The following is a 288,358-nucleotide window of genomic DNA, read 5'->3' on the forward strand; positions in this document are numbered from 1 at the left end:
TCTTCTGATTACAGGTGAGTAAATCGGAATTCGTAGTTCGTCTGATTTTAGACAAATATTTGTACGTTTCAAAAATAGACAGAAAATTTTCTGGCGAAAACCACACAATGGATTCCTATGGAAGGAAATACAAGTTACTGGCAAGTACACTTAGAATTACTTTTCAGGGTCAGTGCTGAGATAAAAGATGCGTTACAACAAACAAATGATGGACGGAATGCTGACAATGCAGACATTCTCCCCCAGTCAAGAGATCTGGGTTAAATCCATCGTTCTTTTGCCCACTACGCCACCCCAGTTCAGACATGGCCATATGCAAATCAGTCTTGACCCTGTGCCTCATGGGAACAGTCCAGCCCGAACTGCCAAGCCATGTCTTCCCTGGACCGGAATCAAGCATCCTAGGACCGGTTTCTGGCTATCAGCCGTCATCAGCCAGGATAGCTTGACTCCAGTGGCGTAGTGAGCATGGGACCCAAGTCTGGGCATACCCATCCCACTTAGGGCAAAAAGCGTTACAACAAACAAATGATGGACGGAATGCTGACAATGCAGACATTCTCCCCCAGTGCTGGGCTAAAAGATGCAGCACTGGGTTCTCTCCTGATTACAGGTGAGTACATCGGAATTCGTAGTTCGGCTGATTTTAGAAGAATATTTGTACGTTTCAAAAAATGGACACTTAAAAACTTTTCTGGTGAAAACCACACAATGGATTCCGATGGAAGGAAATACAAGTTACTGGTAAGTACACTTAGAATTACTTTTCAGAGTCGGTGCTAGGCTAAAAGATGCAGCAGTGGGTTCTCTCCTGATTACAGGTGAGTAAATCGGAATTCGTATTTCAGCTGATCTTAGAGGAATATATGTACGTTTCAAAATTGGACACTTGGAAACTTTTCTGGTGAAAATCACACAATGGATTCCTATGGAAGGAAATACAAGTTACTGGTAAGTTTGCTTAGAATTACTTTTCAGGGTCAGTGCTGGGCTACAAGATGCAGCACTGGGTTCTCTCCTGATAACAGGTGAGTAAATTGGAATTCGTAGATTGGCTGATTTTAGAGGAATATTTGTACATTTCAAAAATGGACACTTAGAAACTTTTCTGGTGAAAACCACACAATGGATTGCTATTAAAGGAAATACAAGTTACTGGTAAGTACACTTAGAATTACCTTTCAGGGTCAGTGCTGGGCTAAAAGATGCAGCACTGTGTTCTCTCCTGATTACAGGTGAGTAAATCGGAATTCATAGTTCGGCTGATTTTAGTGGAATATTTCTACGTTTCAAAAATGGACACTTAGAAACTTTTCTGGTGAAAATAAACCACACAATGGATTCCTATGGAAGGAAATACAAGTTACTGGTAAGTACACTTAGAATTACTTTTCAGGGTCAGTGCTTGGCTAAAAGATGCAGAACTGGGTTCTTTCCTGATTACAGGTGAGTAAATCGGAGTTCGTAGTTCGGCTGATTTTAGAGGAATATTTGTATGTTTCAAAATTGGACACTTAGAAACTTTTTGGGTGAAAACCACACAATGGATTCCTATGGAAGGAAATACAAGATACTGGTAAGTACACTTAGAATTACTTTTCAGGGTCAGTTCTGGGCTAAAAGATGCAGCACTGGGTTCTTTCCTGATTACAGGTGAGTACATCCGAATTCGTAGTTCGGCTGATTTTAGAAGAATATTTGTACGTTTCAAAAATGGACACATAGAAACTTTTCTGGTGAAAAGCACACAATGGATTCCTATGGAAGGAAATACAAGTTACTGGTAAGTACACTTAGAATTACCTTTCAGGGTCAGTGCTGGTCTAAAAGATGCAGCACTGGGTTCTCTTCTGATTACAGGTGAGTAAATCGGAATTCGTAGATCGGCTGATTTTAGATGAATATTTGTACGTTTCAAAAATGGACACTTAGAAACTTTTCTGGTGAAAACCACACAATGGTTTCCTATGGAAGGAAATACAAGTTACTGGTAAGTACGCTTAGAATTACTTTTCAGTGTTAGTGCTGGGCTAAAAGATGCAGCACTGGGTTCTCTCCTGATAACAGGTGAGTAAATCAGAATTCATGTTCGGCTGATTTTAGAGGAATATTTATACGTTTCAAAATTGGACACTTAGAAACTTTTCTGTTGAAAACCAAACAATGGATTCCTATGGAAGGAAATACAAATTACTGGTAAGTACGCTTAGAATTACTTTTCAGAGTCAGTGCTGGGCTAAAAGATGCAGCACTGGGTTCTCTCCTGATTACAGGTGAGTAAATCGGAATTTGTAGTTCGGCTGAATTTAGATGAATATTTGTACGTTTCAAAAATGGACACTTAGAATCTTTTCTGATGAAAACCACACAATGGATTCCTTTGGAAGGAAATACAAGTTACTGGTAAGTACACTTAGAATTACATTTCAGGGTCAGAGCTGGGCTAAAAGATGCAGCACTGGGTTATTTCCTGATTACAGGTGAGTAAATCGGAATTCGTAGTTCGGCTGATTTTAGATGAATATTTGTACGTTTCAAAAATGGACACTTAGAAACTTTTCTGGTGAAAAGAAACCACACAATGGATTCCTATGGAAGGAAATACAAGTTACTGGTAAGTACACTTAGAATTACTTTTCAAGGTCTGTGCTGGGCTAAGAGATGCAGAACTGTGTTCTTTCCTGATCACAGGTGAGTAAATCGGGATTCGTAGATCGGCTGATTTTAGATGAATATTTGTACGTTTCAAAAATGGACACTTAGAAACTTTTCTGGTGAAAACCACACAATAGATTCCTATGGAAGGAAATACAAGTTACTGGTAAGTACGCTTAGAATTACATTTCAGTGTCAGTGCTGGGCTAAAAGATGCAGCACTGGGTTCTCTCCTGATAACAGGTGAGTAAATCAGAATTCGTGTTCGGCTGATTTTAGAGGAATATTTATACGTTTCAAAATTGGACACTTAGAAACTTTTCTGTTGAAAACCAAACAATGGATTCCTATGGAAGGAAATACAAGTTACTGGTAAGTACGCTTAGAATTACTTTTCAGAGTCAGTGCTGGGCTAAAAGATGCAGCCCTGGGTTCTCTCCTGATTACAGGTGAGTAAATCGGAATTCGTAGTTTGGCTGATTTTAGAAGAATATTTGTACGTTTCAAAAATGGACACAGAAAATTTTCTGGTGAAAATCACACAATGGATTCCTATGGAAGGAAATACAAGTTACTGGTAAGTACGTTTCAGGGTCAGTGCTGGGCTAAAAGATGCAGCAGTGGGTTCTCTCCTGATTACAGGTGAGTAAATCGGAATTCGTAGTTCGTCTGATTTTAGACAAATATTTGTACGTTTCAAAAATAGACACAGAAAATTTTCTGGTGAAAACCACACCATGGATTACTATGGAAGAAAATACAAGTTACTGGTAAGTACACTTAGAATTACTTTTCAGAGTCATTGCTGGGCTAAAAGATGCAGCCCTGGGTTTTCTCCTGATAACAGGTGAGTAAATCGGAATTCGTAGTTCGGCTGATCTTAGAGGAATATTTGTACTTTTCAAAATTGGACACTTGGAAACTTTTCTGGTGAAAATCACACAATGGATTCCTATGGAAGGAAATACAAGTTACTGGTAAGTACGTTTAGAATTACTTTTCAGTGTCAGTGCTGGGCTAAAAGATGCAGCACTGGGTTCTCTCCTGATAACAGGTGAGTAAATCGGAGTTCGTAGTTCGGCTGATCTTAGAGGAATATTTGTATGTTTCAAAATTGAACACTTGGAAACTTTTCTGGTGAAAATCACACAATGGATTCCTATGGAAGGAAATACAAGTTACTGGTAAGTACGCTTAGAATTACTTTTCAGGGTCAGTGCTTGGCTAAAAGATGCAGCACTGGGTTCTTTCCTGATTACAGGTGAGTAAATCTGAATTCGTAGTTCGGCTGATTTTAGAAGAATATTTGTACGTTTCAAAAATGGACACTTAGAAACTTTTCTGGTGAAAACCACACAATGGATTCCTATGGAAGGAAATACAAGTTACTGGTAAGTACACTTAGAATTACCTTTCAGGGTCAGTGCTGGGCTAAAAGATGCAGCAGTGGGTTCTCTTCTGATTACAGGTGAGTAAATCGGAATTCGTAGTTCGTCTGATTTTAGACAAATATTTGTACGTTTCAAAAATAGACAGAAAATTTTCTGGTGAAAACCACACAATGGATTCCTATGGAAGGAAATACAAGTTACTGGCAAGTACACTTAGAATTACTTTTCAGGGTCAGTGCTGAGATAAAAGATGCGTTACAACAAACAAATGATGGACGGAATGCTGACAATGCAGACATTCTCCCCCAGTCAAGAGATCTGGGTTAAATCCATCGTTCTTTTGCCCACTACGCCACCCCAGTTCAGACATGGCCATATGCAAATCAGTCTTGACCCTGTGCCTCATGGGAACAGTCCAGCCCGAACTGCCAAGCCATGTCTTCCCTGGACCGGAATCAAGCATCCTAGGACCGTTTTCTGGCTATCAGCCGTCATCAGCCAGGATAGCTTGACTCCAGTGGCGTAGTGAGCACGGGACCCAAGTCTGGGCATACCCATCCCACTTAGGGCAAAAAGCGTTACAACAAACAAATGATGGACGGAATGCTGACAATGCAGACATTCTCCCCCAGTGCTGGGCTAAAAGATGCAGCACTGGGTTCTCTCCTGATTACAGGTGAGTACATCAGAATTCGTAGTTCGGCTGATTTTAGAAGAATATTTGTACGTTTCAAAAATGGACACTTGGAAACTTTTCTGGTGAAAACCACACAATGGATTCCGATGGAAGGAAATACAAGTTACTGGTAAGTACACTTAGAATTACTTTTCAGAGTCGGTGCTAGGCTAAAAGATGCAGCAGTGGGTTCTCTCCTGATTACAGGTGAGTAAATCGGAATTCGTATTTCAGCTGATCTTAGAGGAATATTTGTATGTTTCAAAATTGGACACTTGGAAACTTTTCTGGTGAAAATCACACAATGGATTCCTATGGAAGGAAATACAAGTTACTGGTAAGTTTGCTTAGAATTACTTTTCAGGGTCAGTGCTGGGCTAAAAGATGCAGCACTGGGTTCTCTCCTGATAACAGGTGAGTAAATTGGAATTCGTAGATTGGCTGATTTTAGAGGAATATTTGTACATTTCAAAAATGGACACTTAGAAACTTTTCTGGTGAAAACCACACAATGGATTGCTATTAAAGGAAATACAAGTTACTGGTAAGTACACTTAGAATTACCTTTCAGGTTCAGTGCTGGGCTAAAAGATGCAGCACTGTGTTCTCTCCTGATTACAGGTGAGTAAATCGGAATTCATAGTTCGGCTGATTTTAGTGGAATATTTCTACGTTTCAAAAATGGACACTTAGAAACTTTTCTGGTGAAAACTACACAATGGATTCCTATGGAAGGAAATACAAGTTACTGGTAAGTACACTTAGAATTACCTTTCAGGGTCAGTGCTGGGCTAAAAGATACAGCACTGGGTTCTCTTCTGATTACAGGTGAGTAAATCGGAAGCCGTAGTTCGGCTGATCTTAGAGGAATATTTGTACGTTTCAAAATTGAACACTTGGAAACTTTTCTGGTGAAAATCACACAATGGATTCCTATGGAAGGAAATACAAGTTACTGGTAAGTACGCTTAGAATTACTTTTCAGTGTCAGTGCTGGGCTAAAAGATGCAGCACTGGGTTATCTCCTGATAAAAGGTGAGTAAATCAGAATTCGTGTTCGGCTGATTTTAGTGGAATATTTATACGTTTCAAAATTGGACACTTAGAAACATTTCTGTTGAAAACCAAACAATGGATTCCTATGGAAGGAAATACAAGTTACTGGTAAGTACGCTTAGAATTACTTTTCAGGGTCCGTGCTGGGCTAAAAGATGCAGCACTGTGTTCTCTCCTGATTACAGGTGAGTAAATCGGAATTCGTAGTTCGGCTGATTTTAGTGGAATATTTGTACGTTTCAAAAGTGGACACTTAGAAACTTTTTTGATGAAAACCACACAATGGATTCCTATAAAAGAAAATACAAGTTACTGGTAAGTACACTTAGAATTACTTTTCAGGGGTCAGTGCTGGGCTAAAAGATGCAGCACTGGGTTCTTTCCTGATTACAGGTGAGTAAATCGGAATTCGTAGTTCCGCTGATTTTAGATGAATATTTGTACGTTTCAAAAATGGACACTTAGAAAAGTTTCTGGTGAAAACCACACAATGGATTCCTATGGAAGGAAATACCAGTTACTGGTAAGTACACTTAGAATTACTTTTCAGGGTCAGTGCTAGGCTAAAAGATGCAGCCCTGGGTTTTCTCCTGAAAACACGTGAGTACATCGGAATTCGTAGTTCGGCTGATCTTAGAGGACTATTTGTACGTTTCAAAATTGGACACTTGGAAACTTTTCTGGTGAAAATCACACAATGGATTCCTATGGAAAAAAATACAAGTTACTGGTAAGTACGCTTAGAATTACTTTTCAGTGTCAGTGCTGGGCTAAAAGATGCAGCACTGGGTTCTCTCCTGATAACAGGTGAGTAAATCGGAGTTCGTAGTTCGGCTGATCTTAGAGGAATATTTGTATGTTTCAAAATTGAACACTTGGAAACTTTTCTGGTGAAAATCACACAATGGATTCCTATGGAAGGAAATACAAGTTACTGGTAAGTATGCTTAGAATTACTTCTCAGGGTCAGTGCTGGGCTAAAAGATGCAGCACTGGGTTCTTTCCTGATTACAGGTGAGTAAATCGGAATTCGTAGTTCGGCTGATTTTAGAAGAATATTTGTACGTTTCAAAAATGGACCCTTAGAAACTTTTCTGGTGAAAACCACACAATGGATTCCTATGGAAGGAAATACAAGTTACTGGTAAGTACACTTAGCATTACCTTTCAGGGTCAGTGCTGGGCTAAAAGATGCAGCAGTGGGTTCTCTCCTGATTACAGGTGAGTAAATCGGAATTCGTAGTTCTTCTGATTTTAGACAAATATTTGTACGTTTCAAAAATAGACAGAAAATTTTCTGGTGAAAACCACACAATGGATTCCTATGGAAGGAAATACAAGTTACTGGCAAGTACACTTAGAATTACTTTTCAGGGTCAGTGCTGGGCTAAAAGATGCAGCACTGGGTTCTCTCCTGATTACAGGTGAGTACATCGGAATTCGTAGTTCGGCTGATTTTAGAAGACTATTTGTACGTTTCAAAAATGGACACTTAGAAACTTTTCTGGTGAAAACCACACAATGGATTCCCATGGAAGGAAATACAAGTTACTGGTAAGTACACTTAGAATTACATTTCAGGGTCAGTACTGGGCTACAAGATGCAGCACTGGGTTCTTTCCTGATTATAGGTGAGTACATCGGAATTCGAAGTTCGGCTGATTTTAGATGAATATTTGTACGTTTCAAAAATGGACACTTAGAAACTTTTCTGGTGAAAAGAAACCACACAATGGATTCCTATGGAAGGAAATACAAGTTACTGGTAAGTACACTTAGAATTACTTTTCAGGGTCAGTGCTTGGCTAAAAGATGCAGAACTGGGTTCTTTCCTGATTACAGGTGAGTAAATCAGAATTCGTAGTCCGGCTGATTTTAGATGAATATTTGTACGTTTCAAAAATGGACACTTAGAAACTTTTCTGGTGAAAAGAAACCACACAATGGTTTCCTATGGAAGAAAATACAAGTTACTGGTAAGTACGCTTAGAATTAATTTTCAGTGTCAGTGCTGGGCTAAAAGATGCAGCACTGGGTTCTCTCCTGATAAAAGGTGAGTAAATCAGAATTCGTGTTCGGCTGATTTTAGAGGAATATTTATACGTTTCAAAATTGGACACTTAGAAACTTTTCTGTTGAAAACCAAACAATGGATTCCTATGAAAGGAAATACAAGTTACTGGTAAGTACGCTTAGAATTTCTTTTCAGGGTCCGTGCTGGGCTAAAAGATGCAGCACTGTGTTCTCTCCTGATTACAGGTGAGTAAATCGGAAGTTGTAGTTCGGCTGATTTTAGTGGAATATTTGTACGTTTCAAAAATGGACACTTAGAAACTTTTTTGGTGAAAACCACACAATGGATTCCTATAAAAGGAAATACAAGTTACTGGTAAGTACACTTAGAATTACTTTTCAGGGTCAGTGCTGGGCTAAAAGATGCAGCACTGGGTTCTTTCCTGATTACAGGTGAGTAAATCGGAATTCGTAGTTCGGCTGATTTTAGATGAATATTTGTACGTTTCAAAAATGGACACTTAGAAACTTTTCTGGTGAAAACCACACAATGGATTCCTATGGAAGGAAATACAATTTACTGGTAAGTACACTTAGAATTACCTTTCAGGGTCAGTGCAGGGATAAAAGATGCAGCACTGGGTTCTCTCCTGATTACAGGTGATTATATCGGAATTCGTAGTTCGTCTGATTTTAGACAAATATTTGTACGTTTCAAAAAAAGACACAGAAAAGTTTCTGGTGAAAACCACACAATGGATTCCTATGGAAGGAAATACCAGTTACTGGTAAGTACACTTAGAATTACTTTTCAGGGTCAGTGCTAGGCTAAAAGATGCAGCCCTGGGTTTTCTCCTGATAACAGGTGAGTAAATCGGAATTCGTAGTTCGGCTGATCTTAGAGGACTATTTGTATGTTTCAAAATTGGACACTTGGAAATTTTTCTGGTGAAAATCACACAATGGATTCCTATGGAAGGAAATACAAGTTACTGGTAAGTACGCTTAGAATTACTTTTCAGTGTCAGTGCTGGGCTAAAAGATGCAGCACTGGGTTGTCTCCTGATAACAGGTGAGTAAATCGGAGTTCGTAGTTCGGCTGATCTTAGAGGAATATTTGTATGTTTCAAAACTGAACACTTGGAAACTTTTCTGGTGAAAATCACACAATGGATTCCTATGGAAGGAAATACAAGTTACTGGTAAGTACGCTTAGAATTACTTCTCAGGGTCAGTGCTGGGCTAAAAGATGCAGCACTGGGTTCTTTCCTGATTACTGGTGAGTTAATCGGAATTCGTAGTTCGGCTGATTTTAGAAGAATATTTGTACGTTTCAAAAATGGACCCTTAGAAACTTTTCTGGTGAAAACCACACAATGGATTCCTATGGAAGGAAATACAAGTTACTGGTAAGTACACTTAGAATTACCTTTCAGGGTCAGCGCTGGGCTAAAAGATGCAGCAGTGGGTTCTCTCCTGATTACAGGTGAGTAAATCGGAATTCGTAGTTCGTCTGATTTTAGAAAAATATTTGTACGTTTCAAAAACTAGACACAGAAAATTTTCTGGTGAAAATCACACAATGGATTCCTATGGAAGGAAATACAAGTTACTGGTAAGTTTGCTTTGAATTACTTTTCAGGGTCAGTGCTGGGCTAAAAGATCCAGCACTGGGTTCTCTCCTGATAACAGGTGAGTAAATCAGAATTCGTAGTTCGGCTGATTTTAGAGGAATATTTGTATGTTTCAAAATTGGACACTTAGAAACTTTTGGGGTGAAAACCACACAATGGATTCCTATGGAAGGAAATACAAGATACTGGTAAGTACACTTAGAATTACCTTTCAGGGTCAGTGCTGGGCTAAAAGATGCAGCAGTGGGTTCTTTCCTGATTACAGGTGAGTACAACGGAATTCGTAGTTCGGCTGATTTTAGAAGAATATTTGTACGTTTCAAAAATGGACTCTTAGAAACTTTTCTGGTGAAAACCACACAATGGATTCCTATGGAAGGAAATACAACTTACTGGTAAGTACACTTAGAATTACCTTTCAGGGTCAGTGCTGGGCTAAAAGATGCAGCAGTGGGTTCTCTCCTGATTACAGGTGAGTAAATCGGAATTCGTAGTTCTTCTGATTTTAGACAAATATTTGTACGTTTCAAAAATAGACACTTAAAAGCTTTTCTGGTGAAAACCACACAATGGATTCCGATGGAAGGAAATACAAGTTACTGGTAAGTACACTTAGAATTACTTTTCAGAGTCGGTGCTAGGCTAAAACATGCAGCACTGGGTTCTCTCCTGATTACAGGTGAGTAAATCGGAGTTCGTAGTTCGGCTGATCTTAGAGGAATATTTGTACGTTTCAAAATTGGACACTTGGAAACTTTTGTGGTGAAAATCACACAATGTATTCCTATGGAAGGAAATACAAGTTACTGGTAAGTTCGCTTTGAATTACTTTTCAGGGTCAGTGCTGGGCTAAAAGATGCAGCACTGGGTTCTCTCCTGATAACAGGTGAGTAAATCAGAATTCGTGTTCGGCTGATTTTAGAGGAATATTTATACGTTTCAAAATTGGACACTTAGAAACTTTTCTGTTGAAAACCAAACAATGGATTCCTATGGAAGGAAATACAAATTACTGGTACGTACGCTTAGAATTACTTTTCAGAGTCAGTGCTGGGCTAAAAGATGCAGCACTGGGTTCTCTCCTGATTACAGGTGAATTAATCGGAATTCGTAGTTTGGCTGATTTGAGAGGAATATTTGTACATTTCGAAAATCGACACTTAGAAACTTTTCTGGCGAAAACCACACAATTGTTTCCTATGAAAGGAAATACAAGTTACTGGTAAGTACACTTAGAATTACTTTTCAGGGTCAGTGCTGGGCTAAAAGATGCAGCACTGTGTTCTCTCCTGATTACAGGTGAGTAAATCGGAATTCGTAGTTCGGCTGAATTTAGATGAATATTTGTACATTTCAAAAATGGACACTTATAATCTTTTCTGGTGAAAACCACACAATGGATTCCTTTGGAAGGAAATACAAGTTACTGGTAAGTACACTTAGAATTACATTTCAGGGTCAGTGCTGGGCTAAAAGATGCAGCACTGGGTTATTTCCTGATTACAGGTGAGTAAATCGGAATTCGTAGTTCGGCTGATTTTAGATGAATATTTGTACGTTTCAAAAATGGACAGTTAGAAACTTTTCTGGTGAAAAGAAACCACACAATGGATTCCTATGGAAGGAAATACAAGTTACTGGTAAGTACACTTAGAATTACTTTTCAGGGTCAGTGCTGGGCTAAGAGATGCAGAACTGTGTTCTTTCCTGATCACAGGTGAGTAAATCAGAATTCGTAGATCGGCTGATTTTAGATGAATATTTGTACGTTTCAAAAATGGACACTTAGAAACTTTTCGGTTGAAAACCAAACAATGGATTCCTATGGAAGGAAATACAAGTTACTGGTAAGTACGCTTAGAATTACTTTTCAGAGTCAGTGCTGTGCTAAAAGATGCAGCCCTGGGTTCTCTCCTGATTACAGGTGAGTAAATGGGAATTCGTAGTTTGGCTGATTTTAGAAGAATATTTGTACGTTTAAAAAATGGACACAGAAAATTTTCTGGTGAAAATCACACAATGGATTCCTATGGAAGGAAATATAAGTTACTGGTAAGTACGTTTCAGGGTCAGTGCTGGGCTAAAAGATGCAGCAGTGGGTTCTCTCCTGATTACAGGTGAGTAAATCGGAATTCGTAGTTCGTCTGATTTTAGACAAATATTTGTACGCTTCAAAAATAGACACAGAAAATTTTCTGGTGAAAACCACACAATGGATTACTATGGAAGGAAATACAAGTTACTGGTAAGTACACTTAGAATTACTTTTCAGAGTCATTGCTGGGCTAAAAGATGCAGCCCTGGGTTTTCTCCTGATAACAGGTGAGTAAATCGGAATTCGTAGTTCGGCTGATCTTAGAGGAATATTTGTACGTTTCAAAATTGGACACTTGGAAACTTTTCTGGTGAAAATCACACAATGGAGTCCTATGGAAGGAAATACAAGTTACTGGTAAGTACGCTTAGAATTACTTTTCAGGGTCAGTGCTGGGCTAAAAGATGCAGCACTGGGTTCTTTCCTGATTACAGGTGAGTAAATCGGAATTCGTAGTTCGGCTGATTTTAGAAGAATATTTGTACGTTTCAAAAATGGACACTTAGAAACTTTTCTGGTGAAAACCACACAATGGATTCCTATGGAAGGAAATACAAATTACTGGTAAGTACACTTAGAATTACCTTTCAGGGTCAGTGCTGGGCTAAAAGATGCAGCAGTGGGTTCTCTCCTGATTACAGGTGAGTAAATCGGAATTCGTAGTTCGTCTGATTTTAGACAAATATTTGTACGTTTCAAAAATAGACACAGAAAATTTTCTGGTGAAAACCACACAATGGATTCCTATGGAAGGAAATACAAGTTACTGGCAAGTACACTTAGAATTACTTTTCAGGGTCAGTGCTGGGATAAAAGATGCGTTACAACAAACAAATGATGGACGGAATGCTGACAATGCAGACATTCTCCCCCAGTCAAGAGATCTGGGTTAAATCCATCGTTCTTTTGCCCACTACGCCACCCCAGTTCAGACATGGCCATATGCAAATCAGTCTTGACCCTGTGCATCATGGGAACAGTCCAGCCCGAACTGCCAAGCCATGTCTTCCCTGGACCGGAATCAAGCATCCTAGGACCGGTTTCTGGCTATCAGCCGTCATCAGTCAGGATAGCTTGACTCCAGTGGCGTAGTGAGCACGGGACCCACGTCTGGGCATACCCATCCCACTTAGGGCAAAAACCGTTACAACAAACAAATGATGGACGGAATGCTGACAATACAGACATTCTCCCCCAGTGCTGGGCTAAAAGATGCAGCACTGGGTTCTCTCCTGATTACAGGTGAGTACATCGGAATTCGTAGTTCGGCTGATTTTAGAAGAATATTTGTACGTTTCAAAAAATGGACACTTAAAAACTTTTCTGGTGAAAACCACACAATGGATTCCGATGGAAGGAAATACAAGTCACTGGTAAGTACACTTAGAATTACTTTTCAGACTCGGTGCTAGGCTAAAAGATGCAGCAGTGGTTTCTCTCCTGATTACAGGTGAGTAAATCGGAATTCGTAGTTCAGCTGATCTTAGAGGAATATTTGTACGTCTCAAAATTGGACACTTGGAAACTTTTCTGGTGAAAATCACACAATGGATTCCCATGGAAGGAAATACAAGTTACTGGTAAGTTTGCTTAGAATTACTTTTCAGGGTCAGTGCTGGGCTAAAAGATGCAGCACTGGGTTCTGTCCTGATAACAGGTGAGTAAATTGGAATTCGTAGATCGGCTGATTTTAGAGGAATATTTGTACATTTCAAAAATGGACACTTAGAAACTTTTCTGGTGAAAACCACTCAATGGATTGCTATTAAAGGAAATACAAGTTACTGGTAAGTACACTTAGAATTACCTTTCAGGGTCAGTGCTGGGCTAAAAGATGCAGCACTGTGTTCTCTCCTGATTACAGGTGAGTAAATCGGAAGTCATAGTTCGGCTGATTTTAGTGGAATATTTGTACGTTTCAAAAATGGACACTTAGAAACTTTTCTGGTGAAAAGAAACCACACAATGGATTCCTATGGAAGGAAATACAAGTTACTGGTAAGTACACTTAGAATTACTTTTCAGGGTCAGTGCTTGGCTAAAAGATGCAGAACTGGGTTCTTTCCTGATTACAGGTGAGTAAATCGGAATTCGTAGTCCGGCTGATTTTAGATGAATATTTGTACGTTTCAAAAATGGACACTTAGAAACTTTTCTGGTGAAAACTACACAATGGATTCCTATGGAAGGAAATACAAGTTACTGGTAAGTACACTTAGAATTACCTTTCAGGGTCAGTGCTGGGCCAAAAGATGCAGCACTGGGTTCTCTTCTGATTACAGGTGAGCAAATCAGAATTTGTAGATCGGCTGATTTTAGATGAATATTTGTACGTTTCAAAAATGGACACTTAGAAACTTTTCTGGTGACAACCACACAATGGTTTCCTATGGAAGGAAATACAAGTTACTGGTAAATACGCTTAGAATTACTTTTCAGGGTCCGTGCTGGGCTAAAAGATGCAGCACTGTGTTCTCTCCTGATTACAGGTGAGTAAATCGGAATTCGTAGTTCGGCTGATTTTAGTGGAATATTTGTACGTTTCAAAAGTGGACACTTAGAAACTTTTTTGGTGAAAACCACACAATGGATTCCTATAAAAGGAAATACAAGTTACTGGTAAATACACTTAGAATTACTTTTCAGGGGTCAGTGCTGGGCTAAAAGATGCAGCACTGGGTTCTTTCCTGATTACAGGTGAGTAAATCGGAATTCGTAGTTCCGCTTATTTTAGATGAATATTTGTACGTTTCAAAAATGGACACTTAGAAACTTTTCTGGTGAAAACCACACAATGGATTCCTATGGAAGGAAATACAAGTTACTGGTAAGTACACTTAGAATTACCTTTCAGGGTCAGTGCAGGGCTAAAAGATGCAGCACTGGGTTCTCTCCTGATTACAGGTGATTAAATCGGAATTCGTAGTTCGTCTGATTTTAGACAAATATTTGTACGTTTCAAAAATAGACACAGAAAAGTTTCTGGTGAAAACCACACAATGGATTCCTATGGAAGGAAATACCAGTTACTGGTAAGTACAGTTAGAATTACTTTTTAGGGTCAGTGCTAGGCTAAAAGATGCAGCCCTGGGTTTTCTCCTGATAACAGGTGAGTACATCGGAATTCGTAGTTCGGCTGATCTTAGAGGACTATTTGTACGTTTCAAAATTGGACACTTGGAAACTTTTCTGGTGAAAATCACACAATGGATTCCTATGGAAAAAAATACAAGTTACTGGTAATTACGCTTAGAATTACTTTTCAGTGTCAGTGCTGGGCTAAAAGATGCAGCACTGGGTTCTCTCCTGATAATAGGTGAGTAAATCGGAGTTCGTAGTTCGGCTGATCTTAGAGGAATATTTGTATGTTTCAAAATTGAACACTTGGAAACTTTTCTGGTGAAAATCACACAATGGATTCCTATGGAAGGAAATACAAGTTACTGGTAAGTACGCTTAGAATTACTTCTCAGGGTCAGTGCTGGGCTAAAAGATGCAGCACTGGGTTCTTTCCTGATTACAGGTGAGTAAATCGGAATTCGTAGTTCGGCTGATTTTAGAAGAATATTTGTACGTTTCAAAAATGGACCCTTAGAAACTTTTCTGGTGAAAACCACACAATGGATTACTATGGAAGGAAATACAAGTTACTGGTAAGTACACTTAGAATTACCTTTCAGGGTCAGTGCTGGGCTAAAAGATGCAGCAGTGGGTTCTCTCCTGGTTACAGGTGAGTAAATCGGAATTCGTAGTTCTTCTGATTTTAGACAAATATTTGTACGTTTCAAAAATAGACACAGAAAATTTTCTGGTGAAAACCACACAATGGATTCCCATGGAAGGAAATACAAGTTACTGGCAAGTACACTTAGAATTACTTTTCAGGGTCAGTGCTGGGCTAAAAGATGCAGCAGTGGGTTCTTTCCTGATTACAGGTGAGTACATCGGAATTCGTAATTCGGCTGATTTTAGACAAATATTTGTACGTTTCAAAAATGGACACTTAGAAAATTTTCTGGTGAAAAGAAACCACACAATGGATTCCTATGGAAGGAAATACAAGTTACTGGTAAGTACACTTAGAATTACTTTTCAGGGTCAGTGCTTGGCTAAAAGATGCAGAACTAGGTTCTTTCCTGATTACAGGTGAGTAAATCAGAATTCGTAGTCCGGCTGATTTTAGATGAATATTTGTACGTTTCAAAAATGGACACTTAGAAACTTTTCTGGTGAAAAGAAACCACACAATGGTTTCCTATGGAAGAAAATACAAGTTACTGGTAAGTACGCTTAGAATTACTTTTCAGTGTCAGTGCTGGGCTAAAAGATGCAGCACTGGGTTCTCTCCTGATAAAAGGTGAGTAAATCAGAATTCGTGTTCGGCTGATTTTAGAGGAATATTTATACGTTTCAAAATTGGACACTTAGAAACTTTTCTGTTGAAAACCAAACAATGGATTCCTATGGAAGGAAATACAAGTTACTGGTAAGTACGCTTAGAATTTCTTTTCAGGGTCCGTGCTGGGCTAAAAGATGCAGCACTGTGTTCTCTCCTGATTACAGGTGAGTAAATCGGAATTCGTAGTTCGGCTGATTTTAGTGGAATATTTGTACGTTTCAAAAATGGACACTTAGAAACTTTTTTGGTGAAAACCACACAATGGATTCCTATAAAAGGAAATACAAGTTACTGGTAAGTACACTTAGAATTACCTTTCAGGGTCAGTGCAGGGCTAAAAGATGCAGCACTGGGTTCTCTCCTGATTACAGGTGATTATATCGGAATTCGTAGTTCGTCTGATTTTAGACAAATATTTGTACGTTTCAAAAATAGACACAGAAAAGTTTCTGGTGAAAACCACACAATGGATTCCTATGGAAGGAAATACCAGTTACTGGTAAGTACACTTAGAATTACTTTTCAGGGTCAGTGCTAGGCTAAAAGATGCAGCCCTGGGTTTTCTCCTGATAACAGGTGAGTAAATCGGAATTCGTAGTTCTTCTGATCTTAGAGGACTATTTGTATGTTTCAAAATTGGACACTTGGAAACTTTTCTGGTGAAAATCACACAATGGATTCCTATGGAAGGAAATACAAGTTACTGGTAAGTACGCTTAGAATTACTTTTCAGTGTCAGTGCTGGGCTAAAAGATGCAGCACTGGGTTCTCTCCTGATAACAGGTGAGTAAATCGGAGTTCGTAGTTCGGCTGATCTTAGAGGAATATTTGTATGTTTCAAAATTGAACACTTGGAAACTTTTCTGGTGAAAATCACACAATGGATTCCTATGGAAGGAAATACAAGTTACTGGTAAGTACGCTTAGAATTACTTCTCAGGGTCAGTGCTGGGCTAAAAGATGCAGCACTGGGTTCTTTCCTGATTACAGGTGAGTTAATCGGAATTCGTAGTTCGGCTGATTTTAGAAGAATATTTGTACGTTTCAAAAATGGACCCTTAGAAACTTTTCTGGTGAAAACCACACAATGGATTCCTATGGAAGGAAATACAAGTTACTGGTAAGTACACTTAGAATTACCTTTCAGGGTCAGCGCTGGGCTAAAAGATGCAGCAGTGGGTTCTCTCCTGATTACAGGTGAGTAAATCGGAATTCGTAGTTCGTCTGATTTTAGAAAAATATTTGTACGTTTCAAAAACTAGACAGAAAATTTTCTGGTGAAAATCACACAATGGATTCCTATGGAAGGAAATACAAGTTACTGGTAAGTTTGCTTTGAATTACTTTTCAGGGTCAGTGCTGGGCTAAAAGATGCAGCACTGGGTTCTCTCCTGATAACAGGTGAGTAAATCGGAATTCGTAGTTCGGCTGATTTTAGAGGAATATTTGTATGTTTCAAAATTGGACACTTAGAAACTTTTGGGGTGAAAACCACACAATGGATTCCTATGGAAGGAAATACAAGATACTGGTAAGCACACTTAGAATTACCTTTCAGGGTCAGTGCTGGGCTAAAAGATGCAGCAGTGGGTTCTTTCCTGATTACAGGTGAGTACATCGGAATTCGTATTTCGGCTGATTTTAGAAGAATATTTGTACGTTTCAAAAATGGACTCTTAGAAACTTTTCTGGTGAAAACCACACAATGGATTCCTATGGAAGGAAATACAACTTACTGGTAAGCACACTTAGAATTACCTTTCAGGGTCAGTGCTGGGCTAAAAGATGCAGCAGTGGGTTCTCTCCTGATTACAGGTGAGTAAATCGGAATTCGTAGTTCTTCTGATTTTAGACAAATATTTGTACGTTTCAAAAATAGACACAGAAAATTTTCTGGTGAAAACCACACAATGGATTCCTATGGAAGGAAATACAAGTTACTGGCAAGTACACATAGAATTACTTTTCAGGGTCAGTGCTGGGCTAAAAGATGCAGCACTGGGTTCTCTCCTGATTACAGGTGAGTACATCGGAATTCATAGTTCGGCTGATTTTAGAAGAATATTTGTACGTTTCAAAAATGGACACTTAGAAACTTTTCTGGTGAAAACCACACAATGGATTCCTATGGAAGGAAATACAAGTTACTGGTAAGTACACTTAGAATTACATTTCAGGGTCAGTGCTGGGCTACAAGATGCAGCACTGGGTTCTTTCCTGATTACAGGTGAGTACATCGGAATTCGTAGTTCGGCTGATTTTAGATGAATATTTGTACGTTTCAAAAATGGACACTTAGAAACTTTTCTGGTGAAAACCACACAATGGATTCCTATGGAAGGAAATACAAGTTACTGGTAAGTACACTTAGAATTACCTTTCAGGGTCAGTGCTGGGCTAAAAGATGCAGCAGTGAGTTCTCTCCTGATTACAGGTGAGTAAATCAGAATTCGTAGTTCGGCTGATTTTAGACAAATATTTGTACGTTTCAAAAATGGACACTTAGAAAATTTTCTGGTGAAAAGAAACCACACAATGGATTCCTATGGAAGGAAATACAAGTTACTGGTAAGTACACTTAGAATTACTTTTCAGGGTCAGTGCTTGGCTAAAAGATGCAGAACTGGGTTCTTTCCTGATTACAGGTGAGTAAATCAGAATTCGTAGTCCGGCTGATTTTAGATGAATATTTGTACGTTTCAAAAATGGACACTTAGAAACTTTTCTGGTGAAAAGAAACCACACAATTGTTTCCTATGGAAGAAAATACAAGTTACTGGTAAGTACGCTTAGAATTACTTTTCAGTGTCAGTGCTGGGCTAAAAGATGCAGCACTGGGTTCTCTCCTGATAAAAGGTGAGTAAATCAGAATTCGTGTTCGGCTGATTTTAGAGGAATACTTATACGTTTCAAAATTGGACACTTAGAAACTTTTCTGTTGAAAACCAAACAATGGATTCCTATAGAAGGAAATACAAGTTACTGGTAAGTACGCTTAGAATTTCTTTTCAGGGTCCGTGCTGGGCTAAAAGATGCAGCACTGTGTTCTCTCCTGATTACAGGTGAGTAAATCGGAATTCGTAGTTCGGCTGATTTTAGTGGAATATTTGTACGTTTCAAAAATGGACACTTAGAAACTTTTTGGGTGAAAACCACACAATGGATTCCTATAAAAGGAAATACAAGTTACTGGTAAGTACACTTAGAATTACCTTTCAGGGTCAGTGCAGGGCTAAAAGATGCAGCACTGGGTTCTCTCCTGATTACAGGTGATTATATCGGAATTCGTAGTTCGTCTGATTTTAGACAAATATTTGTACATTTCAAAAATAGACACAGAAAAGTTTCTGGTGAAAACCACACAATGGATTCCTATGGAAGGAAATACCAGTTACTGGTAAGTACACTTAGAATTACTTTTCAGGGTCAGTGCTAGGCTAAAAGATGCAGCCCTGGGTTTTCTCCTGATAACAGGTGAGTAAATCGGAATTCGTAGTTCTTCTGATCTTAGAGGACTATTTGTATGTTTCAAAATTGGACACTTGGAAACTTTTCTGGTGAAAATCACACAATGGATTCCTATGGAAGGAAATACAAGTTACTGGTAAGTACGCTTAGAATTACTTTTCAGTGTCAGTGCTGGGCTAAAAGATGCAGCACTGGGTTCTCTCCTGATAACAGGTGAGTAAATCGGAGTTCGTAGTTCGGCTGATCTTAGAGGAATATTTGTATGTTTCAAAATTGAACACTTGGAAACTTTTCTGGTGAAAATCACACAATGGATTCCTATGGAAGGAAATACAAGTTACTGGTAAGTACGCTTAGAATTACTTCTCAGGGTCAGTGCTGGGCTAAAAGATGCAGCACTGGGTTCTTTCCTGATTACAGGTGAGTTAATCGGAATTCGTAGTTCGGCTGATTTTAGAAGAATATTTGTACGTTTCAAAAATGGACCCTTAGAAACTTTTCTGGTGAAAACCACACAATGGATTCCTATGGAAGGAAATACAAGTTACTGGTAAGTACACTTAGAATTACCTTTCAGGGTCAGCGCTGGGCTAAAAGATGCAGCAGTGGGTTCTCTCCTGATTACAGGTGAGTAAATCGGAATTCGTAGTTCGTCTGATTTTAGAAAAATATTTGTACGTTTCAAAAACTAGACAGAAAATTTTCTGGTGAAAATCACACAATGGATTCCTATGGAAGGAAATACAAGTTACTGGTAAGTTTGCTTTGAATTACTTTTCAGGGTCAGTGCTGGGCTAAAAGATGCAGCACTGGGTTCTCTCCTGATAACAGGTGAGTAAATCGGAATTCGTAGTTCGGCTGATTTTAGAGGAATATTTGTATGTTTCAAAATTGGACACTTAGAAACTTTTGGGGTGAAAAACCACACAGTGGATTCCTATGGAAGGAAATACAAGATACTGGTAAGCACACTTAGAATTACCTTTCAGGGTCAGTGCTGGGCTAAAAGATGCAGCAGTGGGTTCTTTCCTGATTACAGGTGAGTACATCGGAATTCGTAGTTCGGCTGATTTTAGAAGAATATTTGTACGTTTCAAAAATGGACTCTTAGAAACTTTTCTGGTGAAAACCACACAATGGATTCCTATGGAAGGAAATACAACTTACTGGTAAGCACACTTAGAATTACCTTTCAGGGTCAGTGCTGGGCTAAAAGATGCAGCAGTGGGTTCTCTCCTGATTACAGGTGAGTAAATCGGAATTCATAGTTCTTCTGATTTTAGACAAATATTTGTACGTTTCAAAAATAGACACAGAAAATTTTCTGGTGAAAACCACACAATGGATTCCTATGGAAGGAAATACAAGTTACTGGCAAGTACACTTAGAATTACTTTTCAGGGTCAGTGCTGGGCTAAAAGATGCAGCACTGGGTTCTCTCCTGATTACAGGTGAGTACATCGGAATTCATAGTTCGGCTGATTTTAGAAGAATATTTGTACGTTTCAAAAATGGACACTTAGAAACTTTTCTGGTGAAAACCACACAATGGATTCCTATGGAAGGAAATACAAGTTACTGGTAAGTACACTTAGAATTACATTTCAGGGTCAGTGCTGGGCTACAAGATGCAGCACTGGGTTCTTTCCTGATTACAGGTGAGTACATCGGAATTCGTAGTTCGGCTGATTTTAGATGAATATTTGTACGTTTCCAAAATAGACACTTAGAAACTTTTCTAGTGAAAACCACACAATGGATTCCTATGGAAGGAAATACAAGTTACTGGTAAGTACACTTAGAATTACCTTTCAGGGTCAGTGCTGGGCTAAAAGATGCAGCAGTGAGTTCTCTCCTGATTACAGGTGAGTAAATCGGAATTCGTAGTTCGGCTGATTTTAGACAAATATTTGTACGTTTCAAAAATGGACACTTAGAAAATTTTCTGGTGAAAAGAAACCACACAATGGATTCCTATGGAAGGAAATACAAGTTACTGGTAAGTACACTTAGAATTACTTTTCAGGGTCAGTGCTTGGCTAAAAGATGCAGAACTGGGTTCTTTCCTGATTACAGGTGAGTAAATCAGAATTCGTAGTCCGGCTGATTTTAGATGAATATTTGTACGTTTCAAAAATGGACACTTAGAAACTTTTCTGGTGAAAAGAAACCACACAATGGTTTCCTATGGAAGAAAATACAAGTTACTGGTAAGTACGCTTAGAATTACTTTTCAGTGTCAGTGCTGGGCTAAAAGATGCAGCACTGGGTTCTCTCCTGATAAAAGGTGAGTAAATCAGAATTCGTGTTCGGCTGATTTTAGAGGAATATTTATATGTTTCAAAATTGGACACTTAGAAACTTTTCTGTTGAAAACCAAACAATGGATTCCTATGGAAGGAAATACAAGTTACTGGTAAGTACGCTTAGAATTTCTTTTCAGGGTCCGTGCTGGGCTAAAAGATGCAGCACTGTGTTCTCTCCTGATTACAGGTGAGTAAATCGGAATTCGTAGTTCGGCTGATTTTAGTGGAATATTTGTACGTTTCAAAAATGGACACTTAGAAACTTTTTTGGTGAAAACCACACAATGGATTCCTATAAAAGGAAATACAAGTTACTGGTAAGTACACTTAGAATTACCTTTCAGGGTCAGTGCAGGGCTAAAAGATGCAGCACTGGGTTCTCTCCTGATTACAGGTGATTATATCGGAATTCGTAGTTCGTCTGATTTTAGACAAATATTTGTACGTTTCAAAAATAGACACAGAAAAGTTTCTGGTGAAAACCACACAATGGATTCCTATGGAAGGAAATACCAGTTACTGGTAAGTACACTTAGAATTACTTTTCAGGGTCAGTGCTAGGCTAAAAGATGCAGCCCTGGGTTTTCTCCTGATAACAGGTGAGTAAATCGGAATTCGTAGTTCTTCTGATCTTAGAGGACTATTTGTATGTTTCAAAATTGGACACTTGGAAACTTTTCTGGTGAAAATCACACAATGGATTCCTATGGAAGGAAATACAAGTTACTGGTAAGTACGCTTAGAATTACTTTTCAGTGTCAGTGCTGGGCTAAAAGATGCAGCACTGGGTTCTCTCCTGATAACAGGTGAGTAAATCGGAGTTCGTAGTTCGGCTGATCTTAGAGGAATATTTGTATGTTTCAAAATTGAACACTTGGAAACTTTTCTGGTGAAAATCACACAATGGATTCCTATGGAAGGAAATACAAGTTACTGGTAAGTACGCTTAGAATTACTTCTCAGGGTCAGTGCTGGGCTAAAAGATGCAGCACTGGGTTCTTTCCTGATTACAGGTGAGTTAATCGGAATTCGTAGTTCGGCTGATTTTAGAAGAATATTTGTACGTTTCAAAAATGGACCCTTAGAAACTTTTCTGGTGAAAACCACACAATGGATTCCTATGGAAGGAAATACAAGTTACTGGTAAGTACACTTAGAATTACCTTTCAGGGTCAGCGCTGGGCTAAAAGATGCAGCAGTGGGTTCTCTCCTGATTACAGGTGAGTAAATCGGAATTCGTAGTTCGTCTGATTTTAGAAAAATATTTGTACGTTTCAAAAACTAGACAGAAAATTTTCTGGTGAAAATCACACAATGGATTCCTATGGAAGGAAATACAAGTTACTGGTAAGTTTGCTTTGAATTACTTTTCAGGGTCAGTGCTGGGCTAAAAGATGCAGCACTGGGTTCTCTCCTGATAACAGGTGAGTAAATCGGAATTCGTAGTTCGGCTGTTTTTAGAGGAATATTTGTACGTTTCAAAAATGGACACTTAGAAACTTTTCTGGTGAAAACCACACAATGGATTCCTATGGAAGGAAATACAAGTTACTGGTAAGTACACTTAGAATTACATTTCAGGGTCAGTGCTGGGCTACAAGATGCAGCACTGGGTTCTTTCCTGATTACAGGTGAGTACATCGGAATTCGTAGTTCGGCTGATTTTAGATGAATATTTGTACGTTTCAAAAATGGACCCTTAGAAACTTTTCTGGTGAAAACCACACAATGGATTCCTATGGAAGGAAATACAAGTTACTGGTAAGTACACTTAGAATTACCTTTCAGGGTCAGCGCTGGGCTAAAAGATGCAGCAGTGGGTTCTCTCCTGATTACAGGTGAGTAAATCGGAATTCGTAGTTCGTCTGATTTTAGAAAAATATTTGTACGTTTCAAAAACTAGACAGAAAATTTTCTGGTGAAAATCACACAATGGATTCCTATGGAAGGAAATACAAGTTACTGGTAAGTTTGCTTTGAATTACTTTTCAGGGTCAGTGCTGGGCTAAAAGATGCAGCACTGGGTTCTCTCCTGATAACAGGTGAGTAAATCGGAATTCGTAGTTCGGCTGATTTTAGAGGAATATTTGTATGTTTCAAAATTGGACACTTAGAAACTTTTGGGGTGAAAACCACACAATGGATTCCTATGGAAGGAAATACAAGATACTGGTAAGCACACTTAGAATTACCTTTCAGGGTCAGTGCTGGGCTAAAAGATGCAGCAGTGGGTTCTTTCCTGATTACAGGTGAGTACATCGGAATTCGTAGTTCGGCTGATTTTAGAAGAATATTTGTACGTTTCAAAAATATACTCTTAGAAACTTTTCTGGTGAAAACCACACAATGGATTCCTATGGAAGGAAATACAAGTTACTGGCAAGTACACTTAGAATTACTTTTCAGGGTCAGTGCTGGGCTAAAAGATGCAGCACTGGGTTCTCTCCTGATTACAGGTGATTACATCGGAATTCATAGTTCGGCTGATTTTAGAAGAATATTTGTACGTTTCAAAAATGGACACTTAGAAACTTTTCTGGTGAAAACCACACAATGGATTCCTATGGAAGGAAATACAAGTTACTGGTAAGTACACTTAGAATTACATTTCAGGGTCAGTGCTGGGCTACAAGATGCAGCACTGGGTTCTTTCCTGATTACAGGTGAGTACATCGGAATTCGTAGTTCGGCTGATTTTAGATGAATATTTGTACGTTTCAAAAATGGACACTTAGAAACTTTTCTGGTGAAAACCACACAATGGATTCCTATGGAAGGAAATACAAGTTACTGGTAAGTACACTTAGAATTACCTTTCAGGGTCAGTGCTGGGCTAAAAGATGCAGCAGTGAGTTCTCTCCTGATTACAGGTGAGTAAATCGGAATTCGTAGTTCGGCTGATTTTAGACAAATATTTGTACGTTTCAAAAATGGACACTTAGAAAATTTTCTGGTGAAAAGAAACCACACAATGGATTCCTATGGAAGGAAATACAAGTTACTGGTAAGTACACTTAGAATTACTTTTCAGGGTCAGTGCTTGGCTAAAAGATGCAGAACTGGGTTCTTTCCTGATTACAGGTGAGTAAATCAGAATTCGTAGTCCGGCTGATTTTAGATGAATATTTGTACGTTTCAAAAATGGACACTTAGAAACTTTTCTGGTGAAAAGAAACCACACAATGGTTTCCTATGGAAGAAAATACAAGTTACTGGTAAGTACGCTTAGAATTACTTTTCAGTGTCAGTGCTGGGCTAAAAGATGCAGCACTGGGTTCTCTCCTGATAAAAGGTGAGTAAATCAGAATTCGTGTTCGGCTGATTTTAGAGGAATATTTATACGTTTCAAAATTGGACACTTAGAAACTTTTCTGTTGAAAACCAAACAATGGATTCCTATGGAAGGAAATACAAGTTACTGGTAAGTACGCTTAGAATTTCTTTTCAGGGTCCGTGCTGGGCTAAAAGATGCAGCACTGTGTTCTCTCCTGATTACAGGTGAGTAAATCGGAATTCGTAGTTCGGCTGATTTTAGTGGAATATTTGTACGTTTCAAAAATGGACACTTAGAAACTTTTTTGGTGAAAACCACACAATGGATTCCTATAAAAGGAAATACAAGTTACTGGTAAGTACACTTAGAATTACCTTTCAGGGTCAGTGCAGGGCTAAAAGATGCAGCACTGGGTTCTCTCCTGATTACAGGTGATTATATCGGAATTCGTAGTTCGTCTGATTTTAGACAAATATTTGTACGTTTCAAAAATAGACACAGAAAAGTTTCTGGTGAAAACCACACAATGGATTCCTATGGAAGGAAATACCAGTTACTGGTAAGTACACTTAGAATTACTTTTCAGGGTCAGTGCTAGGCTAAAAGATGCAGCCCTGGGTTTTCTCCTGATAACAGGTGAGTAAATCGGAATTCGTAGTTCTTCTGATCTTAGAGGACTATTTGTATGTTTCAAAATTGGACACTTGGAAACTTTTCTGGTGAAAATCACACAATGGATTCCTATGGAAGGAAATACAAGTTACTGGTAAGTACGCTTAGAATTACTTTTCAGTGTCAGTGCTGGGCTAAAAGATGCAGCACTGGGTTCTCTCCTGATAACAGGTGAGTAAATCGGAGTTCGTAGTTCGGCTGATCTTAGAGGAATATTTGTATGTTTCAAAATTGAACACTTGGAAACTTTTCTGGTGAAAATCACACAATGGATTCCTATGGAAGGAAATACAAGTTACTGGTAAGTACGCTTAGAATTACTTCTCAGGGTCAGTGCTGGGCTAAAAGATGCAGCACTGGGTTCTTTCCTGATTACAGGTGAGTTAATCGGAATTCGTAGTTCGGCTGATTTTAGAAGAATATTTGTACGTTTCAAAAATGGACCCTTAGAAACTTTTCTGGTGAAAACCACACAATGGATTCCTATGGAAGGAAATACAAGTTACTGGTAAGTACACTTAGAATTACCTTTCAGGGTCAGCGCTGGGCTAAAAGATGCAGCAGTGGGTTCTCTCCTGATTACAGGTGAGTAAATCGGAATTCGTAGTTCGTCTGATTTTAGAAAAATATTTGTACGTTTCAAAAACTAGACAGAAAATTTTCTGGTGAAAATCACACAATGGATTCCTATGGAAGGAAATACAAGTTACTGGTAAGTTTGCTTTGAATTACTTTTCAGGGTCAGTGCTGGGCTAAAAGATGCAGCACTGGGTTCTCTCCTGATAACAGGTGAGTAAATCGGAATTCGTAGTTCGGCTGTTTTTAGAGGAATATTTGTACGTTTCAAAAATGGACACTTAGAAACTTTTCTGGTGAAAACCACACAATGGATTCCTATGGAAGGAAATACAAGTTACTGGTAAGTACACTTAGAATTACATTTCAGGGTCAGTGCTGGGCTACAAGATGCAGCACTGGGTTCTTTCCTGATTACAGGTGAGTACATCGGAATTCGTAGTTCGGCTGATTTTAGATGAATATTTGTACGTTTCAAAAATGGACCCTTAGAAACTTTTCTGGTGAAAACCACACAATGGATTCCTATGGAAGGAAATACAAGTTACTGGTAAGTACACTTAGAATTACCTTTCAGGGTCAGCGCTGGGCTAAAAGATGCAGCAGTGGGTTCTCTCCTGATTACAGGTGAGTAAATCGGAATTCGTAGTTCGTCTGATTTTAGAAAAATATTTGTACGTTTCAAAAACTAGACAGAAAATTTTCTGGTGAAAATCACACAATGGATTCCTATGGAAGGAAATACAAGTTACTGGTAAGTTTGCTTTGAATTACTTTTCAGGGTCAGTGCTGGGCTAAAAGATGCAGCACTGGGTTCTCTCCTGATAACAGGTGAGTAAATCGGAATTCGTAGTTCGGCTGATTTTAGAGGAATATTTGTATGTTTCAAAATTGGACACTTAGAAACTTTTGGGGTGAAAACCACACAATGGATTCCTATGGAAGGAAATACAAGATACTGGTAAGCACACTTAGAATTACCTTTCAGGGTCAGTGCTGGGCTAAAAGATGCAGCAGTGGGTTCTTTCCTGATTACAGGTGAGTACATCGGAATTCGTAGTTCGGCTGATTTTAGAAGAATATTTGTACGTTTCAAAAATATACTCTTAGAAACTTTTCTGGTGAAAACCACACAATGGATTCCTATGGAAGGAAATACAACTTACTGGTAAGCACACTTAGAATTACCTTTCAGGGTCAGTGCTGGGCTAAAAGATGCAGCAGTGGGTTCTCTCCTGATTACAGGTGAGTAAATCGGAATTCGTAGTTCTTCTGATTTTAGACAAATATTTGTACGTTTCAAAAATAGACACAGAAAATTTTCTGGTGAAAACCACACAATGGATTCTATGGAAGGAAATACAAGTTACTGGCAAGTACACTTAGAATTACTTTTCAGGGTCAGTGCTGGGCTAAAAGATGCAGCACTGGGTTCTCTCCTGATTACAGGTGATTACATCGGAATTCATAGTTCGGCTGATTTTAGAAGAATATTTGTACGTTTCAAAAATGGACACTTAGAAACTTTTCTGGTGAAAACCACACAATGGATTCCTATGGAAGGAAATACAAGTTACTGGTAAGTACACTTAGAATTACATTTCAGGGTCAGTGCTGGGCTACAAGATGCAGCACTGGGTTCTTTCCTGATTACAGGTGAGTACATCGGAATTCGTAGTTCGGCTGATTTTAGATGAATATTTGTACGTTTCAAAAATGGACACTTAGAAACTTTTCTGGTGAAAACCACACAATGGATTCCTATGGAAGGAAATACAAGTTACTGGTAAGTACACTTAGAATTACCTTTCAGGGTCAGTGCTGGGCTAAAAGATGCAGCAGTGAGTTCTCTCCTGATTACAGGTGAGTAAATCGGAATTCGTAGTTCGGCTGATTTTAGACAAATATTTGTACGTTTCAAAAATGGACACTTAGAAAATTTTCTGGTGAAAAGAAACCACACAATGGATTCCTATGGAAGGAAATACAAGTTACTGGTAAGTACACTTAGAATTACTTTTCAGGGTCAGTGCTTGGCTAAAAGATGCAGAACTGGGTTCTTTCCTGGTTACAGGTGAGTAAATCAGAATTCGTAGTCCGGCTGATTTTAGATGAATATTTGTACGTTTCAAAAATGGACACTTAGAAACTTTTCTGGTGAAAAGAAACCACACAATGGTTTCCTATGGAAGAAAATACAAGTTACTGGTAAGTACGCTTAGAATTACTTTTCAGTGTCAGTGCTGGGCTAAAAGATGCAGCACTAGGTTCTCTCCTGATAAAAGGTGAGTAAATCAGAATTCGTGTTCGGCTGATTTTAGTGGAATATTTGTACGTTTCAAAAATGGACACTTAGAAACTTTTCTGTTGAAAACCAAACAATGGATTCCTATGGAAGGAAATACAAGTTACTGGTAAGTACGCTTAGAATTTCTTTTCAGGGTCCGTGCTGGGCTAAAAGATGCAGCATTGTGTTCTCTCCTGATTACAGGTGAGTAAATCGGAATTCGTAGTTCGGCTGATTTTAGTGGAATGTTTGTACGTTTCAAAAATGGACACTTAGAAACTTTTTTGGTGAAAACCACTCAATGGATTCCTATAAAAGGAAATACAAGTTACTGGTAAGTACACTTAGAATTACCTTTCAGGGTCAGTGCAGGGCTAAAAGATGCAGCACTGGGTTCTCTCCTGATTACAGGTGATTATATCGGAATTCGTAGTTCGTCTGATTTTAGACAAATATTTGTACGTTTCAAAAATAGACACAGAAAAGTTTCTGGTGAAAACCACACAATGGATTCCTATGGAAGGAAATACCAGTTACTGGTAAGTACACTTAGAATTACTTTTCAGGGTCAGTGCTAGGCTAAAAGATGCAGCCCTGGGTTTTCTCCTGATAACAGGTGAGTACATCGGAATTCGTAGTTCTTCTGATCTTAGAGGACTATTTGTATGTTTCAAAATTGGACACTTGGAAACTTTTCTGGTGAAAATCACACAATGGATTCCTATGGAAGGAAATACAAGTTACTGGTAAGTACGCTTAGAATTACTTTTCAGTGTCAGTGCTGGGCTAAAAGATGCAGCACTGGGTTCTCTCCTGATAACAAGTGAGTAAATCGGAGTTCGTAGTTCGGCTGATCTTAGAGGAATATTTGTATGTTTCAAAATTGAACACTTGGAAACTTTTCTGGTGAAAATCACACAATGGATTCCTATGGAAGGAAATACAAGTTACTGGTAAGTACGCTTAGAATTACTTCTCAGGGTCAGTGCTGGGCTAAAAGATGCAGCACTGGGTTCTTTCCTGATTACAGGTGAGTTAATCGGAATTCGTAGTTCGGCTGATTTTAGAAGAATATTTGTACGTTTCAAAAATGGACCCTTAGAAACTTTTCTGGTGAAAACCACACAATGGATTCCTATGGAAGGAAATACAACTTACTGGTAAGCACACTTAGAATTACCTTTCAGGGTCAGCGCTGGGCTAAAAGATGCAGCAGTGGGTTCTCTCCTGATTACAGGTGAGTAAATCGGAATTCGTAGTTCGTCTGATTTTAGAAAAATATTTGTACCTTTCAAAAACTAGACAGAAAATTTTCTGGTGAAAATCACACAATGGATTCCTATGGAAGGAAATACAAGTTACTGGTAAGTTTGCTTTGAATTACTTTTCAGGGTCAGTGCTGGGCTAAAAGATGCAGCACTGGGTTCTCTCCTGATAACAGGTGAGTAAATCGGAATTCGTAGTTCGGCTGATTTTAGAGGAATATTTGTATGTTTCAAAATTGGACACTTAGAAACTTTTGGGGTGAAAACCACACAATGGATTCCTATGGAAGGAAATACAAGATACTGGTAAGCACACTTAGAATTACCTTTCAGGGTCAGTGCTGGGCTAAAAGATGCAGCAGTGGGTTCTTTCCTGATTACAGGTGAGTACATCGGAATTCGTAGTTCGGCTGATTTTAGAAGAATATTTGTACGTTTCAAAAATGGACTCTTAGAAACTTTTCTGGTGAAAACCACACAATGGATTCCTATGGAAGGAAATACAACTTACTGGTAAGCACACTTAGAATTACCTTTCAGGGTCAGTGCTGGGCTAAAAGATGCAGCAGTGGGTTCTCTCCTGATTACAGGTGAGTAAATCGGAATTCGTAGTTCTTCTGATTTTAGACAAATATTTGTACGTTTCAAAAATAGACACAGAAAATTTTCTGGTGAAAACCACACAATGGATTCCTATGGAAGGAAATACAAGTTACTGGCAAGTACACTTAGAATTACTTTTCAGGGTCAGTGCTGGGCTAAAAGATGCAGCACTGGGTTCTCTCCTGATTACAGGTGAGTACATCAGAATTCGTAGTTCGGCTGATTTTAGAAGAATATTTGTACGTTTCAAAAATGGACACTTAGAAACTTTTCTGGTGAAAACCACACAATGGATTCCTATGGAAGGAAATACAAGTTACTGGTAAGTATACTTAGAATTACATTTCAGGGTCAGTGCTGGGCTACAAGATGCAGCACTGGGTTCTTTCCTGATTACAGGTGAGTACATCGGAATTCGTAGTTCGGCTGATTTTAGATGAATATTTGTACGTTTCAAAAATGGACACTTAGAAACTTTTCTGGTGAAAACCACACAATGGATTCCTATGGAAGGAAATACAAGTTACTGGTAAGTACACTTAGAATTACCTTTCAGGGTCAGTGCTGGGCTAAAAGATGCAGCAGTGAGTTCTCTCCTGATTACAGGTGAGTAAATCGGAATTCGTAGTTCTTCTGATTTTAGACAAATATTTGTACGTTTCAAAAATAGACAGAAAATTTTCTGGTGAAAACCACACAATGGATTCCTATGGAAGGAAATACAAGTTACTGGCAAGTACACGTAGAATTACTTTTCAGGGTCAGTGCTGGGCTAAAAGATGCAGCACTGGGTTCTTTCCTGATTACAGGTGAGTTAATCGGAATTCGTAGTTCGGCTGATTTTAGAAGAATATTTGTACGTTTCAAAAATGGACCCTTAGAAACTTTTCTGGTGAAAACCACACAATGGATTCCTATGGAAGGAAATACAAGTTACTGGTAAGTACACTTAGAATTACCTTTCAGGGTCAGCGCTGGGCTAAAAGATGCAGCAGTGGGTTCTCTCCTGATTACAGGTGAGTAAATCGGAATTCGTAGTTCGTCTGATTTTAGAAAAATATTTGTACCTTTCAAAAACTAGACAGAAAATTTTCTGGTGAAAATCACACAATGGATTCCTATGGAAGGAAATACAAGTTACTGGTAAGTTTGCTTTGAATTACTTTTCAGGGTCAGTGCTGGGCTAAAAGATGCAGCACTGGGTTCTCTCCTGATAACAGGTGAGTAAATCGGAATTCGTAGTTCGGCTGATTTTAGAGGAATATTTGTATGTTTCAAAATTGGACACTTAGAAACTTTTGGGGTGAAAACCACACAATGGATTCCTATGGAAGGAAATACAAGATACTGGTAAGCACACTTAGAATTACCTTTCAGGGTCAGTGCTGGGCTAAAAGATGCAGCAGTGGGTTCTTTCCTGATTACAGGTGAGTACATCGGAATTCGTAGTTCGGCTGATTTTAGAAGAATATTTGTACGTTTCAAAAATGGACTCTTAGAAACTTTTCTGGTGAAAACCACACAATGGATTCCTATGGAAGGAAATACAACTTACTGGTAAGCACACTTAGAATTACCTTTCAGGGTCAGTGCTGGGCTAAAAGATGCAGCAGTGGGTTCTCTCCTGATTACAGGTGAGTAAATCGGAATTCGTAGTTCTTCTGATTTTAGACAAATATTTGTACATTTCAAAAATAGACACAGAAAATTTTCTGGTGAAAACCACACAATGGATTCCTATGGAAGGAAATACAAGTTACTGGCAAGTACACTTAGAATTACTTTTCAGGGTCAGTGCTGGGCTAAAAGATGCAGCACTGGGTTCTCTCCTGATTACAGGTGAGTACATCGGAATTCGTAGTTCGGCTGATTTTAGAAGAATATTTGTACGTTTTAAAAATGGACACTTAGAAACTTTTCTGGTGAAAACCACACAATGGATTCCTATGGAAGGAAATACAAGTTACTGGTAAGTATACTTAGAATTACATTTCAGGGTCAGTGCTGGGCTACAAGATGCAGCACTGGGTTCTTTCCTGATTACAGGTGAGTACATCGGAATTCGTAGTTCGGCTGATTTTAGATGAATATTTGTACGTTTCAAAAATGGACACTTAGAAACTTTTCTGGTGAAAACCACACAATGGATTCCTATGGAAGGAAATACAAGTTACTGGTAAGTACACTTAGAATTACCTTTCAGGGTCAGTGCTGGGCTAAAAGATGCAGCAGTGAGTTCTCTCCTGATTACAGGTGAGTAAATCGGAATTCGTAGTTCTTCTGATTTTAGACAAATATTTGTACGTTTCAAAAATAGACAGAAAATTTTCTGGTGAAAACCACACAATGGATTCCTATGGAAGGAAATACAAGTTACTGGCAAGTACACGTAGAATTACTTTTCAGGGTCAGTGCTGGGCTAAAAGATGCAGCACTGGGTTCTCTCCTGATTACAGGTGAGTACATCGGAATTCGTAGTTCGGCTGATTTTAGAAGAATATTTGTACGTTTCAAAAATGGACACTTAGAACTTTTTCTGGTGAAAACCACACAATGGATTCCTATGGAAGGAAATACAAGTTACTGGTAAGTACACTTAGAATTACATTTCAGGGTCAGTGCTGGGCTACAAGATGCAGCACTGGGTTCTTTCCTGATTACAGGTGAGTACATCGGAATTCGTAGTTTGGCTGATTTTAGATGAATATTTGTACGTTTCAAAAATGGACACTTAGAAACTTTTCTGGTGAAAAGAAACCACACAATGGATTCCTATGGAAGGAAATACAACTTACTGGTAAGTACACTTAGAATTACTTTTCAGGGTCAGTGCTTGGCTAAAAGATGCAGAACTGGGTTCTTTCCTGATTACAGGTGAGTAAATCGGAATTCGTTGTCCGGCTGATTTTAGATGAATATTTGTAAGTTTCAAAAATGGACACTTAGAAACTTTTCTAGTGAAAACCACACAATGGATTCCTATGGAAGGAAATACAAGTTACTGGTAAGTACACTTAGAATTACCTTTCAGGGTCAGTGCTGGGCTAAAAGATGCAGCACTGGGTTCTCTTCTGATTACAGGTGAGCAAATCAGAATTTGTAGATCGGCTGATTTTAGATGAATATTTGTACGTTTCAAAAATGGACACTTAGAAACTTTTCTTGTGAAAACCACACAATGGTTTCCTATGGAAGGAAATACAAGTTACTGGTAAGTACGCTTAGAATTACTTTTCAGTGTCAGTGCTGGGCTAAAAGATGCAGCACTGGGTTCTCTCCTGATAAAAGGTGAGTAAATCAGAATTCGTGTTCGGCTGATTTTAGAGGAATATTTATACGTTTCAAAATTGGACACTTAGAAACTTTTCTGTTGAAAACCAAACAATGGATTCCTATGGAAGGAAATACAAGTTACTGGTAAGTACGCTTAGAATTTCTTTTCAGGGTCCGTGCTGGGCTAAAAGATGCAGCACTGTGTTCTCTCCTGATTACAGGTGAGTAAATCGGAATTCGTAGTTCGGCTGATTTTAGTGGAATATTTGTACGTTTCAAAAATGGACACTTAGAAACTTTTTTGGTGAAAACCACACAATGGATTCCTATAAAAGGAAATACAAGGTACTGGTAAGTACACTTAGAATTACCTTTCAGGGTCAGTGCAGGGCTAAAAGATGCAGCACTGGGTTCTCTCCTGATTACAGGTGATTATATCGGAAATCGTAGTTCGTCTGATTTTAGACAAATATTTGTACGTTTCAAAAATAGACACAGAAAAGTTTCTGGTGAAAACCACACAATGGATTCCTATGGAAGGAAATACCAGTTACTGGTAAGTACACTTAGAATTACTTTTCAGGGTCAGTGCTAGGCTAAAAGATGCAGCCCTGGGTTTTCTCCTGATAACAGGTGAGTAAATCGGAATTCGTAGTTCTTCTGATCTTAGAGGACTATTTGTATGTTTCAAAATTGGACACTTGGAAACTTTTCTGGTGAAAATCACACAATGGATTCCGATGGAAGGAAATACAAGTTACTGGTAAGTACGCTTAGAATTACTTTTCAGTGTCAGTGCTGGGCTAAAAGATGCAGCACTGGGTTCTCTCCTGATAACAGGTGAGTAAATCGGAGTTCGGCTGATCTTAGAGGAATATTTGTATGTTTCAAAATTGAACACTTGGAAACTTTTCTGGTGAAAATCACACAATGGATTCCTATGGAAGGAAATACAAGTTACTGGTAAGTACGCTTAGAATTACTTCTCAGGGTCAGTGCTGGGCTAAAAGATGCAGCACTGGGTTCTTTCCTGATTACAGGTGAGTTAATCGGAATTCGTAGTTCGGCTGATTTTAGAAGAATATTTGTACGTTTCAAAAATGGACCCTTAGAAACTTTTCTGGTGAAAACCACACAATGGATTCCTATGGAAGGAAATACAAGTTACTGGTAAGTACACTTAGAATTACCTTTCAGGGTCAGCGCTGGGCTAAAAGATGCAGCATTGGGTTCTCTCCTGATTACAGGTGATTATATCGGAATTCGTAGTTCGTCTGATTTTAGACAAATATTTGTACGTTTCAAAAATAGACACAGAAAAGTTTCTGGTGAAAACCACACAATGGATTCCTATGGAAGGAAATACCAGTTACTGGTAAGTACACTTAGAATTACTTTTCAGGGTCAGTGCTAGGCTAAAAGATGCAGCCCTGGGTTTTCTCCTGATAACAGGTGAGTAAATCGGAATTCGTAGTTCTTCTGATCTTAGAGGACTATTTGTATGTTTCAAAATTGGACACTTGGAAACTTTTCTGGTGAAAATCACACAATGGATTCGTATGGAAGGAAATACAAGTTACTGGTAAGTACGCTTAGAATTACTTTTCAGTGTCAGTGCTGGGCTAAAAGATGCAGCACTGGGTTCTCTCCTGATAACAGGTGAGTAAATCGGAGTTCGTAGTTCGGCTGATCTTAGAGGAATATTTGTATGTTTCAAAATTGAACACTTGGAAACTTTTCTGGTGAAAATCACACAATGGATTCCTATGGAAGGAAATACAAGTTACTGGTAAGTACGCTTAGAATTACTTCTCAGGGTCAGTGCTGGGCTAAAAGATGCAGCACTGGGTTCTTTCCTGATTACAGGTGAGTTAATCGGAATTCGTAGTTCGGCTGATTTTAGAAGAATATTTGTACGTTTCAAAAATGGACCCTTAGAAACTTTTCTGGTGAAAACCACACAATGGATTCCTATGGAAGGAAATACAAGTTACTGGTAAGTACACTTAGAATTACCTTTCAGGGTCAGCGCTGGGCTAAAAGATGCAGCAGTGGGTTCTCTCCTGATTACAGGTGAGTAAATCGGAATTCGTAGTTCGTCTGATTTTAGAAAAATATTTGTACGTTTCAAAAACTAGACAGAAAATTTTCTGGTGAAAATCACACAATGGATTCCTATGGAAGGAAATACAAGTTACTGGTAAGTTTGCTTTGAATTACTTTTCAGGGTCAGTGCTGGGCTAAAAGATGCAGCACTGGGTTCTCTCCTGATAACAGGTGAGTAAATCGGAATTCGTAGTTCGGCTGATTTTAGAGGAATATTTGTATGTTTCAAAATTGGACACTTAGAAACTTTTGGGGTGAAAACCACACAATGGATTCCTATGGAAGGAAATACAAGATACTGGTAAGCACACTTAGAATTACCTTTCAGGGTCAGTGCTGGGCTAAAAGATGCAGCAGTGGGTTCTTTCCTGATTACAGGTGAGTACATCGGAATTCGTAGTTCGGCTGATTTTAGAAGAATATTTGTACGTTTCAAAAATGGACTCTTAGAAACTTTTCTGGTGAAAACCACACAATGGATTCCTATGGAAGGAAATACAACTTACTGGTAAGCACACTTAGAATTACCTTTCAGGGTCAGTGCTGGGCTAAAAGATGCAGCAGTGGGTTCTCTCCTGATTACAGGTGAGTAAATCGGAATTCGTAGTTCTTCTGATTTTAGACAAATATTTGTACGTTTCAAAAATAGACACAGAAAATTTTCTGGTGAAAACCACACAATGGATTCCTATGGAAGGAAATACAAGTTACTGGCAAGTACACTTAGAATTACTTTTCAGGGTCAGTGCTGGGCTAAAAGATGCAGCACTGGGTTCTCTCCTGATTACAGGTGAGTACATCGGAATTCATAGTTCGGCTGATTTTAGAAGAATATTTGTACGTTTCAAAAATGGACACTTAGAAACTTTTCTGGTGAAAACCACACAATGGATTCCTATGGAAGGAAATACAAGTTACTGGTAAGTACACTTAGAATTACATTTCAGGGTCAGTGCTGGGCTACAAGATGCAGCACTGGGTTCTTTCCTGATTACAGGTGAGTACATCGGAATTCGTAGTTCGGCTGATTTTAGATGAATATTTGTACGTTTCAAAAATGGACACTTAGAAACTTTTCTGGTGAAAACCACACAATGGATTCCTATGGAAGGAAATACAAGTTACTGGTAAGTACACTTAGAATTACCTTTCAGGGTCAGTGCTGGGCTAAAAGATGCAGCAGTGAGTTCTCTCCTGATTACAGGTGAGTAAATCGGAATTCGTAGTTCTTCTGATTTTAGACAAATATTTGTACGTTTCAAAAATAGACAGAAAATTTTCTGGTGAAAACCACACAATGGATTCCTATGGAAGGAAATACAAGTTACTGGCAAGTACACTTAGAATTACTTTTCAGGGTCAGTGCTGGGCTAAAAGATGCAGCACTGGGTTCTCTCCTGATTACAGGTGAGTACATCGGAATTCATAGTTCGGCTGATTTTAGAAGAATATTTGTACGTTTCAAAAATGGACACTTAGAAACTTTTCTGGTGAAAACCACACAATGGATTCCTATGGAAGGAAATACAAGTTATTGGTAAGTACACTTAGAATTACATTTCAGGGTCAGTGCTGGGCTACAAGATGCAGCACTGGGTTCTTTCCTGATTACAGGTGAGTACATCGGAATTCGTAGTTCGGCTGATTTTAGATGAATATTTGTACGTTTCAAAAATAGACACTTAGAAACTTTTCTGGTGAAAACCACACAATGGATTCCTATGGAAGGAAATACAAGTTACTGGTAAGTACACTTAGAATTACCTTTCAGGGTCAGTGCTGGGCTAAAAGATGCAGCAGTGAGTTCTCTCCTGATTACAGGTGAGTAAATCGGAATTCGTAGTTCGGCTGATTTTAGACAAATATTTGTACGTTTCAAAAATGGACACTTAGAAAATTTTCTGGTGAAAAGAAACCACACAATGGATTCCTATGGAAGGAAATACAAGTTACTGGTAAGTACGCTTAGAATTACTTTTCAGTGTCAGTGCTGGGCTAAAAGATGCAGCACTGGGTTCTCTCCTGATAAAAGGTGAGTAAATCAGAATTCGTGTTCGGCTGATTTTAGAGGAATATTTATACGTTTCAAAATTGGACACTTAGAAACTTTTCTGTTGAAAACCAAACAATGGATTCCTATGGAAGGAAATACAAGTTACTGGTAAGTACGCTTAGAATTTCTTTTCAGGGTCCGTGCTGGGCTAAAAGATGCAGCACTGTGTTCTCTCCTGATTACAGGTGAGTAAATCGGAATTCGTAGTTCGGCTGATTTTAGTGGAATATTTGTACGTTTCAAAAATGGACACTTAGAAACTTTTTTGGTGAAAACCACACAATGGATTCCTATAAAAGGAAATACAAGTTACTGGTAAGTACACTTAGAATTACCTTTCAGGGTCAGTGCAGGGCTAAAAGATGCAGCACTGGGTTCTCTCCTGATTACAGGTGATTATATCGGAATTCGTAGTTCGTCTGATTTTAGACAAATATTTGTACGTTTGAAAAATAGACACAGAAAAGTTTCTGGTGAAAACCACACAATGGATTCCTATGGAAGGAAATACCAGTTACTGGTAAGTACACTTAGAATTACTTTTCAGGGTCAGTGCTAGGCTAAAAGATGCAGCCCTGGGTTTTCTCCTGATAACGGGTGAGTAAATCGGAATTCGTAGTTCTTCTGATCTTAGAGGACTATTTGTATGTTTCAAAATTGGACACTTGGAAACTTTTCTGGTGAAAATCACACAATGGATTCCTATGGAAGGAAATACAAGTTACTGGTAAGTACGCTTAGAATTACTTTTCAGTGTCAGTGCTGGGCTAAAAGATGCAGCACTGGGTTCTCTCCTGATAACAGGTGAGTAAATCGGAGTTCGTAGTTCGGCTGATCTTAGAGGAATATTTGTATGTTTCAAAATTGAACACTTGGAAACTTTTCTGGTGAAAATCACACAATGGATTCCTATGGAAGGAAATACAAGTTACTGGTAAGTACACTTAGAATTACCTTTCAGGGTCAGCGCTGGGCTAAAAGATGCAGCAGTGGGTTCTCTCCTGATTACAGGTGAGTAAATCGGAATTCGTAGTTCGTCTGATTTTAGAAAAATATTTGTACGTTTCAAAAACTAGACAGAAAATTTTCTGGTGAAAATCACACAATGGATTCCTATGGAAGGAAATACAAGTTACTGGTAAGTTTGCTTTGAATTACTTTTCAGGGTCAGTGCTGGGCTAAAAGATGCAGCACTGGGTTCTCTCCTGATAACAGGTGAGTAAATCGGAATTCGTAGTTCGGCTGATTTTAGAGGAATATTTGTACGTTTCAAAAATGGACACTTAGAAACTTTTCTGGTGAAAACCACACAATGGATTCCTATGGAAGGAAATACAAGTTACTGGTAAGTACACTTAGAATTACATTTCAGGGTCAGTGCTGGGCTACAAGATGCAGCACTGGGTTCTTTCCTGATTACAGGTGAGTACATCGGAATTCGTAATTCGGCTGATTTTAGATGAATATTTGTACGTTTCAAAAATGGACCCTTAGAAACTTTTCTGGTGAAAACCACACAATGGATTCCTATGGAAGGAAATACAAGTTACTGGTAAGTACACTTAGAATTACCTTTCAGGGTCAGCGCTGGGCTAAAAGATGCAGCAGTGGGTTCTCTCCTGATTACAGGTGAGTAAATCGGAATTCGTAGTTCGTCTGATTTTAGAAAAATATTTGTACGTTTCAAAAACTAGACAGAAAATTTTCTGGTGAAAATCACACAATGGATTCCTATGGAAGGAAATACAAGTTACTGGTAAGTTTGCTTTGAATTACTTTTCAGGGTCAGTGCTGGGCTAAAAGATGCAGCACTGGGTTCTCTCCTGATAACAGGTGAGTAAATCGGAATTCGTAGTTCGGCTGATTTTAGAGGAATATTTGTATGTTTCAAAATTGGACACTTAGAAACTTTTGGGGTGAAAACCACACAATGGATTCCTATGGAAGGAAATACAAGATACTGGTAAGCACACTTAGAATTACCTTTCAGGGTCAGTGCTGGGCTAAAAGATGCAGCAGTGGGTTCTTTCCTGATTACAGGTGAGTACATCGGAATTCGTAGTTCGGCTGATTTTAGAAGAATATTTGTACGTTTCAAAAATGGACTCTTAGAAACTTTTCTGGTGAAAACCACACAATGGATTCCTATGGAAGGAAATACAACTTACTGGTAAGCACACTTAGAATTACCTTTCAGGGTCAGTGCTGGGCTAAAAGATGCAGCAGTGGGTTCTCTCCTGATTACAGGTGAGTAAATCGGAATTCGTAGTTCTTCTGATTTTAGACAAATATTTGTACGTTTCAAAAATAGACACAGAAAATTTTCTGGTGAAAACCACACAATGGATTCCTATGGAAGGAAATACAAGTTACTGGCAAGTACACTTAGAATTACTTTTCAGGGTCAGTGCTGGGCTAAAAGATGCAGCACTGGGTTCTCTCCTGATTACAGGTGAGTACATCGGAATTCATAGTTCGGCTGATTTTAGAAGAATATTTGTACGTTTCAAAAATGGACACTTAGAAACTTTTCTGGTGAAAACCACACAATGGATTCCTATGGAAGGAAATACAAGTTACTGGTAAGTACACTTAGAATTACATTTCAGGGTCAGTGCTGGGCTACAAGATGCAGCACTGGGTTCTTTCCTGATTACAGGTGAGTACATCGGAATTCGTAGTTCGGCTGATTTTAGATGAATATTTGTACGTTTCAAAAATGGACACTTAGAAACTTTTCAGGTGAAAACCACACAATGGATTCCTATGGAAGGAAATACAAGTTACTGGTAAGTACACTTAGAATTACCTTTCAGGGTCAGTGCTGGGCTAAAAGATGCAGCAGTGAGTTCTCTCCTGATTACAGGTGAGTAAATCGGAATTCGTAGTTCGGCTGATTTTAGACAAATATTTGTACGTTTCAAAAATGGACACTTAGAAAATTTTCTGGTGAAAAGAAACCACACAATGGATTCCTATGGAAGGAAATACAAGTTACTGGTAAGTACACTTAGAATTACTTTTCAGGGTCAGTGCTTGGCTAAAAGATGCAGAACTGGGTTCTTTCCTGATTACAGGTGAGTAAATCAGAATTCGTAGTCCGGCTGATTTTAGATGAATATTTGTACGTTTCAAAAATGGACACTTAGAAACTTTTCTGGTGAAAAGAAACCACACAATGGTTTCCTATGGAAGAAAATACAAGTTACTGGTAAGTACGCTTAGAATTACTTTTCAGTGTCAGTGCTGGGCTAAAAGATGCAGCACTGGGTTCTCTCCTGATAAAAGGTGAGTAAATCAGAATTCGTGTTCGGCTGATTTTAGTGGAATATTTGTAAGTTTCAAAAATGGACACTTAGAAACTTTTCTAGTGAAAACCACACAATGGATTCCTATGGAAGGAAATACAAGTTACTGGTAAGTACACTTAGAATTACCTTTCAGGGTCAGTGCTGGGCTAAAAGATGCAGCACTGGGTTCTCTTCTGATTACAGGTGAGCAAATCAGAATTTGTAGATCGGCTGATTTTAGATGAATATTTGTACGTTTCAAAAATGGACACTTAGAAACTTTTCTTGTGAAAACCACACAATGGTTTCCTATGGAAGGAAATACAAGTTACTGGTAAGTACGCTTAGAATTACTTTTCAGTGTCAGTGCTGGGCTAAAAGATGCAGCACTGGGTTCTCTCCTGATAAAAGGTGAGTAAATCAGAATTCGTGTTCGGCTGATTTTAGAGGAATATTTATACGTTTCAAAATTGGACACTTAGAAACTTTTCTGTTGAAAACCAAACAATGGATTCCTATGGAAGGAAATACAAGTTACTGGTAAGTACGCTTAGAATTTCTTTTCAGGGTCCGTGCTGGGCTAAAAGATGCAGCACTGTGTTCTCTCCTGGTTACAGGTGAGTAAATCGGAATTCGTAGTTCGGCTGATTTTAGTGGAATATTTGTACGTTTCAAAAATGGACACTTAGAAACTTTTTTGGTGAAAACCACACAATGGATTCCTATAAAAGGAAATACAAGGTACTGGTAAGTACACTTAGAATTACCTTTCAGGGTCAGTGCAGGGCTAAAAGATGCAGCACTGGGTTCTCTCCTGATTACAGGTGATTATATCGGAATTCGTAGTTCGTCTGATTTTAGACAAATATTTGTACGTTTCAAAAATAGACACAGAAAAGTTTCTGGTGAAAACCACACAATGGATTCCTATGGAAGGAAATACCAGTTACTGGTAAGTACACTTAGAATTACTTTTCAGGGTCAGTGCTAGGCTAAAAGATGCAGCCCTGGGTTTTCTCCTGATAACAGGTGAGTAAATCGGAATTCGTAGTTCTTCTGATCTTAGAGGACTATTTGTATGTTTCAAAATTGGACACTTGGAAACTTTTCTGGTGAAAATCACACAATGGATTCCTATGGAAGGAAATACAAGTTACTGGTAAGTACGCTTAGAATTACTTTTCAGTGTCAGTGCTGGGCTAAAAGATGCAGCACTGGGTTCTCTCCTGATAACAGGTGAGTAAATCGGAGTTCGTAGTTCGGCTGATCTTAGAGGAATATTTGTATGTTTCAAAATTGAACACTTGGAAACTTTTCTGGTGAAAATCACACAATGGATTCCTATGGAAGGAAATACAAGTTACTGGTAAGTACGCTTAGAATTTTTTCTCAGGGTCAGTGCTGGGCTAAAAGATGCAGCACTGGGTTCTTTCCTGATTACAGGTGAGTTAATCGGAATTCGTAGTTCAGCTGATTTTAGAAGAATATTTGTACGTTTCAAAAATGGACCCTTAGAAACTTTTCTGGTGAAAACCACACAATGGATTCCTATGGAAGGAAATACAAGTTACTGGTAAGTACACTTAGAATTACCTTTCAGGGTCAGCGCTGGGCTAAAAGATGCAGCAGTGGGTTCTCTCCTGCTTACAGGTGAGTAAATCGGAATTCGTAGTTCGTCTGATTTTAGAAAAATATTTGTACGTTTCAAAAACTAGACAGAAAATTTTCTGGTGAAAATCACACAATGGATTCCTATGGAAGGAAATACAAGTTACTGGTAAGTTTGCTTTGAATTACTTTTCAGGGTCAGTGCTGGGCTAAAAGATGCAGCACTGGGTTCTCTCCTGATAACAGGTGAGTAAATCGGAATTCGTAGTTCGGCTGATTTTAGAGGAATATTTGTATGTTTCAAAATTGGACACTTAGAAACTTTTGGGGTGAAAACCACACAATGGATTCCTATGGAAGGAAATACAAGATACTGGTAAGCACACTTAGAATTACCTTTCAGGGTCAGTGCTGGGCTAAAAGATGCAGCAGTGGGTTCTTTCCTGATTACAGGTGAGTACATCGGAATTCGTAGTTCGGCTGATTTTAGAAGAATATTTGTACGTTTCAAAAATGGACTCTTAGAAACTTTTCTGGTGAAAACCACACAATGGATTCCTATGGAAGGAAATACAACTTACTGGTAAGCACACTTAGAATTACCTTTCAGGGTCAGTGCTGGGCTAAAAGATGCAGCAGTGGGTTCTCTCCTGATTACAGGTGAGTAAATCGGAATTCGTAGTTCTTCTGATTTTAGACAAATATTTGTACGTTTCAAAAATAGACACAGAAAATTTTCTGGTGAAAACCACACAATGGATTCCTATGGAAAAAAATACAAGTTACTGGCAAGTACACTTAGAATTACTTTTCAGGGTCAGTGCTGGGCTAAAAGATGCAGCACTGGGTTCTCTCCTGATTACAGGTGAGTACATCGGAATTCATAGTTCGGCTGATTTTAGAAGAATATTTGTACGTTTCAAAAATGGACACTTAGAAACTTTTCTGGTGAAAACCACACAATGGATTCCTATGGAAGGAAATACAAGTTACTGGTAAGTACACTTAGAATTACATTTCAGGGTCAGTGCTGGGCTACAAGATGCAGCACTGGGTTCTTTCCTGATTACAGGTGAGTACATCGGAATTCGTAGTTCGGCTGATTTTAGATGAATATTTGTACGTTTCAAAAATGGACACTTAGAAACTTTTCAGGTGAAAACCACACAATGGATTCCTATGGAAGGAAATACAAGTTACTGGTAAGTACACTTAGAATTACCTTTCAGGGTCAGTGCTGGGCTAAAAGATGCAGCAGTGAGTTCTCTCCTGATTACAGGTGAGTAAATCGGAATTCGTAGTTCGGCTGATTTTAGACAAATATTTGTACGTTTCAAAAATGGACACTTAGAAAATTTTCTGGTGAAAAGAAACCACACAATGGATTCCTATGGAAGGAAATACAAGTTACTGGTAAGTACACTTAGAATTACTTTTCAGGGTCAGTGCTTGGCTAAAAGATGCAGAACTGGGTTCTTTCCTGATTACAGGTGAGTAAATCAGAATTCGTAGTCCGGCTGATTTTAGATGAATATTTGTACGTTTCAAAAATGGACACTTAGAAACTTTTCTGGTGAAAAGAAACCACACAATGGTTTCCTATGGAAGAAAATACAAGTTACTGGTAAGTACGCTTAGAATTACTTTTCAGTGTCAGTGCTGGGCTAAAAGATGCAGCACTGGGTTCTCTCCTGATAAAAGGTGAGTAAATCAGAATTCGTGTTCGGCTGATTTTAGTGGAATATTTGTAAGTTTCAAAAATGGACACTTAGAAACTTTTCTAGTGAAAACCACACAATGGATTCCTATGGAAGGAAATACAAGTTACTGGTAAGTACACTTAGAATTACCTTTCAGGGTCAGTGCTGGGCTAAAAGATGCAGCACTGGGTTCTCTTCTGATTACAGGTGAGCAAATCAGAATTTGTAGATCGGCTGATTTTAGATGAATATTTGTACGTTTCAAAAATGGACACTTAGAAACTTTTCTTGTGAAAACCACACAATGGTTTCCTATGGAAGGAAATACAAGTTACTGGTAAGTACGCTTAGAATTACTTTTCAGTGTCAGTGCTGGGCTAAAAGATGCAGCACTGGGTTCTCTCCTGATAAAAGGTGAGTAAATCAGAATTCGTGTTCGGCTGATTTTAGAGGAATATTTATACGTTTCAAAATTGGACACTTAGAAACTTTTCTGTTGAAAACCAAACAATGGATTCCTATGGAAGGAAATACAAGTTACTGGTAAGTACGCTTAGAATTTCTTTTCAGGGTCCGTGCTGGGCTAAAAGATGCAGCACTGTGTTCTCTCCTGGTTACAGGTGAGTAAATCGGAATTCGTAGTTCGGCTGATTTTAGTGGAATATTTGTACGTTTCAAAAATGGACACTTAGAAACTTTTTTGGTGAAAACCACACAATGGATTCCTATAAAAGGAAATACAAGGTACTGGTAAGTACACTTAGAATTACCTTTCAGGGTCAGTGCAGGGCTAAAAGATGCAGCACTGGGTTCTCTCCTGATTACAGGTGATTATATCGGAATTCGTAGTTCGTCTGATTTTAGACAAATATTTGTACGTTTCAAAAATAGACACAGAAAAGTTTCTGGTGAAAACCACACAATGGATTCCTATGGAAGGAAATACCAGTTACTGGTAAGTACACTTAGAATTACTTTTCAGGGTCAGTGCTAGGCTAAAAGATGCAGCCCTGGGTTTTCTCCTGATAACAGGTGAGTAAATCGGAATTCGTAGTTCTTCTGATCTTAGAGGACTATTTGTATGTTTCAAAATTGGACACTTGGAAACTTTTCTGGTGAAAATCACACAATGGATTCCTATGGAAGGAAATACAAGTTACTGGTAAGTACGCTTAGAATTACTTTTCAGTGTCAGTGCTGGGCTAAAAGATGCAGCACTGGGTTCTCTCCTGATAACAGGTGAGTAAATCGGAGTTCGTAGTTCGGCTGATCTTAGAGGAATATTTGTATGTTTCAAAATTGAACACTTGGAAACTTTTCTGGTGAAAATCACACAATGGATTCCTATGGAAGGAAATACAAGTTACTGGTAAGTACGCTTAGAATTTTTTCTCAGGGTCAGTGCTGGGCTAAAAGATGCAGCACTGGGTTCTTTCCTGATTACAGGTGAGTTAATCGGAATTCGTAGTTCAGCTGATTTTAGAAGAATATTTGTACGTTTCAAAAATGGACCCTTAGAAACTTTTCTGGTGAAAACCACACAATGGATTCCTATGGAAGGAAATACAAGTTACTGGTAAGTACACTTAGAATTACCTTTCAGGGTCAGCGCTGGGCTAAAAGATGCAGCAGTGGGTTCTCTCCTGCTTACAGGTGAGTAAATCGGAATTCGTAGTTCGTCTGATTTTAGAAAAATATTTGTACGTTTCAAAAACTAGACAGAAAATTTTCTGGTGAAAATCACACAATGGATTCCTATGGAAGGAAATACAAGTTACTGGTAAGTTTGCTTTGAATTACTTTTCAGGGTCAGTGCTGGGCTAAAAGATGCAGCACTGGGTTCTCTCCTGATAACAGGTGAGTAAATCGGAATTCGTAGTTCGGCTGATTTTAGAGGAATATTTGTATGTTTCAAAATTGGACACTTAGAAACTTTTGGGGTGAAAACCACACAATGGATTCCTATGGAAGGAAATACAAGATACTGGTAAGCACACTTAGAATTACCTTTCAGGGTCAGTGCTGGGCTAAAAGATGCAGCAGTGGGTTCTTTCCTGATTACAGGTGAGTACATCGGAATTCGTAGTTCGGCTGATTTTAGAAGAATATTTGTACGTTTCAAAAATGGACTCTTAGAAACTTTTCTGGTGAAAACCACACAATGGATTCCTATGGAAGGAAATACAACTTACTGGTAAGCACACTTAGAATTACCTTTCAGGGTCAGTGCTGGGCTAAAAGATGCAGCAGTGGGTTCTCTCCTGATTACAGGTGAGTAAATCGGAATTCGTAGTTCTTCTGATTTTAGACAAATATTTGTACGTTTCAAAAATAGACACAGAAAATTTTCTGGTGAAAACCACACAATGGATTCCTATGGAAGGAAATACAAGTTACTGGCAAGTACACTTAGAATTACTTTTCAGGGTCAGTGCTGGGCTAAAAGATGCAGCACTGGGTTCTCTCCTGATTACAGGTGAGTACATCGGAATTCATAGTTCGGCTGATTTTAGAAGAATATTTGTACGTTTCAAAAATGGACACTTAGAAACTTTTCTGGTGAAAACCACACAATGGATTCCTATGGAAGGAAATACAAGTTACTGGTAAGTACACTTAGAATTACATTTCAGGGTCAGTGCTGGGCTACAAGATGCAGCACTGGGTTCTTTCCAGATTACAGGTGAGTACATCGGAATTCGTAGTTCGGCTGATTTTAGATGAATATTTGTACGTTTCAAAAATGGACACTTAGAAACTTTTCTGGTGAAAACCACACAATGGATTCCTATGGAAGGAAATACAAGTTACTGGTAAGTACACTTAGAATTACCTTTCAGGGTCAGTGCTGGGCTAAAAGATGCAGCAGTGAGTTCTCTCCTGATTACAGGTGAGTAAATCGGAATTCGTAGTTCGGCTGATTTTAGACAAATATTTGTACGTTTCAAAAATGGACACTTAGAAAATTTTCTGGTGAAAAGAAACCACACAATGGATTCCTATGGAAGGAAATACAAGTTACTGGTAAGTACACTTAGAATTACTTTTCAGGGTCAGTGCTTGGCTAAAAGATGCAGAACTGGGTTCTTTCCTGATTACAGGTGAGTAAATCAGAATTCATAGTCCGGCTGATTTTAGATGAATATTTGTACGTTTCAAAAATGGACACTTAGAAACTTTTCTGGTGAAAAGAAACCACACAATGGTTTCCTATGGAAGAAAATACAAGTTACTGGTAAGTACGCTTAGAATTACTTTTCAGTGTCAGTGCTGGGCTAAAAGATGCAGCACTGGGTTCTCTCCTGATAAAAGGTGAGTAAATCAGAATTCGTGTTCGGCTGATTTTAGTGGAATATTTGTAAGTTTCAAAAATGGACACTTAGAAACTTTTCTAGTGAAAACCACACAATGGATTCCTATGGAAGGAAATACAAGTTACTGGTAAGTACACTTAGAATTACCTTTCAGGGTCAGTGCTGGGCTAAAAGATGCAGCACTGGGTTCTCTTCTGATTACAGGTGAGCAAATCAGAATTTGTAGATCGGCTGATTTTAGATGAATATTTGTACGTTTCAAAAATGGACACTTAGAAACTTTTCTTGTGAAAACCACACAATGGTTTCCAATGGAAGGAAATACAAGTTACTGGTAAGTACGCTTAGAATTACTTTTCAGTGTCAGTGCTGGGCTAAAAGATGCAGCACTGGGTTCTCTCCTGATAAAAGGTGAGTAAATCAGAATTCGTGTTCGGCTGATTTTAGAGGAATATTTATACGTTTCAAAATTGGACACTTAGAAACTTTTCTGTTGAAAACCAAACAATGGATTCCTATGGAAGGAAATACAAGTTACTGGTAAGTACGCTTAGAATTTCTTTTCAGGGTCCGTGCTGGGCTAAAAGATGCAGCACTGTGTTCTCTCCTGATTACAGGTGAGTAAATCGGAATTCGTAGTTCGGCTGATTTTAGTGGAATATTTGTACGTTTCAAAAATGGACACTTAGAAACTTTTTTGGTGAAAACCACACAATGGATTCCTATAAAAGGAAATACAAGGTACTGGTAAGTACACTTAGAATTACCTTTCAGGGTCAGTGCAGGGCTAAAAGATGCAGCACTGGGTTCTCTCCTGATTACAGGTGATTATATCGGAATTCGTAGTTCGTCTGATTTTAGACAAATATTTGTACGTTTCAAAAATAGACACAGAAAAGTTTCTGGTGAAAACCACACAATGGATTCCTATGGAAGGAAATACCAGTTACTGGTAAGTACACTTAGAATTACTTTTCAGGGTCAGTGCTAGGCTAAAAGATGCAGCCCTGGGTTTTCTCCTGATAACAGGTGAGTAAATCGGAATTCGTAGTTCTTCTGATCTTAGAGGACTATTTGTATGTTTCAAAATTGGACACTTGGAAACTTTTCTGGTGAAAATCACACAATGGATTCCTATGGAAGGAAATACAAGTTACTGGTAAGTACGCTTAGAATTACTTTTCAGTGTCAGTGCTGGGCTAAAAGATGCAGCACTGGGTTCTCTCCTGATAACAGGTGAGTAAATCGGAGTTCGTAGTTCGGCTGATCTTAGAGGAATATTTGTATGTTTCAAAATTGAACACTTGGAAACTTTTCTGGTGAAAATCACACAATGGATTCCTATGGAAGGAAATACAAGTTACTGGTAAGTACGCTTAGAATTACTTCTCAGGGTCAGTGCTGGGCTAAAAGATGCAGCACTGGGTTCTTTCCTGATTACAGGTGAGTTAATCGGAATTCGTAGTTCGGCTGATTTTAGAAGAATATTTGTACGTTTCAAAAATGGACCCTTAGAAACTTTTCTGGTGAAAACCACACAATGGATTCCTATGGAAGGAAATACAAGTTACTGGTAAGTACACTTAGAATTACCTTTCAGGGTCAGCGCTGGGCTAAAAGATGCAGCAGTGGGTTCTCTCCTGATTACAGGTGAGTAAATCGGAATTCGTAGTTCGTCTGATTTTAGAAAAATATTTGTACGTTTCAAAAACTAGACAGAAAATTTTCTGGTGAAAATCACACAATGGATTCCTATGGAAGGAAATACAAGTTACTGGTAAGTTTGCTTTGAATTACTTTTCAGGGTCAGTGCTGGGCTAGAAGATGCAGCACTGGGTTCTCTCCTGATAACAGGTGAGTAAATCGGAATTCGTAGTTCGGCTGATTTTAGAGGAATATTTGTATGTTTCAAAATTGGACACTTAGAAACTTTTGGGGTGAAAACCACACAATGGATTCCTATGGAAGGAAATACAAGATACTGGTAAGCACACTTAGAATTACCTTTCAGGGTCAGTGCTGGGCTAAAAGATGCAGCAGTGGGTTCTTTCCTGATTACAGGTGAGTACATCGGAATTCGTAGTTCGGCTGATTTTAGAAGAATATTTGTACGTTTCAAAAATGGACTCTTAGAAACTTTTCTGGTGAAAACCACACAATGGATTCCTATGGAAGGAAATACAACTTACTGGTAAGCACACTTAGAATTACCTTTCAGGGTCAGTGCTGGGCTAAAAGATGCAGCAGTGGGTTCTCTCCTGATTACAGGTGAGTAAATCGGAATTCGTAGTTCTTCTGATTTTAGACAAATATTTGTACGTTTCAAAAATAGACACAGAAAATTTTCTGGTGAAAACCACACAATGGATTCCTATGGAAGGAAATACAAGTTACTAGCAAGTACACTTAGAATTACTTTTCAGGGTCAGTGCTGGGCTAAAAGATGCAGCACTGGGTTCTCTCCTGATTACAGGTGAGTACATCGGAATTCATAGTTCGGCTGATTTTAGAAGAATATTTGTACGTTTCAAAAATGGACACTTAGAAACTTTTCTGGTGAAAACCACACAATGGATTCCTATGGAAGGAAATACAAGTTACTGGTAAGTACACTTAGAATTACATTTCAGGGTCAGTGCTGGGCTACAAGATGCAGCACTGGGTTCTTTCCTGATTACAGGTGAGTACATCGGAATTCGTAGTTCGGCTGATTTTAGATGAATATTTGTACGTTTCAAAAATGGACACTTAGAAACTTTTCTGGTGAAAACCACACAATGGATTCCTATGGAAGGAAATACAAGTTACTGGTAAGTACACTTAGAATTACCTTTCAGGGTCAGTGCTGGGCTAAAAGATGCAGCAGTGAGTTCTCTCCTGATTACAGGTGAGTAAATCGGAATTCGTAGTTCTTCTGATTTTAGACAAATATTTGTACGTTTCAAAAATAGACAGAAAATTTTCTGGTGAAAACCACACAATGGATTCCTATGGAAGGAAATAAAAGTTACTGGCAAGTACACTTAGAATTACTTTTCAGGGTCAGTGCTGGGCTAAAAGATGCAGCACTGGGTTCTCTCCTGATTACAGGTGAGTACATCGGAATTCATAGTTCGGCTGATTTTAGAAGAATATTTGTACGTTTCAAAAATGGACACTTAGAAACTTTTCTGGTGAAAACCACACAATGGATTCCTATGGAAGGAAATACAAGTTACTGGTAAGTACACTTAGAATTACATTTCAGGGTCAGTGCTGGGCTACAAGATGCAGCACTGGGTTCTTTCCTGATTACAGGTGAGTACATCGGAATTCGTAGTTCGGCTGATTTTAGATGAATATTTGTACGTTTCAAAAATAGACACTTAGAAACTTTTCTGGTGAAAACCACACAATGGATTCCTATGGAAGGAAATACAAGTTACTGGTAAGTACACTTAGAATTACCTTTCAGGGTCAGTGCTGGGCTAAAAGATGCAGCAGTGAGTTCTCTCCTGATTACAGGTGAGTAAATCGGAATTCGTAGTTCGGCTGATTTTAGACAAATATTTGTACGTTTCAAAAATGGACACTTAGAAAATTTTCTGGTGAAAAGAAACCACACAATGGATTCCTATGGAAGGAAATACAAGTTACTGGTAAGTACACTTAGAATTACTTTTCAGGGTCAGTGCTTGGCTAAAAGATGCAGAACTGGGTTCTTTCCTGATTACAGGTGAGTAAATCAGAATTCGTAGTCCGGCTGATTTTAGATGAATATTTGTACGTTTCAAAAATGGACACTTAGAAACTTTTCTGGTGAAAAGAAACCACACAATGGTTTCCTATGGAAGAAAATACAAGTTACTGGTAAGTACGCTTAGAATTACTTTTCAGTGTCAGTGCTGGGCTAAAAGATGCAGCACTGGGTTCTCTCCTGATAAAAGGTGAGTAAATCAGAATTCGTGTTCGGCTGATTTTAGAGGAATATTTATACGTTTCAAAATTGGACACTTAGAAACTTTTCTGTTGAAAACCAAACAATGGATTCCTATGGAAGGAAATACAAGTTACTGGTAAGTACGCTTAGAATTTCTTTTCAGGGTCCGTGCTGGGCTAAAAGATGCAGCACTGTGTTCTCTCCTGATTACAGGTGAGTAAATCGGAATTCGTAGTTCGGCTGATTTTAGTGGAATATTTGTACGTTTCAAAAATGGACACTTAGAAACTTTTTTGGTGAAAACCACACAATGGATTCCTATAAAAGGAAATACAAGTTACTGGTAAGTACACTTAGAATTACCTTTCAGGGTCAGTGCAGGGCTAAAAGATGCAGCACTGGGTTCTCTCCTGATTACAGGTGATTATATCGGAATTCGTAGTTCGTCTGATTTTAGACAAATATTTGTACGTTTCAAAAATAGACACAGAAAAGTTTCTGGTGAAAACCACACAATGGATTCCTATGGAAGGAAATACCAGTTACTGGTAAGTACACTTAGAATTACTTTTCAGGGTCAGTGCTAGGCTAAAAGATGCAGCCCTGGGTTTTCTCCTGATAACAGGTGAGTAAATCGGAATTCGTAGTTCTTCTGATCTTAGAGGACTATTTGTATGTTTCAAAATTGGACACTTGGAAACTTTTCTGGTGAAAATCACACAATGGATTCCTATGGAAGGAAATACAAGTTACTGGTAAGTACGCTTAGAATTACTTTTCAGTGTCAGTGCTGGGCTAAAAGATGCAGCACTGGGTTCTCTCCTGATAACAGGTGAGTAAATCGGAGTTCGTAGTTCGGCTGATCTTAGAGGAATATTTGTATGTTTCAAAATTGAACACTTGGAAACTTTTCTGGTGAAAATCACACAATGGATTCCTATGGAAGGAAATACAAGTTACTGGTAAGTACGCTTAGAATTACTTCTCAGGGTCAGTGCTGGGCTAAAAGATGCAGCACTGGGTTCTTTCCTGATTACAGGTGAGTTAATCGGAATTCGTAGTTCGGCTGATTTTAGAAGAATATTTGTACGTTTCAAAAATGGACCCTTAGAAACTTTTCTGGTGAAAACCACACAATGGATTCCTATGGAAGGAAATACAAGTTACTGGTAAGTACACTTAGAATTACCTTTCAGGGTCAGCGCTGGGCTAAAAGATGCAGCATTGGGTTCTCTCCTGATTACAGGTGATTATATCGGAATTCGTAGTTCGTCTGATTTTAGACAAATATTTGTACGTTTCAAAAATAGACACAGAAAAGTTTCTGGTGAAAACCACACAATGGATTCCTATGGAAGGAAATACCAGTTACTGGTAAGTACACTTAGAATTACTTTTCAGGGTCAGTGCTAGGCTAAAAGATGCAGCCCTGGGTTTTCTCCTGATAACAGGTGAGTAAATCGGAATTCGTAGTTCTTCTGATCTTAGAGGACTATTTGTATGTTTCAAAATTGGACACTTGGAAACTTTTCTGGTGAAAATCACACAATGGATTCCTATGGAAGGAAATACAAGTTACTGGTAAGTACGCTTAGAATTACTTTTCAGTGTCAGTGCTGGGCTAAAAGATGCAGCACTGGGTTCTCTCCTGATAACAGGTGAGTAAATCGGAGTTCGTAGTTCGGCTGATCTTAGAGGAATATTTGTATGTTTCAAAATTGAACACTTGGAAACTTTTCTGGTGAAAATCACACAATGGATTCCTATGGAAGGAAATACAAGTTACTGGTAAGTACGCTTAGAATTACTTCTCAGGGTCAGTGCTGGGCTAAAAGATGCAGCACTGGGTTCTTTCCTGATTACAGGTGAGTTAATCGGAATTCGTAGTTCGGCTGATTTTAGAAGAATATTTGTACGTTTCAAAAATGGACCCTTAGAAACTTTTCTGGTGAAAACCACACAATGGATTCCTATGGAAGGAAATACAAGTTACTGGTAAGTACACTTAGAATTACCTTTCAGGGTCAGCGCTGGGCTAAAAGATGCAGCAGTGGGTTCTCTCCTGATTACAGGTGAGTAAATCGGAATTCGTAGTTCGTCTGATTTTAGAAAAATATTTGTACGTTTCAAAAACTAGACAGAAAATTTTCTGGTGAAAATCACACAATGGATTCCTATGGAAGGAAATACAAGTTACTGGTAAGTTTGCTTTGAATTACTTTTCAGGGTCAGTGCTGGGCTAAAAGATGCAGCACTGGGTTCTCTCCTGATAACAGGTGAGTAAATCGGAATTCGTAGTTCGGCTGATTTTAGAGGAATATTTGTATGTTTCAAAATTGGACACTTAGAAACTTTTGGGGTGAAAACCACACAATGGATTCCTATGGAAGGAAATACAAGATACTGGTAAGCACACTTAGAATTACCTTTCAGGGTCAGTGCTGGGCTAAAAGATGCAGCAGTGGGTTCTTTCCTGATTACAGGTGAGTACATCGGAATTCGTAGTTCGGCTGATTTTAGAAGAATATTTGTACGTTTCAAAAATGGACTCTTAGAAACTTTTCTGGTGAAAACCACACAATGGATTCCTATGGAAGGAAATACAACTTACTGGTAAGCACACTTAGAATTACCTTTCAGGGTCAGTGCTGGGCTAAAAGATGCAGCAGTGGGTTCTCTCCTGATTACAGGTGAGTAAATCGGAATTCGTAGTTCTTCTGATTTTAGACAAATATTTGTACGTTTCAAAAATAGACACAGAAAATTTTCTGGTGAAAACCACACAATGGATTCCTATGGAAGGAAATACAAGTTACTGGCAAGTACACTTAGAATTACTTTTCAGGGTCAGTGCTGGGCTAAAAGATGCAGCACTGGGTTCTCTCCTGATTACAGGTGAGTACATCGGAATTCATAGTTCGGCTGATTTTAGAAGAATATTTGTACGTTTCAAAAATGGACACTTAGAAACTTTTCTGGTGAAAACCACACAATGGATTCCTATGGAAGGAAATACAAGTTACTGGTAAGTACACTTAGAATTACATTTCAGGGTCAGTGCTGGGCTACAAGATGCAGCACTGGGTTCTTTCCTGATTACAGGTGAGTACATCGGAATTCGTAGTTCGGCTGATTTTAGATGAATATTTGTACGTTTCAAAAATGGACACTTAGAAACTTTTCTGGTGAAAACCACACAATGGATTCCTATGGAAGGAAATACAAGTTACTGGTAAGTACACTTAGAATTACCTTTCAGGGTCAATGCTGGGCTAAAAGATGCAGCAGTGAGTTCTCTCCTGATTACAGGTGAGTAAATCGGAATTCGTAGTTCTTCTGATTTTAGACAAATATTTGTACGTTTCAAAAATAGACAGAAAATTTTCTGGTGAAAACCACACAATGGATTCCTATGGAAGGAAATACAAGTTACTGGCAAGTACACTTAGAATTACTTTTCAGGGTCAGTGCTGGGCTAAAAGATGCAGCACTGGGTTCTCTCCTGATTACAGGTGAGTACATCGGAATTCATAGTTCGGCTGATTTTAGAAGAATATTTGTACGTTTCAAAAATGGACACTTAGAAACTTTTCTGGTGAAAACCACACAATGGATTCCTATGGAAGGAAATACAAGTTATTGGTAAGTACACTTAGAATTACATTTCAGGGTCAGTGCTGGGCTACAAGATGCAGCACTGGGTTCTTTCCTGATTACAGGTGAGTACATCGGAATTCGTAGTTCGGCTGATTTTAGATGAATATTTGTACGTTTCAAAAATAGACACTTAGAAACTTTTCTGGTGAAAACCACACAATGGATTCCTATGGAAGGAAATACAAGTTACTGGTAAGTACACTTAGAATTACCTTTCAGGGTCAGTGCTGGGCTAAAAGATGCAGCAGTGAGTTCTCTCCTGATTACAGGTGAGTAAATCGGAATTCGTAGTTCGGCTGATTTTAGACAAATATTTGTACGTTTCAAAAATGGACACTTAGAAAATTTTCTGGTGAAAAGAAACCACACAATGGATTCCTATGGAAGGAAATACAAGTTACTGGTAAGTACGCTTAGAATTACTTTTCAGTGTCAGTGCTGGGCTAAAAGATGCAGCACTGGGTTCTCTCCTGATAAAAGGTGAGTAAATCAGAATTCGTGTTCGGCTGATTTTAGAGGAATATTTATACGTTTCAAAATTGGACACTTAGAAACTTTTCTGTTGAAAACCAAACAATGGATTCCTATGGAAGGAAATACAAGTTACTGGTAAGTACGCTTAGAATTTCTTTTCAGGGTCCGTGCTGGGCTAAAAGATGCAGCACTGTGTTCTCTCCTGATTACAGGTGAGTAAATCGGAATTCGTAGTTCGGCTGATTTTAGTGGAATATTTGTACGTTTCAAAAATGGACACTTAGAAACTTTTTTGGTGAAAACCACACAATGGATTCCTATAAAAGGAAATACAAGTTACTGGTAAGTACACTTAGAATTACCTTTCAGGGTCAGTGCAGGGCTAAAAGATGCAGCACTGGGTTCTCTCCTGATTACAGGTGATTATATCGGAATTCGTAGTTCGTCTGATTTTAGACAAATATTTGTACGTTTGAAAAATAGACACAGAAAAGTTTCTGGTGAAAACCACACAATGGATTCCTATGGAAGGAAATACCAGTTACTGGTAAGTACACTTAGAATTACTTTTCAGGGTCAGTGCTAGGCTAAAAGATGCAGCCCTGGGTTTTCTCCTGATAACGGGTGAGTAAATCGGAATTCGTAGTTCTTCTGATCTTAGAGGACTATTTGTATGTTTCAAAATTGGACACTTGGAAACTTTTCTGGTGAAAATCACACAATGGATTCCTATGGAAGGAAATACAAGTTACTGGTAAGTACGCTTAGAATTACTTTTCAGTGTCAGTGCTGGGCTAAAAGATGCAGCACTGGGTTCTCTCCTGATAACAGGTGAGTAAATCGGAGTTCGTAGTTCGGCTGATCTTAGAGGAATATTTGTATGTTTCAAAATTGAACACTTGGAAACTTTTCTGGTGAAAATCACACAATGGATTCCTATGGAAGGAAATACAAGTTACTGGTAAGTACACTTAGAATTACCTTTCAGGGTCAGCGCTGGGCTAAAAGATGCAGCAGTGGGTTCTCTCCTGATTACAGGTGAGTAAATCGGAATTCGTAGTTCGTCTGATTTTAGAAAAATATTTGTACGTTTCAAAAACTAGACAGAAAATTTTCTGGTGAAAATCACACAATGGATTCCTATGGAAGGAAATACAAGTTACTGGTAAGTTTGCTTTGAATTACTTTTCAGGGTCAGTGCTGGGCTAAAAGATGCAGCACTGGGTTCTCTCCTGATAACAGGTGAGTAAATCGGAATTCGTAGTTCGGCTGATTTTAGAGGAATATTTGTACGTTTCAAAAATGGACACTTAGAAACTTTTCTGGTGAAAACCACACAATGGATTCCTATGGAAGGAAATACAAGTTACTGGTAAGTACACTTAGAATTACATTTCAGGGTCAGTGCTGGGCTACAAGATGCAGCACTGGGTTCTTTCCTGATTACAGGTGAGTACATCGGAATTCGTAATTCGGCTGATTTTAGATGAATATTTGTACGTTTCAAAAATGGACCCTTAGAAACTTTTCTGGTGAAAACCACACAATGGATTCCTATGGAAGGAAATACAAGTTACTGGTAAGTACACTTAGAATTACCTTTCAGGGTCAGCGCTGGGCTAAAAGATGCAGCAGTGGGTTCTCTCCTGATTACAGGTGAGTAAATCGGAATTCGTAGTTCGTCTGATTTTAGAAAAATATTTGTACGTTTCAAAAACTAGACAGAAAATTTTCTGGTGAAAATCACACAATGGATTCCTATGGAAGGAAATACAAGTTACTGGTAAGTTTGCTTTGAATTACTTTTCAGGGTCAGTGCTGGGCTAAAAGATGCAGCACTGGGTTCTCTCCTGATAACAGGTGAGTAAATCGGAATTCGTAGTTCGGCTGATTTTAGAGGAATATTTGTATGTTTCAAAATTGGACACTTAGAAACTTTTGGGGTGAAAACCACACAATGGATTCCTATGGAAGGAAATACAAGATACTGGTAAGCACACTTAGAATTACCTTTCAGGGTCAGTGCTGGGCTAAAAGATGCAGCAGTGGGTTCTTTCCTGATTACAGGTGAGTACATCGGAATTCGTAGTTCGGCTGATTTTAGAAGAATATTTGTACGTTTCAAAAATGGACTCTTAGAAACTTTTCTGGTGAAAACCACACAATGGATTCCTATGGAAGGAAATACAACTTACTGGTAAGCACACTTAGAATTACCTTTCAGGGTCAGTGCTGGGCTAAAAGATGCAGCAGTGGGTTCTCTCCTGATTACAGGTGAGTAAATAGGAATTCGTAGTTCTTCTGATTTTAGACAAATATTTGTACGTTTCAAAAATAGACACAGAAAATTTTCTGGTGAAAACCACACAATGGATTCCTATGGAAGGAAATACAAGTTACTGGCAAGTACACTTAGAATTACTTTTCAGGGTCAGTGCTGGGCTAAAAGATGCAGCACTGGGTTCTCTCCTGATTACAGGTGAGTACATCGGAATTCATAGTTCGGCTGATTTTAGAAGAATATTTGTACGTTTCAAAAATGGACACTTAGAAACTTTTCTGGTGAAAACCACACAATGGATTCCTATGGAAGGAAATACAAGTTACTGGTAAGTACACTTAGAATTACATTTCAGGGTCAGTGCTGGGCTACAAGATGCAGCACTGGGTTCTTTCCTGATTACAGGTGAGTACATCGGAATTCGTAGTTCGGCTGATTTTAGATGAATATTTGTACGTTTCAAAAATGGACACTTAGAAACTTTTCTGGTGAAAACCACACAATGGATTCCTATGGAAGGAAATACAAGTTACTGGTAAGTACACTTAGAATTACCTTTCAGGGTCAGTGCTGGGCTAAAAGATGCAGCAGTGAGTTCTCTCCTGATTACAGGTGAGTAAATCGGAATTCGTAGTTCGGCTGATTTTAGACAAATATTTGTACGTTTCAAAAATGGACACTTAGAAAATTTTCTGGTGAAAAGAAACCACACAATGGATTCCTATGGAAGGAAATACAAGTTACTGGTAAGTACACTTAGAATTACTTTTCAGGGTCAGTGCTTGGCTAAAAGATGCAGAACTGGGTTCTTTCCTGATTACAGGTGAGTAAATCAGAATTCGTAGTCCGGCTGATTTTAGATGAATATTTGTACATTTCAAAAATGGACACTTAGAAACTTTTCTGGTGAAAAGAAACCACACAATGGTTTCCTATGGAAGAAAATACAAGTTACTGGTAAGTACGCTTAGAATTACTTTTCAGTGTCAGTGCTGGGCTAAAAGATGCAGCACTGGGTTCTCTCCTGATAAAAGGTGAGTAAATCAGAATTCGTGTTCGGCTGATTTTAGTGGAATATTTGTAAGTTTCAAAAATGGACACTTAGAAACTTTTCTAGTGAAAACCACACAATGGATTCCTATGGAAGGAAATACAAGTTACTGATAAGTACACTTAGAATTACCTTTCAGGGTCAGTGCTGGGCTAAAAGATGCAGCACTGGGTTCTCTTCTGATTACAGGTGAGCAAATCAGAATTTGTAGATCGGCTGATTTTAGATGAATATTTGTACGTTTCAAAAATGGACACTTAGAAACTTTTCTTGTGAAAACCACACAATGGTTTCCTATGGAAGGAAATACAAGTTACTGGTAAGTACGCTTAGAATTACTTTTCAGTGTCAGTGCTGGGCTAAAAGATGCAGCACTGGGTTCTCTCCTGATAAAAGGTGAGTAAATCAGAATTCGTGTTCGGCTGATTTTAGAGGAATATTTATACGTTTCAAAATTGGACACTTAGAAACTTTTCTGTTGAAAACCAAACAATGGATTCCTATGGAAGGAAATACAAGTTACTGGTAAGTACGCTTAGAATTTCTTTTCAGGGTCCGTGCTGGGCTAAAAGATGCAGCACTGTGTTCTCTCCTGGTTACAGGTGAGTAAATCGGAATTCGTAGTTCGGCTGATTTTAGTGGAATATTTGTACGTTTCAAAAATGGACACTTAGAAACTTTTTTGGTGAAAACCACACAATGGATTCCTATAAAAGGAAATACAAGGTACTGGTAAGTACACTTAGAATTACCTTTCAGGGTCAGTGCAGGGCTAAAAGATGCAGCACTGGGTTCTCTCCTGATTACAGGTGATTATATCGGAATTCGTAGTTCGTCTGATTTTAGACATATATTTGTACGTTTCAAAAATAGACACAGAAAAGTTTCTGGTGAAAACCACACAATGGATTCCTATGGAAGGAAATACCAGTTACTGGTAAGTACACTTAGAATTACTTTTCAGGGTCAGTGCTAGGCTAAAAGATGCAGCCCTGGGTTTTCTCCTGATAACAGGTGAGTAAATCGGAATTCGTAGTTCTTCTGATCTTAGAGGACTATTTGTATGTTTCAAAATTGGACACTTGGAAACTTTTCTGGTGAAAATCACACAATGGATTCCTATGGAAGGAAATACAAGTTACTGGTAAGTACGCTTAGAATTACTTTTCAGTGTCAGTGCTGGGCTAAAAGATGCAGCACTGGGTTCTCTCCTGATAACAGGTGAGTAAATCGGAGTTCGTAGTTCGGCTGATCTTAGAGGAATATTTGTATGTTTCAAAATTGAACACTTGGAAACTTTTCTGGTGAAAATCACACAATGGATTCCTATGGAAGGAAATACAAGTTACTGGTAAGTACGCTTAGAATTACTTCTCAGGGTCAGTGCTGGGCTAAAAGATGCAGCACTGGGTTCTTTCCTGATTACAGGTGAGTTAATCGGAATTCGTAGTTCAGCTGATTTTAGAAGAATATTTGTACGTTTCAAAAATGGACCCTTAGAAACTTTTCTGGTGAAAACCACACAATGGATTCCTATGGAAGGAAATACAAGTTACTGGTAAGTACACTTAGAATTACCTTTCAGGGTCAGCGCTGGGCTAAAAGATGCAGCAGTGGGTTCTCTCCTGATTACAGGTGAGTAAATCGGAATTCGTAGTTCGTCTGATTTTAGAAAAATATTTGTACGTTTCAAAAACTAGACAGAAAATTTTCTGGTGAAAATCACACAATGGATTCCTATGGAAGGAAATACAAGTTACTGGTAAGTTTGCTTTGAATTACTTTTCAGGGTCAGTGCTGGGCTAAAAGATGCAGCACTGGGTTCTCTCCTGATAACAGGTGAGTAAATCGGAATTCGTAGTTCGGCTGATTTTAGAGGAATATTTGTATGTTTCAAAATTGGACACTTAGAAACTTTTGGGGTGAAAACCACACAATGGATTCCTATGGAAGGAAATACAAGATACTGGTAAGCACACTTAGAATTACCTTTCAGGGTCAGTGCTGGGCTAAAAGATGCAGCAGTGGGTTCTTTCCTGATTACAGGTGAGTACATCGGAATTCGTAGTTCGGCTGATTTTAGAAGAATATTTGTACGTTTCAAAAATGGACTCTTAGAAACTTTTCTGGTGAAAACCACACAATGGATTCCTATGGAAGGAAATACAACTTACTGGTAAGCACACTTAGAATTACCTTTCAGGGTCAGTGCTGGGCTAAAAGATGCAGCAGTGGGTTCTCTCCTGATTACAGGTGAGTAAATCGGAATTCGTAGTTCTTCTGATTTTAGACAAATATTTGTACGTTTCAAAAATAGACACAGAAAATTTTCTGGTGAAAACCACACAATGGATTCCTATGGAAGGAAATACAAGTTACTGGCAAGTACACTTAGAATTACTTTTCAGGGTCAGTGCTGGGCTAAAAGATGCAGCACTGGGTTCTCTCCTGATTACAGGTGAGTACATCGGAATTCATAGTTCGGCTGATTTTAGAAGAATATTTGTACGTTTCAAAAATGGACACTTAGAAACTTTTCTGGTGAAAACCACACAATGGATTCCTATGGAAGGAAATACAAGTTACTGGTAAGTACACTTAGAATTACATTTCAGGGTCAGTGCTGGGCTACAAGATGCAGCACTGGGTTCTTTCCTGATTACAGGTGAGTACATCGGAATTCGTAGTTCGGCTGATTTTAGATGAATATTTGTACGTTTCAAAAATGGACACTTAGAAACTTCTCTGGTGAAAACCACACAAAGGATTCCTATGGAAGGAAATACAAGTTACTGGTAAGTACACTTAGAATTACCTTTCAGGGTCAGTGCTGGGCTAAAAGATGCAGCAGTGAGTTCTCTCCTGATTACAGGTGAGTAAATCGGAATTCGTAGTTCGGCTGATTTTAGACAAATATTTGTACGTTTCAAAAATGGACACTTAGAAAATTTTCTGGTGAAAAGAAACCACACAATGGATTCCTATGGAAGGAAATACAAGTTACTGGTAAGTACACTTAGAATTACTTTTCAGGGTCAGTGCTTGGCTAAAAGATGCAGAACTGGGTTCTTTCCTGATTACAGGTGAGTAAATCAGAATTCGTAGTCCGGCTGATTTTAGATGAATATTTGTACGTTTCAAAAATGGACACTTAGAAACTTTTCTGGTGAAAAGAAACCACACAATGGTTTCCTATGGAAGAAAATACAAGTTACTGGTAAGTACGCTTAGAATTACTTTTCAGTGTCAGTGCTGGGCTAAAAGATGCAGCACTGGGTTCTCTCCTGATAAAAGGTGAGTAAATCAGAATTCGTGTTCGGCTGATTTTAGTGGAATATTTGTAAGTTTCAAAAATGGACACTTAGAAACTTTTCTAGTGAAAACCACACAATGGATTCCTATGGAAGGAAATACAAGTTACTGGTAAGTACACTTAGAATTACCTTTCAGGGTCAGTGCTGGGCTAAAAGATGCAGCACTGGGTTCTCTTCTGATTACAGGTGAGCAAATCAGAATTTGTAGATCGGCTGATTTTAGATGAATATTTGTACGTTTCAAAAATGGACACTTAGAAACTTTTCTTGTGAAAACCACACAATGGTTTCCAATGGAAGGAAATACAAGTTACTGGTAAGTACGCTTAGAATTACTTTTCAGTGTCAGTGCTGGGCTAAAAGATGCAGCACTGGGTTCTCTCCTGATAAAAGGTGAGTAAATCAGAATTCGTGTTCGGCTGATTTTAGAGGAATATTTATACGTTTCAAAATTGGACACTTAGAAACTTTTCTGTTGAAAACCAAACAATGGATTCCTATGGAAGGAAATACAAGTTACTGGTAAGTACGCTTAGAATTTCTTTTCAGGGTCCGTGCTGGGCTAAAAGATGCAGCACTGTGTTCTCTCCTGATTACAGGTGAGTAAATCGGAATTCGTAGTTCGGCTGATTTTAGTGGAATATTTGTACGTTTCAAAAATGGACACTTAGAAACTTTTTTGGTGAAAACCACACAATGGATTCCTATAAAAGGAAATACAAGGTACTGGTAAGTACACTTAGAATTACCTTTCAGGGTCAGTGCAGGGCTAAAAGATGCAGCACTGGGTTCTCTCCTGATTACAGGTGATTATATCGGAATTCGTAGTTCGTCTGATTTTAGACAAATATTTGTACGTTTCAAAAATAGACACAGAAAAGTTTCTGGTGAAAACCACACAATGGATTCCTATGGAAGGAAATACCAGTTACTGGTAAGTACACTTAGAATTACTTTTCAGGGTCAGTGCTAGGCTAAAAGATGCAGCCCTGGGTTTTCTCCTGATAACAGGTGAGTAAATCGGAATTCGTAGTTCTTCTGATCTTAGAGGACTATTTGTATGTTTCAAAATTGGACACTTGGAAACTTTTCTGGTGAAAATCACACAATGGATTCCTATGGAAGGAAATACAAGTTACTGGTAAGTACGCTTAGAATTACTTTTCAGTGTCAGTGCTGGGCTAAAAGATGCAGCACTGGGTTCTCTCCTGATAACAGGTGAGTAAATCGGAGTTCGTAGTTCGGCTGATCTTAGAGGAATATTTGTATGTTTCAAAATTGAACACTTGGAAACTTTTCTGGTGAAAATCACACAATGGATTCCTATGGAAGGAAATACAAGTTACTGGTAAGTACGCTTAGAATTACTTCTCAGGGTCAGTGCTGGGCTAAAAGATGCAGCACTGGGTTCTTTCCTGATTACAGGTGAGTTAATCGGAATTCGTAGTTCGGCTGATTTTAGAAGAATATTTGTACGTTTCAAAAATGGACCCTTAGAAACTTTTCTGGTGAAAACCACACAATGGATTCCTATGGAAGGAAATACAAGTTACTGGTAAGTACACTTAGAATTACCTTTCAGGGTCAGCGCTGGGCTAAAAGATGCAGCAGTGGGTTCTCTCCTGATTACAGGTGAGTAAATCGGAATTCGTAGTTCGTCTGATTTTAGAAAAATATTTGTACGTTTCAAAAACTAGACAGAAAATTTTCTGGTGAAAATCACACAATGGATTCCTATGGAAGGAAATACAAGTTACTGGTAAGTTTGCTTTGAATTACTTTTCAGGGTCAGTGCTGGGCTAAAAGATGCAGCACTGGGTTCTCTCCTGATAACAGGTGAGTAAATCGGAATTCGTAGTTCGGCTGATTTTAGAGGAATATTTGTATGTTTCAAAATTGGACACTTAGAAACTTTTGGGGTGAAAACCACACAATGGATTCCTATGGAAGGAAATACAAGATACTGGTAAGCACACTTAGAATTACCTTTCAGGGTCAGTGCTGGGCTAAAAGATGCAGCAGTGGGTTCTTTCCTGATTACAGGTGAGTACATCGGAATTCGTAGTTCGGCTGATTTTAGAAGAATATTTGTACGTTTCAAAAATGGACTCTTAGAAACTTTTCTGGTGAAAACCACACAATGGATTCCTATGGAAGGAAATACAACTTACTGGTAAGCACACTTAGAATTACCTTTCAGGGTCAGTGCTGGGCTAAAAGATGCAGCAGTGGGTTCTCTCCTGATTACAGGTGAGTAAATCGGAATTCGTAGTTCTTCTGATTTTAGACAAATATTTGTACGTTTCAAAAATAGACACAGAAAATTTTCTGGTGAAAACCACACAATGGATTCCTATGGAAGGAAATACAAGTTACTGGCAAGTACACTTAGAATTACTTTTCAGGGTCAGTGCTGGGCTAAAAGATGCAGCACTGGGTTCTCTCCTGATTACAGGTGAGTACATCGGAATTCATAGTTCGGCTGATTTTAGAAGAATATTTGTACGTTTCAAAAATGGACACTTAGAAACTTTTCTGGTGAAAACCACACAATGGATTCCTATGGAAGGAAATACAAGTTACTGGTAAGTACACTTAGAATTACATTTCAGGGTCAGTGCTGGGCTACAAGATGCAGCACTGGGTTCTTTCCTGATTACAGGTGAGTACATCGGAATTCGTAGTTCGGCTGATTTTAGATGAATATTTGTACGTTTCAAAAATGGACACTTAGAAACTTTTCTGGTGAAAACCACACAATGGATTCCTATGGAAGGAAATACAAGTTACTGGTAAGTACACTTAGAATTACCTTTCAGGGTCAGTGCTGGGCTAAAAGATGCAGCAGTGAGTTCTCTCCTGATTACAGGTGAGTAAATCGGAATTCGTAGTTCGGCTGATTTTAGACAAATATTTGTACGTTTCAAAAATGGACACTTAGAAAATTTTCTGGTGAAAAGAAACCACACAATGGATTCCTATGGAAGGAAATACAAGTTACTGGTAAGTACACTTAGAATTACTTTTCAGGGTCAGTGCTTGGCTAAAAGATGCAGAACTGGGTTCTTTCCTGATTACAGGTGAGTAAATCAGAATTCGTAGTCCGGCTGATTTTAGATGAATATTTGTACGTTTCAAAAATGGACACTTAGAAACTTTTCTGGTGAAAAGAAACCACACAATGGTTTCCTATGGAAGAAAATACAAGTTACTGGTAAGTACGCTTAGAATTACTTTTCAGTGTCAGTGCTGGGCTAAAAGATGCAGCACTGGGTTCTCTCCTGATAAAAGGTGAGTAAATCAGAATTCGTGTTCGGCTGATTTTAGTGGAATATTTGTACGTTTCAAAAATGGACACTTAGAAACTTTTCTGTTGAAAACCAAACAATGGATTCCTATGGAAGGAAATACAAGTTAATGGTAAGTACGCTTAGAATTTCTTTTCAGGGTCCGTGCTGGGCTAAAAGATGCAGCACTGTGTTCTCTCCTGATTACAGGTGAGTAAATCGGAATTCGTAGTTCGGCTGATTTTAGTGGAATATTTGTACGTTTCAAAAATGGACACTTAGAAACTTTTTTGGTGAAAACCACACAATGGATTCCTATAAAAGGAAATACAAGTTACTGGTAAGTACACTTAGAATTACCTTTCAGGGTCAGTGCAGGGCTAAAAGATGCAGCACTGGGTTCTCTCCTGATTACAGGTGATTATATCGGAATTCGTAGTTCGTCTGATTTTAGACAAATATTTGTACGTTTCAAAAATAGACACAGAAAAGTTTCTGGTGAAAACCACACAATGGATTCCTATGGAAGGAAATACCAGTTACTGGTAAGTACACTTAGAATTACTTTTCAGGGTCAGTGCTAGGCTAAAAGATGCAGCCCTGGGTTTTCTCCTGATAACAGGTGAGTAAATCGGAATTCGTAGTTCTTCTGATCTTAGAGGACTATTTGTATGTTTCAAAATTGGACACTTGGAAACTTTTCTGGTGAAAATCACACAATGGATTCCTATGGAAGGAAATACAAGTTACTGGTAAGTACGCTTAGAATTACTTTTCAGTGTCAGTGCTGGGCTAAAAGATGCAGCACTGGGTTCTCTCCTGATAACAGGTGAGTAAATCGGAGTTCGTAGTTCGGCTGATCTTAGAGGAATATTTGTATGTTTCAAAATTGAACACTTGGAAACTTTTCTGGTGAAAATCACACAATGGATTCCTATGGAAGGAAATACAAGTTACTGGTAAGTACGCTTAGAATTACTTCTCAGGGTCAGTGCTGGGCTAAAAGATGCAGCACTGGGTTCTTTCCTGATTACAGGTGAGTTAATCGGAATTCGTAGTTCGGCTGATTTTAGAAGAATATTTGTACGTTTCAAAAATGGACCCTTAGAAACTTTTCTGGTGAAAACCACACAATGGATTCCTATGGAAGGAAATACAAGTTACTGGTAAGTACACTTAGAATTACCTTTCAGGGTCAGCGCTGGGCTAAAAGATGCAGCAGTGGGTTCTTTCCTGATTACAGGTGAGTACATCGGAATTCGTAGTTTGGCTGATTTTAGATGAATATTTGTACGTTTCAAAAATGGACACTTAGAAACTTTTCTGGTGAAAAGAAACCACACAATGGATTCCTATGGAAGGAAATACAAGTTACTGGTAAGTACACTTAGAATTACTTTTCAGGGTAAGTGCTTGGCTAAAAGATGCAGAACTGGGTTCTTTCCTGATTATAGGTGAGTAAATCGGAATTCGTAGTCCGGCTGATTTTAGATGAATATTTGTAAGTTTCAAAAATGGACACTTAGAAACTTTTCTGGTGAAAACCACACAATGGATTCCTATGGAAGGAAATACAAGTTACTGGTAAGTACACTTAGAATTACCTTTCAGGGTCAGTGCTGGGCTAAAAGATGCAGCACTGGGTTCTCTTCTGATTACAGGTGAGCAAATCAGAATTTGTAGATCGGCTGATTTTAGATGAATATTTGTACGTTTCAAAAATGGACACTTGGAAACTTTTCTTGTGAAAACCACACAATGGTTTCCTATGGAAGGAAATACAAGTTACTGGTAAGTACGCTTAGAATTACTTTTCAGTGTCAGTGCTGGGCTAAAATATGCAGCACTGGGTTCTCTCCTGATTACAGGTGAGTAAATCGGAATTCGTAGTTCGGCTGATTTTAGTGGAATATTTGTACGTTTCAAAAATGGACACTTAGAAACTTTTCTGGTGAAAACCACACAATGGATTCCTATGGAAGGAAATACAAGTTACTGGTAAGTACACTTAGAATTACATTTCAGGGTCAGTGCTGGGCTACAAGATGCTGCACTGGGTTCTTTTCTGATTACAGGTGAGTAAATCGGAATTCGTAGTTCGGCTGATTTTAGATGAATATTTGTACGTTTCAAAAATGGACACTTAGAAACTTTTCTGGTGAAAAGAAACCACACAATGGATTCCTATGGAAGGAAATACAAGTTAATGGTAAGTACACTTCGAATTACTTTTCAGGGTCAGTGCTTGGCTAAAAGATGCAGAACTGGGTTCTTTCCTGATTACAGGTGAGTAAATCGGAATTCGTAGTCCGGCTGATTTTAGATGACTATTTGTACGTTTCAAAAATGGACACTAAGAAACTTTTCTGGTGAAAACCACACAATGGATTCCTAAGGAAGGAAATACAAGTTACTGGTAAGTACACTTAGAATTACCTTTCAGGGTCAGTGCTGGGCTAAAAGATGCAGCACTGGGTTCTCTTCTGATTACAGGTGAGCAAATCAGAATTTGTAGATTGGCTGATTTTGGATGAATATTTGTACGTTTCAAAAATGGACACTTAGAAACTTTTCTGGTGAAAACCACACACTGGTTTCCTATGGAAGGAAATACAAGTTACTGGTAAGTACGCTTAGAATTACTTTTCAGTGTCAGTGCTGGGCTAAAAGATGCAGCACTGGGTTCTCTCCTGATAAAAGGTGAGTAAATCAGAATTCGTGTTCAGCTGATTTTAGAGGAATATTTATACGTTTCAAAATTGGACACTTAGAAATTTTTCTGTTGAAAACCAAACAATGGATTCCTATGGAAGGAAATACAAATTACTGGTAAGTATGCTTAGAATTACTTTTTAGGATCTGTGCTGGGCTAAAAGATGCAGCACTGTGTTCTCTCCTGATTACAGGTGAGTAAATCGGAATTCGTAGTTCGGCTGATTTTAGTGGAATATTTGTACGTTTCAAAAATGGACACTTAGAAACTTTTTTGGTGAAAACCACACAATGGATTCCTATGGAAGGAAATACAAGTTACTGGTAAGTACACTTAGAATTACCTTTCAGGGTCAGTGCTGGGCTAAAAGATGCAGCACTGGGTTCTCTTCTGATTACAGGTGAGCAAATCAGAATTTGTAGATCGGCTGATTTTAGATGAATATTTGTACGTTTCAAAAATGGACACTTAGAAACTTTTCTTGTGAAAACCACACAATGGTTTCCTATGGAAGCAAATACAAGTTACTGGTAAGTACGCTTAGAATTACTTTTCAGTGTCAGTGCTGGGCTAAAATATGCAGCACTGGGTTCTCTCCTGATTACAGGTGAGTAAATCGGAATTCGTAGTTCGGCTGATTTTAGTGGAATATTTGTACGTTTCAAAAATGGACACTTAGAAACTTTTCTGGTGAAAAGAAACCACACAATGGATTCCTATGGAAGGAAATACAAGTTAATGGTAAGTACACTTCGAATTACTTTTCAGGGTCAGTGCTTGGCTAAAAGATGCAGAACTGGGTTCTTTCCTGATTACAGGTGAGTAAATCGGAATTCGTAGTCCGGCTGATTTTAGATGACTATTTGTACGTTTCAAAAATGGACACTAAGAAACTTTTCTGGTGAAAACCACACAATGGATTCCTAAGGAAGGAAATACAAGTTACTGGTAAGTACACTTAGAATTACCTTTCAGGGTCAGTGCTTGGCTAAAAGATGCAGCACTGGGTTCTCTTCTGATTACAGGTGAGCAAATCAGAATTTGTAGATCGGCTGATTTTGGATGAATATTTGTACGTTTCAAAAATGGACACTTAGAAACTTTTCTGGTGAAAACCACACAATGGTTTCCTATGGAAGGAAATACAAGTTACTGGTAAGTACGCTTAGAATTACTTTTCAGTGTCAGTGCTGGGCTAAAAGATGCAGCACTGGGTTCTCTCCTGATAAAAGGTGAGTAAATCAGAATTCGTGTTCGGCTGATTTTAGAGGAATATTTATACGTTTCAAAATTGGACACTTAGAGATTTTTCTGTTGAAAACCAAACTATGGATTCCTATGGAAGGAAATACAAATTACTGATAAGTACGCTTAGAATTACTTTTTAGGATCTGTGCTGGGCTAAAAGATGCAGCACTGTGTTCTCTCCTGATCACAGGTGAGTAAATCGGAATTCGTAGTTCGGCTGATTTTAGTGGAATATTTGTACGTTTCAAAAATGGACACTTAGAAACTTTTTTGGTGAAAACCACACAATGGATTCCTATAAAAGGAAATACAAGTTACTGGTAAGTACACTTAGAATTACTTTTCAGGGTCAGTGCTGGGCTAAAAGATGCAGCACTGGGTTCTTTCCTGAGTACAGGTGAGTAAATCGGAATTCGTAGTTCGGCTGATTTTAGATGAATATTTGTACGTTTCAAAAATGGACACTTAGAAACTTTTCTGGTGAAAACCACACAATGGATTCCTATGGAAGGAAATATAAGTACCTGGTAAGTACACTTAGAATTACCTTTCAGGGTCAGTGCAGGGCTAAAAGATGCAGCACTGGGTTCTCTCCTGATTACAGGTGATTAAATCGGAAGTCGTAGTTCATCTGATTTTAGACAAATATTTGTACGTTTCAAAAATAGACACAGAAAAGTTTCTGGTGAAAACCACACAATGGATTCCTATGGAAGGAAATACCAGTTACTGGTAAGTACACTTAGAATTACTTTTCAGGGTCAGTGCAAGGCTAAAAGATGCAGCCCTGGGTTTTCTCCTGATAACAGGTGAGTAAATCGGAATTCGTAGTTCAGCTGATCTTAGAGGAATACTTGTACGTTTCAAAATTGGACACTTGGAAACTTTTCTGGTGAAAATCACACAATGGATTCCTATGGAAGGAAATACAAGTTACTGGTAAGTACGCTTAGAATTACTTTTCAGTGTCAGTGCTGGGCTAAAAGATGCAGCACTGGGTTCTCTCCTGATAACAGGTGAGTAAATCGGAAGCCGTAGTTCGGCTGATCATAGAGGAATATTTGTACGTTTCAAAATTGAACACTTGGAAACTTTTCTGGTGAAAACCACACAATGGATTCCTATGGAAGGAAATACAAGTTACTGGTAAGTACACTTAGAATTACCTTTCAGGGTCAGTGCTGGGCTAAAAGATGCAGCAGTGGGTTCTCTCCTGATTACAGGTGAGTAAATCGGAATTCGTAGTTCGGCTGATTTTAGACAAATATTTGTACGTTTCAAAAATAGACACAGAAAATTTTCTGGTGAAAACCACACAATGGATTCCTATGGAAGGAAATACAAGTTACTGGCAAGTACACTTAAAATTACTTTTCAGGGTCAGTGCTAGGCTAAAACATGCAGCACTGGGTTCTCTCCTGATTACAGGTGAGTAAATCGGAGTTCGTAGTTCGGCTGATCTTAGAGGAATATTTGTACGTTTCAAAATAGGACAGTTGGAAACTTTTGTGGTGAAAATCACTCAATGGATTCCTATGGAAGGAAATACAAGTTACTGGTAAGTTCGCTTTGAATTACTTTTCAGGGTCAGTGCTGGGCTAAAAGATGCAGCACTGGGTTCTCTCCTGATAACAGGTGAGTAAATCGGAGTTCGTAGTTCGGCTGATTTTAGAGGAATATTTGTATGTTTCAAAATTGGACACTTAGAAACTTTTTGGGTGAAAACCACACAATGGATTCCTATGGAAGGAAATACAAGATACTGGTAAGTACACTTAGAATTACTTTTCAGGGTCAGTTCTGGGCTAAAAGATGCAGCACTGGGTTCTTTCCTGATTACAGGTGAGTACATCGGAATTCGTAGTTCGGCTGATTTTAGAAGAATAGTTGTACGTTTCAAAAATGGACACTTAGAAACTTTTCTGGTGAAAACCACACAATGGATTCCTACGGAAGAAAATACAAGTTACTGGTAAGTACACTTAGAATTACCTTTCAGGGTCAGTGCTGGTCTAAAAGATGCAGCACTGGGTTCTCTTCTTATTACAGGTGAGTAAATCGGAATTCGTAGATCGGCTGATTTTAGATGAATATTTGTACGTTTCAAAAATGGACACTTAGAAACTTTTCTGTTGAAAACCAAACAATGGATTCCTATGGAAGGAAATACAAATTACTGGTAAGTACGCTTAGAATTAATTTTCAGAGTCAGTGCTGGGCTAAATGATGCAGCACTGGGTTCTCTCCTGATTACAGGTGAGTACATCGGAATTCGTAGTTCGGCTGATTTTAGAAGAATATTTGTAAGTTTCAAAAAAGGACACTTAGAAACTTTTCTGGTGAAAACCACACAATAGATTCCTATGGAAGGAAATACAAGTTACTGGTAAGTACACTTAGAATTACCTTTCAGGGTCAGTGCTGGGCTAGAAGATGCAGCAGTGGGTTCTCTCCTGATTACAGGTGAGTAAATCGGAATTCGTAGTTCTTCTGATTTTAGAGAAATATTTGTACGTTTCAAAAATAGACACAGAAAATTTTCTGGTGAAAACCACACAATGGATTCCTATGGAAGGAAATACAAGTTACTGGCAAGTACACTTAGAATTACCTTTCAGGGTCAGTGCTGGGCTAAAAGATGCAGCACTGGGTTCTCTTCTGATTACAGGTGAGCAAATCAGAATTTGTAGATCGGCTGATTTTAGATGAATATTTGTACGTTTCAAAAATGGACACTTAGAAACTTTTCTTGTGAAAACCACACAATGGTTTCCTATGGAAGCAAATACAAGTTACTGGTAAGTACGCTTAGAATTACTTTTCAGTGTCAGTGCTGGGCTAAAATATGCAGCACTGGGTTCTCTCCTGATTACAGGTGAGTAAATCGGAATTCGTAGTTCGGCTGATTTTAGTGGAATATTTGTACGTTTCAAAAATGGACACTTAGAAACTTTTCTGGTGAAAAGAAACCACACAATGGATTCCTATGGAAGGAAATACAAGTTAATGGTAAGTACACTTCGAATTACTTTTCAGGGTCAGTGCTTGGCTAAAAGATGCAGAACTGGGTTCTTTCCTGATTACAGGTGAGTAAATCGGAATTCGTAGTCCGGCTGATTTTAGATGACTATTTGTACGTTTCAAAAATGGACACTAAGAAACTTTTCTGGTGAAAACCACACAATGGATTCCTAAGGAAGGAAATACAAGTTACTGGTAAGTACACTTAGAATTACCTTTCAGGGTCAGTGCTTGGCTAAAAGATGCAGCACTGGGTTCTCTTCTGATTACAGGTGAGCAAATCAGAATTTGTAGATCGGCTGATTTTGGATGAATATTTGTACGTTTCAAAAATGGACACTTAGAAACTTTTCTGGTGAAAACCACACAATGGTTTCCTATGGAAGGAAATACAAGTTACTGGTAAGTACGCTTAGAATTACTTTTCAGTGTCAGTGCTGGGCTAAAAGATGCAGCACTGGGTTCTCTCCTGATAAAAGGTGAGTAAATCAGAATTCGTGTTCGGCTGATTTTAGAGGAATATTTATACGTTTCAAAATTGGACACTTAGAGATTTTTCTGTTGAAAACCAAACTATGGATTCCTATGGAAGGAAATACAAATTACTGATAAGTACGCTTAGAATTACTTTTTAGGATCTGTGCTGGGCTAAAAGATGCAGCACTGTGTTCTCTCCTGATCACAGGTGAGTAAATCGGAATTCGTAGTTCGGCTGATTTTAGTGGAATATTTGTACGTTTCAAAAATGGACACGTAGAAACTTTTTTGGTGAAAACCACACAATGGATTCCTATAAAAGGAAATACAAGTTACTGGTAAGTACACTTAGAATTACTTTTCAGGGTCAGTGCTGGGCTAAAAGATGCAGCACTGGGTTCTTTCCTGGTACAGGTGAGTAAATCGGAATTCGTAGTTCGGCTGATTTTAGATGAATATTTGTACGTTTCAAAAATGACACTTAGAAACTTTTCTGGTGAAAACCACACAATGGATTCCTATGGAAGGAAATATAAGTACCTGGTAAGTACACTTAGAATTACCTTTCAGGGTCAGTGCAGGGCTAAAAGATGCAGCACTGGGTTCTCTCCTGATTACAGGTGATTAAATCGGAAGTCGTAGTTCATCTGATTTTAGACAAATATTTGAACGTTTCAAAAATAGACACAGAAAAGTTTCTGGTGAAAACCACACAATGGATTCCTATGGAAGGAAATACCAGTTACTGGTAAGTACACTTAGAATAACTTTTCAGGGTCAGTGCAAGGCTAAAAGATGCAGCCCTGGGTTTTCTCCTGATAACAGGTGAGTAAATCGGAATTTGTAGTTCAGCTGATCTTAGAGGAATACTTGTACGTTTCAAAATTGGACACTTGGAAACTTTTCTGGTGAAAATCACACAATGGATTCCTATGGAAGGAAATACAAGTTACTGGTAAGTACGCTTAGAATTACTTTTCAGTGTCAGTGCTGGGCTAAAAGATGCAGCACTGGGTTCTCTCCTGATAACAGGTGAGTAAATCGGAAGCCGTAGTTCGGCTGATCTTAGAGGAATATTTGTACGTTTCAAAATTGAACACTTGGAAACTTTTCTGGTGAAAACCACACAATGGATTCCTATGGAAGGAAATACAAGTTACTGGTAAGTACACTTAGAATTACCTTTCAGGGTCAGTGCTGGGCTAAAAGATGCAGCAGTGGGTTCTCTCCTGATTACAGGTGAGTAAATCGGAATTCGTAGTTCGGCTGATTTTAGACAAATATTTGTACGTTTCAAAAATAGACACAGAAAATTTTCTGGTGAAAACCACACAATGGATTCCTATGGAAGGAAATACAAGTTACTGGCAAGTACACTTAAAATTACTTTTCAGGGTCAGTGCTAGGCTAAAACATGCAGCACTGGGTTCTCTCCTGATTACAGGTGAGTAAATCGGAGTTCGTAGTTCGGCTGATCTTAGAGGAATATTTGTACGTTTCAAAATAGGACAGTTGGAAACTTTTGTGGTGAAAATCACTCAATGGATTCCTATGGAAGGAAATACAAGTTACTGGTAAGTTCGCTTTGAATTACTTTTCAGGGTCAGTGCTGGGCTAAAAGATGCAGCACTGGGTTCTCTCCTGATAACAGGTGAGTAAATCGGAGTTCGTAGTTCGGCTGATTTTAGAGGAATATTTGTATGTTTCAAAATTGGACACTTAGAAACTTTTTGGGTGAAAACCACACAATGGATTCCTATGGAAGGAAATACAAGATACTGGTAAGTACACTTAGAATTACTTTTCAGGGTCAGTTCTGGGCTAAAAGATGCAGCACTGGGTTCTTTCCTGATTACAGGTGAGTACATCGGAATTCGTAGTTCGGCTGATTTTAGAAGAATAGTTGTACGTTTCAAAAATGGACACTTAGAAACTTTTCTGGTGAAAACCACACAATGGATTCCTACGGAAGAAAATACAAGTTACTGGTAAGTACACTTAGAATTACCTTTCAGGGTCAGTGCTGGTCTAAAAGATGCAGCACTGGGTTCTCTTCTTATTACAGGTGAGTAAATCGGAATTCGTAGATCGGCTGATTTTAGATGAATATTTGTACGTTTCAAAAATGGACACTTAGAAACTTTTCTGTTGAAAACCAAACAATGGATTCCTATGGAAGGAAATACAAATTACTGGTAAGTACGCTTAGAATTAATTTTCAGAGTCAGTGCTGGGCTAAATGATGCAGCACTGGGTTCTCTCCTGATTACAGGTGAGTACATCGGAATTCGTAGTTCGGCTGATTTTAGAAGAATATTTGTAAGTTTCAAAAAAGGACACTTAGAAACTTTTCTGGTGAAAACCACACAATAGATTCCTATGGAAGGAAATACAAGTTACTGGTAAGTACACTTAGAATTACCTTTCAGGGTCAGTGCTGGGCTAGAAGATGCAGCAGTGGGTTCTCTCCTGATTACAGGTGAGTAAATCGGAATTCGTAGTTCTTCTGATTTTAGAGAAATATTTGTACGTTTCAAAAATAGACACAGAAAATTTTCTGGTGAAAACCACACAATGGATTCCTATGGAAGGAAATACAAGTTACTGGCAAGTACACTTAGAATTACCTTTCAGGGTCAGTGCTGGGCTAAAAGATGCAGCACTGGGTTCTCTTCTGATTGCAGGTGAGCAAATCAGAATTTGTAGATCGGCTGATTTTAGATGAATATTTGTACGTTTCAAAAATGGACACTTAGAAACTTTTCTTGTGAAAACCACACAATGGTTTCCTATGGAAGGAAATACAAGTTACTGGTAAGTACGCTTAGAATTACTTTTCAGTGTCAGTGCTGGGCTAAAATATGCAGCACTGGGTTCTCTCCTGATTACAGGTGAGTAAATCGGAATTCGTAGTTCGGCTGATTTTAGTGGAATATTTGTACGTTTCAAAAATGGACACTTAGAAACTTTTCTGGTGAAAACCACACAATGGATTTCTATGGAAGGAAATACAAGTTACTGGTAAGTACACTTAGAATTACATTTCAGGGTCAGTGCTGGGCTACAAGATGCTGCACTGGGTTCTTTCCTGATTACAGGTGAGTAAATCGGAATTCGTAGTTCGGCTGATTTTAGATGAATATTTGTACGTTTCAAAAATGGACACTTAGAAACTTTTCTGGTGAAAAGAAACCACACAATGGATTCCTATGGAAGGAAATACAAGTTAATGGTAAGTACACTTCGAATTACTTTTCAGGGTCAGTGCTTGGCTAAAAGATGCAGAACTGGGTTCTTTCCTGATTACAGGTGAGTAAATCGGAATTCGTAGTCCGGCTGATTTTAGATGACTATTTGTACGTTTCAAAAATGGACACTAAGAAACTTTTCTGGTGAAAACCACACAATGGATTCCTAAGGAAGGAAATACAAGTTACTGGTAAGTACACTTAGAATTACCTTTCAGGGTCAGTGCTGGGCTAAAAGATGCAGCACTGGGTTCTCTTCTGATTACAGGTGAGCAAATCAGAATTTGTAGATTTGCTGATTTTGGATGAATATTTGTACGTTTCAAAAATGGACACTTAGAAATTTTCTGGTGAAAACCACACAATGGTTTCCTATGGAAGGAAATACAAGTTACTGGTAAGTACGCTTAGAATTACTTTTCAGTGTCAGTGCTGGGCTAAAAGATGCAGCACTGGGTTCTCTCCTGATAAAAGGTGAGTAAATCAGAATTCGTGTTCAGCTGATTTTAGAGGAATATTTATACGTTTCAAAATTGGACACTTAGAAATTTTTCTGTTGAAAACCAAACAATGGATTCCTATGGAAGGAAATACAAATTACTGGTAAGTATGCTTAGAATTACTTTTTAGGATCTGTGCTGGGCTAAAAGATGCAGCACTGTGTTCTCTCCTGATTACAGGTGAGTAAATCGGAATTCGTAGTTCGGCTGATTTTAGTGGAATATTTGTACGTTTCAAAAATGGACACTTAGAAACTTTTTGGGTGAAAACCACACAATGGATTCCTATGGAAGGAAATACAAGTTACTGGTAAGTACACTTAGAATTACCTTTCAGGGTCAGTGCTGGGCTAAAAGATGCAGCACTGGGTTCTCTTCTGATTACAGGTGAGCAAATCAGAATTTGTAGATCGGCTGATTTTAGATGAATATTTGTACGTTTCAAAAATGGACACTTAGAAACTTTTCTTGTGAAAACCACACAATGGTTTCCTATGGAAGCAAATACAAGTTACTGGTAAGTACGCTTAGAATTACTTTTCAGTGTCAGTGCTGGGCTAAAATATGCAGCACTGGGTTCTCTCCTGATTACAGGTGAGTAAATCGGAATTCGTAGTTCGGCTGATTTTAGTGGAATATTTGTACGTTTCAAAAATGGACACTTAGAAACTTTTCTGGTGAAAAGAAACCACACAATGGATTCCTATGGAAGGAAATACAAGTTAATGGTAAGTACACTTCGAATTACTTTTCAGGGTCAGTGCTTGGCTAAAAGATGCAGAACTGGGTTCTTTCCTGATTACAGGTGAGTAAATCGGAATTCGTAGTCCGGCTGATTTTAGATGACTATTTGTACGTTTCAAAAATGGACACTAAGAAACTTTTCTGGTGAAAACCACACAATGGATTCCTAAGGAAGGAAATACAAGTTACTGGTAAGTACACTTAGAATTACCTTTCAGGGTCAGTGCTTGGCTAAAAGATGCAGCACTGGGTTCTCTTCTGATTACAGGTGAGCAAATCAGAATTCGTAGATCGGCTGATTTTGGATGAATATTTGTACGTTTCAAAAATGGACACTTAGAAACTTTTCTGGTGAAAACCACACAATGGTTTCCTATGGAAGGAAATACAAGTTACTGGTAAGTACGCTTAGAATTACTTTTCAGTGTCAGTGCTGGGCTAAAAGATGCAGCACTGGGTTCTCTCCTGATAAAAGGTGAGTAAATCAGAATTCGTGTTCGGCTGATTTTAGAGGAATATTTATACGTTTCAAAATTGGACACCTAGAAATTTTTCTGTTGAAAACCAAACAATGGATTCCTATGGAAGGAAATACAAATTACTGGTAAGTACGCTTAGAATTACTTTTTAGGATCTGTGCTGGGCTAAAAGATGCAGCACTGTGTTCTCTCCTGATTACAGGTGAGTAAATCGGAATTCGTAGTTCGGTTATTTGTAGTGGAATATTTGTACGTTTCAAAAATGGACACTTAGAAACTTTTTTGGTGAAAACCACACAATGGATTCCTATAAAAGGAAATACAAGTTACTGGTAAGTACACTTAGAATTACTTTTCAGGGTCAGTGCTGGGCTAAAAGATGCAGCACTGGGTTCTTTCCTGAGTACAGGTGAGTAAATCGGAATTCGTAGTTCGGCTGATTTTAGATGAATATTTGTACGTTTCAAAAATGGACACTTAGAAACTTTTCTGGTGAAAACCACACAATGGATTCCTATGGAAGGAAATATAAGTACCTGGTAAGTACACTTAGAATTACCTTTCAGGGTCAGTGCAGGGCTAAAAGATGCAGCACTGGGTTCTCTCCTGATTACAGGTGATTAAATCGGAAGTCGTAGTTCGTCTGATTTTAGACAAATATTTGTACGTTTCAAAAATAGACACAGAAAAGTTTCTGGTGAAAACCACACAATGGATTCCTATGGAAGGAAATACCAGTTACTGGTAAGTACACTTAGAATTACTTTTCAGGGTCAGTGCAAGGCTAAAAGATGCAGCCCTGGGTTTTCTCCTGATAACAGGTGAGTAAATCGGAATTCGTAGTTCAGCTGATCTTAGAGGAATACTTGTACGTTTCAAAATTGGACACTTGGAAACTTTTCTGGTGAAAATCACACAATGGATTCCTATGGAAGGAAATACAAGTTACTGGTAAGTACGCTTAGAATTACTTTTCAGTGTCAGTGCTGGGCTAAAAGATGCAGCACTGGGTTCTCTCCTGATAACACGTGAGTAAATCGGAAGCCGTAGTTCGGCTGATCTTAGAGGAATATTTGTACGTTTCAAAATTGAACACTTGGAAACTTTTCTGGTGAAAACCACACAATGGATTCCTATGGAAGGAAATACAAGTTACTGGTAAGTACACTTAGAATTACCTTTCAGGGTCAGTGCTGGGCTAAAAGATGCAGCAGTGGGTTCTCTCCTGATTACAGGTGAGTAAATCGGAATTCATAGTTCGGCTGATTTTAGACAAATATTTGTACGTTTCAAAAATAGACACAGAAAATTTTCTGGTGAAAACCACACAATGGATTCCTATGGAAGGAAATACAAGTTACTGGCAAGTACACTTAAAATTACTTTTCAGGGTCAGTGCTAGGTTAAAACATGCAGCACTGGGTTCTCTCCTGATTACAGGTGAGTAAATCGGAGTTCGTAGTTCGGCTGATCTTAGAGGAATATTTGTACGTTTCAAAATTGGACAGTTGGAAACTTTTGTGGTGAAAATCACACAATGGATTCCTATGGAAGGAAATACAAGTTACTGGTAAGTTCGCTTTGAATTACTTTTCAGGGTCAGTGCTGGGCTAAAAGATGCAGCACTGGGTTCTCTCCTGATAACAGGTGAGTAAATCGGAGTTCGTAGTTCGGCTGATTTTAGAGGAATATTTGTATGTTTCAAAATTGGACACTTAGAAACTTTTTGGGTGAAAACCACACAATGGATTCCTATGGAAGGAAATACAAGATACTGGTAAGTACACTTAGAATTACTTTTCAGGGTCAGTTCTGGGCTAAAAGATGCAGCACTGGGTTCTTTCCTGATTACAGGTGAGTACATCGGAATTCGTAGATCGGCTGATTTTAGAAGAATAGTTGTACGTTTCAAAAATGGACACTTAGAAACTTTTCTGGTGAAAACCACACAATGGATTCCTACGGAAGGAAATACAAGTTACTGGTAAGTACACTTAGAATTACCTTTCAGGGTCAGTGCTGGTCTAAAAGATGCAGCACTGGGTTCTCTTCTTATTACAGGTGAGTAAATCGGAATTCGTAGATCGGCTGATTTTAGATGAATATTTGTACGTTTCAAAAATGGACACTTAGAAACTTTTCTGTTGAAAACCAAACAATGGATTCCTATGGAAGGAAATACAAATTACTGGTAAGTACGCTTAGAATTACTTTTCAGAGTCAGTGCTGGGCTAAATGATGCAGCACTGGGTTCTCTCCTGATTACAGGTGAGTACATCGGAATTCGTAGTTCGGCTGATTTTAGAAGAATATTTGTATGTTTCAAAAAAGGACACTTAGAAACTTTTCTGGTGAAAACCACACAATAGATTCCTATGGAAGGAAATACAAGTTACTGGTAAGTACACTTAGAATTACCTTTCAGGGTCAGTGCTGGGCTAGAAGATGCAGCAGTGGGTTCTCTCCTGATTACAGGTGAGTAAATCGGAATTCGTAGTTCTTCTGATTTTAGAGAAATATTTGTACGTTTCAAAAATAGACAGAAAATTTTCTGGTGAAAACCACACAATGGATTCCTATGGAAGGAAATACAAGTTACTGGCAAGTACACTTAGAATTACTTTTCAGGGTCAGTGCTGGGCTAAAAGATGCAGCACTGGGTTCTCTCCTGATTACAGGTGAGTACATCGGAATTCGTAGTTCGGCTGATTTTAGAAGAATATTTGTACGTTTCAAAAATGGACACTTAGAAACTTTTCTGGTGAAAACCACTTAATGGATTCCTATGGAAGGAAATACAAGTTACTGGTAAGTACACTTAGAATTACATTTCAGGGTCAGTGCTGGGCTACAAGATGCAGCACTGGGTTCTTTCCTGATTACAGGTGAGTACATCGGAATTCGTAGTTCGGCTGATTTTAGATGAATATTTGTACGTTTCAAAAATGGACAATTAGAAACTTTTCTGGTGAAAAGATACCACACAATGGATTCCTATGGAAGGAAATATAAGTTACTGGTAAGTACACTTAGAATTACCTTTCAGGGTCAGTGCTGGGCTAGAAGATGCAGCAGTGGGTTCTCTCCTGATTACAGGTGAGTAAATCGGAATTCGTAGTTCTTCTGATTTTAGAGAAATATTTGTACGTTTCAAAAATAGACACAGAAAATTTTCTGGTGAAAACAACACAATGGATTCCTATGGAAGGAAATACAAGTTACTGGCAAGTACACTTAGAATTACTTTTCAGGGTCAGTGCTGGGCTAAAAGATGCAGCACTGGGTTCTCTCCTGATTACAGGTGAGTACATCGGAATTCGTAGTTCGGCTGATTTTAGAAGAATATTTGTACGTTTCAAAAATGGACAATTAGAAACTTTTCTGGTGAAAAGAAACCACACAATGGATTCCTATGGATGGAAATACAAGTTACTGGTAAGTACACTTAGAATTACTTTTCAGGGTCAGTGCTTGGCTAAAAGATGCAGAACTGGGTTCTTTCCTGATTACAGGTGAGTAAATCGGAATTCGTAGTCTGGCTGATTTTAGATGAATATTTGTAAGTTTCAAAAATGGACACTTAGAAACTTTTCTGGTGAAAACCACACAATGGTTTCCTATGGAAGAAAATACAAGTTACTGGTAAGTACGCTTAGAATTACTTTTCAGTGTCAGTGCTGGGCTAAAAGATGCAGCACTGGGTTCTCTCCTGATAAAAGGTGAGTAAATCAGAATTCGTGTTCGGCTGATTTTAGAGGAATATTTATACGTTTCAAAATTGGACACTTAGAAACTTTTCTGTTGAAAACCAAACAATGGATTCCTATGGAAGGAAATACAAGTTACTGGTAAGTACGCTTAGAATTTCTTTTCAGGGTCCGTGCTGGGCTAAAAGATGCAGCACTGTGTTCTCTCCTGATTACAGGTGAGTAAATCGGAATTCGTAGTTCGGCTGATCTGAGAGGAATATTTGTACGTTTCAAAATTGAACACTTGGAAACTTTTCTGGTGAAAACCACACAATGGATTCCTATGGAAGGAAATACAAGTTACTGGTAAGTACACTTAGAATTACCTTTCAGGGTCAGTGCTGGGCTAAAAGATGCAGCAGTGGGTTCTCTCCTGATTACAGGTGAGTAAATCGGAATTCGTAGTTCGGCTGATTTTAGACAAATATTTGTACGTTTCAAAAATAGACACAGAAAATTTTCTGGTGAAAACCACACAATGGATTCCTATGGAAGGAAATGCAAGTTACTGGCAAGTACACTTAAAATTACTTTTCAGGGTCAGTGCTAGGCTAAAACATGCAGCACTGGGTTCTCTCCTGATTACAGGTGAGTAAATCGGAGTTCGTAGTTCGGCTGATCTTAGAGGAATATTTGTACGTTTCAAAATTGGACACTTGGAAACTTTTGTGGTGAAAATCACACTATGGATTCCTATGGAAGGAAATACAAGTTACTGGTAAGTTCGCTTTGAATTACTTTTCAGGGTCAGTGCTGGGCTAAAAGATGCAGCAGTGGGTTCTCTCCTGATAACAGGTGAGTAAATCGGAGTTCGTAGTTCGGCTGATTTTAGAGGAATATTTGTATGTTTCAAAATTGGACACTTAAAATTTTCTGGTGAAAACCACACAATGGATTCCTATGGAAGGAAATACAAGTTACTGGCAAGTACACTTAGAACTACTTTTCAGGGTCAGTGCTGGGCTAAAAGATGCAGCACTGGGTTCTCTTCTGATTACAGGTGAGTACATCGGAATTCGTAGTTCGGCTTATTTTAGAAGAATATTTGTACGTTTCAAAAATGGACACTTAGAAACTTTTCTGGTGAAAACCACTTAATGGATTCCTATGGAAGGAAATACAAGTTACTGGTAAGTACACTTAGAATTACATTTCAGGGTCAGTGCTGGGCTACAAGATGCAGCACTGGGTTCTTTCCTGATTACAGGTGAGTACATCGGAATTCGTAGTTCGGCTGATTTTAGATGAATATTTGTACGTTTCAAAAATGGACAATTAGAAACTTTTCTGGTGAAAATAAACCACACAATGGATTCCTATGGAAGGAAATACAAGTTACTGGTAAGTACACTTAGAATTACTTTTCAGGGTCAGTGCTTGGCTAAAAGATGCAGAACTGGGTTCTTTCCTGATTACAGGTGAGTAAATCGGAATTCGTAGTCCGGCTGATTTTAGATGAATATTTGTAAGTTTCAAAAATGGACACTTAGAAACTTTTCTGGTGAAAACCACACAATGGTTTCCTATGGAAGAAAATACAAGTTACTGGTAAGTACGCTTAGAATTACTTTTCAGTGTCAGTGCTGGGCTAAAAGATGCAGCACTGGGTTCTCTCCTGATAAAAGGTGAGTAAATCAGAATTCGTGTTCGGCTGATTTTAGAGTAATATTTATACGTTTCAAAATTGGACACTTAGAAACTTTTCTGTTGAAAACCAAACAATGGATTCCTATGGAAGGAAATACAAGTTACTGGTAAGTACGCTTAGAATTTCTTTTCAGGGTCCGTGCTGGGCTAAAAGATGCAGCACTGTGTTCTCTCCTGATTACAGGTGAGTAAATCGGAATTCGTAGTTCGGCTGATCTTAGAGGAATATTTGTACGTTTCAAAATTGAACACTTGGAAACTTTTCTGGTGAAAACCACACAATGGATTCCTATGGAAGGAAATACAAGTTACTGGTAAGTACACTTAGAATTACCTTTCAGGGTCAGTGCTGGGCTAAAAGATGCAGCAGTGGGTTCTCTCCTGATTACAGGTGAGTAAATCGGAATTCGTAGTTCGGCTGATTTTAGACAAATATTTGTACGTTTCAAAAATAGACACAGAAAATTTTCTGGTGAAAACCACACAATGGATTCCTATGGAAGGAAATACAAGTTACTGGCAAGTACACTTAAAATTACTTTTCAGGGTCAGTGCTAGGCTAAAACATGCAGCGCTGGGTTCTCTCCTGATTACAGGTGAGTAAATCGGAGTTCGTAGTTCGGCTGATCTTAGAGGAATATTTGTACGTTTCAAAATTGGACACTTGGAAACTTTTGTGGTGAAAATCACACAATGGATTCCTATGGAAGGAAATACAAGTTACTGGTAAGTTCGCTTTGAATTACTTTTCAGGGTCAGTGCTGGGCTAAAAGATGCAGCACTGGGTTCTCTTCTGATTACAGGTGAGTAAATCGGAATTCGTAGATCGGCTGATTTTAGATGAATATTTGTACGTTTCAAAAATGGACACTTAGAAACTTTTCTGTTGAAAACCAAACAATGGATTCCTATGGAAGGAAATACAAATTACTGGTAAGTACGCTTAGAATTACTTTTCAGAGTCAGTGCTGGGCTAAATGATGCAGCACTGGGTTCTCTCCTGATTACAGGTGAGTACATCGGAATTCGTAGTTCGGCTGATTTTAGAAGAATATTTGTAAGTTTCAAAAAAGGACACTTAGAAACTTTTCTGGTGAAAACCACACAATAGATTCCTATGGAAGGAAATACAAGTTACTGGTAAGTACACTTAGAATTACCTTTCAGGGTCAGTGCTGGGCTAGAAGATGCAGCAGTGGGTTCTCTCCTGATTACAGGTGAGTAAATCGGAATTCGTAGTTCTTCTGATTTTAGAGAAATATTTGTACGTTTCAAAAATAGACACAGAAAATGTTCTGGTGAAAACCACACAATGGATTCCTATGGAAGGAAATACAAGTTACTGGCAAGTACACTTAGAATTACTTTTCAGGGTCAGTGCTGGGCTAAAAGATACAGCACTGGGTTCTCTCCTGATTACAGGTGAGTACATCGGAATTCGTAGTCCGGCTGATTTTAGATGAATATTTGTACGTTTCAAAAATGGACACTTAGAAACTTTTCTGGTGAAAACCACACAATGGTTTCCTATGGAAGAAAATACAAGTTACTGGTAAGTACGCTTAGAATTACTTTTCAGTGTCAGTGCTGGGCTAAAAGATGCAGCACTGGGTTCTCTCCTGATAAAAGGTGAGTAAATCAGAATTCGTGTTCGGCTGATTTTAGAGGAATATTTATACGTTTCAAAATTGGACACTTAGAAACTTTTCTGTTGAAAACCAAACAATGGATTCCTATGGAAGGAAATACAAGTTACTGGTAAGTACGCTTAGAATTTCTTTTCAGGGTCCGTGCTGGGCTAAAAGATGCAGCACTGTGTTCTCTCCTGATTACAGGTGAGTAAATCGGAATTCGTAGTTTGGCTGATCTTAGAGGAATATTTGTACGTTTCAAAATTGAACACTTGGAAACTTTTCTGGTGAAAACCACACAATGGATTCCTATGGAAGGAAATACAAGTTACTGGTAAGTACACTTAGAATTACCTTTCAGGGTCAGTGCTGGGCTAAAAGATGCAGCAGTGGGTTCTCTCCTGATTACAGGTGAGTAAATCGGAATTCGTAGTTCGGCTGATTTTAGACAAATATTTGTACGTTTCAAAAATAGACACAGAAAATTTTCTGGTGAAAACCACACAATGGATTCCTATGGAAGGAAATACAAGTTACTGGCAAGTACACTTAAAATTACTTTTCAGGGTCAGTGCTAGGCTAAAACATGCAGCGCTGGGTTCTCTCCTGATTACAGGTGAGTAAATCGGAGTTCGTAGTTCGGCTGATCTTAGAGTGATATTTGTACGTTTCAAAATTGGACACTTGGAAACTTTTGTGGTGAAAATCACACAATGGATTCCTATGGAAGGAAATACAAGTTACTGGTAAGTTCGCTTTGAATTACTTTTCAGGGTCAGTGCTGGGCTAAAAGATGCAGCACTGGTTTCTCTCCTGATAACAGGTGAGTAAATCGGAGGTCGTAGTTCGGCTGATTTTAGAGGAATATTTGTATGTTTCAAAAATGGACACTTAGAAACTTTTCTGGTGAAAACCACACAATGGATTCCTACGGAAGGAAATACAAGTTACTGGTAAGTACACTTAGAATTACCTTTCAGGGTCAGTGCTGGTCTAAAAGATGCAGCACTGGGTTCTCTTCTGATTACAGGTGAGTAAATCGGAATTCGTAGATCGGCTGATTTTAGATGAATATTTGTACGTTTCAAAAATGGACACTTAGAAACTTTTCTGTTGAAAACCAAACAATGGATTCCTATGGAAGGAAATACAAATTACTGGTAAGTACGCTTAGAATTACTTTTCAGAGTCAGTGCTGGGCTAAATGATGCAGCACTGGGTTCTCTCCTGATTACAGGTGAGTACATCGGAATTCGTAGTTCGGCTGATTTTAGAAGAATATTTGTAAGTTTCAAAAAAGGACACTTAGAAACTTTTCTGGTGAAAACCACACAATAGATTCCTATGGAAGGAAATACAAGTTACTGGTAAGTACACTTAGAATTACCTTTCAGGGTCAGTGCTGGGCTAGAAGATGCAGCAGTGGGTTCTCTCCTGATTACAGGTGAGTAAATCGGAATTCGTAGTTCTTCTGATTTTAGAGAAATATTTGTACGTTTCAAAAATAGACACAGAAAATTTTCTGGTGAAAACCACACAATGGATTCCTATGGAAGGAAATACAAGTTACTGGCAAGTACACTTAGAATTACTTTTCAGGGTCAGTGCTGGGCTAAAAGATGCAGCACTGGGTTCTCTCCTGATTACAGGTGAGTACATCGGAATTCGTAGTTCGGCTGATTTTAGAAGAATATTTGTACGTTTCAAAAATGGACACTTAGAAACTTTTCTGGTGAAAACCACTTAATGGATTCCTATGGAAGGAAATACAAGTTACTGGTAAGTAAACTTAGAATTACATTTCAGGGTCAGTGCTGGGCTACAAGATGCAGCACTGGGTTCTTTCCTGATTACAGGTGAGTACATCGGAATTCGTAGTTCGGTTGATTTTAGATGAATATTTGTACGTTTCAAAAATGGACAATTAGAAACTTTTCTGGTGAAAAGAAACCACACAATGGATTCCTATGGAAGGAAATACAAGTTACTGGTAAGTACACTTAGAATTACTTTTCAGGGTCAGTGCTTGGCTAAAAAAAGCAGAACTGGGTTCTTTCCTGATTACAGGTGAGTAAATCGGAATCCGTAGTCCGGCTGATTTTAGATGAATATTTGTAAGTTTCAAAAATGGACACTTAGAAACTTTTCTGGTGAAAACCACACAATGGTTTCCTATGGAAGAAAATACAAGTTACTGGTAAGTACGCTTAGAATTACTTTTCAGTGTCAGTGCCGGGCTAAAAGATAAAGCACTGGGTTCTCTCCTGATAAAAGGTGAGTAAATCAGAATCCGTAGTCCGGCTGATTTTAGAGGAATATTTATACGTTTCAAAATTGGACACTTAGAAACTTTTCTGTTGAAAACCAAACAATGGATTCCTATGGAAGGAAATACAAGTTACTGGTAAGTACGCTTAGAATTTCTTTTCAGGGTCCGTGCTGGGCTAAAAGATGCAGCACTGTGTTCTCTCCTGATTACAGGTGAGTAAATCGGAATTCGTAGTTCGGCTGATTTTAGTGGAATATTTGTACGTTTCAAAAATGGACACTTAGAAACTTTTTGGGTGAAAACCACACAATGGATTCCTATAAAAGGAAATACAAGTTACTGGTAAGTACACTTAGAATTACTTTTCAGGGTCAGTGCTGGGCTAAAAGATGCAGCACTGGGTTCTTTCCTGATTACAGGTGAGTAAATCGGAATTCGTAGTTCGGCTGATTTTAGATGAATATTTGTACGTTTCAAAAATGGACACTTAGAAACTTTTCTGGTGAAAACCACACAATGGATTCCTATGGAAGGAAATACAAGTTACTGGTAAGTACACTTAGAATTACCTTTCAGGGTCAGTGCAGGGCTTAAATATGCAGCACTGGGTTCTCTCCTGATTACAGGTGAATATATCGGAATTCGTAGTTTGTCTGGTTTTAGACAAATATTTGTACGTTTCAAAAATAGACACAGAAAAGTTTCTGGTGAAAACCACACAATGGATTCCTATGGAAGGAAATACCAGTTACTGGTAAGTACGCTTAGAATTACTTTTCAGTGTCAGTGCTGGGCTAAAAGATGCAGCACTGGGTTCTCTCCTGATAACAGGTGAGTAAATCGGAGTTCGTAGTTCGGCTGATCTTAGAGGAATATTTGTATGTTTCAAAATTGAACACTTGGAAACTTTTCTGGTGAAAATCACACAATGGATTCCTATGGAAGGAAATACAAGTTACTGGTAAGTACGCTTAGAATTACTTCTCAGGGTCAGTGCTGGGCTAAAAGATGCAGCACTGGGTTCTTTCCTGATTACAGGTGAGTTAATCAGAATTCGTAGTTCGGCTGATTTTAGAAGAATATTTGTACGTTTCAAAAATGGACCCTTAGAAACTTTTCTGGTGAAAACCACACAATGGATTCCTATGGAAGGAAATACAAGTTACTGGTAAGTACACTTAGAATGACCTTTCAGGGTCAGTGCTGGGCTAAAAGATGCAGCAGTGGGTTCTCTCCTGATTACAGGTGAGTAAATCGGAATTTGTAGTTCGTCTGATTTTAGAAAAATATTTGTACGTTTCAAAAACTAGACACAGAAAATTTTCTGGTGAAAATCACACAATGGATTCCTATGGAAGGAAATACAAGTTACTGGTAAGTTCGCTTTGAATTACTTTTCAGGGTCAGTGCTGGGCTAGAAGATGCAGCAGTGGGTTCTCTCCTGATTACAGGTGAGTAAATCGGAATTCGTAGTTCTTCTGATTTTAGACAAATATTTGTACGTTTCAAAAATAGACACAGAAAATTTTCTGGTGAAAACCACACAATGGATTCCTATGGAAGGAAATACAAGTTACTGGCACGTACACTTAGAATTACTTTTCAGGGTCAGTGCTAGGCTAAAAGTTGCAGCACTGGGTTCTCTCCTGATTACAGGTGAGTTAATCGGAATTCATAGTTCGGCTGATTTTAGATGAATATTTGTACGTTTCAAAAATGGACACTTAGAAACTTTTCTGGTGAAAACCACAAAATGGATTCCTATGTAAGGAAATACAAGTTACTGGTAAGTACACTTAGAATTACCTTTCAGGGTCAGTGCTGGGCTAAAAGATGCAGCAGTGGGTTCTCTCCTGATTACAGGTGAGTAAATCGGAATTTGTAGTTCGTCTGATTTTAGAAAAATATTTGTACGTTTCAAAAACTAGACAGAAAATTTTCTGGTGAAAATCACACAATGGATTCCTATGGAAGGAAATACAAGTTACTGGTAAGTTCGCTTTGAATTACTTTTCAGGGTCAGTGCTGGGCTAGAAGATGCAGCAGTGGGTTCTCTCCTGATTACAGGTGAGTAAATCGGAATTCGTAGTTCTTCTGATTTTAGACAAATATTTGTACGTTTCAAAAATAGACACAGAAAATTTTCTGGTGAAAACCACACAATGGATTCCTATGGAAGGAAATACAAGTTACTGGCACGTACACTTAGAATTACTTTTCAGGGTCAGTGCTGGGCTAAAAGATGCAGCACTGGGTTCTCTCCTGATTACAGGTGAGTACATCGGAATTCGTAGTTCGGCTGATTTTAGAAGAATATTTGTACGTTTCAAAAATGGACACTTAGAAACTTTTTTGGTGAAAACCACACCATGGATTCCTATAAAAGGAAATACAAGTTACTGGTAAGTACACTTAGAATTACTTTTCAGGGTCAGTGCTGGGCTAAAAGATGTAGCACTGGGTTCTTTCCTGATTACAGGTGAGTACATCGAAATTCGTAGTTCGGCTGATTTTAGATGAATATTTGTACGTTTCAAAAATGGACACTTAAAAACTTTTCTGGTGAAAAGAAACCACACAATGGATTCCTATGGAAGGAAATACAAGTTACTGGTAAGTACACTTAGAATTACTTTTCAGGGTCAGTGCTTGGCTAAAAGATGCAGAACTGGGTTCTTTCCTGATTACAGGTGAGTAAATCGGAATTCGTAGTCCGGCTGATTTTAGATGAATATTTGTAAGTTTCAAAAATGGACACTTAGAAACTTTTCTGGTGAAAACCACACAATGGTTTCCTATGGAAGAAAATACAAGTTACTGGTAAGTACCTTTAGAATTACTTTTCAGTGTCAGTGCTGGGATAAAAGATGCAGCACTGGGTTCTCTCCTGATAAAAGGTGAGTAAATCAGAATTCGTGTTCGGCTGATTTTAGAGGAATATTTATACGTTTCAAAATTGGACACTTAGAAACTTTTCTGTTGAAAACCAAACAATGGATTCCTATGGAAGGAAATACAAGTTACTGGTAAGTACTCTTAGAATTTTTTTTCAGGGTCCGTGCTGGGCTAAAAGATGCAGCACTGTGTTCTCTCCTGATTACAGGTGAGTAAATCGGAATTCGTAGTTCGGCTTATTTTAGTGGAATATTTGTACGTTTCAAAAATGGACACTTAGAAACTTTTTTGGTGAAAACCACACAATGGATTCCTATAAAAGGAAATACAAGTTACTGGTAAGTACACTTAGAATTACTTTTCAAGGTCAGTGCTGGGCTAAAAGATGCAGCACTGGGTTCTTTCCTGATTACAGGTGAGTACATCGGAATTCGTAGTTCGGCTGATTTTAGATGAATATTTGTACGTTTCAAAAATGGACACTTAGAAACTTTTCTGGTGAAAACCACACAATGGATTCCTATGGAAGGAAATAAAAGTTACTGGTAAGTACACTTAGAATTACCTTTCAGGGTCAGTGCAGGGCTAAAAGATGCAGCACTGGGTTCTCTCCTGATTACAGGTAATTTTTCCGAATTCGTAGTTCGTCTGATTTTAGACAAATATTTGTACGTTTCAAAAATAGACACAGAAAAGTTTCTGGTGAAAACCACACAATGGATTCCTATGGAAGGAAATACCAGTTACTGGTAAGTACACTTAGAATTACTTTTCAGGGTCAGTGCTAGGCTAAAAGATGCAGCCCTGGGTTTTCTCCTGATAACAGGTGAGTAAATCGGAATTCGTAGTTCGGCTGATCTTAGAGGACTATTTGTACGTTTCAAAATTGGACACTTGGATACTTTTGTGGTGAAAATCACACAATGGATTCCTATGGAAGGAAATACAAGTTACTGGTAAGTTCGCTTTGAATTACTTTTCAGGGTCAGTGCTGGGCTAAAAGATGCAGCAGTGGGTTCTCTCCTGATAACAGGTGAGTAAATCGGAGTTCGTAGTTCGGCTGATTTTAGAGGAATATTTGTATGTTTCAAAATTGGACACTTAAAATTTTCTGGTGAAAACCACACAATGGATTCCTATGGAAGGAAATACAAGTTACTGGCAAGTACACTTAGAACTACTTTTCAGGGTCAGTGCTGGGCTAAAAGATGCAGCACTGGGTTCTCTTCTGATTACAGGTGAGTACATCGGAATTCGTAGTTCGGCTAATTTTAGAAGAATATTTGTACGTTTCAAAAATGGACACTTAGAAACTTTTCTGGTGAAAACCACTTAATGGATTCCTATGGAAGGAAATACAAATTACTGGTAAGTACACTTAGAATTACATTTCAGGGTCAGTGCTGGGCTACAAGATGCAGCACTGGGTTCTTTCCTGATTACAGGTGAGTACATCGGAATTCGTAGTTCGGCTGATTTTAGATGAATATTTGTACGTTTCAAAAATGGACAATTAGAAACTTTTCTGGTGAAAAGAAACCACACAATGGATTCCTATGGAAGGAAATACAAGTTACTGGTAAGTACACTTAGAATTACTTTTCAGGGTCAGTGCTTGGCTAAAAGATGCAGAACTGGGTTCTTTCCTGATTACAGGTGAGTAAATCGGAATTCGTAGTCCGGCTGATTTTAGATGAATATTTGTAAGTTTCAAAAATGGACACTTAGAAACTTTTCTGGTGAAAACCACACAATGGTTTCCTATGGAAGAAAATACAAGTTACTGGTAAGTACGCTTAGAATTACTTTTCAGTGTCAGTGCTGGGCTAAAAGATGCAGCACTGGGTTCTCTCCTGATAAAAGGTGAGTAAATCAGAATTCGTGTTCGGCTGATTTTAGAGGAATATTTATACGTTTCAAAATTGGACACTTAGAAACTTTTCTGTTGAAAACCAAACAATGGATTCCTATGGAAGGTAATACAAGTTACTGGTAAGTACGCTTAGAATTTCTTTTCAGGGTCCGTGCTGGGCTAAAAGATGCAGCACTGTGTTCTCTCCTGATTACAGGTGAGTAAATCGGAATTCGTAGTTCGGCTGATTTTAGTGGAATATTTGTACGTTTCAAAAATGGACACTTAGAAACTTTTTGGGTGAAAACCACACAATGGATTCCTATAAAAGGAAATACAAGTTACTGGTAAGTACACTTAGAATTACTTTTCAGGGTCAGTGCTGGGCTAAAAGATGCAGCACTGGGTTCTTTCCTGATTACAGGTGAGTAAATCGGAATTCGTAGTTCGGCTGATTTTAGATGAATATTTGTACGTTTCAAAAATGGACACTTAGAAACTTTTCTGGTGAAAACCACACAATGGATTCCTATGGAAGGAAATACAAGTTACTGGTAAGTACACTTAGAATTACCTTTCAGGGTCAGTGCAGGGCTTAAATATGCAGCACTGGGTTCTCTCCTGATTGCAGGTGAATATATCGGAATTCGCAGTTTGTCTGGTTTTAGACAAATATTTGTAAGTTTCAAAAATAGACACAGAAAAGTTTCTGGTGAAAACCACACAATGGATTCCTATGGAAGGAAATACCAGTTACTGGTAAGTACGCTTAGAATTACTTTTCAGTGTCAGTGCTGGGCTAAAAGATGCAGCACTGGGTTCTCTCCTGATAACAGGTGAGTAAATCGGAGTTCGTAGTTCGGCTGATCTTAGAGGAATATTTGTATGTTTCAAAATTGAACACTTGGAAACTTTTCTGGTGAAAATCACACAATGGATTCCTATGGAAGGAAATACAAGTTACTGGTAAGTACGCTTAGAATTACTTCACAGGGTCAGTGCTGGGCTAAAAGATGCAGCACTGGGTTCTTTCCTGATTACAGGTGAGTTAATCGGAATTCGTAGTTCGGCTGATTTTAGAAGAATATTTGTACGTTTCAAAAATGGACCCTTAGAAACTTTTCTGGTGAAAACCACACAATGGATTCCTATGGAAGGAAATACAAGTTACTGATAAGTACACTTAGAATGACCTTTCAGGGTCAGTGCTGGGCTAAAAGATGCAGCAGTGGGTTCTCTCCTGATTACGGGTGAGTAAATCTGAATTTGTAGTTCGTCTGATTTTAGAAAAATATTTGTACGTTTCAAAAACTAGACACAGAAAATTTTCTGGTGAAAATCACACAATGGATTCCTATGGAAGGAAATACAAGTTACTGGTAAGTTCGCTTTGAATTACTTTTCAGGGTCAGTGCTGGGCTAGAAGATGCAGCAGTGGGTTCTCTCCTGATTACAGGTGAGTAAATCGGAATTCGTAGTTCTTCTGATTTTAGACAAATATTTGTACGTTTCAAAAATAGACACAGAAACTTTTCTGGTGAAAACCACACAATGGATTCCTATGGAAGGAAATACAAGTTACTGGCACGTACACTTAGAATTACTTTTCAGGGTCAGTGCTATTCTAAAAGATGCAGCACTGGGTTCTCTCCTGATTACAGGTGAGTTAATCGGAATTCGTAGTTCAGCTGATTTTAGATGAATATTTGTACGTTTCAAAAATGGACACTTAGAAACTTTTCTGGTGAAAACCACACAATGGATTCCTATGTAAGGAAATACAAGTTACTGGTAAGTACACTTAGAATTACCTTTCAGGGTCAGTGCTGGGCTAAAAGATGCAGCAGTGGGTTCTCTCCTGATTACAGGTGAGTAAATCGGAATTTGTAGTTCGTCTGATTTTAGAAAAATATTTGTACGTTTCAAAAACTAGACAGAAAATTTTCTGGTGAAAATCACACAATGGATTCCTATGGAAGGAAATACAAGTTACTGGTAAGTTCGCTTTGAATTACTTTTCAGGGTCAGTGCTGGGCTACAAGATGCAGCAGTGGGTTCTCTCCTGATTACAGGTGAGTAAATCGGAATTCGTAGTTCTTCTGATTTTAGACAAATATTTGTACGTTTCAAAAATAGACACAGAAAATTTTCTGGTGAAAACCACACAATGGATTCCTATGGAAGGAAATACAAGTTACTGGCACGTACACTTAGAATTACTTTTCAGGGTCAGTGCTGGGCTAAAAGATGCAGCACTGGGTTCTCTCCTGATTACAGGTGAGTACATCGGAATTCGTAGTTCGGCTGATTTTAGAAGAATATTTGTACGTTTCAAAAATGGACACTTAGAAACTTTTTTGGTGAAAACCACACCATGGATTCCTATAAAAGGAAATACAAGTTACTGGTAAGTACACTTAGAATTACTTTTCAGGGTCAGTGCTGGGCTAAAAGATGTAGCACTGGGTTCTTTCCTGATTACAGGTGAGTAAATCGGAATTCGTAGTTCGGCTGATTTTAGATGAATATTTGTACGTTTCAAAAATGGACACTTAGAAACTTTTCTGGTGAAAACCACACAATGGATTCCTATGGAAGGAAATACAAGTTACTGGTAAGTACACTTAGAATTACCTTTCAGGGTCAGTGCAGGGCTAAAAGATGCAGCACTGGGTTCTCTCCTGATTACAGGTAATTTTTCCGAATTCGTAGTTCGTCTGATTTTAGACAAATATTTGTACGTTTCAAAAATAGACACAGAAAAGTTTCTGGTGAAAACCACACAATGGATTCCTATGGAAGGAAATACCAGTTACTGGTAAGTACACTTAGAATTACTTTTCAGGGTCAGTGCTAGGCTAAAAGATGCAGCCCTGGGTTTTCTCCTGATAACAGGTGAGTAAATCGGAATTCGTAGTTCGGCTGATCTTAGAGGACTATTTGTACGTTTCAAAATTGGACACTTGGAAACTTTTCTGGTGAAAATCACACAATGGATTCCTATGGAAGGAAATACAAGTTACTGGTAAGTACGCTTAGAATTACTTCTCAGGGTCAGTGCTGGGCTAAAAGATGCAGCACTGGGTTCTTTCCTGATTACAGGTGAGTTAATCGGAATTCGTAGTTCGGTTGATTTTAGAAGAATATTTGTACGTTTCAAAAATGGACCCTTAGAAAATTTTCTGGTGAAAACCACACAATGGTTTCGTATTGAAGAAAATACAAGTTACTGGTAAGTACGCTTAGAATTACTTTTCAGTGTCAGTGCTGGGCTAAAAGATGCAGCACTGGGTTCTCTCCTGATAAAAGGTGAGTAAATCAGAATTCGTGTTCGGCTGATTTTAGAGGAATATTTATACGTTTCAAAATTGGACACTTAGAAACTTTTCTGTTGAAAACCAAACAATGGATTCCTATGGAAGGAAATACAAGTTACTGGCACGTACACTTAGAATTACTTTTCAGGGTCAGTGTTGGGCTAAAAGATGCAGCACTGGGTTCTCTCCTGATTACAGGTGAGTACATCGGAATTCGTAGTTCGGCTGATTTTAGAAGAATATTTGTACGTTTCAAAAATGGACACTTAGAAACTTTTTTGGTGAAAACCACACCATGGATTCCTATAAAAGGAAATACAAGTTACTGGTAAGTACACTTAGAATTACTTTTCAGGGTCAGTGCTGGGCTAAAAGATGTAGCACTGGGTTCTTTCCTGATTACAGGTGAGTAAATCGGAATTCGTAGTTCGGCTGATTTTAGATGAATATTTGTACGTTTCAAAAATGGACACTTAGAAACTTTTCTGGTGAAAACCACACAATGGATTCCTATGGAAGGAAATACAAGTTACTGGTAAGTACACTTTGAATTACCTTTCAGGGTCAGTGCAGGGCTAAAAGATGCAGCACTGGGTTCTCTCCTGATTACAGGTAATTTTTCCGAATTCGTAGTTCGTCTGATTTTAGACAAATATTTGTACGTTTCAAAAATAGACACAGAAAAGTTTCTGGTGAAAACCACACAATGGATTCCTATGGAAGGAAATACCAGTTACTGGTAAGTACACTTAGAATTACTTTTCAGGGTCAGTGCTAGGCTAAAAGATGCAGCCCTGGGTTTTCTCCTGATAACAGGTGAGTAAATCGGAATTCGTAGTTCGGCTGATCTTAGAGGACTATTTGTACGTTTCAAAATTGGACACTTGGAAACTTTTCTGGTGAAAATCACACAATGGATTCCTATGGAAGGAAATACAAGTTACTGGTAAGTACGCTTAGAATTACTTCTCAGGGTCAGTGCTGGGCTAAAAGATGCAGCACTGGGTTCTTTCCTGATTACAGGTGAGTTAATCGGAATTCGTAGTTCGGCTGATTTTAGAAGAATATTTGTACGTTTCAAAAATGGACCCTTAGAAAATTTTCTGGTGAAAACCACACAATGGTTTCGTATTGAAGAAAATACAAGTTACTGGTAAGTACGCTTAGAATTACTTTTCAGTGTCAGTGCTGGGCTAAAAGATGCAGCACTGGGTTCTCTCCTGATAAAAGGTGAGTAAATCAGAATTCGTGTTCGGCTGATTTTAGAGGAATATTTATACGTTTCAAAATTGGACACTTAGAAACTTTTCTGTTGAAAACCAAACAATGGATTCCTATGGAAGGAAATACAAGTTACTGGTAAGTACGCTTAGAATTTCTTTTCAGGGTCCGTGCTGGGCTAAAAGATGCAGCACTGTGTTCTCTCCTGATTACAGGTGAGTAAATCAGAATTCGTAGTTCGGCTGATCTTAGAGGAATATTTGTACGTTTCAAAATTGAACACTTGGAAACTTTTCTGGTGAAAACCACACAATGGATTCCTATGGAAGGAAATACAAGTTACTGGTAAGTACACTTAGAATTACCTTTCAGGGTCAGTGCTGGGCTAAAAGATGCAGCAGTGGGTTCTCTCCTGATTACAGGTGAGTAAATCGGAATTCGTAGTTCGGCTGATTTTAGACAAATATTTGTACGTTTCAAAAATAGACACAGAAAATTTTCTGGTGAAAACCACACAATGGATTCCTATGGAAGGAAATACAAGTTACTGGCAAGTACACTTAAAATTACTTTTCAGGGTCAGTGCTAGGCTAAAACATGCAGCACTGGGTTCTCTCCTGATTACAGGTGAGTAAATCGTAGTTCGTAGTTCGGCTGATCTTAGAGGAATATTTGTACGTTTCAAAATTGGACACTTGGAAACTTTTGTGGTGAAAATCACACAATGGATTCCTATGGAAGGAAATACAAGTTACTGGTAAGTTCGCTTTGAATTACTTTTCAGGGTCAGTGCTGGGCTAAAAGATGCAGCACTGGGTTCTCTCCTGATAACAGGTGAGTAAATCGGAGGTCGTAGTTCGGCTGATTTTAGAGGAATATTTGTATGTTTCAAAAATGGACACTTAGAAACTTTTCTGGTGAAAACCACACAATGGATTCCTACGGAAGGAAATACAAGTTACTGGTAAGTACACTTAGAATTACCTTTCAGGGTCAGTGCTGGTCTAAAAGATGCAGCACTGGGTTCTCTTCTGATTACAGGTGAGTAAATCGGAATTCGTAGATCGGCTGATTTTAGATGAATATTTGTACGTTTCAAAAATGGACACTTAGAAACTTTTCTGTTGAAAACCAAACAATGGATTCCTATGGAAGGAAATACAAATTACTGGTAAGTACGCTTAGAATTACTTTTCAGAGTCAGTGCTGGGCTAAATGATGCAGCACTGGGTTCTCTCCTGATTACAGGTGAGTACATCGGAATTCGTAGTTCGGCTGATTTTAGAAGAATATTTGTAAGTTTCAAAAAAGGACACTTAGAAACTTTTCTGGTGAAAACCACACAATAGATTCCTATGGAAGGAAATACAAGTTACTGGTAAGTACACTTAGAATTACCTTTCAGGGTCAGTGCTGGGCTAGAAGATGCAGCAGTGGGTTCTCTCCTGATTACAGGTGAGTAAATCAGAATTCGTAGTTCTTCTGATTTTAGAGAAATATTTGTACGTTTCAAAAATAGACAGAAAATTTTCTGGTGAAAACCACACAATGGATTCCTATGGAAGGAAATACAAGTTACTGGCAAGTACACTTAGAATTACTTTTTAGGGTCAGTGCTGGGCTAAAAGATGCAGCACTGGGTTCTCTCCTGATTACAGGTGAGTACATCGGAATTCGTAGTTCGGCTGATTTTAGAAGAATATTTGTACGTTTCAAAAATGGACACTTAGAAACTTTTCTGGTGAAAACCACTTAATGGATTCCTATGGAAGGAAATACAAGTTACTGGTAAGTACACTTAGAATTACATTTCAGGGTCAGTGCTGGGCTACAAGATGCAGCACTGGGTTCTTTCCTGATTACAGGTGAGTACATCGGAATTCGTAGTTCGGCTGATTTTAGATGAATATTTGTACGTTTCAAAAATGGACAATTAGAAACTTTTCTGGTGAAAAGAAACCACACAATGGATTCCTATGGAAGGAAATACAAGTTACTGGTAAGTACACTTAGAATTACTTTTCAGGGTCAGTGCTTGGCTAAAAAAAGCAGAACTGGGTTCTTTCCTGATTACAGGTCAGTAAATCGGAATTCGTAGTCCGGCTGATTTTAGATGAATATTTGTAAGTTTCAAAAATGGACACTTAGAAACTTTTCTGGTGAAAACCACACAATGGTTTCCTATGGAAGAAAATACAAGTTACTGGTAAGTACGCTTAGAATTACTTTTCAGTGTCAGTGCTGGGCTAAAAGATGCAGCACTGGGTTCTTTCCTGATAAAAGGTGAGTAAATCAGAATTCGTGTTCGGCTGATTTTAGAGGAATATTTATACGTTTCAAAATTGGACACTTAGAAACTTTTCTGTTGAAAACCAAACAATGGATTCCTATGGAAGGAAATACAAGTTACTGGTAAGTACGCTTAGAATTTCTTTTCAGGGTCCGTGCTGGGCTAAAAGATACAGCACTGTGTTCTCTCCTGATTACAGGTGAGTAAATCGGAATTCGTAGTTCGGCTGATTTTAGTGGAATATTTGTACGTTTCAAAAATGGACACTTAGAAAATTTTTTGGTGAAAACCACACAATGGATTCCTATAAAAGGAAATACAAGTTACTGGTAAGTACACTTAGAATTACTTTTCAGGGTCAGTGCTGGGCTAAAAGATGCAGCACTGGGTTCTTTCCTGATTACAGGTGAGTAAATCGGAATTCGTAGTTCGGCTGATTTTAGATGAATATTTGTACGTTTCAAAAATGGACACTTAGAAACTTTTCTGGTGAAAACCACACAATGGATTCCTATGGAAGGAAATACAAGTTACTGGTAAGTACGCTTAGAATTACTTTTCAGTGTCAGTGCTGGGCTAAAAGATGCAGCACTGGGTTCTCTCCTGATAAAAGGTGAGTTAATCAGAATTCGTGTTCGGCTGATTTTAGAGGAATATTTATACGTTTCAAAATTGGACACTTAGAAACTTTTCTGTTGAAAACCAAACAATGGATTCCTATGGAAGGAAATACAAGTTACTGGTAAGTACGCTTAGAATTTCTTTTCAGGGTCCGTGCTTGGCTAAAAGATGCAGCACTGTGTTCTCTCCTGATTACAGGTGAGTAAATCGGAATTCGTAGTTCAGCTGATTTTAGTGGAATATTTGTACGTTTCAAAAATGGACACTTAGAAACTTTTTTGGTGAAAACCACACAATGGATTCCTATAAAAGGAAATACAAGTTACTGGTAAGTACACTTAGAATTACTTTTCAGGGTCAGTGCTGGGCTAAAAGATGCAGCACTGGGTTCTTTCCTGATTACAGGTGAGTAAATCGGAATTCGTAGTTCGGCTGATTTTAGATGAATATTTGTACGTTTCAAAAATGGACACTTAGAAACTTTTCTGGTGAAAACCACACAATGGATTCCTATGGAAGGAAATACAAGTTACTGGTAAGTACACTTAGAATTACCTTTCAGGGTCAGTGCAGGGCTTAAATATGCAGCACTGGGTTCTCTCCTGATTACAGGTGAATATATCGGAATTCGTAGTTTGTCTGGTTTTAGACAAATATTTGTACGTTTCAAAAATAGACACAGAAAAGTTTCTGGTGAAAACCACACAATGGATTCCTATGGAAGGAAATACCAGTTACTGGTAAGTACGCTTAGAATTACTTTTCAGTGTCAGTGCTGGGCTAAAAGATGCAGCACTGGGTTCTCTCCTGATAACAGGTGAGTAAATCGGAGTTCGTAGTTCGGCTGATCTTAGAGGAATATTTGTATGTTTCAAAATTGAACACTTGGAAACTTTTCTGGTGAAAATCACACAATGGATTCCTATGGAAGGAAATACAAGTTACTGGTAAGTACGCTTAGAATTACTTTTCAGGGTCAGTGCTGGGCTAAAAGATGCAGCACTGGGTTCTTTCCTGATTACAGGTGAGTAAATCGGAATTCGTAGTTCGGCTGATTTTAGATGAATATTTGTACGTTTCAAAAATGGACACTTAGAAACTTTTCTGGTGAAAACCACACAATGGATTCCTATGGAAGGAAATACAAGTTACTGGTAAGTACGCTTAGAATTACTTTTCAGTGTCAGTGCTGGGCTAAAAGATGCAGCACTGGGTTCTCTCCTGATAAAAGGTGAGTTAATCAGAATTCGTGTTCGGCTGATTTTAGAGGAATATTTATATGTTTCAAAATTGGACACTTAGAAACTTTTCTGTTGAAAACCAAACAATGGATTCCTATGGAAGGAAATACAAGTTACTGGTAAGTACGCTTAGAATTTCTTTTCAGGGTCCGTGCTTGGCTAAAAGATGCAGCACTGTGTTCTCTCCTGATTACAGGTGAGTAAATCGGAATTCGTAGTTCAGCTGATTTTAGTGGAATATTTGTACGTTTCAAAAATGGACACTTAGAAACTTTTTTGGTGAAAACCACACAATGGATTCCTATAAAAGGAAATACAAGTTACTGGTAAGTACACTTAGAATTACTTTTCAGGGTCAGTGCTGGGCTAAAAGATGCAGCACTGGGTTCTTTCCTGATTACAGGTGAGTAAATCGGAATTCGTAGTTCGGCTGATTTTAGATGAATATTTGTACGTTTCAAAAATGGACACTTAGAAACTTTTCTGGTGAAAACCACACAATGGATTCCTATGGAAGGAAATACAAGTTACTGGTAAGTACACTTAGAATTACCTTTCAGGGTCAGTGCAGGGCTTAAATATGCAGCACTGGGTTCTCTCCTGATTACAGGTGAATATATCGGAATTCGTAGTTTGTCTGGTTTTAGACAAATATTTGTACGTTTCAAAAATAGACACAGAAAAGTTTCTGGTGAAAACCACACAATGGATTCCTATGGAAGGAAATACCAGTTACTGGTAAGTACGCTTAGAATTACTTTTCAGTGTCAGTGCTGGGCTAAAAGATGCAGCACTGGGTTCTCTCCTGATAACAGGTGAGTAAATCGGAGTTCGTAGTTCGGCTGATCTTAGAGGAATATTTGTATGTTTCAAAATTGAACACTTGGAAACTTTTCTGGTGAAAATCACACAATGGATTCCTATGGAAGGAAATACAAGTTACTGGTAAGTACGCTTAGAATTACTTCTCAGGGTCAGTGCTGGGCTAAAAGATGCAGCACTGGGTTCTTTCCTGATTACAGGTGAGTTAATCGGAATTCGTAGTTCGGCTGATTTTAGAAGAATATTTGTACGTTTCAAAAATGGACCCTTAGAAACTTTTCTGGTGAAAACCACACAATGGATTCCTATGGAAGGAAATACAAGTTACTGGTAAGTACACTTAGAATGACCTTTCAGGGTCAGTGCTGGGCTAAAAGATGCAGCAGTGGGTTCTCTCCTGATTACAGGTGAGTAAATCGGAATTTGTAGTTCGTCTGATTTTAGAAAAATATTTGTACGTTTCAAAAACTAGACACAGAAAATTTTCTGGTGAAAATCACACAATGGATTCCTATGGAAGGAAATACAAGTTACTGGTAAGTTCGCTTTGAATTACTTTTCAGGGTCAGTGCTGGGCTAGAAGATGCAGCAGTGGGTTCTCTCCTGATTACAGGTGAGTAAATCGGAATTCGTAGTTCTTCTGATTTTAGACAAATATTTGTACGTTTCAAAAATAGACACAGAAACTTTTCTGGTGAAAACCACACAATGGATTCCTATGGAAGGAAATACAAGTTACTGGCACGTACACTTAGAATTACTTTTCAGGGTCAGTGCTAGGCTAAAAGATGCAGCACTGGGTTCTCTCCTGATTACAGGTGAGTTAATCGGAATTCGTAGTTCGGCTGATTTTAGATGAATATTTGTACGTTTCAAAAATGGACACTTAGAAACTTTTCTGGTGAAAACCACACAATGGATTCCTATGTAAGGAAATACAAGTTACTGGTAAGTACACTTAGAATTACCTTTCAGGGTCAGTGCTGGGCTAAAAGATGCAGCAGTGGGTTCTCTCCTGATTACAGGTGAGTAAATCGGAATTTGTAGTTCGTCTGATTTTAGAAAAATATTTGTACGTTTCAAAAACTAGACACAGAAAATTTTCTGGTGAAAATCACACAATGGATTCCTATGGAAGGAAATACAAGTTACTGGTAAGTTCGCTTTGAATTACTTTTCAGGGTCAGTGCTGGGCTAGAAGATGCAGCAGTGGGTTCTCTCCTGATTACAGGTGAGTAAATCGGAATTCGTAGTTCTTCTGATTTTAGACAAATATTTGTACGTTTCAAAAATAGACACAGAAAATTTTCTGGTGAAAACCACACAATGGATTCCTATGGAAGGAAATACAAGTTACTGGCACGTACACTTAGAATTACTTTTCAGGGTCAGTGCTGGGCTAAAAGATGCAGCACTGGGTTCTCTCCTGATTACAGGTGAGTACATCGGAATTCGTAGTTCGGCTGATTTTAGAAGAATATTTGTACGTTTCAAAAATGGACACTTAGAAACTTTTTTGGTGAAAACCACACCATGGATTCCTATAAAAGGAAATACAAGTTACTGGTAAGTACACTTAGAATTACTTTTCAGGGTCAGTGCTGGGCTAAAAGATGTAGCACTGGGTTCTTTCCTGATTACAGGTGAGTACATCGAAATTCGTAGTTCGGCTGATTTTAGATGAATATTTGTACGTTTCAAAAATGGACACTTAAAAACTTTTCTGGTGAAAAGAAACCACACAATGGATTCCTATGGAAGGAAATACAAGTTACTGGTAAGTACACTTAGAATTACTTTTCAGGGTCAGTGCTTGGCTAAAAGATGCAGAACTGGGTTCTTTCCTGATTACAGGTGAGTAAATCGGAATTCGTAGTCCGGCTGATTTTAGATGAATATTTGTAAGTTTCAAAAATGGACACTTAGAAACTTTTCTGGTGAAAACCACACAATGGTTTCCTATGGAAGAAAATACAAGTTACTGGTAAGTACCTTTAGAATTACTTTTCAGTGTCAGTGCTGGGCTAAAAGATGCAGCACTGGGTTCTCTCCTGATAAAAGGTGAGTAAATCAGAATTCGTGTTCGGCTGATTTTAGAGGAATATTTATACGTTTCAAAATTGGACACTTAGAAACTTTTCTGTTGAAAACCAAACAATGGATTCCTATGGAAGGAAATACAAGTTACTGGTAAGTACTCTTAGAATTTTTTTTCAGGGTCCGTGCTGGGCTAAAAGATGCAGCACTGTGTTCTCTCCTGATTACAGGTGAGTAAATCGGAATTCGTAGTTCGGCTTATTTTAGTGGAATATTTGTACGTTTCAAAAATGGACACTTAGAAACTTTTTTGGTGAAAACCACACAATGGATTCCTATAAAAGGAAATACAAGTTACTGGTAAGTACACTTAGAATTACTTTTCAAGGTCAGTGCTGGGCTAAAAGATGCAGCACTGGGTTCTTTCCTGATTACAGGTGAGTAAATCGGAATTCGTAGTTCGGCTGATTTTAGATGAATATTTGTACGTTTCAAAAATGGACACTTAGAAACTTTTCTGGTGAAAACCACACAATGGATTCCTATGGAAGGAAATACAAGTTACTGGTAAGTACACTTAGAATTACCTTTCAGGGTCAGTGCAGGGCTAAAAGATGCAGCACTGGGTTCTCTCCTGATTACAGGTAATTTTTCCAAATTCGTAGTTCGTCTGATTTTAGACAAATATTTGTACGTTTCAAAAATAGACACAGAAAAGTTTCTGGTGAAAACCACACAATGGATTCCTATGGAAGGAAATACCAGTTACTGGTAAGTACACTTAGAATTACTTTTCAGGGTCAGTGCTAGGCTAAAAGATGCAGCCCTGGGTTTTCTCCTGATAACAGGTGAGTAAATCGGAATTCGTAGTTCGGCTGATCTTAGAGGACTATTTGTACGTTTCAAAATTGGACACTTGGAAACTTTTCTGGTGAAAATCACACAATGGATTCCTATGGAAGGAAATACAAGTTACTGGTAAGTACGCTTAGAATTACTTCTCAGGGTCAGTGCTGGGCTAAAAGATGCAGCACTGGGTTCTTTCCTGATTACAGGTGAGTTAATCGGAATTCGTAGTTCGGCTGATTTTAGAAGAATATTTGTACGTTTCAAAAATGGACCCTTAGAAAATTTTCTGGTGAAAACCACACAATGGTTTCGTATTGAAGAAAATACAAGTTACTGGTAAGTACGCTTAGAATTACTTTTCAGTGTCAGTGCTGGGCTAAAAGATGCAGCACTGGGTTCTCTCCTGATAAAAGGTGAGTAAATCAGAATTCGTGTTCGGCTGATTTTAGAGGAATATTTATACGTTTCAAAATTGGACACTTAGAAACTTTTCTGTTGAAAACCAAACAATGGATTCCTATGGAAGGAAATACAAGTTACTGGTAAGTACGCTTAGAATTTCTTTTCAGGGTCCGTGCTGGGCTAAAAGTTGCAGCACTGTGTTCTCTCCTGATTACAGGTGAGTAAATCGGAATTCGTAGTTCGGCTGATTTTAGTGGAATATTTGTACGTTTCAAAATTGAACACTTGGAAACTTTTCTGGTGAAAACCACACAATGGATTCCTATAAAAGGAAATACAAGTTACTGGTAAGTACACTTAGAATTACTTTTCAGGGTCAGTGCTGGGCTAAAAGATGCAGCAGTGGGTTCTCTCCTGATTACAGGTGAGTAAATCGGAATTCGTAGTTCGGCTGATTTTAGACAAATATTTGTACGTTTCAAAAATGGACACTTAGAAACTTTTCTGGTGAAAACCACACAATGGATTCCTATGGAAGGAAATACAAGTTACTGGTAAGTACACTTAGAATTACCTTTCAGGGTCAGTGCAGGGCTTAAATATGCAGCACTGGGTTCTCTCCTGATTACAGGTGAATATATGGGAATTCGTAGTTTGTCTGGTTTTAGACAAATATTTGTACGTTTCAAAAATAGACACAGAAAAGTTTCTGGTGAAAACCACACAATGGATTCCTATGGAAGGAAATACCAGTTACTGGTAAGTACGCTTAGAATTACTTTTCAGTGTCAGTGCTGGGCTAAAAGATGCAGCACTGGGTTCTCTCCTGATAACAGGTGAGTAAATCGGAGTTCGTAGTTCGGCTGATCTTAGAGGAATATTTGTATGTTTCAAAATTGAACACTTGGAAACTTTTCTGGTGAAAATCACACAATGGATTCCTATGGAAGGAAATACAAGTTACTGGTAAGTACGCTTAGAATTACTTCTCAGGGTCAGTGCTGGGCTAAAAGATGCAGCACTGGGTTCTTTCCTGATTACAGGTGAGTTAATCGGAATTCGTAGTTCGGCTGATTTTAGAAGAATATTTGTACGTTTCAAAAATGGACCCTTAGAAACTTTTCTGGTGAAAACCACACAATGGATTCCTATGGAAGGAAATACAAGTTACTGGTAAGTACACTTAGAATGACCTTTCAGGGTCAGTGCTGGGCTAAAAGATGCAGCAGTGGGTTCTCTCCTGATTACAGGTGAGTAAATCGGAATTTGTAGTTCGTCTGATTTTAGAAAAATATTTGTACGTTTCAAAAACTAGACACAGAAAATTTTCTGGTGAAAATCACACAATGGATTCCTATGGAAGGAAATACAAGTTACTGGTAAGTTCGCTTTGAATTACTTTTCAGGGTCAGTGCTGGGCTAGAAGATGCAGCAGTGGGTTCTCTCCTGATTACAGGTGAGTAAATCGGAATTCGTAGTTCTTCTGATTTTAGACAAATATTTGTACGTTTCAAAAATAGACACAGAAAATTTTCTGGTGAAAACCACACAATGGATTCCTATGGAAGGAAATACAAGTTACTGGCACGTACACTTAGAATTACTTTTCAGGGTCAGTGCTAGGCTAAAAGATGCAGCACTGGGTTCTCTCCTGATTACAGGTGAGTTAATCGGAATTCGTAGTTCGGCTGATTTTAGATGAATATTTGTACGTTTCAAAAATGGACACTTAGAAACTTTTCTGGTGAAAACCACACAATGGATTCCTATGTAAGGAAATACAAGTTACTGGTAAGTACACTTAGAATTACCTTTCAGGGTCAGTGCTGGGCTAAAAGATGCAGCAGTGGGTTCTCTCCTGATTACAGGTGAGTAAATCGGAATTTGTAGTTCGTCTGATTTTAGAAAAATATTTGTACGTTTCAAAAACTAGACACAGAAAATTTTCTGGTGAAAATCACACAATGGATTCCTATGGAAGGAAATACAAGTTACTGGTAAGTTCGCTTTGAATTACTTTTCAGGGTCAGTGCTGGGCTAGAAGATGCAGCAGTGGGTTCTCTCCTGATTACAGGTGAGTAAATCGGAATTCGTAGTTCTTCTGATTTTAGACAAATATTTGTACGTTTCAAAAATAGACACAGAAAATTTTCTGGTGAAAACCACACAATGGATTCCTATGGAAGGAAATACAAGTTACTGGCACGTACACTTAGAATTACTTTTCAGGGTCAGTGCTGGGCTAAAAGATGCAGCACTGGGTTCTCTCCTGATTACAGGTGAGTACATCGGAATTCGTAGTTCGGCTGATTTTAGAAGAATATTTGTACGTTTCAAAAATGGACACTTAGAAACTTTTTTGGTGAAAACCACACCATGGATTCCTATAAAAGGAAATACAAGTTACTGGTAAGTACACTTAGAATTACTTTTCAGGGTCAGTGCTGGGCTAAAAGATGTAGCACTGGGTTCTTTCCTGATTACAGGTGAGTACATCGAAATTCGTAGTTCGGCTGATTTTAGATGAATATTTGTACGTTTCAAAAATGGACACTTAAAAACTTTTCTGGTGAAAAGAAACCACACAATGGATTCCTATGGAAGGAAATACAAGTTACTGGTAAGTACACTTAGAATTACTTTTCAGGGTCAGTGCTTGGCTAAAAGATGCAGAACTGGGTTCTTTCCTGATTACAGGTGAGTAAATCGGAATTCGTAGTCCGGCTGATTTTAGATGAATATTTGTAAGTTTCAAAAATGGACACTTAGAAACTTTTCTGGTGAAAACCACACAATGGTTTCCTATGGAAGAAAATACAAGTTACTGGTAAGTACCTTTAGAATTACTTTTCAGTGTCAGTGCTGGGCTAAAAGATGCAGCACTGGGTTCTCTCCTGATAAAAGGTGAGTAAATCAGAATTCGTGTTCGGCTGATTTTAGAGGAATATTTATACGTTTCAAAATTGGACACTTAGAAACTTTTCTGTTGAAAACCAAACAATGGATTCCTATGGAAGGAAATACAAGTTACTGGTAAGTACACTTAGAATTACCTTTCAAGGTCAGTGCTGGGCTAAAAGATGCAGCACTGGGTTCTTTCCTGATTACAGGTGAGTAAATCGGAATTCGTAGTTCGGCTGATTTTAGATGAATATTTGTACGTTTCAAAAATGGACACTTAGAAACTTTTCTGGTGAAAACCACACAATGGATTCCTATGGAAGGAAATACAAGTTACTGGTAAGTACACTTAGAATTACCTTTCAGGGTCAGTGCAGGGCTAAAAGATGCAGCACTGGGTTCTCTCCTGATTACAGGTAATTTTTCCGAATTCGTAGTTCGTCTGATTTTAGACAAATATTTGTACGTTGCAAAAATAGACACAGAAAAGTTTCTGGTGAAAACCACACAATGGATTCCTATGGAAGGAAATACCAGTTATTGGTAAGTACACTTAGAATTACTTTTCAGGGTCAGTGCTAGGCTAAAAGATGCAGCCCTGGGTTTTCTCCTGATAACAGGTGAGTAAATCGGAATTCGTAGTTCGGCTGATCTTAGAGGACTATTTGTACGTTTCAAAATTGGACACTTGGAAACTTTTCTGGTGAAAATCACACAATGGATTCCTATGGAAGGAAATACAAGTTACTGGTAAGTACGCTTAGAATTACTTCTCAGGGTCAGTGCTGGGCTAAAAGATGCAGCACTGTGTTCTCTCCTGATTACAGGTGAGTAAATCGGAATTCGTAGTTCGGCTGATTTTAGTGGAAGATTTGTACGTTTCAAAAATGGACACTTAGAAACTTTTCTGGTGAAAACCACACAATGGATTCCTTTGGAAGGAAATACAAGTTACTGGTAAGTACACTTAGAATTACCTTTCAGGGTCAGTGCAGGGCTAAAAGATGCAACCCTGGGTTTTCTCCTGATAACAGGTGAGTAAATCGGAATTCGTAGTTCGGCTGATCTTAGACGACTATTTGTACGTTTCAAAACTGGACACTTGGAAACTTTTCTGGTGAAAACCACACAATGGATTCCTATGGAAGGAAATACAAGTTACTGGTAAGTACACTTAGAATTACCTTTCAGGGTCAGTGCTGGGCTAAAAGATGCAGCAGTGGGTTCTCTCCTGATTACAGGTGAGTAAATCGGAATTCGTAGTTCGGCTGATTTTAGACAAATATTTGTACGTTTCAAAAATAGACACAGAAACTTTTCTGGTGAAAACCACACAATGGATTCCTATGGAAGGAAATACAAGTTACTGGCAAGTACACTTAAAATTACTTTTCAGGGTCAGTGCTAGGCTAAAACATGCAGCACTGGGTTCTCTCCTGATTACAGGTGAGTAAATCGGAGTTCGTAGTTCGGCTGATCTTAGAGGAATATTTGTACGTTTCAAAATTGGACACTTGGAAACTTTTGTGGTGAAAATCACACAATGGATTCCTATGGAAGGAAATACAAGTTACTGGTAAGTTTGCTTTGAATTACTTTTCAGGGTCAGTGCTGGGCTAAAAGATGCAGCACTGGGTTCTCTCCTGATAACAGGTGAGTAAATCGGAGGTCGTAGTTCGGCTGATTTTAGAGGAATATTTGTATGTTTCAAAAATGGACACTTAGAAACTTTTCTGGTGAAAACCACACAATGGATTCCTACGGAAGGAAATACAAGTTACTGGTAAGTACACTTAGAATTACCTTTCAGGGTCAGTGCTGGTCTAAAAGATGCAGCACTGGGTTCTCTTCTGATTACAGGTGAGTAAATCGGAATTCGTAGATCGGCTGATTTTAGATGAATATTTGTACGTTTCAAAAATGGACACTTAGAAACTTTTCTGTTGAAAACCAAACAATGGATTCCTATGGAAGGAAATACAAATTACTGGTAAGTACGCTTAGAATTACTTTTCAGAGTCAGTGCTGGGCTAAATGATGCAGCACTGGGTTCTCTCCTGATTACAGGTGAGTACATCGGAATTCGTAGTTCGGCTGATTTTAGAAGAATATTTGTAAGTTTCAAAAAAGGACACTTAGAAACTTTTCTGGTGAAAACCACACAATAGATTCCTATGGAAGGAAATACAAGTTACTGGTAAGTACACTTAGAATTACCTTTCAGGGTCAGTGCTGGGCTAGAAGATGCAGCAGTGGGTTCTCTCCTGATTACAGGTGAGTAAATCGGAATTCGTAGTTCTTCTGATTTTAGAGAAATATTTGTACGTTTCAAAAATAGACAGAAAATTTTCTGGTGAAAACCACACAATGGATTCCTATGGAAGGAAATACAAGTTACTGGCAAGTACACTTAGAATTACTTTTCAGGGTCAGTGCTGGGCTAAAAGATGTAGCACTGGGTTCTCTCCTGATTACAGGTGAGTACATCGGAATTCGTAGTTCGGCTGATTTTAGAAGAATATTTGTACGTTTCAAAAATGGACACTTAGAAACTTTTCTGGTGAAAACCACTTAATGGATTCCTATGGAAGGAAATACAAGTTACTGGTAAGTACACTTAGAATTATATTTCAGGGTCAGTGCTGGGCTACAAGATGCAGCACTGGGTTCTTTCCTGATTACAGGTGAGTACATCGGAATTCGTAGTTCGGCTGATTTTAGATGAATATTTGTACGTTTCAAAAATGGACAATTAGAAACTTTTCTGGTGAAAAGAAACCACACAATGGTTTCCTATGGAAGGAAATACAAGTTACTGGTAAGTACACTTAGAATTACTTTTCAGGGTCAGTGCTTGGCTAAAAAAAGCAGAACTGGGTTCTTTCCTGATTACAGGTGAGTAAATCGGAATTCGTAGTCCGGCTGATTTTAGATGAATATTTGTAAGTTTCAAAAATGGACACTTAGAAACTTTTCTGGTGAAAACCACACAATGGTTTCCTATGGAAGAAAATACAAGTTACTGGTAAGTACGCTTAGAATTACTTTTCAGTGTCAGTGCTGGGCTAAAAGATGCAGCACTGGGTTCTCTCCTGATAAAAGGTGAGTAAATCAGAATTCGTGTTCGGCTGATTTTAGAGGAATATTTATACGTTTCAAAATTGGACACTTAGAAACTTTTCTGTTGAAAACCAAACAATGGATTCCTATGGAAGGAAATACAAGTTACTGGTAAGTACGCTTAGAATTTCTTTTCAGGGTCCGTGCTGGGCTAAAAGATGCAGCACTGTGTTCTCTCCTGATTACAGGTGAGTAAATCGGAATTTGTAGTTCGGCTGATTTTAGTGGAATATTTGTACGTTTCAAAAATAGACACTTAGAAACTTTTTTGGTGAAAACCACACAATGGATTCCTATAAAAGGAAATACAAGTTACTGGTAAGAGTACTTAGAATTACTTTTCAGGGTCAGTGCTGGGCTAAAAGATGCAGCACTGGGTTCTTTCCTGATTACAGGTGAGTAAATCGGAATTCGTAGTTCGGCTGATTTTAGATGAATATTTGTACGTTTCAAAAATGGACACTTAGAAACTTTTCTGGTGAAAACCACACAATGGATTCCTATGGAAGGAAATACAAGTTACTGGTAAGTACACTTAGAATTACCTTTCAGGGTCAGTGCAGGGCTTAAATATGCAGCACTGGGTTCTCTCCTGATTACAGGTGAATATATCGGAATTCGTAGTTTGTCTGGTTTTAGACAAATATTTGTACGTTTCAAAAATAGACACAGAAAAGTTTCTGGTGAAAACCACACAATGGATTCCGATGGAAGGAAATACAAGTTACTGGAAAGTACACTTAGAATTACTTTTCAGAGTCTGTGCTGGGCTAAAAGAGGCAGCACTGGGTTCTCTCCTGATTACAGGTGAGTAAATCAGAATTCGTTGTTCGGCTGATTTTAGAGGAATATTTGTACGTTTCAAAAATGGACACAGAAAATTTTCTGGTGAAAACCACACAATGGATTCCTATGGAAGGAAATACAAGTTACTGGTAAGTACGCTTAGAATTACTTTTCAGGGTCTGTGCTGGGCTAAAAGATGCATCACTGGGTTCTCTCCTGATTACAGGTGAGTAAATAGGAATTCGTAGTTCGGCTGATTTTAGAGGAATATTTGTAAGTTTCAAAAATGGACACTTAGAAAATGTTCTGGTGAAAACCACACAATGGATTCCTATGGAAGGAAACACAAGTTACTGGTAAGTACGCTTAGAATTACTTTTCAGGGTCTGTGCTGGGTTAAAAGATGCAGCACTGGGTTCTCTCCTGATTACAGGTGAGTAAATCGGAATTCGTAGTTCGGCTTTTTTTAGAGGAATATTTGTACGTTTCAAAAATGGACACTTGGAAAAATTTCTGGTGAAAACCACACAATGGATTCCGATGGAAGGAAATACAAGTTACTGGTAAGTACGCTTAGAATTACTTTTCAGAGTCTGTGCTGGGCTAAAAGAGGCAGCACTGGGTTCTCTCCTGATTACAGGTGAGTAAATCAGAATTCGTTGTTCGGCTGATTTTAGAGGAATATTTGTACGTTTCAAAAATGGGCACAGAAAATTTTCTGGTGAAAACCACACAATGGATTCCTATGGAAGGAAATACAAGCTACTGGTAAGTACGCTTAGAATTACTTTTCAGGGTCTATGCTGGGCTAAAAGATGCAGCACTGGGTTCTCTCCTGATTACAGGTGAGTAAATCGGAATTCGTAGTTCGGCTGATTTTAGAGGAATATTTGTACGTTTCAAAAATGGACACAGAAAATTTTCTAGTAAAAACCACACAATGGATTCCTATGGAAGGAAATACAAGTTACTGGTAAGTACGCTTAGAATACCTTTTCAGGGTCTGTGCTGGGCTAAAAGATGCAGCACTGGGTTCTCTCCTGATTACAGGTGAGTAAATCGGAATTCGTAGTTCGGCTGATTTTAGACGAATATTGGAACGTTTAAAAAATGGACACTTAGAAAATTTTCTGGTGAAAACCACACAATGGATTCCAATGGAAGGAAATAAAAGTTACTGGTAAGTATGCTTAGAATTACTTTTCAGGGTCTGGGCTGGGCTAAAAGATGCATCACTGGGTTCTCTCCTGGTTACAGGTGAGTAAATTGGAATTCGTAGTTCGGCTGATTTTAGAGGAATATTTGTACGTTTCAAAAATGGACACTTAGAAAATGTTCTGGTGAAAACCACTCAATGGATTCCTATGGAAGGAAACACAAGTTACTGGTAAGTATGCTTAGAATGACTTTTCAGGGTCTGGGCTGGGCTAAAAGAGGCAGCACTGGGTTCTCTCCTGATTACAGGTGAGTAAATAGGAATTCGTAGTTCGGCTGATTTTAGAGGAATATTTGTACGGTTCAAAAATGGACACTTAGAAAATGTTCTGGTGAAAACCACACAAAGGATTCCTATGGAAGGAAACACAAGTTACAGGTAAGTATGGTAAGTACGCTTAGAATTACTTTTCAGGGTCTGTGCTGGGCTAAAATATGCTGCACTGGGTTCTCTCCTGATTATAGGTTAGTAAATAGGAATTCGTAGTTTGGTTGATTTTAGAGGAATATTTGTACGTTTCAAAAATGGACACGTAGAAAATTTTCTGGTGAAAACCACACAATGGATTCCGATGGAAGGAAATACAAGTTACTGGTAAGTACACTTAGAATTACTTTTCAGAGTCTGTGCTGGGCTAAAAGAGGCAGCACTGGGTTCTCTCCTGATTACAGGTGAGTAAATCAGAATTCGTTGTTCGGCTGATTTTAGAGGAATATTTGTACGTTTCAAAAATGGACACAGAAAATTTTCTGGTGAAAACCACACAATGGATTCCTATGGAAGGAAATACAAGTTACTGGTAAGTACGCTTAGAATTACTTTTCAGGGTCTGTGCTGGGCTAAAAGATGCATCACTGGGTTCTCTCCTGATTACAGGTGAGTAAATAGGAATTCGTAGTTCGGCTGATTTTAGAGGAATATTTGTACGTTTCAAAAATGGACACTTAGAATATGTTCTGGTGAAAACCACACAATGGATTCCTATGGAAGGAAACACAAGTTACTGGTAAGTACACTTAGAATTACTTTTCAGAGTCTGTGCTGGGCTAAAAGAGGCAGCACTGGGTTCTCTCCTGATTACAGGTGAGTAAATCAGAATTCGTTGTTCGGCTGATTTTAGAGGAATATTTGTACGTTTCAAAAATGGACACAGAAAATTTTCTGGTGAAAACCACACAATGGATTCCTATGGAAGGAAATACAAGTTACTGGTAAGTACGCTTAGAATTACTTTTCAGGGTCTGTGCTGGGCTAAAAGATGCAGCACTGGGTTCTCTCCTGATTACAGGTGAGTAAATAGGAATTCGTAGTTCGGCTGATTTTAGAGGAATATTTGTACGTTTCAAAAATGGACACTTAGAAAATGTTCTGTTGAAAACCACACAATGGAGTCCTATGGAAGGAAACACAAGTTACTGGTAAGTACGCTTAGAATTACTTTTCAGGGTCTGTGCTGGGTTAAAAGATGCAGCACTGGGTTCTCTCCTGATTACAGGTGAGTAAATCGGAATTCGTAGTTCGGCTTATTTTAGAGGAATATTTGTACGTTTCAAAAATGGACACTTGGAAAAATTTCTGGTGAAAACCTCACAATGGATTCCGATGGAAGGAAATACAAGTTACTGGTAAGTATGCTTATAATTACTTTTCAGAGTCTGTGCTGGGCTAAAAGAGGCAGCACTGGGTTCTCTCCTGATTACAGGTGAGTAAATCAGAATTCGTTGTTCGGCTGATTTTAGAGGAATATTTGTACGTTTCAAAAATGGACACAGAAAATTTTCTGGTGAAAACCACACAATGGATTCCTATGGAAGGAAATACAAGCTACTGGTAAGTACGCTTAGAATTACTTTTCAGGGTCTATGCTGGGCTAAAAGATGCAGCACTGGGTTCTCTCCTGATTACAGGTGAGTAAATCGGAATTCGTAGTTCGGCTGATTTTATAGGAATATTTGTACGTTTCAAAAATGGACACAGAAAATTTTCTAGTGAAAACCACACAATGGATTCCTATGGAAGAAAATACAAGTTACTGGTAAGTACGCTTAGAATACCTTTTCAGGGTCTGTGCTGGGCTAAAAGATGCAGCACTGGGTTCTCTCCTGATTACAGGTGAGTAAATCGGAATTCGTAGTTCGGCTGATTTTAGACGAATATTGGTACATTTAAAAAATGGACACTTAGAAAAATTTCTGGTGAAAACCACACAATGGATTCCGATGGAAGGAAATACAAGTTACTGGTAAGTACGCTTAGAATTACTTTTCAGAGTCTGTGCTGGGCTAAAAGAGGCAGCACTAGGCTCTCTCCTGATTACAGGTGAGTAAATCAGAATTTGTTGTTCGGCTGATTTTAGAGGAATATTTGTACGTTTCAAAAATGGACACAGAAAATTTTCTGGTGAAAACCACACAATGGATTCCTATGGAAGGAAATACAAGCTACTGGTAAGTACGCTCAGAATTACTTTTCAGGGTCTGTGCTGGGCTAAAAGATGCAGCACTGGGTTTTCTCCTGATTACAGGTGAGTAAATCGGAATTCGTAGTTCGGCTGATTTTAGAGGAATATTTGTACGTTTCAAAAATGGACACAGAAAATGTTCTAGTGAAAACCACACAATGGATTCCTATGAAAGGAAATACAAGTTACTGGTAAGTACGCTTAGAATACCTTTTCAGGGTCTGTGCTGGGCTAAAAGATGCAGCACTGGGTTCTGTCCTGATTACAGGTGAGTAAATCGGAATTCGTAGTTCGGCTGATTTTAGAGGAATATTGGTACGTTTAAAAAATGGACACTTAGAAAATTTTCTGGTGAAAACCACACAATGGATTCCAATGGAAGGAAATAAAAGTTACTGGTAAGTATGCTTAGAATTACTTTTCAGGGTCTGTGCTGGGCTAAAAGATGCAGCCCTGGGTTCTCTCCTAATTACAGGTGAGTAAATCGGAATTCGTAGTTCGGCTGATTTTAGAGGAATATTTGTACGTTTCAAAAATGGACACTTAGAAAATGTTCTGGTGAAAACCACACAATGGATTCCTATGGAAGGAAACACAAGTTACTGGTAAGTATGCTTAGAATTACTTTTCAGGGTCTGGGCTGGGCTAAAAGATGCAGCACTGGGTTCTCTCCTGATTACAGGTGAGTAAATCGGAATTCGTAGTTCGGCTTATTTTGGAGGAATATTTGTACGTTTCAAAAATGGACACTTGGAAAAATTTCTGGTGAAAACCACACAATGGATTCCGATGGAAGGAAATACAAGTTACTGGTAAGTACGCTTAGAATTACTTTTCAGGGTCTGTGCTGGGCTAAAAGATGCAGCACTGGGTTCTCTCCTGATTACAGGTGAGTAAATAGGAATTCGTAGTTCGGCTGATTTTAGAGGAATATTTGTACGGTTCAAAAATGGACACTTAGAAAATGTTCTGGTGAAAACCACACAATGGATTCCTATGGAAGGAAACACAAGTTACTGGTAAGTACGCTTAGAATTACTTTTCAGGGTCTGTGCTGGGCTAAAATATGCTGCACTGGGTTCTCTCCTGATTATAGGTTAGTAAATAGGAATTCGTAGTTCGGTTGATTTTAGAGGAATATTTGTACGTTTCAAAAATGGACACTTAGAATATGTTCTGGTGAAAACCACACAATGGATTCCTATGGAAGGAAACACAAGTTACTGGTAAGTACACTTAGAATTACTTTTCAGAGTCTGTGCTGGGCTAAAAGAGGCAGCACTGGGTTCTCTCCTGATTACAGGTGAGTAAATCAGAATTCATTGTTCGGCTGATTTTAGAGGAATATTTGTACGTTTCAAAAATGGACACAGAAAATTTTCTGGTGAAAACCACACAATGGATTCCTATGGAAGGAAATACAAGTTACTGGTAAGTACGCTTAGAATTACTTTTCAGGGTCTGTGCTGGGCTAAAAGATGCAGCACTGGGTTCTCTCCTGATTACAGGTGAGTAAATAGGAATTCGTAGTTTGGCTGATTTTAGAGGAATATTTGTACGTTTCAAAAATGGACACTTGGAAAAATTTCTGGTGAAAACCTCACAATGGATTCCGATGGAAGGAAATACAAGTTACTGGTAAGTACGCTTATAATTACTTTTCAGAGTCTGTGCTGGGCTAAAAGAGGCAGCACTGGGTTCTCTCCTGATTACAGGTGAGTAAATCAGAATTCGTTGTTCGGCTGATTTTAGAGGAATATTTGTACGTTTCAAAAATGGACACAGAAAATTTTCTGGTGAAAACCACACAATGGATTCCTATGGAAGGAAATACAAGCTACTGGTAAGTACGCTTAGAATTACTTTTCAGGGTCTATGCTGGGCTAAAAGATGCAGCACTGGGTTCTCTCCTGATTACAGGTGAGTAAATCGGAATTCGTAGTTCGGCTGATTTTATAGGAATATTTGTACGTTTCAAAAATGGACACAGAAAATTTTCTAGTGAAAACCACACAATGGATTCCTATGGAAGAAAATACAAGTTACTGGTAAGTACGCTTAGAATACCTTTTCAGGGTCTGTGCTGGGCTAAAAGATGCAGCACTGGGTTCTCTCCTGATTACAGGTGAGTAAATCGGAATTCGTAGTTCGGCTGATTTTAGAGGAATATTTGTACGTTTCAAAAATGGACACAGAAAATTTTCTGGTGAAAACCACACAATGGATTCCTATGGAAGGAAATACAAGCTACTGGTAAGTACGCTCAGAATTACTTTTCAGGGTCTGTGCTGGGCTAAAAGATGCAGCACTGGGTTTTCTCCTGATTACAGGTGAGTAAATCGGAATTCGTAGTTCGGCTGATTTTAGAGGAATATTTGTACGTTTCAAAAATGGACACAGAAAATGTTCTAGTGAAAACCACACAATGGATTCCTATGAAAGGAAATACAAGTTACTGGTAAGTACGCTTAGAATACCTTTTCAGGGTCTGTGCTGGGCTAAAAGATGCAGCACTGGGTTCTGTCCTGATTACAGGTGAGTAAATCGGAATTCGTAGTTCGGCTGATTTTAGACGAATATTGGTACGTTTAAAAAATGGACACTTAGAAAATTTTCAGGTGAAAACCACACAATGGATTCCAATGGAAGGAAATAAAAGTTACTGGTAAGTATGCTTAGAATTACTTTTCAGGGTCTGTGCTGGGCTAAAAGATGCAGCCCTGGGTTCTCTCCTGATTACAGGTGAGTAAATCGGAATTCGTAGTTCGGCTGATTTTAGAGGAATATTTGTACGTTTCAAAAATGGACACTTAGAAAATGTTCTGGTGAAAACCACACAATGGATTCCTATGGAAGGAAACACAAGTTACTGGTAAGTATGCTTAGAATTACTTTTCAGGGTCTGGGCTGGGCTAAAAGATGCAGCACTGGGTTCTCTCCTGATTACAGGTGAGTAAATCGGAATTCGTAGTTCGGCTTATTTTGGAGGAATATTTGTACGTTTCAAAAATGGACACTTGGAAAAATTTCTGGTGAAAACCACACAATGGATTCCGATGGAAGGAAATACAAGTTACTGGTAAGTACGCTTAGAATTACTTTTCAGGGTCTGTGCTGGGCTAAAAGATGCAGCACTGGGTTCTCTCCTGATTACAGGTGAGTAAATAGGAATTCGTAGTTCGGCTGATTTTAGAGGAATATTTGTACGGTTCAAAAATGGACACTTAGAAAATGTTCTGGTGAAAACCACACAATGGATTCCTATGGAAGGAAACACAAGTTACTGGTAAGTACGCTTAGAATTACTTTTCAGGGTCTGTGCTGGGCTAAAATATGCTGCACTGGGTTCTCTCCTGATTATAGGTTAGTAAATAGGAATTCGTAGTTCGGTTGATTTTAGAGGAATATTTGTACGTTTCAAAAATGGACACGTAGAAAATTTTCTGGTGAAAACCACACAATGGATTCCGATGGAAGGAAATACAAGTTACTGGTAAGTACACTTAGAATTACTTTTCAGAGTCTGTGCTGGGCTAAAAGAGGCAGCACTGGGTTCTCTCCTGATTACAGGTGAGTAAATCGGAATTCGTTGTTCGGCTTATTTTGGAGGAATATTTGTACGTTTCAAAAATGGACACTTGGAAAAATTTCTGGTGAAAACCACACAATGGATTCCGATGGAAGGAAATACAAGTTACTGGTAAGTACGCTTAGAATTACTTTTCAGGGTCTGTGCTGGGCTAAAAGATGCAGCACTGGGTTCTCTCCTGATTACAGGTGAGTAAATAGGAATTCGTAGTTCGGCTGATTTTAGAGGAATATTTGTACGGTTCAAAAATGGACACTTAGAAAATGTTCTGGTGAAAACCACACAATGGATTCCTATGGAAGGAAACACAAGTTACTGGTAAGTACGCTTAGAATTACTTTTCAGGGTCTGTGCTGGGTTAAAAGATGCAGCACTGGGTTCTCTCCTGATTACAGGTGAGTAAATCAGAATTTGTAGTTCGGCTTATTTTGGAGGAATATTTGTACGTTTCAAAAATGGACACTTGGAAAAATTTCTGGTGAAAACCACACAATGGATTCCGATGGAAGGAAATACAAGTTACTGGTAAGTACGCTTAGAATTACTTTTCAGAGTCTGTGCTGGGCTAAAAGAGGCAGCACTGGGTTCTCTCCTGATTACAGGTGAGTAAATCAGAATTCGTTGTTCGGCTGATTTTAGAGGAATATTTGTACGTTTCAAAAATGGACACAGAAAATTTTCTGGTGAAAACCACACAATGGATTCCTATGGAAGGAAATACAAGCTACTGGTAAGTACGCTTAGAATTACTTTTCAGGGTCTATGCTGGGCTAAAAGATGCAGCACTGGGTTCTCTCCTGATTACAGGTGAGTAAATCGGAATTCGTAGTTCGGCTGATTTTAGAGGAATATTTGTACGTTTCAAAAATGGACACAGAAAATTTTCTAGTGAAAACCACACAATGGATTCCTATGGAAGGAAATACAAGTTACTGGTAAGTACGCTTAGAATACCTTTTCAGGGTCTGTGCTGGGCTAAAAGATGCAGCACTGGGTTCTCTCCTGATTATAGGTGAGTAAATCGGAATTCGTAGTTCGGTTGATTTTAGACGAATATTGGTACGTTTCAAAAATGGACACAGAAAATCTTCTGGTGAAAACCACACAATGGATTCCAATGGCAGGAAATAAAAGTTACTGGTAAGTATGCTTAGAATTACTTTTCAGGGTCTGGGCTGGGCTAAAAGATGCATCACTGGGTTCTCTCCTGGTTACAGGTGAGTAAATCGGAATTCGTAGTTCGGCTGATTTTAGAGGAATATTTGTAAGTTTCAAAAATGGACACTTAGAAAATGTTCTGGTGAAAACCACACAATGGATTCCTATGGAAGGAAACACAAGTTACTGGTAAGTATGCTTAGAATTACTTTTCAGGGTCTGGGCTGGGCTAAAAGATGCAGCACTGGGTTCTCTCCTGATTACAGGTGAGTAAATCGGAATTCGTAGTTCGGCTTATTTTGGAGGAATATTTGTACGTTTCAAAAATGGACACTTGGAAAAATTTCTGGTGAAAACCACACAATGGATTCCGATGGAAGGAAATACAAGTTACTGGTAAGTACGCTTAGAATTACTTTTCAGAGTCTGTGCTGGGCTAAAAGAGGCAGCACTGGGTTCTCTCCTGATTACAGGTGAGTAAATCAGAATTCGTTGTTCGGCTGATTTTAGAGGAATATTTGTACGTTTCAAAAATGGGCACAGAAAATTTTCTGGTGAAAACCACACAATGGATTCCTATGGAAGGAAATACAAGCTACTGGTAAGTACGCTTAGAATTACTTTTCAGGGTCTATGCTGGGCTAAAAGATGCAGCACTGGGTTCTCTCCTGATTACAGGTGAGTAAATCGGAATTCGTAGTTCGGCTGATTTTAGAGGAATATTTGTACGTTTCAAAAATGGACACAGAAAATTTTCTAGTAAAAACCACACAATGGATTCCTATGGAAGGAAATACAAGTTACTGGTAAGTACGCTTAGAATACCTTTTCAGGGTCTGTGCTGGGCTAAAAGATGCAGCACTGGGTTCTCTCCTGATTACAGGTGAGTAAATCGGAATTCGTAGTTCGGCTGATTTTAGACGAATATTGGAACGTTTAAAAAATGGACACTTAGAAAATTTTCTGGTGAAAACCACACAATGGATTCCAATGGAAGGAAATAAAAGTTACTGGTAAGTATGCTTAGAATTACTTTTCAGGGTCTGGGCTGGGCTAAAAGATGCATCACTGGGTTCTCTCCTGGTTACAGGTGAGTAAATTGGAATTCGTAGTTCGGCTGATTTTAGAGGAATATTTGTACGTTTCAAAAATGGACACTTAGAAAATGTTCTGGTGAAAACCACACAATGGATTCCTATGGAAGGAAACACAAGTTACTGGTAAGTATGCTTAGAATGACTTTTCAGGGTCTGGGCTGGGCTAAAAGAGGCAGCACTGGGTTCTCTCCTGATTACAGGTGAATAAATCGGAATTCGTAGTTCGGCTTATTTTGGAGGAATATTTGTACGTTTCAAAAATGGACACTTGGAAAAATTTCTGGTGAAAACCACACAATGGATTCCGATGGAAGGAAATACAAGTTACTGGTAAGTACGCTTAGAATTACTTTTCAGGGTCTGTGCTGGGCTAAAAGATGCAGCACTGGGTTCTCTCCTGATTACAGGTGAGTAAATAGGAATTCGTAGTTCGGCTGATTTTAGAGGAATATTTGTACGGTTCAAAAATGGACACTTAGAAAATGTTCTGGTGAAAACCACACAAAGGATTCCTATGGAAGGAAACACAAGTTACAGGTAAGTATGGTAAGTACGCTTAGAATTACTTTTCAGGGTCTGTGCTGGGCTAAAATATGCTGCACTGGGTTCTCTCCTGATTATAGGTTAGTAAATAGGAATTCGTAGTTTGGTTGATTTTAGAGGAATATTTGTACGTTTCAAAAATGGACACGTAGAAAATTTTCTGGTGAAAACCACACAATGGATTCCGATGGAAGGAAATACAAGTTACTGGTAAGTACACTTAGAATTACTTTTCAGAGTCTGTGCTGGGCTAAAAGAGGCAGCACTGGGTTCTCTCCTGATTACAGGTGAGTAAATCAGAATTCGTTGTTCGGCTGATTTTAGAGGAATATTTGTACGTTTCAAAAATGGACACAGAAAATTTTCTGGTGAAAACCACACAATGGATTCCTATGGAAGGAAATACAAGTTACTGGTAAGTACGCTTAGAATTACTTTTCAGGGTCTGTGCTGGGCTAAAAGATGCATCACTGGGTTCTCTCCTGATTACAGGTGAGTAAATAGGAATTCGTAGTTCGGCTGATTTTAGAGGAATATTTGTAAGTTTCAAAAATGGACACTTAGAAAATGTTCTGGTGAAAACCACACAATGGATTCCTATGGAAGGAAACACAAGTTACTGGTAAGTACGCTTAGAATTACTTTTCAGGGTCTGTGCTGGGTTAAAAGATGCAGCACTGGGTTCTCTCCTGATTACAGGTGAGTAAATCGGAATTCGTAGTTCGGCTTTTTTTAGAGGAATATTTGTACGTTTCAAAAATGGACACTTGGAAAAATTTCTGGTGAAAACCACACAATGGATTCCGATGGAAGGAAATACAAGTTACTGGTAAGTACGCTTAGAATTACTTTTCAGAGTCTGTGCTGGGCTAAAAGAGGCAGCACTGGGTTCTCTCCTGATTACAGGTGAGTAAATCAGAATTCGTTGTTCGGCTGATTTTAGAGGAATATTTGTACGTTTCAAAAATGGGCACAGAAAATTTTCTGGTGAAAACCACACAATGGATTCCTATGGAAGGAAATACAAGCTACTGGTAAGTACGCTTAGAATTACTTTTCAGGGTCTATGCTGGGCTAAAAGATGCAGCACTGGGTTCTCTCCTGATTACAGGTGAGTAAATCGGAATTCGTAGTTCGGCTGATTTTAGAGGAATATTTGTACGTTTCAAAAATGGACACAGAAAATTTTCTAGTAAAAACCACACAATGGATTCCTATGGAAGGAAATACAAGTTACTGGTAAGTACGCTTAGAATACCTTTTCAGGGTCTGTGCTGGGCTAAAAGATGCAGCACTGGGTTCTCTCCTGATTACAGGTGAGTAAATCGGAATTCGTAGTTCGGCTGATTTTAGACGAATATTGGAACGTTTAAAAAATGGACACTTAGAAAATTTTCTGGTGAAAACCACACAATGGATTCCAAAGGAAGGAAATAAAAGTTACTGGTAAGTATGCTTAGAATTACTTTTCAGGGTCTGGGCTGGGCTAAAAGATGCATCACTGGGTTCTCTCCTGGTTACAGGTGAGTAAATTGGAATTCGTAGTTCGGCTGATTTTAGAGGAATATTTGTACGTTTCAAAAATGGACACTTAGAAAATGTTCTGGTGAAAACCACACAATGGATTCCTATGGAAGGAAACACAAGTTACTGGTAAGTATGCTTAGAATGACTTTTCAGGGTCTGGGCTGGGCTAAAAGAGGCAGCACTGGGTTCTCTCCTGATTACAGGTGAATAAATCGGAATTCGTAGTTCGGCTTATTTTGGAGGAATATTTGTACGTTTCAAAAATGGACACTTGGAAAAATTTCTGGTGAAAACCACACAATGGATTCCGATGGAAGGAAATACAAGTTACTGGTAAGTACGCTTAGAATTACTTTTCAGGGTCTGTGCTGGGCTAAAAGATGCAGCACTGGGTTCTCTCCTGATTACAGGTGAGTAAATAGGAATTCGTAGTTCGGCTGATTTTAGAGGAATATTTGTACGGTTCAAAAATGGACACTTAGAAAATGTTCTGGTGAAAACCACACAAAGGATTCCTATGGAAGGAAACACAAGTTACAGGTAAGTATGGTAAGTACGCTTAGAATTACTTTTCAGGGTCTGTGCTGGGCTAAAATATGCTGCACTGGGTTCTCTCCTGATTATAGGTTAGTAAATAGGAATTCGTAGTTTGGTTGATTTTAGAGGAATATTTGTACGTTTCAAAAATGGACACGTAGAAAATTTTCTGGTGAAAACCACACAATGGATTCCGATGGAAGGAAATACAAGTTACTGGTAAGTACACTTAGAATTACTTTTCAGAGTCTGTGCTGGGCTAAAAGAGGCAGCACTGGGTTCTCTCCTGATTACAGGTGAGTAAATCAGAATTCGTTGTTCGGCTGATTTTAGAGGAATATTTGTACGTTTCAAAAATGGACACAGAAAATTTTCTGGTGAAAACCACACAATGGATTCCTATGGAAGGAAATACAAGTTACTGGTAAGTACGCTTAGAATTACTTTTCAGGGTCTGTGCTGGGCTAAAAGATGCATCACTGGGTTCTCTCCTGATTACAGGTGAGTAAATAGGAATTCGTAGTTCGGCTGATTTTAGAGGAATATTTGTACGTTTCAAAAATGGACACTTAGAATATGTTCTGGTGAAAACCACACAATGGATTCCTATGGAAGGAAACACAAGTTACTGGTAAGTACACTTAGAATTACTTTTCAGAGTCTGTGCTGGGCTAAAAGAGGCAGCACTGGGTTCTCTCCTGATTACAGGTGAGTAAATCAGAATTCGTTGTTCGGCTGATTTTAGAGGAATATTTGTACGTTTCAAAAATGGACACAGAAAATTTTCTGGTGAAAACCACACAATGGATTCCTATGGAAGGAAATACAAGTTACTGGTAAGTACGCTTAGAATTACTTTTCAGGGTCTGTGCTGGGCTAAAAGATGCAGCACTGGGTTCTCTCCTGATTACAGGTGAGTAAATAGGAATTCGTAGTTCGGCTGATTTTAGAGGAATATTTGTACGTTTCAAAAATGGACACTTAGAAAATGTTCTGTTGAAAACCACACAATGGAGTCCTATGGAAGGAAACACAAGTTACTGGTAAGTACGCTTAGAATTACTTTTCAGGGTCTGTGCTGGGTTAAAAGATGCAGCACTGGGTTCTCTCCTGATTACAGGTGAGTAAATCGGAATTCGTAGTTCGGCTTATTTTAGAGGAATATTTGTACGTTTCAAAAATGGACACTTGGAAAAATTTCTGGTGAAAACCTCACAATGGATTCCGATGGAAGGAAATACAAGTTACTGGTAAGTATGCTTATAATTACTTTTCAGAGTCTGTGCTGGGCTAAAAGAGGCAGCACTGGGTTCTCTCCTGATTACAGGTGAGTAAATCAGAATTCGTTGTTCGGCTGATTTTAGAGGAATATTTGTACGTTTCAAAAATGGACACAGAAAATTTTCTGGTGAAAACCACACAATGGATTCCTATGGAAGGAAATACAAGCTACTGGTAAGTACGCTTAGAATTACTTTTCAGGGTCTATGCTGGGCTAAAAGATGCAGCACTGGGTTCTCTCCTGATTACAGGTGAGTAAATCGGAATTCGTAGTTCGGCTGATTTTATAGGAATATTTGTACGTTTCAAAAATGGACACAGAAAATTTTCTAGTGAAAACCACACAATGGATTCCTATGGAAGAAAATACAAGTTACTGGTAAGTACGCTTAGAATACCTTTTCAGGGTCTGTGCTGGGCTAAAAGATGCAGCACTGGGTTCTCTCCTGATTACAGGTGAGTAAATCGGAATTCGTAGTTCGGCTGATTTTAGACGAATATTGGTACATTTAAAAAATGGACACTTAGAAAAATTTCTGGTGAAAACCACACAATGGATTCCGATGGAAGGAAATACAAGTTACTGGTAAGTACGCTTAGAATTACTTTTCAGAGTCTGTGCTGGGCTAAAAGAGGCAGCACTAGGCTCTCTCCTGATTACAGGTGAGTAAATCAGAATTTGTTGTTCGGCTGATTTTAGAGGAATATTTGTACGTTTCAAAAATGGACACAGAAAATTTTCTGGTGAAAACCACACAATGGATTCCTATGGAAGGAAATACAAGCTACTGGTAAGTACGCTCAGAATTACTTTTCAGGGTCTGTGCTGGGCTAAAAGATGCAGCACTGGGTTTTCTCCTGATTACAGGTGAGTAAATCGGAATTCGTAGTTCGGCTGATTTTAGAGGAATATTTGTACGTTTCAAAAATGGACACAGAAAATGTTCTAGTGAAAACCACACAATGGATTCCTATGAAAGGAAATACAAGTTACTGGTAAGTACGCTTAGAATACCTTTTCAGGGTCTGTGCTGGGCTAAAAGATGCAGCACTGGGTTCTGTCCTGATTACAGGTGAGTAAATCGGAATTCGTAGTTCGGCTGATTTTAGAGGAATATTGGTACGTTTAAAAAATGGACACTTAGAAAATTTTCTGGTGAAAACCACACAATGGATTCCAATGGAAGGAAATAAAAGTTACTGGTAAGTATGCTTAGAATTACTTTTCAGGGTCTGTGCTGGGCTAAAAGATGCAGCCCTGGGTTCTCTCCTAATTACAGGTGAGTAAATCGGAATTCGTAGTTCGGCTGATTTTAGAGGAATATTTGTACGTTTCAAAAATGGACACTTAGAAAATGTTCTGGTGAAAACCACACAATGGATTCCTATGGAAGGAAACACAAGTTACTGGTAAGTATGCTTAGAATTACTTTTCAGGGTCTGGGCTGGGCTAAAAGATGCAGCACTGGGTTCTCTCCTGATTACAGGTGAGTAAATCGGAATTCGTAGTTCGGCTTATTTTGGAGGAATATTTGTACGTTTCAAAAATGGACACTTGGAAAAATTTCTGGTGAAAACCACACAATGGATTCCGATGGAAGGAAATACAAGTTACTGGTAAGTACGCTTAGAATTACTTTTCAGGGTCTGTGCTGGGCTAAAAGATGCAGCACTGGGTTCTCTCCTGATTACAGGTGAGTAAATAGGAATTCGTAGTTCGGCTGATTTTAGAGGAATATTTGTACGGTTCAAAAATGGACACTTAGAAAATGTTCTGGTGAAAACCACACAATGGATTCCTATGGAAGGAAACACAAGTTACTGGTAAGTACGCTTAGAATTACTTTTCAGGGTCTGTGCTGGGCTAAAATATGCTGCACTGGGTTCTCTCCTGATTATAGGTTAGTAAATAGGAATTCGTAGTTCGGTTGATTTTAGAGGAATATTTGTACGTTTCAAAAATGGACACTTAGAATATGTTCTGGTGAAAACCACACAATGGATTCCTATGGAAGGAAACACAAGTTACTGGTAAGTACACTTAGAATTACTTTTCAGAGTCTGTGCTGGGCTAAAAGAGGCAGCACTGGGTTCTCTCCTGATTACAGGTGAGTAAATCAGAATTCATTGTTCGGCTGATTTTAGAGGAATATTTGTACGTTTCAAAAATGGACACAGAAAATTTTCTGGTGAAAACCACACAATGGATTCCTATGGAAGGAAATACAAGTTACTGGTAAGTACGCTTAGAATTACTTTTCAGGGTCTGTGCTGGGCTAAAAGATGCAGCACTGGGTTCTCTCCTGATTACAGGTGAGTAAATAGGAATTCGTAGTTTGGCTGATTTTAGAGGAATATTTGTACGTTTCAAAAATGGACACTTGGAAAAATTTCTGGTGAAAACCTCACAATGGATTCCGATGGAAGGAAATACAAGTTACTGGTAAGTACGCTTATAATTACTTTTCAGAGTCTGTGCTGGGCTAAAAGAGGCAGCACTGGGTTCTCTCCTGATTACAGGTGAGTAAATCAGAATTCGTTGTTCGGCTGATTTTAGAGGAATATTTGTACGTTTCAAAAATGGACACAGAAAATTTTCTGGTGAAAACCACACAATGGATTCCTATGGAAGGAAATACAAGCTACTGGTAAGTACGCTTAGAATTACTTTTCAGGGTCTATGCTGGGCTAAAAGATGCAGCACTGGGTTCTCTCCTGATTACAGGTGAGTAAATCGGAATTCGTAGTTCGGCTGATTTTATAGGAATATTTGTACGTTTCAAAAATGGACACAGAAAATTTTCTAGTGAAAACCACACAATGGATTCCTATGGAAGAAAATACAAGTTACTGGTAAGTACGCTTAGAATACCTTTTCAGGGTCTGTGCTGGGCTAAAAGATGCAGCACTGGGTTCTCTCCTGATTACAGGTGAGTAAATCGGAATTCGTAGTTCGGCTGATTTTAGAGGAATATTTGTACGTTTCAAAAATGGACACAGAAAATTTTCTGGTGAAAACCACACAATGGATTCCTATGGAAGGAAATACAAGCTACTGGTAAGTACGCTCAGAATTACTTTTCAGGGTCTGTGCTGGGCTAAAAGATGCAGCACTGGGTTTTCTCCTGATTACAGGTGAGTAAATCGGAATTCGTAGTTCGGCTGATTTTAGAGGAATATTTGTACGTTTCAAAAATGGACACAGAAAATGTTCTAGTGAAAACCACACAATGGATTCCTATGAAAGGAAATACAAGTTACTGGTAAGTACGCTTAGAATACCTTTTCAGGGTCTGTGCTGGGCTAAAAGATGCAGCACTGGGTTCTGTCCTGATTACAGGTGAGTAAATCGGAATTCGTAGTTCGGCTGATTTTAGACGAATATTGGTACGTTTAAAAAATGGACACTTAGAAAATTTTCAGGTGAAAACCACACAATGGATTCCAATGGAAGGAAATAAAAGTTACTGGTAAGTATGCTTAGAATTACTTTTCAGGGTCTGTGCTGGGCTAAAAGATGCAGCCCTGGGTTCTCTCCTGATTACAGGTGAGTAAATCGGAATTCGTAGTTCGGCTGATTTTAGAGGAATATTTGTACGTTTCAAAAATGGACACTTAGAAAATGTTCTGGTGAAAACCACACAATGGATTCCTATGGAAGGAAACACAAGTTACTGGTAAGTATGCTTAGAATTACTTTTCAGGGTCTGGGCTGGGCTAAAAGATGCAGCACTGGGTTCTCTCCTGATTACAGGTGAGTAAATCGGAATTCGTAGTTCGGCTTATTTTGGAGGAATATTTGTACGTTTCAAAAATGGACACTTGGAAAAATTTCTGGTGAAAACCACACAATGGATTCCGATGGAAGGAAATACAAGTTACTGGTAAGTACGCTTAGAATTACTTTTCAGGGTCTGTGCTGGGCTAAAAGATGCAGCACTGGGTTCTCTCCTGATTACAGGTGAGTAAATAGGAATTCGTAGTTCGGCTGATTTTAGAGGAATATTTGTACGGTTCAAAAATGGACACTTAGAAAATGTTCTGGTGAAAACCACACAATGGATTCCTATGGAAGGAAACACAAGTTACTGGTAAGTACGCTTAGAATTACTTTTCAGGGTCTGTGCTGGGCTAAAATATGCTGCACTGGGTTCTCTCCTGATTATAGGTTAGTAAATAGGAATTCGTAGTTCGGTTGATTTTAGAGGAATATTTGTACGTTTCAAAAATGGACACGTAGAAAATTTTCTGGTGAAAACCACACAATGGATTCCGATGGAAGGAAATACAAGTTACTGGTAAGTACACTTAGAATTACTTTTCAGAGTCTGTGCTGGGCTAAAAGAGGCAGCACTGGGTTCTCTCCTGATTACAGGTGAGTAAATCGGAATTCGTAGTTCGGCTTATTTTGGAGGAATATTTGTACGGTTCAAAAATGGACACTTAGAAAATGTTCTGGTGAAAACCACACAATGGATTCCTATGGAAGGAAACACAAGTTACTGGTAAGTACGCTTAGAATTACTTTTCAGGGTCTGTGCTGGGTTAAAAGATGCAGCACTGGGTTCTCTCCTGATTACAGGTGAGTAAATCAGAATTTGTAGTTCGGCTTATTTTGGAGGAATATTTGTACGTTTCAAAAATGGACACTTGGAAAAATTTCTGGTGAAAACCACACAATGGATTCCGATGGAAGGAAATACAAGTTACTGGTAAGTACGCTTAGAATTACTTTTCAGAGTCTGTGCTGGGCTAAAAGAGGCAGCACTGGGTTCTCTCCTGATTACAGGTGAGTAAATCAGAATTCGTTGTTCGGCTGATTTTAGAGGAATATTTGTACGTTTCAAAAATGGACACAGAAAATTTTCTGGTGAAAACCACACAATGGATTCCTATGGAAGGAAATACAAGCTACTGGTAAGTACGCTTAGAATTACTTTTCAGGGTCTATGCTGGGCTAAAAGATGCAGCACTGGGTTCTCTCCTGATTACAGGTGAGTAAATCGGAATTCGTAGTTCGGCTGATTTTAGAGGAATATTTGTACGTTTCAAAAATGGACACAGAAAATTTTCTAGTGAAAACCACACAATGGATTCCTATGGAAGGAAATACAAGTTACTGGTAAGTACGCTTAGAATACCTTTTCAGGGTCTGTGCTGGGCTAAAAGATGCAGCACTGGGTTCTCTCCTGATTATAGGTGAGTAAATCGGAATTCGTAGTTCGGTTGATTTTAGACGAATATTGGTACGTTTCAAAAATGGACACAGAAAATCTTCTGGTGAAAACCACACAATGGATTCCAATGGCAGGAAATAAAAGTTACTGGTAAGTATGCTTAGAATTACTTTTCAGGGTCTGGGCTGGGCTAAAAGATGCATCACTGGGTTCTCTCCTGGTTACAGGTGAGTAAATCGGAATTCGTAGTTCGGCTGATTTTAGAGGAATATTTGTAAGTTTCAAAAATGGACACTTAGAAAATGTTCTGGTGAAAACCACACAATGGATTCCTATGGAAGGAAACACAAGCTAATGGTAAGTACGCTTAGAATTACTTTTCAGGGTCTGTGCTGGGTTAAAAGATGCAGCACTGGGTTCTCTCCTGATTACAGGTGAGTAAATCGGAATTCGTAGTTCGGCTTTTTTTAGAGGAATATTTGTACGTTTCAAAAATGGACACTTGGAAAAATTTCTGGTGAAAACCACACAATGGATTCCGATGGAAGGAAATACAAGTTACTGGTAAGTACGCTTAGAATTACTTTTCAGAGTCTGTGCTGGGCTAAAAGAGGCAGCACTGGGTTCTCTCCTGATTACAGGTGAGTAAATCAGAATTCGTTGTTCGGCTGATTTTAGAGGAATATTTGTACGTTTCAAAAATGGGCACAGAAAATTTTCTGGTGAAAACCACACAATGGATTCCTTTGGAAGGAAATACAAGCTACTGGTAAGTACGCTTAGAATTACTTTTCAGGGTCTATGCTGGGCTAAAAGATGCAGCACTGGGTTCTCTCCTGATTACAGGTGAGTAAATCGGAATTCGTAGTTCGGCTGATTTTAGAGGAATATTTGTACGTTTCAAAAATGGACACAGAAAATTTTCTAGTAAAAACCACACAATGGATTCCTATGGAAGGAAATACAAGTTACTGGTAAGTACGCTTAGAATACCTTTTCAGGGTCTGTGCTGGGCTAAAAGATGCAGCACTGGGTTCTCTCCTGATTACAGGTGAGTAAATCGGAATTCGTAGTTCGGCTGATTTTAGACGAATATTGGAACGTTTAAAAAATGGACACTTAGAAAATTTTCTGGTGAAAACCACACAATGGATTCCAATGGAAGGAAATAAAAGTTACTGGTAAGTATGCTTAGAATTACTTTTCAGGGTCTGGGCTGGGCTAAAAGATGCATCACTGGGTTCTCTCCTGGTTACAGGTCAGTAAATTGGAATTCGTAGTTCGGCTGATTTTAGAGGAATATTTGTACGTTTCAAAAATGGACACTTAGAAAATGTTCTGGTGAAAACCACACAATGGATTCCTATGGAAGGAAACACAAGTTACTGGTAAGTATGCTTAGAATGACTTTTCAGGGTCTGGGCTGGGCTAAAAGAGGCAGCACTGGGTTCTCTCCTGATTACAGGTGAATAAATCGGAATTCGTAGTTCGGCTTATTTTGGAGGAATATTTGTACGTTTCAAAAATGGACACTTGGAAAAATTTCTGGTGAAAACCACACAATGGATTCCGATGGAAGGAAATACAAGTTACTGGTAAGTACGCTTAGAATTACTTTTCAGGGTCTGTGCTGGGCTAAAAGATGCAGCACTGGGTTCTCTCCTGATTACAGGTGAGTAAATAGGAATTCGTAGTTCGGCTGATTTTAGAGGAATATTTGTACGGTTCAAAAATGGACACTTAGAAAATGTTCTGGTGAAAACCACACAAAGGATTCCTATGGAAGGAAACACAAGTTACAGGTAAGTATGGTAAGTACGCTTAGAATTACTTTTCAGGGTCTGTGCTGGGCTAAAATATGCTGCACTGGGTTCTCTCCTGATTATAGGTTAGTAAATAGGAATTCGTAGTTTGGTTGATTTTAGAGGAATATTTGTACGTTTCAAAAATGGACACGTGGAAAATTTTCTGGTGAAAACCACACAATGGATTCCGATGGAAGGAAATACAAGTTACTGGTAAGTACACTTAGAATTACTTTTCAGAGTCTGTGCTGGGCTAAAAGAGGCAGCACTGGGTTCTCTCCTGATTACAGGTGAGTAAATCAGAATTCGTTGTTCGGCTGATTTTAGAGGAATATTTGTACGTTTCAAAAATGGACACAGAAAATTTTCTGGTGAAAACCACACAATGGATTCCTATGGAAGGAAATACAAGTTACTGGTAAGTACGCTTAGAATTACTTTTCAGGGTCTGTGCTGGGCTAAAAGATGCATCACTGGGTTCTCTCCTGATTACAGGTGAGTAAATAGGAATTCGTAGTTCGGCTGATTTTAGAGGAATATTTGTAAGTTTCAAAAATGGACACTTAGAAAATGTTCTGGTGAAAACCACACAATGGATTCCTATGGAAGGAAACACAAGTTACTGGTAAGTACGCTTAGAATTACTTTTCAGGGTCTGTGCTGGGTTAAAAGATGCAGCACTGGGTTCTCTCCTGATTACAGGTGAGTAAATCGGAATTCGTAGTTCGGCTTTTTTTAGAGGAATATTTGTACGTTTCAAAAATGGACACTTGGAAAAATTTCTGGTGAAAACCACACAATGGATTCCGATGGAAGGAAATACAAGTTACTGGTAAGTACGCTTAGAATTACTTTTCAGAGTCTGTGCTGGGCTAAAAGAGGCAGCACTGGGTTCTCTCCTGATTACAGGTGAGTAAATCAGAATTCGTTGTTCGGCTGATTTTAGAGGAATATTTGTACGTTTCAAAAATGGGCACAGAAAATTTTCTGGTGAAAACCACACAATGGATTCCTATGGAAGGAAATACAAGCTACTGGTAAGTACGCTTAGAATTACTTTTCAGGGTCTATGCTGGGCTAAAAGATGCAGCACTGGGTTCTCTCCTGATTACAGGTGAGTAAATCGGAATTCGTAGTTCGGCTGATTTTAGAGGAATATTTGTACGTTTCAAAAATGGACACAGAAAATTTTCTAGTAAAAACCACACAATGGATTCCTATGGAAGGAAATACAAGTTACTGGTAAGTACGCTTAGAATACCTTTTCAGGGTCTGTGCTGGGCTAAAAGATGCAGCACTGGGTTCTCTCCTGATTACAGGTGAGTAAATCGGAATTCGTAGTTCGGCTGATTTTAGACGAATATTGGAACGTTTAAAAAATGGACACTTAGAAAATTTTCTGGTGAAAACCACACAATGGATTCCAATGGAAGGAAATAAAAGTTACTGGTAAGTATGCTTAGAATTACTTTTCAGGGTCTGGGCTGGGCTAAAAGATGCATCACTGGGTTCTCTCCTGGTTACAGGTGAGTAAATTGGAATTCGTAGTTCGGCTGATTTTAGAGGAATATTTGTACGTTTCAAAAATGGACACTTAGAAAATGTTCTGGTGAAAACCACACAATGGATTCCTATGGAAGGAAACACAAGTTACTGGTAAGTATGCTTAGAATGACTTTTCAGGGTCTGGGCTGGGCTAAAAGAGGCAGCACTGGGTTCTCTCCTGATTACAGGTGAATAAATCGGAATTCGTAGTTCGGCTTATTTTGGAGGAATATTTGTACGTTTCAAAAATGGACACTTGGAAAAATTTCTGGTGAAAACCACACAATGGATTCCGATGGAAGGAAATACAAGTTACTGGTAAGTACGCTTGGAATTACTTTTCAGGGTCTGTGCTGGGCTAAAAGATGCAGCACTGGGTTCTCTCCTGATTACAGGTGAGTAAATAGGAATTCGTAGTTCGGCTGATTTTAGAGGAATATTTGTACGGTTCAAAAATGGACACTTAGAAAATGTTCTGGTGAAAACCACACAAAGGATTCCTATGGAAGGAAACACAAGTTACAGGTAAGTATGGTAAGTACGCTTAGAATTACTTTTCAGGGTCTGTGCTGGGCTAAAATATGCTGCACTGGGTTCTCTCCTGATTATAGGTTAGTAAATAGGAATTCGTAGTTTGGTTGATTTTAGAGGAATATTTGTACGTTTCAAAAATGGACACGTAGAAAATTTTCTGGTGAAAACCACACAATGGATTCCGATGGAAGGAAATACAAGTTACTGGTAAGTACACTTAGAATTACTTTTCAGAGTCTGTGCTGGGCTAAAAGAGGCAGCACTGGGTTCTCTCCTGATTACAGGTGAGTAAATCAGAATTCGTTGTTCGGCTGATTTTAGAGGAATATTTGTACGTTTCAAAAATGGACACAGAAAATTTTCTGGTGAAAACCACACAATGGATTCCTATGGAAGGAAATACAAGTTACTGGTAAGTACGCTTAGAATTACTTTTCAGGGTCTGTGCTGGGCTAAAAGATGCATCACTGGGTTCTCTCCTGATTACAGGTGAGTAAATAGGAATTCGTAGTTCGGCTGATTTTAGAGGAATATTTGTACGTTTCAAAAATGGACACTTAGAATATGTTCTGGTGAAAACCACACAATGGATTCCTATGGAAGGAAACACAAGTTACTGGTAAGTACACTTAGAATTACTTTTCAGAGTCTGTGCTGGGCTAAAAGAGGCAGCACTGGGTTCTCTCCTGATTACAGGTGAGTAAATCAGAATTCGTTGTTCGGCTGATTTTAGAGGAATATTTGTACGTTTCAAAAATGGACACAGAAAATTTTCTGGTGAAAACCACACAATGGATTCCTATGGAAGGAAATACAAGTTACTGGTAAGTACGCTTAGAATTACTTTTCAGGGTCTGTGCTGGGCTAAAAGATGCAGCACTGGGTTCTCTCCTGATTACAGGTGAGTAAATAGGAATTCGTAGTTCGGCTGATTTTAGAGGAATATTTGTACGTTTCAAAAATGGACACTTAGAAAATGTTCTGTTGAAAACCACACAATGGAGTCCTATGGAAGGAAACACAAGTTACTGGTAAGTACGCTTAGAATTACTTTTCAGGGTCTGTGCTGGGTTAAAAGATGCAGCACTGGGTTCTCTCCTGATTACAGGTGAGTAAATCGGAATTCGTAGTTCGGCTTATTTTAGAGGAATATTTGTACGTTTCAAAAATGGACACTTGGAAAAATTTCTGGTGAAAACCTCACAATGGATTCCGATGGAAGGAAATACAAGTTACTGGTAAGTATGCTTATAATTACTTTTCAGAGTCTGTGCTGGGCTAAAAGAGGCAGCACTGGGTTCTCTCCTGATTACAGGTGAGTAAATCAGAATTCGTTGTTCGGCTGATTTTAGAGGAATATTTGTACGTTTCAAAAATGGACACAGAAAATTTTCTGGTGAAAACCACACAATGGATTCCTATGGAAGGAAATACAAGCTACTGGTAAGTACGCTTAGAATTACTTTTCAGGGTCTATGCTGGGCTAAAAGATGCAGCACTGGGTTCTCTCCTGATTACAGGTGAGTAAATCGGAATTCGTAGTTCGGCTGATTTTATAGGAATATTTGTACGTTTCAAAAATGGACACAGAAAATTTTCTAGTGAAAACCACACAATGGATTCCTATGGAAGAAAATACAAGTTACTGGTAAGTACGCTTAGAATACCTTTTCAGGGTCTGTGCTGGGCTAAAAGATGCAGCACTGGGTTCTCTCCTGATTACAGGTGAGTAAATCGGAATTCGTAGTTCGGCTGATTTTAGACGAATATTGGTACATTTAAAAAATGGACACTTAGAAAAATTTCTGGTGAAAACCACACAATGGATTCCGATGGAAGGAAATACAAGTTACTGGTAAGTACGCTTAGAATTACTTTTCAGAGTCTGTGCTGGGCTAAAAGAGGCAGCACTAGGCTCTCTCCTGATTACAGGTGAGTAAATCAGAATTTGTTGTTCGGCTGATTTTAGAGGAATATTTGTACGTTTCAAAAATGGACACAGAAAATTTTCTGGTGAAAACCACACAATGGATTCCTATGGAAGGAAATACAAGCTACTGGTAAGTACGCTCAGAATTACTTTTCAGGGTCTGTGCTGGGCTAAAAGATGCAGCACTGGGTTTTCTCCTGATTACAGGTGAGTAAATCGGAATTCGTAGTTCGGCTGATTTTAGAGGAATATTTGTACGTTTCAAAAATGGACACAGAAAATGTTCTAGTGAAAACCACACAATGGATTCCTATGAAAGGAAATACAAGTTACTGGTAAGTACGCTTAGAATACCTTTTCAGGGTCTGTGCTGGGCTAAAAGATGCAGCACTGGGTTCTGTCCTGATTACAGGTGAGTAAATCGGAATTCGTAGTTCGGCTGATTTTAGAGGAATATTGGTACGTTTAAAAAATGGACACTTAGAAAATTTTCTGGTGAAAACCACACAATGGATTCCAATGGAAGGAAATAAAAGTTACTGGTAAGTATGCTTAGAATTACTTTTCAGGGTCTGTGCTGGGCTAAAAGATGCAGCCCTGGGTTCTCTCCTAATTACAGGTGAGTAAATCGGAATTCGTAGTTCGGCTGATTTTAGAGGAATATTTGTACGTTTCAAAAATGGACACTTAGAAAATGTTCTGGTGAAAACCACACAATGGATTCCTATGGAAGGAAACACAAGTTACTGGTAAGTATGCTTAGAATTACTTTTCAGGGTCTGGGCTGGGCTAAAAGATGCAGCACTGGGTTCTCTCCTGATTACAGGTGAGTAAATCGGAATTCGTAGTTCGGCTTATTTTGGAGGAATATTTGTATGTTTCAAAAATGGACACTTGGAAAAATTTCTGGTGAAAACCACACAATGGATTCCGATGGAAGGAAATACAAGTTACTGGTAAGTACGCTTAGAATTACTTTTCAGGGTCTGTGCTGGGCTAAAAGATGCAGCACTGGGTTCTCTCCTGATTACAGGTGAGTAAATAGGAATTCGTAGTTCGGCTGATTTTAGAGGAATATTTGTACGGTTCAAAAATGGACACTTAGAAAATGTTCTGGTGAAAACCACACAATGGATTCCTATGGAAGGAAACACAAGTTACTGGTAAGTACGCTTAGAATTACTTTTCAGGGTCTGTGCTGGGCTAAAATATGCTGCACTGGGTTCTCTCCTGATTATAGGTTAGTAAATAGGAATTCGTAGTTCGGTTGATTTTAGAGGAATATTTGTACGTTTCAAAAATGGACACGTAGAAAATTTTCTGGTGAAAACCACACAATGGATTCCGATGGAAGGAAATACAAGTTACTGGTAAGTACACTTAGAATTACTTTTCAGAGTCTGTGCTGGGCTAAAAGAGGCAGCACTGGGTTCTCTCCTGATTACAGGTGAGTAAATCGGAATTCGTAGTTCGGCTTATTTTGGAGGAATATTTGTACGTTTCAAAAATGGACACTTGGAAAAATTTCTGGTGAAAACCACACAATGGATTCCGATGGAAGGAAATACAAGTTACTGGTAAGTACGCTTAGAATTACTTTTCAGGGTCTGTGCTGGGCTAAAAGATGCAGCACTGGGTTCTCTCCTGATTACAGGTGAGTAAATAGGAATTCGTAGTTCGGCTGATTTTAGAGGAATATTTGTACGGTTCAAAAATGGACACTTAGAAAATGTTCTGGTGAAAACCACACAATGGATTCCTATGGAAGGAAACACAAGTTACTGGTAAGTACGCTTAGAATTACTTTTCAGGGTCTGTGCTGGGTTAAAAGATGCAGCACTGGGTTCTCTCCTGATTACAGGTGAGTAAATCAGAATTTGTAGTTCGGCTTATTTTGGAGGAATATTTGTACGTTTCAAAAATGGACACTTGGAAAAATTTCTGGTGAAAACCACACAATGGATTCCGATGGAAGGAAATACAAGTTACTGGTAAGTACGCTTAGAATTACTTTTCAGAGTCTGTGCTGGGCTAAAAGAGGCAGCACTGGGTTCTCTCCTGATTACAGGTGAGTAAATCAGAATTCGTTGTTCGGCTGATTTTAGAGGAATATTTGTACGTTTCAAAAATGGACACAGAAAATTTTCTGGTGAAAACCACACAATGGATTCCTATGGAAGGAAATACAAGCTACTGGTAAGTACGCTTAGAATTACTTTTCAGGGTCTATGCTGGGCTAAAAGATGCAGCACTGGGTTCTCTCCTGATTACAGGTGAGTAAATCGGAATTCGTAGTTCGGCTGATTTTAGAGGAATATTTGTACGTTTCAAAAATGGACACAGAAAATTTTCTAGTGAAAACCACACAATGGATTCCTATGGAAGGAAATACAAGTTACTGGTAAGTACGCTTAGAATACCTTTTCAGGGTCTGTGCTGGGCTAAAAGATGCAGCACTGGGTTCTCTCCTGATTATAGGTGAGTAAATCGGAATTCGTAGTTCGGTTGATTTTAGACGAATATTGGTACGTTTCAAAAATGGACACAGAAAATCTTCTGGTGAAAACCACACAATGGATTCCAATGGCAGGAAATAAAAGTTACTGGTAAGTATGCTTAGAATTACTTTTCAGGGTCTGGGCTGGGCTAAAAGATGCATCACTGGGTTCTCTCCTGGTTACAGGTGAGTAAATCGGAATTCGTAGTTCGGCTGATTTTAGAGGAATATTTGTAAGTTTCAAAAATGGACACTTAGAAAATGTTCTGGTGAAAACCACACAATGGATTCCTATGGAAGGAAACACAAGTTACTGGTAAGTATGCTTAGAATTACTTTTCAGGGTCTGTGCTGGGTTAAAAGATGCAGCAATGGGTTCTCTCCTGATTACAGGTGAGTAAATCAGAATTCGTTGTTCGGCTGATTTTAGAGGAATATTTGTACGTTTCAAAAATGGACACAGAAAATTTTCTGGTGAAAACCACACAATGGATTCCTATGGAAGGAAACACAAGTTACTGGTAAGTACGCTTAGAATTACTTTTCAGGGTCTGTGCTGGGTTAAAAGATGCAGCACTGGGTTCTCTCCTGATTACAGGTGAGTAAATCGGAATTCGTAGTTCTGCTTTTTTTAGAGGAATATTTGTACATTTCAAAAATGGACACTTGGAAAAATTTCTGGTGAAAACCACACAATGGATTCCGATGGAAGGAAATACAAGTTACTGGTAAGTACGCTTAGAATTACTTTTCAGAGTCTGTGCTGGGCTAAAAGAGGCAGCACTGGGTTCTCTCCTGATTACAGGTGAGTAAATCAGAATTCGTTGTTCGGCTGATTTTAGAGGAATATTTGTACGTTTCAAAAATGGGCACAGAAAATTTTCCGGTGAAAACCACACAATGGATTCCTATGGAAGGAAATACAAGCTACTGGTAAGTACGCTTAGAATTACTTTTCAGGGTCTATGCTGGGCTAAAAGATGCAGCACTGGGTTCTCTCCTGATTACAGGTGAGTAAATCGGAATTCGTAGTTCGGCTGATTTTAGAGGAATATTTGTACGTTTCAAAAATGGACACAGAAAATTTTCTAGTAAAAACCACACAATGGATTCCTATGGAAGGAAATACAAGTTACTGGTAAGTACGCTTAGAATACCTTTTCAGGGTCTGTGCTGGGCTAAAAGATGCAGCACTGGGTTCTCTCCTGATTACAGGTGAGTAAATCGGAATTCGTAGTTCGGCTGATTTTAGACGAATATTGGAACGTTTAAAAAATGGACACTTAGAAAATTTTCTGGTGAAAACCACACAATGGATTCCAATGGAAGGAAATAAAAGTTACTGGTAAGTATGCTTAGAATTACTTTTCAGGGTCTGGGCTGGGCTAAAAGATGCAGCACTGGGTTCTCTCCTGATTACAGGTGAGTAAATCGGAATTCGTAGTTCGGCTTATTTTGGAGGAATATTTGTACGTTTCAAAAATGGACACTTGGAAAAATTTCTGGTGAAAACCACACAATGGATTCCGATGGAAGGAAATACAAGTTACTGGTAAGTACGCTTAGAATTACTTTTCAGGGTCTGTGCTGGGCTAAAAGATGCAGCACTGGGTTCTCTCCTGATTACAGGTGAGTAAATAGGAATTCGTAGTTCGGCTGATTTTAGAGGAATATTTGTACGGTTCAAAAATGGACACTTAGAAAATGTTCTGGTGAAAACCACACAATGGATTCCTATGGAAGGAAACACAAGTTACTGGTAAGTATGGTAAGTACGCTTAGAATTACTTTTCAGGGTCTGTGCTGGGCTAAAATATGCTGCACTGGGTTCTCTCCTGATTATAGGATAGTAAATAGGAATTCGTAGTTTGGTTGATTTTAGAGGAATATTTGTACGTTTCAAAAATGGACACGTAGAAAATTTTCTGGTGAAAACCACACAATGGATTCCTATGGAAGGAAATACAAGTTACTGGTAACTACGCTTAGAATTACTTTTCAGGGTCTGTGCTGGGCTAAAAGATGCATCACTGGGTTCTCTCCTGATTACAGGTGAGTAAATAGGAATTCGTAGTTCGGCTGATTTTAGAGGAATATTTGTACGTTTCAAAAATGGACACAGAAAATTTTCTGGTGAAAACCACACAATGGATTCCTATGGAAGGAAATACAAGTTACTGGTAAGTACGCTTAGAATTACTTTTCAGGGTCTGTGCTGGGCTAAAAGATGCAGCACTGGGTTCTCTCCTGATTACAGGTGAGTAAATAGGAATTCGTAGTTCGGCTGATTTTAGAGGAATATTTGTACGTTTCAAAAATGGACACTTAGAAAATGTTCTGTTGAAAACCACACAATGGAGTCCTATGGAAGGAAACACAAGTTACTGGTAAGTACGCTTAGAATTACTTTTCAGGGTCTGTGCTGGGTTAAAAGATGCAGCACTGGGTTCTCTCCTGATTACAGGTGAGTAAATCGGAATTCGTAGTTCGGCTTATTTTAGAGGAATATTTGTACGTTTCAAAAATGGACACTTGGAAAAATTTCTGGTGAAAACCTCACAATGGATTCCGATGGAAGGAAATACAAGTTACTGGTAAGTACGCTTATAATTACTTTTCAGAGTCTGTGCTGGGCTAAAAGAGGCAGCACTGGGTTCTCTCCTGATTACAGGTGAGTAAATCAGAATTCGTTGTTCGGCTGATTTTAGAGGAATATTTGTACGTTTCAAAAATGGACACAGAAAATTTTCTGGTGAAAACCACACAATGGATTCCTATGGAAGGAAATACAAGCTACTGGTAAGTACGCTTAGAATTACTTTTCAGGGTCTATGCTGGGCTAAAAGATGCAGCACTGGGTTCTCTCCTGATTACAGGTGAGTAAATCGGAATTCGTAGTTCGGCTGATTTTATAGGAATATTTGTACGTTTCAAAAATGGACACAGAAAATTTTCTAGTGAAAACCACACAATGGATTCCTATGGAAGAAAATACAAGTTACTGGTAAGTACGCTTAGAATACCTTTTCAGGGTCTGTGCTGGGCTAAAAGATGCAGCACTGGGTTCTCTCCTGATTACAGGTGAGTAAATCGGAATTCGCAGTTCGGCTGATTTTAGACGAATATTGGTACGTTTAAAAAATGGACACTTAGAAAAATTTCTGGTGAAAACCACACAATGGATTCCGATGGAAGGAAATACAAGTTACTGGTAAGTACGCTTAGAATTACTTTTCAGAGTCTGTGCTGGGCTAAAAGAGGCAGCACTAGGCTCTCTCCTGATTACAGGTGAGTAAATCAGAATTTGTTGTTCGGCTGATTTTAGAGGAATATTTGTACGTTTCAAAAATGGACACAGAAAATTTTCTGGTGAAAACCACACAATGGATTCCTATGGAAGGAAATACAAGCTACTGGTAAGTACGCTCAGAATTACTTTTCAGGGTCTGTGCTGGGCTAAAAGATGCAGCACTGGGTTTTCTCCTGATTACAGGTGAGTAAATCGGAATTCGTAGTTCGGCTGATTTTAGAGGAATATTTGTACGTTTCAAAAATGGACACAGAAAATGTTCTAGTGAAAACCACACAATGGATTCCTATGAAAGGAAATACAAGTTACTGGTAAGTACGCTTAGAATACCTTTTCAGGGTCTGTGCTGGGCTAAAAGATGCAGCACTGGGTTCTGTCCTGATTACAGGTGAGTAAATCGGAATTCGTAGTTCGGCTGATTTTAGACGAATATTGGTACGTTTAAAAAATGGACACTTAGAAAATTTTCTGGTGAAAACCACACAATGGATTCCGATGGAAGGAAATAAAAGTTACTGGTAAGTATGCTTAGAATTACTTTTCAGGGTCTGTGCTGGGCTAAAAGATGCAGCCCTGGGTTCTCTCCTGATTACAGGTGAGTAAATCGGAATTCGTAGTTCGGCTGATTTTAGAGGAATATTTGTACGTTTCAAAAATGGACACTTAGAAAATGTTCTGGTGAAAACCACACAATGGATTCCTATGGAAGGAAACACAAGTTACTGGTAAGTATGCTTAGAATTACTTTTCAGGGTCTGGGCTGGGCTAAAAGATGCAGCACTGGGTTCTCTCCTGATTACAGGTGAGTAAATCGGAATTCGTAGTTCGGCCTATTTTGGAGGAATATTTGTACGTTTCAAAAATGGACACTTGGAAAAATTTCTGGTGAAAACCACACAATGGATTCCGATGGAAGGAAATACAAGTTACTGGTAAGTACGCTTAGAATTACTTTTCAGGGTCTGTGCTGGGCTATAAGATGCAGCACTGGGTTCTCTCCTGATTACAGGTGAGTAAATAGGAATTCGTAGTTCGGATGATTTTAGAGGAATATTTGTACGGTTCAAAAATGGACACTTAGAAAATGTTCTGGTGAAAACCACACAATGGATTCCTATGGAAGGAAACACAAGTTACTGGTAAGTACGCTTAGAATTACTTTTCAGGGTCTGTGCTGGGCTAAAATATGCTGCACTGGGTTCTCTCCTGATTATAGGTTAGTAAATAGGAATTCGTAGTTCGGTTGATTTTAGAGGAATATTTGTACGTTTCAAAAATGGACACGTAGAAAATTTTCTGGTGAAAACCACACAATGGATTCCGATGGAAGGAAATACAAGTTACTGGTAAGTACACTTAGAATTACTTTTCAGAGTCTGTGCTGGGCTAAAAGAGGCAGCACTGGGTTCTCTCCTGATTACAGGTGAGTAAATCAGAATTCGTTGTTCGGCTGATTTTAGAGGAATATTTGTACGTTTCAAAAATGGACACAGAAAATTTTCTGGTGAAAACCACACAATGGATTCCTATGGAAGGAAATACAAGTTACTGGTAAGTACGCTTAGAATTACTTTTCAGGGTCTGTGCTGGGCTAAAAGATGCATCACTGGGTTCTCTCCTGATTACAGGTGAGTAAATAGGAATTTTTATGGTCAATTGTGTCCCCTATCTGAGACCCCAACGGCTCCATGTACATGCTACAAGTACATGTATGTTCCCTCCACTTCAGCTATGAAGACGCAAATACAATTGTGTCCAACGTTAACATGTACTCTTTCATATCTGCCATGAATGGGCCAGATATTCCGTTCCTAAGTATGATTGGCCACCGACTTTATATGGTACACTTATTACGTTTTACAGCTCTGGCAAGGTAGGCCCTGAATTCTGCCACCGAGCCTTTTCCTGCTTCTGCCTCTGAATACTCCAGCCTGGACCTGCATCCGTGTCCATGAACTTTGTCCTACTCCCTGCGCGGCTAACGGTGCCTGACGCGGCCTGTTGCCTGCCAAAAACTGTATCCAGCCTTCAAGTTATCTGCTCCGCTCCTCATCCAATGCATTCCTGTCTAGTAGTTTAGGTAAACATCCTTCCAGCTACCGAGCAAAGGGCTCGGCCTCGCTGTCTTTATGCAAGTAATTCATAGCCCCTGTCACCATGGAAGATTCTTGCCCCCTCGCATCTCATGTAGACACATAGACGCTTGTACATGTACTAACAGTCAGTATAGAATAGATTCCGTCCGAGAGACCTTTCCTTTTGGATAAACCAGTTCCTTAAACAAAGATATTAGATACAATTTGGGATTAGGTTGACCTGACCCCCCAGACTTCTGTCTCCACATGTAGAGCTAAATGTCAATTCCCCTTCACCCTCTAGTTGCACGTCAATCACACGTCATGCGGCTGCGCGCGCATCTCTGCCAAATATTTCTGCTGACACTGCAGGATTCTCTTATGGATCCACCCACTTGTGACATCATTTTAAATGACGTTTCTAGTATACGCCTGTATTTACGCCTATTTTCATTACGTATGTGTATTCTTATCTGTATTATCAGCTGTTACGCCTCCTGCATCTGTCTTAATGCAATGCTTTTCATATATATATTGTTACTTGTCAATAATGTATTGCTGATCCCTTCCTGAACCTTCGTGGTGATGGAATATGATTGCCTGGTTCGAACCATAATTCCTTTGTAAGGAATAAAGTCCTTTTCAGAACCTCTAATACCACGGATTCTGCCTCTTATTTTTACTGAGTTATTCTTACTAGACTTTACCGCATAAAAAATAGTACAGGTAATTTAAATATTTACCACATAAATTGGCGCCCGAACAGGGACACTTTCTCATCTCACGCGCCGGAGGTGCGTTGCAGGCCCGGTCCCCTGCCACAGCTGAACGGACAAAAACGCGTACCCACAGGATTTCCTGTATCTCCCTCCGGCCAAGCGGGGGTGACTGAGGCTGCGATCAACACCCAGACGAGGCGGTGAGAAGTGCGAAGTATCCCGACCAGAGCCTAGCTGAGAGAGCAAGATCCGAGGTATACAGAGGCCCACCAGGTTCCGAAGTTCCGAGTCGAGTCGAGTCCAGTCGAGTCCAGTCCGGTCCAGTTCAGCTCAGTTCCGAGGCCTTCCGTTCCGTGCTACCCGGTGAGTACCGGTGCTGGGGAGGCAGTTAGACGTGCACATTAATTTGTGCCAGTCCTGACGGGTTTGGGTACACAGATCCGGTCTGCACTGTTTTAGCAGTGTATCTGTACTGTTTAGCAGTATATCCAGTATGTTCATGTATATAATTCAGTATTATCTAGTATTAGTATTATGTCAGTAACTAGTTTTCTTCTAATTATCATTGTTCGTTAAATGTTACATATTAAATGTTAAATGTTTTAATGTGTTTAAAAATTGTGGTATGAATGAGTGTTCATTATTGTGTTCATTATTGTGTTTATTGTATTAATTGTGTTCAAGTCCAGTTCAAGTAAGAATCAAGTAGCAAGGTTTAAAAATGCCGTTCTTTTCAAAATTAAGACAGATCAAAACTAGAAAGGGAGTACTCGAAGAAGCTGTTCCCATTCCACCTAGGGACACTCCAGGGTACTTTATGTATCATAAACATGGCCTAGATGCCGTACTATATCTTGACTTATGGGTGGACTACACCAAGGATCTAGCAGAAAGTCAGAGGTGGCCCGCAGCTGGGACATGGGATGCAGATTGCATCATGAGAGTAGAAGAAGAATTATGGAAAAAGAAAGCCAGACAGTCACAGAAAGATGCCATTGAACTATGGCGCAAAGAGTCGCATAGGCGCACAGAGAAAGCGCTCAGACAGGAAGAGAAAAGTAGGGAGAACTCTAATAAAGCCCGAGAAAACATATTAGTTGAGGAAGGTATCCGAGTAAAAACAGAACAAGTAGACAGACAACGGAACACTCTTATGAATGGTATGTATCCTCTTTTGGCCGAAGGTTTACCTAAGGCCACCCCGGAAATACCGAAAGATTTGACACCCCCATTACTTCCGATTAAAGCACATCCCAAGACCGCAAAAGATATTTTCCTTTCCTCCTATTTAGACGATGTAGCTCCCGAATATGTTAATGATCCACCACACACGCCACCTGTCGATGGTGCTCAACCCCGAGATCATCCGCCCCCACCTCCGCAACAACAAACTCCTCCGTACAATCCAACAGGTCCATCTGTTTCCACCGTTTTTCCTGCATCCACAGTTTCTACCTTACATCCCACAAATCCTTTCGTGCCTAGCACCTCAGAAGGTGCGACAGGAGGTGCGACAGCAATTTTTGCCACGCCACCGTCACAAAGTAAATCGTCTCTTAGAGATTTAGCAAACCAACGTACACCCCAAATAGCAACGTCCGACATGTTTAAGGAACATCTTGTGGATTGTAGATATGATCCAGTGCCCGGTAAAAATGACAGAATGCTGCTATCATCACTACGTATACGACGAGCTTCACTATATTTAACGACACTACCAGGAATGATTAATCATCTAGACAATATACATCGCTTTGTCCAAACAGGGCAAGGCCCTGAAAGTATTGGCGAAGCCATGGATTATCAGAAAGTGGATATACAGAGATTACTGTTACGCTTCTTCATAAACTGCTTGATCAGAGACAGAGATAGGCCTGGGGTAGATCAGGATGAAATGCAAGTACTTACCAGATGGGGTCAGAATATATCAGAGGGAAAACATGATAAACAGACGTGTATAGTAGCTATGTGCCGAAAGATCCGCAAAGAAGTAGAACGAATACATAAAGCCAGATTGGAGGCAGACAAAACTGAATCAGAGGGAGAGGAGGAGGAAGAATCAGAAATGCCCAAAGGACAATTAGAAACAATAGCTTATGTAGGTAGGGGAAGACCTTGTAACAATACCAGATACTTTAATGACTCGATACGTCCGATACGTCCAGAATGTAACAGACATTTTCAAGCCCCTATGCTAAATACGAAGTCCCCTGAACACTTATTCCAGGCTGCTGATAAATTACTCCGAGACCGAAGGGGGTATCATATGCTCGATTCTATGGATGAACAAGAATTAGCCAGGTCAGCAGTACAATGGGCTGACAGTTCTGAAAAATACAGTGATGATGCGCTAGCACACACGTTTTTGAACCTTACCCCAGACGAACAGCGTTTAGCTGGTATATACATGATACAACACCTCGTTATATTGTATAGAAGCCAACACTCCGATCCTGGTCCCCTACCTGATATACTGATAGAATTACTCACGAATAAATGGAGAGGTTCAGGTACTGATTTAATTAAAGAAATTCTAGAATATCGACACCAGTACATTGTCTTCGTATGCCCAGAACATGTTTCAGTTCCCCCCAAGGAAAGAAAAACGTATCACATAGACAGACAGAATCCCTTACGCGAAGTGCACCCAGTCAGAGGTGATGACAATATTTTTAAACGCGTGTTTGTGTACACGCCCATAACTAAAATTGAATTATTAGAAATGAAGAAAGTAGTGCCTAGTCACGACAAAGATCCAGCAGGTTTCCACCGTGAGATAAAAGACATGTTACTCATGGGAGAGTATACTTACCCTGACATTATGAAAATATTAAAAGTCCTATTACCCGCCGGTATTTACGAGAAACTCAAAGAAAAGGAATGGGAGGTGGGAGACCAAAAGATAGATTGGACAGCATTAGAAAACGAACAAAAGGCCCGAGCTGCAGGTTCAGGGCTTGGGGAAAGGACTACAGCATTACCAGGATTATTAGTGCAGGTACTACCACGTTTATTAACTACGAAAAAGGAAGACTGGGGTGCAATCTCAGCCTGTAAACAAAAACAAGATGAAGACACTAGTGATTTCTATTCCCGATTTGAAAAATGTTTTGGTATTAATAGTGGCATAAAAGCAAGTAGTGAGTCATATCCACATCTGTTTGTGACAAAATTAGTTGAAAATTCCCTGCCCCAAGTTAAGAGTAGAGTATTAAAATTCGAGAGTACTTGGCAAGGTAACACACCGTCACAGATGTTACAAATGTTACAATATCATCACAATAGAATTAGAGAAGAACAAGAACATGAACAAAGACGTATGAAAGACACGAAAATGAAAATGCTTGTTGCTCAGTCAGTTCCAGCTGACGGTCATAAAAAGGGTACGACACAGTCCAATGATTCAGTAGGTCCTGTTAGAGGGACATGCAACTATTGTAAACAGCCAGGTCATTATATACACGATTGCGCAGTTCTGAAACATAATATCTCTACGGGTATAACGAAAGAGAGACCACGTCCGCCTAGACAGGATCAGATCCAACAACAAGTACCTCAGAATATACAGCCTATGCCAGCTGTACAGCAGACCGTACCACAACCACAACAACAACAACAACAACAGCTACAGCCTATTGCTGCAACACAAAACACGACACAACAGATGTACCAGTATGCACAAAACGACTACCCAGAGTATCAGCGCTACACATGAAATAGCCTAGAGAGGGAAGTTGGCCTACCCCTTATTGAGGTTCCCGTAGATCAAGAGGGTCCTTACGTACAGAGTCAAGTATTAGGAAAAGACAGAAAGTTTCTACTCGATACAGGGGCAAGCAGAACCACTATCAGTCATAGCGAAGTCCCAGGGGCACCCCTCTCAGGCTCACAAAATATTTCCCTTGGTTTCTCAGGAAAGCCCACTATTAACGAAGTATCGCAACCGCTTGCATTCACAGTTGGTCCGTTAACACGGACTACAGATCTATTGCTTACGAAATCATGTCCAGAAAACTTGTTAGGTATAAAAACATTGAAGGCTCTAGGAGCTGTAATATGCTGTTCTCCGGACGGAGTACGACTATTTTTGCGTGACTTTAAAGGTCACTACGTGTCTAGAGACATGGATCACCGGTTACAGAATCTACCTGCACATTTATGGGCGCAAGGCCCCACTGATGTAGGTTGTATGCACATCACACCATATCGAGTCACACTCAAAACAGGAGTGGTACTACCACGAATGCGACAATACAAGTTACCGCCAGATGCTGTAGTGGCTTTACTGCGAATCATTGACGAGCTCATTGCACAAGGAGTGGTTATAGAAACTGACTCCAATGTATGTAATTCCCCGATAATTCCGATTCTTAAACGAACTGATCCACAAGCACCACCAGTATATCGATTAGTTATTGATCTGCGAGAATTAAATAAATGCATCGTACCACAATACCCCGTGGTCCCAGATATCTCTTCATTGCTAACAGCTATAGATTCAGAAGCAACGTTCTTTACTGTAATTGATCTTAAAAACGCTTTCTTTAGCGTCCCAATCGATCCGGAAAGCCAATATTTGTTCGGATTCAGTTTAAATGGACGAAGTTTTAAATTCGCACGCGCACCTCAAGGATTCACAGAAAGCCCCAGCATCTATAGCCAAGCACTGAAAAGAGAACTTGACAGTATCCACATGCCAGCTAACACTGCCCTACTTCAATACGTCGATGATCTGCTGATCACCGCCCGAAGCGAACCTGAATGTGAAAAAGCATCACTGACGGTTTTACATTTCTTAGCCGACAAGGGGCACAAAGTGTCCCCTTCAAAGCTGCAATTCTGTGTCCAGCAAGTTGTGTACCTTGGGCACTTGCTGTCCAAGGGGGGAAGACAGCTTACACCTGACCGTATCTAGTTAATTGTAAACATGCCGCCACCTAAGACACAAAAGGAGGTACGAGCATTCATAGGCCTCACTTCGTACTGTAGGCAGTGGATCCCTCAATATGCATTTCTAGCGAAACCACTCATTCAGTTGACAACACAGGAGGCAGCGACATCGACTGTCCTCCCTTGGACTCAGGAACATATGCAAGCTTTTGAAAGCTTAAAGAAAGCTTTATGCCAAGCACCTGTTTTAGCAACACCATGTTACAGCAAACGTTTTACACTTTTTGTTACAGAACGTGAAGGTACTGCTTTGTCAGTACTCACGCAGGAACAAGCAGGATCACACAAGCCATGTGCTTATTTTTCCAGTACATTAGATCCCGTAGCTCAGGCTCTTCCTGCGTGCCTGAAATCAGTCGCAGCAACAGCTTTAGCAATCAGACAAAGCGATGCCATAGTGCTAGGACATCAATTGACAGTACAAGTACCACATGCAGTAGAGGTTCTCTTGAACCGGACCCAGACACAACACTTGACTATAGCAAGACTGACGGGTTATGAATTGACATTGTTCCAGCCACACATAGAAATCAGACGTTGTAGTACATTAAATCCCGCCACACTTTTGCCATTAAATGGAACAGACCCATTGGCACATGATTGTATTGAAGTCATTACTATTACGACGAAACCCAGACAAGACTTGACAGATATTCCATTATCAGATCCAGACCTGACATTGTATGTAGATGGTTCATGCATGAGAACAAGTACAGGAGAGTTAGTGGCCGCTTATGCAGTCACAACAGACACTGAAGTTATTGAGACAAATTGTATAGATACCTTGTCAGCTCAAGCAGCAGAGCTCATCGCTCTGACACACGCCTGTATTCAAGCCAAAAATAAGAAAGTCAACATATACACAGATTCACGTTATGCATTCGGAGTCGTCCATGACTTCGGCGTACTTTGGCGAGAGAGAGGTTATTTAACTTCTCACGGTGCCCACATCCAGCACGGTCCCCTTATTCAAGCTCTGTTAGATGCAATACATCTGCCTACTGCAATATCGATTATGAAGTGTAAAGCCCATACAAAAGTGACTGACATTATTTCTCAGGGTAACGACCTAGCTGACAGAACAGCTAAACAGACTGCTCAGAATCGGACTCATCCAACTGACACGACAAAGACAATAGTTCCGACACCAACACACTGCATGACAGTTAAGGATCCCGCCCTTGATGTAATTGACATACAGACACATGCTACACCAGAAGAAATAAAGAGATGGACTGAATTAGGAGGGATCCAAACAGATCAAGGATGGATGACGAAGGGAAAATCTATATGGTTTCTCCCCGACTCAATGGTTCAAGTCATCATTAACACAATACATAGTCCAGCGCACCTAGGAGAGAAAGCTATGCTAGACAGTATTCAACACATTTGGTTCAATAAACACTTGCGAGCAGCAGCTAAACAGAAAGTACGTACCTGTATGATTTGTTGTCAGTTCAATCCAGGAAAAGGCGTACCTGTAGACCAGGGTGGATTTCAACCCCCCGATCACCCTTTTGAAGTCCTCCAGATGGATTATATCCAGATGGAACGATGTCGAGGATTCAAATATGTCCTTGTAGTTGTATGCGCTCTTTCCCGGTGGACAGAGGCGTATCCCGTCTCAGATTACACTGCCCCGACTACTGCCAAACAGTTAGTTCGAGAATTCTTCCCACGATATGGTTTGCCCCGTATCGTGTACTCAGATAATGGCCAGCCGTTCTCATCCGAGCTAATGAAACACGTTTCACTTTTGTTAGGCTATCAATGGAAATTCCACTGTGTCCGACATCCCGAGGCAGCAGGTCTCGTGGAGCGGCATAATCAAACTTTGAAAATTAGACTGTTTAAAGTATGTAGAGAAAAAGGTGTCGACTGGATAGTAGCTTTACCGGTTGCGCTCTTTTACATGAGAATGGTAGCACACTCTCGAACAGGGCTATCCCCGTATGAGGTGATCTTCGGTAGACCACCAAATATGTGGGGGACGCCTATACCTCGTAAAATCACTGATGTTGATTGTAATATGCTGACAGATTACCTGGCTTCCTTGATGTCTGCACTACAATCTTGTCGTTCACAGGTAGCTGCAACTTTTCCCGATAACACTGAGGTGAAGCCCCATGAAGTGGTTCCAGGTGACCTGGTACTGGTGAGGAACTTCGACAGGAGGAGTCCATTGGAGCCTCGCTGGCAACAACCGAAACTCGTCTTATTGACCACAAGGACAGCTGTGAAGATTGAGGGACGTAAAGGGTGGTTGCACTCGAGCCATATCAAAAAATTTCATGGACTACCATCTGAGTCGAACTTTCAGCCCTGCATTCCCTCACAGACTGACTCAAAACTCCCCCTGGTTGAAAAAACTGGAAAGGAGAACTATAAACTGAAACTAAGGTCTAGCAAGTCAGACAACTCGATTGTTTAAGTCCTCTCCAAGGTGAATCGGTTGAATTTGTCTCTGACATGTATCCTCTAGATCGAAATAGAGAGAGAAATAGACAGAAACAGCTCAAGAAACATGCGTACTGTAAATCACTTCGTAGTCACTGCATAGTGACATTGTTAATTATGTTTTTTCTAAGTCTTCTGATTATCATTGCCAGTATATTATTACACATGTATTACCCTATTTCCAAGCGTGCTTTCAATGCTACTGCCGAACATTCTTTTAGCGAATTACCCCCGCATGAGTTGTCCTATAGACTTGCGCTGCGCAACAACACATTCATTAGTATGTTACATCATTCTCATCAGACCAGCAATGCTACAAATTGTTGGATATGTGGCCGACTCCCTCCCTATCAGAAATACAAAGGAGTTCTGCCTCTCTTTCCGTATCCATTCACACACAATGGCTCCTGTGGAGCATGGTTTAGTTTGATTAATTCCCTAGATTCAAATTCAGTAGTTTATCAAGACAACTGGGTTTGGGGAAACCTGAACCTAGTTTTACTTAAAGTCTGCTACCCTAACAAGGAGGGACTTCCCAAAAGAACAGGAACTGATCTAGAAAATGAAGTATATGGATTAGGTAACTTTACACTTAATCTCATGATCCTGAATGTTGAATCCGAAACTACACCAATCTTGCCCGCTATGTCAGTATTTCCAGTTAGAGGCGAATTATGTGTAGGAAAGAATGGTTCAATACACATGGGCCATAGTAAATGTACCACTGTAATAGAATTCAGTGATAAAGGCAAGTCTACATTTAGAGCTTCTCGTCACTCCTACTTCATCTGTGGTCACACCGCATACATACGCCTACCCCTAGATTGGGATGGTACCTGTTACATTGCATTCCTTCTGCCACCTGTTTTCCTAGCCCCGCCTGATTACCATAGGAATACACATTTAGTACACAATAGACAGCAGAGAGATCTCCCGATTGTCGACTACACTGAAACAGCGTGGGAGCAGTACACAGATTTCAATAAAGGTTTCTTTCCCTACATAGGTACAGTCACTAATAGTAAGTTAATACGTAGATTAACTAGAACCCTTGAAGCAGTAGTGAATGAAACTACTTCCGCCTTAGGCAACTTAACAGAGGAGCAGTCTGCGATGCGGATTGTTGTTCTTCAAAATCGTCTTGTCCTTGACGTCATTCTGGCCGATAGGGGCGGAGCTTGTAGGGTCATCGGATCAAGTTGCTGTGTTTTCATACCAGAAAACGCGCCGTCAGTATATAAAGCCATAACTCGACTTCATAAGATCGTAAGCCAGATACACCAGAATCCAGGCACCTGGACTTGGTCCGGTTGGTTCTGGAGCGTGTTGTCAGCCTGGGGATGGAGGATCCTATCCTTCCTAGGTATTGGCTTTCTCATACTATTCAGTTGCTGCTTGTTTCTACAATGTGGGCCAGCGATTTGTGGTCTGTGTGCCACATCGTGTATCCCGCCTTCAAATTTTCATTCAAGATCCCGGAAGAAGAAAGAAGAACAAATGATGCTATATGAACAGATTGATGGATTGATGAAGATGAATATTTCATGAGGGTCCGTAGGGGACAAGGAGGGAATGAGGAAATATGAATTTTTATGGTCAATTGTGTCCCCTATCTTAGACCCCAACGGCTCCATGTACATGCTACAAGTACATGTATGTTCCCTCCACTTCAGCTATGAAGACGCAAATACAATTGTGTCCAACGTTAACATGTACTCTTTCATATCTGCCATGAATGGGCCAGATATTCCGTTCCTAAGTATGATTGGCCACCGACTTTATATGGTACACTTATTACGTTTTACAGCTCTGGCAAGGTAGGCCCTGAATTCTGCCACCGAGCCTTTTCCTGCTTCTGCCTCTGAATACTCCAGCCTGGACCTGCATCCGTGTCCATGAACTTTGTCCTACTCCCTGCGCGGCTAACGGTGCCTGACGCGGCCTGTTGCCTGCCAAAAACTGTATCCAGCCTTCAAGTTATCTGCTCCGCTCCTCATCCAATGCATTCCTGTCTAGTAGTTTAGGTAAACATCCTTCCAGCTACCGAGCAAAGGGCTCGGCCTCGCTGTCTTTATGCAAGTAATTCATAGCCCCTGTCACCATGGAAGATTCTTGCCCCCTCGCATCTCATGTAGACACATAGATGCTTGTACATGCACTAACAGTCAGTATAGAATAGATTCCGTCCGAGAGACCTTTCCTTTTGGATAAACCAGTTCCTTAAACAAAGATATTAGATACAATTTGGGATTAGGTTGACCTGACCCCCCAGACTTCTGTCTCCACATGTAGAGCTAAATGTCAATTCCCCTTCACCCTCTAGTTGCACGTCAATCACACGTCATGCGGCTGCGCGCGCATCTCTGCCAAATATTTCTGCTGACACTGCAGGATTCTCTTATGGATCCACCCACTTGTGACATCATTTTAAATGACGTTTCTAGTATACGCCTGTATTTACGCCTATTTTCATTACGTATGTGTATTCTTATCTGTATTATCAGCTGTTACGCCTCCTGCATCTGTCTTAATGCAATGCTTTTCATATATATATTGTTACTTGTCAATAATGTATTGCTGATCCCTTCCTGAACCTTCGTGGTGATGGAATATGATTGCCTGGTTCGAACCATAATTCCTTTGTAAGGAATAAAGTCCTTTTCAGAACCTCTAATACCACGGATTCTGCCTCTTATTTTTACTGAGTTATTCTTACTAGACTTTACCGCATAAAAAATAGTACAGGTAATTTAAATATTTACCACAGTTCGGCTGATTTTAGAGGAATATTTGTACGTTTCAAAAATGGACACTTAGAATATGTTCTGGTGAAAACCACACAATGGATTCCTATGGAAGGAAACACAAGTTACTGGTAAGTACACTTAGAATTACTTTTCAGAGTCTGTGCTGGGCTAAATGAGGCAGCACTGGGTTCTCTCCTGATTACAGGTGAGTAAATCAGAATAAGTTGTTCGGCTGATTTTAGAGGAATATTTGTACGTTTCAAAAATGGACACAGAAAATTTTCTGGTGAAAACCACACAATGGATTCCTATGGAAGGAAATACAAGTTACTGGTAAGTATGCTTAGAATTACTTTTCAGGGTCTGTGCTGGGCTAAAAGATGCAGCACTGGGTTCTCTCCTGATTACAGGTGAGTAAATAGGAATTCGTAGTTCGGCTGATTTTAGAGGAATATTTGTACGTTTCAAAAATGGACACTTAGAAAATGTTCTGTTGAAAACCACACAATGGAGTCCTATGGAAGGAAGCACAAGTTACTGGTAAGTACGCTTAGAATTACTTTTCAGGGTCTGTGCTGGGTTAAAAGATGCAGCACTGGGTTCTCTCCTGATTACAGGTGAGTAAATCGGAATTCGTAGTTCGGCTTATTTTAGAGGAATATTTGTACGTTTCAAAAATGGACACTTGTAAAAATTTCTGGTGAAAACCTCACAACGGATTCCGATGGAAGGAAATACAAGTTACTGGTAAGTACGCTTATAATTACTTTTCAGAGTCTGTGCTGGGCTAAAAGAGGCAGCACTGGGTTCTCTCCTGATTACAGGTGAGTAAATCAGAATTCGTTGTTCGGCTGATTTTAGAGGAATATTTGTACGTTTCAGAAATGGACACAGAAAATTTTCTGGTGAAAACCACACAATGGATTCCTATGGAAGGAAATACAAGCTACTGGTAAGTACGCTTAGAATTACTTTTCAGGGTCTATGCTGGGCTAAAAGATGCAGCACTGGGTTCTCTCCTGATTACAGGTGAGTAAATCGGAATTCGTAGTTCGGCTGATTTTATAGGAATATTTGTACGTTTCAAAAATGGACACAGAAAATTTTCTAGTGAAAACCACACAATGGATTCCTATGGAAGAAAATACAAGTTACTGGTAAGTACGCTTAGAATACCTTTTCAGGGTCTGTGCTGGGCTAAAAGATGCAGCACTGGGTTCTCTCCTGATTACAGGTGAGTAAATCGGAATTCGTAGTTCGGCTGATTTTAGACGAATATTGGTACGTTTAAAAAATGGACACTTAGAAAAATTTCTGGTGAAAACCACACAATGGATTCCGATGGAAGGAAATACAAGTTACTGGTAAGTACGCTTAGAATTACTTTTCAGAGTCTGTGCTGGGCTAAAAGAGGCAGCACTAGGCTCTCTCCTGATTACAGGTGAGTAAATCAGAATTTGTTGTTCGGCTGATTTTAGAGGAATATTTGTACGTTTCAAAAATGGACACAGAAAATTTTCTGGTGAAAACCACACAATGGATTCCTATGGAAGGAAATACAAGCTACTGGTAAGTACGCTTAGAATTACTTTTCAGGGTCTGTGCTGGGCTAAAAGATGCAGCACTGGGTTTTCTCCTGATTACAGGTGAGTAAATCGGAATTCGTAGTTCGGCTGATTTTAGAGGAATACTTGTACGTTTCAAAAATGGACACAGAAAATGTTCTAGTGAAAACCACCCAATGGATTCCTATGAAAGGAAATACAAGTTACTGGTAAGTACGCTTAGAATACCTTTTCAGGGTCTGTGCTGGGCTAAAAGATGCAGCACTGGGTTCTCTCCTGATTACAGGTGGGTAAATCGGAATTCGTAGTTCGGCTGATTTTAGACGAATATTGGTACGTTTAAAAAATGGACACTTAGAAAATTTTCTGGTGAAAACCACACAATGGATTCCAATGGAAGGAAATAAAAGTTACTGGTAAGTATGCTTAGAATTACTTTTCAGGGTCTGTGCTGGGCTAAAAGATGCAGCCCTGGGTTCTCTCCTGATTACAGGTGAGTAAATCGGAATTCGTAGTTCGGCTGATTTTAGACAAATATTTGTAGGTTTCAAAAATGGACACTTCGAAAATTTTCTGGTGAAAACCACACAATGGATTCCTTTGGAAGGAAATACAATTTACTGGTAAGTACGCTTAGAATAACATTTCAGGGTCTGTGCTGGGCTAAACGATGCAGCACTGGGTTCTCTCCTGATTACAGGTGACTAAATCGTAATTCGTAGTTCGGCTGATGTTAGAGGAATATTTGTACGTTTCAAAAATGGACCCTTCGAAAATGTTCTGGTGAAAACCACACAATGGATTCCTATGGAAGGCAATATAAGTTACTGGTAAGTATGCTTAGAATTACTTTTCAGGGTCTGGGCTGGGCTAAAAGATGCAGCACTGGGTTCTCTCCTGATTACAGGTGAGTAAATCGGAATTCGTAGTTCGGCTGATTTTGGAGGAATATTTGTACGTTTCAAAAATGGACACAGAACATTTTCTGGTGAAAACCACACAATGGATTCCTATGGAAGGAAATACAAGTTACTTGTAAGTACGCTTAGAATTACTTTTCAGGGTCTGTGCTGGGCTAAAAGATGCAGCACTGTGTTCTCTCCTGATTACAGGTGAGTAAATAGGAATTCGTAGTTCGGCTGATTTTAGAGGAATATTTGTACGGTTCAAAAATGGACACTTAGAATATGTTCTGGTGAAAACCACACAATGGATTCCTATGGAAGGAAACACAAGTTACTGGTAAGTATGCTTAGAATTACTTTTCAGGGTGTGGGCTGGGCTAAAAGATGCAGCACTGGGTTCTCTCCTGATTACAGGTGAGTAAATCGGAATTCGTAGTTCGGCTTATTTTGGAGGAATATTTGTACGTTTCAAAAATGGACACTTGGAAAAATTTCTGGTGAAAACCACACAATGGATTCCGATGGAAGGAAATACAAGTTACTGGTAAGTACGCTTAGAATTACTTTTCAGGGTCTGTGCTGGGCTAAAAGATGCAGCACTGGGTTCTCTCCTGATTACAGGTGAGTAAATAGGAATTCGTAGTTCGGCTGATTTTAGAGGTATAATTGTACGGTTCAAAAATGGACACTTAGAAAATGTTCTGGTGAAAACCACACAATGGATTTCTATGGAAGGAAACACAAGTTACTGGTAAGTACGCTTAGAATTACTTTTCAGGGTCTGTGCTGGGCTAAAATATGCTGCACTAGGTTCTCTCCTGATTATAGGTTAGTAAATAGGAATTCGTAGTTCGGTTGATTTTACAGGAATATTTGTACGTTTCAAAAATGGACACGTAGAAAATTTTCTGGTGAAAACCACACAATGGATTCCGATGGAAGGAAATACAAGTTACTGGTAAGTACACTTAGAATTACTTTTCAGAGTCTGTGCTGGGCTAAAAGAGGCAGCACTGGGTTCTCTCCTGATTACAGGTGAGTAAATCAGAATTCGTTGTTCGGCTGATTTTAGAGGAATATTTGTACGTTTCAAAAATGGACACAGAAAATTTTCTGGTGAAAACCACACAATGGATTCCTATGGAAGGAAATACAAGTTACTGGTAAGTACGCTTAGAATTACTTTTCAGGGTCTGTGCTGGGCTAAAAGATGCATCACTGGGTTCTCTCCTGATTACAGGTGACTAAATCGTAATTCGTAGTTCGGCTGATGTTAGAGGAATATTTGTACGTTTCAAAAATGGACCCTTCGAAAATGTTCTGGTGAAAACCACACAATGGATTCCTATGGAAGGCAATATAAGTTACTGGTAAGTATGCTTAGAATTACTTTTCAGGGTCTGGGCTGGGCTAAAAGATGCAGCACTGGGTTCTCTCCTGATTACAGGTGAGTAAATCGGAATTCGTAGTTCGGCTGATTTTGGAGGAATATTTGTACGTTTCAAAAATGGACACAGAAAATTTTCTGGTGAAAACCACACAATGGATTCCTATGGAAGGAAATACAAGTTACTTGTAAGTACGCTTAGAATTACTTTTCAGGGTCTGTGCTGGGCTAAAAGATGCAGCACTGTGTTCTCTCCTGATTACAGGTGAGTAAATAGGAATTCGTAGTTCGGCTGATTTTAGAGGAATATTTGTACGGTTCAAAAATGGACACTTAGAATATGTTCTGGTGAAAACCACACAATGGATTCCTATGGAAGGAAACACAAGTTACTGGTAAGTATGCTTAGAATTACTTTTCAGGGTGTGGGCTGGGCTAAAAGATGCAGCACTGGGTTCTCTCCTGATTACAGGTGAGTAAATCGGAATTCGTAGTTCGGCTTATTTTGGAGGAATATTTGTACGTTTCAAAAATGGACACTTGGAAAAATTTCTGGTGAAAACCACACAATGGATTCCGATGGAAGGAAATACAAGTTACTGGTAAGTACGCTTAGAATTACTTTTCAGGGTCTGTGCTGGGCTAAAAGATGCAGCACTGGGTTCTCTCCTGATTACAGGTGAGTAAATAGGAATTCGTAGTTCGGCTGATTTTAGAGGAATATTTGTACGGTTCAAAAATGGACACTTAGAAAATGTTCTGGTGAAAACCACACAATGGATTTCTATGGAAGGAAACACAAGTTACTGGTAAGTACGCTTAGAATTACTTTTCAGGGTCTGTGCTGGGCTAAAATATGCTGCACTAGGTTCTCTCCTGATTATAGTTTAGTAAATAGGAATTCGTAGTTCGGTTGATTTTACAGGAATATTTGTACGTTTCAAAAATGGACACGTAGAAAATTTTCTGGTGAAAACCACACAATGGATTCCGATGGAAGGAAATACAAGTTACTGGTAAGTACACTTAGAATTACTTTTCAGAGTCTGTGCTGGGCTAAAAGAGGCAGCACTGGGTTCTCTCCTGATTACAGGTGAGTAAATCAGAATTCGTTGTTCGGCTGATTTTAGAGGAATATTTGTACGTTTCAAAAATGGACACAGAAAATTTTCTGGTGAAAACCACACAATGGATTCCTATGGAAGGAAATACAAGTTACTGGTAAGTACGCTTAGAATTACTTTTCAGGGTCTGTGCTGGGCTAAAAGATGCATCACTGGGTTCTCTCCTGATTACAGGTGAGTAAATAGGAATTCGTAGTTCGGCTGATTTTAGAGGAATATTTGTACGTTTCAAAAATGGACACTTAGAATATGTTCTGGTGAAAACCACACAATGGATTCCTATGGAAGGAAACACAAGTTACTGGTAAGTACACTTAGAATTACTTTTCAGAGTCTGTGCTGGGCTAAAAGAGGCAGCACTGGGTTCTCTCCTGATTACAGGTGAGTAAATCAGAATTCGTTGTTCGGCTGATTTTAGAGGAATATTTGTACGTTTCAAAAATGGACACAGAAAATTTTCTGGTGAAAACCACACAATGGATTCCTATGGAAGGAAATACAAGTTACTGGTAAGTACTCTTAGAATTACTTTTCAGGGTCTGTGCTGGGCTAAAAGATGCAGCACTGGGTTCTCTCCTGATTACAGGTGAGTAAATAGGAATTCGTAGTTCGGCTGATTTTAGAGGAATATTTGTACGTTTCAAAAATGGACACTTAGAAAATGATCTGGTGAAAACCACACAATGGATTCCTATGGAAGGAAACACAAGTTACTGGTAAGTACGCTTAGAATTACTTTTCAGGGTCTGTGCTGGGTTAAAAGATGCAGCACTGGGTTCTCTCCTGATTACAGGTGAGTAAATCGGAATTCGTAGTTCGGCTTATTTTAGAGGAATATTTGTACGTTTCAAAAATGGACACTTGGAAAAATTTCTGGTGAAAACCACACAATGGATTCCGATGGAAGGAAATACAAGTTACTGGTAAGTACGCTTAGAATTACTTTTCAGAGTCTGTGCTTGGCTAAAAGATGCATCACTGGGTTCTCTCCTGGTTACAGGTGAGTAAATCGGAATTCGTAGTTCGGCTGATTTTACAGGAATATTTGTACGTTTCAAAAATGGACACTTAGAAAATGTTCTGGTGAAAACCACACAATGGATTCCGATGGAAGGAAATACAAGTTACTGGTAAGTATGCTTAGAATTACTTTTCAGAGTCTGTGCTGGGCTAAAAGAGGCAGCACTGGGTTCTCTCCTGATTACAGGTGAGTAAATCAGAATTCGTTGTTCGGCTGATTTTAGAGGAATATTTGTACGTTTCAAAAATGGACACAGAAAATTTTCTGGTGAAAACCACACAATGGATTCCTATGGAAGGAAATACAAGCTACTGGTAAGTACGCTTAGAATTACTTTTCAGGGTCTGTGCTGGGCTAAAAGATGCAGCACTGGGTTTTCTCCTGATTACAGGTGAGTAAATCGGAATTCGTAGTTCGGCTGATTTTAGACGAATATTGGTACGTTTAAAAAATGGACACTTAGAAAATTTTCTGGTGAAAACCACACAATGGATTCCAATGGAAGGAAATAAAAGTTACTGGTAAGTATGCTTAGAATTACTTTTCAGGGTCTGGGCTGGGCTAAAAGATGCATCACTGGGTTCTCTCCTGCTCAGGTGAGTAAATCAGAATAAGTAGTTCGGCTTATTTTAGAGGAATATTTGTACGTTTCAAAAATGGACACTTAGAAAATTTTCCGGTGAAAACCACACAATGGATTCCTATGGAAGGAAATACAAGTTACTGGTAAGTATGCTTAGAATTACTTTTCAGGGTCTGGGCTGGGCTAAAAGATGCAGCACTGGGTTCTCTTCTGCTTACAGGTGAGTAAATCGGAATTCGTAGTTCGGCTGATTTTGGAGGAATATTTGTACGTTTCAAAAATGGACACAGAAAATTTTCTGGTGAAAACCACACAATGGATTCCTATGGAAGGAAATACAAGTTACTGGTAAGTACGCTTAGAATTACTTTTCAGGGTCTGTGCTGGGCTAAAAGATGCATCACTGGGTTCTCTCCTGATTACAGGTGAGTAAATAGGAATTCGTAGTTCGGCTGATTTTAGAGGAATATTTGTACGTTTCAAAAATAGACACTTAGAATATGTTCTGGTGAAAACCACACAATGGATTCCTATGGAAGGAAACACAAGTTACTGGTAAGTACACTTAGAATTACTTTTCAGAGTCTGTGCTGGGCTAAAAGAGGCAGCACTGGGTTCTCTCCTGATTACAGGTGAGTAAATCAGAATTCGTTGTTCGGCTGATTTTAGAGGAATATTTGTACGTTTCAAAAATGGACACAGAAAATTTTCTGGTGAAAACCACACAATGGATTCCTATGGAAGGAAACACAAGTTACTGGTAAGTACGCTTAGAATTACTTTTCAGGGTCTGTGCTGGGTTAAAAGATGCAGCACTGGGTTCTCTCCTGATTACAGGTGAGTAAATCGGAATTCGTAGTTCGGCTTATTTTAGAGGAATATTTGTACGTTTCAAAAATGGACACTTGGAAAAATTTCTGGTGAAAACCTCACAATGGATTCCGATGGAAGGAAATACAAGTTACTGGTAAGTACGCTTAGAATTACTTTTCAGGGTCTATGCTGGGCTAAAAGATGCAGCACTGGGTTCTCTCCTGATTACAGGTGAGTAAATCGGAATTCGTAGTTCGGCTGAATTTAGAGGAATATTTGTACGTTTCAAAAATGGACACAGAAAATTTTCTAATGAAAACCACACAATGGATTCCTATGCAAGGAAATACAAGTTACTGGTAAGTACGCTTAGAATACCTTTTCAGGGTCTGTGCTGGGCTAAAAGATGCAGCACTGGGTTCTCTCCTGATTACAGGTGAGTAAATCGGAATTCGTAGTTCGGCTGATTTTAGACGAATATTGGTACGTTTAAAAAATGGACACTTAGAAAATTTTCTGGTGAAAACCACACAATGGATTCCAATGGAAGGAAATAAAAGTTACTGGTAAGTATGCTTAGAATTACTTTTCAGGGTCTGGGCTGGGCTAAAAGATGCATCACTGGGTTCTCTCCTGGTTACAGGTGAGTAAATCGGAATTCGTAGTTCGGCTGATTTTAGAGGAATATTTGTACGTTTCAAAAATGGACACTTAGAAAATGTTCTGGTGAAAACCACACAATGGATTCCGATGGAAGGAAATACAAGTTACTGGTAAGTATGCTTAGAATTACTTTTCAGAGTCTGTGCTGGGCTAAAAGAGGCAGCACTGGGTTCTCTCCTGATTACAGGTGAGTAAATCAGAATTCGTTGTTCGGCTGATTTTAGAGGAATATTTGTACGTTTCAAAAATGGACACAGAAAATTTTCTGGTGAAAACCACACAATGGATTCCTATGGAAGGAAATACAAGCTACTGGTAAGTACGCTTAGAATTACTTTTCAGGGTCTGTGCTGGGCTAAAAGATGCAGCACTGGGTTTTCTCCTGATTACAGGTGAGTAAATCGGAATTCGTAGTTCGGCTGATTTTAGAGGAATATTTGTACGTTTCAAAAATGGACACAGAAAATTTTCTAGTGAAAACCACACAATGGATTCCTATGAAAGGAAATACAAGTTACTGGTAAGTACGCTTAGAATACCTTTTCAGGGTCTGTGCTGGGCTAAAAGATGCAGCACTGGGTTCTCTCCTGATTACAGGTGAGTAAATCGGAATTCGTAGTTCGGCTGATTTTAGACGAATATTGGTACGTTTAAAAAATGGACACTTAGAAAATTTTCTGGTGAAAACCACACAATGGATTCCAATGGAAGGAAATAAAAGTTACTGGTAAGTACGCTTAGAAATACTTTTCAGGGTCTGTGCTGGGCTAAAAGATGCAGCCCTGGGTTCGCTCCTGATTACAGGTGAGTAAATAGGAATTCGTAGTTCGGTTGATTTTAGACAAATATTTGTAGGTTTCAAAAATGGACACTTCGAAAATTTTCTGGTGAAAACCACACAATGGATTCCTTTGGAAGGAAATACAATTTACTGGTAAGTACGCTTAGAATAACATTTCAGGGTCTGTGCTGGGCTAAACGATGCAGCACTGGGTTTTCTCCTGATTACAGGTGAGTAAATCGGAATTCATAGTTCGGCTGATTTTGGAGGAATATTTGTACGTTTCAAAAATGGACACAGAAAATTTTCTGGTGAAAACCACACAATGGATTCCTATGGAAGGAAATACAAGTTACTGGTAAGTACGCTTAGAATTACTTTTCAGGGTCTGTGCTGGGCTAAAAGAGGCAGCACTGGGTTCTCTCCTGATTACAGGTGAGTAAATAGGAATTCATAGTTCGGCTGATTTTAGAGGAATATTTGTACGGTTCAAAAATGTTCACTTAGAAAATGTTCAGGTGAAAACCACACAATGGATTCCTATGGAAGGAAACACAAGTTACTGGTAAGTACGCTTAGAATTCCTTTTCAGGGTCTGTGCTGGGCTAAAAGATGCAGCACGTGGTTCTCTCCTGATTACAGGTGAGTAAATCGGAATTCGTAGTTCGGCTGATTTTAGACGAATATTGGTACGTTTAAAAAATGGACACTTAGAAAATTTTCTGGTGAAAACCACACAATGGATTCCAATGGAAGGAAATAAAAGTTACTGGTAAGTATGCTTAGAATTACTTTTCAGGGTCTGGGCTGGGCTAAAAGATGCATCACTGGGTTCTCTCCTGCTCAGGTGAGTAAATCGGAATAAGTAGTTCGGCTGATTTTAGAGGAATATTTGTACGTTTCAAAAATGGACACTTAGAACATTTTCTGGTGAAAACCACACAATGGATTCCTATGGAAGGAAATACAAGTTACTGGTAAGTATGCTTAGAATTACTTTTCAGGGTCTGGGCTGGGCTAAAAGATGCAGCACTGGGTTCTCTTCTGCTTACAGGTGAGTAAATCGGAATTCGTAGTTCGGCTGATTTTGGAGGAATATTTGTACGTTTCAAAAATGGACACAGAAAATTTTCTGGTGAAAACCACACAATGGATTCCTATGGAAGGAAATACAAGTTATTGGTAAGTACGCTTAGAATACCTTTTCAGGGTCTGTGCTGGGCTAAAAGATGCAGCCCTGGGTTCTCTCCTGATTACAGGTGAGTAAATCGGATTTCGTTGTTCGGCTGATTTTAGAGGAATATTTGTACATTTCAAAAATGGACACTTAGAAAATTTTCTGGTGAAAACCACACAATGGATTCCTATGGAAGGAAATACAAGTAACTGGTAAGTACGCTTAGAATTACTTTTCAAGGTCTGTGCTGGGCTAAAAGATGCAGCCCTGGGTTCTCTCCTGATTACAGGTGAATAAATCGGAATTCGTAGTTCGGCTGATTTTGGAGGAATATTTGTACGTTTCAAAAATGGACAAAGAAAATTTTCTGGTGAAAACCACACAATGGATTCCTATGGAAGGAAATACAAGTTACTGGTAAGTACGCTTAGAATACCTTTTCAGGGTCTGTGCTGGGCTAAAAGATGCAGCCCTGGGTTCTCTCCTGATTACAGGTGAGTAAATCGGATTTCGTAGTTCGGCTGATTTTAGAGGAATATTTGTACATTTCAAAAATGGACACTTAGAAAATTTTCTGGTGAAAACCACACAATGGATTCCTATGGAAGGAAATACAAGTAACTGGTAAGTACGCTTAGAATTACTTTTCAAGGTCTGTGCTGGGCTAAAAGATGCAGCCCTGGGTTCTCTCCTGATTACAGGTGAATAAATCGGAATTCGTAGTTCGGCTGATTTTGGAGGAATATTTGTACGTTTCAAAAATGGACAAAGAAAATTTTCTGGTGAAAACCACACAATGGATTCCTATGGAAGGAAATACAAGTTACTGGTAAGTACGCTTAGAATACCTTTTCAGGGTCTGTGCTGGGCTAAAAGATGCAGCCCTGGGTTCTCTCCTGATTACAGGTGAGTAAATCGGATTTTGTAGTTCGGCTGATTTTAGAGGAATATTTGTACGTTTCAAAAATGGACACTTAGAACATTTTCTGGTGAAAACCACACAATGGATTCCTATGGAAGGAAATACAAGTAACTGGTAAGTACGCTTAGAATTACTTTTCAGGGTCTGTGCTGGGCTAAAAGATGCAGCCCTGGGTTCTCTCCTGATTACAGGTGAGTAAATCGGAATTCTTAGTTCGGCTGATTTTAGACGAATATGGGTACGTTTCAAAAATGGACACAGAAAATTTTCTGGTGAAAACTACACAATGGATACCTATGGAAGGAAATACAAGTTACTGGAAAGTACGCATAGAATTACTTTTCAGAGTCTGTGCTGGGCTAAAAGATGCAGCACTGTGTTCTCTCCATATTACAGGTGTATAAATCGGAATTCGTAGTTCGGCTGATTTTAGCGGAATATTTGTACGTTTCAAAAATGGACACTTCGAAAATTTTCTGGTGAAACCCACACAATGGATTCCTTTGGAACGAAATACAAGTTACTGGTAAGTACGCTTAGAATAACATTTCAGGGTCTGTGCTGGGCTAAACGATGCAGCACTGGGTTCTCTCCTGATTACAGGTGAGTAAATCGTAATTCGTAGTTCGGCTGATGTTAGAGGAATATTTGTACGTTTCAAAAATGGACACTTCGAAAATGTTCTGGTGAAAACCACACAATGGATTCCTATGGAAGGAAATACAAGTTACTGGTAAGTATGCTTAGAATTACTTTTCAGGGTCTGGGCTGGGCTAAAAGATGCAGCACTGGGTTCTCTCCTGATTACAGGTGAGTAAATCGGAATTCGTAGTTCGGCTGATTTTGGAGGAATATTTGTACGTTTCAAAAATGGACACAGAAAATTTTCTGGTGAAAACCACACAATGGATTCCTATGGAAAGAAATACAAGTTACTGGTAAGTACGCTTAGAATTACTTTTCAGGGTCTGTGCTGGGCTAAAAGATGCAGCACTGGGTTCTCTCCTGATTACAGGTGAGTAAATAGGAATTCGTAGTTCGGCTGATTTTAGAGGAATATTTGTACGTTTCAAAAATGGACACTTAGAAAATGTTCTGGTGAAAACAACACAATGGATTCCTATGGAAGGAAACACAAGTTACTGGTAAGTACGCTTAGAATTACTTTTCAGGGTCTGTGCTGGGTTAAAAGATGCAGCACTGGGTTCTCTCCTGATTACAGGTGAGTAAATCAGAATTTGTAGTTCGGCTTATTTTAGAGGAATATTTGTACGTTTCAAAAATGGACACTTGGAAAAATTTCTGGTGAAAACCACACAATGGATTCCGATGGAAGGAAATACAAGTTACTGGTAAGTACGCTTAGAATTACTTTTCAGAGTCTGTGCTGGGCTAAAAGAGGCAGCACTGGGTTCTCTCCTGATTACAGGTGAGTAAATCAGAATTCGTTGTTCGGCTGATTTTAGAGGAATATTTGTACGTTTCAAAAATGGACACAGAAAATTTTCTGGTGAAAACCACACAATGGATTCCTATGGAAGGAAATACAAGCTACTGGTAAGTACGCTTAGAATTACTTTTCAGGGTCTGTGCTGGGCTAAAAGATGCAGCACTGGGTTTTCTCCTGATTACAGGTGAGTAAATCGGAATTCGTAGTTCGGCTGATTTTAGAGGAATATTTGTACGTTTCAAAAATGGACACAGAAAATTTTCTAGTGAAAACCACACAATGGATTCCTATGAAAGGAAATACAAGTTACTGGTAAGTACGCTTAGAATACCTTTTCAGGGTCTGTGCTGGGCTAAAAGATGCAGCACTGGGTTCTCTCCTGATTACAGGTGAGTAAATCGGAATTCGTAGTTCGGCTGATTTTAGACGAATATTGGTACGTTTAAAAAATGGACACTTAGAAAATTTTCTGGTGAAAACCACACAATGGATTCCAATGGAAGGAAATAAAAGTTACTGGTAAGTACACTTAGAAATACTTTTCAGGGTCTGTTCTGGGCTAAAAGATGCAGCCCTGGGTTCGCTCCTGATTACAGGTGAGTAAATCGGAATTCGTAGTTCGGTTGATTTTAGACAAATATTTGTAGGTTTCAAAAATGGACACTTCGAAAATTTTCTGGTGAAAACCACACAATGGATTCCTTTGGAAGGAAATACAATTTACTGGTAAGTACGCTTAGAATAACATTTCAGGGTCTGTGCTGGACTAAACGATGCAGCCCTGGGTTCTCTCCTGATTACAGGTGAATAAATCGGAATTCGTAGTTCGGCTGATTTTGGAGGAATATTTGTACGTTTCAAAAATGGACAAAGAAAATTTTCTGGTGAAAACCACACAATGGATTCCTATGGAAGGAAATACAAGTTACTGGTAAGTACGCTTAGAATATCTTTTCAGGGTCTGTGCTGGGCTAAAAGATGCAGCCCTGGGTTCTCTCCTGATTACAGGTGAGTAAATCGGATTTCGTAGTTCGGCTGATTTTAGAGGAATATTTGTACATTTCAAAAATGGACACTTAGAAAATTTTCTGGTGAAAACCACACAATGGATTCCTATGGAAGGAAATACAAGTAACTGGTAAGTACGCTTAGAATTACTTTTCAAGGTCTGTGCTGGGCTAAAAGATGCAGCCCTGGGTTCTCTCCTGATTACAGGTGAATAAATCGGAATTCGTAGTTCGGCTGATTTTGGAGGAATATTTGTACGTTTCAAAAATGGACAAAGAAAATTTTCTGGTGAAAACCACACAATGGATTCCTATGGAAGGAAATACAAGTTACTGGTAAGTACGCTTAGAATACCTTTTCAGGGTCTGTGCTGGGCTAAAAGATGCAGCCCTGGGTTCTCTCCTGATTACAGGTGAGTAAATCGGATTTTGTAGTTCGGCTGATTTTAGAGGAATATTTGTACGTTTCCAAAATGGACACTTAGAACATTTTCTGGTGAAAACCACACAATGGATTCCTATGGAAGGAAATACAAGTAACTGGTAAGTACGCTTAGAATTACTTTTCAGGGTCTGTGCTGGGCTAAAAGATGCAGCCCTGGGTTCTCTCCTGATTACAGGTGAGTAAATCGGAATTCTTAGTTCGGCTGATTTTAGACGAATATGGGTACGTTTCAAAAATGGACACAGAAAATTTTCTGGTGAAAACTACACAATGGATACCTATGGAAGGAAATACAAGTTACTGGAAAGTACGCATAGAATTACTTTTCAGAGTCTGTGCTGGGCTAAAAGATGCAGCACTGTGTTCTCTCCATATTACAGGTGTATAAATCGGAATTCGTAGTTCGGCTGATTTTAGCGGAATATTTGTACGTTTCAAAAATGGACACTTCGAAAATTTTCTGGTGAAACCCACACAATGGATTCCTTTGGAACGAAATACAAGTTACTGGTAAGTACGCTTAGAATAACATTTCAGGGTCTGTGCTGGGCTAAACGATGCAGCACTGGGTTCTCTCCTGATTACAGGTGAGTAAATCGTAATTCGTAGTTCGGCTGATGTTAGAGGAATATTTGTGCGTTTCAAAAATGGACACTTCGAAAATGTTCTGGTGAAAACCACACAATGGATTCCTATGGAAGGAAATACAAGTTACTGGTAAGTATGCTTAGAATTACTTTTCAGGGTCTGGGCTGGGCTAAAAGATGCAGCACTGGGTTCTCTCCTGATTACAGGTGAGTAAATCGGAATTCGTAGTTCGGCTGATTTTGGAGGAATATTTGTACGTTTCAAAAATGGACACTTAGAAAATGTTCTGGTGAAAACAACACAATGGATTCCTATGGAAGGAAACACAAGTTACTGGTAAGTACGCTTAGAATTACTTTTCAGGGTCTGTGCTGGGTTAAAAGATGCAGCACTGGGTTCTCTCCTGATTACAGGTGAGTAAATCAGAATTTGTAGTTCGGCTTATTTTAGAGGAATATTTGTACGTTTCAAAAATGGACACTTGGAAAAATTTCTGGTGAAAACCACACAATGGATTCCGATGGAAGGAAATACAAGTTACTGGTAAGTACGCTTAGAATTACTTTTCAGAGTCTGTGCTGGGCTAAAAGAGGCAGCACTGGGTTCTCTCCTGATTACAGGTGAGTAAATCAGAATTCGTTGTTCGGCTGATTTTAGAGGAATATTTGTACGTTTCAAAAATGGACACAGAAAATTTTCTGGTGAAAACCACACAATGGATTCCTATGGAAGGAAATACAAGCTACTGGTAAGTACGCTTAGAATTACTTTTCAGGGTCTGTGCTGGGCTAAAAGATGCAGCACTGGGTTTTCTCCTGATTACAGGTGAGTAAATCGGAATTCGTAGTTCGGCTGATTTTAGAGGAATATTTGTACGTTTCAAAAATGGACACAGAAAATTTTCTGGTGAAAACCACACAATGGATTCCTATGAAAGGAAATACAAGTTACTGGTAAGTACGCTTAGAATACCTTTTCAGGGTCTGTGCTGGGCTAAAAGATGCAGCACTGGGTTCTCTCCTGATTACAGGTGAGTAAATCGGAATTCGTAGTTCGGCTGATTTTAGACGAATATTGGTACGTTTAAAAAATGGACACTTAGAAAATTTTCTGGTGAAAACCACACAATGGATTCCAATGGAAGGAAATAAAAGTTACTGGTAAGTACACTTAGAAATACTTTTCAGGGTCTGTGCTGGGCTAAAAGATGCAGCCCTGGGTTCGCTCCTGATTACAGGTGAGTAAATCGGAATTCGTAGTTCGGTTGATTTTAGACAAATATTTGTAGGTTTCAAAAATGGACACTTCGAAAATTTTCTGGTGAAAACCACACAATGGATTCCTTTGGAAGGAAATACAATTTACTGGTAAGTACGCTTAGAATAACATTTCAGGGTCTGTGCTGGACTAAACGATGCAGCACTGGGTTTTCTCTTGATTACAGGTGAGTAAATCGGAATTCATAGTTCGGCTGATTTTGGAGGAATATTTGTACGTTTCAAAAATGGACACAGAAAATTTTCTGGTGAAAACCACACAATGGATTCCTATGGAAGGAATTACAAGTTACTGGTAAGTACGCTTAGAATTACTTTTCAGGGTCTGTGCTGGGCTAAAAGAGGCAGCACTGGGTTCTCTCCTGATTACAGGTGAGTAAATCGGAATTCGTAGTTCGGCTGATTTTAGACGAATATTGGTACGTTTAAAAAATGGACACTTAGAAAATTTTCTGGTGAAAACCACACAATGGATTCCAATGGAAGGAAATAAAAGTTACTGGTAAGTATGCTTAGAATTACTTTTCAGGGTCTGGGCTGGGCTAAAAGATGCATCACTGGGTTCTCTTCTGCTTACAGGTGAGTAAATCGGAATTCGTAGTTCGGCTGATTTTGGAGGAATATTTGTACGTTTCAAAAATGGACACAGAACATTTTCTGGTGAAAACCACACAATGGATTCCTATGGAAGGAAATACAAGTTATTGGTAAGTACGCTTAGAATACCTTTTCAGGGTCTGTGCTGGGCTAAAAGATGCAGCCCTGGGTTCTCTCCTGATTACAGGTGAGTAAATCGGATTTCGTAGTTCGGCTGATTTTAGAGGAATATTTGTACGTTTCAAAAATGGACACTTGGAAAAATTTCTGGTGAAAACCACACAATGGATTCCGATGGAAGGAAATACAAGTTACTGGTAAGTACGCTTAGAATTACTTTTCAGGGTCTGTGCTGGGCTAAAAGATGCAGCACTGGGTTCTCTCCTGATTACAGGTGAGTAAATAGGAATTCGTAGTTCGGCTGATTTTAGAGGAATATTTGTACGGTTCAAAAATGGACACTTAGAAAATGTTCTGGTGAAAACCACACAATGGATTTCTATGGAAGGAAACACAAGTTACTGGTAAGTACGCTTAGAATTACTTTTCAGGGTCTGTGCTGGGCTAAAATATGCTGCACTAGGTTCTCTCCTGATTATAGGTTAGTAAATAGGAATTCGTAGTTCGGTTGATTTTACAGGAATATTTGTACGTTTCAAAAATGGACACGTAGAAAATTTTCTGGTGAAAACCACACAATGGATTCCGATGGAAGGAAATACAAGTTACTGGTAAGTACACTTAGAATTACTTTTCAGAGTCTGTGCTGGGCTAAAAGAGGCAGCACTGGGTTCTCTCCTGATTACAGGTGAGTAAATCAGAATTCGTTGTTCGGCTGATTTTAGAGGAATATTTGTACGTTTCAAAAATGGACACAGAAAATTTTCTGGTGAAAACCACACAATGGATTCCTATGGAAGGAAATACAAGTTACTGGTAAGTACGCTTAGAATTACTTTTCAGGGTCTGTGCTGGGCTAAAAGATGCATCACTGGGTTCTCTCCTGATTACAGGTGAGTAAATAGGAATTCGTAGTTCGGCTGATTTTAGAGGAATATTTGTACGTTTCAAAAATGGACACTTAGAATATGTTCTGGTGAAAACCACACAATGGATTCCTATGGAAGGAAACACAAGTTACTGGTAAGTACACTTAGAATTACTTTTCAGAGTCTGTGCTGGGCTAAAAGAGGCAGCACTGGGTTCTCTCCTGATTACAGGTGAGTAAATCAGAATTCGTTGTTCGGCTGATTTTAGAGGAATATTTGTACGTTTCAAAAATGGACACAGAAAATTTTCTGGTGAAAACCACACAATGGATTCCTATGTAAGGAAATACAAGTTACTGGTAAGTACTCTTAGAATTACTTTTCAGGGTCTGTGCTGGGCTAAAAGATGCAGCACTGGGTTCTCTCCTGATTACAGGTGAGTAAATAGGAATTCGTAGTTCGGCTGATTTTAGAGGAATATTTGTACGTTTCAAAAATGGACACTTAGAAAATGATCTGGTGAAAACCACACAATGGATTCCTATGGAAGGAAACACAAGTTACTGGTAAGTACGCTTAGAATTACTTTTCAGGGTCTGTGCTGGGTTAAAAGATGCAGCACTGGGTTCTCTCCTGATTACAGGTGAGTAAATCGGAATTCGTAGTTCGGCTTATTTTAGAGGAATATTTGTACGTTTCAAAAATGGACACTTGGAAAAATTTCTGGTGAAAACCACACAATGGATTCCGATGGAAGGAAATACAAGTTACTGGTAAGTACGCTTAGAATTACTTTTCAGAGTCTGTGCTGGGCTAAAAGATGCATCACTGGGTTCTCTCCTGGTTACAGGTGAGTAAATCGGAATTCGTAGTTCGGCTGATTTTACAGGAATATTTGTACGTTTCAAAAATGGACACTTAGAAAATGTTCTGGTGAAAACCACACAATGGATTCCGATGGAAGGAAATACAAGTTACTGGTAAGTATGCTTAGAATTACTTTTCAGAGTCTGTGCTGGGCTAAAAGAGGCAGCACTGGGTTCTCTCCTGATTACAGGTGAGTAAATCAGAATTCGTTGTTCGGCTGATTTTAGAGGAATATTTGTACGTTTCAAAAATGGACACAGAAAATTTTCTGGTGAAAACCACACAATGGATTCCTATGGAAGGAAATACAAGCTACTGGTAAGTACGCTTAGAATTACTTTTCAGGGTCTGTGCTGGGCTAAAAGATGCAGCACTGGGTTTTCTCCTGATTACAGGTGAGTAAATCGGAATTCGTAGTTCGGCTGATTTTAGACGAATATTGGTACGTTTAAAAAATGGACACTTAGAAAATTTTCTGGTGAAAACCACACAATGGATTCCAATGGAAGGAAATAAAAGTTACTGGTAAGTACGCTTAGAAATACTTTTCAGGGTCTGTGCTGGGCTAAAAGATGCAGCCCTGGGTTCGCTCCTGATTACAGGTGAGTAAATCGGAATTCGTAGTTCGGCTGATTTTAGACGAATATTGGTACGTTTAAAAAATGGACACTTAGAAAATTTTCTGGTGAAAACCACACAATGGATTCCAATGGAAGGAAATAAAAGTTACTGGTAAGTATGCTTAGAATTACTTTTCAGGGTCTGGGCTGGGCTAAAAGATGCATCACTGGGTTCTCTCCTGCTCAGGTGAGTAAATCAGAATAAGTAGTTCGGCTTATTTTAGAGGAATATTTGTACGTTTCAAAAATGGACACTTAGAAAATTTTCTGGTGAAAACCACACAATGGATTCCTATGGAAGGAAATACAAGTTACTGGTAAGTATGCTTAGAATTACTTTTCAGGGTCTGGGCTGGGCTAAAAGATGCAGCACTGGGTTCTCTTCTGCTTACAGGTGAGTAAATCGGAATTCGTAGTTCGGCTGATTTTGGAGGAATATTTGTACGTTTCAAAAATGGACACAGAAAATTTTCTGGTGAAAACCACACAATGGATTCCTATGGAAGGAAATACAAGTTACTGGTAAGTACGCTTAGAATTACTTTTCAGGGTCTGTGCTGGGCTAAAAGATGCATCACTGGGTTCTCTCCTGATTACAGGTGAGTAAATAGGAATTCGTAGTTCGGCTGATTTTAGAGGAATATTTGTACGTTTCAAAAATAGACACTTAGAATATGTTCTGGTGAAAACCACACAATGGATTCCTATGGAAGGAAACACAAGTTACTGGTAAGTACACTTAGAATTACTTTTCAGAGTCTGTGCTGGGCTAAAAGAGGCAGCACTGGGTTCTCTCCTGATTACAGGTGAGTAAATCAGAATTCGTTGTTCGGCTGATTTTAGAGGAATATTTGTACGTTTCAAAAATGGACACAGAAAATTTTCTGGTGAAAACCACACAATGGATTCCTATGGAAGGAAATACAAGTTACTGGTAAGTACGCTTAGAATTACTTTTCAGGGTCTGTGCTGGGCTAAAAGATGCAGCACTGGGTTCTCTCCTGATTACAGGTGAGTAAATAGGAATTCGTAGTTCGGCTGATTTTAGAGGAATATTTGTACGTTTCAAAAATGGACACTTAGAAAATGTTCTGGTGAAAACCACACAATGGATTCCTATGGAAGGAAACACAAGTTACTGGTAAGTACGCTTAGAATTACTTTTCAGGGTCTGTGCTGGGTTAAAAGATGCAGCACTGGGTTCTCTCCTGATTACAGGTGAGTAAATCGGAATTCGTAGTTCGGCTTATTTTAGAGGAATATTTGTACGTTTCAAAAATGGACACTTGGAAAAATTTCTGGTGAAAACCTCACAATGGATTCCGATGGAAGGAAATACAAGTTACTGGTAAGTACGCTTAGAATTACTTTTCAGGGTCTATGCTGGGCTAAAAGATGCAGCACTGGGTTCTCTCCTGATTACAGGTGAGTAAATCGGAATTCGTAGTTCGGCTGAATTTAGAGGAATATTTGTACGTTTCAAAAATGGACACAGAAAATTTTCTAATGAAAACCACACAATGGATTCCTATGCAAGGAAATACAAGTTACTGGTAAGTACGCTTAGAATACCTTTTCAGGGTCTGTGGTGGGCTAAAAGATGCAGCACTGGGTTCTCTCCTGATTACAGGTGAGTAAATCGGAATTCGTAGTTCGGCTGATTTTAGACGAATATTGGTACGTTTAAAAAATGGACACTTAGAAAATTTTCTGGTGAAAACCACACAATGGATTCCAATGGAAGGAAATAAAAGTTACTGGTAAGTATGCTTAGAATTACTTTTCAGGGTCTGGGCTGGGCTAAAAGATGCATCACTGGGTTCTCTCCTGGTTACAAATGAGTAAATCGGAATTCGTAGTTCGGCTGATTTTAGAGGAATATTTGTACGTTTCAAAAATGGACACTTAGAAAATGTTCTGGTGAAAACCACACAATGGATTCCGATGGAAGGAAATACAAGTTACTGGTAAGTATGCTTAGAATTACTTTTCAGAGTCTGTGCTGGGCTAAAAGAGGCAGCACTGGGTTCTCTCCTGATTACAGGTGAGTAAATCAGAATTCGTTGTTCGGCTGATTTTAGAGGAATATTTGTACGTTTCAAAAATGGACACAGAAAATTTTCTGGTGAAAACCACACAATGGATTCCTATGGAAGGAAATACAAGCTACTGGTAAGTACGCTTAGAATTACTTTTCAGGGTCTGTGCTGGGCTAAAAGATGCAGCACTGGGTTTTCTCCTGATTACAGGTGAGTAAATCGGAATTCGTAGTTCGGCTGATTTTAGAGGAATATTTGTACGTTTCAAAAATGGACACAGAAAATTTTCTAGTGAAAACCACACAATGGATTCCTATGAAAGGAAATACAAGTTACTGGTAAGTACGCTTAGAATACCTTTTCAGGGTCTGTGCTGGGCTAAAAGATGCAGCACTGGGTTCTCTCCTGATTACAGGTGAGTAAATCGGAATTCGTAGTTCGGCTGATTTTAGACGAATATTGGTACGTTTAAAAAATGGACACTTAGAAAATTTTCTGGTGAAAACCACACAATGGATTCCAATGGAAGGAAATAAAAGTTACTGGTAAGTACGCTTAGAAATACTTTTCAGGGTCTGTGCTGGGCTAAAAGATGCAGCCCTGGGTTCGCTCCTGATTACAGGTGAGTAAATCGGAATTCGTAGTTCGGCTGATTTTAGACGAATATTGGTACGTTTAAAAAATGGACACTTAGAAAATTTTCTGGTGAAAACCACACAATGGATTCCAATGGAAGGAAATAAAAGTTACTGGTAAGTATGCTTAGAATTACTTTTCAGGGTCTGGGCTGGGCTAAAAGATGCATCACTGGGTTCTCTTCTGCTTACAGGTGAGTAAATCGGAATTCGTAGTTCGGCTGATTTTGGAGGAATATTTGTACGTTTCAAAAATGGACACAGAACATTTTCTGGTGAAAACCACACAATGGATTCCTATGGAAGGAAATACAAGTTATTGGTAAGTACGCTTAGAATACCTTTTCAGGGTCTGTGCTGGGCTAAAAGATGCAGCCCTGGGTTCTCTCCTGATTACAGGTGAGTAAATCGGATTTCGTAGTTCGGCTGATTTTAGAGGAATATTTGTACGTTTCAAAAATGGACACTTGGAAAAATTTCTGGTGAAAACCACACAATGGATTCCGATGGAAGGAAATACAAGTTACTGGTAAGTACGCTTAGAATTACTTTTCAGGGTCTGTGCTGGGCTAAAAGATGCAGCACTGGGTTCTCTCCTGATTACAGGTGAGTAAATAGGAATTCGTAGTTCGGCTGATTTTAGAGGAATATTTGTACGGTTCAAAAATGGACACTTAGAAAATGTTCTGGTGAAAACCACACAATGGATTTCTATGGAAGGAAACACAAGTTACTGGTAAGTACGCTTAGAATTACTTTTCAGGGTCTGTGCTGGGCTAAAATATGCTGCACTAGGTTCTCTCCTGATTATAGGTTAGTAAATAGGAATTCGTAGTTCGGTTGATTTTACAGGAATATTTGTACGTTTCAAAAATGGACACGTAGAAAATTTTCTGGTGAAAACCACACAATGGATTCCGATGGAAGGAAATACAAGTTACTGGTAAGTACACTTAGAATTACTTTTCAGAGTCTGTGCTGGGCTAAAAGAGGCAGCACTGGGTTCTCTCCTGATTACAGGTGAGTAAATCAGAATTCGTTGTTCGGCTGATTTTAGAGGAATATTTGTACGTTTCAAAAATGGACACAGAAAATTTTCTGGTGAAAACCACACAATGGATTCCTATGGAAGGAAATACAAGTTACTGGTAAGTACGCTTAGAATTACTTTTCAGGGTCTGTGCTGGGCTAAAAGATGCATCACTGGGTTCTCTCCTGATTACAGGTGAGTAAATAGGAATTCGTAGTTCGGCTGATTTTAGAGGAATATTTGTACGTTTCAAAAATGGACACTTAGAATATGTTCTGGTGAAAACCACACAATGGATTCCTATGGAAGGAAACACAAGTTACTGGTAAGTACACTTAGAATTACTTTTCAGAGTCTGTGCTGGGCTAAAAGAGGCAGCACTGGGTTCTCTCCTGATTACAGGTGAGTAAATCAGAATTCGTTGTTCGGCTGATTTTAGAGGAATATTTGTACGTTTCAAAAATGGACACAGAAAATTTTCTGGTGAAAACCACACAATGGATTCCTATGGAAGGAAATACAAGTTACTGGTAAGTACTCTTAGAATTACTTTTCAGGGTCTGTGCTGGGCTAAAAGATGCAGCACTGGGTTCTCTCCTGATTACAGGTGAGTAAATAGGAATTCGTAGTTCGGCTGATTTTAGAGGAATATTTGTACGTTTCAAAAATGGACACTTAGAAAATGATCTGGTGAAAACCACACAATGGATTCCTATGGAAGGAAACACAAGTTACTGGTAAGTACGCTTAGAATTACTTTTCAGGGTCTGTGCTGGGTTAAAAGATGCAGCACTGGGTTCTCTCCTGATTACAGGTGAGTAAATCGGAATTCGTAGTTCGGCTTATTTTAGAGGAATATTTGTACGTTTCAAAAATGGACACTTGGAAAAATTTCTGGTGAAAACCACACAATGGATTCCGATGGAAGGAAATACAAGTTACTGGTAAGTACGCTTAGAATTACTTTTCAGAGTCTGTGCTGGGCTAAAAGATGCATCACTGGGTTCTCTCCTGGTTACAGGTGAGTAAATCGGAATTCGTAGTTCGGCTGATTTTACAGGAATATTTGTACGTTTCAAAAATGGACACTTAGAAAATGTTCTGGTGAAAACCACACAATGGATTCCGATGGAAGGAAATACAAGTTACTGGTAAGTATGCTTAGAATTACTTTTCAGAGTCTGTGCTGGGCTAAAAGAGGCAGCACTGGGTTCTCTCCTGATTACAGGTGAGTAAATCAGAATTCGTTGTTCGGCTGATTTTAGAGGAATATTTGTACGTTTCAAAAATGGACACAGAAAATTTTCTGGTGAAAACCACACAATGGATTCCTATGGAAGGAAATACAAGCTACTGGTAAGTACGCTTAGAATTACTTTTCAGGGTCTGTGCTGGGCTAAAAGATGCAGCACTGGGTTTTCTCCTGATTACAGGTGAGTAAATCGGAATTCGTAGTTCGGCTGATTTTAGACGAATATTGGTACGTTTAAAAAATGGACACTTAGAAAATTTTCTGGTGAAAACCACACAATGGATTCCAATGGAAGGAAATAAAAGTTACTGGTAAGTACGCTTAGAAATACTTTTCAGGGTCTGTGCTGGGCTAAAAGATGCAGCCCTGGGTTCGCTCCTGATTACAGGTGAGTAAATCGGAATTCGTAGTTCGGCTGATTTTAGACGAATATTGGTACGTTTAAAAAATGGACACTTAGAAAATTTTCTGGTGAAAACCACACAATGGATTCCAATGGAAGGAAATAAAAGTTACTGGTAAGTATGCTTAGAATTACTTTTCAGGGTCTGGGCTGGGCTAAAAGATGCATCACTGGGTTCTCTCCTGCTCAGGTGAGTAAATCAGAATAAGTAGTTCGGCTTATTTTAGAGGAATATTTGTACGTTTCAAAAATGGACACTTAGAAAATTTTCTGGTGAAAACCACACAATGGATTCCTATGGAAGGAAATACAAGTTACTGGTAAGTATGCTTAGAATTACTTTTCAGGGTCTGGGCTGGGCTAAAAGATGCAGCACTGGGTTCTCTTCTGCTTACAGGTGAGTAAATCGGAATTCGTAGTTCGGCTGATTTTGGAGGAATATTTGTACGTTTCAAAAATGGACACAGAAAATTTTCTGGTGAAAACCACACAATGGATTCCTATGGAAGGAAATACAAGTTACTGGTAAGTACGCTTAGAATTACTTTTCAGGGTCTGTGCTGGGCTAAAAGATGCATCACTGGGTTCTCTCCTGATTACAGGTGAGTAAATAGGAATTCGTAGTTCGGCTGATTTTAGAGGAATATTTGTACGTTTCAAAAATAGACACTTAGAATATGTTCTGGTGAAAACCACACAATGGATTCCTATGGAAGGAAACACAAGTTACTGGTAAGTACACTTAGAATTACTTTTCAGAGTCTGTGCTGGGCTAAAAGAGGCAGCACTGGGTTCTCTCCTGATTACAGGTGAGTAAATCAGAATTCGTTGTTCGGCTGATTTTAGAGGAATATTTGTACGTTTCAAAAATGGACACAGAAAATTTTCTGGTGAAAACCACACAATGGATTCCTATGGAAGGAAATACAAGTTACTGGTAAGTACGCTTAGAATTACTTTTCAGGGTCTGTGCTGGGCTAAAAGATGCAGCACTGGGTTCTCTCCTGATTACAGGTGAGTAAATAGGAATTCGTAGTTCGGCTGATTTTAGAGGAATATTTGTACGTTTCAAAAATGGACACTTAGAAAATGTTCTGGTGAAAACCACACAATGGATTCCTATGGAAGGAAACACAAGTTACTGGTAAGTACGCTTAGAATTACTTTTCAGGGTCTGTGCTGGGTTAAAAGATGCAGCACTGGGTTCTCTCCTGATTACAGGTGAGTAAATCGGAATTCGTAGTTCGGCTTATTTTAGAGGAATATTTGTACGTTTCAAAAATGGACACTTGGAAAAATTTCTGGTGAAAACCTCACAATGGATTCCGATGGAAGGAAATACAAGTTACTGGTAAGTACGCTTAGAATTACTTTTCAGGGTCTATGCTGGGCTAAAAGATGCAGCACTGGGTTCTCTCCTGATTACAGGTGAGTAAATCGGAATTCGTAGTTCGGCTGAATTTAGAGGAATATTTGTACGTTTCAAAAATGGACACAGAAAATTTTCTAATGAAAACCACACAATGGATTCCTATGCAAGGAAATACAAGTTACTGGTAAGTACGCTTAGAATACCTTTTCAGGGTCTGTGGTGGGCTAAAAGATGCAGCACTGGGTTCTCTCCTGATTACAGGTGAGTAAATCGGAATTCGTAGTTCGGCTGATTTTAGACGAATATTGGTACGTTTAAAAAATGGACACTTAGAAAATTTTCTGGTGAAAACCACACAATGGATTCCAATGGAAGGAAATAAAAGTTACTGGTAAGTATGCTTAGAATTACTTTTCAGGGTCTGGGCTGGGCTAAAAGATGCATCACTGGGTTCTCTCCTGGTTACAAATGAGTAAATCGGAATTCGTAGTTCGGCTGATTTTAGAGGAATATTTGTACATTTCAAAAATGGACACTTAGAAAATGTTCTGGTGAAAACCACACAATGGATTCCGATGGAAGGAAATACAAGTTACTGGTAAGTATGCTTAGAATTACTTTTCAGAGTCTGTGCTGGGCTAAAAGAGGCAGCACTGGGTTCTCTCCTGATTACAGGTGAGTAAATCAGAATTCGTTGTTCGGCTGATTTTAGAGGAATATTTGTACGTTTCAAAAATGGACACAGAAAATTTTCTGGTGAAAACCACACAATGGATTCCTATGGAAGGAAATACAAGCTACTGGTAAGTACGCTTAGAATTACTTTTCAGGGTCTGTGCTGGGCTAAAAGATGCAGCACTGGGTTTTCTCCTGATTACAGGTGAGTAAATCGGAATTCGTAGTTCGGCTGATTTTAGAGGAATATTTGTACGTTTCAAAAATGGACACAGAAAATTTTCTAGTGAAAACCACACAATGGATTCCTATGAAAGGAAATACAAGTTACTGGTAAGTACGCTTAGAATACCTTTTCAGGGTCTGTGCTGGGCTAAAAGATGCAGCACTGGGTTCTCTCCTGATTACAGGTGAGTAAATCGGAATTCGTAGTTCGGCTGATTTTAGACGAATATTGGTACGTTTAAAAAATGGACACTTAGAAAATTTTCTGGTGAAAACCACACAATGGATTCCAATGGAAGGAAATAAAAGTTACTGGTAAGTACGCTTAGAAATACTTTTCAGGGTCTGTGCTGGGCTAAAAGATGCAGCCCTGGGTTCGCTCCTGATTACAGGTGAGTAAATAGGAATTCGTAGTTTGGTTGATTTTAGACAAATATTTGTAGGTTTCAAAAATGGACACTTCGAAAATTTTCTGGTGAAAACCACACAATGGATTCCTTTGGAAGGAAATACAATTTACTGGTAAGTACGCTTAGAATAACATTTCAGGGTCTGTGCTGGGCTAAACGATGCAGCACTGGGTTTTCTCCTGATTACAGGTGAGTAAATCGGAATTCATAGTTCGGCTGATTTTGGAGGAATATTTGTACGTTTCAAAAATGGACACAGAAAATTTTCTGGTGAAAACCACACAATGGATTCCTATGGAAGGAAATACAAGTTACTGGTAAGTACGCTTAGAATTACTTTTCAGGGTCTGTGCTGGGCTAAAAGAGGCAGCACTGGGTTCTCTCCTGATTACAGGTGAGTAAATAGGAATTCATAGTTCGGCTGATTTTAGAGGAATATTTGTACGGTTCAAAAATGTTCACTTAGAAAATGTTCAGGTGAAAACCACACAATGGATTCCTATGGAAGGAAACACAAGTTACTGGTAAGTACGCTTAGAATTCCTTTTCAGGGTCTGTGCTGGGCTAAAAGATGCAGCACGTGGTTCTCTCCTGATTACAGGTGAGTAAATCGGAATTCGTAGTTCGGCTGATTTTAGACGAATATTGGTACGTTTAAAAAATGGACACTTAGAAAATTTTCTGGTGAAAACCACACAATGGATTCCAATGGAAGGAAATAAAAGTTACTGGTAAGTATGCTTAGAATTACTTTTCAGGGTCTGGGCTGGGCTAAAAGATGCATCACTGGGTTCTCTCCTGCTCAGGTGAGTAAATCGGAATAAGTAGTTCGGCTGATTTTAGAGGAATATTTGTACGTTTCAAAAATGGACACTTAGAACATTTTCTGGTGAAAACCACACAATGGATTCCTATGGAAGGAAATACAAGTTACTGGTAAGTATGCTTAGAATTACTTTTCAGGGTCTGTGCTGGGCTAAAAGATGCAGCCCTGGGTTCTCTCCTGATTACAGGTGAGTAAATCGGATTTCGTAGTTCGGCTGATTTTAGAGGAATATTTGTACATTTCAAAAATGGACACTTAGAAAATTTTCTGGTGAAAACCACACAATGGATTCCTATGGAAGGAAATACAAGTAACTGGTAAGTACGCTTAGAATTACTTTTCAAGGTCTGTGCTGGGCTAAAAGATGCAGCCCTGGGTTCTCTCCTGATTACAGGTGAATAAATCGGAATTCGTAGTTCGGCTGATTTTGGAGGAATATTTGTACGTTTCAAAAATGGACAAAGAAAATTTTCTGGTGAAAACCACACAATGGATTCCTATGGAAGGAAATACAAGTTACTGGTAAGTACGCTTAGAATACCTTTTCAGGGTCTGTGCTGGGCTAAAAGATGCAGCCCTGGGTTCTCTCCTGATTACAGGTGAGTAAATCGGATTTTGTAGTTCGGCTGATTTTAGAGGAATATTTGTACGTTTCAAAAATGGACACTTAGAACATTTTCTGGTGAAAACCACACAATGGATTCCTATGGAAGGAAATACAAGTAACTGGTAAGTACGCTTAGAATTACTTTTCAGGGTCTGTGCTGGGCTAAAAGATGCAGCCCTGGGTTCTCTCCTGATTACAGGTGAGTAAATCGGAATTCTTAGTTCGGCTGATTTTAGACGAATATGGGTACGTTTCAAAAATGGACACAGAAAATTTTCTGGTGAAAACTACACAATGGATACCTATGGAAGGAAATACAAGTTACTGGAAAGTACGCATAGAATTACTTTTCAGAGTCTGTGCTGGGCTAAAAGATGCAGCACTGTGTTCTCTCCATATTACAGGTGTATAAATCGGAATTCGTAGTTCGGCTGATTTTAGCGGAATATTTGTACGTTTCAAAAATGGACACTTCGAAAATTTTCTGGTGAAACCCACACAATGGATTCCTTTGGAACGAAATACAAGTTACTGGTAAGTACGCTTAGAATAACATTTCAGGGTCTGTGCTGGGCTAAACGATGCAGCACTGGGTTCTCTCCTGATTACAGGTGAGTAAATCGTAATTCGTAGTTCGGCTGATGTTAGAGGAATATTTGTACGTTTCAAAAATGGACACTTCGAAAATGTTCTGGTGAAAACCACACAATGGATTCCTATGGAAGGAAATACAAGTTACTGGTAAGTATGCTTAGAATTACTTTTCAGGGTCTGGGCTGGGCTAAAAGATGCAGCACTGGGTTCTCTCCTGATTACAGGTGAGTAAATCGGAATTCGTAGTTCGGCTGATTTTGGAGGAATATTTGTACGTTTCAAAAATGGACACAGAAAATTTTCTGGTGAAAACCACACAATGGATTCCTATGGAAAGAAATACAAGTTACTGGTAAGTACGCTTAGAATTACTTTTCAGGGTCTGTGCTGGGCTAAAAGATGCAGCACTGGGTTCTCTCCTGATTACAGGTGAGTAAATAGGAATTCGTAGTTCGGCTGATTTTAGAGGAATATTTGTACGTTTCAAAAATGGACACAGAAAATTTTCTGGTGAAAACCACACAATGGATTCCTATGGAAGGAAATACAAGCTACTGGTAAGTACGCTTAGAATTACTTTTCAGGGTCTGTGCTGGGCTAAAAGATGCAGCACTGGGTTTTCTCCTGATTACAGGTGAGTAAATCGGAATTCGTAGTTCGGCTGATTTTAGAGGAATATTTGTACGTTTCAAAAATGGACACAGAAAATTTTCTAGTGAAAACCACACAATGGATTCCTATGAAAGGAAATACAAGTTACTGGTAAGTACGCTTAGAATACCTTTTCAGGGTCTGTGCTGGGCTAAAAGATGCAGCACTGGGTTCTCTCCTGATTACAGGTGAGTAAATCGGAATTCGTAGTTCGGCTGATTTTAGACGAATATTGGTACGTTTAAAAAATGGACACTTAGAAAATTTTCTGGTGAAAACCACACAATGGATTCCAATGGAAGGAAATAAAAGTTACTGGTAAGTACGCTTAGAAATACTTTTCAGGGTCTGTGCTGGGCTAAAAGATGCAGCCCTGGGTTCGCTCCTGATTACAGGTGAGTAAATAGGAATTCGTAGTTCGGTTGATTTTAGACAAATATTTGTAGGTTTCAAAAATGGACACTTCGAAAATTTTCTGGTGAAAACCACACAATGGATTCCTTTGGAAGGAAATACAATTTACTGGTAAGTACGCTTAGAATAACATTTCAGGGTCTGTGCTGGGCTAAACGATGCAGCACTGGGTTTTCTCCTGATTACAGGTGAGTAAATCGGAATTCATAGTTCGGCTGATTTTGGAGGAATATTTGTACGTTTCAAAAATGGACACAGAAAATTTTCTGGTGAAAACCACACAATGGATTCCTATGGAAGGAAATACAAGTTACTGGTAAGTACGCTTAGAATTACTTTTCAGGGTCTGTGCTGGGCTAAAAGAGGCAGCACTGGGTTCTCTCCTGATTACAGGTGAGTAAATAGGAATTCATAGTTCGGCTGATTTTAGAGGAATATTTGTACGGTTCAAAAATGTTCACTTAGAAAATGTTCAGGTGAAAACCACACAATGGATTCCTATGGAAGGAAACACAAGTTACTGGTAAGTACGCTTAGAATTCCTTTTCAGGGTCTGTGCTGGGCTAAAAGATGCAGCACGTGGTTCTCTCCTGATTACAGGTGAGTAAATCGGAATTCGTAGTTCGGCTGATTTTAGACGAATATTGGTACGTTTAAAAAATGGACACTTAGAAAATTTTCTGGTGAAAACCACACAATGGATTCCAATGGAAGGAAATAAAAGTTACTGGTAAGTATGCTTAGAATTACTTTTCAGGGTCTGGGCTGGGCTAAAAGATGCATCACTGGGTTCTCTCCTGCTCAGGTGAGTAAATCGGAATAAGTAGTTCGGCTGATTTTAGAGGAATATTTGTACGTTTCAAAAATGGACACTTAGAACATTTTCTGGTGAAAACCACACAATGGATTCCTATGGAAGGAAATACAAGTTACTGGTAAGTATGCTTAGAATTACTTTTCAGGGTCTGTGCTGGGCTAAAAGATGCAGCCCTGGGTTCTCTCCTGATTACAGGTGAGTAAATCGGATTTCGTAGTTCGGCTGATTTTAGAGGAATATTTGTACATTTCAAAAATGGACACTTAGAAAATTTTCTGGTGAAAACCACACAATGGATTCCTATGGAAGGAAATACAAGTAACTGGTAAGTACGCTTAGAATTACTTTTCAAGGTCTGTGCTGGGCTAAAAGATGCAGCCCTGGGTTCTCTCCTGATTACAGGTGAATAAATCGGAATTCGTAGTTCGGCTGATTTTGGAGGAATATTTGTACGTTTCAAAAATGGACAAAGAAAATTTTCTGGTGAAAACCACACAATGGATTCCTATGGAAGGAAATACAAGTTACTGGTAAGTACGCTTAGAATACCTTTTCAGGGTCTGTGCTGGGCTAAAAGATGCAGCCCTGGGTTCTCTCCTGATTACAGGTGAGTAAATCGGATTTTGTAGTTCGGCTGATTTTAGAGGAATATTTGTACGTTTCAAAAATGGACACTTAGAACATTTTCTGGTGAAAACCACACAATGGATTCCTATGGAAGGAAATACAAGTAACTGGTAAGTACGCTTAGAATTACTTTTCAGGGTCTGTGCTGGGCTAAAAGATGCAGCCCTGGGTTCTCTCCTGATTACAGGTGAGTAAATCGGAATTCTTAGTTCGGCTGATTTTAGACGAATATGGGTACGTTTCAAAAATGGACACAGAAAATTTTCTGGTGAAAACTACACAATGGATACCTATGGAAGGAAATACAAGTTACTGGAAAGTACGCATAGAATTACTTTTCAGAGTCTGTGCTGGGCTAAAAGATGCAGCACTGTGTTCTCTCCATATTACAGGTGTATAAATCGGAATTCGTAGTTCGGCTGATTTTAGCGGAATATTTGTACGTTTCAAAAATGGACACTTCGAAAATTTTCTGGTGAAACCCACACAATGGATTCCTTTGGAACGAAATACAAGTTACTGGTAAGTACGCTTAGAATAACATTTCAGGGTCTGTGCTGGGCTAAACGATGCAGCACTGGGTTCTCTCCTGATTACAGGTGAGTAAATCGTAATTCGTAGTTCGGCTGATGTTAGAGGAATATTTGTACGTTTCAAAAATGGACACTTCGAAAATGTTCTGGTGAAAACCACACAATGGATTCCTACGGAAGGAAATACAAGTTACTGGTAAGTATGCTTAGAATTACTTTTCAGGGTCTGGGCTGGGCTAAAAGATGCAGCACTGGGTTCTCTCCTGATTACAGGTGAGTAAATCGGAATTCGTAGTTCGGCTGATTTTGGAGGAATATTTGTACGTTTCAAAAATGGACACAGAAAATTTTCTGGTGAAAACCACACAATGGATTCCTATGGAAAGAAATACAAGTTACTGGTAAGTACGCTTAGAATTACTTTTCAGGGTCTGTGCTGGGCTAAAAGATGCAGCACTGGGTTCTCTCCTGATTACAGGTGAGTAAATAGGAATTCGTAGTTCGGCTGATTTTAGAGGAATATTTGTACGTTTCAAAAATGGACACTTAGAAAATGTTCTGGTGAAAACAACACAATGGATTCCTATGGAAGGAAACACAAGTTACTGGTAAGTACGCTTAGAATTACTTTTCAGGGTCTGTGCTGGGTTAAAAGATGCAGCACTGGGTTCTCTCCTGATTACAGGTGAGTAAATCAGAATTTGTAGTTCGGCTTATTTTAGAGGAATATTTGTACGTTTCAAAAATGGACACTTGGAAAAATTTCTGGTGAAAACCACACAATGGATTCCGATGGAAGGAAATACAAGTTACTGGTAAGTACGCTTAGAATTACTTTTCAGAGTCTGTGCTGGGCTAAAAGAGGCAGCACTGGGTTCTCTCCTGATTACAGGTGAGTAAATCAGAATTCGTTGTTCGGCTGATTTTAGAGGAATATTTGTACGTTTCAAAAATGGACACAGAAAATTTTCTGGTGAAAACCACACAATGGATTCCTATGGAAGGAAATACAAGCTACTGGTAAGTACGCTTAGAATTACTTTTCAGGGTCTGTGCTGGGCTAAAAGATGCAGCACTGGGTTTTCTCCTGATTACAGGTGAGTAAATCGGAATTCGTAGTTCGGCTGATTTTAGAGGAATATTTGTACGTTTCAAAAATGGACACAGAAAATTTTCTAGTGAAAACCACACAATGGATTCCTATGAAAGGAAATACAAGTTACTGGTAAGTACGCTTAGAATACCTTTTCAGGGTCTGTGCTGGGCTAAAAGATGCAGCACTGGGTTCTCTCCTGATTACAGGTGAGTAAATCGGAATTCGTAGTTCGGCTGATTTTAGACGAATATTGGTACGTTTAAAAAATGGACACTTAGAAAATTTTCTGGTGAAAACCACACAATGGATTCCAATGGAAGGAAATAAAAGTTACTGGTAAGTACACTTAGAAATACTTTTCAGGGTCTGTGCTGGGCTAAAAGATGCAGCCCTGGGTTCGCTCCTGATTACAGGTGAGTAAATCGGAATTCGTAGTTCGGTTGATTTTAGACAAATATTTGTAGGTTTCAAAAATGGACACTTCGAAAATTTTCTGGTGAAAACCACACAATGGATTCCTTTGGAAGGAAATACAATTTACTGGTAAGTACGCTTAGAATAACATTTCAGGGTCTGTGCTGGACTAAACGATGCAGCACTGGGTTTTCTCTTGATTACAGGTGAGTAAATCGGAATTCATAGTTCGGCTGATTTTGGAGGAATATTTGTACGTTTCAAAAATGGACACAGAAAATTTTCTGGTGAAAACCACACAATGGATTCCTATGGAAGGAATTACAAGTTACTGGTAAGTACGCTTAGAATTACTTTTCAGGGTCTGTGCTGGGCTAAAAGAGGCAGCACTGGGTTCTCTCCTGATTACAGGTGAGTAAATCGTAATTCGTAGTTCGGCTGATTTTAGACGAATATTGGTACGTTTAAAAAATGGACACTTAGAAAATTTTCTGGTGAAAACCACACAATGGATTCCAATGGAAAGAAATAAAAGTTACTGGTAAGTATGCTTAGAATTACTTTTCAGGGTCTGGGCTGGGCTAAAAGATGCATCACTGGGTTCTCTTCTGCTTACAGGTGAGTAAATCGGAATTCGTAGTTCGGCTGATTTTGGAGGAATATTTGTACGTTTCAAAAATGGACACAGAACATTTTCTGGTGAAAACCACACAATGGATTCCTATGGAAGGAAATACAAGTTATTGGTAAGTACGCTTAGAATACCTTTTCAGGGTCTGTGCTGGGCTAAAAGATGCAGCCCTGGGTTCTCTCCTGATTACAGGTGAGTAAATCGGATTTCGTAGTTCGGCTGATTTTAGAGGAATATTTGTACGTTTCAAAAATGGACACTTGGAAAATTTTCTGGTGAAAACCACACAATGGATTCCTATGGAAGGAAATACAAGTTACTGGAAAGTACGCTTAGATTTACTTTTCAGGGTCTGTGCTGGGCTAAAAGATGCAGCATTGGGTTCTCTCCTGATTACAGGTGAGTAAATCGGAATTCGTAGTTCGGCTTATTTTAGAGGAATATTTGTACGTTTCAAAAATGGACACTTAGAAAATTTTCTGGTGAAAACCACACAATGGATTCCTATGGAAGGAAATACAAGTAACTGGTAAGTACGCTTAGAATTACTTTTCAGGGTCTGTGCTGGGCTAAAAGATGCAGCCCTGGGTTCTCTCTTGATTACAGGTGAATAAATCGGAATTCGTAGTTCGGCTGATTTTGGAGGAATATTTGTACGTTTCAAAAATGGACACAGAAAATTTTCTGGTGAAAACCACACAATGGATTCCTATGGAAGGAAATACAAGTTACTGGTAAGTACGCTTAGAATACCTTTTCAGGGTCTGTGCTGGGCTAAAAGATGCAGCCCTGGGTTCTCTCCTGATTACAGGTGAGTAAATCGGATTTTGTAGTTCGGCTGATTTTAGAGGAATATTTGCACGTTTCAAAAATGGACACTTAGAACATTTTCTGGTGAAAACCACACAATGGATTCCTATGGAAGGAAATACAAGTAACTGGTAAGTACGCTTAGAATTACTTTTCAGGGTCTGTGCTGGGCTAAAAGATGCAGCCCTGGGTTCTCTCCTGATTACAGGTGAGTAAATCGGAATTCTTAGTTCGGCTGATTTTAGACAAATATGGGTACGTTTCAAAAATGGACACAGAAAATTTTCTGGTGAAAACCACACAATGGATTCCTATGGAAGGAAATACAAGTTACTGGAAAGTACGCATAGAATTACTTTTCAGAGTCTGTGCTGGGCTAAAAGATGCAGCACTGTGTTCTCTCCATATTACAGGTGTATAAATCGGAATTCGTAGTTCGGCTGATTTTAGCGGAATATTTGTACGTTTCAAAAATGGACACTTCGAAAATTTTCTGGTGAAACCCACACAATGGATTCCTTTGGAAGGAAATACAAGTTACTGGTAAGTACGCTTAGAATAACATTTCAGGGTCTGTGCTGGGCTAAACGATGCAGCACTGGGTTCTCTCCTGATTACAGGTGAGTAAATCGTAATTCGTAGTTCGGCTGATGTTAGAGGAATATTTGTACGTTTCAAAAATGGACACTTCGAAAATGTTCTGGTGAAAACCACACAATGGATTCCTATGGAAGGAAATACAAGTTACTGGTAAGTATGCTTAGAATTACTTTTCAGGGTCTGGGCTGGGCTAAAAGATGCAGCACTGGGTTCTCTCCTGATTACAGGTGAGTAAATCGGAATTCGTAGTTCGGCTGATTTTGGAGGAATATTTGTACGTTTCAAAAATGGACACAGAAAATTTTCTGGTGAAAACCACACAATGGATTCCTATCGAAGGAAATACAAGTTACTGGTAAGTACGCTTAGAATTACTTTTCAGGGTCTGTGCTGGGCTAAAAGATGCAGCACTAGGTTCTCTCCTGATTACAGGTGAGTAAATAGGAATTCGTAGTTCGGCTGATTTTAGAGGAATATTTGTACGTTTCAAAAATGGACACTTAGAAAATGTCCTGGTGAAAACCACACAATGGATTCCTATGGAAGGAAACACAAGTTACTGGTAAGTACGCTTAGAATTACTTTTCAGGGTCTGTGCTGGGTTAAAAGATGCAGCACTGGGTTCTCTCCTGATTACAGGTGAGTAAATCAGAATTTGTAGTTCGGCTTATTTTAGAGGAATATTTGTACGTTTCAAAAATGGACACTTGGAAAAATTTCTGGTGAAAACCACACAATGGATTCCGATGGAAGGAAATACAAGTTACTGGTAAGTACGCTTAGAATTACTTTTTAGAGTCTGTGCTGGGCTAAAAGAGGCAGCACTGGGTTCTCTCCTGATTACAGGTGAGTAAATCAGAATTCGTTGTTCGGCTGATTTTAGAGGAATATTTGTACGTTTCAAAAATGGACACAGAAAATTTTCTGGTGAAAACCACACCATGGATTCCTATGGAAGGAAATACAAGCTACTGGTAAGTATGCTTAGAATTACTTTTCAGGGTCTATACTGGGCTAAAAGATGCAGCACTGGGTTCTCTCCTGATTACAGGTGAGTAAATCGGAATTCGTAGTTCGGCTGATTTTAGAGGAATATTTGTACGTTTCAAAAATGGACACAGAAAATTTTCTAGTGAAAACCACACAATGGATTCCTATGGAAGGAAATACAAGTTACTGGTAAGTACGCTTAGAATACCTTTTCAGGGTCTCTGCTGGGCTAAAAGATGCAGCACTGGGTTCTCTCCTGATTACAGGTGAGTAAATCGGAATTCGTAGTTCGGCTGATTTTAGACGAATATTGGTACGTTTCAAAAATGGACACAGAAAATTTTCTGGTGAAAACCACACAATGGATTCCAATGGAAGGAAATAAAAGTTACTGGTAAGTATGCTTAGAATTACTTTTCAGGGTCTGGGGTGGGCTAAAAGATGCATCACTGGGTTCTCTCCTGGTTACAGGTGAGTAAATCGGAATTCGTAGTTCGGCTGATTTTAGAGGAATATTTGTACGTTTTAAAAATGGACACTTAGAAAATGTTCTGGTGAAAACCACACAATGGATTCCTATGGAAGGAAACACAAGTTACTGGTAAGTACGCTTAGAATTACTTTTCAGGGTCTGTGCTGGGTTAAAAGATGCAGCAATGGGTTCTCTCCTGATTACAGGTGAGTAAATCGGAATTCGTAGTTCGGCTTATTTTGGAGGAATATTTGTACGTTTCAAAAATGGACACTTGGAAAAATTTCTGGTGAAAACCACACAATGGATTCCGATGGAAGGAAATACAAGTTACTGGTAAGTATGCTTAGAATTACTTTTCAGAGTCTGTGCTGGGCTAAAAGAGGCAGCACTGGGTTCTCTCCTGATTACAGGTGAGTAAATCAGAATTCGTTGTTCGGCTGATTTTAGAGGAATATTTGTACGTTTCAAAAATGGACACAGAAAATTTTCTGGTGAAAACCACACAATGGATTCCTATGGAAGGAAATACAAGTTACTGGTAAGTACTCTTAGAATTACTTTTCAGGGTCTGTGCTGGGCTAAAAGATGCAGCACTGGGTTCTCTCCTGATTACAGGTGAGTAAATAGGAATTCGTAGTTCGGCTGATTTTAGAGGAATATTTGTACGTTTCAAAAATGGACACTTAGAAAATGATCTGGTGAAAACCACACAATGGATTCCTATGGAAGGAAACACAAGTTACTGGTAAGTACGCTTAGAATTACTTTTCAGGGTCTGTGCTGGGTTAAAAGATGCAGCACTGGGTTCTCTCCTAATTACAGGTGAGTAAATCGGAATTCGTAGTTCGGCTTATTTTAGAGGAATATTTGTACGTTTCAAAAATGGACACTTGGAAAAATTTCTGGTGAAAACCACACAATGGATTCCGATGGAAGGAAATACAAGTTACTGGTAAGTACGCTTAGAATTACTTTTCAGAGTCTGTGCTGGGCTAAAAGATGCATCACTGGGTTCTCTCCTGGTTACAGGTGAGTAAATCGGAATTCGTAGTTCGGCTGATTTTACAGGAATATTTGTACGTTTCAAAAATGGACACTTAGAAAATGTTCTGGTGAAAACCACACAATGGATTCCGATGGAAGGAAATACAAGTTACTGGTAAGTATGCTTAGAATTACTTTTCAGAGTCTGTGCTGGGCTAAAAGAGGCAGCACTGGGTTCTCTCCTGATTACAGGTGAGTAAATCAGAATTCGTTGTTCGGCTGATTTTAGAGGAATATTTGTACGTTTCAAAAATGGACACAGAAAATTTTCTGGTGAAAACCACACAATGGATTCCTATGGAAGGAAATACAAGCTACTGGTAAGTACGCTTAGAATTACTTTTCAGGGTCTGTGCTGGGCTAAAAGATGCAGCACTGGGTTTTCTCCTGATTACAGGTGAGTAAATCGGAATTCGTAGTTCGGCTGATTTTAGAGGAATATTTGTACGTTTCAAAAATGGACACAGAAAATTTTCTAGTGAAAACCACACAATAGATTCCTATGAAAGGAAATACAAGTTACTGGTAAGTACGCTTAGAATACCTTTTCAGGGTCTGTGCTGGGCTAAAAGATGCAGCACTGGGTTCTCTCCTGATTACAGGTGAGTAAATCGGAATTCGTAGTTCGGCTGATTTTAGACGAATATTGGTACGTTTAAAAAATGGACACTTAGAAAATTTTCTGGTGAAAACCACACAATGGATTCCAATGGAAGGAAATAAAAGTTACTGGTAAGTACGCTTAGAAATACTTTTCAGGGTCTGTGCTGGGCTAAAAGATGCAGCCCTGGGTTCGCTCCTGATTACAGGTGAGTAAATCGGAATTCGTAGTTCGGCTGATTGTAGACGAATATTGGTACGTTTAAAAAATGGACACTTAGAAAATTTTCTGGTGAAAACCACACAATGGATTCCAATGGAAGGAAATAAAAGTTACTGGTAAGTATGCTTAGAATTACTTTTCAGGGTCTGGGCTGGGCTAAAAGATGCATCACTGGGTTCTCTCCTGCTCAGGTGAGTAAATCAGAATAAGTAGTTCGGCTTATTTTAGAGGAATATTTGTACGTTTCAAAAATGGACACTTAGAAAATTTTCTGGTGAAAACCACACAATGGATTCCTATGGAAGGAAATACAAGTTACTGGTAAGTATGCTTAGAATTACTTTTCAGGGTCTGGGCTGGGCTAAAAGATGCAGCACTGGGTTCTCTTCTGCTTACAGGTGAGTAAATCGGAATTCGTAGTTCGGCTGATTTTGGAGGAATATTTGTACGTTTCAAAAATGGACACAGAAAATTTTCTGGTGAAAACCACACAATGGATTCCTATGGAAGGAAATACAAGTTACTGGTAAGTACGCTTAGAATTACTTTTCAGGGTCTGTGCTGGGCTAAAAGATGCATCACTGGGTTCTCTCCTGATTACAGGTGAGTAAATAGGAATTCGTAGTTCGGCTGATTTTAGAGGAATATTTGTACGTTTCAAAAATAGACACTTAGAATATGTTCTGGTGAAAACCACACAATGGATTCCTATGGAAGGAAACACAAGTTACTGGTAAGTACACTTAGAATTACTTTTCAGAGTCTGTGCTGGGCTAAAAGAGGCAGCACTGGGTTCTCTCCTGATTACAGGTGAGTAAATCAGAATTCGTTGTTCGGCTGATTTTAGAGGAATATTTGTACGTTTCAAAAATGGACACAGAAAATTTTCTGGTGAAAACCACACAATGGATTCCTATGGAAGGAAATACAAGTTACTGGTAAGTACGCTTAGAATTACTTTTCAGGGTCTGTGCTGGGCTAAAAGATGCAGCACTGGGTTCTCTCCTGATTACAGGTGAGTAAATAGGAATTCGTAGTTCGGCTGATTTTAGAGGAATATTTGTACGTTTCAACAATGGACACTTAGAAAATGTTCTGGTGAAAACCACACAATGGATTCCTATGGAAGGAAACACAAGTTACTGGTAAGTACGCTTAGAATTACTTTTCAGGGTCTGTGCTGGGTTAAAAGATGCAGCACTGGGTTCTCTCCTGATTACAGGTGAGTAAATCGGAATTCGTAGTACGGCTTATTTTAGAGGAATATTTGTACGTTTCAAAAATGGACACTTGGAAAAATTTCTGGTGAAAACCTCACAATGGATTCCGATGGAAGGAAATACAAGTTACTGGTAAGTACGCTTAGAATTACTTTTCAGGGTCTATGCTGGGCTAAAAGATGCAGCACTGGGTTCTCTCCTGATTACAGGTGAGTAAATCGGAATTCGTAGTTCGGCTGAATTTAGAGGAATATTTGTACGTTTCAAAAATGGACACAGAAAATTTTCTAATGAAAACCACACAATGGATTCCTATGGAAGGAAATACAAGTTACTGGTAAGTACGCTTAGAATACCTTTTCAGGGTCTGTGCTGGGCTAAAAGATGCAGCACTGGGTTCTCTCCTGATTACAGGTGAGTAAATCGGAATTCGTAGTTCGGCTGATTTTAGACGAATATTGGTACGTTTAAAAAATGGACACTTAGAAAATTTTCTGGTGAAAACCACACAATGGATTCCAATGGAAGGAAATAAAAGTTACTGGTAAGTATGCTTAGAATTACTTTTCAGGGTCTGGGCTGGGCTAAAAGATGCATCACTGGGTTCTCTCCTGGTTACAGGTGAGTAAATCGGAATTCGTAGTTCGGCTGATTTTAGAGGAATATTTGTACGTTTCAAAAATGGACACTTAGAAAATGTTCTGGTGAAAACCACACAATGGATTCCGATGGAAGGAAATACAAGTTACTGGTAAGTATGCTTAGAATTACTTTTCAGAGTCTGTGCTGGGCTAAAAGAGGCAGCACTGGGTTCTCTCCTGATTACAGGTGAGTAAATCAGAATTCGTTGTTCGGCTGATTTTAGAGGAATATTTGTACGTTTCAAAAATGGACACAGAAAATTTTCTGGTGAAAACCACACAATGGATTCCTATGGAAGGAAATACAAGCTACTGGTAAGTACGCTTAGAATTACTTTTCAGGGTCTGTGCTGGGCTAAAAGATGCAGCACTGGGTTTTCTCCTGATTACAGGTGAGTAAATCGGAATTCGTAGTTCGGCTGATTTTAGAGGAATATTTGTACGTTTCAAAAATGGACACAGAAAATTTTCTAGTGAAAACCACACAATGGATTCCTATGAAAGGAAATACAAGTTACTGGTAAGTACGCTTAGAATACCTTTTCAGGGTCTGTGCTGGGCTAAAAGATGCAGCACTGGGTTCTCTCCTGATTACAGGTGAGTAAATCGGAATTCGTAGTTCGGCTGATTTTAGACGAATATTGGTACGTTTAAAAATGGACACTTGGAAAATTTTCTGGTGAAAACCACACAATGGATTCCAATGGAAGGAAATAAAAGTTACTGGTAAGTACGCTTAGAAATACTTTTCAGGGTCTGTGCTGGGCTAAAAGATGCAGCCCTGGGTTCGCTCCTGATTACAGGTGAGTAAATCGGAATTCGTAGTTCGGTTGATTTTAGACAAATATTTGTAGGTTTCAAAAATGGACACTTCGAAAATTTTCTGGTGAAAACCACACAATGGATTCCTTTGGAAGGAAATACAATTTACTGGTAAGTACGCTTAGAATAACATTTCAGGGTCTGTGCTGGGCTAAACGATGCAGCACTGGGTTTTCTCCTGATTACAGGTGAGTAAATCGGAATTCATAGTTCGGCTGATTTTGGAGGAATATTTGTACGTTTCAAAAATGGACACAGAAAATTTTCTGGTGAAAACCACACAATGGATTCCTATGGAAGGAAATACAAGTTACTGGTAAGTACGCTTAGAATTACTTTTCAGGGTCTGTGCTGGGCTAAAAGAGGCAGCATTGGGTTCTCTCCTGATTACAGGTGAGTAAATAGGAATTCGTAGTTCGGCTGATTTTAGAGGAATATTTGTACGGTTCAAAAATGTTCACTTAGAAAATGTTCAGGTGAAAACCACACAATGGATTCCTATGGAAGGAAACACAAGTTACTGGTAAGTACGCTTAGAATTCCTTTTCAGGGTCTGTGCTGGGCTAAAAGATGCAGCACGTGGTTCTCTCCTGATTACAGGTGAGTAAATCGGAATTCGTAGTTCGGCTGATTTTAGACGAATATTGGTACGTTTAAAAAATGGACACTTAGAAAATGTTCTGGTGAAAACCACACAATGGATTCCAATGGAAGGAAATAAAAGTTACTGGTAAGTATGCTTAGAATTACTTTTCAGGGTCTGGGCTGGGCTAAAAGATGCATCACTGGGTTCTCTCCTGCTCAGGTGAGTAAATCGGAATAAGTAGTTCGGCTGATTTTAGAGGAATATTTGTACGTTTCAAAAATGGACACTTAGAACATTTTCTGGTGAAAACCACACAATGGATTCCTATGGAAGGAAATACAAGTTACTGGTAAGTATGCTTAGAATTACTTTTCAGGGTCTGGGCTGGGCTAAAAGATGCAGCACTGGGTTCTCTTCTGCTTACAGGTGAGTAAATCGGAATTCGTAGTTCGGCTGATTTTGGAGGAATATTTGTACGTTTCAAAAATGGACACAGAAAATTTTCTGGTGAAAACCACACAATGGATTCCTATGGAAGGAAATACAAGTTATTGGTAAGTACGCTTAGAATACCTTTTCAGGGTCTGTGCTGGGCTAAAAGATGCAGCCCTGGGTTCTCTCCTGATTACAGGTGAGTAAATCGGATTTCGTTGTTCGGCTGATTTTAGAGGAATATTTGTACATTTCAAAAATGGACACTTAGAAAATTTTCTGGTGAAAACCACACAATGGATTCCTATGGAAGGAAATACAAGTAACTGGTAAGTACGCTTAGAATTACTTTTCAAGGTCTGTGCTGGGCTAAAAGATGCAGCCCTGGGTTCTCTCCTGATTACAGGTGAATAAATCGGAATTCGTAGTTCGGCTGATTTTGGAGGAATATTTGTACGTTTCAAAAATGGACAAAGAAAATTTTCTGGTGAAAACCACACAATGGATTCCTATGGAAGGAAATACAAGTTACTGGTAAGTACGCTTAGAATACCTTTTCAGGGTCTGTGCTGGGCTAAAAGATGCAGCCCTGGGTTCTCTCCTGATTACAGGTGAGTAAATCGGATTTCGTAGTTCGGCTGATTTTAGAGGAATATTTGTACATTTCAAAAATGGACACTTAGAAAATTTTCTGGTGAAAACCACACAATGGATTCCTATGGAAGGAAATACAAGTAACTGGTAAGTACGCTTAGAATTACTTTTCAAGGTCTGTGCTGGGCTAAAAGATGCAGCCCTGGGTTCTCTCCTGATTACAGGTGAATAAATCGGAATTCGTAGTTCGGCTGATTTTGGAGGAATATTTGTACGTTTCAAAAATGGACAAAGAAAATTTTCTGGTGAAAACCACACAATGGATTCCTATGGAAGGAAATACAAGTTACTGGTAAGTACGCTTAGAATACCTTTTCAGGGTCTGTGCTGGGCTAAAAGATGCAGCCCTGGGTTCTCTCCTGATTACAGGTGAGTAAATCGGATTTTGTAGTTCGGCTGATTTTAGAGGAATATTTGTACGTTTCAAAAATGGACACTTAGAACATTTTCTGGTGAAAACCACACAATGGATTCCTATGGAAGGAAATACAAGTAACTGGTAAGTACGCTTAGAATTACTTTTCAGGGTCTGTGCTGGGCTAAAAGATGCAGCCCTGGGTTCTCTCCTGATTACAGGTGAGTAAATCGGAATTCTTAGTTCGGCTGATTTTAGACGAATATGGGTACGTTTCAAAAATGGACACAGAAAATTTTCTGGTGAAAACTACACAATGGATTCCTATGGAAGGAAATACAAGTTACTGGAAAGTACGCATAGAATTACTTTTCAGAGTCTGTGCTGGGCTAAAAGATGCAGCACTGTGTTCTCTCCATATTACAGGTGTATAAATCGGAATTCGTAGTTCGGCTGATTTTAGCGGAATATTTGTACGTTTCAAAAATGGACACTTCGAAAATTTTCTGGTGAAACCCACACAATGGATTCCTTTGGAACGAAATACAAGTTACTGGTAAGTACGCTTAGAATAACATTTCAGGGTCTGTGCTGGGCTAAACGATGCAGCACTGGGTTCTCTCCTGATTACAGGTGAGTAAATCGTAATTCGTAGTTCGGCTGATGTTAGAGGAATATTTGTACGTTTCAAAAATGGACACTTCGAAAATGTTCTGGTGAAAACCACACAATGGATTCCTATGGAAGGAAATACAAGTTACTGGTAAGTATGCTTAGAATTACTTTTCAGGGTCTGGGCTGGGCTAAAAGATGCAGCACTGGGTTCTCTCCTGATTACAGGTGAGTAAATCGGAATTCGTAGTTCGGCTGATTTTGGAGGAATATTTGTACGTTTCAAAAATGGACACAGAAAATTTTCTGGTGAAAACCACACAATGGATTCCTATGGAAGGAAATACAAGTTACTGGTAAGTACGCTTAGAATTACTTTTCAGGGTCTGTGCTGGGCTAAAAGATGCAGCACTGGGTTCTCTCCTGATTACAGGTGAGTAAATAGGAATTCGTAGTTCGGCTGATTTTAGAGGAATATTTGTACGTTTCAAAAATGGACACTTAGAAAATGTTCTGGTGAAAACAACACAATGGATTCCTATGGAAGGAAACACAAGTTACTGGTAAGTACGCTTAGAATTACTTTTCAGAGTCTGTGCTGGGCTAAAAGAGGCAGCACTGGGTTCTCTCCTGATTACAGGTGAGTAAATCGGAATTCGTAGTTCGGCTGATTTTAGAGGAATATTTGTACGTTTCAAAAATGGACACAGAAAATTTTCTAGTGAAAACCACAGAATGGATTCCTATGAAAGGAAATACAAGTTACTGGTAAGTACGCTTAGAATACCTTTTCAGGGTCTGTGCTGGGCTAAAAGATGCAGCACTGGGTTCTCTCCTGATTACAGGTGAGTAAATCGGAATTCGTAGTTCGGCTGATTTTAGACGAATATTGGTATGTTTAAAAAATGGACACTTAGAAAATTTTCTGGTGAAAACCACACAATGGATTCCAATGGAAGGAAATAAAAGTTACTGGTAAGTACACTTAGAAATACTTTTCAGGGTCTGTGCTGGGCTAAAAGATGCAGCCCTGGGTTCGCTCCTGATTACAGGTGAGTAAATCGGAATTCGTAGTTCGGTTGATTTTAGACAAATATTTGTAGGTTTCAAAAATGGACACTTCGAAAATTTTCTGGTGAAAACCACACAATGGATTCCTTTGGAAGGAAATACAATTTACTGGTAAGTACGCTTAGAATAACATTTCAGGGTCTGTGCTGGGCTAAACGATGCAGCACTGGGTTTTCTCTTGATTACAGGTGAGTAAATCGGAATTCATAGTTCGGCTGATTTTGGAGGAATATTTGTACGTTTCAAAAATGGACATAGAAAATTTTCTGGTGAAAACCACACAATGGATTCCTATGGAAGGAATTACAAGTTACTGGTAAGTACGCTTAGAATTACTTTTCAGGGTCTGTGCTGGGCTAAAAGAGGCAGCACTGGGTTCTCTCCTGATTACAGGTGAGTAAATCGGAATTCGTAGTTCGGCTGATTTTAGACGAATATTGGTACGTTTAAAAAATGGACACTTAGAAAATTTTCTGGTGAAAACCACACAATGGATTCCAATGGAAGGAAATAAAAGTTACTGGTAAGTATGCTTAGAATTACTTTTCAGGGTCTGGGCTGGGCTAAAAGATGCATCACTGGGTTCTCTTCTGCTTACAGGTGAGTAAATCGGAATTCGTAGTTCGGCTGATTTTGGAGGAATATTTGTACGTTTCAAAAATGGACACAGAAAATTTTCTGGTGAAAACCACACAATGGATTCCTATGGAAGGAAATACAAGTTATTGGTAAGTACGCTTAGAATACCTTTTCAGGGTCTGTGCTGGGCTAAAAGATGCAGCCCTGGGTTCTCTCCTGATTACAGGTGAGTAAATCGGATTTCGTAGTTCGGCTGATTTTAGAGGAATATTTGTACGTTTCAAAAATGGACACTTGGAAAATTTTCTGGTGAAAACCACACAATGGATTCCTATGGAAGGAAATACAAGTTACTGGAAAGTACGCTTAGATTTACTTTTCAGGGTCTGTGCTGGGCTAAAAGATGCAGCATTGGGTTCTCTCCTGATTACAGGTGAGTAAATCGGAATTCGTAGTTCGGCTTATTTTAGAGGAATATTTGTACGTTTCAAAAATGGACACTTAGAAAATTTTCTGGTGAAAACCACACAATGGATTCCTATGGAAGGAAATACAAGTAACTGGTAAGTACGCTTAGAATTACTTTTCAGGGTCTGTGCTGGGCTAAAAGATGCAGCCCTGGGTTCTCTCTTGATTACAGGTGAATAAATCGGAATTCGTAGTTCGGCTGATTTTGGAGGAATATTTGTACGTTTCAAAAATGGACACAGAAAATTTTCTGGTGAAAACCACACAATGGATTCCTATGGAAGGAAATTCAAGTTACTGGTAAGTACGCTTAGAATACCTTTTCAGGGTCTGTGCTGGGCTAAAAGATGCAGCCCTGGGTTCTCTCCTGATTACAGGTGAGTAAATCGGATTTTGTAGTTCGGCTGATTTTAGAGGAATATTTGTACGTTTCAAAAATGGACACTTAGAACATTTTCTGGTGAAAACCACACAATGGATTCCTATGGAAGGAAATACAAGTAACTGGTAAGTACGCTTAGAATTACTTTTCAGGGTCTGTGCTGGGCTAAAAGATGCAGCCCTGGGTTCTCTCCTGATTACAGGTGAGTAAATCGGAATTCTTAGTTCGGCTGATTTTAGACGAATATGGGTACGTTTCAAAAATGGACACAGAAAATTTTCTGGTGAAAACCACACAATGGATTCCTATGGAAGGAAATACAAGTTACTGGAAAGTACGCATAGAATTACTTTTCAGAGTCTGTGCTGGGCTAAAAGATGCAGCACTGTGTTCTCTCCATATTACAGGTGTATAAATCGGAATTCGTAGTTCGGCTGATTTTAGCGGAATATTTGTACGTTTCAAAAATGGACACTTCGAAAATTTTCTGTTGAAACCCACACAATGGATTCCTTTGGAAGGAAATACAAGTTACTGGTAAGTACGCTTAGAATAAAATTTCAGGGTCTGTGCTGGGCTAAACGATGCAGCACTGGGTTCTCTCCTGATTACAGGTGAGTAAATCGTAATTCGTAGTTCGGCTGATGTTAGAGGAATATTTGTACGTTTCAAAAATGGACACTTCGAAAATGTTCTGGTGAAAACCACACAATGGATTCCTATGGAAGGAAATACAAGTTACTGGTAAGTATGCTTAGAATTACTTTTCAGGGTCTGGGCTGGGCTAAAAGATGCAGCACTGGGTTCTCTCCTGATTACAGGTGAGTAAATCGGAATTCGTAGTTCGGCTGATTTTGGAGGAATATTTGTACGTTTCAAAAATGGACACAGAAAATTTTCTGGTGAAAACCACACAATGGATTCCTATCGAAGGAAATACAAGTTACTGGTAAGTACGCTTAGAATTACTTTTCAGGGTCTGTGCTGGGCTAAAAGATGCAGCACTGGGTTCTCTCCTGATTACAGGTGAGTAAATAGGAATTCGTAGTTCGGCTGATTTTAGAGGAATATTTGTACGTTTCAAAAATGGACACTTAGAAAATGTCCTGGTGAAAACCACACAATGGATTCCTATGGAAGGAAACACAAGTTACTGGTAAGTACGCTTAGAATTACTTTTCAGGGTCTGTGCTGGGTTAAAAGATGCAGCACTGGGTTCTCTCCTGATTACAGGTGAGTAAATCAGAATTTGTAGTTCGGCTTATTTTAGAGGAATATTTGTACGTTTCAAAAATGGACACTTGGAAAAATTTCTGGTGAAAACCACACAATGGATTCCGATGGAAGGAAATACAAGTTACTGGTAAGTACGCTTAGAATTACTTTTCAGAGTCTGTGCTGGGCTAAAAGAGGCAGCACTGGGTTCTCTCCTGATTACAGGTGAGTAAATCAGAATTCGTTGTTCGGCTGATTTTAGAGGAATATTTGTACGTTTCAAAAATGGACACAGAAAATTTTCTGGTGAAAACCACACCATGGATTCCTATGGAAGGAAATACAAGCTACTGGTAAGTACGCTTAGAATTACTTTTCAGGGTCTATGCTGGGCTAAAAGATGCAGCACTGGGTTCTCTCCTGATTACAGGTGAGTAAATCGGAATTCGTAGTTCGGCTGATTTTAGAGGAATATTTGTACGTTTCAAAAATGGACACAGAAAATTTTCTAGTGAAAACCACACAATGGATTCCTATGGAAGGAAATACAAGTTACTGGTAAGTACGCTTAGAATACCTTTTCAGGGTCTCTGCTGGGCTAAAAGATGCAGCACTGGGTTCTCTCCTGATTACAGGTGAGTAAATCGGAATTCGTAGTTCGGCTGATTTTAGACGAATATTGGTACGTTTCAAAAATGGACACAGAAAATTTTCTGGTAAAAACCACACAATGGATTCCAATGGAAGGAAATAAAAGTTACTGGTAAGTATGCTTAGAATTACTTTTCAGGGTCTGGGGTGGGCTAAAAGATGCATCACTGGGTTCTCTCCTGGTTACAGGTGAGTAAATCGGAATTCGTAGTTCGGCTGATTTTAGAGGAATATTTGTACGTTTTAAAAATGGACACTTAGAAAATGTTCTGGTGAAAACCACACAATGGATTCCTATGGAAGGAAACACAAGTTACTGGTAAGTACGCTTAGAATTACTTTTCAGGGTCTGTGCTGGGTTAAAAGATGCAGCAATGTGTTCTCTCCTGATTACAGGTGAGTAAATCGGAATTCGTAGTTCGGCTTATTTTGGAGGAATATTTGTACGTTTCAAAAATGGACACTTGGAAAAATTTCTGGTGAAAACCACACAATGGATTCCGATGGAAGGAAATACAAGTTACTGGTAAGTATGCTTAGAATTACTTTTCAGAGTCTGTGCTGGGCTAAAAGAGGCAGCACTGGGTTCTCTCCTGATTACAGGTGAGTAAATCAGAATTCGTTGTTCGGCTGATTTTAGAGGAATATTTGTACGTTTCAAAAATGGACACAGAAAATTTTCTGGTGAAAACCACACAATGGATTCCTATGGAAGGAAACACAAGTTACTGGTAAGTACGCTTAGAATTACTTTTCAGGGTCTGTGCTGGGTTAAAAGATGCAGCACTGGGTTCTCTCCTGATTACAGGTGAGTAAATCGGAATTCGTAGTTCGGCTTATTTTAGAGGAATATTTGTACGTTTCAAAAATGGACACAGAAAATTTTCTGGTGAAAACCACACAATGGATTCCTATGGAAGGAAATACAAGCTACTGGTAAGTACGCTTAGAATTACTTTTCAGGGTCTATGCTGGGCTAAAAGATGCAGCACTGGGTTCTCTCCTGATTACAGGTGAGTAAATCGGAATTCGTAGTTCGGCTGATTTTAGAGGAATATTTGTACGTTTCAAAAATGGACACAGAAAATTTTCTAGTGAAAACCACACAATGGATTCCTATGGAAGGAAATACAAGTTACTGGTAAGTACGCTTAGAATACCTTTTCAGGGTCTCTGCTGGGCTAAAAGATGCAGCACTGGGTTCTCTCCTGATTACAGGTGAGTAAATCGGAATTCGTAGTTCGGCTGATTTTAGACGAATATTGGTACGTTTCAAAAATGGACACAGAAAATTTTCTGGTGAAAACCACACAATGGATTCCAATGGAAGGAAATAAAAGTTACTGGTAAGTATGCTTAGAATTACTTTTCAGGGTCTGGGCTGGGCTAAAAGATGCATCACTGGGTTCTCTCCTGGTTACAGGTGAGTAAATCGGAATTCGTAGTTCGGCTGATTTTAGAGGAATATTTGTACATTTCAAAAATGAACACTTAGAAAATGTTTTGGTGAAAACCACACAATGGATTCCTATGGAAGGAAACACAAGTTACTGGTAAGTACGCTTAGAATTACTTTTCAGGGTCTGTGTTGGGTTAAAAGATGCAGCAATGGGTTCTCTCCTGATTACAGGTGAGTAAATCGGAATTCGTAGTTCGGCTTATTTTGGAGGAATATTTGTACGTTTCAAAAATGGACACTTGGAAAAATTTCTGGTGAAAACCACACAATGGATTCCGATGGAAGGAAATACAAGTTACTGGTAAGTATGCTTAGAATTACTTTTCAGAGTCTGTGCTGGGCTAAAAGAGGCAGCACTGGGTTCTCTCCTGATTACAGGTGAGTAAATCAGAATTCGTTGTTCGGCTGATTTTAGAGGAATATTTGTACGTTTCAAAAATGGACACAGAAAATTTTCTGGTGAAAACCACACAATGGATTCCTATGGAAGGAAACACAAGTTACTGGTAAGTACGCTTAGAATTACTTTTCAGGGTCTGTGTTGGGTTAAAAGATGCAGCAATGGGTTCTCTCCTGATTACAGGTGAGTAAATCGGAATTCGTAGTTCGGCTTATTTTAGAGGAATATTTGTACGTTTCAAAAATGGACACTTGGAAAAATTTCTGGTGAAAACCACACAATGGATTTCGATGGAAGGAAATACAAGTTACTGGTAAGTACGCTTAGAATTACTTTTCAGAGTCTGTGCTGGGCTAAAAGAGGCAGCACTGGGTTCTCTCCTGATTACAGGTGAGTAAATCGGAATTCGTAGTTCTGCTGATTTTAGACGAATATTGGTACGTTTAAAAAATGGACACTTAGAAAATTTTCTGGTGAAAACCACACAATGGATTCCAATGGAAGGAAATAAAAGTTACTGGTAAGTATGCTTAGAATTACTTTTCAGGGTCTGGGCTGGGCTAAAAGATGCATCACTGGGTTCTCTCCTGGTTACAGGTGAGTAAATTGGAATTCGTAGTTCGGCTGATTTTAGAGGAATATTTGTACGTTTCAAAAATGGACACTTAGAAAATGTTCTGGTGAAAACCACACAATGGATTCCTATGGAAGGAAACACAAGTTACTGGTAAGTATGCTTAGAATTACTTTTCAGGGTCTGGGCTGGGCTAAAAGATGCAGCACTGGGTTCTCTCCTGATTACACATGAGTAAATCGTAATTCGTAGTTCGGCTTATTTTGGAGGAATATTTGTACGTTTCAAAAATGGACACTTGGAAAAATTTCTGGTGAAAACCACACAATGGATTCCGATGGAAGGAAATACAAGTTACTGGTAAGTACACTTAGAATTACTTTTCAGAGTCTGTGCTGGGCTAAAAGAGGCAGCACTGGGTTCTCTCCTGATTACAGGTGAGTAAATCAGAATTCGTTGTTCGGCTGATTTTAGAGGAATATTTGTACGTTTCAAAAATGGACACAGAAAATTTTCTGGTGAAAACCACACAATGGATTCCTATGGAAGGAAATACAAGTTACTGGTAAGTACGCTTAGAATTACTTTTCAGGGTCTGTGCTGGGCTAAAAGATGCAGCACTGGGTTCTCTCCTGATTACAGGTGAGTAAATAGGAATTCGTAGTTCGGCTGATTTTAGAGGAATATTTGTACGTTTCAAAAATGGACACTTAGAAAATGTTCTGTTGAAAACCACACAATGGAGTCCTATGGAAGGAAACACAAGTTACTGGTAAGTACGCTTAGAATTACTTTTCAGGGTCTGTGCTGGGTTAAAAGATGCAGCACTGGGTTCTCTCCTGATTACAGGTGAGTAAATCGGAATTCGTAGTTCGGCTTATTTTAGAGGAATATTTGTACGTTTCAAAAATGGACACTTGGAAAAATTTCTGGTGAAAACCTCACAATGGATTCCGATGGAAGGAAATACAAGTTACTGGTAAGCACGCTTATAATTACTTTTCAGAGTCTGTGCTGGGCTAAAAGAGGCAGCACTGGGTTCTCTCCTGATTACAGGTGAGTAAATCAGAATTCGTTGTTCGGCTGATGTTAGAGGAATATTTGTACATTTCAAAAATGGACACAGAAAAGTTTCTGGTGAAAACCACACAATGGATTCCTATGGAAGGAAATACAAGCTACTGGTAAGTACGCTTAGAATTACTTTTCAGGGTCTATGCTGGGCTAAAAGATGCAGCACTGGGTTCTCTCCTGATTACAGGTGAGTAAATCGGAATTCGTAGTTCGGCTGATTTTATAGGAATATTTGTACGTTTCAAAAATGGACACCGAAAATGTTCTAGTGAAAACCACACAATGGATTCCTATGGAAGAAAATACAAGTTACTGGTAAGTACGCTTAGAATACCTTTTCAGGGTCTGTGCTGGGCTAAAAGATGCAGCACTGGGTTCTCTCCTGATTACAGGTGAGTAAATCGGAATTCGTAGTTCGGCTGATTTTAGACGTATATTGGTACGTTTAAAAAATGGACACTTAGAAAAATTTCTGGTGAAAACCACACAATGGATTCCGATGAAAGGAAATACAAGTTACTGGTAAGTACGCTTAGAATTACTTTTCAGAGTCTGTGCTGGGCTAAAAGAGGCAGCACTAGGCTCTCTCCTGATTACAGGTGAGTAAATCCGAATTTGTTGTTCGGCTGATTTTAGAGGAATATTTGTACGTTTCAAAAATGGACACAGAAAATTTTCTGGTGAAAACCACACAATGGATTCCTATGGAAGGAAATACAAGCTACTGGTAAGTACGCTTAGAATTACTTTTCAGGGTCTGTGCTGGGCTAAAAGATGCAGCACTGGGTTTTCTCCTGATTACAGGTGAGTAAATCGGAATTCGTAGTTCGGCTGATTTTAGAGGAATATTTGTACGTTTAAAAAATGGACACAGAAAATTTTCTGGTGAAAACCACACAATGGATTCCTATGGAAGGAATCACAAGTTACTGGTAAGTACGCTTAGAATTACTTTTCAGGGTCTGTGCTGGGTTAAAAGATGCAGCACTGGGTTCTCTCCTGATTACAGGTGAGTAAATCGGAATTCGTAGTTCGGCTTATTTTAGAGGAATATTTGTACGTTTCAAAAATGGACACTTGGAAACATTTCTGGTGAAAACCACACAATGGATTCCGATGGAAGGAAATACAAGTTACTGGTAAGTACGCTTAGAATTACTTTTCAGAGTCTGTGCTGGGCTAAAAGAGGCAGCACTGGGTTCTCTCCTGATTACAGGTGAGTAAATCAGAATTCGTTGTTCGGCTGATTTTAGAGGAATATTTGTACGTTTCAAAAATGGGCACAGAAAATTTTCTGGTGAAAACCACACAATGGATTCCTATGGAAGGAAATACAAGCTACTGGTAAGTACGCTTAGAATTACTTTTCAGGGTCTATGCTGGGCTAAAAGATGCAGCACTGGGTTCTCTCCTGATTACAGGTGAGTAAATCGGAATTCGTAGTTCGGCTGATTTTAGAGGAATATTTGTACGTTTCAAAAATGGACACAGAAAATTTTACTAGTAAAAACCACACAATGGATTCCTATGGAAGGAAATACAAGTTACTGGTAAGTACGCTTAGAATACCTTTTCAGGGTCTGTGCTGGGCTAGAAGATGCAGCACTGGGTTCTCTCCTGATTACAGGTGAGTAAATCGGAATTCGTAGTTCTGCTGATTTTAGACGAATATTGGTATGTTTAAAAAATGGACACTTAGAACATTTTCTGGTGAAAACCACACAATGGATTCCAATGGAAGGAAATAAAAGTTACTGGTAAGTATGCTTAGAATTACTTTTCAGGGTCTGGGCTGGGCTAAAAGATGCATCACTGGGTTCTCTCCTGGTTACAGGTGAGTAAATTGGAATTCGTAGTTCAGCTGATTTTAGAGGAATATTTGTACGTTTCAAAAATGGACACTTAGAAAATGTTCTGGTGAAAACCACACAATGGATTCCTATGGAAGGAAACACAAGTTACTGGTAAGTATGCTTAGAATTACTTTTCAGGGTCTGGGCTGGGCTAAAAGATGCAGCACTGGGTTCTCTCCTGATTACAGGTGAGTAAATCGGAATTCGTAGTTCGGCTTATTTTGGAGGAATATTTGTACATTTCAAAAATGGACACTTGGAAAAATTTCTGGTGAAAACCACACAATGGATTCCGATGGAAGGAAATACAAGTTACTGGTAAGTACGCTTAGAATTACTTTTCAGAGTCTGTGCTGGGCTAAAAGAGGCAGCACTGGGTTCTCTCCTGATTACAGGTGAGTAAATCAGAATTCGTTGTTCGGCTGATTTTAGAGGAATATTTGTACGTTTCAAAAATGGGCACAGAAAATTTTCTGGTGAAAACCACACAATGGATTCCTATGGAAGGAAATACAAGCTACTGGTAAGTACGCTTAGAATTACTTTTCAGGGTCTATGCTGGGCTAAAAGATGCAGCACTGGGTTCTCTCCTGATTACAGGTGAGTAAATCGGAATTCGTAGTTTGGCTGATTTTAGAGGAATATTTGTACGTTTCAAAAATGGACACAGAAAATTTTACTAGTAAAAACCACACAATGGATTCCTATGGAAGGAAATACAAGTTACTGGTAAGTACGCTTAGAATACCTTTTCAGGGTCTGTGCTGGGCTAAAAGATGCAGCACTGGGTTCTCTCCTGATTACAGGTGAGTAAATCGGAATTCGTAGTTCTGCTGATTTTAGACGAATATTGGTACATTTAAAAAATGGACACTTAGAAAATTTTCTGGTGAAAACCACAAAATGGATTCCAATGGAAGGAAATAAAAGTTACTGGTAAGTATGCTTAGAATTACTTTTCAGGGTCTGGGCTGGGCTAAAAGATGCATCACTGGGTTCTCTCCTGGTTACAGGTGAGTAAATTGGAATTCGTAGTTCGGCTGATTTTAGAGGAATATTTGTACGTTTCAAAAATGGACACTTAGAAAATGTTCTGGTGAAAACCACACAATGGATTCCTATGGAAGGAAACACAAGTTACTGGTAAGTATGCTTAGAATTACTTTTCAGGGTCTGGGCTGGGCTAAAAGATGCAGCACTGGGTTCTCTCCTGATTACAGGTGAGTAAATCGTAATTCGTAGTTCGGCTTATTTTGGAGGAATATTTGTACGTTTCAAAAATGGACACTTGGAAAAATTTCTGGTGAAAACCACACAATGGATTCCGATGGAAGGAAATACAATTTACTGGTAAGTACGCTTAGAATTACTTTTCAGGGTCTGTGCTGGGCTAAAAGATGCAGCACTGGGTTCTCTCCTGATTACAGGTGAGTAAATAGGAATTCGTAGTTCGGCTGATTTTAGAGGAATATTTGTACGGTTCAAAAATGGACACTTAGAAAATGTTCTGGTGAAAACCACACAATGGATTCCTATGGAAGGAAACACAAGTTACTGGTAAGTACGCTTAGAATTACTTTTCAGGGTCTGTGCTGGGCTAAAATATGCTGCACTGGGTTCTCTCCTGATTATAGGTTAGTAAATAGGAATTCGTAGTTCGGTTGATTTTAGAGGAATATTTGTACGTTTCAAAAATGGACACGTAGAAAATTTTCTAGTGAAAACCACACAATGGATTCCGATGGAAGGAAATACAAGTTACTGGTAAGTACACTTAGAATTACTTTTCAGAGTCTGTGCTGGGCTAAAAGAGGCAGCACTGGGTTCTCTCCTGATTACAGGTGAGTAAATCAGAATTCGTTGTTCGGCTGATTTTAGAGGAATATTTGTACGTTTCAAAAATGGACACTTAGAATATGTTCTGGTGAAAACCACACAATGGATTCCGATGGAAGGAAACACAAGTTACTGGTAAGTACACTTAGAATTACTTTTCAGAGTCTGTGCTGGGCTAAAAGAGGCAGCACTGGGTTCTCTCCTGATTACAGGTGAGTAAATCAGAATTCGTTGTTCGGCTGATTTTAGAGGAATATTTGTACGTTTCAAAAATGGACACAGAAAATTTTCTGGTGAAAACCACACAATGGATTCCTATGGAAGGAAATACAAGTTACTGGTAAGTACGCTTAGAATTACTTTTCAGGGTCTGTGCTGGGCTAAAAGATGCATCACTGGGTTCTCTCCTGGTTACAGGTGAGTAAATTGGAATTCGTAGTTCGGCTGATTTTAGAGGAATATTTGTACGTTTCAAAAATGGACACTTAGAAAATGTTCTGGTGAAAACCACACAATGGATTCCTATGGAAGGAAACACAAGTTACTGGTAAGTATGCTTAGAATTACTTTTCAGGGTCTGGGCTGGGCTAAAAGATGCAGCACTGGGTTCTCTCCTGATTACAGGTGAGTAAATCGTAATTCGTAGTTCGGCTTATTTTGGAGGAATATTTGTACGTTTCAAAAATGGACACTTGGAAAAATTTCTGGTGAAAACCACACAATGGATTCCGATGGAAGGAAATACAATTTACTGGTAAGTACGCTTAGAATTACTTTTCAGGGTCTGTGCTGGGCTAAAAGATGCAGCACTGGGTTCTCTCCTGATTACAGGTGAGTAAATAGGAATTCGTAGTTCGGCTGATTTTAGAGGAATATTTGTACGGTTCAAAAATGGACACTTAGAAAATGTTCTGGTGAAAACCACACAATGGATTCCTATGGAAGGAAACACAAGTTACTGGTAAGTACGCTTAGAATTACTTTTCAGGGTCTGTGCTGGGCTAAAATATGCTGCACTGGGTTCTCTCCTGATTATAGGTTAGTAAATAGGAATTCGTAGTTCGGTTGATTTTAGAGGAATATTTGTACGTTTCAAAAATGGACACGTAGAACATTTTCTAGTGAAAACCACACAATGGATTCCGATGGAAGGAAATACAAGTTACTGGTAAGTACACTTAGAATTACTTTTCAGAGTCTGTGCTGGGCTAAAAGAGGCAGCACTGGGTTCTCTCCTGATTACAGGTGAGTAAATCAGAATTCGTTGTTCGGCTGATTTTAGAGGAATATTTGTACGTTTCAAAAATGGACACTTAGAATATGTTCTGGTGAAAACCACACAATGGATTCCGATGGAAGGAAACACAAGTTACTGGTAAGTACACTTAGAATTACTTTTCAGAGTCTGTGCTGGGCTAAAAGAGGCAGCACTGGGTTCTCTCCTGATTACAGGTGAGTAAATCAGAATTCGTTGTTCGGCTGATTTTAGAGGAATATTTGTACGTTTCAAAAATGGACACAGAAAATTTTCTGGTGAAAACCACACAATGGATTCCTATGGAAGGAAACACAAGTTACTGGTAAGTACGCTTAGAATTACTTTTCAGGGTCTGTGCTGGGTTAAAAGATGCAGCACTGGGTTCTCTCCTGATTACAGGTGAGTAAATCGGAATTCGTAGTTCGGCTTATTTTAGAGGAATATTTGTACGTTTCAAAAATGGACACTTGGAAAAATTTCTGGTGAAAACCTCACAATGGATTCCGATGGAAGGAAATACAAGTTACTGGTAAGTACGCTTATAATTACTTTTCAGAGTCTGTGCTGGGCTAAAAGAGGCAGCACTGGGTTCTCTCCTGATTACAGGTGAGTAAATCAGAATTCGTTGTTCGGCTGATGTTAGAGGAATATTTGTACGTTTCAAAAATGGACACAGAAAATTTTCTGGTGAAAACCACACAATGGATTCCTATGGAAGGAAATACAAGCTACTGGTAAGTACGCTTAGAATTACTTTTCAGGGTCTATGCTGGGCTAAAAGATGCAGCACTGGGTTCTCTCCTGATTACAGGTTAGTAAATCGGAATTCGTAGTTCGGCTGATTTTATAGGAATATTTGTACGTTTCAAAAATGGACACCGAAAATGTTCTAGTGAAAACCACACAATGGATTCCTATGGAAGAAAATACAAGTTACTGGTAAGTACGCTTAGAATACCTTTTCAGGGTCTGTGCTGGGCTAAAAGATGCAGCACTGGGTTCTCTCCTGATTACAGGTGAGTAAATCGGAATTCGTAGTTCTGCTGATTTTAGACGAATATTGGTACATTTAAAAAATGGACACTTAGAAAATTTTCTGGTGAAAACCACAAAATGGATTCCAATGGAAGGAAATAAAAGTTACTGGTAAGTATGCTTAGAATTACTTTTCAGGGTCTGGGCTGGGCTAAAATATGCATCACTGGGTTCTCTCCTGGTTACAGGTGAGTAAATTGGAATTCGTAGTTCGGCTGATTTTAGAGGAATATTTGTACGTTTCAAAAATGGACACTTAGAAAATGTTCTGGTGAAAACCACACAATGGATTCCTATGGAAGGAAACACAAGTTACTGGTAAGTATGCTTAGAATTACTTTTCAGGGTCTGGGCTGGGCTAAAAGATGCAGCACTGGGTTCTCTCCTGATTACAGGTGAGTAAATCGTAATTCGTAGTTCGGCTTATTTTGGAGGAATATTTGTACGTTTCAAAAATGGACACTTGGAAAAATTTCTGGTGAAAACCACACAATGGATTCCGATGGAAGGAAATACAATTTACTGGTAAGTACGCTTAGAATTACTTTTCAGGGTCTGTGCTGGGCTAAAAGATGCAGCACTGGGTTCTCTCCTGATTACAGGTGAGTAAATAGGAATTCGTAGTTCGGCTGATTTTAGAGGAATATTTGTACGGTTCAAAAATGGACACTTAGAAAATGTTCTGGTGAAAACCACACAATGGATTCCTATGGAAGGAAACACAAGTTACTGGTAAGTACGCTTAGAATTACTTTTCAGGGTCTGTGCTGGGCTAAAATATGCTGCACTGGGTTCTATCCTGATTATAGGTTAGTAAATAGGAATTCGTAGTTCGGTTGATTTTAGAGGAATATTTGTACGTTTCAAAAATGGACACGTAGAAAATTTTCTAGTGAAAACCACACAATGGATTCCGATGGAAGGAAATACAAGTTACTGGTAAGTACACTTAGAATTACTTTTCAGAGTCTGTGCTGGGCTAAAAGAGGCAGCACTGGGTTCTCTCCTGATTACAGGTGAGTAAATCAGAATTCGTTGTTCGGCTGATTTTAGAGGAATATTTGTACGTTTCAAAAATGGACACTTAGAATATGTTCTGGTGAAAACCACACAATGGATTCCGATGGAAGGAAACACAAGTTACTGGTAAGTACACTTAGAATTACTTTTCAGAGTCTGTGCTGGGCTAAAAGAGGCAGCACTGGGTTCTCTCCTGATTACAGGTGAGTAAATCAGAATTCGTTGTTCGGCTGATTTTAGAGGAATATTTGTACGTTTCAAAAATGGACACAGAAAATTTTCTGGTGAAAACCACACAATGGATTCCTATGGAAGGAAATACAAGTTACTGGTAAGTACGCTTAGAATTACTTTTCAGGGTCTGTGCTGGGCTAAAAGATGCATCACTGGGTTCTCTCCTGGTTACAGGTGAGTAAATTGGAATTCGTAGTTCGGCTGATTTTAGAGGAATATTTGTACGTTTCAAAAATGGACACTTAGAAAATGTTCTGGTGAAAACCACACAATGGATTCCTATGGAAGGAAACACAAGTTACTGGTAAGTATGCTTAGAATTACTTTTCAGGGTCTGGGCTGGGCTAAAAGATGCAGCACTGGGTTCTCTCCTGATTACAGGTGAGTAAATCGTAATTCGTAGTTCGGCTTATTTTGGAGGAATATTTGTACGTTTCAAAAATGGACACTTGGAAAAATTTCTGGTGAAAACCACACAATGGATTCCGATGGAAGGAAATACAATTTACTGGTAAGTACGCTTAGAATTACTTTTCAGGGTCTGTGCTGGGCTAAAAGATGCAGCACTGGGTTCTCTCCTGATTACAGGTGAGTAAATAGGAATTCGTAGTTCGGCTGATTTTAGAGGAATATTTGTACGGTTCAAAAATGGACACTTAGAAAATGTTCTGGTGAAAACCACACAATGGATTCCTATGGAAGGAAACACAAGTTACTGGTAAGTACGCTTAGAATTACTTTTCAGGGTCTGTGCTGGGCTAAAATATGCTGCACTGGGTTCTCTCCTGATTATAGGTTAGTAAATAGGAATTCGTAGTTCGGTTGATTTTAGAGGAATATTTGTACGTTTCAAAAATGGACACGTAGAACATTTTCTAGTGAAAACCACACAATGGATTCCGATGGAAGGAAATACAAGTTACTGGTAAGTACACTTAGAATTACTTTTCAGAGTCTGTGCTGGGCTAAAAGAGGCAGCACTGGGTTCTCTCCTGATTACAGGTGAGTAAATCAGAATTCGTTGTTCGGCTGATTTTAGAGGAATATTTGTACGTTTCAAAAATGGACACTTAGAATATGTTCTGGTGAAAACCACACAATGGATTCCGATGGAAGGAAACACAAGTTACTGGTAAGTACACTTAGAATTACTTTTCAGAGTCTGTGCTGGGCTAAAAGAGGCAGCACTGGGTTCTCTCCTGATTACAGGTGAGTAAATCAGAATTCGTTGTTCGGCTGATTTTAGAGGAATATTTGTACGTTTCAAAAATGGACACAGAAAATTTTCTGGTGAAAACCACACAATGGATTCCTATGGAAGGAAACACAAGTTACTGGTAAGTACGCTTAGAATTACTTTTCAGGGTCTGTGCTGGGTTAAAAGATGCAGCACTGGGTTCTCTCCTGATTACAGGTGAGTAAATCGGAATTCGTAGTTCGGCTTATTTTAGAGGAATATTTGTACGTTTCAAAAATGGACACTTGGAAAAATTTCTGGTGAAAACCTCACAATGGATTCCGATGGAAGGAAATACAAGTTACTGGTAAGTACGCTTATAATTACTTTTCAGAGTCTGTGCTGGGCTAAAAGAGGCAGCACTGGGTTCTCTCCTGATTACAGGTGAGTAAATCAGAATTCGTTGTTCGGCTGATGTTAGAGGAATATTTGTACGTTTCAAAAATGGACACAGAAAATTTTCTGGTGAAAACCACACAATGGATTCCTATGGAAGGAAATACAAGCTACTGGTAAGTACGCTTAGAATTACTTTTCAGGGTCTATGCTGGGCTAAAAGATGCAGCACTGGGTTCTCTCCTGATTACAGGTTAGTAAATCGGAATTCGTAGTTCGGCTGATTTTATAGGAATATTTGTACGTTTCAAAAATGGACACCGAAAATGTTCTAGTGAAAACCACACAATGGATTCCTATGGAAGAAAATACAAGTTACTGGTAAGTACGCTTAGAATACCTTTTCAGGGTCTGTGCTGGGCTAAAAGATGCAGCACTGGGTTCTCTCCTGATTACAGGTGAGTAAATCGGAATTCGTAGTTCGGCTGATTTTAGACGTATATTGGTACGTTTAAAAAATGGACACTTAGAAAAATTTCTGGTGAAAACCACACAATGGATTCCGATGAAAGGAAATACAAGTTACTGGTAAGTACGCTTAGAATTACTTTTCAGAGTCTGTGCTGGGCTAAAAGAGGCAGCACTAGGCTCTCTCCTGATTACAGGTGAGTAAATCAGAATTTGTTGTTCGGCTGATTTTAGAGGAATATTTGTACGTTTCAAAAATGGACACAGAAAATTTTCTGGTGAAAACCACACAATGGATTCCTATGGAAGGAAATACAAGCTACTGGTAAGTACGCTTAGAATTACTTTTCAGGGTCTGTGCTGGGCTAAAAGATGCAGCACTGGGTTTTCTCCTGATTAGAGGTGAGTAAATCGAAAATTCGTAATTCGGCTGATTTTAGAGGAATATTTGTACGTTTCAAAAATGGACACAGAAAATTTTCTGGTGAAAACCACACAATGGATTCCTATGGAAGGAATCACAAGTTACTGGTAAGTACGCTTAGAATTACTTTTCAGGGTCTGTGCTGGGTTAAAAGATGCAGCACTGGGTTCTCTCCTGATTACAGGTGAGTAAATCGGAATTCGTAGTTCGGCTTATTTTAGAGGAATATTTGTACGTTTCAAAAATGGACACTTGGAAAAATTTCTGGTGAAAACCACACAATGGATTCCGATGGAAGGAAATACAAGTTACTGGTAAGTACGCTTAGAATTACTTTTCAGAGTCTGTGCTGGGCTAAAAGAGGCAGCACTGGGTTCTCTCCTGATTACAGGTGAGTAAATCAGAATTCGCTGTTCGGCTGATTTTAGAGGAATATTTGTACGTTTCAAAAATGGGCACAGAAAATTTTCTGGTGAAAACCACACAATGGATTCCTATGGAAGGAAATACAAGCTACTGGTAAGTACGCTTAGAATTACTTTTCAGGGTCTATGCTGGGCTAAAAGATGCAGCACTGGGTTCTCTCCTGATTACAGGTGAGTAAATCGGAATTCGTAGTTCGGCTGATTTTAGAGGAATATTTGTACGTTTCAAAAATGGACACAGAAAATTTTACTAGTAAAAACCACACAATGGATTCCTATGGAAGGAAATACAAGTTACTGGTAAGTACGCTTAGAATACCTTTTCAGGGTCTGTGCTGGGCTAAAAGATGCAGCACTGGGTTCTCTCCTGATTACAGGTGAGTAAATCGGAATTCGTAGTTCTGCTGATTTTAGACGAATATTGGTACGTTTAAAAAATGGACACTTAGAAAATTTTCTGGTGAAAACCACACAATGGATTCCAATGGAAGGAAATAAAAGTTACTGGTAAGTATGCTTAGAATTACTTTTCAGGGTCTGGGCTGGGCTAAAAGATGCATCACTGGGTTCTCTCCTGGTTACAGGTGAGTAAATTGGAATTCGTAGTTCGGCTGATTTTAGAGGAATATTTGTACGTTTCAAAAATGGACACTTAGAAAATGTTCTGGTGAAAACCACACAATGGATTCCTATGGAAGGAAACACAAGTTACTGGTAAGTATGCTTAGAATTACTTTTCAGGGTCTGGGCTGGGCTAAAAGATGCAGCACTGGGTTCTCTCCTGATTACAGGTGAGTAAATCGGAATTCGTAGTTCGGCTTATTTTGGAGGAATATTTGTACGTTTCAAAAATGGACACTTGGAAACATTTCTGGTGAAAACCACACAATGGATTCCGATGGAAGGAAATACAAGTTACTGGTAAGTACGCTTAGAATTACTTTTCAGGGTCTGTGCTGGGCTAAAAGATGCAGCACTGGGTTCTCTCCTGATTACAGGTGAGTAAATAGGAATTCGTAGTTCGGCTGATTTTAGAGGAATATTTGTACGGTTCAAAAATGGACACTTAGAAAATGTTCTGGTGAAAACCACACAATGGATTCCTATGGAAGGAAACACAAGTTACTGGTAAGTACGCTTAGAATTACTTTTCAGGGTCTGTGCTGGGCTAAAATATGCTGCACTGGGTTCTCTCCTGATTATAGGTTAGTAAATAGGAATTCGTAGTTCGGATGATTTTAGAGGAATATTTGTACGTTTCAAAAATGGACACGTAGAAAATTTTCTGGTGAAAACCACACAATGGATTCCGATGGAAGGAAATACAAGTTACTGGTAAGTACACTTAGAATTACTTTTCAGGGTCTGTGCTGGGCTAAAAGAGGCAGCACTGGGTTCTCTCCTGATTACAGGTGAGTAAATCAGAATTCGTTGTTCGGCTGATTTTAGAGGAATATTTGTACATTTCAAAAATGGACACAGAAAATTTTCTGGTGAAAACCACACAATGGATTCCTATGGAAGGAAATACAAGTTACTGGTAAGCACGCTTAGAATTACTTTTCAGGGTCTGTGCTGGGCTAAAAGATGCATCACTGGGTTCTCTCCTGATTACAGGTGAGTAAATAGGAATTCGTAGTTTGGCTGATTTTAGAGGAATATTTGTACGTTTCAAAAATGGACACTTAGAATATGTTCTGGTGAAAACCACACAATGGATTCCTATGGAAGGAAACACAAGTTACTGGTAAGTACACTTAGAATTACTTTTCAGAGTCTGTGCTGGGCTAAAAGAGGCAGCACTGGGTTCTCTCCTGATTACAGGTGAGTAAATCAGAATTCGTTGTTCGGCTGATTTTAGAGGAATATTTGTACGTTTCAAAAATGGACACAGAAAATTTTCTGGTGAAAACCACACAATGGATTCCTATGGAAGGAAATACAAGTTACTGGTAAGTACGCTTAGAATTACTTTTCAGGGTCTGTGCTGGGCTAAAAGATGCAGCACTGGGTTCTCTCCTGATTACAGGTGAGTAAATAGGAATTCGTAGTTCGGCTGATTTTAGAGGAATATTTGTATGTTTCAAAAATGGACACTTAGAAAATGTTCTGTTGAATACCACACAATGGAGTCCTATGGAAGGAAACACAAGTTACTGGTAAGTACGCTTAGAATTACTTTTCAGGGTCTGTGCTGGGTTAAAAGATGCAGCACTGGGTTCTCTCCTGATTACAGGTGAGTAAATCGGAATTCGTAGTTCGGCTTATTTTAGAGGAATATTTGTACGTTTCAAAAATGGACACTTGGAAAAATTTCAGGTGAAAATCTCACAATGGATTCCGATGGAAGGAAATACAAGTTACTGGTAAGTACGCTTATAATTACTTTTCAGAGTCTGTGCTGGGCTAAAAGAGGCAGCACTGGGTTCTCTCCTGATTACAGGTGAGTAAATCAGAATTCGTTGTTCGGCTGATGTTAGAGGAATATTTGTACGTTTCAAAAATGGACACAGAAAATTTTCTGGTGAAAACCACACAATGGATTCCTATGGAAGGAAATACAAGCTACTGGTAAGTACGCTTAGAATTACTTTTCAGGGTCTATGCTGGGCTAAAAGATGCAGCACTGGGTTCTCTCCTGATTACAGGTTAGTAAATCGGAATTCGTAGTTCGGCTGATTTTATAGGAATATTTGTACGTTTCAAAAATGGACACCGAAAATGTTCTAGTGAAAACCACACAATGGATTCCTATGGAAGAAAATACAAGTTACTGGTAAGTACGCTTAGAATACCTTTTCAGGGTCTGTGCTGGGCTAAAAGATGCAGCACTGGGTTCTCTCCTGATTACAGGTGAGTAAATCGGAATTCGTAGTTCGGCTGATTTTAGACGTATATTGGTACGTTTAAAAAATGGACACTTAGAAAAATTTCTGGTGAAAACCACACAATGGATTCCGATGAAAGGAAATACAAGTTACTGGTAAGTACGCTTAGAATTACTTTTCAGAGTCTGTGCTGGGCTAAAAGAGGCAGCACTAGGCTCTCTCCTGATTACAGGTGAGTAAATCAGAATTTGTTGTTCGGCTGATTTTAGAGGAATATTTGTACGTTTCAAAAATGGACACAGAAAATTTTCTGGTGAAAACCACACAATGGATTCCTATGGAAGGAAATACAAGCTACTGGTAAGTACGCTTAGAATTACTTTTCAGGGTCTGTGCTGGGCTAAAAGATGCAGCACTGGGTTTTCTCCTGATTAGAGGTGAGTAAATCGAAAATTCGTAATTCGGCTGATTTTAGAGGAATATTTGTACGTTTCAAAAATGGACACAGAAAATTTTCTGGTGAAAACCACACAATGGATTCCTATGGAAGGAATCACAAGTTACTGGTAAGTACGCTTAGAATTACTTTTCAGGGTCTGTGCTGGGTTAAAAGATGCAGCACTGGGTTCTCTCCTGATTACAGGTGAGTAAATCGGAATTCGTAGTTCGGCTTATTTTAGAGGAATATTTGTACGTTTCAAAAATGGACACTTGGAAAAATTTCTGGTGAAAACCACACAATGGATTCCGATGGAAGGAAATACAAGTTACTGGTAAGTACGCTTAGAATTACTTTTCAGAGTCTGTGCTGGGCTAAAAGAGGCAGCACTGGGTTCTCTCCTGATTACAGGTGAGTAAATCAGAATTCGCTGTTCGGCTGATTTTAGAGGAATATTTGTACGTTTCAAAAATGGGCACAGAAAATTTTCTGGTGAAAACCACACAATGGATTCCTATGGAAGGAAATACAAGCTACTGGTAAGTACGCTTAGAATTACTTTTCAGGGTCTATGCTGGGCTAAAAGATGCAGCACTGGGTTCTCTACTGATTACAGGTGAGTAAATCGGAATTCGTAGTTCGGCTGATTTTAGAGGAATATTTGTACGTTTCAAAAATGGACACAGAAAATTTTACTAGTAAAAACCACACAATGGATTCCTATGGAAGGAAATACAAGTTACTGGTAAGTACGCTTAGAATACCTTTTCAGGGTCTGTGCTGGGCTAAAAGATGCAGCACTGGGTTCTCTCCTGATTACAGGTGAGTAAATCGGAATTCGTAGTTCTGCTGATTTTAGACGAATATTGGTACGTTTAAAAAATGGACACTTAGAAAATTTTCTGGTGAAAACCACACAATGGATTCCAATGGAAGGAAATAAAAGTTACTGGTAAGTATGCTTAGAATTACTTTTCAGGGTCTGGGCTGGGCTAAAAGATGCATCACTGGGTTCTCTCCTGGTTACAGGTGAGTAAATTGGAATTCGTAGTTCGGCTGATTTTAGAGGAATATTTGTACGTTTCAAAAATGGACACTTAGAAAATGTTCTGGTGAAAACCACACAATGGATTCCTATGGAAGGAAACACAAGTTACTGGTAAGTATGCTTAGAATTACTTTTCAGGGTCTGGGCTGGGCTAAAAGATGCAGCACTGGGTTCTCTCCTGATTACAGGTGAGTAAATCGGAATTCGTAGTTCGGCTTATTTTGGAGGAATATTTGTACGTTTCAAAAATGGACACTTGGAAACATTTCTGGTGAAAACCACACAATGGATTCCGATGGAAGGAAATACAAGTTACTGGTAAGTACGCTTAGAATTACTTTTCAGGGTCTGTGCTGGGCTAAAAGATGCAGCACTGGGTTCTCTCCTGATTACAGGTGAGTAAATAGGAATTCGTAGTTCGGCTGATTTTAGAGGAATATTTGTACGGTTCAAAAATGGACACTTAGAAAATGTTCTGGTGAAAACCACACAATGGATTCCTATGGAAGGAAACACAAGTTACTGGTAAGTACGCTTAGAATTACTTTTCAGGGTCTGTGCTGGGCTAAAATATGCTGCACTGGGTTCTCTCCTGATTATAGGTTAGTAAATAGGAATTCGTAGTTCGGATGATTTTAGAGGAATATTTGTACGTTTCAAAAATGGACACGTAGAAAATTTTCTGGTGAAAACCACACAATGGATTCCGATGGAAGGAAATACAAGTTACTGGTAAGTACACTTAGAATTACTTTTCAGGGTCTGTGCTGGGCTAAAAGAGGCAGCACTGGGTTCTCTCCTGATTACAGGTGAGTAAATCAGAATTCGTTGTTCGGCTGATTTTAGAGGAATATTTGTACATTTCAAAAATGGACACAGAAAATTTTCTGGTGAAAACCACACAATGGATTCCTATGGAAGGAAATACAAGTTACTGGTAAGCACGCTTAGAATTACTTTTCAGGGTCTGTGCTGGGCTAAAAGATGCATCACTGGGTTCTCTCCTGATTACAGGTGAGTAAATAGGAATTCGTAGTTTGGCTGATTTTAGAGGAATATTTGTACGTTTCAAAAATGGACACTTAGAATATGTTCTGGTGAAAACCACACAATGGATTCCTATGGAAGGAAACACAAGTTACTGGTAAGTACACTTAGAATTACTTTTCAGAGTCTGTGCTGGGCTAAAAGAGGCAGCACTGGGTTCTCTCCTGATTACAGGTGAGTAAATCAGAATTCGTTGTTCGGCTGATTTTAGAGGAATATTTGTACGTTTCAAAAATGGACACAGAAAATTTTCTGGTGAAAACCACACAATGGATTCCTATGGAAGGAAATACAAGTTACTGGTAAGTACGCTTAGAATTACTTTTCAGGGTCTGTGCTGGGCTAAAAGATGCAGCACTGGGTTCTCTCCTGATTACAGGTGAGTAAATAGGAATTCGTAGTTCGGCTGATTTTAGAGGAATATTTGTATGTTTCAAAAATGGACACTTAGAAAATGTTCTGTTGAAAACCACACAATGGAGTCCTATGGAAGGAAACACAAGTTACTGGTAAGTACGCTTAGAATTACTTTTCAGGGTCTGTGCTGGGTTAAAAGATGCAGCACTGGGTTCTCTCCTGATTACAGGTGAGTAAATCGGAATTCGTAGTTCGGCTTATTTTAGAGGAATATTTGTACGTTTCAAAAATGGACACTTGGAAAAATTTCAGGTGAAAATCTCACAATGGATTCCGATGGAAGGAAATACAAGTTACTGGTAAGTACGCTTATAATTACTTTTCAGAGTCTGTGCTGGGCTAAAAGAGGCAGCACTGGGTTCTCTCCTGATTACAGGTGAGTAAATCAGAATTCGTTGTTCGGCTGATGTTAGAGGAATATTTGTACGTTTCAAAAATGGACACAGAAAATTTTCTGGTGAAAACCACACAATGGATTCCTATGGAAGGAAATACAAGCTACTGGTAAGTACGCTTAGAATTACTTTTCAGGGTCTATGCTGGGCTAAAAGATGCAGCACTGGGTTCTCTCCTGATTACAGGTGAGTAAATCGGAATTCGTAGTTCGGCTGATTTTATAGGAATATTTGTACGTTTCAAAAATGGACACCGAAAATTTTCTAGTGAAAACCACACAATGGATTCCTATGGAAGAAAATACAAGTTACTGGTAAGTACGCTTAGAATACCTTTTCAGGGTCTGTGCTGGGCTAAAAGATGTAGCACTGGGTTCTCTCCTGATTACAGGTGAGTAAATCGGAATTCGTAGTTCGGCTGATTTTAGACGAATATTGGTACGTTTAAAAAATGGACACTTAGAAAAATTTCTGGTGAAAACCACACAATGGATTCCGATGAAAGGAAATACAAGTTACTGGTAAGTACGCTTAGAATTTCTTTTCAGAGTCTGTGCTGGGCTAAAAGAGGCAGCACTAGGCTCTCTCCTGATTACAGGTGAGTAAATCAGAATTTGTTGTTCGGCTGATTTTAGAGGAATATTTGTACGTTTCAAAAATGGACACAGAAAATTTTCTGGTGAAAACCACACAATGGATTCCTATGGAAGGAAATACAAGCTACTGGTAAGTACGCTTAGAATTACTTTTCAGGGTCTGTGCAGGGCTAAAAGATGCAGCACTGGGTTTTCTCCTGATTACAGGTGAGTAAATCGGAATTCGTTGTTCGGCTGATTTTAGAGGAATATTTGTACGTTTCAAAAATGGACAAAGAAAATGTTCTAGTGAAAACCACACAATGGATTCCTATGAAAGGAAATACAAGTTACTGGTAAGTACGCTTAGAATACCTTTTCAGGGTCTGTGCTGGGCTAAAAGATGCAGCACTGGGTTCTCTCCTGATTACAGGTGAGTAAATCGGAATTCGTAGTTCGGCTGATTTTAGACGAATATTGGTACGTTTAAAAAATGGACACTTAGAAAATTTTCTGGTGAAAACCACACAATGGATTCCAATGGAAGGAAATAAAAGTTACTGGTAAGTATGCTTAGAATTACTTTTCAGGGTCTGTGCTGGGCTAAAAGATGCAGCCCTGGGTTCTCTCCTGATTACAGGTGAGTAAATCGGAATTCGTAGTTCGGCTGATTTTAGACAAATATTTGTAGGTTTCAAAAATGGACACTTCGAAAATTTTCTGGTGAAAACCACACAATGGATTCGTTTGGAAGGAAATACAATTTACTGGTAAGTACGCTTAGAATAACATTTCAGGGTCTGTGCTGGGCTAAACGATGCAGCACTGGGTTCTCTCCTGATTACAGGTGAGTAAATCGTAATTCGTAGTTCGGCTGATGTTAGAGGAATATTTGTACGTTTCAAAAATGGACACTTCGAAAATGTTCTGGTGAAAACCACACAATGGAGTCCTATGGAAGGAAATACAAGTTACTGGTAAGTATGCTTAGAATTACTTTTCAGGGTCTGGGCTGGGCTAAAAGATGCAGCACTGGGTTCTCTCCTGATTACAGGTGAGTAAATCGGAATTCGTAGTTCGGCTGATTTTGGAGGAATATTTGTACGTTTCAAAAATGGACACAGAAAATTTTCTGGTGAAAACCACACAATGGATTCCTATGGAAGGAAATACAAGTTACTGGTAAGTACGCTTAGAATTACTTTTCAGGGTCTGTGCTGGGCTAAAAGATGCAGCACTGGGTTCTCTCCTGATTACAGGTGAGTAAATAGGAATTCGTAGTTCGGCTGATTTTAGAGGAATATTTGTACGGTTCAAAAATGTTCACTTAGAAAATGGTCTGGTGAAAACCACACAATGGATTCCTATGGAAGGAAACACAAGTTACTGGTAAGTACGCTTAGAATTACTTGTCAGGGTCTGTGCTGGGCTAAAAGATGCAGCACTGGGTTCTCTCCTGATTATAGGTAAGTAAATAGGAATTCGTAGTTCGGTTGATTTTAGAGGAATATTTGTACGTTTCAAAAATGGACACGTAGAAAATTTTCTGGTGAAAACCACACAATGGATTCCGATGGAAGAAAATACAAGTTACTGGTAAGTACACTTAGAATTACTTTTCAGAGTCTGTGCTGGGCTAAAAGAGGCAGCACTGGGTTCTCTCCTGATTACAAGTGAGTAAATCAGAATTCGTTGTTCGGCTGATTTTAGAGGAATATTTGTACGTTTCAAAAATGGACACAGAAAATTTTCTGGTGAAAACCACACAATGGATTCCTATGGAAGGAAATACAAGTTACTGGTAAGTACGCTTAGAATTACTTTTCAGGGTCTGTGCTGGGCTAAAAGATGCAGCACTGGGTTCTCTCCTGATTACAGGTGAGTAAATAGGAATTCGTAGTTCGGCTGATTTTAGAGGAATATTTGTACATTTCAAAAATGGACACTTAGAATATGTTCTGGTGAAAACCACACAATGGATTCCTATGGAAGGAAACACAAGTTACTGGTAACTATGCTTAGAATTACTTTTCAGGGTCTGGGCTGGGCTAAAAGATGCACCACTGGGTTCTCTCCTGATTACAGGTGAGTAAATCGGAATTCGTAGTTCGGCTTATTTTGGAGGAATATTTGTACGTTTCAAAAATGGACACTTGGAAAAATTTCTGGTGAAAACCACACAATGGATTCCGATGGAAGGAAATACAAGCTACTGGTAAGTACGCTTAGAATTACTTTTCAGGGTCTATGCTGGGCTAAAAGATGCAGCACTGGGTTCTCTCCTGATTACAGGTGAGTAAATCGGAATTCGTAGTTCGGCTGATTTTATAGGAATATTTGTACGTTTCAAAAATGACACAGAAAATTTTCTAGTGAAAACCACACAATGGATTCCTATGGAAGAAAATACAAGTTACTGGTAAGTACGCTTAGAATACCTTTTCAGGGTCTGTGCTGGGCTAAAAGATGCAGCACTGGGTTCTCTCCTGATTACAGGTGAGTAAATCGGAATTCGTAGTTCGGCTGATTTTAGACGAATATTGGTACGTTTAAAAAATGGACACTTAGAAAAATTTCTGGTGAAAACCACACAATGGATTCCAATGGAAGGAAATACAAGTTACTGGTAAGTACGCTTAGAATTACTTTTCAGAGTCTGTGCTGGGCTAAAAGAGGCAGCACTAGGCTCTCTCCTGATTACAGGTGAGTAAATCAGAATTTGTTGTTCGGCTGATTTTAGAGGAATATTTGTACGTTTTAAAAATGGACACAGAAAATTTTCTGGTGAAAACCACACAATGTATTCCTATGGAAGGAAATACAAGCTACTGGTAAGTACGCTTAGAATTACTTTTCAGGGTCTGTGCTGGGCTAAAAGATGCAGCACTGGGTTTTCTCCTGATTACAGGTGAGTAAATCGGAATTCGTAGTTCGGCTGATTTTAGAGGAATATTTGTACGTTTCAAAAATGGACACAGAAAATGTTCTAGTGAAAACCACACAATGGATTCCTATGAAAGGAAATACAAGTTACTGGTAAGTATGCTTAAAATACCTTTTCAGGGTCTGTGCTGGGCTAAAAGATGCAGCACTGGGTTCTCTCCTGATTACAGGTGAGTAAATCGGAATTCGTAGTTCGGCTGATTTTAGACGAATATTGGAACGTTTAAAAAATGGACACTTAGAAAATTTTCTGGTGAAAACCACACAATAGATTCCAATGGAAGGAAATAAAAGTTACTGGTAAGTATGCTTAGAATTACTTTTTAGGGTCTGTGCTGGGCTAAAAGATGCAGCCTTGGGTTCTCTCCTGATTACAGGTGAGTAAATCAGAATTCGTTGTTCGGCTGATTTTAGAGGAATATTTGTAGGTTTCAAAAATGGACACTTCGAAAATGTTCTGGTGAAAACCACACAATGGATTCCTATGGAAGGAAACACAAGTTACTGGTAAGTACACTTAGAATTACTTTTCAGAGTCTGTGCTGGGCTAAAAGAGGCAGCACTGGGTTCTCTCCTGATTACAGGTGAGTAAATCAGAATTCGTTGTTCGGCTGATTTTAGAGGAATATTTGTATGTTTCAAAAATGGACACAGAAAATTTTCTGGTGAAAACCACACAATGGATTCCTATGGAAGGAAATACAAGTTACTGGTAAGTACACTTAGAATTACTTTTCAGGGTCTGTGCTGGGCTAAAAGATGCAGCACTGGGTTCTCTCCTGATTACAGGTGAGTAAATAGGAATTCGTAGTTCGGCTGATTTTAGAGGAATATTTGTACGTTTCAAAAATGGACACTTAGAAAATGTTCTGTTGAAAACCACACAATGGAGTCCTATGGAAGGAAACACAAGTTACTGGTAAGTACGCTTAGAATTACTTTTCAGGGTCTGTGCTGGGTTAAAAGATGCAGCACTGGGTTCTCTCCTGATTACAGGTGAGTAAATCGGAATTCGTAGTTCGGCTTATTTTAGAGGAATATTTGTACGTTTCAAAAATGGACACTTGGAAAAATTTCTGGTGAAAACCTCACAATGGATTCCGATGGAAGGAAATACAAGTTACTGGTAAGTACGCTTATAATTACTTTTCAGAGTCTGTGCTGGGCTAAAAGAGGCAGCACTGGGTTCTCTCCTGATTACAGGTGAGTAAATCAGAATTCGTTGTTCGGCTGATTTTAGAGGAATATTTGTACGTTTCAAAAATGGACACAGAAAATTTTCTGGTGAAAACCACACAATGGATTCCTATGGAAGGAAATACAAGCTACTGGTAAGTACGCTTAGAATTACTTTTCAGGGTCTGTGCTGGGCTAAAAGATGCAGCACTGGGTTTTCTCCTGATTACAGGTGAGTAAATCGGAATTCGTAGTTCGGGTGATTTTAGAGGAATATTTGTACGTTTCAAAAATGGACAAAGAAAATGTTCTAGTGAAAACCACACAATGGATTCCTATGAAAGGAAATACAAGTTACTGGTAAGTACGCTTAGAATACCTTTTCAGGGTCTGTGCTGGGCTAAAAGATGCAGCACTGGGTTCTCTCCTGATTACAGGTGAGTAAATCGGAATTCGTAGTTCGGCTGATTTTAGACGAATATTGGTACGTTTAAAAAATGGACACTTAGAAAATTTTCTGGTGAAAACCACACAATGGATTCCAATGGAAGGAAATAAAAGTTACTGGTAAGTATGCTTAGAATTACTTTTCAGGGTCTGTGCTGGGCTAAAAGATGCAGCCCTGGGTTCTCTCCTGATTACAGGTGAGTAAATCGGAATTCGTAGTTCGGCTGATTTTAGACAAATATTTGTAGGTTTCAAAAATGGACACTTCGAAAATTTTCTGGTGAAAACCACACAATGGATTCCTTTGGAAGGAAATACAATTTACTGGTAAGTACGCTTAGAATACCATTTCAGGGTCTGTGCTGGGCTAAACGATGCAGCACTGGGTTCTCTCCTGATTACAGGTGAGTAAATCGTAATTCGTAGTTCGGCTGATGTTAGAGGAATATTTGTACGTTTCAAAAATGGACACTTCGAAAATGTTCTGGTGAAAACCACACAATGGAGTCCTATGGAAGGAAATACAAGTTACTGGTAAGTATGCTTAGAATTACTTTTCAGGGTCTGGGCTGGGCTAAAAGATGCAGCACTGGGTTCTCTCATGATTACAGGTGAGTAAATCGGAATTCGTAGTTCGGCTGATTTTGGAGGAATATTTGTACGTTTCAAAAATGGACACAGAAAATTTTCTGGTGAAAACCACACAATGGATTCCTATGAAAGGAAATAGAAGTTACTGGTAAGTACGCTTAGAATTACTTTTCAGGGTCTGTGCTGGGCTAAAAGATGCAGCACTGGGTTCTCTCCTGATTACAGGTGAGTAAATAGGAATTCGTAGTTCGGCTGATTTTAGAGGAATATTTGTACGGTTCAAAAATGTTCACTTAGAAAATGTTCTGGTGAAAACCACACAATGGATTCCTATGGAAGGAAACACAAGTTACTGGTAAGTACGCTTAGAATTACTTGTCAGGGTCTGTGCTGGGCTAAAAGATGCAGCACTGGGTTCTCTCCTGATTATAGGTAAGTAAATAGGAATTCGTAGTTCGGTTGATTTTAGAGGAATATTTGTACGTTTCAAAAATGGACACGTAGAAAATTTTCTGGTGAAAACCACACAATGGATTCCGATGGAAGAAAATACAAGTTACTGGTAAGTACACTTAGAATTACTTTTCAGAGTCTGTGCTGGGCTAAAAGAGGCAGCACTGGGTTCTCTCCTGATTACAGGTGAGTGAATCAGAATTCGTTGTTCGGCTGATTTTAGAGGAATATTTGTACGTTTCAAAAATGGACACAGAAAATTTTCTGGTGAAAACCACACAATGGATTCCTATGGAAGGAAATACAAGTTACTGGTAAGTACGCTTAGAATTACTTTTCAGGGTCTGTGCTGGGCTAAAAGATGCAGCACTGGGTTCTCTCCTGATTACAGGTGAGTAAATAGGAATTCGTAGTTCGGCTGATTTTAGAGGAATATTTGTACGTTTCAAAAATGGACACTTAGAATATGTTCTGGTGAAAACCACACAATGGATTCCTATGGAAGGAAACACAAGTTACTGGTAAGTATGCTTAGAATTACTTTTCAGGGTCTGGGCTGGGCTAAAAGATGCAGCACTGGGTTCTCTCCTGATTACAGGTGAGTAAATCGGAATTCGTAGTTCGGCTTATTTTGGAGGAATATTTGTACGTTTCAAAAATGGACACTTGGAAAACTTTCTGGTGAAAACCACACAATGGATTCCGATGGAAGGAAATACAAGCTACTGGTAAGTACGCTTAGAATTACTTTTCAGGGTCTATGCTGGGCTAAAAGATGCAGCACTGGGTTCTCTCCTGATTACAGGTGAGTAAATCGGAATTCGTAGTTCGGCTGATTTTATAGGAATATTTGTACGTTTCAAAAATGGACACAGAAAATTTTCTAGTGAAAACCACACAATGGATTCCTATGGAAGAAAATACAAGTTACTGGTAAGTACGCTTAGAATTACTTTTCAGGGTCTGTGCTGGGCTAAAAGATGCAGCACTGGGTTCTCTCCTGATTACAGGTGAGTAAATCGGAATTCGTAGTTCGGCTGATTTTAGACGAATATTGGTACGTTTAAAAAATGGACACTTAGAAAAATTTCTGGTGAAAACCACACAATGGATTCCAATGGAAGGAAATACAAGTTACTGGTAAGTACGCTTAGAATTACTTTTCAGAGTCTGTGCTGGGCTAAAAGAGGCAGCACTAGGCTCTCTCCTGATTACAGGTGAGTAAATCAGAATTTGTTGTTCGGCTGATTTTAGAGGAATATTTGTACGTTTCAAAAATGGACACAGAAAATTTTCTGGTGAAAACCACACAATGGATTCCTATGGAAGGAAATACAAGCTACTGGTAAGTACGCTTAGAATTACTTTTCAGGGTCTGTGCTGGGCTAAAAGATGCAGCACTGGGTTTTCTCCTGATTACAGGTGAGTAAATCGGAATTCGTAGTTCGGGTGATTTTAGAGGAATATTTGTACGTTTCAAAAATGGACAAAGAAAATGTTCTAGTGAAAACCACACAATGGATTCCTATGAAAGGAAATACAAGTTACTGGTAAGTACGCTTAGAATACCTTTTCAGGGTCTGTGCTGGGCTAAAAGATGCAGCACTGGGTTCTCTCCTGATTACAGGTGAGTAAATCGGAATTCGTAGTTCGGCTGATTTTAGACGAATATTGGTACGTTTAAAAAATGGACACTTAGAAAATTTTCTGGTGAAAACCACACAATGGATTCCAATGGAAGGAAATAAAAGTTACTGGTAAGTATGCTTAGAATTACTTTTCAGGGTCTGTGCTGGGCTAAAAGATGCAGCCCTGGGTTCTCTCCTGATTACAGGTGAGTAAATCGGAATTCGTAGTTCGGCTGATTTTAGACAAATATTTGTAGGTTTCAAAAATGGACACTTCGAAAATTTTCTGGTGAAAACCACACAATGGATTCCTTTGGAAGGAAATACAATTTACTGGTAAGTACGCTTAGAATACCATTTCAGGGTCTGTGCTGGGCTAAACGATGCAGCACTGGGTTCTCTCCTGATTACAGGTGAGTAAATCGTAATTCGTAGTTCGGCTGATGTTAGAGGAATATTTGTACGTTTCAAAAATGGACACTTCGAAAATGTTCTGGTGAAAACCACACAATGGAGTCCTATGGAAGGAAATACAAGTTACTGGTAAGTATGCTTAGAATTACTTTTCAGGGTCTGGGCTGGGCTAAAAGATGCAGCACTGGGTTCTCTCATGATTACAGGTGAGTAAATCGGAATTCGTAGTTCGGCTGATTTTGGAGGAATATTTGTACGTTTCAAAAATGGACACAGAAAATTTTCTGGTGAAAACCACACAATGGATTCCTATGAAAGGAAATAGAAGTTACTGGTAAGTACGCTTAGAATTACTTTTCAGGGTCTGTGCTGGGCTAAAAGATGCAGCACTGGGTTCTCTCCTGATTACAGGTGAGTAAATAGGAATTCGTAGTTCGGCTGATTTTAGAGGAATATTTGTACGGTTCAAAAATGTTCACTTAGAAAATGTTCTGGTGAAAACCACACAATGGATTCCTATGGAAGGAAACACAAGTTACTGGTAAGTACGCTTAGAATTACTTGTCAGGGTCTGTGCTGGGCTAAAAGATGCAGCACTGGGTTCTCTCCTGATTATAGGTAAGTAAATAGGAATTCGTAGTTCGGTTGATTTTAGAGGAATATTTGTACGTTTCAAAAATGGACACGTAGAAAATTTTCTGGTGAAAACCACACAATGGATTCCGATGGAAGAAAATACAAGTTACTGGTAAGTACACTTAGAATTACTTTTCAGAGTCTGTGCTGGGCTAAAAGAGGCAGCACTGGGTTCTCTCCTGATTACAGGTGAGTGAATCAGAATTCGTTGTTCGGCTGATTTTAGAGGAATATTTGTACGTTTCAAAAATGGACACAGAAAATTTTCTGGTGAAAACCACACAATGGATTCCTATGGAAGGAAATACAAGTTACTGGTAAGTACGCTTAGAATTACTTTTCAGGGTCTGTGCTGGGCTAAAAGATGCAGCACTGGGTTCTCTCCTGATTACAGGTGAGTAAATAGGAATTCGTAGTTCGGCTGATTTTAGAGGAATATTTGTACGTTTCAAAAATGGACACTTAGAATATGTTCTGGTGAAAACCACACAATGGATTCCTATGGAAGGAAACACAAGTTACTGGTAAGTATGCTTAGAATTACTTTTCAGGGTCTGGGCTGGGCTAAAAGATGCAGCACTGGGTTCTCTCCTGATTACAGGTGAGTAAATCGGAATTCGTAGTTCGGCTTATTTTGGAGGAATATTTGTACGTTTCAAAAATGGACACTTGGAAAACTTTCTGGTGAAAACCACACAATGGATTCCGATGGAAGGAAATACAAGCTACTGGTAAGTACGCTTAGAATTACTTTTCAGGGTCTATGCTGGGCTAAAAGATGCAGCACTGGGTTCTCTCCTGATTACAGGTGAGTAAATCGGAATTCGTAGTTCGGCTGATTTTATAGGAATATTTGTACGTTTCAAAAATGGACACAGAAAATTTTCTAGTGAAAACCACACAATGGATTCCTATGGAAGAAAATACAAGTTACTGGTAAGTACGCTTAGAATTACTTTTCAGGGTCTGTGCTGGGCTAAAAGATGCAGCACTGGGTTCTCTCCTGATTACAGGTGAGTAAATCGGAATTCGTAGTTCGGCTGATTTTAGACGAATATTGGTACGTTTAAAAAATGGACACTTAGAAAAATTTCTGGTGAAAACCACACAATGGATTCCAATGGAAGGAAATACAAGTTACTGGTAAGTACGCTTAGAATTACTTTTCAGAGTCTGTGCTGGGCTAAAAGAGGCAGCACTAGGCTCTCTCCTGATTACAGGTGAGTAAATCAGAATTTGTTGTTCGGCTGATTTTAGAGGAATATTTGTACGTTTCAAAAATGGACACAGAAAATTTTCTGGTGAAAACCACACAATGGATTCCTATGGAAGGAAATACAAGCTACTGGTAAGTACGCTTAGAATTACTTTTCAGGGTCTGTGCTGGGCTAAAAGATGCAGCACTGGGTTTTCTCCTGATTACAGGTGAGTAAATCGGAATTCGTAGTTCGGCTGATTTTAGAGGAATATTTGTACGTTTCAAAAATGGACACAGAAAATGTTCTAGTGAAAACCACACAATGGATTCCTATGAAAGGAAATACAAGTTACTGGTAAGTACGCTTAGAATACCTTTTCAGGGTCTGTGCTGGGCTAAAAGATGCAGCACTGGGTTCTCTCCTGATTACAGGTGAGTAAATCGGAATTCGTAGTTTGGCTGATTTTAGACGAATATTGGTACGTTTAAAAAATGGACACTTAGAAAATTTTCTGGTGAAAACCACACAATGGATTCCAATGGAAGGAAATAAAAGTTACTGGTAAGTATGCTTAGAATTACTTTTCAGGGTCTGTGCTGGGCTAAAAGATGCAGCCCTGGGTTCTCTCCTGATTACAGGTGAGTAAATCGGAATTCGTAGTTCTGCTGATTTTAGACAAATATTTGTAGGTTTCAAAAATGGACACTTTGAAAATTTTCTGGTGAAAACCACACAATGGATTCCTTTGGAAGGAAATACAATTTACTGGTAAGTATGCTTAGAATAACATTTCAGGGTCTGTGCTGGGCTAAACGTTGCAGCACTGGGTTCTCTCCTGATTACAGGTGAGTAAATCGTAATTCGTAGTTCGGCTGATGTTAGAGAAATATTTGTACGTTTCAAAAATGGACACTTCGAAAATGTTCTGGTGAAAACCACACAATGGATTCCTATGGAAGGAAATACAAGTTACTGGTAAGTACGCTTAGAATTACTTTTCAGGGTCTTTGCTGGGCTAAAAGATGCAGCACTGGGTTCTCTCCTGATTACAGGTGAGTAAATAGGAATTGGTAGTTCGGCTGATTTTAGAGGAATATTTGTACGGTTCAAAAATGTTCACTTAGAAAATGTTCTGGTGAAAACCACACAATGGATTCCTATGGAAGGAAACACAAGTTACTGGTAAGTACGCTTAGAATTACTTGTCAGGGTCTTTGCTGGGCTAAAAGATGCAGCACTGGGTTCTCTCCTGATTATAGGTAAGTAAATAGGAATTCGTAGTTCGGTTGATTTTAGAGGAATATTTGTACGTTTCAAAAATGGACACGTAGAAAATTTTCTGGTGAAAACCACACAATGGATTCCGATGGAAGAAAATACAAGTTACTGGTAAGTACACTTAGAATTACTTTTCAGAGTCTGTGCTGGGCTAAAAGAGGCAGCACTGGGTTCTCTCCTGATTACAGGTGAGTAAATCAGAATTCGTTGTTCGGCTGATTTTAGAGGAATATTTGTACGTTTCAAAAATAGACACGTAGAACATTTTCTGGTGAAAACCACACAATGGATTCCGATGGAAGAAAATACAAGTTACTGGTAAGTACACTTAGAATTACTTTTCAGAGTCTGTGCTGGGCTAAAAGATGCAGCACTGGGTTCTCTCCTGATTACAGGTGAGTAAATCGGAATTCGTAGTTCGGCTGATTTTAGACGAATATTGGTACGTTTAAAAAATGGACACTTAGAAAATTTTCTTGTGAAAACCACACAATGGATTCCAATGGAAGGAAATAAAAGTTACTGGTAAGTATGCTTAGAATTACTTTTCAGGGTCTGTGCTGGGCTAAACGATGCAGCCCTGGGTTCTCTCCTGATTACAGGTGAGTAAATCGGAATTCGTAGTTCGGCTGATTTTAGACAAATATTTGTAGGTTTCAAAAATGGACACTTCGAAAATTTTCTGGTGAAAACCACACAATGGATTCCTTTGGAAGGAAATACAATTTACTGGTAAGTACGCTTAGAATAACATTTCAGGGTCTGTGCTGGGCTAAACGATGCAGCACTGGGTTCTCTCCTGATTACAGGTGAGTAAATCGTAATTCGTAGTTCGGCTGATGTTAGAGGAATATTTGTACGTTTCAAAAATGGACACTTCGAAAATGTTCTGGTGAAAACCACACAATGGATTCCTATGGAAGGAAATACAAGTTACTGGTAAGTATGCTTAGAATTACTTTTCAGGGTCTGGGCTGGGCTAAAAGATGCAGCACTGGGTTCTCTCCTGATTACAGGTGAGTAAATCGGAATTCGTAGTTCGGCTGATTTTGGAGGAATATTTGTACGTTTCAAAAATGGACACAGAAAATTTTCTGGTGAAAACCACACAATGGATTCCTATGGAAGGAAATACAAGATACTGGTAAGTACGCTTAGAATTACTTTTCAGGGTCTGTGCTGGGCTAAAAGATGCAGCACTGGGTTCTCTCCTGATTATAGGTAAGTAAATAGGAATTCGTAGTTCGGTTGATTTTAGAGGAATATTTGTACGTTTCAAAAATGGACACGTAGAAAATTTTCTGGTGAAAACAACACAATGGATTCCGATGGAAGAAAATACAAGTTACTGGTAAGTACACTTAGAATTACTTTTCAGAGTCTGTGCTGGGCTAAAAGAGGCAGCACTGGGTTCTCTCCTGATTACAGGTGAGTAAATCAGAATTCGTTGTTCGGCTGATTTTAGAGGAATATTTGTACGTTTCAAAAATGGACACAGAAAATTTTCTGGTGAAAACCACACAATAGATTCCTATGGAAGGAAATACAAGTTACTGGTAAGTATGCTTAGAATTACTTTTCAGGGTCTGTGCTGGGCTAAAAGATGCAGCACTGGGTTCTCTCCTGATTACAGGTGAGTAAATAGGAATTCGTAGTTCGGCTGATTTTAGAGGAATATTTGTACGTTTCAAAAATGGACACTTAGAATATGTTCTGGTGAAAACCACACAATGGATTCCTATGGAAGGAAACACAAGTTACTGGTAAGTATGCTTAGAATTACTTTTCAGGGTCTGGGCTGGGCTAAAAGATGCAGCACTGGGTTCTCTCCTGATTACAGGTGAGTAAATCGGAATTCGTAGTTCGGCTTATTTTGGAGGAATATTTGTACGTTTCAAAAATGGACACTTGGAAAAATTTCTGGTGAAAACCACACAATGGATTCCGATGGAAGGAAATACAAGCTACTGGTAAGTACGCTTAGAATACCTTTTCAGGGTCTGTGCTGGGCTAAAAGATGCAGCACTGGGTTCTCTCCTGATTACAGGTGAGTAAATCGGAATTCGTAGTTCGGCTGATTTTAGACGAATATTGGTACGTTTAAAAAATGGACACTTAGAAAAATTTCTGGTGAAAACCACAGAATGGATTCCGATGGAAGGAAATACAAGTTACTGGTAAGTACGCTTAGAATTACTTTTCAGAGTCTGTGCTGGGCTAAAAGAGGCAGCACTAGGCTCTCTCCTGATTACAGGTGAGTAAATCAGAATTTGTTGTTCGGCTGATTTTAGAGGAATATTTGTACGTTTCAAAAATGGACACAGAAAATTTTCTGGTGAAAACCACACAATGGATTCCTATGGAAGGAAATACAAGCTACTGGTAAGTACGCTTAGAATTACTTTTCAGGGTCTGTGCTGGGCTAAAAGATGCAGCACTGGGTTTTCTCCTGATTACAGGTGAGGAAATCGGAATTCGTAGTTCGGCTGATTTTAGAGGAATATTTGTACGTTTCAAAAATGGACACAGAAAATGTTCTAGTGAAAACCACACAATGGATTCCTATGAAAGGAAATACAAGTTACTGGTAAGTACGCTTAGAATACCTTTTCAGGGTCTGTGCTGGGCTAAAAGATGCAGCACTGGGTTCTCTCCTGATTACAGGTGAGTAAATCGGAATTCGTAGTTCGGCTGATTTTAGACGAATATTGGTACGTTTAAAAAATGGACACAGAAAATTTTCTGGTGAAAACCACACAATGGATTCCTTTGGAAGGAAATACAATTTACTGGTAAGTACGCTTAGAATAACATTTCAGGGTCTGTGCTGGGCTAAACGATGCAGCACTAGGTTCTCTCCTGATTACAGGTGAGTAAATCGTAATTCGTAGTTCGGCTGATGTTAGAGGAATATTTGTACGTTTCAAAAATGGACACAGAAAATTTTCTGGTGAAAACCACACAATGGATTCCTATGGAAGGAAATACAAGCTACTGGTAAGTACGCTTAGAATTACTTTTCAGGGTCTGTGCTGGGCTAAAAGATGCAGCACTGGGTTTTCTCCTGATTACAGGTGAGTAAATGGGAATTCGTATTTCGGCTGATTTTAGAGGAATATTTGTACGTTTCAAAAATGGACACAGAAAATTTTCTAGTGAAAACCACACAATAGATTCCTATGAAAGGAAATACAAGTTACTGGTAAGTACGCTTAGAATACCTTTTCAGGGTCTGTGCTGGGCTAAAAGATGCAGCACTGGGTTCTCTCCTGATTACAGGTGAGTAAATCGGAATTCGTAGTTCGGCTGATTTTAGACGAATATTGGTACGTTTAAAAAATGGACACTTAGAAAATTTTCTGGTGAAAACCACACAATGGATTCCAATGGAAGGAAATAAAAGTTACTGGTAAGTATGCTTAGAATTACTTTTCAGGGTCTGTGCTGGGCTAAAAGATGCAGCCCTGGGTTCTCTCCTGATTACAGGTGAGTAAATCGGAATTCGTAGTTCGGCTGATTTTAGACAAATTTTTGTAGGTTTCAAAAATGGACACTTCGAAAATTTTCTGGTGAAAACCACACAATGGATTCCTTTGGAAGGAAATACAATTTACTGGTAAGTACGCTTAGAATAACATTTCAGGGTCTGTGCTGGGCTAAACGATGCAGCACTGGGTTTTCTCCTGATTACAGGTGAGTAAATCGGAATTCATAGTTCGGCTGATTTTGGAGGAATATTTGTACGTTTCAAAAATGGACACAGAAAATTTTCTGGTGAAAACCACACAATGAATTCCTATGGAAGGAAATACAAGTTACTGGTAAGTACGCTTAGCATTACTTTTCAGGGTCTGTGCTGGGCTAAAAGAGGCAGCACTGGGTTCTCTCCTGATTACAGGTGAGTAAATAGGAATTCGTAGTTCGGCTGATTTTAGAGGAATATTTGTACGGTTCAAAAATGTTCACTTAGAAAATGTTCTGGTGAAAACCACACAATGGATTCCTATGGAAGGAAACACAAGTTACTGGTAAGTACGCTTAGAATTACTTTTCAGGGTCTGTGCTGGGCTAAAAGATGCAGCACTGGGTTCTCTCCTGATTATAGGTTAGTAAATAGGAATTCGTAGTTCGGTTGATTTTAGAGGAATATTTGTACGTTTCAAAAATGGACACGTAGAAAATTTTCTGGTGAAAACCACACAATGGATTCCGATGGAAGGAAATACAAGTTACTGGTAAGTACACTTAGAATTACTTTTCAGAGTCTGTGCTGGGCTAAAAGAGGCAGCACTGGGTTCTCTCCTGATTACAGGTGAGTAAATCAGAATTCGTTGTTCGGCTGATTTTAGAGGAATATTTGTACGTTTCAAAAATGGACACAGAAAATTTTCTGGTGAAAACCACACAATGGATTCCGATGGAAGGAAATACAAGTTACTGGTAAGTACGCTTAGAATTACTTTTCAGGGTCTGTGCTGGGCTAAAAGATGCAGCACTGGGTTCTCTCCTGATTACAGGTGAGTAAATAGGAATTCGTAGTTCGGCTGATTTTAGAGGAATATTTGTACGTTTCAAAAATGGACACTTAGAATATGTTCTGGTGAAAACCACACAATGGATTCCTATGGAAGGAAACACAAGTTACTGGTAAGTACGCTTTGAATTACTTTTCAGGGTCTGTGCTGGGTTAAAAGATGCAGCACTGGGTTCTCTCCTGATTACAGGTGAGTAAATCGGAATTCGTAGTTCGGCTGATTTTAGAAGAATATTTGTACGTTTCAAAAATGGACACAGAAAATTTTCTAGTGAAAACCACACAATGGATTCCTATGGAAGGAAATACGAGTTACTGGTAAGTACGCTCAGAATACCTTTTCAGGGTCTGTGCTGGGCTAAAAGATGCAGCACTGGGTTCTCTCCCGATTACAGGTGAGTAAATAGGAATTCGTAGTTCGGCTGATTTTAGAGGAATATTTGTACGGTTCAAAAATGGACACTTAGAAAATGTTCTGGTGAAAACCACACAATGGATTCCTATGGAAGGAAACACAAGTTACTGGTAAGTACGCTTAGAATTACTTTTCAGGGTCTGTGCTGGGCTAAAAGATGCAGCACTGGGTTCTCTCCTGATTATAGGTTAGTAAATAGGAATTCGTAGTTCGGTTGATTTTAGAGGAATATTTGTACGTTTCAAAAATGGACACGTAGAAAATTTTCTGGTGAAAACCACACAATGGATTCCGATGGAAGGAAATAAAAGTTACTGGTAAGTACACTTAGAATTACTTTTCAGAGTCTGTGCTGGGCTAAAAGAGGCAGCACTGGGTTCTCTCCTGATTACAGGTGAGTAAATCAGAATTCGTTGTTCGGCTGATTTTAGAGGAATATTTGTACGTTTCAAAAATGGACACAGAAAATTTTCTGGTGAAAACCACACAATGGATTCCTATGGAAGGAAATACAAGTTACTGGTAAGTACGCTTAGAATTACTTTTCAGGGTCTGTGCTGGGCTAAAAGATGCAGCACTGGGTTCTCTCCTGATTACAGGTGAGTAAATAGGAATTCGTAGTTCGGCTGATTTTAGAGGAATATGTGTACGTTTCAAAAATGGACACTTAGAAAATGTTCTGGTGAAAACCACACAATGGATTCCTATGGAAGAAATCACAAGTTACTGGTAAGTACGCTTAGAATTACTTTTCAGGGTCTGTGCTGGGTTAAAAGATGCAGCACTGGGTTCTCTCCTGATTACAGGTGAGTAAATCGGAATTCGTAGTTCGGCTTATTTTAGAGGAATATTTGTACGTTTCAAAAATGGACACTTGGAAAAATTTCCGGTGAAAACCACACAATGGATTCCAATGGAAGGAAATACAAGTTACTGGTAAGTACGCTTATAATTACTTTTCAGAGTCTGTGCTGCGCTAAAAGAGGCAGCACTGGGTTCTCTCCTGATTACAGGTGAGTAAATCAGAATTCGTTGTTCGGCTGATTTTAGAGGAATATTTGTACGTTTCAAAAATGGACACAGAAAATTTTCTGGTGAAAACCACACAATGGATTCCTATGGAAGGAAATACAAGCTACTGGTAAGTATGCTTAGAATTACTTTTCAGGGTCTATGCTGGGCTAAAAGATGCAGCACTGGGTTCTCTCCTGATTACAGGTGAGTAAATCGGAATTCGTAGTTCGGCTTATTTTGGAGGAATATTTGTACGTTTCAAAAATGGACACAGAAAATTTTCTAGTGAAAACCACACAATGGATTCCTATGGAAGGAAATACAAGTTACTGGTAAGTACGCTTAGAATACCTTTTCAGGGTCTGTGCTGGGCTAAAAGATGCAGCACTGGGTTCTCTCCTGATTACAGTTGAGTAAATCAGAATTCGTTGTTCGGCTGATTTTAGAGGAATATTTGTACGTTTCAAAAATGGACACAGAAAATGTTCTGGTGAAAACCACACAATGGATTCCTATGGAAGGAAATACAAGCTACTGGTAAGTACGCTTAGAATTACTTTTCAGGGTCTGTGCTGGGCTAAAAGATGCAGCACTGGGTTTTCTCCTGATTACAGGTGAGTAAATCGGAATTCGTAGTTCGGCTGATTTTAGAGGAATATTTGTACGTTTCAAAAATGGACACAGAAAATTTTCTAGTGAAAACCACACAATGGATTCCTATGAAAGGAAATACAAGTTACTGGTAAGTACGCTTAGAATACCTTTTCAGGGTCTGTGCTGGGCTAAAAGATGCAGCCCTGGGTTCTCTCCTGATTACAGGTGAGCAAATCGGAATTCGTAGTTCGGCTGATTTTAGACAAATATTTGTACGTTTCAAAAATGGACACTTCGAAAATTTTCTGGTGAAAACCACACAATGGATTCCGTTGGAAGGAAATACAAGTTACTGGTAAGTACGCTTAGAATAACATTTCAGGGTCTGTGCTGGGCTAAACGATGCAGCACTGGGTTCTCTCCTGATTACAGGTGAGTAAATCGTAATTCGTAGTTCGGCTGATGTTAGAGGAATATTTGTACGTTTCAAAAATGGACACTTCGAAAATGTTCTGGTGAAAACCACACAATGGATTCCTATGGAAGGAAATACAAGTTACTGGTAAGTATGCTTAGAATTACTTTTCAGGGTCTGGGCTGGGCTAAAAGATGCAGCACTGGGTTCTCTCCTGATTACAGGTGAGTAAATCGGAATTCGTAGTTCGGCTGATTTTGGAGGAATATTTGTACGTTTCAAAAATGGACACAGAAAATTTTCCGGTGAAAACCACACAATGGATTCCTATGGAAGGAAATACAAGTTACTGGTAAGTACGCTTAGAATTACTTTTCAGGGTCTGTGCTGGGCTAAAAGATGCAGCACTGGGTTCTCTCCTAATTACAGGTGAGTAAATAGGAATTCGTAGTTCGGCTGATTTTAGAGGAATATTTGTACGGTTCAAAAATGGACACTTAGAAAATGTTCTGGTGAAAACCACACAATGGATTCCTATGGAAGGAAACACAAGTTACTGGTAAGTATGCTTAAAATTACTTTTCAGGGTCTGTGCTGGGCTAAAAGATGCAGCACTGGGTTCTCTCCTGATTATAGGTTAGTAAATAGGAATTCGTAGTTCGGTTGATTTTAAAGGAATATTTGTACGTTTCAAAAATGGACACGTAGAAAATTTTCTGGTGAAAACCACACAATGGATTCCGATGGAAGGAAATACAAGTTACTGGTAAGTACACTTAGAATTACTTTTCAGAGTCTGTGCTGGGCTAAATGAGGAGGCACTGGGTTCTCTCCTGATTACAGGTGAGTAAATCAGAATTCGTTGTTCGGCTGATTTTAGAGGAATATTTGTACGTTTCAAAAATGGACACAGAAAATTTTCTGGTGAAAACCACACAATGGATTCCTATGGAAGGAAATACAAGTTACTGGTAAGTACGCTTAGAATTACTTTTCAGGGTCTGTGCTGGGCTAAAAGATGCAGCACTGGGTTCTCTCCTGATTACAGGTGAGTAAATAGGAATTCGTAGTTCGGCTGATTTTAGAGGAATATTTGCACGTTTCAAGAATGGACACTTAGAATATGTTCTGGTGAAAACCACACAATGGATTCCTATGGAAGGAAACACAAGTTACTGGTAAGTATGCTTAGAATTACTTTTCAGGGTCTGGGCTGGGCTAAAAGATGCAGCACTGGGTTCTCTCCTGATTACAGGTGAGTAAATCGGAAGTCGTAGTTCGGCTTATTTTGGAGGAATATTTGTACGTTTCAAAAATGGACACTTGGAAACATTTCTGGTGAAAACCAGACAATGGATTCCGATGGAAGGAAATACAAGTTACTGGTAAGTACGCTTAGAATTACTTTTCAGGGTCTGTGCTGGGCTAAAAGATGCAGCACTGGGTTCTCTCCTCATTACAGGTGAGTAAATAGGAATTCGTAGTTCGGCTGATTTTAGAGGAATATTTGTACGGTTCAAAAATGGACACAGAAAATTTTCTGGTGAAAACCACACAATGGATTCCTATGGAAGGAAACACAAGTTACTGGTAAGTACGCTTAGAATTACTTTTCAGGGTCTGTGCTGGGCTAAAATATGCTGCACTAGGTTCTCTCCTGATTATAGGTTAGTAAATAGGAATTCGTAGTTCGGTTGATTTTAGAGGAATATTTGTACGTTTCAAAAATGGACACGTAGAAAATTTTCTGGTGAAAACCACACAATGGATTCCGATGGAAGGAAATACAAGTTACTGGTAAGTACACTTAGAATTACTTTTTAGAGTCTGTGCTGGGCTAAAAGAGGCAGCACTGGGTTCTCTCCTGATTACAGGTGAGTAAATCAGAATTCGTTGTTCGGCTGATTTTAGAGGAATATTTGTACGTTTCAAAAATGGACACAGAAAATTTTCTGGTGAAAACCACACAATGGATTCCTATGGAAGGAAATACAAGTTACTGGTAAGTACGCTTAGAATTACTTTTCAGGGTCTATGCTGGGCTAAAAGATGCAGCACTGGGTTCTCTCCTGATTACAGGTGAGTAAATCGGAATTTGTAGTTCGGCTGATTTTAGAAGAATATTTGTACGTTTCAAAAATGGACACAGAAAATTTTCTAGTGAAAACCACACAATGGATTCCTATGGAAGGAAATACAAGTTACTGGTAAGTACGCTCAGAATACCTTTTCAGGGTCTGTGCTGGGCTAAAAGATGCAGCACTGGGTTCTCTCCCGAATACAGGTGAGTAAATAGGAATTCGTAGTTCGGCTGATTTTAGAGGAATATTTGTACGGTTCAAAAATGGACACTTAGAAAATGTTCTGGTGAAAACCACACAATGGATTCCTATGGAAGGAAACACAAGTTACTGGTAAGTACGCTTAGAATTACTTTTCAGGGTCTGTGCTGGGCTAAAAGATGCAGCACTGGGTTCTCTCCTGATTATAGGTTAGTAAATAGGAATTCGTAGTTCGGTTGATTTTAGAGGAATATTTGTACGTTTCAAAAATGGACACGTAGAAAATTTTCTAGTGAAAACCACACAATGGATTCCGATGGAAGGAAATACAAGTTACTGGTAAGTACACTTAGAATTACTTTTCAGAGTCTGTGCTGGGCTAAAAGAGGCAGCACTGGGTTCTCTCCTGATTACAGGTGAGTAAATCAGAATTCGTTGTTCGGCTGATTTTAGAGGAATATTTGTACGTTTCAAAAATGGACACAGAAAATTTTCTGGTGAAAACCACACAATGGATTCCTATGGAAGGAAATACAAGTTACTGGTAAGTACGCTTAGAATTACTTTTCAGGGTCTGTGCTGGGCTAAAAGATGCAGCACTGGGTTCTCTCCTGATTACAGGTGAGTAAATCGGAATTCGTAGTTCGGCTGATTTTAGAGGAATATTTGTACGTTTCAAAAATGGACACAGAAAATTTTCTAGTGAAAACCACACAATGGATTCCTATGGAAGGAAATACAAGTTACTGGTAAGTACGCTTAGAATACCTTTTCAGGGTCTGTGCTGGGCTAAAAGATGCAGCACTGGGTTCTCTCCTGATTACAGGTGAGTAAATCAGATTTCGTAGTTCGGCTGATTTTAGACGAATATTGGTACGTTTAAAAAATGGACACTTAGAAAATTTTCTGGCGAAAACCACACAATGGATTCCAATGGAAGGAAAGAAAAGTTACTGGTAAGTATGCTTAGAATTACTTTTCAGGGTCTGGGCTGGGCTAAAAGATGCATCACTGGGTTCTCTCCTGGTTACAGGTGAGTAAATCGGAATTCGTAGTTCGGCTGATTTTAGAGGAATATTTGTACGTTTCAAAAATGGACACTTAGAAAATGTTCTGGTGAAAACCACACAATGGATTCCTATGGAAGGAAACACAAGTTACTGGTAAGTACGCTTAGAATTACTTTTCAGGGTCTGTGCTGGGTTAAAAGATGCAGCAATGGGTTCTCTCCTGATTACAGGTGAGTAAATCGGAATTCGTAGTTCGGCTTATTTTGGAGGAATATTTGTACGTTTCAAAAATGGACACTTGGAAAAATTTCTGGTGAAAACCACACAATGGATTCCGATGGAAGGAAATACAAGTTACTGGTAAGTACGCTTAGAATTACTTTTCAGAGTCTGTGCTGGGCTAAAAGAGGCAGCACTGGGTTCTCTCCTGATTACAGGTGAGTAAATCAGAATTCGTTGTTCGGCTGATTTTAGAGGAATATTTGTACGTTTCAAAAATGGACACAGAAAATTTTCTGGTGAAAACCACACAATGGATTCCTATGGAAGGAAATACAAGCTACTGGTAAGTACGCTTAGAATTACTTTTCAGGGTCTGTGCTGGGCTAAAAGATGCAGCACTGGGTTTTCTCCTGATTACAGGTGAGTAAATCGGAATTCGTAGTTCGGCTGATTTTAGAGGAATATTTGTACGTTTCAAAAATGGACACAGAAAATTTTCTAGTGAAAACCACACAATGGATTCCTATGAAAGGAAATACAAGTTACTGGTAAGTACGCTTAGAATACCTTTTCAGGGTCTGTGCTGGGCTAAAAGATGCAGCACTGGGTTCTCTCCTGATTACAGGTGAGTAAATCGGAATTCGTAGTTCGGCTGATTTTAGACGAATATTGGTACGTTTAAAAAATGGACACTTAGAAAATTTTCTGGTGAAAACCACACAATGGATTCCAATGGAAGGAAATAAAAGTTATCGGTAAGTATGCTTAGAATTACTTTTCAGGGTCTGTGCTGGGCTAAAAGATGCAGCCCTGGGTTCTCTCCTGATTACAGGTGAGTAAATCGGAATTCGTAGTTCGGCTGATTTTAGACAAATATTTGTACGTTTCAAAAATGGACACTTCGAAAATGTTCTGGTGAAAACCACACAATGGATTCCTATGGAAGGAAATACAAGTTACTGGTAAGTATGCTTAGAATTACTTTTCAGGGTCTGGGCTGGGCTAAAAGATGCAGCACTGGGTTCTCTCCTGATTACAGGTGAGTAAATCGGAATTCGTAGTTCGGCTGATTTTGGAGGAATATTTGTACGTTTCAAAAATGGACACAGAAAATTTTCTGGTGAAAACCACACAATGGATTCCTATGGAAGGAAATACAAGTTACTGGTAAGTAAGCTTAGAATTACTTTTCAGGGTCTGTGCTGGGCTAAAAGATGCAGCACTGGGTTCTCTCCTAATTACAGGTGAGTAAATAGGAATTCGTAGTTCGGCTGATTTTAGAGGAATATTTGTACGGTTCAAAAATGGACACTTAGAAAATGTTCTGGTGAAAACCACACAATGGATTCCTATGGAAGGAAACACAAGTTACTGGTAAGTACGCTTAGAATTACTTTTCAGGGTCTGTGCTGGGCTAAAAGATGCAGCACTGGGTTCTCTCCTGATTATAGGTTAGTAAATAGGAATTCGTTGTTCGGTTGATTTTAGAGGAATATTTGTACGTTTCAAAAATGGACACGTAGAAAATTTTCTGGTGAAAACCACACAATGGATTCCGATGGAAGGAAATACAAGTTACTGGTAAGTACACTTAGAATTACTTTTCAGAGTCTGTGCTGGGCTAAAAGAGGCAGCACTGGGTTCTCTCCTGATTACAGGTGAGTAAATCAGAATTCGTTGTTCGGCTGATTTTAGAGGAATATTTGTATGTTGAAAAAATGGACACAGAAAATTTTCTGGTGAAAACCACACAATGGATTCCAATGGAAGGAAATAAAAGTTACTGGTAAGTATGCTTAGAATTACTTTTCAGGGTCTGTGCTGGGCTAAAAGATGCAGCCCTGGGTTCTCTCCTGATTACAGGTGAGTAAATCGGAATTCGTAGTTCGGCTGATTTTAGACAAATATTTGTAGGTTTCAAAAATGGACACTTCGAAAATTTTCTGGTGAAAACCACACAATGGATTCCTATGGAAGGAAACACAAGTTACTGGTAAGTACGCTTAGAATTACTTTTCAGGGTCTGTGCTGGGCTAAAAGATGCAGCACTGGGTTCTCCCCTGATTATAGGTTAGTAAATAGGAATTCGTAGTTCGGTTGATTTTAGAGGAATATTTGTACGTTTCAAAAATGGACACGTAGAAAATTTTCTGGTGAAAACCACACAATGGATTCCGAAGGAAGGAAATACAAGTTACTGGTAAGTACACTTAGAATTACTTTTCAGAGTCTGTGCTGGGCTAAAAGAGGCAGCACTGGGTTCTCCCCTGATTACAGGTGAGTAAATCAGAATTCGTTGTTCGGCTGATTTTAGAGGAATATTTGTACGTTTCAAAAATGGACACAGAAAATTTTCTGGTGAAAACCACACAATGGATTCCTATGGAAGGAAATACAAGTTACTGGTAAGTACGCTTAGAATTACTTTTCAGGGTCTGTGCTGGGCTAAAAGATGCAGCACTGGGTTCTCTCCTGATTACAGGTGAGTAAATACGAATTCTTAGTTCGGCTGATTTTAGGGGAATATTTGTACATTTCAAAAATGGACACTTAGAATATGTTCTGGTGAAAACCACACAATGGATTCCTATGGAAGGAAACACAAGTTACTGGTAAGTACACTTAGAATTACTTTTCAGAGTCTGTGCTGGGCTAAAAGAGGCAGCACTGGGTTCTCTCCTGATTACAGGTGAGTAAATCAGAATTCGTTGTTCGGCTGATTTTAGAGGAATATTTGTACGTTTCAAAAATGGACACAGAAAATTTTCTGGTGAAAACCACACAATGGATTCCTATGGAAGGAAATACAAGTTACTGGTAAGTACGCTTAGAATTACTTTTCAGGGTCTGTGCTGGGCTAAAAGATGCAGCACTGGGTTCTCTCCTGATTACAGGTGAGTAAATCGGAATTCGTAGTTCGGCTGATTTTAGAGGAATATTTGTACGTTTCAAAAATGGACACAGAAAATTTTCTAGTGAAAACCACACAATGGATTCCTATGGAAGGAAATACAAGTTACTGGTAAGTACGCTTAGAATACCTTTTCAGGGTCTGTGCTGGGCTAAAAGATGCAGCACTGGGTTCTCTCCTGATTACAGGTGAGTAAATCAGATTTCGTAGTTCGGCTGATTTTAGACGAATATTGGTACGTTTAAAAAATGGACACTTAGAAAATTTTCTGGCGAAAACCACACAATGGATTCCAATGGAAGGAAAGAAAAGTTACTGGTAAGTATGCTTAGAATTACTTTTCAGGGTCTGGGCTGGGCTAAAAGATGCATCACTGGGTTCTCTCCTGGTTACAGGTGAGTAAATCGGAATTCGTAGTTCGGCTGATTTTAGAGGAATATTTGTACGTTTCAAAAATGGACACTTAGAAAATGTTCTGGTGAAAACCACACAATGGATTCCTATGGAAGGAAACACAAGTTACTGGTAAGTACGCTTAGAATTACTTTTCAGGGTCTGTGCTGGGTTAAAAGATGCAGCAATGGGTTCTCTCCTGATTACAGGTGAGTAAATCGGAATTCGTAGTTCGGCTTATTTTGGAGGAATATTTGTACGTTTCAAAAATGGACACTTGGAAAAATTTCTGGTGAAAACCACACAATGGATTCCGATGGAAGGAAATACAAGTTACTGGTAAGTACGCTTAGAATTACTTTTCAGAGTCTGTGCTGGGCTAAAAGAGGCAGCACTGGGTTCTCTCCTGATTACAGGTGAGTAAATCAGAATTCGTTGTTCGGCTGATTTTAGAGGAATATTTGTACGTTTCAAAAATGGACACAGAAAATTTTCTGGTGAAAACCACACAATGGATTCCTATGGAAGGAAATACAAGCTACTGGTAAGTACGCTTAGAATTACTTTTCAGGGTCTGTGCTGGGCTAAAAGATGCAGCACTGGGTTTTCTCCTGATTACAGGTGAGTAAATCGGAATTCGTAGTTCGGCTGATTTTAGAGGAATATTTGTACGTTTCAAAAATGGACACAGAAAATTTTCTAGTGAAAACCACACAATGGATTCCTATGAAAGGAAATACAAGTTACTGGTAAGTACGCTTAGAATACCTTTTCAGGGTCTGTGCTGGGCTAAAAGATGCAGCACTGGGTTCTCTCCTGATTACAGGTGAGTAAATCGGAATTCGTAGTTCGGCTGATTTTAGACGAATATTGGTACGTTTAAAAAATGGACACTTAGAAAATTTTCTGGTGAAAACCACACAATGGATTCCAATGGAAGGAAATAAAAGTTATCGGTAAGTATGCTTAGAATTACTTTTCAGGGTCTGTGCTGGGCTAAAAGATGCAGCCCTGGGTTCTCTCCTGATTACAGGTGAGTAAATCGGAATTCGTAGTTCGGCTGATTTTAGACAAATATTTGTACGTTTCAAAAATGGACACTTCGAAAATGTTCTGGTGAAAACCACACAATGGATTCCTATGGAAGGAAATACAAGTTACTGGTAAGTATGCTTAGAATTACTTTTCAGGGTCTGGGCTGGGCTAAAAGATGCAGCACTGGGTTCTCTCCTGATTACAGGTGAGTAAATCGGAATTCGTAGTTCGGCTGATTTTGGAGGAATATTTGTACGTTTCAAAAATGGACACAGAAAATTTTCTGGTGAAAACCACACAATGGATTCCTATGGAAGGAAATACAAGTTACTGGTAAGTAAGCTTAGAATTACTTTTCAGGGTCTGTGCTGGGCTAAAAGATGCAGCACTGGGTTCTCTCCTAATTACAGGTGAGTAAATAGGAATTCGTAGTTCGGCTGATTTTAGAGGAATATTTGTACGGTTCAAAAATGGACACTTAGAAAATGTTCTGGTGAAAACCACACAATGGATTCCTATGGAAGGAAACACAAGTTACTGGTAAGTACGCTTAGAATTACTTTTCAGGGTCTGTGCTGGGCTAAAAGATGCAGCACTGGGTTCTCTCCTGATTATAGGTTAGTAAATAGGAATTCGTTGTTCGGTTGATTTTAGAGGAATATTTGTACGTTTCAAAAATGGACACGTAGAAAATTTTCTGGTGAAAACCACACAATGGATTCCGATGGAAGGAAATACAAGTTACTGGTAAGTACACTTAGAATTACTTTTCAGAGTCTGTGCTGGGCTAAAAGAGGCAGCACTGGGTTCTCTCCTGATTACAGGTGAGTAAATCAGAATTCGTTGTTCGGCTGATTTTAGAGGAATATTTGTATGTTTAAAAAATGGACACAGAAAATTTTCAGGTGAAAACCACACAATGGATTCCAATGGAAGGAAATAAAAGTTACTGGTAAGTATGCTTAGAATTACTTTTCAGGGTCTGTGCTGGGCTAAAAGATGCAGCCCTGGGTTCTCTCCTGATTACAGGTGAGTAAATCGGAATTCGTAGTTCGGCTGATTTTAGACAAATATTTGTAGGTTTCAAAAATGGACACTTCGAAAATTTTCTGGTGAAAACCACACAATGGATTCCTATGGAAGGAAACACAAGTTACTGGTAAGTACGCTTAGAATTACTTTTCAGGGTCTGTGCTGGGCTAAAAGATGCAGCACTGGGTTCTCCCCTGATTATAGGTTAGTAAATAGGAATTCGTAGTTCGGTTGATTTTAGAGGAATATTTGTACGTTTCAAAAATGGACACGTAGAAAATTTTCTGGTGAAAACCACACAATGGATTCCGAAGGAAGGAAATACAAGTTACTGGTAAGTACACTTAGAATTACTTTTCAGAGTCTGTGCTGGGCTAAAAGAGGCAGCACTGGGTTCTCCCCTGATTACAGGTGAGTAAATCAGAATTCGTTGTTCGGCTGATTTTAGAGGAATATTTGTACGTTTCAAAAATGGACACAGAAAATTTTCTGGTGAAAACCACACAATGGATTCCTATGGAAGGAAATACAAGTTACTGGTAAGTACGCTTAGAATTACTTTTCAGGGTCTGTGCTGGGCTAAAAGATGCAGCACTGGGTTCTCTCCTGATTACAGGTGAGTAAATACGAATTCTTAGTTCGGCTGATTTTAGGGGAATATTTGTACATTTCAAAAATGGACACTTAGAATATGTTCTGGTGAAAACCACACAATGGATTCCTATGGAAGGAAACACAAGTTACTGGTAAGTACACTTAGAATTACTTTTCAGAGTCTGTGCTGGGCTAAAAGAGGCAGCACTGGGTTCTCTCCTGATTACAGGTGAGTAAATCAGAATTCGTTGTTCGGCTGATTTTAGAAGAATATTTGTACGTTTCAAAAATGGACACAGAAAATTTTCTGGTGAAAACCACACAATGGATTCCTATGGAAGGAAATACAAGTTACTGGTAAGTACGCTTAGAATTACTTTTCAGGGTCTGTGCTGGGCTAAAAGATGCAGCACTGGGTTCTCTCCTGATTACAGGTGAGTAAATAGGAATTCGTAGTTCGGCTGATTTTAGAGGAATATTTGTACGGTTCAAAAATGGACACAGAAAATTTTCTGGTGAAAACCACACAATGGATTCCTATGGAAGGAAACACAAGTTACTGGTAAGTACGCTTAGAATTACTTTTCAGGGTCTGTGCTGGGCTAAAATATGCTGCACTAGGTTCTCTCCTGATTATAGGTTAGTAAATAGGAATTCGTAGTTCGGTTGATTTTAGAGGAATATTTGTACGTTTCAAAAATGGACACGTAGAAAATTTTCTGGTGAAAACCACACAATGGATTCCGATGGAAGGAAATACAAGTTACTGGTAAGTACACTTAGAATTACTTTTTAGAGTCTGTGCTGGGCTAAAAGAGGCAGCACTGGGTTCTCTCCTGATTACAGGTGAGTAAATCAGAATTCGTTGTTCGGCTGATTTTAGAGGAATATTTGTACGTTTCAAAAATGGACACAGAAAATTTTCTGGTGAAAACCACACAATGGATTCCTATGGAAGGAAATACAAGTTACTGGTAAGTACGCTTAGAATTACTTTTCAGGGTCTATGCTGGGCTAAAAGATGCAGCACTGGGTTCTCTCCTGATTACAGGTGAGTAAATCGGAATTTGTAGTTCGGCTGATTTTAGAAGAATATTTGTACGTTTCAAAAATGGACACAGAAAATTTTCTAGTGAAAACCACACAATGGATTCCTATGGAAGGAAATACAAGTTACTGGTAAGTACGCTCAGAATACCTTTTCAGGGTCTGTGCTGGGCTAAAAGATGCAGCACTGGGTTCTCTCCCGAATACAGGTGAGTAAATAGGAATTCGTAGTTCGGCTGATTTTAGAGGAATATTTGTACGGTTCAAAAATGGACACTTAGAAAATGTTCTGGTGAAAACCACACAATGGATTCCTATGGAAGGAAACACAAGTTACTGGTAAGTACGCTTAGAATTACTTTTCAGGGTCTGTGCTGGGCTAAAAGATGCAGCACTGGGTTCTCTCCTGATTATAGGTTAGTAAATAGGAATTCGTAGTTCGGTTGATTTTAGAGGAATATTTGTACGTTTCAAAAATGGACACGTAGAAAATTTTCTAGTGAAAACCACACAATGGATTCCGATGGAAGGAAATACAAGTTACTGGTAAGTACACTTAGAATTACTTTTCAGAGTCTGTGCTGGGCTAAAAGAGGCAGCACTGGGTTCTCTCCTGATTACAGGTGAGTAAATCAGAATTCGTTGTTCGGCTGATTTTAGAGGAATATTTGTACGTTTCAAAAATGGACACAGAAAATTTTCTGGTGAAAACCACACAATGGATTCCTATGGAAGGAAATACAAGTTACTGGTAAGTACGCTTAGAATTACTTTTCAGGGTCTGTGCTGGGCTAAAAGATGCAGCACTGGGTTCTCTCCTGATTACAGGTGAGTAAATCGGAATTCGTAGTTCGGCTGATTTTAGAGGAATATTTGTACGTTTCAAAAATGGACACAGAAAATTTTCTAGTGAAAACCACACAATGGATTCCTATGGAAGGAAATACAAGTTACTGGTAAGTACGCTTAGAATACCTTTTCAGGGTCTGTGCTGGGCTAAAAGATGCAGCACTGGGTTCTCTCCTGATTACAGGTGAGTAAATCAGAATTCTTAGTTCGGCTGATTTTAGACGAATATTGGTACGTTTAAAAAATGGACACTTAGAAAATTTTCTGGTGAAAACCACACAATGGATTCCAATGGAAGGAAAGAAAAGTTACTGGTAAGTATGCTTAGAATTACTTTTCAGGGTCTGGGCTGGGCTAAAAGATGCATCACTGGGTTCTCTCCTGGTTACAGGTGAGTAAATCGGAATTCGTAGTTCGGCTGATTTTAGAGGAATATTTGTACGTTTCAAAAATGGACACTTAGAAAATGTTCTGGTGAAAACCACACAATGGATTCCTATGGAAGGAAACACAAGTTACTGGTAAGTACGCTTAGAATTACTTTTCAGGGTCTGTGCTGGGTTAAAAGATGCAGCAATGGGTTCTCTCCTGATTACAGGTGAGTAAATCGGAATTCGTAGTTCGGCTTATTTTGGAGGAATATTTGTACGTTTCAAAAATGGACACTTGGAAAAATTTCTGGTGAAAACCACACAATGGATTCCGATGGAAGGAAATACAAGTTACTGGTAAGTACGCTTAGAATTACTTTTCAGAGTCTGTGCTGGGCTAAAAGAGGCAGCACTGGGTTCTCTCCTGATTACAGGTGAGTAAATCAGAATTCGTTGTTCGGCTGATTTTAGAGGAATATTTGTACGTTTCAAAAATGGACACAGAAAATTTTCTGGTGAAAACCACACAATGGATTCCTATGGAAGGAAATACAAGCTACTGGTAAGTACGCTTAGAATTACTTTTCAGGGTCTGTGCTGGGCTAAAAGATGCAGCACTGGGTTTTCTCCTGATTACAGGTGAGTAAATCGGAATTCGTAGTTCGGCTGATTTTAGAGGAATATTTGTACGTTTCAAAAATGGACACAGAAAATTTTCTAGTGAAAACCACACAATGGATTCCTATGAAAGGAAATACAAGTTACTGGTAAGTATGCTTAGAATACCTTTTCAGGGTCTGTGCTGGGCTAAAAGATGCAGCACTGGGTTCTCTCCTGATTACAGGTGAGTAAATCGGAATTCGTAGTTCGGCTGATTTTAGACGAATATTGGTACGTTTAAAAAATGGACACTTAGAAAATTTTCTGGTGAAAACCACACAATGGATTCCAATGGAAGGAAATAAAAGTTATCGGTAAGTATGCTTAGAATTACTTTTCAGGGTCTGTGCTGGGCTAAAAGATGCAGCCCTGGGTTCTCTCCTGATTACAGGTGAGTAAATCGGAATTCGTAGTTCGGCTGATTTTAGACAAATATTTGTACGTTTCAAAAATGGACACTTCGAAAATGTTCTGGTGAAAACCACACAATGGATTCCTATAGAAGGAAATACAAGTTACTGGTAAGTATGCTTAGAATTACTTTTCAGGGTCTGGGCTGGGCTAAAAGATGCAGCACTGGGTTCTCTCCTGATTACAGGTGAGTAAATCGGAATTCGTAGTTCGGCTGATTTTGGAGGAATATTTGTACGTTTCAAAAATGGACACAGAAAATTTTCTGGTGAAAACCACACAATGGATTCCTATGGAAGGAAATACAAGTTACTGGTAAGTAAGCTTAGAATTACTTTTCAGGGTCTGTGCTGGGCTAAAAGATGCAGCACTGGGTTCTCTCCTAATTACAGGTGAGTAAATAGGAATTCGTAGTTCGGCTGATTTTAGAGGAATATTTGTACGGTTCAAAAATGGACACTTAGAAAATGTTCTGGTGAAAACCACACAATGGATTCCTATGGAAGGAAACACAAGTTACTGGTAAGTACGCTTAGAATTACTTTTCAGGGTCTGTGCTGGGCTAAAAGATGCAGCACTGGGTTCTCTCCTGATTATAGGTTAGTAAATAGGAATTCGTTGTTCGGTTGATTTTAGAGGAATATTTGTACGTTTCAAAAATGGACACGTAGAAAATTTTCTGGTGAAAACCACACAATGGATTCCGATGGAAGGAAATACAAGTTACTGGTAAGTACACTTAGAATTACTTTTCAGAGTCTGTGCTGGGCTAAAAGAGGCAGCACTGGGTTCTCTCCTGATTACAGGTGAGTAAATCAGAATTCGTTGTTCGGCTGATTTTAGAGGAATATTTGTATGTTTAAAAAATGGACACAGAAAATTTTCTGGTGAAAACCACACAATGGATTCCAATGGAAGGAAATAAAAGTTACTGGTAAGTATGCTTAGAATTACTTTTCAGGGTCTGTGCTGGGCTAAAAGATGCAGCCCTGGGTTCTCTCCTGATTACAGGTGAGTAAATCGGAATTCGTAGTTCGGCTGATTTTAGACAAATATTTGTAGGTTTCAAAAATGGACACTTCGAAAATTTTCTGGTGAAAACCACACAATGGATTCCTTTGGAAGGAAATACAATTTACTGGTAAGTACGCTTAGAATAACATTTCAGGGTCTGTGCTGGGCTAAACGATGCAGCACTGGGTTTTCTCCTGATTACAGGTGAGTAAATCGGAATTCATAGTTCGGCTGATTTTGGAGGAATATTTGTACGTTTCAAAAATGGACACAGAAAATTTTCTGGTGAAAACCACACAATGGATTCCTATGGAAGGAAATACAAGTTACTGGTAAGTACGCTTAGAATTACTTTTCAGGGTCTGTGCTGGGCTAAAAGAGGCAGCACTGGGTTCTCTCCTGATTACAGGTGAGTAAATAGGAATTCGTAGTTCCGCTGATTTTAGAGGAATATTTGTACGGTTCAAAAATGTTCACTTAGAAAATGTTCTGGTGAAAACCACACAATGGATTCCTATGGAAGGAAACACAAGTTACTGGTAAGTACGCTTAGAATTACTTTTCAGGGTCTGTGCTGGGCTAAAAGATGCAGCACTGGGTTCTCCCCTGATTATAGGTTAGTAAATAGGAATTCGTAGTTCGGTTGATTTTAGAGGAATATTTGTACGTTTCAAAAATGGACACGTAGAAAATTTTCTGGTGAAAACCACACAATGGATTCCGAAGGAAGGAAATACAAGTTACTGGTAAGTACACTTAGAATTATTTTTCAGAGTCTGTGCTGGGCTAAAAGAGGCAGCACTGGGTTCTCCCCTGATTACAGGTGAGTAAATCAGAATTCGTTGTTCGGCTGATTTTAGAGGAATATTTGTACGTTTCAAAAATGGACACAGAAAATTTTCTGGTGAAAACCACACAATGGATTCCTATGGAAGGAAATACAAGTTACTGGTAAGTACGCTTAGAATTACTTTTCAGGGTCTGTGCTGGGCTAAAAGATGCAGCACTGGGTTCTCTCCTGATTACAGGTGAGTAAATACGAATTCTTAGTTCGGCTGATTTTAGGGGAATATTTGTACATTTCAAAAATGGACACTTAGAATATGTTCTGGTGAAAACCACACAATGGATTCCTATGGAAGGAAACACAAGTTACTGGTAAGTACACTTAGAATTACTTTTCAGAGTCTGTGCTGGGCTAAAAGAGGCAGCACTGGGTTCTCTCCTGATTACAGGTGAGTAAATCAGAATTCGTTGTTCGGCTGATTTTAGAAGAATATTTGTACGTTTCAAAAATGGACACAGAAAATTTTCTGGTGAAAACCACACAATGGATTCCTATGGAAGGAAATACAAGTTACTGGTAAGTACTCTTAGAATTACTTTTCAGGGTCTGTGCTGGGCTAAAAGATGCAGCACTGGGTTCTCTCCTGATTACAGGTGAGTAAATAGGAATTCGTAGTTCGGCTGATTTTAGAGGAATATTTGTACGTTTCAAAAATGGACACTTAGAAAATGTTCTGGTGAAAACCACACAATGGATTCCTATGGAAGGAAACACAAGTTACTGGTAAGTACGCTTTGAATTACTTTTCAGGGTCTGTGCTGGGTTAAAAGATGCAGCACTGGGTTCTCGCCTGATTACAGGTGAGTAAATCAGAATTCGTAGTTCGGCTTATTTTAGAGGAATATTTGTACGTTTCAAAAATGGACACTTGGAAAAATTTCTGGTGAAAACCACACAATGGATTCCGATGGAAGGAAATACAAGTTACTGGTAAGTACGCTTAGAATTACTTTTCAGAGTCTGTGCTGGGCTAAAAGAGGCAGCACTGGGTTCTCTCCTGATTACAGGTGAGTAAATCAGAATTCGTTGTTCGGCTGATTTTAGAGGAATATTTGTACGTTTCAAAAATGGACACAGAAAATTTTCTGGTGAAAACCACACAATGGATTCCTATGGAAGGAAATACAAGCTACTGGTAAGTACGCTTAGAATTACTTTTCAGGGTCTATGCTGGGCTAAAAGATGCAGCACTGGGTTCTCTCCTGATTACAGGTGAGTAAATCGGAATTCGTAGTTCGGCTGATTTTAGAAGAATATTTGTACGTTTCAAAGATGGACACAGAAAATTTTCTGGTGAAAACCACACAATGGATTCCGATGGAAGGAAACACAAGTTACTGGTAAGTACGCTTAGAATTACTTTTCAGGGTCTGTGCTGGGTTAAAAGATGCAGCACTGGGTTCTCTCCTGATTACAGGTGAGTAAATCGGAATTCATAGTTCGGCTTATTTTAGAGGAATATTTGTACGTTTCAAAAATGGACACTTGGAAAAATTTCTGGTGAAAACCTCACAATGGATTCCGATGGAAGGAAATACAAGTTACTGGTAAGTACGCTTATAATTACTTTTCAGAGTCTGTGCTGCGCTAAAAGAGGCAGCACTGGGTTCTCTCCTGATTACAGGTGAGTAAATCAGAATTCGTTGTTCGGCTGATTTTAGAGGAATATTTGTACGTTTCAAAAATGGACACAGAAAATTTTCTGGTGAAAACCACACAATGGATTCCTATGGAAGGAAATACAAGCTACTGGTAAGTACGCTTAGAATTACTTTTCAGGGTCTATGCTGGGCTAAAAGATGCAGCACTGGGTTCTCTCCTGATTACAGGTGAGTAAATCGGAATTCGTAGTTCGGCTGATTTTAGACGAATATTGGTACGTTTAAAAAATGGACACTTAGAAACTTTTCTGGTGAAAACCACACAATGGATTCCAATGGAAGGAAATAAAGTTACTGGTAAGTATGCTTAGAATTACTTTTCAGGGTCTGGGCTGGGCTAAAAGATGCATCACTGGGTTCTCTCCTGGTTACAGGTGAGTAAATCGGAATTCGTAGTTCGGCTGATTTTAGAGGAATATTTGTACGTTTCAAAAATGGACACTTAGAAAATGTTCTGGTGAAAACCACACAATGGATTCCTATGGAAGGAAACACAAGTTACTGGTAAGTACGCTTAGAATTACTTTTCAGGGTCTGTGCTGGGTTAAAAGATGCAGCAATGGGTTCTCTCCTGATTACAGGTGAGTAAATCGGAATTCGTAGTTCGGCTTATTTTGGAGGAATATTTGTACGTTTCAAAAATGGACACTTGGAAAAATTTCTGGTGAAAACCACACAATGGATTCCGATGGAAGGAAATACAAGTTACTGGTAAGTACACTTAGAATTACTTTTCAGAGTCTGTGCTGGGCTAAAAGAGGCAGCACTGGGTTCTCTCCTGATTACAGGTGAGTAAATAGGAATTCGTAGTTCGGCTGATTTTAGAGGAATATTTGTACGTTTCAAAAATGGACACTTAGAAAATGTTCTGGTGAAAACCACACAATGGATTCCTATGGAAGGAAATACAAGCTACTGGTAAGTACGCTTAGAATTACTTTTCAGGGTCTGTGCTGGGCTAAAAGATGCAGCACTGGGTTTTCTCCTGATTACAGGTGAGTAAATCGGAATTCGTAGTTCGGCTGATTTTAGAGGAATATTTGTACGTTTCAAAAATGGACACAGAAAATTTTCTAGTGAAAACCACACAATGGATTCCTATGAAAGGAAATACAAGTTACTGGTAAGTACGCTTAGAATACCTTTTCAGGGTCTGTGCTGGGCTAAAAGATGCAGCGCTGGGTTCTCTCCTGATTACAGGTGAGTAAATCGGAATTCGTAGTTCGGCTGATTTTAGACGAATATTGGTACGTTTCAAAAATGGACACTTCGAAAATTTTCTGGTGAAAACCACACAATGGATTCCTTTGGAAGGAAATACAAGTTACTGGTAAGTACGCTTAGAATAACATTTCAGGGTCTGTGCTGGGCTAAACGATGCAGCACTGGGTTCTCTCCTGATTACAGGTGAGTAAATCGTAATTCGTAGTTCGGCTGATGTTAGAGGAATGTTTGTACGTTTCAAAAATGGACACTTCGAAAATGTTCTGGTGAAAACCACACAATGGATTCCTATGGAAGGAAATACAAGTTACTGGTAAGTATGCTTAGAATTACTTTTCAGGGTCTGGGCTGGGCTAAAAGATGCAGCACTGGGTTCTCTCCTGATTACAGGTGAGTAAATCGGAATTGGTAGTTCGGCTGATTTTGGAGGAATATTTGTACGTTTCAAAAATGGACACAGAAAATTTTCTGGTGAAAACCACACAATGGATTCCTATGGAAGGAAATACAAGTTACTGGTAAGTAAGCTTAAAATTACTTTTCAGGGTCTGTGCTGGGCTAAAAGATGCAGCACTGGGTTCTCTCCTAATTACAGGTGAGTAAATAGGAATTCGTAGTTCGGCTGATTTTAGAGGAATATTTGTACGGTTCAAAAATGGACACTTAGAAAATGTTCTGGTGAAAACCACACAATGGATTCCTATGGAAGGAAACACAAGTTACTGGTAAGTACGCTTAGAATTACTTTTCAGGGTCTGTGCTGGGCTAAAAGATGCAGCACTGGGTTCTCTTCTGATTATAGGTTAGTAAATAGGAATTCGTAGTTCGGTTGATTTTAGAGGAATATTTGTACGTTTCAAAAATGGACACGTAGAAAATTTTCTGGTGAAAACCACACAATGGATTCCGATGGAAGGAAATACAAGTTACTGGTAAGTACACTTAGAATTACTTTTCAGAGTCTGTGCTGGGCTAAAAGAGGCAGCACTGGGTTCTCTCCTGATTACAGGTGAGTAAATCAGAATTCGTTGTTCGGCTGGTTTTAGAGGAATATTTGTACGTTTCAAAAATGGACACAGAAAATTTTCTGGTGAAAACCACACAATGGATTCCTATGGAAGGAAATACAAGTTACTGGTAAATACGCTTAGAATTACTTTTCAGGGTCTGTGCTGGGCTAAAAGATGCAGCACTGGGTTCTCTCCTGATTACAGGTGAGTAAATAGGAATTCGTAGTTCGGCTGATTTTAGAGGAATATTTGTACGTTTCAAAAATGGACACTTAGAATATGTTCTGGTGAAAACCACACAATGGATTCCTATGGAAGGAAACACAAGTTACTGGTAAGTACACTTAGAATTACTTTTCAGTCTGTGCTGGGCTAAAAGAGGCAGCACTGGGTTCTCTCCTGATTACAGGTGAGTAAATCAGAATTCGTTGTTCGGCTGATATTAGAGGAATATTTGTACGTTTCAAAAATGGACACAGAAAATGTTCTGGTGAAAACCACACAATGGATTCCTATGGAAGGAAACACAAGTTACTGGTAAGTACGCTTTGAATTACTTTTCAGGGTCTGTGCTGGGTTAAAAGATGCAGCACTGGGTTCTCTCCTGATTACAGGTGACTAAATCGGAAGTCGTAGTTCGGCTTATTTTAGAGGAATATTTGTACGTTTCAAAAATGGACACTTGGAAAAATTTCTGGTGAAAACCACACAATGGATTCCGATGGAAGGAAATACAAGTTACTGGTAAGTACGCTTAGAATTACTTTTCAGAGTCTGTGCTGGGCTAAAAGAGGCAGCACTGGGTTCTCTCCTGATTACAGGTGAGTAAATCAGAATTCGTTGTTCGGCTGATTTTAGAGGAATATTTGTACGTTTCAAAAATGGACACTTCGAAAATGTTCTGGTGAAAACCACACAATGGATTCCTATGGAAGGAAATACAAGTTACTGGTAAGTATGCTTAGAATTACTTTTCAGGGTCTGGGCTGGGCTAAAAGATGCAGCACTGGGTTCTCTCCTGATTACAGGTGAGTAAATCGGAATTCGTAGTTCGGCTGATTTTGGAGGAATATTTGTACGTTTCAAAAATGGACACAGAAAATTTTCTGGTGAAAACCACACAATGGATTCCTATGGAAGGAAATACAAGTTACTGGTAAGTAAGCTTAGAATTACTTTTCAGGGTCTGTGCTGGGCTAAAAGATGTAGCACTGGGTTCTCTCCTAATTACAGGTGAGTAAATAGGAATTCGTAGTTCGGCTGATTTTAGAGGAATATTTGTACGGTTCAAAAATGGACACTTAGAAAATGTTCTGGTGAAAACCACACAATGGATTCCTATGGAAGGAAACACAAGTTACTGGTAAGTACGCTTAGAATTACTTTTCAGGGTCTGTGCTGGGCTAAAAGATGCAGCACTGGGTTCTCTCCTGATTATAGGTTAGTAAATAGGAATTCGTTGTTCGGTTGATTTTAGAGGAATATTTGTACGTTTCAAAAATGGACACGTAGAAAATTTTCTGGTGAAAACCACACAATGGATTCCGATGGAAGGAAATACAAGTTACTGGTAAGTACACTTAGAATTACTTTTCAGAGTCTGTGCTGGGCTAAAAGAGGCAGCACTGGGTTCTCTCCTGATTACAGGTGAGTAAATCAGAATTCGTTGTTCGGCTGATTTTAGAGGAATATTTGTATGTTTAAAAAATGGACACAGAAAATTTTCTGGTGAAAACCACACAATGGATTCCAATGGAAGGAAATAAAAGTTACTGGTAAGTATGCTTAGAATTACTTTTCAGGGTCTGTGCTGGGCTAAAAGATGCAGCACTGGGTTCTCTCCTGATTACAGGTGAGTAAATCGGAATTCGTAGTTCGGCTGATTTTAGACAAATATTTGTAGGTTTCAAAAATAGACACTTCGAAAATTTTCTGGTGAAAACCACACAATGGATTCCTTTGGAAGGAAATACAATTTACTGGTAAGTACGCTTAGAATAACATTTCAGGGTCTGTGCTGGGCTAAACGATGCAGCACTTGGTTTTCTCCTGATTACAGGTGAGTAAATCGGAATTCATAGTTCGACTGATTTTGGAGGAATATTTGTACGTTTCAAAAATGGACACAGAAAATTTTCTGGTGAAAACCACACAATGGATTCCTATGGAAGGAAATACAAGTTACTGGTAAGTACGCTTAGAATTACTTTTCAGGGTCTGTGCTGGGCTAAAAGAGGCAGCACTGGGTTCTCTCCTGATTACAGGTGAGTAAATAGGAATTCGTAGTTCCGCTGATTTTAGAGGAATATTTGTACGGTTCAAAAATGTTCACTTAGAAAATGTTCTGGTGAAAACCACACAATGGATTCCTATGGAAGGAAACACAAGTTACTGGTAAGTACGCTTAGAATTACTTTTCAGGGTCTGTGCTGGGCTAAAAGATGCAGCACTGGGTTCTCCCCTGATTATAGGTTAGTAAATAGGAATTCGTAGTTCGGTTGATTTTAGAGGAATATTTGTACGTTTCAAAAATGGACACGTAGAAAATTTTCTGGTGAAAACCACACAATGGATTCCGAAGGAAGGAAATACAAGTTACTGGTAAGTACACTTAGAATTACTTTTCAGAGTCTGTGCTGGGCTAAAAGAGGCAGCACTGGGTTCTCCCCTGATTACAGGTGAGTAAATCAGAATTCGTTGTTCGGCTGATTTTAGAGGAATATTTGTACGTTTCAAAAATGGACACAGAAAATTTTCTGGTGAAAACCACACAATGGATTCCTATGGAAGGAAATTCAAGTTACTGGTAAGTACGCTTAGAATTACTTTTCAGGGTCTGTGCTGGGCTAAAAGATGCAGCACTGGGTTCTCTCCTGATTACAGGTGAGTAAATACGAATTCTTAGTTCGGCTGATTTTAGGGGAATATTTGTACATTTCAAAAATGGACACTTAGAATATGTTCTGGTGAAAACCACACAATGGATTCCTATGGAAGGAAACACAAGTTACTGGTAAGTACACTTAGAATTACTTTTCAGAGTCTGTGCTGGGCTAAAAGAGGCAGCACTGGGTTCTCTCCTGATTACAGGTGAGTAAATCAGAATTCGTTGTTCAGCTGATTTTAGAAGAATATTTGTACGTTTCAAAAATGGACACAGAAAATTTTCTGGTGAAAACCACACAATGGATTCCTATGGAAGGAAATACAAGTTACTGGTAAGTACGCTTAGAATTACTTTTCAGGGTCTGTGCTGGGCTAAAAGATGCAGCACTGGGTTCTCTCCTGATTACAGGTGAGTAAATAGGAATTCGTAGTTCGGCTGATTTTAGAGGAATATTTGTACGTTTCAAAAATGGACACTTAGAAAATGTTCTGGTGAAAACCACACAATGGATTCCTATGGAAGGAAACACAAGTTACTGGTAAGTACGCTTTGAATTACTTTTCAGGGTCTGTGCTGGGTTAAAAGATGCAGCACTGGGTTCTCGCCTGATTACAGGTGAGTAAATCAGAATTCGTAGTTCGGCTTATTTTAGAGGAATATTTGTACGTTTCAAAAATGGACACTTGGAAAAATTTCTGGTGAAAACCACACAATGGATTCCGATGGAAGGAAATACAAGTTACTGGTAAGTACGCTTAGAATTACTTTTCAGAGTCTGTGCTGGGCTAAAAGAGGCAGCACTGGGTTCTCTCCTGATTACAGGTGGGTAAATCAGAATTCGTTGTTCGGCTGATTTTAGAGGAATATTTGTACGTTTCAAAAATGGACACAGAAAATTTTCTGGTGAAAACCACACAATGGATTCCTATGGAAGGAAATACAAGCTACTGGTAAGTACGCTTAGAATTACTTTTCAGGGTCTATGCTGGGCTAAAAGATGCAGCACTTGGTTCTCTCCTGATTACAGGTGAGTAAATCGGAATTCGTAGTTCGGCTGATTTTAGACGAATATTGGTACGTTTAAAAAATGGACACTTAGAAAATTTTCTGGTGAAAACCACACAATGGATTCCAATGGAAGGAAATAAAGTTACTGGTAAGTATGCTTAGAATTACTTTTCAGGGTCTGGGCTGGGCTAAAAGATGCATCACTGGGTTCTCTCCTGGTTACAGGTGAGTAAATCGGAATTCGTAGTTCGGCTGATTTTAGAGGAATATTTGTACGTTTCAAAAATGGACACTTAGAAAATGTTCTGGTGAAAACCACACAATGGATTCCTATGGAAGGAAACACAAGTTACTGGTAAGTACGCTTAGAATTACTTTTCAGGGTCTGTGCTGGGTTAAAAGATGCAGCAATGGGTTCTCTCCTGATTACAGGTGAGTAAATCGGAATTCGTAGTTCGGCTTATTTTGGAGGAATATTTGTACGTTTCAAAAATGGACACTTGGAAAAATTTCTGGTGAAAACCACACAATGGATTCCGATGGAAGGAAATACAAGTTACTGGTAAGTACACTTAGAATTACTTTTCAGAGTCTGTGCTGGGCTAAAAGAGGCAGCACTGGGTTCTCTCCTGATTACAGGTGAGTAAATAGGAATTCGTAGTTCGGCTGATTTTAGAGGAATATTTGTACGTTTCAAAAATGGACACTTAGAAAATGTTCTGGTGAAAACCACACAATGGATTCCTATGGAAGGAAATACAAGCTACTGGTAAGTACGCTTAGAATTACTTTTCAGGGTCTGTGCTGGGCTAAAAGATGCAGCACTGGGTTTTCTCCTGATTACAGGTGAGTAAATCGGAATTCGTAGTTCGGCTGATTTTAGAGGAATATTTGTACGTTTCAAAAATGGACACAGAAAATTTTCTAGTGAAAACCACACAATGGATTCCTATGAAAGGAAATACAAGTTACTGGTAAGTACGCTTAGAATACCTTTTCAGGGTCTGTGCTGGGCTAAAAGATGCAGCGCTGGGTTCTCTCCTGATTACAGGTGAGTAAATCGGAATTCGTAGTTCGGCTGATTTTAGACGAATATTGGTACGTTTCAAAAATGGACACTTCGAAAATTTTCTGGTGAAAACCACACAATGGATTCCTTTGGAAGGAAATACAAGTTACTGGTAAGTACGCTTAGAATAACATTTCAGGGTCTGTGCTGGGCTAAACGATGCAGCACTGGGTTCTCTCCTGATTACAGGTGAGTAAATCGTAATTCGTAGTTCAGCTGATGTTAGAGGAATATTTGTACGTTTCAAAAATGGACACTTCGAAAATGTTCTAGTGAAAACCACACAATGGATTCCTATGGAAGGAAATACAAGTTACTGGTAAGTATGCTTAGAATTACTTTTCAGGGTCTGGGCTGGGCTAAAAGATGCAGCACTGGGTTCCCTCCTGATTACAGGTGAGTAAATCGGAATTGGTAGTTCGGCTGATTTTGGAGGAATATTTGTACGTTTCAAAAATGGACACAGAAAATTTTCTGGTGAAAACCACACAATGGATTCCTATGGAAGGAAATACAAGTTACTGGTAAGTAAGCTTAAAATTACTTTTCAGGGTCTGTGCTGGGCTAAAAGATGCAGCACTGGGTTCTCTCCTAATTACAGGTGAGTAAATAGGAATTCGTAGTTCGGCTGATTTTAGAGGAATATTTGTACGGTTCAAAAATGGACACTTAGAAAATGTTCTGGTGAAAACCACACAATGGATTCCTATGGAAGGAAACACAAGTTACTGGTAAGTACGCTTAGAATTACTTTTCAGGGTCTGTGCTGGGCTAAAAGATGCAGCACTGGGTTCTCTTCTGATTATAGGTTAGTAAATAGGAATTCGCAGTTCGGTTGATTTTAGAGGAATATTTGTACGTTTCAAAAATGGACACGTAGAAAATTTTCTGGTGAAAACCACACAATGGATTCCGATGGAAGGAAATACAAGTTACTGGTAAGTACACTTAGAATTACTTTTCAGAGTCTGTGCTGGGCTAAAAGAGGCAGCACTGGGTTCTCTCCTGATTACAGGTGAGTAAATCAGAATTCGTTGTTCGGCTGGTTTTAGAGGAATATTTGTACGTTTCAAAAATGGACACAGAAAATTTTCTGGTGAAAACCACACAATGGATTCCTATGGAAGGAAATACAAGTTACTGGTAAATACGCTTAGAATTACTTTTCAGGGTCTGTGCTGGGCTAAAAGATGCAGCACTGGGTTCTCTCCTGATTACAGGTGAGTAAATAGGAATTCGTAGTTCGGCTGATTTTAGAGGAATATTTGTACGTTTCAAAAATGGACACTTAGAATATGTTCTGGTGAAAACCACACAATGGATTCCTATGGAAGGAAACACAAGTTACTGGTAAGTACACTTAGAATTACTTTTCAGTCTGTGCTGGGCTAAAAGAGGCAGCACTGGGTTCTCTCCTGATTACAGGTGAGTAAATCAGAATTCGTTGTTCGGCTGATATTAGAGGAATATTTGTACGTTTCAAAAATGGACACAGAAAATTTTCTGGTGAAAACCACACAATAAATTCCTATGGAAGGAAATACAAGTTACTGGTAAGTAGGCTTAGAATTACTTTTCAGGGTCTGTGCTGGGCTAAAAGATGCAGCACTGGGTTCTCTCCTGATTACAGGTGGGTAAATAGGAATTCGTAGTTCGGCTGATTTTAGAGGAATATTTGTACGTTTCAAAAATGGACACTTAGAAAATGTTCTGGTGAAAACCACACAATGGATTCCTATGGAAGGAAACACAAGTTACTGGTAAGTACGCTTTGAATTACTTTTCAGGGTCTGTGCTGGGTTAAAAGATGCAGCACTGGGTTCTCTCCTGATTACAGGTGACTAAATCGGAAGTCGTAGTTCGGCTTATTTTAGAGGAATATTTGTACGTTTCAAAAATGGACACTTGGAAAAATTTCTGGTGAAAACCACACAATGGATTCCGATGGAAGGAAATACAAGTTACTGGTAAGTACGCTTAGAATTACTTTTCAGAGTCTGTGCTGGGCTAAAAGAGGCAGCACTGGGTTCTCTCCTGATTACAGGTGAGTAAATCAGAATTCGTTGTTCGGCTGATTTTAGAGGAATATTTGTACGTTTCAAAAATGGACACAGAAAATTTTCTGGTGAAAACCACACAATGGATTCCTATGGAAGGAAATACAAGCTACTGGTAAGTACGCTTAGAATTACTTTTCAGGGTCTATGCTGGGCTAAAAGATGCAGCACTGGGTTCTCTCCTGATTACAGGTGAGTAAATCGGAATTCGTAGTTCGGCTGATTTTAGAAGAATATTTGTACGTTTCAAAAATGGACACAGAAAATTTTCTAGTGAAAACCACACAATGGATTCCTATGGAAGGAAATACAAGTAATTGGTAAGTACGCTTAGAATACCTTTTCAGGGTCTGTGCTGGGCTAAAAGATGCAGCACTGGGTTCTCTCCTGATTACAGGTGAGTAAATCGGAATTCGTAGTTCGGCTGATTTTAGCCGAATATTGGTACGTTTAAAAAATGGACACTTAGAAAATTTTCTGGTGAAAACCACACAATGGATTCCAATGGAAGGAAATAAAAGTTACTGGTAAGTATGCTTAGAATTACTTTTCAGGGTCTGGGCTGGGCTAAAAGATGCATCACTGGGTTCTCTCCTGGTTACAGGTGAGTAAATCGGAATTCGTAGTTCGGCTGATTTTAGAGGAATATTTGTACGTGTCAAAAATGGACACTTAGAAAATGTTCTGGTGAAAACCACACAATGGATTCCTATGGAAGGAAACACAAGTTACTGGTAAGTACGCTTAGAATTACTTTTCAGGGTCTGTGCTGGGTTAAAAGATGCAGCAATGGGTTCTCTCCTGATTACAGGTGAGTAAATCGGAATTCGTAGTTCGGCTTATTTTGGAGGAATATTTGTACGTTTCAAAAATGGACACTTGGAAAAATTTCTGGTGAAAACCACACAATGGATTCCGATGGAAGGAAATACAAGTTACTGGTAAGTACGCTTAGAATTACTTTTCAGAGTCTGTGCTGGGCTAAAAGATGCAGCACTGGGTTCTCTCCTGATTACAGGTGAGTAAATAGGAATTCGTAGTTCGGCTGATTTTAGAGGAATATTTGTACGTTTCAAAAATGGACACTTAGAAAATGTTCTGGTGAAAACCACACAATGGATTCCTATGGAAGGAAACACAAGTTACTGGTAAGTACGCTTTGAATTACTTTTCAGGGTTTGTGCTGGGTTAAAAGATGCAGCACTGGGTTCTCTCCTGATTACAGGTGAGTAAATCGGAATTCGTAGTTCGGCTTATTTTAGAGGAATATTTGTACGTTTCAAAAATGGACACTTGGAAAAATTTCTGGTGAAAACCACACAATGGATTCCGATGGAAGGAAATACAAGCTACTGGTAAGTACGCTTAGAATTACTTTTCAGAGTCTGTGCTGGGCTAAAAGAGGCAGCACTGGGTTCTCTCCTGATTACAGGTGAGTAAATCAGAATTCGTTGTTCGGCTGATTTTAGAGGAATATTTGTACGTTTCAAAAATGGACACAGAAAATTTTCTAGTGAAAACCACACAATGGATTCCTATGGAAGGAAATACAAGTTATTGGTAAGTACGCTTAGAATACCTTTTCAGGGTCTGTGCTGGGCTAAAAGATGCAGCACTGGGTTCTCTCCTGATTACAGGTGAGTAAATCGGAATTCGTAGTTCAAGTGATTTTAGACGAATATTGGTACGTTTAAAAAATGGACACTTAGAAAATTTTCTGGTGAAAACCACACAATGGATTCCTATGGAAGGAAATACAAGCTACTGGTAAGTACGCTTAGAATTACTTTTCAGAGTCTGTGCTGGGCTAAAAGATGCAGCACTGGGTTCTCCCCTGATTACAGGTGAGTAAATACGAATTCTTAGTTCGGCTGATTTTAGGGGAATATTTGTACATTTCAAAAATGGACACTTAGAATATGTTCTGGTGAAAACCACACAATGGATTCCTATGGAAGGAAACACAAGTTACTGGTAAGTACGCTTAGAATTACTTTTCAGGGTCTGTGCTGGGCTAAAAGATGCAGCACTGGGTTCTCCCCTGATTATAGGTTAGTAAATAGGAATTCGTAGTTCGGTTGATTTTAGAGGAATATTTGTACGTTTCAAAAATGGACACGTAGAAAATTTTCTGGTGAAAACCACACAATGGATTCCGAAGGAAGGAAATACAAGTTACTGGTAAGTACACTTAGAATTACTTTTCAGAGTCTGTGCTGGGCTAAAAGAGGCAGCACTGGGTTCTCCCCTGATTACAGGTGAGTAAATCAGAATTCGTTGTTCGGCTGATTTTAGAGGAATATTTGTACGTTTCAAAAATGGACACAGAAAATTTTCTGGTGAAAACCACACAATGGATTCCTATGGAAGGAAATACAAGTTACTGGTAAGTACGCTTAGAATTACTTTTCAGGGTCTGTGCTGGGCTAAAAGATGCAGCACTGGGTTCTCTCCTGATTACAGGTGAGTAAATACGAATTCTTAGTTCGGCTGATTTTAGGGGAATATTTGTACATTTCAAAAATGGACACTTAGAATATGTTCTGGTGAAAACCACACAATGGATTCCTATGGAAGGAAACACAAGTTACTGGTAAGTACACTTAGAATTACTTTTCAGAGTCTGTGCTGGGCTAAAAGAGGCAGCACTGGGTTCTCTCCTGATTACAGGTGAGTAAATCAGAATTCGTTGTTCAGCTGATTTTAGAAGAATATTTGTACGTTTCAAAAATGGACACAGAAAATTTTCTGGTGAAAACCACACAATGGATTCCTATGGAAGGAAATACAAGTTACTGGTAAGTACGCTTAGAATTACTTTTCAGGGTCTGTGCTGGGCTAAAAGATGCAGCACTGGGTTCTCTCCTAATTACAGGTGAGTAAATAGGAATTCGTAGTTCGGCTGATTTTAGAGGAATATTTGTACGTTTCAAAAATGGACACTTAGAAAATGTTCTGGTGAAAACCACACAATGGATTCCTATGGAAGGAAACACAAGTTACTGGTAAGTACGCTTTGAATTACTTTTCAGGGTCTGTGCTGGGTTAAAAGATGCAGCACTGGGTTCTCGCCTGATTACAGGTGAGTAAATCAGAATTCGTAGTTCGGCTTATTTTAGAGGAATATTTGTACGTTTCAAAAATGGACACTTGGAAAAATTTCTGGTGAAAACCACACAATGGATTCCGATGGAAGGAAATACAAGTTACTGGTAAGTACGCTTAGAATTACTTTTCAGAGTCTGTGCTGGGCTAAAAGAGGCAGCACTGGGTTCTCTCCTGATTACAGGTGGGTAAATCAGAATTCGTTGTTCGGCTGATTTTAGAGGAATATTTGTACGTTTCAAAAATGGACACAGAAAATTTTCTGGTGAAAACCACACAATGGATTCCTATGGAAGGAAATACAAGCTACTGGTAAGTACGCTTAGAATTACTTTTCAGGGTCTATGCTGGGCTAAAAGATGCAGCACTTGGTTCTCTCCTGATTACAGGTGAGTAAATCGGAATTCGTAGTTCGGCTGATTTTAGACGAATATTGGTACGTTTAAAAAATGGACACTTAGAAAATTTTCTGGTGAAAACCACACAATGGATTCCAATGGAAGGAAATAAAGTTACTGGTAAGTATGCTTAGAATTACTTTTCAGGGTCTAGGCTGGGCTAAAAGATGCATCACTGGGTTCTCTCCTGGTTACAGGTGAGTAAATCGGAATTCGTAGTTCGGCTGATTTTAGAGGAATATTTGTACGTTTCAAAAATGGACACTTAGAAAATGTTCTGGTGAAAACCACACAATGGATTCCTATGGAAGGAAACACAAGTTACTGGTAAGTACGCTTAGAATTACTTTTCAGGGTCTGTGCTGGGTTAAAAGATGCAGCAATGGGTTCTCTCCTGATTACAGGTGAGTAAATCGGAATTCGTAGTTCGGCTTATTTTGGAGGAATATTTGTACGTTTCAAAAATGGACACTTGGAAAAATTTCTGGTGAAAACCACACAATGGATTCCGATGGAAGGAAATACAAGTTACTGGTAAGTACACTTAGAATTACTTTTCAGAGTCTGTGCTGGGCTAAAAGAGGCAGCACTGGGTTCTCTCCTGATTACAGGTGAGTAAATAGGAATTCGTAGTTCGGCTGATTTTAGAGGAATATTTGTACGTTTCAAAAATGGACACTTAGAAAATGTTCTGGTGAAAACCACACAATGGATTCCTATGGAAGGAAATACAAGCTACTGGTAAGTACGCTTAGAATTACTTTTCAGGGTCTGTGCTGGGCTAAAAGATGCAGCACTGGGTTTTCTCCTGATTACAGGTGAGTAAATCGGAATTCGTAGTTCGGCTGATTTTAGAGGAATATTTGTACGTTTCAAAAATGGACACAGAAAATTTTCTAGTGAAAACCACACAATGGATTCCTATGAAAGGAAATACAAGTTACTGGTAAGTACGCTTAGAATACCTTTTCAGGGTCTGTGCTGGGCTAAAAGATGCAGCGCTGGGTTCTCTCCTGATTACAGGTGAGTAAATCGGAATTCGTAGTTCGGCTGATTTTAGACGAATATTGGTACGTTTCAAAAATGGACACTTCGAAAATTTTCTGGTGAAAACCACACAATGGATTCCTTTGGAAGGAAATACAAGTTACTGGTAAGTACGCTTAGAATAACATTTCAGGGTCTGTGCTGGGCTAAACGATGCAGCACTGGGTTCTCTCCTGATTACAGGTGAGTAAATCGTAATTCGTAGTTCAGCTGATGTTAGAGGAATATTTGTACGTTTCAAAAATGGACACTTCGAAAATGTTCTGGTGAAAACCACACAATGGATTCCTATGGAAGGAAATACAAGTTACTGGTAAGTATGCTTAGAATTACTTTTCAGGGTCTGGGCTGGGCTAAAAGATGCAGCACTGGGTTCCCTCCTGATTACAGGTGAGTAAATCGGAATTGGTAGTTCGGCTGATTTTGGAGGAATATTTGTACGTTTCAAAAATGGACACAGAAAATTTTCTGGTGAAAACCACACAATGGATTCCTATGGAAGGAAATACAAGTTACTGGTAAGTAAGCTTAAAATTACTTTTCAGGGTCTGTGCTGGGCTAAAAGATGCAGCACTGGGTTCTCTCCTAATTACAGGTGAGTAAATAGGAATTCGTAGTTCGGCTGATTTTAGAGGAATATTTGTACGGTTCAAAAATGGACACTTAGAAAATGTTCTGGTGAAAACCACACAATGGATTCCTATGGAAGGAAACACAAGTTACTGGTAAGTACGCTTAGAATTACTTTTCAGGGTCTGTGCTGGGCTAAAAGATGCAGCACTGGGTTCTCTTCTGATTATAGGTTAGTAAATAGGAATTCGCAGTTCGGTTGATTTTAGAGGAATATTTGTACGTTTCAAAAATGGACACGTAGAAAATTTTCTGGTGAAAACCACACAATGGATTCCGATGGAAGGAAATACAAGTTACTGGTAAGTACACTTAGAATTACTTTTCAGAGTCTGTGCTGGGCTAAAAGAGGCAGCACTGGGTTCTCTCCTGATTACAGGTGAGTAAATCAGAATTCGTTGTTCGGCTGGTTTTAGAGGAATATTTGTACGTTTCAAAAATGGACACAGAAAATTTTCTGGTGAAAACCACACAATAAATTCCTATGGAAGGAAATACAAGTTACTGGTAAGTAGGCTTAGAATTACTTTTCAGGGTCTGTGCTGGGCTAAAAGATGCAGCACTGGGTTCTCTCCTGATTACAGGTGGGTAAATAGGAATTCGTAGTTCGGCTGATTTTAGAGGAATATTTGTACGTTTCAAAAATGGACACTTAGAAAATGTTCTGGTGAAAACCACACAATGGATTCCTATGGAAGGAAACACAAGTTACTGGTAAGTACGCTTTGAATTACTTTTCAGGGTCTGTGCTGGGTTAAAAGATGCAGCACTGGGTTCTCTCCTGATTACAGGTGACTAAATCGGAAGTCGTAGTTCGGCTTATTTTAGAGGAATATTTGTACGTTTCAAAAATGGACACTTGGAAAAATTTCTGGTGAAAACCACACAATGGATTCCGATGGAAGGAAATACAAGTTACTGGTAAGTACGCTTAGAATTACTTTTCAGAGTCTGTGCTGGGCTAAAAGAGGCAGCACTGGGTTCTCTCCTGATTACAGGTGAGTAAATCAGAATTCGTTGTTCGGCTGATTTTAGAGGAATATTTGTACGTTTCAAAAATGGACACAGAAAATTTTCTGGTGAAAACCACACAATGGATTCCTATGGAAGGAAATACAAGCTACTGGTAAGTACGCTTAGAATTACTTTTCAGGGTCTATGCTGGGCTAAAAGATGCAGCACTGGGTTCTCTCCTGATTACAGGTGAGTAAATCGGAATTCGTAGTTCGGCTGATTTTAGAAGAATATTTGTACGTTTCAAAAATGGACACAGAAAATTTTCTAGTGAAAACCACACAATGGATTCCTATGGAAGGAAATACAAGTAATTGGTAAGTACGCTTAGAATACCTTTTCAGGGTCTGTGCTGGGCTAAAAGATGCAGCACTGGGTTCTCTCCTGATTACAGGTGAGTAAATCGGAATTCGTAGTTCGGCTGATTTTAGCCGAATATTGGTACGTTTAAAAAATGGACACTTAGAAAATTTTCTGGTGAAAACCACACAATGGATTCCAATGGAAGGAAATAAAAGTTACTGGTAAGTATGCTTAGAATTACTTTTCAGGGTCTGGGCTGGGCTAAAAGATGCATCACTGGGTTCTCTCCTGGTTACAGGTGAGTAAATCGGAATTCGTAGTTCGGCTGATTTTAGAGGAATATTTGTACGTGTCAAAAATGGACACTTAGAAAATGTTCTGGTGAAAACCACACAATGGATTCCTATGGAAGGAAACACAAGTTACTGGTAAGTACGCTTAGAATTACTTTTCAGGGTCTGTGCTGGGTTAAAAGATGCAGCAATGGGTTCTCTCCTGATTACAGGTGAGTAAATCGGAATTCGTAGTTCGGCTTATTTTGGAGGAATATTTGTACGTTTCAAAAATGGACACTTGGAAAAATTTCTGGTGAAAACCACACAATGGATTCCGATGGAAGGAAATACAAGTTACTGGTAAGTACGCTTAGAATTACTTTTCAGAGTCTGTGCTGGGCTAAAAGATGCAGCACTGGGTTCTCTCCTGATTACAGGTGAGTAAATAGGAATTCGTAGTTCGGCTGATTTTAGAGGAATATTTGTACGTTTCAAAAATGGACACTTAGAAAATGTTCTGGTGAAAACCACACAATGGATTCCTATGGAAGGAAACACAAGTTACTGGTAAGTACGCTTTGAATTACTTTTCAGGGTTTGTGCTGGGTTAAAAGATGCAGCACTGGGTTCTCTCCTGATTACAGGTGAGTAAATCGGAATTCGTAGTTCGGCTTATTTTAGAGGAATATTTGTACGTTTCAAAAATGGACACTTGGAAAAATTTCTGGTGAAAACCACACAATGGATTCCGATGGAAGGAAATACAAGCTACTGGTAAGTACGCTTAGAATTACTTTTCAGAGTCTGTGCTGGGCTAAAAGAGGCAGCACTGGGTTCTCTCCTGATTACAGGTGAGTAAATCAGAATTCGTTGTTCGGCTGATTTTAGAGGAATATTTGTACGTTTCAAAAATGGACACAGAAAATTTTCTAGTGAAAACCACACAATGGATTCCTATGGAAGGAAATACAAGTTATTGGTAAGTACGCTTAGAATACCTTTTCAGGGTCTGTGCTGGGCTAAAAGATGCAGCACTGGGTTCTCTCCTGATTACAGGTGAGTAAATCGGAATTCGTAGTTCAAGTGATTTTAGACGAATATTGGTACGTTTAAAAAATGGACACTTAGAAAATTTTCTGGTGAAAACCACACAATGGATTCCTATGGAAGGAAATACAAGTTACTGGTAGGTACGCTTAGAATTACTTTTCAGGGTCTGTGCTGGGCTAAAAGATGCAGCACTGGGTTCTCTCCTGATTACAGGTGAGTAAATACGAATTCTTAGTTCGGCTGATTTTAGGGGAATATTTGTACATTTCAAAAATGGACACTTAGAATATGTTCTGGTGAAAACCACACAATGGATTCCTATGGAAGGAAACACAAGTTACTGGTAAGTACACTTAGAATTACTTTTCAGAGTCTGTGCTGGGCTAAAAGAGGCAGCACTGGGTTCTCTCCTGATTACAGGTGAGTAAATCAGAATTCGTTGTTCGGCTGATTTTAGAAGAATATTTGTACGTTTCAAAAATGGACACAGAAAATTTTCTGGTGAAAACCACACAATGGATTCCTATGGAAGGAAATACAAGTTACTGGTAAGTACGCTTAGAATTACTTTTCAGGGTCTGTGCTGGGCTAAAAGATGCAGCACTGGGTTCTCTCCTGATTACAGGTGAGTAAATAGGAATTCGTAGTTCGGCTGATTTTAGAGGAATATTTGTACGTTTCAAAAATGGACACTTAGAAAATGTTCTGGTGAAAACCACACAATGGATTCCTATGGAAGGAAACACAAGTTACTGGTAAGTACGCTTTGAATTACTTTTCAGGGTCTGTGCTGGGTTAAAAGATGCAGCACTGGGTTCTCGCCTGATTACAGGTGAGTAAATCAGAATTCGTAGTTCGGCTTATTTTAGAGGAATATTTGTACGTTTCAAAAATGGACACTTGGAAAAATTTCTGGTGAAAACCACACAATGGATTCCGATGGAAGGAAATACAAGTTACTGGTAAGTACGCTTAGAATTACTTTTCAGAGTCTGTGCTGGGCTAAAAGAGGCAGCACTGGGTTCTCTCCTGATTACAGGTGAGTAAATCAGAATTCGTTGTTCGGCTGATTTTAGAGGAATATTTGTACGTTTCAAAAATGGACACAGAAAATTTTCTGGTGAAAACCACACAATGGATTCCTATGGAAGGAAATACAAGCTACTGGTAAGTACGCTTAGAATTACTTTTCAGGGTCTATGCTGGGCTAAAAGATGCAGCACTGGGTTCTCTCCTGATTACAGGTGAGTAAATCGGAATTCGTAGTTCGGCTGATTTTAGAAGAATATTTGTACGTTTCAAAAATGGACACAGAAAATTTTCTGGTGAAAACCACACAATGGATTCCGATGGAAGGAAACACAAGTTACTGGTAAGTACGCTTAGAATTACTTTTCAGGGTCTGTGCTGGGTTAAAAGATGCAGCACTGGGTTCTCTCCTGATTACAGGTGAGTAAATCGGAATTCATAGTTCGGCTTATTTTAGAGGAATATTTGTACGTTTCAAAAATGGACACTTGGAAAAATTTCTGGTGAAAACCTCACAATGGATTCCGATGGAAGGAAATACAAGTTACTGGTAAGTACGCTTATAATTACTTTTCAGAGTCTGTGCTGCGCTAAAAGAGGCAGCACTGGGTTCTCTCCTGATTACAGGTGAGTAAATCAGAATTCGTTGTTCGGCTGATTTTAGAGGAATATTTGTACGTTTCAAAAATGGACACAGAAAATTTTCTGGTGAAAACCACACAATGGATTCCTATGGAAGGAAATACAAGCTACTGGTAAGTACGCTTAGAATTACTTTTCAGGGTCTATGCTGGGCTAAAAGATGCAGCACTGGGTTCTCTCCTGATTACAGGTGAGTAAATCGGAATTCGTAGTTCGGCTGATTTTAGACGAATATTGGTACGTTTAAAAAATGGACACTTAGAAAATTTTCTGGTGAAAACCACACAATGGATTCCAATGGAAGGAAATAAAGTTACTGGTAAGTATGCTTAGAATTACTTTTCAGGGTCTGGGCTGGGCTAAAAGATGCATCACTGGGTTCTCTCCTGGTTACAGGTGAGTAAATCGGAATTCGTAGTTCGGCTGATTTTAGAGGAATATTTGTACGTTTCAAAAATGGACACTTAGAAAATGTTCTGGTGAAAACCACACAATGGATTCCTATGGAAGGAAACACAAGTTACTGGTAAGTACGCTTAGAATTACTTTTCAGGGTCTGTGCTGGGTTAAAAGATGCAGCAATGGGTTCTCTCCTGATTACAGGGTAGTAAATCGGAATTCGTAGTTCGGCTTATTTTGGAGGAATATTTGTACGTTTCAAAAATGGACACTTGGAAAAATTTCTGGTGAAAACCACACAATGGATTCCGATGGAAGGAAATACAAGTTACTGGTAAGTACACTTAGAATTACTTTTCAGAGTCTGTGCTGGGCTAAAAGAGGCAGCACTGGGTTCTCTCCTGATTACAGGTGAGTAAATAGGAATTCGTAGTTCGGCTGATTTTAGAGGAATATTTGTACGTTTCAAAAATGGACACTTAGAAAATGTTCTGGTGAAAACCACACAATGGATTCCTTTGGAAGGAAATACAAGTTACTGGTAAGTACGCTTAGAATAACATTTCAGGGTCTGTGCTGGGCTAAAAGATGCAGCACTGGGTTCTCTCCTGATTACAGGTGAGTAAATCGTAATTCGTAGTTCGGCTGATGTTAGAGGAATATTTGTACGTTTCAAAAATGGACACTTAGAAAATGTTCTGGTGAAAACCACACAATGGATTCCTATGGAAGGAAATACAAGTTACTGGTAAGTATGCTTAGAATTACTTTTCAGGGTCTGGGCTGGGCTAAAAGATGCAGCACTGGGTTCTCTTCTGATTATAGGTTAGTAAATAGGAATTCGTAGTTCGGTTGATTTTAGAGGAATATTTGTACGTTTCAAAAATGGACACGTAGAAAATTTTCAGGTGAAAACCACACAATGGATTCCGATGGAAGGAAATACAAGTTACTGGTAAGTACACTTAGAATTACTTTTCAGAGTCTGTGCTGGGCTAAAAGAGGCAGCACTGGGTTCTCTCCTGATTACAGGTGAGTAAATCAGAATTCGTTGTTCGGCTGGTTTTAGAGGAATATTTGTACGTTTCAAAAATGGACACAGAAAATTTTCTGGTGAAAACCACACAATGGATTCCTATGGAAGGAAATACAAGTTACTGGTAAATACGCTTAGAATTACTTTTCAGGGTCTGTGCTGGGCTAAAAGATGCAGCACTGGGTTCTCTCCTGATTACAGGTGAGTAAATAGGAATTCGTAGTTCGGCTGATTTTAGAGGAATATTTGTACGTTTCAAAAATGGACACTTAGAATATGTTCTGGTGAAAACCACACAATGGATTCCTATGGAAGGAAACACAAGTTACTGGTAAGTACACTTAGAATTACTTTTCAGTCTGTGCTGGGCTAAAAGAGGCAGCACTGGGTTCTCTCCTGATTACAGGTGAGTAAATCAGAATTCGTTGTTCGGCTGATATTAGAGGAATATTTGTACGTTTCAAAAATGGACACAGAAAATTTTCTGGTGAAAACCACACAATAAATTCCTATGGAAGGAAATACAAGTTACTGGTAAGTAGGCTTAGAATTACTTTTCAGGGTCTGTGCTGGGCTAAAAGATGCAGCACTGGGTTCTCTCCTGATTACAGGTGGGTAAATAGGAATTCGTAGTTCGGCTGATTTTAGAGGAATATTTGTACGTTTCAAAAATGGACACTTAGAAAATGTTCTGGTGAAAACCACACAATGGATTCCTATGGAAGGAAACACAAGTTACTGGTAAGTACGCTTTGAATTACTTTTCAGGGTCTGTGCTGGGTTAAAAGATGCAGCACTGGGTTCTCTCCTGATTACAGGTGACTAAATCGGAAGTCGTAGTTCGGCTTATTTTAGAGGAATATTTGTACGTTTCAAAAATGGACACTTGGAAAAATTTCTGGTGAAAACCACACAATGGATTCCGATGGAAGGAAATACAAGTTACTGGTAAGTACGCTTAGAATTACTTTTCAGAGTCTGTGCTGGGCTAAAAGAGGCAGCACTGGGTTCTCTCCTGATTACAGGTGAGTAAATCAGAATTCGTTGTTCGGCTGATTTTAGAGGAATATTTGTACGTTTCAAAAATGGACACAGAAAATTTTCTGGTGAAAACCACACAATGGATTCCTATGGAAGGAAATACAAGCTACTGGTAAGTACGCTTAGAATTACTTTTCAGGGTCTATGCTGGGCTAAAAGATGCAGCACTGGGTTCTCTCCTGATTACAGGTGAGTAAATCGGAATTCGTAGTTCGGCTGATTTTAGAAGAATATTTGTACGTTTCAAAAATGGACACAGAAAATTTTCTAGTGAAAACCACACAATGGATTCCTATGGAAGGAAATACAACTAATTGGTAAGTACGCTTAGAATACCTTTTCAGGGTCTGTGCTGGGCTAAAAGATGCAGCACTGGGTTCTCTCCTGATTACAGGTGAGTAAATCGGAATTCGTAGTTTGGCTGATTTTAGCCGAATATTGGTACGTTTAAAAAATGGACACTTAGAAAATTTTCTGGTGAAAACCACACAATGGATTCCAATGGAAGGAAATAAAAGTTACTGGTAAGTATGCTTAGAATTACTTTTCAGGGTCTGGGCTGGGCTAAAAGATGCATCACTGGGTTCTCTCCTGGTTACAGGTGAGTAAATCGGAATTCGTAGTTCGGCTGATTTTAGAGGAATATTTGTACGTTTCAAAAATGGACACTTAGAAAATGTTCTGGTGAAAACCACACAATGGATTCCTATGGAAGGAAACACAAGTTACTGGTAAGTACGCTTAGAATTACTTTTCAGGGTCTGTGCTGGGTTAAAAGATGCAGCACTGGGTTCTCTCCTGATTACAGGTGAGTAAATAGGAATTCGTAGTTCGGCTGATTTTAGAGGAATATTTGTACGTTTCAAAAATGGACACTTAGAAAATGTTCTGGTGAAAACCACACAATGGATTCCTATGGAAGGAAACACAAGTTACTGGTAAGTACGCTTTGAATTACTTTTCAGGGTTTGTGCTGGGTTAAAAGATGCAGCACTGGGTTCTCTCCTGATTACAGGTGAGTAAATCGGAATTCGTAGTTCGGCTTATTTTAGAGGAATATTTGTACGTTTCAAAAATGGACACTTGGAAAAATTTCTGGTGAAAACCACACAATGGATTCCGATGGAAGGAAATACAAGCTACTGGTAAGTACGCTTAGAATTACTTTTCAGAGTCTGTGCTGGGCTAAAAGAGGCAGCACTGGGTTCTCTCCTGATTACAGGTGAGTAAATCAGAATTCGTTGTTCGGCTGATTTTAGAGGAATATTTGTACGTTTCAAAAATGGACACAGAAAATTTTCTGGTGAAAACCACACAATGGATTCCTATGGAAGGAAATACAAGCTACTGGTAAGTACGCTTAGAATTACTTTTCAGGGTCTATGCTGGGCTAAAAGATGCAGCACTGGGTTCTCTCCTGATTACAGGTGAGTAAATCGGAATTCGTAGTTCGGCTGATTTTAGAAGAATATTTGTACGTTTCAAAAATGGACACAGAAAATTTTCTAGTGAAAACCACACAATGGATTCCTATGGAAGGAAATACAAGTAATTGGTAAGTACGCTTAGAATACCTTTTCAGGGTCTGTGCTGGGCTAAAAGATGCAGCACTGGGTTCTCTCCTGATTACAGGTGAGTAAATCGGAATTCGTAGTTCGGCTGATTTTAGCCGAATATTGGTACGTTTAAAAAATGGACACTTAGAAAATTTTCTGGTGAAAACCACACAATGGATTCCAATGGAAGGAAATAAAAGTTACTGGTAAGTATGCTTAGAATTACTTTTCAGGGTCTGGGCTGGGCTAAAAGATGCATCACTGGGTTCTCTCCTGGTTACAGGTGAGTAAATCGGAATTCGTAGTTCGGCTGATTTTAGAGGAATATTTGTACGTTTCAAAAATGGACACTTAGAAAATGTTCTGGTGAAAACCACACAATGGATTCCTATGGAAGGAAACACAAGTTACTGGTAAGTATGCTTAGAATTACTTTTCAGGGTCTGTGCTGGGTTAAAAGATGCAGCAATGGGTTCTCTCCTGATTACAGGTGAGTAAATCGGAATTCGTAGTTCGGCTTATTTTGGAGGAATATTTGTACGTTTCAAAAATGGACACTTGGAAAAATTTCTGGTGAAAACCACACAATGGATTCCGATGGAAGGAAATACAAGTTACTGGTAAGTACACTTAGAATTACTTTTCAGAGTCTGTGCTGGGCTAAAAGAGGCAGCACTGGGTTCTCTCCTGATTACAGGTGAGTAAATAGGAATTCGTAGTTCGGCTGATTTTAGAGGAATATTTGTACGTTTCAAAAATGGACACTTAGAAAATGTTCTGGTGAAAACCACACAATGGATTCCTATGGAAGGAAATACAAGCTACTGGTAAGTACGCTTAGAATTACTTTTCAGGGTCTGTGCTGGGCTAAAAGATGCAGCACTGGGTTTTCTCCTGATTACAGGTGAGTAAATCGGAATTCGTAGTTCGGCTGATTTTAGAGGAATATTTGTACGTTTCAAAAATGGACACAGAAAATTTTCTAGTGAAAACCACACAATGGATTCCTATGAAAGGAAATACAAGTTACTGGTAAGTACGCTTAGAATACCTTTTCAGGGTCTGTGCTGGGCTAAAAGATGCAGCGCTGGGTTCTCTCCTGATTACAGGTGAGTAAATCGGAATTCGTAGTTCGGCTGATTTTAGACGAATATTGGTACGTTTCAAAAATGGACACTTCGAAAATTTTCTGGTGAAAACCACACAATGGATTCCTTTGGAAGGAAATACAAGTTACTGGTAAGTACGCTTAGAATAACATTTCAGGGTCTGTGCTGGGCTAAACGATGCAGCACTGGGTTCTCTCCTGATTACAGGTGAGTAAATCGTAATTCGTAGTTCGGCTGATGTTAGAGGAATATTTGTACGTTTCAAAAATGGACACTTCGAAAATGTTCTGGTGAAAACCACACAATGGATTCCTATGGAAGGAAATACAAGTTACTGGTAAGTATGCTTAGAATTACTTTTCAGGGTCTGGGCTGGGCTAAAAGATGCAGCACTGGGTTCTCTCCTGATTACAGGTGAGTAAATCGGAATTGGTAGTTCGGCTGATTTTGGAGGAATATTTGTACGTTTCAAAAATGGACACAGAAAATTTTCTGGTGAAAACCACACAATGGATTCCTATGGAAGGAAATACAAGTTACTGGTAAGTAAGCTTAAAATTACTTTTCAGGGTCTGTGCTGGGCTAAAAGATGCAGCACTGGGTTCTCTCCTAATTACAGGTGAGTAAATAGGAATTCGTAGTTCGGCTGATTTTAGAGGAATATTTGTACGGTTCAAAAATGGACACTTCGAAAATGTTCTGGTGAAAACCACACAATGGATTCCTATGGAAGGAAACAAAAGTTACTGGTAAGTACGCTTAGAATTACTTTTCAGGGTCTGTGCTGGGCTAAAAGATGCAGCACTGGGTTCTCTTCTGATTATAGGTTAGTAAATAGGAATTCGTAGTTCGGTTGATTTTAGAGGAATATTTGTACGTTTCAAAAATGGACACGTAGAAAATTTTCAGGTGAAAACCACACAATGGATTCCGATGGAAGGAAATACAAGTTACTGGTAAGTACACTTAGAATTACTTTTCAGAGTCTGTGCTGGGCTAAAAGAGGCAGCACTGGGTTCTCTCCTGATTACAGGTGAGTAAATCAGAATTCGTTGTTCGGCTGGTTTTAGAGGAATATTTGTACGTTTCAAAAATGGACACAGAAAATTTTCTGGTGAAAACCACACAATGGATTCCTATGGAAGGAAATACAAGTTACTGGTAAATACGCTTAGAATTACTTTTCAGGGTCTGTGCTGGGCTAAAAGATGCAGCACTGGGTTCTCTCCTGATTACAGGTGAGTAAATAGGAATTCGTAGTTCGGCTGATTTTAGAGGAATATTTGTACGTTTCAAAAATGGACACTTAGAATATGTTCTGGTGAAAACCACACAATGGATTCCTATGGAAGGAAACACAAGTTACTGGTAAGTACACTTAGAATTACTTTTCAGTCTGTGCTGGGCTAAAAGAGGCAGCACTGGGTTCTCTCCTGATTACAGGTGAGTAAATCAGAATTCGTTGTTCGGCTGATATTAGAGGAATATTTGTACGTTTCAAAAATGGACACAGAAAATTTTCTGGTGAAAACCACACAATAAATTCCTATGGAAGGAAATACAAGTTACTGGTAAGTAGGCTTAGAATTACTTTTCAGGGTCTGTGCTGGGCTAAAAGATGCAGCACTGGGTTCTCTCCTGATTACAGGTGGGTAAATAGGAATTCGTAGTTCGGCTGATTTTAGAGGAATATTTGTACGTTTCAAAAATGGACACTTAGAAAATGTTCTGGTGAAAACCACACAATGGATTCCTATGGAAGGAAACACAAGTTACTGGTAAGTACGCTTTGAATTACTTTTCAGGGTCTGTGCTGGGTTAAAAGATGCAGCACTGGGTTCTCTCCTGATTACAGGTGACTAAATCGGAAGTCGTAGTTCGGCTTATTTTAGAGGAATATTTGTACGTTTCAAAAATGGACACTTGGAAAAATTTCTGGTGAAAACCACACAATGGATTCCGATGGAAGGAAATACAAGTTACTGGTAAGTACGCTTAGAATTACTTTTCAGAGTCTGTGCTGGGCTAAAAGAGGCAGCACTGGGTTCTCTCCTGATTACAGGTGAGTAAATCAGAATTCGTTGTTCGGCTGATTTTAGAGGAATATTTGTACGTTTAAAAAATGGACACAGAAAATTTTCTGGTGAAAACCACACAATGGATTCCTATGGAAGGAAATACAAGCTACTGGTAAGTACGCTTAGAATTACTTTTCAGGGTCTATGCTGGGCTAAAAGATGCAGCACTGGGTTCTCTCCTGATTACAGGTGAGTAAATCGGAATTCGTAGTTCGGCTGATTTTAGAAGAATATTTGTACGTTTCAAAAATGGACACAGAAAATTTTCTAGTGAAAACCACACAATGGATTCCTATGGAAGGAAATACAAGTAATTGGTAAGTACGCTTAGAATACCTTTTCAGGGTCTGTGCTGGGCTAAAAGATGCAGCACTGGGTTCTCTCCTGATTACAGGTGAGTAAATCGGAATTCGTAGTTCGGCTGATTTTAGCCGAATATTGGTACGTTTAAAAAATGGACACTTAGAAAATTTTCTGGTGAAAACCACACAATGGATTCCAATGGAAGGAAATAAAAGTTACTGGTAAGTATGCTTAGAATTACTTTTCAGGGTCTGGGCTGGGCTAAAAGATGCATCACTGGGTTCTCTCCTGGTTACAGGTGAGTAAATCGGAATTCGTAGTTCGGCTGATTTTAGAGGAATATTTGTACGTTTCAAAAATGGACACTTAGAAAATGTTCTGGTGAAAACCACACAATGGATTCCTATGGAAGGAAACACAAGTTACTGGTAAGTACGCTTAGAATTACTTTTCAGGGTCTGTGCTGGGTTAAAAGATGCAGCAATGGGTTCTCTCCTGATTACAGGTGAGTAAATCGGAATTCGTAGTTCGGCTTATTTTGGAGGAATATTTGTACGTTTCAAAAATGGACACTTGGAAAAATTTCTGGTGAAAACCACACAATGGATTCCGATGGAAGGAAATACAAGTTACTGGTAAGTACGCTTAGAATTACTTTTCAGAGTCTGTGCTGGGCTAAAAGATGCAGCACTGGGTTCTCTCCTGATTACAGGTGAGTAAATAGGAATTCGTAGTTCGGCTGATTTTAGAGGAATATTTGTACGTTTCAAAAATGGACACTTAGAAAATGTTCTGGTGAAAACCACACAATGGATTCCTATGGAAGGAAACACAAGTTACTGGTAAGTACGCTTTGAATTACTTTTCAGGGTTTGTGCTGGGTTAAAAGATGCAGCACTGGGTTCTCTCCTGATTACAGGTGAGTAAATCGGAATTCGTAGTTCGGCTTATTTTAGAGGAATATTTGTACGTTTCAAAAATGGACACTTGGAAAAATTTCTGGTGAAAACCACACAATGGATTCCGATGGAAGGAAATACAAGCTACTGGTAAGTACGCTTAGAATTACTTTTCAGAGTCTGTGCTGGGCTAAAAGAGGCAGCACTGGGTTCTCTCCTGATTACAGGTGAGTAAATCAGAATTCGTTGTTCGGCTGATTTTAGAGGAATATTTGTACATTTCAAAAATGGACACAGAAAATTTTCTAGTGAAAACCACACAATGGATTCCTATGGAAGGAAATACAAGTTATTGGTAAGTACGCTTAGAATACCTTTTCAGGGTCTGTGCTGGGCTAAAAGATGCAGCACTGGGTTCTCTCCTGATTACAGGTGAGTAAATCGGAATTCGTAGTTCAAGTGATTTTAGACGAATATTGGTACGTTTAAAAAATGGACACTTAGAAAATTTTCTGGTGAAAACCACACAATGGATTCCAATGGAAGGAAATAAAACTTACTGGTAAGTATGCTTAGAATTACTTTTCAGGGTCTGGGCTGGGCTAAAAGATGCATCACTGGGTTCTCTCCTGGTTACAGGTGAGTAAATCGGAATTCGTAGTTCGGCTGATTTTAGAGGAATATTTGTACGTTTCAAAAATGGACACTTAGAAAATGTTCTGGTGAAAACCACACAATGGATTCCTATGGAAGGAAACACAAGTTACTGGTAAGTACGCTTATAATTACTTTTCAGGGTCTGTGCTGGGTTAAAAGATGCAGCAATAGGTTCTCTCCTGATTACAGGTGAGTAAATCGGAATTCGTAGTTCGGCTTATTTTGGAGGAATATTTGTACGTTTCAAAAATGGACACTTGGAAAAATTTCTGGTGAAAACCACACAATGGATTCCGATCGAAGGAAATACAAGTTACTGGTAAGTACGCTTAGAATTACTTTTCAGAGTCTGTGCTGGGCTAAAAGAGGCAGCACTGGGTTCTCTCCTGATTACAGGTGAGTAAATCAGAATTCGTTGTTCGGCTGATTTTAGAGGAATATTTGTACGTTTCAAAAATGGACACAGAAAATTTTCCGGTGAAAACCACACAATGGATTCCTATGGAAGGAAAAACAAGCTACTGGTAAGTACGCTTAGAATTACTTTTCAGGGTCTGTGCTGGGCTAAAAGATGCAGCACTGGGTTTTCTCCTGATTACAGGTGAGTAAATCGGAATTCGTAGTTCGGCTGATTTTAGAGGAATATTTGTACGTTTCAAAAATGGACACTTAGAAAATGTTCTGGTGAAAACCACACAATGGATTCCTATGGAAGGAAACACAAGTTACTGGTAAGTACGCTTAGAATTACTTTTCAGGGTCTGTGCTGGGTTAAAAGATGCAGCAATGGGACCTCTCCTGATTACAGGTGAGTAAATCGGAATTCGTAGGTCGGCTTATTTTGGAGGAATATTTGTACGTTTCAAAAATGGACACTTAGAAAATTTTCTGGTGAAAACCACACAATGGATTCCAATGGAAGGAAATAAAAGTTACTGGTAAGTATGCTTAGAATTACTTTTCAGGGTCTGTGCTGGGCTAAAAGATGCAGCCCTGGGTTCTCTCCTGATTACAGGTGAGTAAATCGAAATTCATAGTTCGGCTGATTTTAGACGAATATTGGTACGTTTCAAAAATGGACACAGAAAATTTTCTGCTGAAAACCACACAATGGATTCCTAAGGAAGAAAATACAAGTTACTGGAAAGTACGCTTAGAATTACTTTTCAGAGTCTGTGCTGGGCTAAAAGACGCAGCACTGTGTTCTCTCCATATTACAGGTGAATAAATCGGAATTCGTAGTTCAGCTGATTTTAGAGGATTATTTGTACGTTTCAAAAATGGACACTTCGAAAATTTTCTGGTGAAAACCACACAATGGATTCCTTTGGAAGGAAATACAAGTTACTGGTAAGTATGCTTAGAATAACATTTCAGGGTCTGTGCTGGGCTAAAAGATGCAGCACTGGGTTCTGTCCTGATTACAGGTGAGTAAATCGTAATTCGTAGTTCGGCTGATTTTAGAGGAATATTTGTACGTTTCAAAAATGGACACTTCGAAAATGTTCTGGTGAAAACCACACAATGGATTCCTATGGAAGGAAATACAAGTTACTGGTAAGTATGCTTAGAATTACTTTTCAGGGTCTGGGCTGGGCTAATAAATGCAGCACTGGGTTCTCTCCTGATTACAGGTGAGTAAATCGGAATTCGTAGTTCGGCTGATTTTGGAGGAATATTTGTACGTTTCAAAAATGGAGAGAAAATTTTCTGGTGAAAACCACACAATGGATTCCTATGGAAGGAAATGCAAGTTACTGGTAAGTACGCTTAGAATACCTTTTCAGGGTCTGTGCTGGGCTAAAAGATGCAGCCCTGGGTTCTCTCCTGATTACAGGTGAGTAAATCGGATTTCGTAGTTCGGCTGATTTTAGAGGAATATTTGTACGTTTCAAAAATGGACACTTCGAACATTTTCTGGTGAAAACCACACAATGGATTCCTATGGAAGGAAATATAAGTAACTGGTAAGTTCGCTTAGAATTACTTTTCAGGGTCTGTGCTGTGCTAAAAGATGCAGCCCTGGGTTCTCTCCTGATTACAGGTGAGTAAATCGGAATTCTTAGTTCGGCTGATTTTAGACGAATAATGGTACGTTTCAAAAATGGACACAGAAAATTTTCTGGTGAAAACCACACAATGGATTCCTATGGAAGGAAATACAAGTTACTGGAAAGTACGCATAGAATTATTTTTCAGAGTCTGTGCTGGGCTAAAAGATGCAGCACTGTGTTCTCTCCATATTACAGGTGAATAAATCGGAATTCGTAGTTCGGCTGATTTTAGCGGAATATTTGTACGTTTCAAAAATGGACACTTCGAAAATTTTCTGGTGAAAACTACACAATGGATTCCTTTGGAAGGAAATACAAGTTACTGGTAAGTACGCTTAGAATAAAATTTCAGGGTCTGTGCTGGGCTAAAAGATGCAGCACTGGGTTCTCTCCTGATTACAGGTGAGTAAATCGTAATTCGTATTTCGGCTGATTTTAGAGGAATATTTGTACGTTTCAAAAATGGACACTTTGAAAATGTTCTGGTGAAAACCACACAATGGATTCCTATGGAAGGAAATACAAGTTACTGGTAAGTATGCTTAAAATTACTTTTCAGGGTCTGTGCTGGGCTAAAAGATGCAGCCCTGGGTTCTCTCCTGATTACAGGTGAGTAAATCGGAATT

The sequence above is a fragment of the Triturus cristatus genome, chromosome 1_1 (genome assembly GCF_964204655.1).
Source record: "Triturus cristatus chromosome 1_1, aTriCri1.1, whole genome shotgun sequence".
NCBI lineage: Eukaryota > Metazoa > Chordata > Amphibia > Caudata > Salamandridae > Triturus > Triturus cristatus.